Raw genomic sequence first — 266,403 nt, 5'->3', positions numbered from 1 at the left:
GCATCTTTAGGTTATAATAACAATCCATAATTTGATTTTCAAAGATTTATTATAAAAACTGTTTTTTTCTGCAAAATGCAATAAATCCATGACAAACTGCTATAAATCTATTGAATCAATAAATGTGCATTCATCTTTGCAATGTTATATTCATTTAGTTGACTAGTTGTATACACTGATTTAAAAGAAACATTAATGGCATTAATCAAAACACTTACTTTGTCATATTAAGAACACTGTCATTGCATGCTGTTATAGGCTACAATGTTATTGCTGAACTTTTTTGACAGCGATCAGCTGTAAAATGTTTTTGTCCTGCTTGATTTTCGTTGACTTCGAGTAAAGTAATGGAGTAAAATAGAGTAGAAGTTTTTCATAAGATCCTCTGGGGTCAATGTGTTAGCATAACAGAAGCTTGATGCTGTCGTGTCAGAACAAGAAGCAACAGCCGGCATTTTTCCATCACCCGAGTGGCTTACGTTTCTTCCCTGGCACAGAAAACCATCACAGGTTTATCAATGCCAACAAAAGTATTCTTTTATTTTGTTTGTTTGTTGATCACGAAGTACAAAGTAGATGAGGAAAACTAGGATTCTGTGTGTATTCAACGCGCCGCCATTATTGTTCCCCTTCGAGGGAACTCGAGCTGCGTCGCCGAAGCTACGCTATGGGAACGCCCTCTGCGTGATTGCGTCTGAAGCACGTATGTCAAATCAGTCCAATGGTCAAGTGACACGTCATAGGCGGGTGACGTGGGAACCAGGAAGCTATAAAAAGAGCACCCAGCAAGCCAACTTCAGCTCTTTGTGCCTCAGCAAGCGAGTGTGTGTCATGTCTAAGTCCAAACAAAGTTTTAAGGAGTGTGCTTCCCCGTGTCCTCGTTTCATTACGAGCGAGGACTCGCATCATCTCTGTGTTATGTGCCTCGGGGCACAACACGCACGATCGTCTCTTGAGAGGGGTGGTTGTGCACATTGTGATAGGATGCCGCTCCGTACGTTGCGCTCGCGGCTCGCACTCTTCGAGGAGGGTGGTGAGCCGCGTGTTCCCCACGGTTCTGGCCCCGCTGCTGCCGAGGCAGAGCGGAAGCTGCGATCGTGGGGATCACAACTAGATCTCGCGGACGAGCTTGAGACGGGTCTTCCCCTTTCTCAGCCTTCACCCGCGGGATATAGTGCCCCGTCTCTGGATTCGGAAGCCCGCGCTGCGGTTTCTTCCGCCCAGGGCGGGAGCCCAGATTTGCATTCATCGTCGTCCGAGGAAGTCGATATTATGTCTGTAGACATGGTGGACGCTGAGGAGCCCTCTCATTCGTCCCCCGCGTTCGATGATTTATTGGAGGTTGTCACTAATGCCGTGACTCGCTTAAAATTAGACTGGCCGGCGGAGACACAGAGCGCGCGTCCTCAGAGCATGTTAGACGAGCGCTTTTTAAAACAGAAACCTCAACCTTTGCGGCGCAACATGCCTGTCTTTCCTGATCTCCACAGTGAGCTGTCGAGATCATGGAAAGCTCCGTATTCAGCCCGTGTTCATACCCCTCACGCCACCATGTATTCCAACATTGTGGGGATGGGTGAACACGGATATTTAACGATGCCCCGGGTGTAATGACTTGTAAGAGACGGAAGCAAACGCAGGTGAAAAATATAACAATGTTTATTAAATGTAAACAAAGAGAGAGTATTCAGAGTCAATGCGGAAGTAATCCAGTCCGGTGTTGTTGAAGGCAATGGTGACGATGACTACGATGGAAGTTGGTGCTTTGAGTGCGACGTTGGTGGAGTGGTGAGCAGTGGTGAAATCCAAGCTGACACGGAACATCCACACGAAGACGACGACGACAATACACATCCAACTGAAACACGTAATCCAGAGTACACGAAACAACCAAGCAACACGGAGACTGAGCAAACAATAGAATCTGGCAGGGAACAGAAAGTCAGGTGAGTATTTATGGAGATGATGTAATGATGAACAGCTGGAGCGAGACAATCAACACACAGGTGAAAGGGATTGCTCTAACGAGCACATGGCAGGGTAAGTGAACAACACACACACACACAAACATGACACGGAGGAAAACAATGGATTTTCCTACCGTGACAGTACCCCCTCCCCTAGGAACGCCCCTCGGCGTTCCCAGCCTGCTTTACCTGTTGATTGAATTCATCAATAAGGCGGTGATCCAGTATGTCCCGAGCAGGAACCCACCTTCTCTCCTCCGGACCGTAACGTTCCCAATCCACCAAGTACTGAAATCCGCGTCCCCTCCGTCTGGAGTCCAGAATACGGTTAACCGAATATGTGGTTTCCCCATTAACGATACGAGGCGGAGGGGGAACCGGGGCAGGCGGATTAAGACGGGAAGAAATCACCGGTTTAATTTTGGAAACATGAAAGACGGGGTGAACCCTCCTGTACGCAGGAGGAAGGCTAAGACGCACTGTTACCGGATTAATGATTTTGGTAACAGAAAACGGGCCAATAAATTTGGGAGCAAGTTTATTCGAGACGGAACGCATCGGAATATTCTGGGTTGAAAGCCACACTCTTTGACCGACGACGTATCGGGGAGGCTTCGACCGGTGGCGATCGGCCTTGGCCTTGGTGCGTGACCTTGCCTGGAGCAAAGCTCTGCGAGCTCTGGTCCAGGTGCGGTGGCACCTCTGGACTAGTGCGTTTGCGGAGGGAACCGACACCTCGGATTCAGTACTGACAAAATTAGGTGGTTGGTACCCTAAACTACACTTAAATGGAGACATGCCCGTAGATGACACCGGCAGAGAATTGTGTGCGTACTCCACAATTGAGAGTTGCTGACACCAGGACGAAGGATTCTTGGAAACCAGACATCGCAACACCCTTTCGACGTCCTGATTGGCTCGCTCGGTTTGACCGTTGCTCTGGGGATGAAACCCGGACGAAAGACTAACAGTCGCCCCTTGCAATTTGCAGAACTCTCGCCAAAATTTGGACACAAACTGGGGACCCCTGTCAGAGACCACGTCTGTCGGGAGGCCATGTATTCGGAAGACGTGGTCAATGACAGCTACCGCTGTTTCCTTGGCTGATGGTAATTTGGGCAAGGGAATGAAATGGGTCGCCTTCGAGAACCGGTCCACTACGGTCAAAATCACCGTATTACCCTTAGAGGGTAGGAGGGCGGTAATAAAATCTAGCGAAATGTGGGACCAGGGTCTCGAAGGGACAGACAGCGGTAAAAGTAACCCATCTGGAGGACGATTGGAAGTCTTACCAACGGCACAAACCGAACAAGCCGAGACGAAGTCGTGGACGTCACGAGCCATACCAGGCCACCAAAATCATTGCTTGACTAGAAACCTAGTTCTACTAACCCCTGGGTGACAAGCAACACTGGAACCATGACCCCACTGGAGGACGTCTGACCGTAACCCTTCCGGCACAAATAAACGGTTCGGTGGGCAGCGAGCCGGGGGCGTTACCCCTTCTAAGGCTGTCAAAACCTTCGATTCGACCTCCCATCTGAGCGCAGAGATAATGATTTTCTCTGGTAAAATGGGCTCGGGAGTAGCAGTACGATCGGAACGCTCAAAAAGACGGGATAAAGCATCGGGTTTGATGTTTTTGGAACCCGGCCGGTAAGAAAGTGTAAAATCGAAACGACCGAAAAACAATGCCCACCGAGCCTGCCTGGAGTTAACTCTTTTGGCAGTTCTAATGTATTCGAGATTCTTATGGTCCGTCCATACAATGAAAGGTACACCCGACCCTTCAAGCCAGTGACGCCATTCTTCCAGTGCTAGCTTGACCGCCAACAACTCTCGATTGCCAATGTCATAGTTAACTTCCGCAGGAGATAAACGATGGGAATAATACGCGCAAGGATGAACCTTTCCGTCTGAGGATGCGCGCTGGGACAACACTGCTCCTACCCCCACCTCTGACGCGTCGACCTCCACTATGAATTGACGTGAACGATCAGGGGTAACGAGAATGGGAGCTGAAACAAAGCAGCTTTTCAGTTTGGCAAACGCAGCCTCAGCTGCGTCTGACCACCTGAACGTCAAACCAGGGGAGGTCAAAGCGGTCAGAGGTGCGGCTAGTTGGCTGAAATTGCGAATGAAACGCCGGTAAAAATTGGCGAACCCCAGAAATCTCTGCAGGGCCTTGCGAGACTCTGGGGATGGCCAATCTACCACAGCCTTAACTTTCTCAGGATCCATGCGAACACCCTCAGTCGAAATGATGTGTCCTAAAAAAGAAACAGACTGTGCATGAAAAACGCATTTCTCCGCCTTGACAAAAAGCCCATTCTCTAACAACCGCAGAAGCACTCGTCGTACGTGTTGCAAATGTTCCTGGAGAGACGAAGAAAAAATCAATATGTCATCCAGGTAAACATATATGAACTGGTCTACCATGTCTCGCAACACGTCATTAACGAGTGCTTGGAAGACTGCCGCCGAGTTCGTGAGACCGAAAGGCATCACGCAGTACTCAAAATGGCCACGAGGGGTGTTAAACGCAGTCTTCCATTCATCCCCCTTCCTGATGCGAACCAAATGATATGCATTACGTAAGTCCAATTTAGTGAAAACGGACGCTCCCTGCAACCTCTCGAAAGCTGAAGACATCAACGGCAAAGGATAAGTATTCTTTACCGTGATGTTGTTCAACCCTCGGTAGTCAATACAAGGTCGCAAGGATCCGTCCTTCTTCCCCACAAAAAAGAACCCCGCCCCCGCTGGAGATGAGGAAGGGCAAATGAACCCCGTTGCCAGAGAATCAGAAATATATTTCTCCATGGCCTCCATCTCCGGAACGGACAGAGAGTATAACTTGCCCTTAGGCGGAAACGTACCTGGCAATAAGTCTATCTCACAGTCATAGGGACGAGGAGGAGGAAGAGAATCAGCCCGCGACTTACTGAACACCTCCTTCAGGTCGTGGTACTCCGCGGGCACGGTAGACAAATCCACTGCTTTCCCCTGAAACACAGACTCAGAAACAGAAACACAAGCAGAGACAAGACAGGAGTTATGACACTCCTCGCTCCAACTGGTAACAGAACCCAGTTTCCAGTCAATTCTTGGGTTATGGGAATGAAGCCACGGGTGACCAAGAACTATGGGGGAGAGAGCAGTGTCAGTAATAAAAAATGAAATAGTCTCAGTGTGGTTTCCGGAAGTGATGAGTGTGATAGGAGCTGTGGTGTACTTGATAGTGGGTAACTGATGTCCATTGAGGGCGAAGGGCGCAATCTGGTGGGTGAGTGAAGTGAAAGGTAACTTGAGCTTACGTGCTAGTGAGCTGTCGATGAAGTTGCCCTCCGCCCCCGAATCCAGAAGTGCGTGCCCTGAGTGCGACATGGTGGACCACCGTAGTCTCACCGGAAGGAGAGTGGATGTCGTAGAGGTCTTCTGTGCGGAGATCCTGCCCGATAGTAGCCTCTGTTTTACTATCGGGCTTGGTCTTTTACCGGGCACCTCTGGCATTGGTGACCCGACTCGCCACAGTACATACAGAGACCCAGGGATCTCCGCCGCTTCCTCTCCTCCCGGGGTAACCGAGCTCGACCCACCTGCATGGGTTCCGGATCTGAGAGACCACCGGCGGAAACTTCGATGGGCGGATCCGTGGAATCCGCTTGACGTAGGGACGGACCTTGAGTCTTCCTTCTGGCAACGGTAGAAAGGCGTGCGTCAACCCGGATCGCCAAGTCCACCAAACCGTTGAGCGACTTCGGTAATTCCGCCGTGATGATCTCTCGATGGATCCGATCCGCCAACCCATGCAGGAAATGGTCCCACTGCGCTTCCTCGTTCCACCTGCACTCCGCCGCCAGGGTACGGAACTCGATGGCGTAGTCCGAGACCGACCGCTCCCCCTGCTGGAGATCCGTGAGGAGCCGGGCGGCCTCCCTCCCGGCGACGGAGCGATCGAAAACCCTCTTCATCTCCTCAGAAAGCGAGGCGAACGAGGAACAACAGCTGTCCTTGTTTTCCCATACCGCCGTCCCCCAGAGGGCAGCCTTGCCCGAGAGAAGCGAGAGCGTAAACGCTACCTTGGTTTCCTCGAGGAAGAATGTCCGGGGCTGTTGGGCGAAATGTAAAGAACAGTGAGAGAGAAAAGTACGGCAATAGTTGGGCTCACCGGCGTATTTCTCCGGGATCGGAAGTCTCGGTTCCGGGATGAAACTACCCCCTGGAGGTGAAGATGGTGCGGGCGGCATGGGTGGCGCAGTGGGAGGCGTGATGTCCGGAGATCGCTGAGAGAGCTCGGAAACCTTCGCCACCATTACCTGGACGGCCTTCCGCATATCTTCAATGGTTTTATCCTGATGATCCATGCGAGCCAGCGATCGTTGGAGAAACTCCTCCAGCGCGGAGATTGGCTGACCACCTGCTGCTTCCATGTTGGCCAGATTCTTCTGTAATGACTTGTAAGAGACGGAAGCAAACGCAGGTGAAAAATATAACAATGTTTATTAAATGTAAACAAAGAGAGAGTATTCAGAGTCAATGCGGAAGTAATCCAGTCCGGTGTTGTTGAAGGCAATGGTGACGATGACTACGGTGGAAGTTGGTGCTTTGAGTGCGACGTTGGTGGAGTGGTGAGCAATGGTGTAATCCAAGCTGACACGGAACATCCACACGAAGACGACGACGACAATACACATCCAACTGAAACACGTAATCCAGAGTACACGAAACAACCAAGCAACACGGAGACTGAGCAAACAATAGAATCTGGCAGGGAACAGAAAGTCAGGTGAGTATTTATGGAGATGATGTAATGATGAACAGCTGGAGCGAGACAATCAACACACAGGTGAAAGGGATTGCTCTAACGAGCACATGGCAGGGTAAGTGAACAACACACACAATGGATTTTCCTACCGTGACACCGGGTGGAGCAGACGCTTGCGAGCTATCTCTCCCCCGCTGCGGCGTCATCCTTGAAATCACCTTCGCTTCCCACGAAACCGGTTAGGTGAACTTCATCGTTAGTGGGTAAAGCTTATAAGTCTGCAGGGCACGCTGGGGCTTCACTGCATACCTTAGCTGTCTTACAGGCGTACCAAGCAGAACTGCTTAAAGATTTAGATGCCGAGGCGGGGGGTACGTCTGATATATTTAAAGAGCTTCGTCGAGTCACTGATGTGTCACTCAGGGCGATTAAAGAGACTGCGAAAGCCGTGGGTAGATCTATGGGAGCTCTCGTAGCCACGGAACGCCATTTATGGCTTAATCTGTCCGAGCTTAAAACCTCAGATAGGGCATTTCTCTTAGACGCGCCCGTTGCGCCCTCCGGTCTTTTCAGCGATGCCGTTAATACTGTCGTCGAGAGATTTGCGGAGGCTCGTAAGCAGTCGGCGGCGTTCGAACGCTATCTCCCCCGCCGTGCTCTTGATTCTAGGGCTGCTGGGCGGGAGCAGCCATCGACATCATATAGAGCATCGCAAAAGCATAGTGTTGCCACTCGTGGTCCCCCTCAAAAGAACTGGGGTTCGGGCGGTCGTACTCAGACATCATCCAAGCAGAAAACAGACCTGAGGGCTGTTATTATGGCGAGGAAGGCGTCGGCTAAAAAGAAGTCCTGAGGGACGTAGTGTCATATTTCCGAGGGCAGCCCCCAATCGGGGAGAGCCGGCAGTCACCTCACAACACGGTGCCCGTCTCTTCTCGATGCCCTCGGGATGCCAGTGTGTTAACCCCGCCGCAGTGTGTGTTTCGGGGCACAGCGGCTTCATATTCTCGTGTGCCTCGTGCGCGGGGCACGCAACACCTCTCTCCGAGGAGGGAGGCATTAATATCACCCAGGTTGAACCCTGCCAGTCTGGTTCAGGGCACCGGGAAAAGTTTAAGCAGTACACAAAAAGCCAGTCTCGAGAGGCTGGTCCCCCTTATAGAAAATTTGGCAGCGTGGAAACTCCTGCCAAACGTGTCTCAGTGGGTTCTGCAAATAATAGAAAAGGGCTACAAAATTCAGTTTTGCAACCAGCCACCCCAATTCAACGGCGTGTTATCTACCATAGTGGGTGCTGGGCAGACTCTAACAATGGAACAAGAAGTAGAAACTCTCTTGTGCAAGGAAGCCATAGAATGTGTTCCTCCTCACAACAGGGAGTCAGGGTTTTACAGCCGCTATTTCATAGTTCCAAAGAAAGACGGGGGGTTACGTCCGATTTTAGATCTATGTCATCTGAACCGGTCTGTTGCAAAACTAAAGTTCAAGATGTTAACTATAAAGCAGATCGTCACACAAATCAGATCCGAGGACTGGTTTGTGACGATAGATCTAAAAGACACGTATTTTCACATATCTATCCTCCCGCAACACAGGAGATTCCTGAGGTTCGCCTTCGGGGGCGTGGCTTACCAATATCGGGTTCTCCCTTTCGGTCTATCTCTGTCACCCCGTACATTTACAAAGTGCATGGATGCAGCGCTGGCTCCATTACGACTCCGGGGCATCCGTGTCTTAAACTACATAGACAATTGGCTAATTTTAGCCCAATCAGAGAGTATGGCAGCGCAGCATCGAGATGCTGTGCTGACCCACATGAGAGAACTGGGGTTAAGGCTAAATGCAAAGAAAAGCATGCTCTCTCCAGTACAGAGGACAGCTTTTCTTGGCGTTATATGGGATTCAACAACAATGCAGGCACATCTGTCCCCTGCTCGTGTGGAATCCATTCTTTTGGCTGTAGGCAGAGTGAAGTTAGGCCAGTCACACACTGTAAAACAATTTCAGAGGTTGTTGGGGCTCATGGCAGCAGCGTCCAATGTGATACCCCTTGGGCTGCTTCACATGAGACCGCTACAGTGGTGGCTCAAAACCAAAGGGTTTTCCCCGAGGGGCAACCCGTTCCGTCTGATCAAGGTCACGCGCAGATGTCTTCGTGCCTTAGATCTTTGGAAGAGACCATGGTTTCTCTCCCAAGGTCTGATGTTGGGGGTTCAGTACCGTCGAGTTACACTGACAACGGATGCTTCCCTCACAGGCTGGGGAGCAACTATGGGGAGCCATCTGGCTCATGGATTATGGGGGGCCAGACAGCTCAGCTGGCATATAAATTGCCTAGAGATGATGACAGTGTTTTACGCCCTGAGATGTTTCATCCCTCACCTGCGGGGCCATCACGTGTTAGTCCGGACAGACAACACGTCGGTAGTCGCGTACATCAACCACCAGGGGGGTTTGCGTTCACGCCCTTTGTACAAATTGGCGCGGCATATCCTTCTGTGGACACAGGGGAAGTTGCTGTCCCTCAGAGCAGTATACATTCCCGGGTGTCTGAATTGGGGAGCAGACGTCCTGTCGAGACAGGGGCTGAGGCCCGGGGAGTGGAGGCTCCACCCTCAGGTGGTGGAGTCCATCTGGACGAGATTTTACCAGGCGGAAGTGGATCTGTTTGCGTCCAGAGAGACGACACACTGTCCGCTATGGTTTTCTCTCACACATCCAGCACCGCTGGGACTGGATGCCATGGTTCAGCCATGGCCGTGGCTACGGCTGTACGCTTTTCCCCCGATCGCTCTGCTCCCGGGAGTTCTGGAGAGGGTTCGTCGCAACAACGTCCGCTTGTTGTTGGTAGCCCCATTCTGGCCGAACCGAATATGGTTCTCAGACCTGGTGTCCCTCCTCGACGGCTCACCTTGGGAAATACCCGTCAGGAGGGATCTCCTCTCTCTGGCGGGTGGCTCGATTCTTCACCCCCGCCCAGAGTTATGGAAACTGTGGGTCTGGCCTCTGAGGGGGCCAGACTCATAGAATCTGGTCTTTCAGCTGAGGCTGCTGAGACCATTCTTCACTCCAGAGCTCCCTCCACGAGGAAGCTTTATGCCTTTAAATGGAGAGTTTTTACTTCCTGGTGCAGCAAACACCTGCATGACCCTGTGAACTGCCCAATTGGTACAGTCTTGGAGTTTCTGCAGGAAAAGTTCACCGCAGGGTTATCTCCTTCTACACTGAAGGTGTATGTGGCGGCCATCTCGGCTTACCATGTTCCTTTGGTTGGGCAATCCCTTGGGAGAGACCCGCTGGTGGTTCGCTTCCTTCGTGGCACTCGGAGGCTGAGGCCTGTAGTCCGACCCAGGGTCCCAGCTTGGGACCTGGCCGTTGTGCTGGAAGGTCTGCATGGCTCCGTTTGAGCCCATTGAGACTGTTCCAGTCAAGTTTGTGGCACTTAAGACAGTACTTCTGTTGGCAGTCACTTCTCTGAGGAGAGTGGGTGACCTTAAGGCCCTGTCGGTTTCCCCTACGTGCCTTGAATTCGCACCGGGGATGGTTAAGGCTTTCTTGTACCCAAGGCCCAGCTATTTGCCTAAGGTACCGACTAATGTGCCACGACCTGTCGTACTTCAGGCCCTCTGTCCTCCCCCATTTAGGGATAGGAATCAGGAAAAGCTTAACTTGGTGTGTCCAGTGCGAGCACTGGATGCCTATGTTCACAGATCTTCTTTGTGGAGGAGGTCTGAGCAACTGTTTGTGTGCTTGAAAGGCCTGCCGGCGACCAAGCAGACACTCAGTAAGTGGATAGTTGAGACTATCTCTCTGGCTTATGAGACCACTGGACGGCCTTCACCTATCGCCGTCAGGGCTCATTCTACCCGGGGTATGGCAGCCTCTAAGGCCTTGTGGCTAGGGGCTTCAATGCAGGATGTCTGTGATGCGGCAGGCTGGTCCTCTCCGCTCACATTCGTTCGGTTTTACGAGTTAGATGTTGGTGCTACGCCTGGAGCCCAGGTGCTCATGTCTTAAGCTGTGCGCGTTTTTACACACAGACAGGCATTTGGTAGTATGGTGTTTTGGTACATCGTTCCCATAGCGTAGCTTCGGCGACGCAGCTCGAGTTCCCTCGAAGGGGAACGTCTCGGGTTACGAATGTAACCATTGTTCCCCGAGAAGGGAACGAGACGCTGCGTCTCCCTGCCATACTCCCTGCATCCCTGTCTCGTCTTGCTTCGGCACAATTTAGCTGAAGTTGGCTTGCTGGGTGCTCTTTTTATAGCTTCCTGGTTCCCACGTCACCCGCCTATGACGTGTCACTTGACCATTGGACTGATTTGACATACGTGCTTCAGACGCAATCACGCAGAGGGCGTTCCCATAGCGTAGCTTCGGCGACGCAGCGTCTCGTTCCCTTCTCGGGGAACAATGGTTACATTCGTAACCCGAGACGTTTACAATGCATGGAATAGCACGCTGTGATTTGTTGAGTGGATTTATTGGATTCTGCAGAGAAAGAGGACTGGTGTTCATTGCGTTTTGGGAAAAAATTGAGAAAAGATGACAGAACAACATGGCAGATAACGGATTTTGTGTAAAATTAAGAATTTACTTTTTTAATACTGACCTGATACAATACTGATTTTGGTGGTAACCACTGATCTATATAAATGACTGAATTGTGAATGACGTCACAATTGTGAAGCCACCGCACCGCCATGTTGGTATTCCCAAACATTCTATTAAATCAATGGACGTAATGATAAAACATCACTTTACTAGTCTCAGTTTTTATATCTGAAGTCAGATGGCTTCACCTCACCCTGTTACTTAAAGGCGGAGTCCATGATGTTTGAAAGCCAATGTTTATATTTGAAATCACTTAAACAAACACGCCCCTACCCCAATAGAATCTGGACCTTCTGTTGATAGACCCGCCCCACACATACGCAACCCGGCATTTGGTTTGATTTGATTGGCTATAAGTGTGTTTTGGTAGTCAGCCCGTCTCCTTTTCCAACGCGTTTTTCAAACATCGTGGACTCCGCCTTTGAGCGTTCTATGCACAATCCAGTCATTTATATAGATCAGTGGTGGTACCTCATTTTTGGAACCAAACTCTTCATATATGATCTCATGTAGCATTAATTAACATTTTTCTAAATAAGTTCATTTTTACATGTCATATTTGCTGACACATAATCTGAAATAAAACATGTCAAAAGCATGCATGTAATATCTAGGACAGTGGTTTCAAATGTTTTAGCATGCGTCATGCATCCCCTTTTAAAAAAAACATTCAATAATAATCTCACAATTAAAGGAACAGTATGTAGGATTGTGGCCAAAACTGGTACTGCAATCACAAAACTGGTGGCCAGTACACAACATGACAACATAAACATCAGATGAGGGCTGCAACTCCACTTTTTAAATGACAATATCCTTGATATACAACCCCAAAACAGAAAAAGTTGGGACACAGTAGAAATTGTGAGTAAAAAAGGAATGGAATAATTTACAAATCTCATAAACTTATATTTTATTCACAGTAGAATATAGATAACATATCAAATGTTGAAAGTGATACATTTTGAAATGTCATGCCAAATATTGGCTCATTTTGGATTTCATGAGAGCTACACATTCCAAAAAAAGTTGGGACAGGCATCAACAAGAGGCCAGAAAATCTTCATGCACACACAAGGAACAGCTGGAAGAGGACCAATGTTTAGGAATAGGAATGTTGTCCCATTCTTGTCTAAAACAGACTTCTAGTTGCTCCACTGTCTTAGGTCTTCTTTGTCGCATCTTCCTCTTTATGATGCACCAAATGTTTTCTTTGGGTGAAAGATCTGGACTGCAGGCTGGCCATTTCAGTACCAGGATCCTTCTTTTACGCAGCCCTGGTGTTGTAATTGATGCAGTATGTGGTCTGGCATTGTCATGTTGGAAAATGCAAGGTCTTCCCTGAAAGAGGCGACGTCTAAATGGAATCAAATGTGTCTAGAACTTGGATAAACCTTTCAGCATTGATGATGCCTTTTCAGATGTGTAAGCTGCCCATGCCACATGTACTCATGCAACCCCAAACCAACAGAGATGCAGTCTTCTGAAATGAGCGCTAATAACAACTTGGGTTGTCATTGTCCTCTTTAGTCTGGATGAAATGGCGTCACAGTTTTCCAAAAAGAACTTCAAATGTTGATTCGTTGGACCACAGAACAGTTTTTCACTTTGACACAGTCCATTTTAAATGAGCCTAGGCCCAGGGAAAAGGCCTGTGCTTCTGGATCATGTTTAGATATGGCTTCTTTTTTGACCTACAGAGTTTTAGCTGGCAACAGCGAATGACACGGTGGATTGTGTTCACTGACAATGTTTTCTGGAAGTATTCCTGAGCCCATGTTGTGATTTCCATTACAGTAGCATTCCTGTATGTGATGCAGTGCCGTCTAAGAGCCAGAAGATCACGGCATCCAGTATGGTTTTCCAGCCTTGACCCTTACACACAGAGATTGTTCCAGATTCTCTGAATCTTTGTATGATATTATGCACTGTAGATGATGATAACTTCAAACTCTTTGCATTTTGTCTCTGAGAAACTCAGAAAACTATTTTTCGCTGCAGCATTGGGGGAATTGGTGATTCTCTGCACATCTTGACCTCTGACAGACACGGCCACTCTGAGAAGCTCTTTTTATACCCAATCATGTTGCCAATTGACCTGATAAGTTGCACATTGGTCTTTCAACTGTTCCCCATATGTACATTTAAATTCTCCGGCCTCCCACTGCTACCTGTCCCAACCTTCCCCGGAATGTGCAGCTCCCATGAAATCCAAAACGAGCCAACACCTGGCATGACACCTCAAAATATCTTACTTTCAACACTTGATATGTTATCTACACTACACTGTGAATAAAATATTAGTTTATGCGATTTGTAAATTATTCCATTCCTTTTTTACTCAGAATTTCCACCGTGTCCCAACTTCCTCTGCCCTGGGGTTGTACATTTCTTACATACTGTTCCTTTAAGATTTCAATTATACAAAGTAGATTTTTTGGTAAGCCTTATTCTTTCCTAAGTCTGATTACACAGAATTTATGATAAGTTAATATATTTCATAAATGTCATAAAATTGGGGCTCCGTGGCACCATCTGGCAGCCCCCTGGGGGCCATGAATGAATAAATTGTAATTTAAGTGAACTGTTTGAAATAATCACCTTGTGGAAATAAATTGAATTTCCAAGAACTAAGGATCTAAATCTGAGGTTTCAATAAGATTCTTTTAACAGTCCACAGGTATATGTGTCTTAACTTAGCACCAAGCACCTCTGTAGTCGGCACTGTGTTGGTAGCAGGAGACAGAAGCGCCCCACTGATAAAGTTAAGTGGAGATAAGGTCACGGTAAACACTAAGCCATTCACCTCCAAGGGAGATTGTGACAGGAGAAAGTCAGTAGATTAGGAGAGGCATTTGGATGAGCAGAAGGGGTTGTCCACACAAATAAAGCTCCTCTGCACTGAGAATGAACCTAATAATAGAGTCGTAATAGTGTCTAAATAATGAAGGGAAAGATAAAAGGTCTGAAGAAGGAGAGGTTTAGCATTGACCGTGATAAAATTGTTATGGCACAATCAGGACATGGGTAATAAAGTATGTGATGTACATGAGATCATATGTGTTAAAGTGACACATTTTTATCTGGCTTGAGGAGGATACAGAACAAACCAACCGGCAAGGCGTTAGGTGCAGAACACCAGAAAGAGAAAAACATCCCAAGGCTATATTTTTCCATTACACTATTGTGGTAGCATACGAACCTATGAATTATGGAAGATTGCAAGTTGCATTAATAGCACCGTCAGCTCTGCTACTGCGGTCATTCACAAAAGATACCCTGACCTCCTAAACCTTCACTGGCTAGGTGAGTAATGACCAGGTTGTCGGTGTCCCTTTCATACAGAGAACCCCCACGCAGGAGGTTTTGAACCCTGGCAGACAGCACCTGTGGACAATGCCAGGCTCTCAGTATAAATAGCCATATTGTTTGCAGGCTGTTAAGCACTCAGAGTATGTGGGAGGTGTACTGCCAATTAAAGCTTTTGTGTATGAGCCAAATGCATCGACTCCCTCAGCAGTGGATAAAACACACTGGCTCGCCCTTTTCGCTTTGTTTTTGGCTATTGAGGCTGGATTATGTTACGCGCTGCACATCAGTAAGTGCTTTCAACTTTTTTTTCGGATATTCTCACTTCACTCATCATTTCATGCTAATAATTTAACAGGGGATGAATTTGAACACTGGCCATAAGCGTACAGTAGGTGGGTGGAGCCTTAGGTTTGATGGAGTTTGAAGTGATAAATGTGCATAACATGGCGAGCATAAATTCATTTTGGATTTACATATGTTGCTGCTCACATCATTTAGTCAGGCGAGTTTCACACCAAAGTGATTTGCACTGGCAGCGTATGTTTTAGCAAATGCAATCTGTCTGTTCACCTAAAATAAAAAGTCTGTTATTAACTCAAATATGCAGTTTTGCTTTTGTACTTGGGAGGCACCTAATGGCAGATGGGCCATAAGCACCAATTTTTTTAAGTTAGAGGCCCCCACTCATTTGGTTGTACTGTAGATTTATAACCATAGATATTATAGAGACTAGATGCCCTATTGGCTGCTGGACACTGAGAAATATGGCCACCACCTTAAACCGGTCGTAGGCTATATGAAATTAACGATTTTGCCAGTTGTGTGTTGTAGGTGTGTTGGTGGGTTAAGAGTTTTGGAAAATTGTTAAAAAAATTGAAAAATGTGTCATAGCAATCATAAAAACTGTATTATAGGGTGCTGAGAGCTGCAGAGAGGGTGATCTGCCAAGCTTCAAGAATACAAGCTCCTAAAGTGTCAACAGTCATGCACATTGTGCGGGAGGAGATTGGAACAGAGGATGTTTTCCTTCTTGGGGAGCACATTGAGAAGACCCAGTTTGGCATCGACAACCATCAGTCTGACTTGTTTGTCATTGGTTGTGTCTGTGTTTTTAAAGATAAGGCTCCATCAACTTAAACTACAGAAAGGGAGCACGAGAAACAAGCTCTGCAAAACAGTCCTCTTTCATGGGTTTTAGTGTGTTTGTGTGTGTAAGAGAGTGTGTGTGTGTGTGTGTGTGTGTGCGTGCGTGCGTGCGTGTGTGAGGAAACAAGCTTATAAATCAAACAGAATGATGTTTCTTGAAAATCTAAGGTACAAGAAAGTTTTTTGCAATGGTTGGGGTTAGGGTTGGGGTTAGGGAAAGGGAATAGAATATACAGTTTGTACAGTATAAAAACCATTATGTCTATGGAATGTCCCCACAAAACATGAAAACCAGAATGTGTGTGTGTGTCTCAAATCATTATAAATTGTTTCTTCAAATTATTAAAATATCTTACTTTACTGCAACTATCTGTTTCTGCTTCTTTATCATATTTAAAGTGTGTGATTTATAAAATACCTTATATTCTACATGACATATTTTGATTTTGGATGTCTTATCACATTATATCTTATATCAGAATATTATATTACTGTTAAGTAATGAATATTAAATGAATATTCATTCCACCTATGAATATTAAAATATGCCAAACCATATGTCCTGTATCATAGCTACATGAATGACCTTTTGCAGCAAAAAAAAAACAATGTGAAAATTAATACAGTATTCAGTAAGCTCATTGCACCTGCCCTACAGATTTCACTGAGTGGAGTGGGTGACCGGTCTAAGATGGCAGCCCCACGGCTCGACCACGCCAGTAGGCAGTAGCGGTCGATAGGGAGTCTATCTATATCAGAGTCCTGCACGAGTTCATTTTTGGAGACCTGCTCCTGCCCGTACTCGCAAAGTTCCAACCCAGTCTCATGCAATACATGCGCCAAATTACATTTTGGTGTGCATATGATACGCCAGTCCTTTACATTGACTTAAATGGCGCATCTTTTTGTTGTTTTATTTATTGGTTTCTCAATTTTTTCTGTTTTTTAAACCGTATTCACTTGGGTTTTGGAGATTTGCTTAAAGGAATAGTCTACTCATTTTCAATATTAAAATATGGTATTATCTTAACTAAGAAGTGTTGATACATCCCTCTATCATCTGTGTGCGTGCACGTAAGCGCTGGAGCGCGCTGCGACGCTTCGATAGCATTTAGCTTAGCCCCATTCATTCAATTGTACCATTTAGAGATAAAGTTAGAAGTGACCAAACACATCAACGTTTTTCCTATTTAAGACGAGTAGTTATACGAGCAAGTTTGGTGGTACAAAATAAAACGTAGCGCTTTTCTTAGTGGATTTAAAAGAGGAACTATATTTTATGGCGTAATAGCACTTTTGGGAGTACTTCGACTCGGCGCAGTAACACCCTCCCTCTCCCATTATGAGTGTGAGAAGGGGAGCGGACTTTTCAGGCGAGTCGAAGTAAAATAACCCAGACATTTTTAGAGTGTAACTATGATTAGTGAATTTTTTTTTTTTTTTTTGGTTAGCCTATTCGGGAAATCGAAGGAGGTTAGGGGGACAGGTCCTACCATCACTCTAAAAATGTCTGGGTTATTTTAAATCCTATACTGGGTAAATATTGGACAGAACGCTGGGTTAAAAATTACCCAATGCTGGAATGTTATTATCTAGTGATGGGTTGTTTTAACCCAGCGGCTTGGTTATTAAAACTTATGGTTTGGTAATGACAACCCAACAGTGTATTGTGTCCATAATTTACACAGTATGGGTTGAGGATAAACCCAGCGATTTTTAGAGTGATCTGAGGGTTGCCATACCTCTCCCCCTCAAAAAATTTTTAAAACCATGTGTATTATAAATAATATTATTATATAAACTTTACATAATTATGTTAGCAGTAAAACCATACAAATACAAATGGGGCAAAAAATGCACCTTACAGTGGTTGCGGCCTGCTTTCATCGTTTACCTCACATCAACTGCACTCACAAGTTTGTTGAAAGAAGAAAGCTCTTCTGTAGTTATGAAACTCCAGTAAGTAGGCTGCCAAAGCAAATTATTTACTTTAAACATGAGATACATGATCTAAGTGGGATAAAGGATGTACTAAGTCATTAATACATTAATTGTGATCAAAAAAAGATGATTTCCATGAGTCAGATGTTAGCGATTATACCGTTACCTATAGATAACAGTTATTATGTTTAAAATTAAGTTGAAATTTGATTAGTGACTTGTTTGAGAATATAAAGGCTGTCTCCTGTGTACATATATATATTTACAAGTACAATTTTAGCTCTATAATTTGTGTCTCCAAAAACTTTATGTCCATATGTTAGCCTGCAATTTACCATATTCCTTAACAATAACACAAATAAAAAGAAAATATGAATTCTTTTACATTTACACTTAGGCTTTAATCCAAATGTAAGTAAAACAAAAAGTAATACAATATAACATTTTGTCTAAAAAGTAATAAAGCTAACGCATAGAGAGTAATAAATCTAAAATTAATTTCAGGATAAGTGCTGACTACTGCCCTTATGTATAGCACTTGTCTATCTGCTGTGTGAAGTGCTTGAGCATACCAAAGTACGTTTTTGCCTGCTTATTGGAGTTGAGGACTGGAAGTTGTCCAGCAGTGTACATCGGTTGGAACTGAGATAGCACGTAGAAAGACAATAGCTGCCAGCTGTGTCTCCATCTGCTTGCAGCTGGCATCAAACTGAGACTGAGTTTTGAAGCTCTGTAACAGAAGCTTATGTGAATTCAAAGTTGAAGCAAGATCCTTTGTTTAGCCACAAAAACACAATCTCTTTGAAAATTAGAAATTCTTTCTAGTCTTAGACATCATGTCGCGCCCGCGTCCACTTACTGATCGTCTGATGCGTGCTGCGTACAAAATGTTCACATCATTTTCTCAATCAGAAGCTCTAATCTGGGATGTTTTTCCAAAAGCATTAGCAAGCTATATTTGCAAGTTCCCCATTAATAAGATAGTTCAGCGATTCAGTGTTTTTCCCAAAACCATCATTCCAATAAACATTCACAAACTGTACTACAAGCAAAGGTCACTTCATTTATTAAGGTTTTGAAATGTTGGTTTAATTCCACAGTGATCTCACAGGAATTCATATGCACTGTATTTTACGAGTTTGGCTAATTTGTATGAATTCGTATGAACCCTAACCCTGCCCGTAACCCCAAGAGGCAAAAGCAAATAGTTAGAAAGAAACATATGTGGTCGTACAAATTCATACAAAATAGCCACCTCGTAAAATGCATACGAATTGCCATGAGATTGTGTTTATTAAATCCTGAAAAAATTAAGGATCTAACATTACAACGAAAGAGCCACATTTCTCATTTAATTGGCCTTTCAAAATGCAAATCTTAAATATACTGCTGTTTAAACTAGCTGGAGGATTATAGATTTTCTTTTGTTTTAGATTGGATTTAAGTGAAATTCTTTTGCCAATATATTCAAGACTGCTTTTTTAATAACCATAAATCTGTTTATACAACAGTTCTTTCTGGTTCTCGAATCTGATTGGCTAAGAGCCATACGATATAGGATTTTTTCACGGACGTTCGAAATCACATCCGGTTCAAGAATAGTTGTGACGAGCGATTTCCGGTCAAAACAAAAATGGCTGAAGCAACATCTAGATGTCACTGTAGCGTCCCCCATTGCTCAAATAATAAGCAGCGACAGCCCTATTTAAGTTTTCACGCATTCCCCAGCTTTGATTATGACAGAAATAAGTGGGTGCATGCTATTCGACGCGATCAATCTACGACTTTTACTATCCTGAGAGGTAGTACGTTTGTTTGTAGCCGGCACTTCACTGACGCCGATTACACTTCCGCTACTGGTCGAAAACGTCTAAAAAAGGGAGCAGTTCCGTCCCGATTTCTTTGGAACAACTGGGGACAAACAGCACGACAGTCTGTGTACGAAAGAGTAAGGGCTCGACACGGACTTTGTGCTTGTCCCATCCTTTCCTCTGACGATGCTCAAGAAGACGACGGCGACATGGTTCCTGAGGTAACAGCTGGTGCATCAGACCACGACTATGCAGTCGCTCCTCCTCCAGGTAGGTTTCGTTTCACTTTCAATCTTTAACGCTCAAGAAAATTAAGTGCTGCGATAAATGATGAGCATGAGTAAAATTAAGATTAATACAAGCCTGTTAAAGTTACCCATAGGAAACTAAACTATGGTTTAACTACAGTTTAAACAACAACAACAAAAATGTCTACTGTAGTAAAACCATGTTTTTTGTAATAGTAATCAATCCACCAAATAAACATGGTTACTATACTTTTACCACAAAAAACATGGTTAATTTTCGTAAAGGGTAGTTTTGCATTAAAGTTTTAATGGTAATCTCAGGTTGTATTACTGCACAGCATGTTACACAACTTTGACATTTCTATGTACGTTAAACATACCAAGTTGAATGTCATATAAGCATTGCTAAGATAATGCTGTTGCTGTTATTTTATGTACACGTGGTCTGAGTTGGTGAAATTTTTAATTTTTGTTAATTTATATAAGTACTAATTATTTTTTCATTGTTTTAATCTATTACTTTTTGTGAATCTAGGTGCACAGGATGCAGCAGCTGCACGTATAAATGAACTGGAAGCTGAAGTCAGGAGACTGGAAACTGAGGTCATGCAGCTGAGAATAGAGCACTCTCTGTCCCAGTTCCAGAGATTTTGTGCTTCAGATGAAGACATACGTTTCTACACCAGGTTTCCATCTGAAGAGGTCTTCCAGGCATTCTGGAAAGCGATTGAGCCCTCTGCTTCCATGTTGGTGTTCTGGTCTAAGGCCCAGAAGAAGGGACAGACAGCTAGAATAGAAGCCCCTGAAAGTCATCACCGCAGTTTGCCGCTGATTGATGAGTTTTTCTTATACTGCTGTCGTGTTGCAGCAGGACTTAAAGAGAAAATGTTAGCTGACATTTTCAAAGTTAGTCTCTCCACTGTTAGCCGCATCATTATAACATGGGCTAATTATCTTTACCTTATCCTTGGATCTCTACCAATATGGATGAGCAGACAGGAAGTGAATTCCACAATGCCTGAGAAGTTTAGGCAGTTTTGTCCAGAGGTGAGGGTCATCATTGACTGCACAGAGATACGGTGCCAGAATCCATCTGCACTCACACTCCAGTCAGAGGTGTTTTCTTCCTACAAAAATACCACCACCTTTAAGGGGTTGATTGGTATTGCACCATGTGGAGCAGTTACATTTGTATCAAGCTTGTTCACAGGTTCCATCTCTGATCAAGAGCTGACAAAACAGTCTGGGATTCTTGACTTGTTGGAGCAAGGGGATGCTTGCATGGCTGACAAAGGATTTACCATCACGAGCATGCTGGCAGAGCGAGGGGCCAAACTCTCATACCACCTTTTAAAATGGCAGCTCAGTTCAGCAGAGAAGATGCAGAGAGAACACAAGCCATAGCACGCCTTCGAATTCTAGTTGAGAGAGCAATCAGAAGAGTGAAAGAGTATCACATCTGGGACACCGCTGTACCTTTGACCATGTCTGGAACAGTTAACCAGTTGTGGACTAACTGCTGCCTGATGAGTAATTTTCAGTGGCCACTTGATGTTAAAGGTCACAAATCAGCAAGTGCATCATAGCCAGTTCATTTTAAAGTGTGGCTTAAATGTAATATAATGCATTATATCTTTATTTGTGTTTTGTGTTATATTTTTCACTACTTTGTACAGTTTAATATGCAAATAGTACACTACTCAACATTTGAAGTGGATCAAAACCTTTCATAAAATGGTCTTTAAACCAATACCCGTTCTTGTCTTAGGACAACTTTGATTAATTCAGTTTTTTGACCCACTTCAAATGTTGACTAGTCTAGGTATAAATGTTAAAAATCAGTAACAATTGCATTTTCAAAAAAAATTTATTGACAGTAAAAAATATGTTAAGGTAACAAACTCATAAATATGTATATAATATATGGCAGGTATATTTTTTATGTTGTGTGTACACACACACACACACACACACACACACACACAATTTTATATATAGCATATAATACAAATCTTGAAATCATTAAAACAATACATTAAATAAAAGTACTATACAAACAATTCTTGCTTCACATTTTTTACAGTATTAAAATGTTATATAAATACTGAACTGAACTGAACTTATGTATTTACATATTGCATGAGACAAATAAAGTCAATTAGAGCCCACCCTTAAGATATTCATCCATGTATGTACAAAAATAGTAAAGGTCCAGGTTCTCTCTCATTTCAGTGATCATGACACTGTCCCTCCACACTCTTTCGACTGTTATGTCCTCTTCAGTGTAAGTTATAAAGTCACACCAACTGAGTCCAGTTATAGCCAGTTGACCTTGAACCTGCCAGTAATATTTGTGGGATTTTTTAAGGGTCGCCTGTCCATTTACAATCTTAATATGCCTAGCCTCAGAAACGGTATGAACATCAGGACATTTCACCTCTGCAAGACCGAAACAGGGATCTGCATTAGGGTCATAAACTTTGGCATCAGGACTGGCACCAAGGTATGGAGCATCCGGGTGTACCACAAAACCACAAGGTGAGACATTAAAATTGAACAAATCAGAGTAACATTCCAGTACCTCTGGTTCCTTGTCAAGGCCGGATTTCATTGCCTTAGTTTGCTTTGTACCCTTGAGCATCCGTCTTGCAAGTGCCTGGCCAGATGTCTCCCCTCGCACATGACAAGCCTCATGAAATCTGCTAGCTGTCACTCTTGGCTTACGCATTTCTTTCCATAATGGACACTCTGATTGGTCTTGAGTTTGCTTCTCTATTACAGCTGCCAACTCCGGTGTAACACTTAGGCTCTCCAAATGGAAGAACTGGTGGCAGCTTGCAACGTAGTGCAGACTCCTTGGAAATGTAGCACCATCAATAGGCAGATTTGGGAACAAAGGAGCATCTGGGTGTTTCACCTTGTTTTTGGTCACGACAGGAGGGCACTGGTAGGAGAGCACAGAACCTCGGGGCACCAGACCAAATCTGGAGCCCACTAAGGACATTTCAGAGAAGTCATTTAGAACACAGGAAATCAGAGGTTGGGGAGTGAGTCCTTTTACAGCTCTTCCAACAGCTAGTACAGCTGGGTCAGGGAGGGGACCTAAAAAAAAACAAAAAACATGAGAAATATTAGGAAAGCATTGACAATACAGCAGTCTTAAATTCGTTATGTTACGTAACATTTGTTATGTTATGTAAGATATAACATCCAATTTGTGACACCAGTTCCTCCTTCTATTTAGAGATGAGCAAACATCAATGGCGCAAGATTTGTCTCAATAATTCACGCACAAAAAACTTTGCACACATGCATAGCCAAATTCAGATGCATGAAAAAATATCCACAAAAAACGAAATTCATGTTCACAAAATGAAATATATATTCATAAAATATGTTTCACAAACAAATTTCACAGATGTACAATTTCTGGCCAAAAAGTTTTGAATGTGTAAAATCCATGAGTTTCGCATGTACACACAAATCCTGGCGATTCACGCACTAATGGTGATTTGCACATTCAGAGTACATGATAAAGTAGTGCATTTTTAAACATTCATAACTTGTATTCTGTAAACTGTTTTGTGTTTTTACATTTTATATATATATTTATTTTGAGCATGTCAATTGTTTTTTCTTAATATGCATGCAAATTTGGCTATGCATGTGTGCATAGTGAGTTTTGCATAAATTAGTAAAGACTAGCTCCATGAACATTACTCAATCTGTACTAATAACATTACCTGTGTATGCTCTGTAGAGAGTAGATTTGCATACTGTTCTGGAAGAGATCTTCGGTTTTTTCACAACCAACTGATCCGTAGTCTCTGCAGCAATCCCCTAAAAACAACAATAGAAACGGCATATTTCCAATTATCTACATTACTCTGCAATAGTGTGTAACTTGTTTGTCGTTATGTCACCTGTGTCCTTGGTCTATGCCATGTTTGCAGCATGCTTGTGGATGCCATCGTTGGTGGTACAGTCTTCATCTGCATCATGCTAAAGTGGGCCGTTTGGAAAAACATAGCTACAAGATGATTGCACAGTGCTTTCCCTGCAGTGCATGTGCAAGACGAACTTGTGAGCTCAACAGGCACTGTGTCAGATTTAAAACGGATCTAAAGTAAAAGACAAAAGCCATTATCAGTATATATTAATGTACTAACCTATACTACAGACAGAACCTTGATGAGAACCATCAAACAACAGTTTTAATAAAAGGGAAAGGAACGTCAATATAGAAATCTGCAACCGCAGAATGAAAAAACTATTTAAAACTATCCCTTACACTGTAAACGTTTTTATTTTCAATATGCAAACCGGAGTCGTGTTAGGGAATGTCTTCATTTCTAGTGTAAGAGATTAGTTTTCTAAACAGGTTTTTCATTTTCTAAGGTAACCTGCAGTGAGTGTGGCTCCTCACGCTTCCTCATCGACCTAAAACACCTACACCTCACGATAATCTCAGTGTTTTTCACACTCGACACTGAACATTGCATGACAAAAGTGAACATATTATTAGAAATATCACATTAAACATCATCATTTACTATGGTACGCTCTCTCAATTGACTAGCTAATCTTATCTGTTTTAAACAACTCTTCAGCCTGCAATTTAATAAAGATAATTTAAGCAAAACAATAACATTTACGCTATCGCGTTAGCTATACCATGCTAATGTATGCTTTGTCACTTACCTTCGTAATTAAAGATGTAATTTTCGTGGAAGAACTTATATCCTTTGTTAAGTTTTGAGTGCGGAGCAATGGCATGATGGTCAACAAGACGAAAAACATCCGCTGATGTAAATTTGGGTAAGTTCTGTAAAGAAGTTGTAAAAGCTAATGCGCCTGACTCCATTTTGCCGGAAATCGCTCGTCACAACTATTCTTGAACCGGATGTGATTTCGAACGTCCGTGAAAAAGGCCTATTGTGCTGATAACAGCACTGTAACCTCTTCACCTTTCGTATTATTCCGCCACCTAGTGAATGGAGGTCCTAAGCAGGCTCATCTCTGAATGGAAAAACACAGACGCGCTGTTTGAATCACGCTCCGTGTGTCTCATTAGTTGGCTCATAAATCAGTCTGTGAATCCCCAATCAGAAGTATTATTTCGTCAAAGATCAGCGCTCTTGGATGTTACGTTACAGTTAATGGGAGTAATGTCTTGTCACATCGTGTGGATGATTAACACTTGGAAAGAGGAATATAAACACTCGTTTTTTTCTGGAGCTATATTTCTTATCAGAACGCGAAAACACCGTGGAACTCCAGGTAAGCACCGCAGCTTTTAAATGTGGACATTGATCATTTACTTTATCGTGACCTGACTATTAAAACATGTTATGAGATATCGCCACTGATATATTTATAAGCAGCATGCAAAAACATCTCTCTGACACTTATAAAAAACAGTTTTATATAGTACTGACAAGAACAAAGTTTAATAATAATAATCGAGTGCTCGTATCACGTTAAGAATAAATGAGAACGCAATAGTAACGTTAAACAAATAGTTTTATTAACTTTTACCTCGCGCCAAAACAATAACAACACAAAAGACACTAAATATGAATTAAAAAACAAGTAATAGTTTGATCATGACACCAAATACTGCTGATTTGATCTCATTTTGACGATCATAAACAAACAAGGCCAACATGAGAGCCGGGGTATCTCTGTCAGAAATGTAGCCCAGAGAGGGCGGTGGTCAGCGGGGCGAGTGAACACTGATGTCCGCTCATGCTTTGGTTCTCATTCGTACCGAATCTCACTAAGCAAACGTTCAAACAGGCGCTATCTTTACTAATCGACTGCAGATTTAAATGTTATACATATACATTCTCGACTGAACTAATCTTAAAACTACACTTTGTGACCAAGAAACGGTAATATAAAGTAACGGCTTTTCTGTCCATTGAGTTGTTATGAGCTTCAAAGCAGCCGAAAGTTTTACCTGTCATTCTGGCCGCCCTCAAATCCGTGGCGGAAGAAGTAGTTCTCAAACAAAGAGGCTTTTAAAATAACTCCGTTGTTATTTTCTAGTTTTCGTTTTTCAAACGTGTGCCGTCGAACTGTTGTATAAAAGCAGTGTCGCTCTCGGAGTCGTGTGATATAGCTCTATATCATCACAGCTGTGATTGCCTCCGGCACTCGGCCTGCGGCCTCGTGCCTCTGGCCTAATCACAGCCGTGATGATATAGAGCTATATCACACTCCTACTCGAGCGATATTGCTTAAATAATCCATATTGTTGTGTTAAATAATAGTGAAACCTCCAACAACTGTCATATTTGTTAAGCTTTTCCACCATCCTAGCGATAAATCAACCGCTTATTTAAAATGACTAGGTTTCACTACCTGTATGTTTGAAGTGTGCAGTATATATCGTCAATGATGCATTGGGGCAGAGAATAATTACAACCCAAAAAATCATTCTGTTCTGTTAATCAAGTCTGTCACAGTATCATAAGTAGAAAAAATTGCCTACCTAGAGGTCATGTTTCAAAGAATTTATAGTTATGTTTAAAAGAATATATTTAATGGTATTAGCTGCATGAATGTTGATCTTGCTTCCAACATCATTAATTGAAGAACTTTTATGATGCCTTTATAATTAGAAACTCATGTGTGCTTAAGGTGACTAATATACTCAATGCAACATTTCCCAGAATCATTGCTAGGGCTCTAATTTAATGCATTATTTGCCTTTGATCAAGGTAACACAGACGATGTAGAGAACATTATGTGAATGTGGAGTGCAGTTTTATTTGTGTGATTATTATGCTAAACACGCTATTTAAACTTTTTCCCTCATAATCGCCATATAGGTTGTGTTAGGATTTGGTAGGAGGATGAACCCAAGCGCAGACGTAGATGAACAACATAAGACTTTATTGACAAAACAGGGGAAAAACAGGAAAACAAAACGCACGAGGGGGCAAACAAAACAGGGTAAACACTAAATCAACACTAAACTACACAAAACTTCACAATGATCAAACACTAAACATAAACTGGACTAGATCTTTTCTAATAACAAAGCACTCACAGAACAAACAAACCCGTACAAGGCACCAAACACAAGCCCTGCGTTCCAGTTCGTTTTTTTATGAACTTCCCTCGCTGACTTCCCTCAGTCTCGTTCACTCGGATGTACGTCATTGCTTACGTTGTACGAGTGCCCACTACTGCTAGAACACTTGAAGTGGGTTCAAATGGATCGCCCTAAGCCCTTGATCACATGGAAAGTGGAGACCGCCCCCTCCATGTGCAAAGCGCGAGTTGCTGAAGTGACGTCACAATCGTGTTGCATTGTGGGATATGAAGCTGCATGAAGTGTACATATGAAGCAGACTCGCTCCCTCGGTCAAAATCGAGGGAGCGAGGGTCTGTCCATACAAACTTCCCTCGTCCACTTGACGAAGTGGAACGCACTTCAAAATGGCGACAGGGATTCCCCCGAGGGGAAGTGCTTAGGGAAGTTCACGAGTGTGTGTCTAAAACTGGAGTGGAACGCACCCAAGGACTTTAAATGGGGAAAACTAAATTACACACACCTGAAAAGAATCATGAGTAAGGGATCGGGGGAAAAGTGACAAAACCCGGGAAATGCGTGGTCAGAATAAACCAATACTAAAACCACGCATCTCCCACATAAAACATTGTACTGTCAGAACCCTGTCATGCTGACTAGATCTAAATACAAACAAGGATGTGGCAGGATCCTGACAGGTTGAATGCCAAAACAAATACAGTAAATTTCACTTATGATTATAGGTCCATAGAGCATATTGGTCCAAAGCCATACGTATTCATCTAATATTAAATATCATATATTATTGTATGTGTAGCAGCATGTGTTGAAACGATATGAATACTTAGATCTCACGTAAGCTTTTACTGTATGGTATATTTGTTTTTTAAATGTATATTAAATAAAGACAACTTACCTACAGTGGTGTGTAAAAGTGTTACCCCCTCTCCAGATTTCTTATGTTTTTGCATATTTGTCACACTTTATTGTTTCAGATCACCAATTTAACAAATTTAAATATTAGTCAAAGATAACACAATCGAACACAACATGCAGTTTTTAAATAAAGGTTTTATTATAAGAGAAAACAAAATCCTGTGTGAAAAAGTGCTTGCCCCCTAATAACTGGTTGGGCCACCCTTAGCAGCAACAACTGCAATCAAGCGTTTGCAATAACTTAATGAGTCTGTTACAGCACTGTGGAGGAATTTTGGCCCCACTCATCTCTGCAAAATTGTCGTCATTCAGCCACATTGGAGTGTTTTTGAGCATGAACCGCATTTTTAAGGTCATGCCACAGCATCTTAATAAGATTGAGGTCAGGACTTAGGCCACTCCAAAGCCCTCATTTTGTTTTTGAAAAAGTTCAACTTTTGTCTCGTCAGTCCACAGAGTATTTCCCAAAAGTCTTGGGCATCAACAAGATGTTTTCTGGCAAAACTGAATTGAGCCTTTATGTTGTTTTTGCTCAGCAGTGGTTTTCGTATTGGAACTCTGCCATGCAGGCCACTTTTGGCCAGTCTCTTTCTTACGGTGAAGTCATGAACATTGACCTTAACTAAGGAAAGTGAGGCCTGCCGTTCTTTGGATGGTGTTGTGGGGTCTTTTGTGACCTCTTGGATGAGTCGTCGCTGCGCTCTTGGGGTAATTTTTTTCGACCGGCCACTCCTGGGAAAGTTTTCCACTGTTCCATGTTTTCGCCATTTGTGGATAACGGCTCTCATTGTGGTTCGCTGAAGTCCCAAAGCTTTAGAAATGGCCTTATAATCTTCGCCAGACTGATAAATCTCAATTACTTTTTTTGTTATTTGTTCCTGAATTTCTTTGGATCGCGACATGATGGCTAACTTTTGAGGATCTTTTGGTCTACTTCACTTTGTCAGGCAGGTCCTATTTAAGTGATTTCTTGACTGCGAACAGGTGTGGCAGTAATCAGCCCTGGGTGGGGCTAGAGAAACTGAACTCACTGAACTGAAGTTTTAACAGGAGGGGCAAACACTTTTTCACACAGGGCCATGTGTGTTGCATTTGTTTTCCCTTAATAATAAAAACATGTATTTAAAAACTGCATGTTGGGTTCAGTTGTGTTATCTTTGACTAATATATTTCAATTTGTTTGATGATCTGAAACATTAAAGTGTGACAAATATACAATAACATAAGAAAACTGGAGGGGGCAACACTTTTTCACACAACTTTCCATGCTGTTGCATAGGCCTACAATTTGATTAATGATTATATTACATTTTATATTAAATCTGACAGATGTAATGTATACCATTAGAAACATTTTATACATTTTAATTGCACTGTGTAAAGCAAGACTGCGATTTTATAATGCAGAGTCGCCCACCTGTCGGAACGTCGTTAGGAACCTGACTGGAGTTTAAATGATGTATTTTCCATGCATGTTCTTTGTTCAAGTCAAGGATATGGAGGAATTAAGTAAAAAGTATCATTCATAAAGAGCATGCTGTTGCCAGCTACTCAGGGGGTCCAACTAATGAAACATCATAATCTTCAAAAATCATAACTATCAAAAGCGCTCGCAATGTTCCAAATAGAAAGGCAAAGACGAAGTCCATAACATGTTCTTAATTATAGGAAGGCAATGAAGAGGGTGGCAATGACATTTCAGTGAATGGACCACTTTTGTACATGATTAACATTTCCGTCAGATCAAAACGTTTCCATTAACAGGAAGAATTTTGGCCGTGACTGTATCAAATGCACGGCGGGTGGCCTTTCAAGTGCCAGTTGTTCCATCCTGGTGTGCGGAGACCACCTAGAAGCTCTGCACGAAATATGAAATGTAAAAACTTTTGTGTGCGCACAAAATCATTTACATTTACGCTTTAATTCCTTTCTTTCTCCTGCTTCAGCAGTGATCCTTTAAGGACAACATAGAGATGTAAGGTATCAAACTGCTTTACAGACGATATGCAGCCTGTACTGGAAATAAAGTTCTTGTAGCTTACTTTCAGAAAGATGTGGAGATATAATTTGTAAATTGGCTGTAACAAAGTTGATGCAATGCAATGCAAACTTAAAGATTCAGTCAGGACTAAATGTCTAAAATTCTTGCCTGCAAATCAAATCATGGCTAAATCGAATGGAGATGTGTGCAGAGGAGCGTTCAACCCCAAAAATCTGAAAACAATGGGTGGAAATGCTCGCTTACTGTGAGTAGACACTAACCTGACACCGCTAAAATATTATCGGTCATACTGTGAATAACGCCAATCCTTCAGACTCTAGCTTTAATATCAGATATATCCTGGAGGAAAAGCAATCTGTAGCAGGCTGAGATGTGAATCCTGTATTCAGTTTTTTTATGACGGTACAGATGAAATCCTAAAGCTGAATGTGAGACAGGCAGATTCAGGCAAGCAGCTACATGGGCAAAAGGAGAACAATCTAGTTGTTATTACGTTTTCTAAAATGCCTATTTCCTACAGAGTTTCAGAGGAGTTGCATAGCTTTTATTTTGAGAGTCGCTGAAGAAATGTGGGCAGACCCTTTATTTTGCATCGATTCGTTTTACTTGATGATTGTTAAAGTAAAATACTGGATGCATTTGGTTTATTTGAATAACTACAAACAGTGACCTTGTCTTTCTCTGACCAATTGTGACCATGTCTGTGAAATCCAAGCTATGTCTTATAATCTAATGAGAGGAGAAGCATCAAAGTTTGATTTTAACCTTTGATTTCACTAAGATTTGATTCTTTGGTATGATCTTAAGCCCGGTGCACACTGTGAGATTCCTAAAAGATTCCTGGAATCCTAGGCTAAAATTTGCCGTCTTTGATCGCTAGTTTGACATGTTCACAGACAGACGATTAATGACCACTGCAATCAAAATTATCCTCCGACAAAATTCTGTCAGTGTCAGAAATTTTGAGACACAATCCTGTGATATCTCTCTACGACAACCGGCAGAGCAAGAACCAATAGAAGCACAGAACCCAATGACGCAATTAGTGCGACAACAACAAACCAACGCAGACAAATGTTGAAAAGAGCCAGGTGGACATACGCGCTGGAAATACAAATGCCAGGTACTCGTCTCCTTCGTTTTTCTTTTTTTATGCTCGAGACAAGTCATGATTAAAATGAACGCTACGTTTTGTTTCGGTTTGCTAGCCTTGCTTCAGCGTGTGTTCGCCCAGCTGTCTCCGATCAATGCCGTTAAACTACAGGCGCGTTTGTTTGTGTGCGTCAGATTTTTAAAAGTCTTTAAACTCTTACAGACTGACATTGACGACTGAGATCATACATTGTGACATGGACTTAACTACGATATTGATCGCACAGTGTGGCAAGCAACAATCCTAAAGGACTATTTAAAATCGCACAGTGTATATCGGGCTTTACTCAGTCAGTATTAAAGATATCAAGGTTATATTTTCACAGAATGTTCTTTACATTATGTAAAAAACAGTAAATCACAAAAAAAACACTTTAGTTGGGTTTTCACAGGCATGGTCGCAATTAGTGAAAATTTATCTCAAAAAAGTTCCTAATTTAATCTAACAAGTTTTTAAAGTCATGCCATAAATAGGTGTAAAATAAAGTATGTGATTAGTTTTACAGGAACACTTTCATATTTAATCCTTAAAATGAATTAAAGTCACACCTGCAATGTGAAATTTCAAGCTGCTGTGTTTTATTCAAGCAAAAATGAGATCTAAATAAGGACTACTCCTACAAAGCATGAGTTTACATGCTTAACAAATCAGACACCTCTGTAGCATATTCATATACTGTAGTATCTTGCAAGCAGAATACATTTTTAAAATTCACACCATGTCCAAACAGCTAGATCCACAATATATTATAACACCTTACTGTATTTATGAAAGAGTTCCTACAGAATCGTGTACATACACATATTTTATTACAGCAGCTAGCTGTTTTTATACCATATACTGTTTCATAGCAGAGCTGCAGTGCTGTATTAACCAACCAGCATCCAGGATACAAACAGTATCCATTTGGATAATTCAGTAAGTATGCTCTGGGAGTGAATGACAGAACCATGGCACAGCTATGCAACATGAATTCTATCTTATAGTACAGACCCGGTCTGGGAATATGACCACAAACCTGGAAGAGAATGAGATCCAGCTCAAGCAGACAGATCTAGCTATGCACCTATTTATGTTGGATTTGTTTTTGAGAGACTAAAAATGCAATTAAACTGTAACAATATTATAAAAAAAATTATTCTGGTTACTTAACATTTCAATTACTTGTATAGTATAGTGTGCTGCTCTTTCATAGCTCTTTGATTATAAATGAGAGTTCTCATGTATATTTCTTTTACTTATCAGCTAGGTTCTCTTTTTTTTAAATGAGATTTTTTGGCTGTACATTTAGGGTCCAGAAAAAGCAACGTTTTAAAAATGGGATTCAATCTGCGAGTTTTTGAAAACAACGGTGTAATCTTTTCTGTGTAAACAACCAAACTGCGTATCTGTAAAAATGATGACATCATGTGCATGCAAATTAAAGGGACATTCCACTTTATTTAATTGCTCATTTTCCAGCTCCCCTAGAGTTAAACATTTGATTCCTACCGTTTTGGATTCCATTCAGCCGATCTCCAGGTCTGGCACTTGCACTTTTAGCATAGCTTAGCACAATCCATTTAATCCATTAGACAATTAGCATTCCACAAAAAAATAACCAAAGAATTTAGATATTTTTTCCTATTTAAAACTTGACTCTTCTGTAGTTACATTGTGTACTAAGACCAACAGAAAATTAAAAGCTCTCAAACTGGCGTAATAATCAAGGACTTTGTTGATGTAACATGGCTACAGCAGACGTAGTGATATTACGCACTGCCCGAAAATAGTCCCCTTGGTTACTTTCAATAGCAGGGGACTATTTTCGGGCCGTGAGTAATATCACTACGCCTGCTGCAGCAATGTTACATCAGCAAAGTCCTTGATTATTACGCCAGTTTTAGAGTTTAGCCCTACCCATATCTGCCTAGAAAATCGCAACTTTTAATTTTCCATCTGTCTTAGTACACGATGTAACTACTTAAGAGTCTAGTTTTAAATAGTAAAAATATCGAAACTCTTTGGTTATTTTTTGTGCGATGCTAATGGTCTGATCAGATTCAATGGATTGTGCTAAGCTATGCTTAAAGTGCTAGCGCCAGACCCAGAGATCAGCTAAATGGATTCCAAAACGGTAAAAATCGAATGTTTGACACTGGGGGAGCTGGGAAATGAGCATATTTTCAAAAAAAGTGGAGTGTCCCTTTAAATGTTCAGTCTACAGCAAATACTTCAAAATCATAACAACCATGGTGGCCTACAGGATGTTTATTATCGCTTCTTGAACAAAATAAAAATACATATGTTGCTTTATAGTCTAGAGTCACTGGTAGTAATAAACCAACCTGCTCGAGCATAACTGTGCGATCCTTTGGCTGTCTTTATTGTTTGTATTTGCCACTAAACTACTGGCCTGGTACGCACAATACAGAGTTTTTGGCCATTTTTACAGATCCATTTATGAATCATTTTAGGCAATACCCTACATGAAAGTTTTTTACTACATAGTTGTCGTGTAAACGTAGCCTATAATACGTTAGTAGACCTAGACAGAAATGTCCATTATTTAATTTTATTACACAGCTTGGATGTAATAAAATTCAATGCTGGAATCTGATTGGCCAGTCATGACAATTGCAGCTTTGAAATTCCCAGATACCAACCGGTCAAAACTAATAACATGCTGCAAATAAATTTTTTCAGGTACAGTTTAAAATTACACAAAATTAAATATAAATGTCTTTTAAAAACACATATGATGTGATATTTACATATGATTAAACAAAATAGTGTGTTTGTGACATTTGAATGTCTTGTCTTATCTTAAAACCGAAAATAAACAGGTTTTCCTCTCGAAAGCTCTGCATTCGTTTAAAATTAGCAAATAAAATATTTCAAATAACTTCACTTCGGTCCTGATCACCACAGCTGCCATTAAATTATCCCTTACTTATTGCCATCTGGGAAAAACACAATGGTTCATATGTGAGGAAAACCTTTACAAACACACAGTACACGATGGGTTCAACACTCTCCTTTAAACATGCATTTATTTTCACATAAAAAGAAAGACGATTACTCCTTTTGTTTGTAATAAAAGTGAACGCTAAAGCTGGGTGGTATTGATTGCACAGAGTCACTTCTTCACTCCTGAAAGGGTCCTTTGATTGGGAGACGAGCATGCTTACAGAATCCCTAAGCACATCTCCACAGCTGTCACGGGGTTTGGATGAGACTGACAGGCAGCCATGACTGACATATCTCTTAAAAAGGTTAAAACCTCATATTGTGAACCCATCTCTAGCTAATGCAGGGCTTATTTTTGGTTATTTTATAGACCCTGCTTGTTAGAATGGGAAATGTGGCCCTGGCAAAGGGTGTAGACAATGGTGCAATTGCGAATGAGGTAGGATAGCATCCACCTTGTTTTCAGAAATAGAAATGTCTCTTGTTAAATGTGATGTTTTGCGTTTTCTCTCTGTGAGTTTTATAGTTTGTTTTCTTTCCCATAAGCAGCCCAAGCTGTGCTGTCACAAATAGACACAATAACAAGAATAAGTTAGATATTTTTTCTAGTGCTCTAGTTTGACTTTCTCTAAAAAATACATTGCAGGTCTAACACTTACTACTTTTGAACAGTGGCGTGGGTTCTGAGGTGATGAGAGAGGTCAGATGTGATAGTAATATTGTAGTAATATAATATTCATTCAAACCTACTATATCTTTGATGACATTCATTTTTCCCGGCCAGTGACATAATTGCTTGCTGATATTTTCTGAGATGTACAGCGTTGTGCAGATAAAAGCATTAAATGTCAGCCCCTGCTTATAGAGAGACTGGTTTTGCGCCGGGTCATCTCTGAATTCCAAATCTAAAAGGCGGATGCTGGAAGGTCACAGCCACATCTCAGATTACCTTGGGGAAACATGCCTCCATTTCTGGTTTATTTCAAAGAATGCAGTCAACAAACCTGTCATTTTATCTGGTCGTCACCTTTTCCAAGTGCACTAAACTCCCTCACTGATGAGCCATTGCGGTTATGTAATGTTATGCTATATTTATTTATGAGGATTTTCGAACCGGGCTGCGACACGATTCTTTCTTTTTAATCCCATTTCACAGTTTCACTTTTTTAAATTGTTCTCGTCTTTGAATGACGAAATATAAAGATTTTCTCTGCGGCGCAATGCTGCCAGCTGTCACATAAACGTGTCCTTATTAAAAGTGTTCAGCAAAAGTGTCTAATAACAATGTCATGTTGCTGAACCTTCTGCGACAGTGAACGTAAAAACCAGCAGTGTTGTGTTTGTCATTGGGGGTCTTTGGGGTGAATAGATGACTGTAAAGTTCCTGCTTCTATTGACTTGTGATATGTAATTCAACTATTTCTGGATATTGTTGGATTTACCTGCTGTCACTAAAGTCACAAGGTGGGATCCTGAGGGAGTATGAGTGTCAAGAGTTTGACATTGTGAAAGGAAACATATACTGAGCTCTTTCACTGTCGTTCTTAATTAAGCCCTTCACTCAGATTTTAACACTGAATACCAAAAACACAAACCCTGGTGAGTTGCTTTTCAAAATCCAACAGGAAGCCAATTAAAATAGTTTTGCATCTGTAAATGGTGTGATCTGGTGATGTTTTCTCAGACACCCCTACCTTGAAAACATCAACTGATTTGGTAACACTTTACAACTTGTATTTGTTAACATAATGCATTAGCTAACATGAACTAAGAACAATTAACAATACTACAGCAATACTACAACGCACTTTTGTCCAAAGCGACTTGCAAAGTAAAGGAAACAGTAAAAGTGATGTGTCATAGGCAAGCAATAGTACAAAAGGTGCCTATATTGCATGAAACTCCTTAAAGCGGAACTCCACCCTTAAACACATTATGCTCCAACACTATATTTCATAACATATATGAAGTTGATTGTGCTGCCATCAAATGTACTAACTCTATATAAAAAAATAAAGCTTTTAACTGCTACAGTAAAAAGACGTTCAGAATATGTAGTCATGCATTAAATCATGCGTCAAATGCAGGACTATATATTCTGAACGTTCTAAATGGGTTCTAAAATCATTATGAGTCGGAGTCGTTTATAACGTGCATTTAAAAAAACAACACTCGTTAAACAAAATCATTCAAAATATTCTTTATTATCATGAAAATACCTGAAACAATTTGAAGAACAGCGTATAAATATTCATATGTGTAGACATTTCCTGGAATAGCGTTTGTAATGCTACTTGTGTGGCACAAAGGGAGTTTCTGCACGGGAGCGCCCTCTGGCGTTCGGATGTGTTGGGATTTCACCGTAATTCATTCAAATTCATTCATTGAGAAAACGCGCATTTGCGCGATGAATCGTTGCACCCCTATAGATGATAATGTTCTTTGATTGACAGCTGCACAAGATGAGCTAACGTTAGCTTGCTTTGCTCATGTTCATAATAACAACAACGTGATAATAACTTTCTACGTAGTATGTTTACCGTAGTTACACAAAACAAGCAACAACTAAGCCAAATTATGTTTTAGATATTTTGAACAGAATTAAAAATCCTCCTGACTGCTGGCTGCATATTCAAATTTTCGAGTAGTGGTGTGTCAACTGAGGGTCGCGTTAATGTAAACAATAAAAACTCCATGTGGCCTCAATTTGTACTTACATCCACATACTGCACAGGTTCTAGCCATCTTTTATCGAGGGTTTTGATGATTTCCCCTTCATAGACGGTAAAAGCGAAGTTACTCTTTGGTTGGGTTTGTCTGCTGGCTAACTTCAAGTTGACTTGATTTGATTTGAGAGCCGGTTGAGCAGTAAAATTTATTAGGCTTGTTCGACATCATGCGGTGCTGCAAGAATCGACAGCCGGATGATGTCAAAGTACCACGAGAGCAATTCACAAAATCATACGAAGGAGTTTGCTTTTAAATCGCTCTCGCGGAACTTTGCCATCATCCGGCTGTCGTTTCTTCTGGCGCCGCATGCCGTAGAACAAGCCCTGAATGCTGCATCGATCATTGGTTAGTGGGTGGAGCTAATGACTCAGTTTCGCACAGTGGTATTCTGGTTAATTGAGTCCATCAAAGACCGTTACGAAAATTCGCTTCAACACACTATCAATCTAATTTATAGAAATCGTGCAAGTTTCTTTTCCTTTCTCATGTAAAATGCAAAATGGAAAATAAATTACCCCTGATAACAGGCTAAAACGTCTAGGGTTCAATTTCGCTTCAAGTGAGGGTTTCCCTGAGGGAGAAAAAATCCCTGATGTACAGTAAGGTATTTCTTTAAGAGTGTTGCAACAAAGGTCTTAACTCACCCTTACCTAAGTGTTTATACTAAGTATTTTATGATAGTCTCTGCCAAATGGAGAAGAGGTTGCTATAGTAACAAAATCTCACAGCGTAAACAAATCAACAAATGCAGCTCAACAAATGCCGAATTTGGGTATAATAAAACGTCACAAATAACAGACTGTGAAGTACCGCATGTATTAAACCTCATAGTAATTCAAACTTGAAGCACGTTGGATTGATGATCAAACTGCTATTCTCCTAATAAATGCGCATCACTTTTCTCTAAGATTTTATTTTAATCAGTAGAAATGCGGGTTGGTACTTCCTTTTCTTAAATAACCATAAAATCAGACATCGCGTGTGACCTGTTATAGTTCCTTAAGTTTTAAGGGAAAATGGGACTTAAGGATTTTGTAGCAAACGCAAATCAGAATAAGGTAATATTTTAGCATTTAATGGTAAATACTTATTGACAGCCTTATGGTTCCCTAAGTGAACACTTAAGGTTTTTTCTTGCAATCCATTTTTTAAGCGTACTCTTAACCTTATTATATTTAAGGGATTTCTTAGCTTAAGGACTTTCATGCAACCGGGCACAGAGTCCCAACCCGATCTGTGGGCTTAACACTACAAATCAATACCCACCGAGCATCATCAAATCAAATCTCCCTGATGCCTGTCTGGGATTCTACTACTCCCTTACTCGACGTGCTCCTCCTCAAAAACCTCAGGAGGAGGGCCGAGCAAGTGATAACATTATGCAATACTTATCTTTTAATCTGTACTCTGTGTTTGGGAATTAATAGCATGATTTGGGGTATTATTAGTCTTGTTTTAGAGTTTTGGCCTTGTATTGTGGATTGTCAGTCCAGTCTTACGAAATTTCATTACATAGTCACAACATTTTTTATTCTTTTTCATGTGATTATCACGTATTGGTTGCTCAACTGTTTTGTCCTATTTTCGTACCATTGTTGCTCCGGTTTAGGGTTAGATTTACATAAAATGACATCCCTACCCAAACCCAACTCTAACCCTAATGCCAGGCGACATATAAAAAAATAAATCAGGAAAAAATAGTGTAAAACAAATACATAAAGTGACATTTTAATGCAAGCATCAAATCTAACCCTAAACCAAAGCGACAATGGTTTAAAAATAGGAAAAAGCAGTTGAGTAACCAATATGAGATAATCCCACAAAAACAGGAATTCGTTATATGATCATGAAAAAATTTGGAAATTCGTGATAATATCATGGAAAAAGATTTAAAAATGTATGTGACTATATCACAAAACTTTGTGAGACTGGGTAGGGATTTTATACGAAAGTAGCGTACGAAAGTTTATGCCCAACGTATAGTTTTGCTAATTTTGTGTTAGAATTATGGCCTCGTTTAGTGGACTGTATTAACCAAATGCCAAATGTATAACCAAATGCTCATGCTATTGAGAAGTATTATTGACAAATCTGCTTAATCTCGGCCACAGGCTATTCAGAAATTCTAAAAAAGTATTGTTTTTTCTCACCAATGTATTGTTTACTTCCCCCAATTTTAATGACTTTAATGATGGACAGCGTTTTAAAAATGATTAGATTGTGTTAAACTGAAGAAAGAAAGCCATATACATCTGGAATGGCATGAGAGTGAAAAAAATTATGAATTTTCATATTTGGCTGAACTATATTTTTAAAAGGGGGGGGGTTTAAATGGTATTTCACGCATTCTGACTTATTAACACAGTTATAGAGTTGTTTCCTCATGCTAAACGTAGGAAAAGTGTCAAAAAAGCAGTTGGACTGCCAGGGTTCGTACAAGTTTTGGAAAGTTTTTTCGATTACAGGTTCAACTGACGTTTCAGGGGTTTCTGTACGTATCACTTCTTTATATGGGCACTTCCCCCGGAAAACCCCGCCCACCCGTCAATCAGCGGGAGACGCTACAGTTTGTTTAATTTCAAAAGTCAACAATAGCACGAAAGATGAAGTGTGTTTTTGGATGTAAGGCGAAGAAATCCAGCCTTATGAAAACAATGGATATAGTTTATTATTCGGGGTAGCAGCGGAGTTTTGCTTGTGTGTTTGATGCACTGGATTTTCCCAACCGGGTCATGTCGAGTTGCACGCGGTAAGTAAGACTTCTGTCTTATGTTGAAAATAGTCGCGTGCATATTATATAAATGACACGAACATGTAGTGAATCATAAGTTAAAACAGTGTTGTATAGTGTTGCATGACTCGTACTCGCTCCTCCTGCGGTAGTAACTCCTCCTCCTTCATTTTTTCGTACGTTATCGGAAAGATTCGGTAAAGCTAATCTTTTATAAATCTGATTAAACTAAAGACTCTTTGGAGATATAAAGGATGTCATACTACTCTATAGGTACTCCAGATTAACATCAGAAATGCAGAAACAGCATGTGTTACGTGAGCTTTAAGATCATGAGAAACAGTTTATTCAATTGTGTCCAGATTTTTGTGCTCCTGGCCCTATACAGTATTTGGCCCTTTATGTATCTCAGATACCTTTACAATTACCATCATAATTCTCTCCATTACTGATTTATACCTGTATGAGAAATGTCCACCAGTGCCTTGATCAGAAGAACAGAATGCTTTTCTCTCTGACAACAGCAAAGGTCAGAGCTCCACAGGAGAGGCAAACTGAACAGTATGTGTATTGTGTCTCTGAGTATTTCAGAGAATAGATAAAACAGAGACAGCGCCCCTTCAAGGAGATCCAACCAGCTGTGATTCCCTCCAATCTGTTTGGAAACACTTTTGTAGAGATGTGGTAAGTGTGAACAAATGTGACCTTTTAGCATATTTCAATGGAGCTTTCAGTTCTCCACCTGCCTGTAACAGCTTGGTTTTGTAGTCATTGCCCTAGACTAAAGGAAGTACTGCATATTTCATAATTCAAAGCAGAATACGTTACTGTAGCACACAGCTTCTGAGTTCCTGCTGTCTGCATGGAATTCAAATCTAGGTCTTCACGTGTGATCTGTTTAACTTGAATTTACCCTGATTTTCCCCTCCACATAATCAGAGAGAAAATCAGGCCCATAGATCAATCGGTTCCAAAGTTCGGCTCAATGTGTGGTATTTACAGATCAAATTTTACACATCATAAGCAATTCAGGCCAGCCCCAATCGTATCAAACCTGTTTGATATTTAGGATTTTAAACCTGGAACCTAAAATATTTATGAGAAATAGTTTGAGACTTCAAACAAGTCTCAAACGCTTTCCCATCTCTTTTGTTCAGTCAAACATGATGTCTTATCGTAAACTAAAGTCCCTTTAGGGAAGTCACGCCACTCATCAGCCATGTTTGCAATGCCTCTGGGCAGATATTTTAGTCATGCAAGACTAAAGTCCTGTCTGCTTGATTTGCTGAAGGCTGAAATTACAATTAAACAACATATTTCTGACCAACAATTAAACCTGAAATGAACGGTACTATTACTGTTTCTTTAGCTCCACTAAAAGACAAGTTTTTAAAGGTTGCACATGCTCACAGGTTGTCAATTGCCTCGTGCATCTCTGAGAATCCTCAGTCTTTATCAATTGATGTTTGCCTCTTTTACTGAAAGGCGGGACTTCAGACACCATTGAGTTTGCATTTCCCCTGACAGTTGTGTCCAATCTTGTTATATCTACTGTATTATCTTTGCCTAAACTCACACCATTGGTTAAGCCAACGTTGTTATGTATAACCTAGTCAGGCTGCTCTAAACAAACCCATAGCAATTCCAGTAATTAGTAATTTGGTGACGCTGGAGGCGTTGAAATTGCACACTTTACACCTTTAATTTTTTCTGTGTAATAAAACAGGGCTATAAAAGTCTCCCAGATTTATCCACAATATTGTAAGTAAAATGTTTGCCCTGGAGGCCTAATGAATGGGCTGAACAAAGATTCAAGGCATCATAACGTTTTCTGATGACTACCCAATATCTTCCTCAAATTTAATGTTCCCAGCTATCAACTCACCCCTTTTATTCGTAAAGTATCTTAAATTAGGCCTCGATATTCCGATTAACTTTTAAAGCATATCTCAGTCACATTTTAATTAATCTGAGCATGTGCTCAGACAGAAGCTCAATTAAAGCTCATGTATTAATAATTAAATTCTAGGGTAGAGTTGCAGATGGAGAAATGAGACCAGCATTGCACTCACTTATCTGTTTCATTCATAATTGCTAATTATGTGCCCTGCTAGCTTTAATGATTACTGGGACCATACGAGTTCCTTTCTGGCAGCAAGTTCATATCGTTGAGCGACATGTGCAGCATAAGAAACCATTGATAGTACATTCTCAGCCATGTTGAGGGTTGTCCAGAAGCCAAAATAAACATACTGTATTTTTTATTTGATTGTCTTAGTGAGCCTTTTCTTGCAGCAGTTGTGTTTGGCTTATCACAGTCTTAGATTTCAAAAGGTTAAAGCAAGATGTTTTACAAAAAACTTTATATTAACAGTGTTAAGAAAAGCGCTATGCAAATAAAACAACTTGGCTGGATAATATCACTGGATAATAATATGGTGTTTAACATTTTCAGTGGTAGAAGAACTTATATTATACTGATTCAATATACTAATCCAGCATATTTGTCAATTTGCAGTCACACTATATTAAATGTGCAATGTGGGACTTTTACAAGGATCTCTTGACAGAAATGCAATATAATATGCATATATGGTCAGTGGTGTATAAAGGCCTTACATAATGAACTGTATTGTTCTTATTACCTTAGAATGAGACGTTTTATTTACATACCACAGGTCTCCTTACATGGAAGTCGCCAACATGTTTTTAGAGTAGTCCTAAACAGACAAACTGTACTACAGAGCACATTTTATCCCTATGTTGTCTCAGATGATGACATGTTTGTCCTGTGCCAGCTACTGTTGCTTCTCTTTGTGTTTCGAAATTGAGGTTGGCTGCAATTCACTACTAGATGCTGCTTACATGGTAAATGGACTGCATTTATATAGTGCTGTTAACAGACCTATGGCCATTTTTTTGCTGTTTGCACCATAATTCTGTGTAACTGGAACCTGTTGTACACAAATGTGGACAATTACACTGCTTCGTGTTCAAAGAAAAAAAATGGTTATTATATTTATTCGTTCGTCCTTACCCCAAAATAGCTGGAAGAAATCTGAAAAAAGACAAAGCAAAGCTTGGGTCTTAGGAGGTTAAAGAAGAACATTTTCTGGAAGGCATTAAGCTTTTGTGAAAATCATAAAAAAATGCTGGTGCTGGCAACTTTTTTAAAAAACCCTGTTGGGGAAAGAGTTAAAAACCCACACTGGACCTTTAAGGATCTGTGAGAAGCATGACATTCTCATTTGTGATAAAAGCATTGGGGGTAAATAATGACAACATTGGCGTTTTCCTGTTAATGTTCAATATTCACAAACACTCTAATCTTCACAAACACGAGATAAAAGTTCAAAGACTTGAACTTACTTGTGAATGATGTAATCATGTTTCTGTATAGCTTAATGATAGAGCATTGCGTTAGCAGAGCAAAAGGGCATGGGTTTGAACCCAGAAAAAAATGTGTACCTTGTTATTTGGTATTTGCCAAATGCATAAATGTAATCTGAAACTCTTCAGGGTGGTTTCCCAAACAGGGTACTAATCCAGGACTAGGCCTTACTGTGGGTTTACACCAAACACAAAGCGTGCAATCGCATCGTGTTGCTCGCTCTAGATTACTCGCGGGATTTAACTTCGTGTCATGCGAATTTTTTGCTAGAGTTCAATATTTTCAACTTGGGTGAAGACGCGTTTGAGGCGAATAGCGTGTGTTTTCACGGCAAACGCGCCGCCCATACAAGTCATTCGCAATGCCCCACCCGAGGACGCGTCTGATCGCGTCTTTGCATTGACTTTGTATGTAATCTACTCGCACAAATCGTTGAACTCGCATCTGGTGTAAACCCACAGTTAGATTCAGTAGCGGCCGGTGACTTATTTTTCAAAGGTGCACTATGCAAAGCTCGTCACAACATTTATTTAGCCTGTCATGTGTGGCTTGTCATGTCAAAATATGTGATTGGCGGGTCATGTAGACTTATGTGCATCACGCGACATGTCAAAATATGTGCCTGCTGCAGGTGCTTCCAAGGGGTTTATGATAAAAGAGAAGCTCACGTTTGCCCGATACTCGTTTAATCGCATGTTTAATCAGAGTTTAGTGTTAAGTTAGTGTCTGTGAGTATTTGGTGAACGTGAGCGTCTTTTTTATTATAAACCCTTTTGACGCATGTGCAGCAGGCACATATTTTGACATGACGCATGATGCAGCAACACACATGACACGAACACATATTTTGAATTCACCCCCTCAGAAGAGAATTCACCCGCTGCCACTGCTTAGTGATATTTTAGGACATTTACTTACAGTAGTTTTTGACAAACATACCTCACAAAAACATCTTGAGACAAAACACTGGGAGTTATATTTTAAGATATATCAGTGCAAGATGTTTTCAGTTAAAACAGTTAACAGTAACAGTTATTCTGGGGTTAGGTTTAAACCCTGTCCTGGAAACCTCCCCATAGTGTAGCCATAGTGCATAACATTTATAAATTGTTCATAGATCAAATATAAACACGTAATATGGAATTAAATAAAAAATACAATTCTATATATTGTCGCTGTCTGATGAAATCCACATATGTCCATTTTGCCGATTTTGAGATGTTTTGACGGATTGAATGTCCAGGTTCATTTCCGTATACAGTATGCTTCACATATCTAGATGGCCAATAAAAAGTTGTGAAATCATGTCATCTGATTTTCACATATATCCATTTGGTGTCAAAGCTGTCAGTCATGCTGCGTATCTCGTGAAGTTTCATCGAAGCTCAGCACTGGATAGCCGAATAAACATAACCTGGTGAGACAATGACTTTCCTTCATCGAGGTAAACATTTTCCCCAGACGTACGTCTAGGAGTGACAAAATTACGGTAGGACTGTGCAAACAAAGTATCTGTCTAGCATTATCATGCCAGTGTATTGATTCATTGTCCCTTCATAGTTTATAATAAATGTATAATTAATATTAAATAAACTAAGCATATTTAACTAAGACGTATGCTATTTAATAAACTGAGCGTATTCATCTGTCAATATGAAATGCGACTTGGCCATTCTAATTAATGATCGGAAGAACGCGTATCGACCACCGTTACTGTAAAATATGCACGTATGTCCATTTAAACTCAATTTTGGTCAAATGTGGATTATATTGTCACGGAGTGACTTTTTGAGGGCGGAACTAATAATGATGGAGATTGGGTCCGCCCGGACCACAAACCTCAAACACCGGTTACTTCCGGGAACTCCGGGAAAGAAATCCGGGCTTCATCGATCGCAGGTGTGTCAATGAGCGTGGCGATTGCGGATTGGACAAAGAGGAGAAGAGGAGCAGTATAAAGAGAGCCTCCGAAACGTCAGAGGTTGCAGTTTATTCTAGCCTATCTGGCGAGAGAGTTGGAGTGTTTGGGCGAGTGCAGCGGAAAGAAGGCGGAAGATATTGTTGGCTGGGCAAAGAAGGAATTTAGGAATTGGCAAGAACAGCGACTGGGCTGAGTATATTTGGCTAAATACTTACCTGTGAAATGACCTATGCAAACGTGTAACAAACTCTGAGTGATTGCAAACAGGAGGACTCACCGAAAGTGTTGCTGAAGGAGGCCGTCCAGAGATAGTCATACGACAGCGGGGAGATTACCCGGTAGCTGGAAAGAAGAGGAAACAAGGTCTAGTGTTAACAGCAGTGTGAGTAACCCAAATCATCGCTTAACAGCATAATATCCAAGAGTGAACCCTTCAGTGAGTCTTTTGTGAGTCATAGCATAGCATGTGAGCGGCCCCACTGTGGAAAGGAGTTGTGGGTGCGCCAGAAATAGCGAGTGAAGGAAGACGGAGGGGCAACGTCTACATCTGACCATTCGCTGAATCAGTGTCTAACGAATCCCAGGACGAGCGCCCAGTCAGTCGTGGTTGTGATCCTAATTCACCTAGAGTGTGTGGAGTGCAGTGGGTGAGTCTTTGTCCTTTGCCGTGAGTGTATTCACATGAAAATTGCCGTGTTGAGCTGTGTCCGTGTCGTCAATAACCACCTTTAGGCTGGACGAGCCCCTGTGAAAGAAGTGGACATTAAGGCTGGCGAAGTAAACATCTTTGTTTATATGCCGTTGGCGACATCCTGATCTTTCTCCCCCACGGAGGCGGTGGTGAGATAACCAAACCAAGTAAGAACAGTGTGTGTAAAGTGGGAAGTATTAATAGTGAGAAGTTTGGCTGCTGTAGGAGGAAATCAGCAGTGTGCATAACATTACCTGCTGTGGAGTCTCTTCAAAGGTTCGCCCCTGTCTAGATCTCTTGTCCTGTCGGTTGAAAGACAGGAGAGGGAAGCGTTCGATCCACTCAGTGTAGTACACCCAGGGTGGAACATCTTACCCGAACTTACCTGTGTGGTGTAACCAGCGGAGGCCGTGTTCGGCCCAACGCAGCAGCTCTCATCTCTAGCCTTGTTGTTGAAGCCTCGAAGAAGGTCAACGCCTGACGTCCATCTCCTCATAAGGTCTGGGAGTTACATCTACTTCCTGCTCTCTGTATATTCACCGTAAGCCCACCGCCAAGTATAGTCTGTGGTGTGACATTCTTACCTTATGTCAAAAGCTAACGCCAGCATATTGTGTTGTACACCCGCCTGAATGCCCAAGTGAAGCCCCAGTTACCGTCCATGTACTTACCTTATGCCAGAAGCTAATGCCAGCATATTGTGTTGTACGCCCGCCTAAATGCCCAAGTGAAGCCCCAGTTACCTCCAATGTACTTACCTTATGCCAAAAGCTAAAAGCCAGCATATTGTGTTGTACGCCCGCCTAAATGCCCAAGTGAAGCCCCAGTTATCGTCCATGTAAAAAATCAATGTAAATAGAAAAAATAGAAAAAATCAATGTAAAATGCAATACTTACCTGTTGGTTTGTTGAAAGATGCGTATAATGGAGGCAACCGTTGACCACCTCAAATTGGGCTGCACTCTTTCACCAACCTCTCTTAGTGAAATCAGTGAATTTCATCACTGACTACTGTTCTTGCAGCCCTTGGAATCCCACCACCACGCATTCTTACCTCTACATTGCCCTCTCCTTGGGTCTGCTCTTCTCCCTGGCCCTCCTCCTCTCAGTGCTCTGCACCTCTCACTGCATCTCTCACTGGGCCTGCTCTTCTCTCTGTGCTCTTTGCTCTTACTCTTCCTCATTCAGACATTACAGTCTTTTTCTGTTTCCAAAAACATAATTACTCAAAGTCCTCCTTTTACTGTATAAGTGTCAATGTAAGAGTCTAGCAAGACTGGAATCAGGTGTGGTTGGCCCAATTTACCCAACATAAATTTTTATATACTGTATCTAAGGTTTGGAATATTGTTTTTGCTATTGTGGGATGTTGTGTGTTAACATTCGTAAATACTGCAAAAACAATCCATAATTTTGTTGGGAGGTATAGCTTGTCTGTTAAGAAAATGTTAGCATTGTGGAAATGTGTTTACTGACTGCATATTGTGTCAAAACGACATGAAATGTGTAAATGGTATGGCCGCAAAAGATCGATGATGCACTAATTGTGTTTAGAGTTTTGAAAATGTCACAACTGGTTGGACAAACGCTTGTTAGCGACTGAAAAAAAATGTAAACGAGCCAGTTCTGAAACGAAAGTTGTACATACCAAACACTTTGATGAAGATCGCCTTGCAAACGGGTACCTTCTCCGGGTGATGTATTAACATGACATTAATCCTCATTTTGAGTAATGAATGAACATAAACAAACATCTGTTCAGAGCGCCACCATTGGATTGCGTCGAATGCTCATCGAGTTCTGATTGGTCGAGAGGATAAAACGCGTTTAGGCTAAAAATAGGCTCGGCGCTTATCGCGTTTTGGAAAAGAATGGCATCTTGTTTCTACATTTTAACAAGGAAATGTAGTGATTTGGCATGAAACCTTTATGGTGCAGTGAATAGGTTCAGTACACAGCCAAATGACATGACAAACTAATTTCTTTTAAAAAAAAAGGCGTTTATCGCGTTTTGGAAAAGAGCTCTTCAAATTATCTATATGATATTTTGAGCTAGAACTTCACATACATACTTTGGGGACACCAAAGATTTATTTAACATCTTAAAAAAGTCTTGTGAAATGTCTCCTTTAAAAGTGCAATTTTAAACCGCACAAATAACGTAGTAATGTGTCTAAATCTACTGTCAAATAATGAAACGTTGGTTACAAAACTGTATCATCTCACAACAGAGAGCTACCTTTAAAGGTTATCAAAGCTCTTTTGGGCACAGGTGGTGTGTCGGGTGTCGTGACTTTCAAAGACAGGACCCAAATGCAGGCAGCTCTAAGCACAAGTGAGATTTAATAAATAACAGAAAGCCCTCGAGGGAGCAAACAAGGCAAAATAAACGTGACCATGACAGACAAGGTATCAAACACAGTAAAGACATTAAAGACAATGAACGGGCACAAGACTGAAAACATCAGGACATTAAATTGAGAAACTAATGGATAAAAGGAGTAACTAATATATTAACTAGAGAACAAGGGGGGCAGGACTTAAAACTGGAGAACGTATATCACACGAAACAGAAGTCAATAGCTCCCCCACATGACAACATAAGAGAGGTAGCAATGCCACGATCCCATCACAATAAACAAGACACAAATACATAAAAGCTGACAGGGTCGTGAGTGTTAGGTGTGTTGTTACAACATTTTAGCTATAACGCCAGCCCAAAGTCTGACTCCAACCCTCATATCTATTTGCTTTATTTGAATGCTGTTCCAAGACCAAGAAATGCATCAATAATTCATTTATAGCCCTTGAAAGTCTAATAAAGATTACCAATATAGAAACACCAACTAACAGCAACAAAAGGCATTGTGAAATAACAGTAAATGACCCTTGTAACACTGTGATGACACTTTGTTGTGTTTTCAACCATGAAACTACCCACCTGGAGCGAAAGGGGAAATATTACAGCAGCTATAGTTACAGACTATACGATATGGTCAGTTATATGATCAGCATAAACGACTGATTTGGGAAATACCTTCGCACACCTCCCTTCTTTTTTAAATGAGCACGAGGTGCCTTAGTTCAGCCATCCTGAAGATAAAGGTATTTAATTAAGAAGTGCACGATGTCTAGATCCAAACAAAACAAGGCATTTTATGAGAATTCCTTCAGGAGCAGCATTATTCTGGCATGTCTAGCCTCAGCATCTATGTAAATAAAAGCAGTTATTCAGCACAGCACTCCGGGTTTCGTGATATGCAGAGGAGGAGACGTCCCTTAGAGAGCATTGGCCGTTCACAGGCTTTGCCCCTCTACCTGATTTAATCTTCGAGATGGATCAGCACAGCTCTATTCAATCCGTCCCCCAAGTCCTGCAAAATAAAGCTTATCAGCCTCCAGCAGGCCACTTTTTATGCTTTATATGGAGGAATAAGATACCTGTTCGTCCTACACTGAGTAATCACAGCAGCATCGCCTAAATCTGCATTGCAAGTGGGTTCAGCATTATTCGTATTTGGACATGTATTCGTATTTGGTGTACCATCCATATGTTAGGTTTTTATTTTTTTATTTTCCGACGTTCGTGAAATTTATCTAATTGTAAGATTATGTTATTTTAGCATAGAAATATATTCTATTTATTTTATATTAATTATTATATTAATTTATTTACATTATATCACAACAATCTAATTTTTGATATAGCATTGCATTTGTATTCCCATTAATGCAAATTATTATCAAAAGCGTCAAGTACATTTTAATGACGTTTGCTTGTTTAGTCTGCCCTCTGGTGTTTACTAGAGTAAAATAGCCTTTACACTATACTGTCATGACTCATGCCTTACCCATTAAAACTTTATAATGCATTTAATCTATATTTAAAGTACAGATGGGGATACTGCAGCTGTCAATCATAGGGATTTCTGTCTGCAAATTAAATATGACAGAGGTAGTTGTGTGATAAACAGCAGTCAGGATAAAACCATTCCTGAAACAACGGACACAGTATTCGGCAAACCTGCACCACTGGCCCTATGGATCGTGTGTTGAGATGAATACTGTAGTGTTTGTATGTACTGGTGGCCACTTCTCTCTATCATCAGAGATCTGTTCACCAAAATTGTCCAGTTATACTCTCAGAGCTGGAGGTCGATAGCCTCTTACAGAATAGATGACTCCAGGATGCTGTAACTGCATCCCGGTTGCCTACAGGGTTTTCAGGCATACTGTATACACACACTACACTGAAAAATATAGTGCATCATTACTGCATTCTTTTTTTAGTATGTTTTACGTCCAATTTTAAGCAACTTATGCCAATTTCAGGTCAAACTTACTTAAAAAAGTGGATGCAAACATGAAGCACTATATTTTTAAGTATAGTGTGTTGCACATCTAAAAATAATCACAAAAAAAATGGATGGACATTGAAATGCACTAAATATTGATGTTTCATCCTAATAATTAATATTAGCTTTTATTAAGAAAAATGGGGCCACAGTGATAAATGTGAAATGTAGCAAAGCTTTGTATAATCAGATGCCTGTTTGTCAGTTATTATACAACCACATTTGATGACAGAATTGCACAGTTGTCTAATTACAATCAAGTACACCGCAGTGCCGTGTAGCAAAGCTGTTAAGGTCTTTATTTTCATATGCATATTACATATATGTTACTGAAAATGTACAGTAAAGACATGAATTCTGTGACAGGATGAAACTACAGTGAGGAAGAGGTGCTGGAGATCCAGGTGTAATGCTATAAGACTGCCACCAGATGGTAGGAGTTTTACAATAATGGAGCCATGGGAAAGTGAGAACATTAATAGGATTGTGTTCCTGTATAGCTCAGGATATACCTTTTAATGCACAGTAAGTCGCTTTGTACAAAAGCATCTGCCAAATTGATAAATGTAATTTAATGTGATGTAATGTAATGTCTGCAGTAAGAGGCATAAAACATGCCATAAAAATATTTTGTTGTAATATCAGTCACTCTTTTCTGTTTTAATTCATTAGCATCATTTATTTGATAAATCAAACACTGTAAATCAAAATGTTATGTTTACAGTAGTGACATTTGTGCTTTTTTTATTATTTGTCAAGTGGTTATGTCTTTTATTTGAAATGTCCTGTCATCTTACTATCCATGTTTTCTGAATAACTTACAGCAGGTGTATTTCAGTAGATTGTGTAAGCCAGCAGATTTTTATTCTGAGTCAGTATTGTAGGATGCAGCCTCCCTTGCACACGACTACCTATGTTAATGTGTTTAGACTGTCTAACCCCTGTTTTATTTTATTTTTTTAAGTGTGTTTGTTGGTCATTCAGCAAACTAGCAAGATCTGTCCTTAAGCTTTAAAGCTTATCAGAAAGCAATTTCAAAAGCTTTTGACCGTCTGTTATAAACCAGTCAATAAGTGGTAAGTGTAAAATAACTGTTTAAGATGTATTTAGAAAAATGTATGCTAAATAGCTTGATGGCACTGTAAGTCGTTTTGTATAAGTCTCTGATATTAGGTGTCAGATATCTAAATTATTTTAGTTTATAAAAGGTTAGTTCTGGTCCTTGATTCTGATTGGTCAATAGTTGTGTTTTATTTACATAAGGAGAGGAAGGAAGCACCGGCAGAGCTAGAAGCCAGGAAGACGTGGGTGGGACCGGGAAGCCAGGGAAGCACCAGCTGGAACAGAGACCAGGGAGGAGTCGGCGGGACCAATAGGCTACAACTGCCCTCAAGTATGCCCAAGTATAGTCAATTTTTTATGTGTACGCATGAAGTTTTCGTCATCAGAAGAGTGCTCGCGTACAGTACGCACTCCCGGATTTTTTAAACCTTGCGTACAATGTACGCATATGCACGTACAGGAGAATGTATGTAGCTATGTCGCAATGTGCATGCAATGACCATCAATAAACTGCACTGTGCAAGGCTGTGCGTTTGATGCGCAAACGTTCACATACACGTAAAAAAACTGATTATACTCAGGGCCAGCACTGCAGAGGGAGCCATGGTGGACATCGTGTATCACTGCAACCACCTTTAGCAACTTAAACATACAGTATGAGTGAATATAAGTGTAGAAACAATTGGTGTCCAAAGTCATCCTTTATTTCTGCTTTTTTCAAATGGTTATATTTTTTATTATTTTAATAATGTTACCAAGATAGGAATACCAGTAAATTTTTGACCTTGTGAGGGACATTTTGACGTCCCCATGAGGAAACAAGCTTATAAACTATAAACCGGCTAACTCTCAGGGAGGGAAAAACAACGTGCAACCTAACCCATCCTTTGGTTGAACGATGCAGCAGCATTCACAGAGTATCTGTTATGTTACTCCCTCAAGACATTTTATTTTCTCCCCCTCGTGCCAAGAGAAGGTGTAGAACTTGGGAGTTGTTCAGAATAAAAGTTCTTGTATAACCAAATCACCCTTCACCCACGGGGTTAAAACAGATGGCAGAGGACAGTTTTCACAAGTGTGTGGTGTGAATTTAATAAAGTAATTCCCTGTGCATCCAGGCAGTGGGCCAAGGGCACAGCAATGTTCAAAAATGAAAACGCATGCAAAAACAAAGTTGTCCAGATCAAAGCCACAGTCCCCAGCTCTCCCACTGGAGGGCGCAGCTATGCCTTTAGTGAGCGAGAGCTTCAGTGGTCCTCTCGCTGTTCACCCCTGGGTTTTATACACAATATTCCGGGGATACCATCTACAGTTTGCTGTAAAACCACAATTTTTCAACAGCGTGCTAATGTTAACAGCAGAAGGGGATTCAGCTCAGATTTTAGAGGACGAAATAAAGTCTTTATTCAGCAAAAGAGCTATTCGGGTTGTACCGTCAGATGACAGCCATCACAGGTTTTACTCCCGTTACTTTCTCTTTCCAATTTATTCAATTTATTCGTCCAAAATACTGGTATACATCAGCAGATTTGAATGATGCATACTTTACATAAGCATCTACCCGGCACACAGAATTGTTTTTTAGGTTTGCCTATCAGGTCATAGCCTGCAAGTTTTTGACGGTTCCGTTCTGGCTCTCTTTAGCCCCGAGGGTGTTCAGCAAGTGTGACGAAGCAACACTCACACCATTGAGAGCGAGTCTCGGAGTGACGGCTTATTTGGAAAATCTGCTCCTCTGTGCCCCATTAGGTCAGCAGGTGGAGATAAACACAGAAATGCCTGTGTCTCATTTGGAAAGTATAGGTTTCAAGGTAAATGAGACAAAGAGTTGTTTAGTGCCCAAACAAGAGATAACCTACTTAGGGCTCAGGCTGAACTCCGCTCTGTATCAAGCATTTCAAATCGATTTGTGGTTGTCACTCCCTATCCTCAACAGTATTGGTCCTTCCACTGGGGCTACTTCAAATGAGAGAGTTTCAGAACTGGATAGGGGCACCTCAGCTGCAAAGTGATAGTGTCATCACTTCTGTATGCATTTCGGTGTGCCATGTGGGATACGACAGGAAAACAACAGGTCAGCACCCACTTGTATGCCAGTTTATGAGAGGTGCAAGGCATCTGAATGGGGATTTAAAGATGCTGATTCCGCTGAGGGACCGTAAGTGGTCCTTAATGAACTCTCGGGCCCCGTTTGAGCCTAAAGAAACTATAGATTTAAAGCTCCTTTCGCTAAAGGCTATATAAACCAAAAACTGTTTTTGTACCAGGCTCTAAACATTATTTTCTACTGTAAATTGGACATTTAAACATGGGGGTCTATGGAAATTAACTCCCTTTTGGAGCCAGCTTCTAGCGGCCAATCAATAAATTGCAGTTTAAGTCATTTCTATATTGGCTTTTAGGTTCCCTAAACAGATTTCTCGCGTGTAAACAGGTGGGTTTAATTGCTTTTCATCCACTGCCTTTTCCTCATCAAAAGAAGAGCGTCTTAATTGTTTGTGCCCTGTTTGTGCACTTCTCTGCTATGTGAACATAACGAAGGCACTAAGGAAGAGTAATCAGTTATTTGTTTCATAGGCTGACTCTCACAAGGGGAAACATATTGCACGTCAGCGCCTGTCTTACTGGGTGGTGGAGGCAATTATATTAGGTTATATTAATAGTGCTTCAATGCGCTCTGTGTATGATGATAATGGAACTTATTTGAGTGTTGGTGCACACACAGAAATACAGTTCCCTTTCTTTGTTCGGTGGCAGATGTGATATGTTTTCTGCAAGATCTTTCGGACAAGGGCAGATCCTTTTCTACAATAAAGGTATATCTTGCCGCAATTTCGACAGGTCATATGGTATTCGACAGGAATATTATTGGTCAGCACCCGTATGCAGGTTTATGAGAGGTGCAAAGCGTCTGAACAGGGTTTTAAAGCCGCAGATTCTGTCGTGGGACTTGTCAGTTGTCCTTAAATCTCGGGCCTCATTTGAGCCTAAAGAAACTATAGATTTAAAGCTAAAGGTTACTTTATTACAGGTTCTCTCAACAGCAAAGCATGTTAGTGAACTTCCTGCTCTGTCTGTTCATAACTATTGAATGCTGTTCGCTACGGATTACTCGAGGGTAACTTTCAAAACAAATCCAACGTTTGTACCTAAATGGAGCGAGTCAGCTCTTGCGTGTAAGCAAGTGAATTTAATGGCTTAATGTTCGTGCATTTCACTGCTACAGTATATGAACAGAACAAAGGCACTAAACAAGTAAGAGTAAACAAAGTTATTTGTTTCATAGGCTGACTCTCACCCATAGACTGTAAAAAATATGGACGTAGTGTCCGTCAAGTCATCCATTGGTTTGTGAAGAGATTTTCTGAAGCCAATATAGTCATGATGTAGTACTCGAGTCCAGTCTCGCACTCAAGACCGATCTCGAGACTGATTTCTGCTTTCTCGTACTCAGACTTGTTCCTTCAAAGACTCTGTCTTGACTCGGTCTTGGACCACAGTGGGAGGAGAAGGACTCGTAATTTCAGACTGAGACCAACGCATTTTTTATGTTCATATATAAAACCACACAACACATACAGTAACAATAAAAATAAAATGCAATGTTGACAGACATTAATTGAAAATGACATCTCATGGTGCAATGCCAAGATACTGCCATCAGAGCCGTTTACTTATCTCTAGAAGAATAGGCAGAAGATGATGCATGTGGTAGAGATTTTTTTAATGATAGTAAAAGCATAGTCCATATTAAGCTGTTAAGACTGCTCCTCTAAACAATTCCCAATCTAGCTTAGTCTGTAGGCCTAACGGTTGATTATTAACTGGGGTGATATTAAATCATGAATATGAAAACTGACATGTTTTTATGGTCTTGGTCTCGACTCGGTCTCGACACCTAAAGGACTCGGCCTCGACTCAGACTGGCTTCCTCAAAGACTCGGTCTTGACTCAGACTCGACTGTATTTAAAAACCAAAGGACTCGGTCTCGACTCGGTCTCGACCCTTCAAAGACTCGGTCTTGACTCGGACTCGGCGGTCTCGTCCCCATCACTACAATATAGGCGGTGCCTGCTATCGCCATCATTCATGGATAACCAAAAATGGGCGGGATGTGTGTTAAGCTGAGGTGGCTGGTTGCTGAACCACGCCCACCTAGCTCGACTGTTGTGACAGCAGTGGTAGTTCACCCGTCACTCAAGTGGCCACGGCCTTAATTATGCAGAACTTTAAGGCTTAATATTTAAAGGCTTAAACGGATGAGATACAAAAAATTCACCCGCCTCACAGTTGTCATGAAGAGCAAAAATTGTTATATAGACCAATAAAACTTTTTGTACCAGGCTGTAAACACGTTATTTTCTACTGTAAAGTTGGGCATTTTATCATTGGGAATTGACTCCCTTTTGGAGCCAGCCTCTAGTGGCCCATCAATGAATTACAGTTTAAGTCACTTCCGTATTGGCTTCATCAGAGAGATTGGAAGGTTGCCCCTCACTCTCACAAGAGGAAACTGATTTAACATCAGCACCTGTCTGTCTCACTGGGTGGTGAAAGCGATTAAATTATGTTATAAAAGCAGGGGTCTCAGTCCTCTGGAAGGGCTGAGAACTCATTCTACCAGAGGTATGGCTACCTCATGGGCACTGTTTAAAGATGTCTCAGTTCAGGACATGTGTGAAAGCAAGTTGGGCTCCACCTCACAATTTTATAGACTGGACGTCACAGAGCTGTCGCTGTAACGTCTTTATGCTAACGCAATTGTCTTACAAAAATTCTGGCGGTGCACATACTATTCTGCTAATGAAAATTGCATCACGCGCACGCGTATGTGCACTGGCAGAATTTTTGTAACCATGCATACTTTGTACGCACAGGTCGCACTTACACATTTTATTTTCTAGCAGTAAATAGCTTATCCACAAGATGGCAACCATGTCCTGGGTGCGTTGATTCACAGGGAAGTCAAAGAAAAACTACATACAGACCAACAAACATGTGCAAGTTATTTCAACAATGGAGGCCATAGCTGAGAGGTTATGCGAAGAGATCAGGATGTACCTCAATTATGTAACAGTGCCATGACGTGTTGTTTTTAAGTGCATTGTAAAATAAAGTTTTTGCTGTTTGGTTGCTGTGGCTGTTGTTCTTCTGGTGCTAATGTGCATTTCTGATTCTTTTGTTATTGATTTTTATTTTATTGTTTCACTCAACCTCGCGTACATAGCTCATCCACCAGCAATGTGGAGCACACTTTCCTGTCCACATCTCCTTCTTTACCACCATCCCCAACGGCAGCTCAACCTACATAATTACATTCAACTTCTTCCCTCACCACCTATTTCAAAGAAGCAGAAGAGGGTTCAGCTCACGCTGATACAAGAAATTATTATGGCCCGGTTGAGCAACTTGAAGAAGAGGGGGTGTGCTGTTGTATGATGTTCGCTACGGATTACTTAAGAGTAACTTTCAAAACAAATCCAGCGCTTGTACCTAAAGTGAGCAAGTCAGTTTCCGCGTGTAAACATGTGGGTTTAATTGCTTTTCATCCACCGCCTTTTTCCTCATCAAAAGGAAGAGTGTCTTAATTGTTTGTACCCTGTTTGTGCACTTCGCTGCTATGTGAACATAACGAAGGCACTAAGGAAGAGTAATCAGTTATTTGTTTCATGGGCTGACTCTCACAAGGGGAAACCTATTTCATGTCAGTGCCTGTCTTACTGGGTGGTGGAGGCAGTCCTCTGGAATGGGTGAGAGCTCATTCTACCAGAGTTATTGCTACCTCATGGGCACTGTTAAAAGTGTCTTGTTTAGGACATATGTGCGGCAGCAAATTGGGCTTCGCCTCACACTTTTATTTCGTTTTTTAAACTGGAAGTCACAGATCCATCACTGGCTCATTCCACTTTGAGTGTTTTTGACTCTCACATATTCCCGCTATATCAGAAGATAGCTACCTGTAGGTGTTATGTTTACGTTAAGTTGGTTGACAAGCCTGCTTCGGACAGCATATCTGCAATATGGGAGTTGTCTATATCCCATAGTGAGATACCAAGCGAATGTTTAAAAGAGTATGTTACGTTACTTGCGTAACCCCGGTTCTCTGATAACATAAGTGAGGTATCTCACCAGTGAGAAATAGGATGCGGGACTCCTGCATCACTGCTGTGATTGGTCTATCAACCGACAGATGTGGAGTTATTGGTGCTTCCATAATCTGTCATGCCAGAGGTACCCCCATAGTGCGATATCTCACTCATGTTATCGGAGAGCCGGAGTTACGCAAGTAACTAGCATTACTGCTTACAGCAACATCGTGTCCTCATTTTGAAGTATACTTGTTGTTGGAAAGCGTGTGTATGTGTGTGTGTGCATGCATGCATGCATGTTGCCAACCTCACCAGTGTCCTCTGCAGTACAAAACCCTTGCGGCAGATCTCCACTTGGGCATGCAGTAAATTGCTAGGATACAACAAAACCCAGCAGTTCACTTTGAGACCTGGTTTAAATGTGTGCTTACAATTACTCAAAGATTTTAAAGATATCAGACTGATGAGAAGGTTGCGTCAGTGCCAATTTGCAATTAATTGTTAATTTGCTATGTACATGCAATGCACAGTACTTTAGATCTGCGAAAGTCTGTTATGGATGAAATTGCTTTGTGATTTGACTAATACTGTACATATTATTATTATTATTTCAAAACACAATAATGACACTGGTTCCTGGGCAAATAATACTGCAATTTGTAAACTATGAATATTTCATTTCAGCCTTGCTTTCTAACTTAGACAAATTAGACCACTTTAACATGACACTTTATTTTACTGTAATACGTAATGAGACCGGTCTGTAGGAGTCCCCTCAGCCACATACACTTGTATTGCAGTCACATTACATAAATTGTAGATTTATGTCAGTGGCAGGAGCAGAGGAATTACAATGACAAGCTGGTTCTATAATTCAGGTTATGTTCAGAACTCTACCCACCTTATGGGTCACATGTTGCAAGAAAAAAAGCATATGAAATTTGGGAAATATACTATAAATGGCTTTCATTTTAGCATGTACTACAACAATATGAATAAAACATGCCACAGGCCTTATAAGCACTGTGAATGTTGAATATACTTGTACAGTATGCAAATCTAACATCAAAACTGATCCAGCATCCTGAAAATGCATTACGAGAAAGCCCACCAGTCACCATCCTTTTCCAAAGATGGAAAATGTTTTTTTATCACAGACTCGAGTAATCAGATGCGGGAGACATGAAAGATAAGCGTGTACAGTTTGAATATGCTGTGTCAATAAAAAATTCTGCGTTGACAGATTATACAATGACCTCATTATGCCAGGCCCTCTGTGTTATATTCCACCGTAATTTCAGCTTGTGATAAATGATGAACATGCAGTTGCTATGGCTACCTTCTCCAGTCAAGCATTTGGAGAGAGGGAGAGATGATATTAAAATGAAAAGAAAAGGAGGGGGTGGGTGAGAGAGACAGATTGAGAGAGGTTCGCTGACACTTGGCTTGCTGCTGGAAGACGCTTCTGTTGTGTGTGTGTGGGTGCTGAAGTATTTTACAAACAGCAGACTGGGAAACATGGCAAATGACACTCACTTGACACGCATAGCCAGTGTGGTTTATTGTGTGGGTAAAAGCATCGATGCACACATGAACACGGATATAAAAAATGCTTCTACTGTATTTACTGTATGTCAGATTTAAAAAGATGAGTGGTGGTTCCCACAAATTTGTCAGACTAAAATCAGCTGATTCGAAATTTGAGACCCATAATAAGGGAAACTTATAGCTTCTATTTTATGTGCTGCTTGCAGTCAAGTCGAAATGCTTTTTGTTAAGAAACAACCATGAGATAAATTAATTAAATAAGTCCTTAATTTTTAACCCTTTGCATGTGTGTGCTTTGAATGGGTAAGTGTGTAGTTTCTGCTTACTCACACCCAACTTTGGGCCTTTCCTTATCTATTGTTGGAATTGCGTGTGTTTGAAAGGTACTGGCTGTTGCCTGGCACCATTAGAGGAAATTTGTAAGATAAGGCTGGGCTCACTAAAGGTATCTTTAAAGCTTTTATGATCAATAGCAGAAACGCCGCAACCGTACAAACAACCAGAAGTCGATTGAAAGCGGGTTCATTTACCACCATGACCTTTCCCTCCGGCAATCTGTTAAAAACAAAATGTTAAATGCTTTCTCATTTGTTTTTCACTTTGGATAAAAGCGTCTGCTAAATGAATAAATGAATAAATGTCAGCGTAATTTAATTAGACTGGTTTCATTGGTCATATTAGCAAACCATAAGTAAATGCTGTGTGTGTGTGTCTGCCCGTGTTTACTTCTGTCTTTCCCAGTGCTCTCTGTTTGGAGGCATGCAGCCAAGGTCATTATTTTTAATCTGCTCAAGTTTGCAGAGCTGAAGTCATGTATCATTACTGGCATTTTACACTCATTTTGGCTGGCATTTATCTGGGATTCCCCCACTTTATCACATAAAGTATGCATATAATAGGCTGCATATATGCAAAATAATTGCCTGTTAATCAGTATTTTGATATGATTGAAAGGGTGCAATCCCACTGACAGTTTTGTATCTTTGATCTGAGAAAGTACCGTGTGGTATTGTCAACATTAACTTCATATCTCCGCATTTTTGTTACGTAGCAGCCAGGGGAGGAGATTGATTCACAAACAGATAGCAGCAGAAGTAAGTCTTGCATTCATTTTCTGTTTGTATGGAGACAGTCAAGTAGTTCAAAAGAAAAGAGTCATAAATTGTATATTACATATTTTTTATATATTTAAAATAATTATATATGTTTGTCTGTTATTTAGCAAACCAGTTAAGAACATGAAGAATTAGAAAAACTTTACAGGTGCCAGAGAGTGATTAGAGTTTAGAGTAAACCCCACCCTCTCCCACCCATTCAGTAAAGGGCGAATTATACTTCTGTGTATCCAAATGCAAATCCACAAAGGCAGGCAAACACATCCAGAGGGTAATCCAAAAGAGTAATCCAAAAAACAGGCAATGGGTCAAAATCCAGAACATCCAAAACAAGAACCATGAAACAATGACAAAATAAGACTGGAAACAGAACATGATATCAAAATAAAAGATATGACAACAAAACAAACAGAACACAGGACAAAACCCTTACCCTCTAAAGGGGCGACTTCTGGAGCCCACAAAACAAAATACATAAACATATTATACAGAGTCCATGGGTGGGTGGGCAGCTCAGGACCTTGTGGCAGAGGCAGGGCTAGTCCAGAGGACCAGGTTGTGTGGCCAGAACGGACCAGGGTCATGAGGCAGACTTGGACCTGGGTCGTGGGGCAGACGTAGACCTGGGTCGTGATGCAGACGTGGGCTGGGGTCGTGAGGCAGACATGGGCCAGGGTCATGAGGCAGACATGGGCCAGGGTCGTGAGGCAGGCATGGCCCAGGGTCGTGAGGCAGCAGCAGACCTGGGTCGTGAGGCAGCAGCAGACCTGGGTTGTGAGGCAGCAGTGGAAGATTGGACACCTCTGCCACATCCTCAGTGTCCTGTGCCTCCTCCATGCGTCTGGGTACTACCCCCCTCAAAAAAATACTTGGGGGAGCTTCTGCCGACCAGGGTACAAGTGACATAGGACACCAAGGTGGCGCTGGAGGTGCTCTAGACCTGCAGACAGAGATAGCAGAGAGAGGGGCTGGCATAGCCAGGTTAGCAAGACACAGGTCACTAAAGGCAGAGTTTTCAAAGAGTTCAATAATGTCAATATTGAGCCAGGCAGAGAGTTCATAATGTTCATGATTGGCCATTCTGAGATAGGCAGAGAGTTCAGAGAGTTTGTGATTAGCCATCTTAGGCAGGGCAAAGAGTTCAGCCATTTTGGCAAGAGCAGAGAGTCTATGGAGCTTAGGAGTGGCAATCTTAGCTGACCTACAGGACACAGGGAAATCAGGAGTAACCATCTCGGCCTCTACATGACACACAGGTAACTTGGAAACAGGACATTCAGAAACAGGCCTTATGGTTGTGACAGAAAACTCAGGAACCTTAGGCTCAGCAGACGTGGTCGGGGCAATAAGCTCAGGGGACTCAGATTCAGAACTCAGGTGAATCAGACTCAGGTCAAGCAGACGACTCAGGTGAATCAGACTCAGGTGAACCAGATGACTCAGGTGAATCAGACTCAGGTGAATAAGAAGACTCAGTTGAATCAGACGCAGGCGATTTAGACGATTCAGGTAAGCCAGGCGATTCACTTTTGGCGGAATGTGCTGGACCTTCTAGTCGTGGTAGCAAGTGCAGGAGACACAGGTTTGAACCTTCTAGCCATGCCAGGAGATGCATCAGATGATTTAGATTCATGGGCTGGAGAATCCTCCCAAGAAACAGAAGAGCAGAAAACAGACCACGCAAACCACAGGGCACAGGAAGCACAGAGTTCAAAGGACATACCTCTGTTGCCGTAGGAACCACAGAACAGGATAAAACTTGACGTGAGATCCTGGCTGTCCATACTGACACCATCTGGGTATCCAGCAGACTTGACCTCAATAGTTGGGTTTTGGGATGAACTGGAGAGGTAGGTGAGGCAGCCATTTTGTGAAGTGGCTCGGGTGTGACAGCCATCTGTGAAGTGGCTCGGGTGCAGGTATGAAGGCCACCTTGATAGCAGGTGCAGGGGTAACAACAACCCTCTTCAAGACAGGTGTGGTCGTAGCGATGGCTCTTTGGGTAACAGGTGCAGATAAGGCAGTAGCCATCTTAAAAACAGGTGCAGGTAACGTGACAGCCATCTTGGGTGCAGAGACAGGCATGGTGGCGGCCATTTTAGAGACAGGCATGGTGTTAAACGAAACATACAGTTGCCCTGGCGTAGCTCAAACAGTGCAAACACTGGATTCATGTTGCCGGCAGGAATTCACAAACCTCTGCTGGATTCTGGTAGGGCGAAGTTTTATGTAACGTTGGCTGCTTACACAAAGCGGGAGAGAGACAAATTCAAATGAAAAGGGGTTATATTACACATAACACATCCAGAGGGTAATCCAAAAGAGTAATAAAAAAACAGGCAATGGGTCAAAATCCAGAACATCCAAAACAAGAACCATGAAACAATGACAAGACAAGGAACGCTCGGTAATGCAGCTGTACACACACAATACTTTGCAGTGATAGGAACAGATTGAACCGGTTATATATGGACAAACAGGAAGTGGAATGTAAAGCATGACATGACCAGATTTCAACATAAGACTGGAAATAGAACATGATATCAAAATAAAAGACCTGACAACAAAACAAACAGAACACAAGACAAAACCCTTACAGTGCCTGAACACACCTCGTTTTCAGACCAAAATGCCCATGAGCCTAAAATTGGGCGCAAATGCATTTGCTATTTACACGTGAAAATTATAATTGCGGCTGGTTGAAACTAGCAAAAGACATTTGGGTCGCGCATTGCGATGCATTGCGCCGGGTGTATGATAGAGCATGTGTTGTTTTAAGTGCATAGTAAAATAAAGTTTTTGCTGTTTGAATGCAATGACTGGCGCTTTGCTGGTGGTACTGTGCATTTCTGATTCTTTTTTCTTTATTGTTTTTTTATTTTATTTTATTGTTTTTAAGACGAACAAGTGCAGTGATCAGACCAACCCTCTTATCATGCTTAACCTTACTCTGGGCCCATCTATAGTACCAGCAATATGGAGCTCACTTCCCTGTCCACATCTTCTTACTTACCACCTTCCCTAATAGCATCTCAACCTACAAAATGAAATTCAACTGCTTCCCTCACCACCTATTTCAAAGAAGCATGAGGTCCCTAGCTAAATGTCAAACCGGGAAAAAGCAGATGCCTATTTGGAGATCTCCCAAGTTCTCTTTAAAGGTCCCGTTCTACCTGTGTTTTTGAAGCTTTGATTGTGCTTACAGTGCACAATATAACATGTATTCATGTTTTATGTGTAAAAAAACGTGGTATTTTTGACACAATTTACTTAACCCTATAGTGCTGATGTCTTCCTTTTTCTAATGTTGCTCCTTCAGAAATATGTTACAAGTTCTGATTGTGTAGTTTGTTTAGTGTGTTGTGATTGGACAGCAGCTTAGCTTAGCAGAACCGTTTAGAGCTTAGCTGGTGACTGACTTATTCCTGTGGGCGGAGTTTAGTCAAAAACTCTTTTATTGACATCATATATCGAGGAAGTAAAGGACTGTAGTCCAAACCAGCTGTTCACTGTAGTCCTTGAAAAGTGAATTCTTTTAAAGAAAATGTATCGCCTGGCAGTGAACTTTGAGCTTTATCATTTTGCAGGTATTATTTATGCTATTACAGCAACATTACACAATAACTAAAGTTTAAAAAATGGGATCAAGAAGAACATGACCTTTAAATTGCAAAAAGAGGAGTGCATTGTCTAAATAAATAGGACTAAAGTAAAACTATATAGGACTTTTTTTACATAATGTATTCTGAGTTTGTGTGTGTCTAGATATATTATGTCACCTTTATTTTTATTTGATTTTAATCTTTTATCTTTTTATAGTTATTTAAATTTTTCTGTTGTGTACTTTATTGTGTTTTAACAATGTCGTGTTTGCATACTTCTTTCTTTCCTTTTTTTCACACAAGTATAGAAGAACTGGTGTTGAAATGGTGTACAAAGTCATACATTACAACATAACAAGTAAAGGCAATGCCAACGTTATAATACTTAGTTAAATATTGGTGATTTATGAATTTGCCATCCCACGTTATTTTCTGATTCAGTAGTTGCAGATACCACCTTCTCTATTTCTTCTTCTTCCAGAACCAACAAACTAAGCATCATGTCCTCTCCTTCATTGATGTTGTTATTTTTCTGTCATTCTGCACCCTGTTTGACTTCAGTTTTATACTTTTATACTTTTGCATCGTTGTTTGCGTTGATGTACACAAAGTGCAGATTGCTAGTAGGCAGTGTCCACGTGCATATTATTGGTGTATACACAGTATCAAGGCAAAGCCGAAGAAGTTGCAGCTTGTTGTGCACGTTGTTGGAGAATCATCAGCAGTGATGGAGGTAAATATCACTCTGCAACTTGGCCCATTAAATGTTAAACTCACTTTAAAAGCAATGCTTTAAGTGCTGTTTTACGGCTAAGATTTATAACATCCCTGAATGGAGACTCATTATCATTGTGAACATGAATTAAAAATTTGATGGGTTTATTGTTGCATTGGCATTTTGAGAGACATTGCGTTAAATGTATTTGTAATTTGTAATAATCTAATCAAGCGAATATCTATATATAGAATAAACATCTGCATTTTAATTATTACATGGGTAATAACATTGTGGGTTCTAGCAATAACACAATGTGATGTTTTGTCGATTATGTGGCTGTTCTAGGGTTGCAAGAAAAGACTTAAAGTGACCCACCCTGCTAATCACACTGTTCCCGCACTCTTATCTTCTCCGTAACAGACATGAGCTTTGCGGTTTCCTAAACTTGCAATTACCTATTACGACACACACCATGCGTCACATACATATGGCAGCTGCAGCAAACAAACAGTAATGTAAACCTAATATTATGCAAATATGTAAACCTTTACTTTTTGACTTTCAAAATAGGGACACTTTTAATCATTAACTGTGTAATACCTATTTTATACAATGTGACCATTGTCAAAATAGAGATTTGAGCCTGCTGTGTAATCTATTCAGAAGATTATATGAGCATACCTTATAATAGAATTTTTGCTGATTTGTCATTTGAGAAAAAGCTTTTTTTAACAGATTAGTTGATCAGCACCTACAAAATGCATAGTAAACAAAAGAGTTAAAGAAGAATAAACAATAAGAAAGATTAAAAGCACACAGAATGTGACCCTGTTTTCTGCTGGTCATGAAACTGGTAAGGTGATAGTAAACTCAATCTGAAGTTTTCAGTTCTCAGATGGTGGTGCTTCATAATCCAATGTGTAATGAAACTGATCTGTCTCCTGAAATCCTGTCTTCAATGCTTTTATTGTTCGGATAAAGAGGCTTTCTTCTGGTGCACTCACCCACAGTTCCCTATAGCAGCCCAATGATGTGCTGTCTATAGCAGAACTATTAAGATAATTAAAAAGTTTTCCAATGATTTAGTCAATCTTTTTTTAATTCTATTTCTTTCTTTCTTTCTTTCTTTCTTTCTTTCTTTCTTTCTTTCTTTCTTTTACTTTCCTTATTTTTTCACCTATATGTATAAAACAATAATGCATTTGACAGAATAAACTGCTACCGTTTACATTTATAATCCCAGTGAACTGTTAGATTGTTTTGTGTGAGCATTTTCTTTTAAATAAATAATGCATTGGGGCTTTTATACAACAGAGGTCTGCTTTTGGAATTACAATGTGCCACTGTGGTTTGCCTAGGCATGGTGTGGTCAAAAGGCAGAAATAATTGTAATAATCATAAACACAATGCTGCAATACCATTTCTCCAAGACAATGAAATTGCAAATATCTAGATGGTTACAGCATGTAGTCTATGACATTATTGCTAATGTACACCGTACAACCTATTTAATATGGCACAATGTGTGTAAATTTAAGCGGCATCTAGTGGTGAGATTGCAAATGCAAGCAACAGCTCACCCCTCAATTTTAAAACGCATATGGTAGACGCCACAGGACAAATATGTCGTCGTCTGAGACAACGTATGGACGAAACGCGCTCTGTATAACAGTTTGTCTATGGGGCTGCTGTAGAAACATGAAGCCGACTTCCATGTAAGGGGACCTGCGGTGTATGTAAATAAAAACAGCTCATTGTAAGGTAATAAAACAAGTTTATTACTGTTATGTAAGGTCTTTATACACCACTGATTATAGTTATGTAAATTATATTGCATTTCTGTCAAGAGATCCTTATATTAGTTACACATTGCACCTAGCACATATGCAAATTGAAATTAAAAGGAAAATGAATTAAACAGCTTATCTTAATGCCATTTTATCTGCAGATCTTCTGACCATCCCTCCCTCTCCCTCTTTTGCTCACCTTTTCTCTACATCCATTCTCCTTTGTGTGTTTGCTGAGCTCTTCTGTCAACTTTCTTTCTAAAAAAAAAATGTTTACCGTCCCATTTTGTCACCCTCTGTCCTCCTTTACAGCGACCAACTTTACTGATTGTATTCACTTTTACATATATGCATTTGGCATAGCCATCTTTTATCCAAAGCGACTTGCAGTCCAATACAAGTGTTTCCTGCATGCAAACCCCTGACCTTTGCGCTGCTAATGCAATACCATTGAGCTACACATGCAGGAGCATAAAGCTATGGATGGGGAGTAATAAATGTTAGATGTACTTCAGCCCCTAAGCTTGATTATTTACAGTACACAAGCAGCTTTCATTTCTTGTGCATTTAGTGTACAACAAAACACTAAAATAATCCATGAAAACTGTGAAACATGTTAATATCATTTTTAGAATAAAGTCTTAACAAGAATGTGAATCTTTATCAGAAAAGCATGTGCATTGTCATTGTCGCCTTCATATTGCTGCTTCCCATATTTAAGATATTCATGACAACGTATAACCAGGACAGTAGTCAAAGTGAGCAGCCAACAAGAGATGCATAAGTAAGGCTGGACACAAACAAAAAGCATTGGCCATGTGTTAATGAGAGGCTGACCAGCACTCAAAACTTTGCTCATCTATGGTGAAGTGCCAAGTTTTAAGATAAAGGACTCTCTGAGCCTCTGTGACAGTATCTCTGGGTAATGACCTCATTATTTCACCATGATAACAGACCACACAGTGGACACAAATCATAGTGGCTGGCAGATATTGAATCTTGAAGCCTCAATAGTCAGGATTTTATTACTACACAGAATCTGTTGTTATCCCAAAATGCTATTGGATTACAGGTGCTAGCTACTCCAGGTTACGGTCTATACATTTAGAGGATGACTACCACTACTGGATTTGGGCTGTATACTTGTTCATATAAGAATAAAGAGGATGGAACATGTGAAACATCCTATGATTGAAGTTACAATTCAATCGTATATTAAAGTCAACATTAACATCATTTTCTGTAAAACAGTGAAAAAAATATTGTGCTGTGGAAAGGAAACGATCACAGGCAGTATGTTGTTGGTTAAAATATATATATTTATTTATTGCTCATACAATTCCTATCACATGACTAATTTGCAGACTTTGTTATTCGTATGCATTACTAGTCATTAAACTTCTGATTATTAAAAATATAGGCTTATATCATCATACAAACAGCAAGACATCATTCATACAACATTCTTAGAAAACATTACAACTTTATTCCCTTTAAATTCATTTAAATATTTAAATCGCCTTCTAGATAACACATATCGACAGTAAGATCATTTTGCTATTAAACATAATGATGTCACTGTCATTTTGTGTTTCCTGAAAGGTATTTTATACATTTACTCAACACAAATGATAAATATACCCATCACCATAAACCCAGATGGAACAATTATGTCAAAAATGTCCCACAATGCATTTCCTATTGAATAATCTATAATATGTGCTATAATAAATCTTCAAAGCAGGACTGATATACCTGACTGATATAAAGGACTGGATTAAAATGATCACCTGTGATCAGAATTAGATAAATGTTAGATGTTAGAAAAGTAATCTGACACGATCCTGAGAGATTTTTCTATTGCAGTTAAATGCGCATTAATGATCACTGTTTCCGAGACGTTCAAGAAATCAGAATAAACTTTTAGGCAAAATTATACTTTTCATGTCGTCTGACTGTTAATTTAAATTTAAAAACTATAGAGACATTTTCTTAAAAATATATAATATTTTACAAAATAATAATAATACACAGTAGTGTCTGTTTTCATCTTTCAAATATCCCAAGAACTTTATAACCAACTTTCTTGTTTTTTTATTCTACATTATCTTATTGTAAAGGGCCTGAGATCATGTGGTCCATGTGACCCTGTACCACAAAACCAGTCATAAGGGTCATTTTTTTAATAATCTGAAAGCTGGATAAATAAGCTTTCCATTGATGTATAATTATGTATAATAGAACAATATTTGGCCGAAATCCAACAATTTGAAAATCTAGAATCTGAACAAATGTTTTGCAATTGCATCAAAATCAAATTTTGATATATTTACAGCAGGAAATTTACAAAATATCTTCATGGAACATGATCTTTACATAATATCCTAATGATTTTTGGCATAAAAGAAGAATTTATCATTTTGACCCACACAATGTATTTTTGGCTTTTGCTACAAATATACCTGTGCTACTTATGACAGGTTTGTGGTCCAGGGTCACAAACACTATAAAGTTTCAGATTTCCACTGGGAATGTTAATGAATAGTAGCCAGAAACAGGAACGTCGTGATTAATGCACAGGCATGCAGGGGGTGAGGTGGCGGGGTTGTGCTATTTACTTGAAGGACGCGCGGACTTTGCGTCCCTTGAGAGGTTGTGGTGGTCTATAATTGTCAACCATGCAGCAAGGTGCTTCTTCTTCATCCGTGAACAACAGGCTACGGAACTTAGCCATCTAAAGAGAAACAGACGGACAGTTTTATTTTTGAATGCACTGTTTAGTTTGTTGTTGGCAGCAGTGCTGAGTCTTATTACAGCCTATGTTTACTATATTTATCTCCATGTTCATTCATAGTGCAATCCCTGTACAGCCGTTTGAACAGTCTGACTAACCGCTGAAGATAAAAATACTCTCCAGAGACTTCCAGCACTGCCTACATCATAGAAGGGTGATGAATAGGAACCAAAGCAATGACAGCTAGGGCTGGGAGTAGAGAATAAAAAAAAAAGAACGATCTGTGGTTTCACAAAAGGCTCTTGAACGTCTGCAGTGTATCTGACTTCAGCCTTGTGAACTGTTTTTTTTTTACCTTGACTTGTGAAATGACTCTTATAAACCAGTTTCTTTGTAATTAATCCGTTAAGATGATAAATGAGTCTTAGATAAGTCTTAAACATCTCACTAACGTACTCAATATATCAGTAGTAAAAATAACATCGGACTTGCATGTATACTAGAAATAAACCAACAACTGTTTGTGAGATCGAAATTACTTGACTGGTTGTTCATACAGTATGTCAGCTACAGTACTATAACATACAAAAAGAGTGTTGTTTAAAGGGCCCATGGCATGAAAATCTGACTTTTTCCATGTTTAAGTGCTATGGGGGTTCCCCAGTGCTTATATCAACCTAGAAAATGTGAAAAAGATCAACCCAGTAACTTAGTTTTGGTAAACCATTCTCTACAAGCACATAAAAAATAGGTCGTTGAAATTTGGCTGTCCTTATGATGTCATAAGGAGCTCTTATTATAATAAGTCCTCCCCTTAATCTGCACTATCCAACCACGGCACTGCCATTTAGTGCAGAGAAAAGCACAATTGAGTTTTAATTGCAACAAACCACCAATTATTAATGGTTTGAATTTCATCAGCTCATTTTGCATTTTAAAGAACACACCCAAAACGGCACATTTTTGCACACACCTACAAAGTGGCAAGTTTAACATGCTATAATAAATTATTTATATGGTATTTTGAGCTAAAACTTTACATATGTGCTCTGGGGACACCAACGTTTTAATTGACATCTTAAAAAACTCTTGTGCCATGGCCCCTTTAATAAACTGTCATATTATAACAATAATGTTGCAAAAAATGGCATTTGTTTTCGTTCAGTCAAATCTATGACAGCTGCACCCAATGATTTTGTGATCACTGAAGCACCTTAACGCTGCGTTTTTAAATGTTAGATTATGATGGAACGTGATTGTTTTAAAGCTCACATATTTTAATTTCAATTTAATTTTTTTATTTTTTTCAAATTCAATTTTTTTATTTCACAGTTTTTAATTTCAATTTTATTGCGACTTTATTATACTAAGCGGTGGTTTCCCAGACAGGGATTAGCTTAAGCCTGGACTAGACCTTAGTTTAATTAGGAAATATAACTAGTTTTAACAAACATGCCTTACTAAAACATTACTAGGGTGCATTTTTAGGCAAAACAAAGGGCACTGTTGTATTTTAAGATATGTCAGTGCAAGTTGTTTTCAGTTTGGACAGCTCTTACATTTACTTTAGTCTAGGACTAGTCTAATCCCTGTCCGGGAAACTGCCCCTGTGTGTTTGAATAGAGCCACATTACCGCTTTTGGACATTTAAAAAAAATGTGATTTTACTTGCATGAAAGTTGCACGAAATATACAAAAAAGTAATGCGAGTTACTTTTCAGTTCAATTAATTTAATTAAAAAAATTTACTGAATTAAACTGAACTTATACCACGGACCTGTTGAATGCTTAATCCTGATTGGCTGAGAAATGTTCCATAAGTGTTGATTATTTTTCTGTAAACCGCACACCCAACTTGTCAAATGTCTTAAAAATAGGCATCAGAGCGATGTTTGTGGTAACTGTGGTATAAGAGGAATAATTAACTCTGGTCCCGCGGTGTTGGGTGAGCATTATTTTTTTATAATTCAATGGCCCGTCGTCAATTATTCCTAAATTTGCAGTTTCTGAATGCAGATTTTCTTTGTCATAAAAACACCTGCAAAGCCTGAAAGAGATCAAGCCTCAGCCAAGTAAAAAAAGTAACGCAAAAGTAACTTAAAAGTAATGTAAGCATTACTTTCCATGAGAAGTAACTAAGTAACGCAATTAGTTACTTTTTTGGGGAGTAACATAATATTGTAATGCATTACTTTTAAAAGTAACTTTCCACCACATTGGTAGTAACCATTGTATAAAATCAATAAAGGTATATGCTGCATCGTGAAAAAGTCCAAAATGAAAGGCTTTTTGTAAGGCATGAGTTATTTCATAGCCTCTCGTACTTTACTGCTTGTTATATAAATACAATATAGCATCAATGGAGTTTAAATGTCAGGACCAATTATTTTGGTGATTTCGTGTTAATAGAGTGGTTAGACAGCCTGAATCATTTATTAGAGATAGTGAAACAAGAACCAGAATCGATTCGCATACAGTAATTACACCACTTCTGTTTCTGCTTTGAAAGCACATTAAAAAACTACACCGTATCTAGTTCATGTGAGCTATGGGAAAAGGAGCATAGTGCGTAATAGCGTAACACTATGTAGTCTGTTCTCATCTGACCACTTATTAAAATGAGAAGTGAAAAATGCATCTCTATGCATAGAATACTTCCATTATGTTGCCTTATGATGATAAATTCCCGTTTTCTTCAGAAAAATTTACATAAACAATAACAGGCCAATACAAAAAATGAACAGCAATACAGATCTTAGTTTATTCCTTCACAAACTATATGTGTGGGTGTTGTCTTCTATCTTAAAGCCACAAGCCTACCTTAAATATGATACGGGTACTCAAGCAAGCAATAAGGCTTAAGATAATGTAATCTAGTTAAAGCAGAGACCAATAGTGGATCGACCCTCCCAGTTTCATAGTAGAAGTGACGTAAAACCTAATTTGTGCCATTATACTAAGCAGTTAACTCATCAACTCTTTGAGTGTTAAATGTCCTCTTTTATAACAATGACTGATTGGATATAATCAGTTCCACACGCCGCCGATTGGTAAATAGATGTGCTTTTTTTCACAATAAAATACATTTGAGAGCTCTTTACAGAGCTTGTAATAATACACAGCACCCACTCTTAAAAATGATGGGTATTAAATGCATAATTAAATACCTGTACAGGGCTAACACTGATGGGATCTTTCAGAACAATCCAGGTGACGCTCTCCAAAAGAGGGGGTGTGGTCAGAGACCCATCATAAGTCCAGTAATCCAAAGAAGCAGGCAGCAAGGTTTTAGGATCAAAGTTTTCAAATGTAGTCTGGTTGCCCTGTGAAGTAAAAAGATACATTTACTAAAGACTTCCAGCAAAGGGCTGAAATTAATACAGCAATAATTAAAAACAACAAGAGAGACAAGCAAGCTAGAATATGAATACCTTTGCTTGGATGTCATCGAGGGCATCAAGAACTTTCTGAAGACTCGGATTGGCAGAACCGATCTAGTAAACAGACCCACACAAAATATCTGTTATTTCAAATCACGATTCTGTGCAATTCATTAAATGCATTTGGCAGAAATCCTAACCTTCAGAAAAACTCCAACCACTGCAAGGCCATCAGGCTGTGACGCGGCTTCTGCGAAGTTTGGGTACTTTGTGTTCCAGTGAACAAGATGAAGCTTTTGAAAGAAACAGACATGATAAGAAATGTGATACATTAGCTTCTCACAGCACATTGAAATACACTGTAAAAAAGTCCTTGTTGCACTTAAATTTTAAGTTTAAACAACTTAAAATTGATGACCTACTTTATTTACTAGTGAAGAGTTGCTATAATTTTAAATTTAAGTTCATTAAACTTAAAAAATGTAAGTACAAGGATTTTTTTTACATTGAGGATGATTATAAATTGCATACATACAGAACATACAGTCCTGTATGAATAATCCCAGACTGAATTGAATTTTTTTTTCAGGAAGCAAATACTCTATCCCACAACAGACAGGCAGAGAGAGAGAGATACTCATTACCTCACAGGGGAACCTGGTACCAGCAATAGTGTGCTCTGAGCCCTTGTCATCACTGGATCCCCAGTGGAAATGAAACTGTCTCAGCCTGTATGTTCCAGTAATAGGGCCTCCAGTCAGAGCTATACAGCACACACACACACACACACAATTTTAATCATTCAGTTTTAATAACAGCAATAAATTAACTCATTTGCAATTCATTACAAAAACCTTCTTGATTCAATAAATAAAGCGATAAAGCAAATCAGGTCACATTAACATTTTTCCCACATTGTCCGTCAAATCATTTACTTCCCATTTTTTTAGACTGCTGATGCAATTTGCTATTGGGCAATGTTAACTACTTAAACATTTCTGTCTAAAGTGCAGTCTCTTCCAAGCTTGTGCGAGTCCTCTTTTAGAATTGCAATTAAAATTCAGAACATGGTTCTCTCATTGACCAGCCTCGGCCCACAACATTGATATGTGCCTCTATTCTTTCTCCCATAATAGAATGCATTAGCATTGAAGTACACAGGGCTTTAAATGGCCACTGGCAGATGAAGGAAATCACATTCACTACTCACATTTCAGCAGGAATAAGGAAAAAAGTGAGACTGAGCTGTACATCAGCATGACTCTCTATGGTAGCCTACACATTTCTCACATACTCCGCTTAAGACATAGTTCATTTTAGTAAATTATCATGCGCATAGCCTGATTTACATTGAATGTGCAAAAGGAGAATACTAATAAGAACTTGCACAAGCAAAAAGCACATATTAGCCTTAAAACCAATAAGCAAAAATCAATGTTTAAAAGCTAATGCATATATGAAATAAACTGACTATAGATATTCCTATGCATTCTGTCTAGTAACTCAAAAAAAAAAAATCTTAATAAAAGTGTCAAATTTAACATCTATGCTACATGCAATGCAGTGTGATAACTTGAGCTGTCATCATCATCAGCGAAATCCACTTGAAATGAATGGCCATTATTGAGGATGCTCTGAGCCGCAGCAGGATCGTACTTCAGTCTAATTCTCTTCAGAGAAGGGTCATGTTGTGCTTGGGTGGGTACGATATCAATGGGAGATTGCCTGGGTCCGTTTGCAATGGGAAAGCTTTCCTCCCACGTTTCTGGCCCTGTAATGACAGAGTAAAAGATAAAAAGGAAAACGTTCTGTACCTTGACCAAAAAAAAAAAAAACGTGTTTACATTGAGCTGTACAAATTCAAGGTCAGCAAATGTAGATTGCTACCATTAATCTTATTTAGACTATTATTGTGACTTTTTGTATTAGTTGGTTTCTTGTATGGTGTAATAAAAGTTTTCCATACAGAAAACAATAATAAATCACAATAATAAACCATTTCTGCATGTGTTTTGAGTACTGTATATAAATGTATCAGAACAGCTTTCAGCTAGACTTTAGTAATCATTCTAAACAATTATTAATGACAAATAGATGTATTTATCATTGGTAAAATTACTCTTACCATCATGTGCACCATAACCCCAGGAATGAGACATGATTATTTGTGTTTTTAGATATCCTCCTTGTAAGAGATCCGGATGCTGAGGAACAGTAAACTGCCAGTTCTTTCAAACTATGTCACCCTTTATATAGATCCCCTGCCGGTACCTATCTCAACCCAGTGGGTTTGGCCACATGATCTCTTCAAAGCTCCAGTAGTACAGGAGGAGTCATTTAGAGGACATTCAAAAGCGTGTACCTACTATTCATTTCAGTTGCTCATAGCGCTGCTCGGGTTTGTGATGCGATTCAGAGATGCTCAAGCGTGGGATGATGAACGGATGGGACGCGGACATTTCGGAAAACATGAACTGATCCTGATCCGTATATACTTTCCTCAAGCTAAAGCCCTTACGCTTTTCGGTGCATCTAATAACAAGCCATTCGTCGTTTTTCTTGACACATCAGACCGACGTCCTTCATCCTGGCGGAGATTCATCTTCTTTTGACCTTCATTCTAATGCGATGCTATGTATTGAAGCGCAGGTTGAGAATACCGATATGATCCGTAGTTTACTCACTCAATTTGTATTGAATGATATTTTTTAGGATGTTGTAGTATGCATTATTTTATAGAAGATAATAGCTGTTCTGTTTTGTCGCCTGTACATCTTCTGTCACGCGTTTGGTGAATTTTCTGATCGACGCTCTTTTTAAAGGGACTACTGCGTTACGCATAAGACGCAACTGCTGTCCAAAGCGACTTAAAGGCATTCAAGTTATAGCCTAGAGTTTATCAGTATGTGTGTTTCCTGTATTGAAAAACACTTGACCTTTGAGCTGCTAACACCACAATACCAGCTGAGCAGTAAATGTCACAGCATTGCAGCATTATATAATGTATTGTCAAAACTGAGCGCAGAATGCGCTTTGCTTGAACTTACTAAATGTGCGTTTTTTCTGTTGTTGAATTGCCTGCTTTGCTTGAAAAATGTCTAGACAACACTTGTTGATGGTTAATCAGACTTTGATGTCGATGTACAGTTAATGATTTTACGACTATCAGAAAATAGGTTTTTACCTGTAAGGTATTATTATAGAGCCTGATGTACAAATATGCACCTTTTAGGTACAAATGTTTACTTTTTGAAAGGTTACCGCCCCAGTTACAGCTTGTACATTTTCTGATAGCTCAGAAATGTTTCAATATGTCATGGATAAACGGACTAAGCCTTGGATTAAGTGTCAGAAAACCTTGTTTGAATGTGTTGAATACCAAAAGCAATTGCATAAATTCAACCAGGGGTTCTCAATCATTTTTTGCGGCCAGAAAAAAATATAAGGACCCCCTTAAAATTCTTCAGTTAGGCTACTAAGGATATTCTTACCTAAATAATATTTTTACACTTGTTTCATCGTGATAAAAAACACATTTTTTCCTGAATCATGTTAATTCAACTTGTGTGTTTTTAACAGGGTTGTATTCTTCAAATTATTTTTGGACTCAACAGTTTTTAAATTATCTTAAAATTAACAGTAGCAAGACTGACAAGGTTTAGATGGTCCCATATTTAACTAGCCTATATCATTGTTAATAATACAACACAATTATTTAATTCATAACAAATTATTTAATGGATTGCATGTCTAAGCAATGAGCACCACCAGGGGTCCCCGGAGCCCACTTTGAGAACCCCTGAAATAAACAGATGAATGTTGTAACAATACATCGTTTGACCTCGTTGTAATGTTCAGCTGCTGTCATCTGCTGGCTGCACTGAGAAACAACAATTTAGTGCGAGCAAAAGATTCGCTTTTACTAGTTGGGTTTTATCAGACCTTGAATAATTAAGACCAAGGAACTAAGAAATGTTTCTTTCATGTTTTAATTTTAATGAATTTAATGTGCATAATTTACTGATTTGAATTTTCTGATGTTTGTCACTCAGGGTTCGGATTTTTATTTAAATAGAAATAAAATTTAAGCAAAAAAGTGAAACAGGATTTAACGAGGGTTGCTTTCATTCATCATGCAGCAGGTGGATAACGTATCGTCTTCTCACCATCAAAATATACAACTGGTACACAACCATATGTGTAGATGATCATTCCAACCACTAGGTGCCATAACAGCTTCAAGTTATTTCTAACTAAACTTAATCTTTTTATAACCTTAGAGGATACCACTGTCCGTAGGTTTAAAAGGTTTAAAAATGTCATTTTTCTGTCACTAGGAAGGTATCCTCAAAGGTCAATTGAAATATTCTATCGCATTATACCCCAAGGGCCTATTGTTTACCTTTAAGGATCAATTTTGTACTATTTAAAAGTTAGAGGTACCTTTAAAGGTACACATTAGATCCTTAAGGTACAGTAATACCCATAAAGGTACAACATTGTATTATGTTTAAAGGGATAGTTCACTTTAAAATGAAAATTCTGTCATCATTTACTCATCCTCATGTTGTTCTAAACCTGTATGAATTTCTCTTTTTTTTTTAATGAACACAAAAGAAGGCATTTTGACAAATGATGATAAACACACAACAGAGAGTGACCATAGACTTCCATAGTAAGAATAAAAAATATGATAGAATTTATTGGGTACCGTCAACTGTGTGCTTACCATCATTTATCAAAATATTTTCTTCAACATTTATCACAATATTTCCAAAATATTTTTTCCAACTATGGAAGTCAATGGTCACTATCTGCTGTGTGTGTTTACCACCATTTCTTAAAATATCTTCTTTTGTGTTCATCAGAAAAAAGAAATTCATACAGGTTTAGAACAACATGAGGATGAGTAAATGATCACAGAATTTTCATTTTAAAGTGAACTATCCCTTTAATATAACTCTAAAGGTACAAAACAGAACCTTAGAGTATCAACCCAGTAATAAAAAATACAATTTTATAATTTATTTTCTGAAGGTGTATATAATATACCATAATATGTATTTATATACCAAGTGCCCTTTACAAAGACAATCGCGGCAAAAACGGATCTATATGCAATGTAGTCACCAATTTACGCTTGTAAAAGCGACGAAGCCGTCGCATTGACGCGTGCACGCGCGTATCCATGTCCGCGCGCGTCTTTGCGATCCGCGCACAACCGCATTCAAAAGGTGACGCCACGCGAGTGAAAACATGACGAGACTAAAGTAAGTTTCTAAATTATAATGCTAATCTTATTTTGACTCGATCATTATTGGCTTCTGTAGATGTACATCAGAAATGTTTTGTGCAAAGCAGGGAAAGGGAAGAAGAAAGGAGAGATGATGAGTTTAAGGGAGGTAAGACAAACTACATCCTCACCTGTCAGGTCTCAAGCACTAGAGGAAAAATCTCAGGAAAACCTCATGTCAAGTCTATGCATAGTTGCTGAGAAAATCAACAGATGTATGTGTTATACTGTTCTGTATTTTCAGGTATGAAATAAATATTAAGTTTACTAATATTTAACTCTGACACTAACTTGCATAACAGTTAGCAGTAACTATGACTGAGATTATTTAGTATAGCAGTCATAAAATGACTGGTTTCTTAAAATATTCTTGAAAAAAAAATATTCTTGTAAAAACTTGTAAAAAAAAGTTATTAATCATTGCTATCATTGTATAATGTAGAAAATATGTCTCTGCTGTCATTATTTCCAAACATGTTATGCCATTTATGCCTCCAAACATGTTAATAATGTTAGGTGTGAAGAAGATTGTACACTTGTATATATGTATCTGTTGCACTGTAGAATAGTGGGTTAAGCAAAGGACATTGTATAGAAGTGTTGCATACTTCTTGCACACAGCAATAATTTTATTAGACTAATTGGCAATTATTTTGTGACTAATTTAGTCAACAAAACTCTGTGTTAAGCATTTCCTAACTTAATGATGATTTAGAGTTTCATGTGTTTCTAAGAGTAAGCTGTACCTTGTAGATGCATGAATGATTTATGAATAAGGTTTTTTAATAAATAATAACTAATAGTAGTAATAATAATAATAGTAAAAATTTTATTTGTAATGCAACTTTCTCATACTTTCGTTCTACATCATGTTACAGAGGGCAAAACAAAAATAATTACATATTAAAAGCCTAAAGTTGTGTTTGAATAGTTTCTTAAAACATTCAAGGGAGGGAGGTAATATTTTTAATAGAAGCAAGCAGGTAATAAAAATTTCACAACTATGGAGCAATGCAAGAAAAATTCCTTCCTCCAATGGTTTTGCGTTAAGAACGAGGTTGATAAAGATAAACGAAACAAGCAAAGCGGTGTGAAAGTTGTTACCAACAAATCTAGTGGAGTTAATAATTATTTTAATTAAAATCCATTTGTGATTGAACTGAGAGTGAATTAAGGAGTTGTAGTTGAAGTTTTTTAAAATAACTTTTATGGCATGAAGCGACATCTTGAGAAAGAAAGCTCATCAAGCCAAAGTGAATACCACAATATGAATCAGCAATGAATAGAAAGAATGGGAAGAAAATGAGCTCCTTTCATGTCACGGATGTAAATTTGGCACCCCATGATCAAATGCATGCTGAGTCTAACTAAGAACAAGAATGGCAGTGACAGAAGGAGCTTATGAAACCTCTCATTTGGTCCTATTCACATCGATGATTGGATGCGAGTGACATGAGCCCTGTGAAAGGGCCAGATCATTTTGACCTTCTACAGACAGACTGCACAGCAGGACTCCCCCATTTCACAGATAGCATCGCAGGCCCTGATAGACTCCATTTAGCCGCATCTCTAATACTCTAAGAGGAAACAATGTGACTAATTGGATGGTTACTTAATGGTATTTTGCAGATATGTATGATATGTCCTGAGAATTTTTACTCTTTCGCAAGATATGGCAAGGCAAGCTTGATGCAAGTGCTTTGGATTGGTCCTAAAGACTTTTTGGATGGTACATATTTTGGTAACTAAAGACTTCTAGAAAGGTATAGTATACTATAAAAAATTTTAGGGATGTATTAGAGCCCATTGTGCCATTTGCGCCCAAACAGACTGTAGGGGAGAAGTATTTATCTTTTTTTCAGAAACCATGCCATCTTGTTAAACATTTTAAACTTGCAGCTTTTGGTATATCCATAGCTTCATGGTTATAAATCTGAAAACCCAAATTAATGGACTGGACCATTATAATCACCAGTTTTTATGGTACACTCTAAAAAATGCTGGGCTATTTTCACCTTTGGGTCAAAAAAGATAAACCCTGCAGCCGCTGGGTTATATTTAACCTAAGAATTAGTTAAAACAACCCAGGATAAACTACAACCCAGCAATTTTAGAGTGTAATGTAATGACAAAATCAAACTGTATAATCAGAGCTGGAAATGAAGGGGGGGGGCAATAAAATATACTGTTTCCCAGGTAGGGTCACTCCAGTGATTCTTAGTCATTTCCACCACTGATTATAAGTATTGTTTCCTTACGGTACTGCTTAGTTTTATTAATGTAAACATATCCACAAAAAAAAAAAAACACTGGCCAAATGTTATTATTATATCAGTTGGTTGTCTATGTTAAAGGAACACGCCCACATTTTGGGGATTTAGCTTATTCATCGTATCCCCCAGAGTTAGATAAGTCCATACATACCTTTCTCATCTCTGTGCGTGCTGTAACTGTCTGACGCAGCCCCCGCTAGCTTAGCTTAGCACAAAGACTGAAAGTGAATTGCTCCCGCTAGCATACTGCTCCCGATAAGTGACAAAATAATGCGAACATTTTCCTATTTATGTGTTGTGATTTGTATAGTCACAGCGTGTACAAATAACAAGGTGATATGAGACACAGCTATCTTTTGACCGTATAAATACTGGGAACTATATTCTCAGAAGATGAAGCACTGCTACTTGGGTGGAGTGATTCACCTTCTGAGAATATAGTTCCCAGTATGTATACTGTAATAGATGGCTGTGTCTCATATGATCTTGTTATTTGTACACGGTGTGACTATACAAATCACAACACATAAATAGGAAAATGTTTGTGTTATTTTGTCACTTATTGGGAGCTGTGTTATAGCTGGAGCCATTCACTTCCGGTCTTTGTGCTAAGCTAAGCTAGCGGTGGGTGCGTCAGACAGAGTAACAGCACGCATGGAGATGAAGAGGGTATGTATGGACTTATCTAACTTTGGGGGATACTGTGAATAAGCTACATTCCCAAAATGTGGGCGTGTTCCTTTAAACCCATAGGTGTGGTTTCCCAGACAGGGATTAGACTAGTCCTAGACTAAAATAAATGTAAGAGCTGTCCAAACTGAAAATAACTTGCATTGACATATCTTAAAATACATCAGTGCACTTTGTTTTGCCTCAAAATGCACACAAGTAATGTTTTTAGTAAGGCATGTTTTTTATAACTAGTTATATTTCATAATTAAACTAAAAGGTCTAGTCCTGGCTTAAGCTAATAGTAATCCCTGTCCGGGAAACCACCCCTTAGTTTGTTACATTTAATTTCATGTGCATTTCATTTGCATTTCATTTGTTTTAGGATTTGGGATTTATTATTATTATTATTTTATTGAAATCTGATCTGTATGTAACATAATTCAGGACATTAATCTTTTAAAATAACCTAAAAGATAAAAATCTATGTGTTAAGGACATCCGTTTGCTTTTAGGAATCAAAGTTAGCGCATTTCCTACGTAAAATCATGATGGTCTGTGATGGAGCGTTTCCAGCTGGGAGAAACTAAACCCTGGCATGGAGTCTGACAGAATGACAACCAGAATAACCCAATCCTGTTGGTGGGTGATGGAGTTGTGCACTTTTTATGTTGTTTAGGCTACTTTAGATCACAAAAACATTTCAAAACAAATTATAAATTTTCCATTGACAGGACTAGTGTATATTTTGAAACCTACACAAAGGACAGCTAATGGTTTTGTTAGTTAAGCTTATTGTGTATCTAGTATTAGCCTGGTACATTTTCCACGTAGGTATAACAACTGGGATTAGCTTCCATTCAAATCAAGCAAACACAATTGCATATACGAACGAGAAAGAAATGTTTAAATATGACAAAATGTGATACTTCTATGTTACCAAATAATGAGAAACTGGCATAATTTAGATAGCACACCATTTACATTTACTATTCATTTAGCAAAGGTTTTTATCCAAAGCAACAACACCCACGGGAGCATTTAGCATTTTGTGAGACAATCTTAAGCAGTCTAAAGGTACAATGATATGTTTACAAAAATCAGTAGCCTATCAATAAATTAGCACTCAAAAAATCGACTCAATGCAGTGCAATTGCTTAGATCCAGATCGTGTTTTCTCTGTGTTCCTGCATTACTGAACATACACGTCGCTTGGCTGCGGTAAGAGAGCTCGCTGTCAGACGGACTTCAGTACCATATCAGACCACATCCCTTCAGTGCACCTCTTTCTGTAATCCAGCATCGTTTAAGGATTTACTTCACAACGCTGTGTTCATGAATTGTGACCGATACAGAGCTGATTAAGGTAAGGGTGCTGTTAAGAAAAGTACCGTATAATTGCTTTTGTGTGGCAAACGACAGTGCTTTACTCGCATACACGCCTTATGTGCCGCTATCTGTTTATTCCTCGCGACACCGAAATAATGTTTCACAGAAGCGTTTGTTTCAACATTTTCTTGTCAAAAAGCTGTGCACTTAATTTATACATCATTTCATTTGGTGTACATGAAGGGTGTATGTAAAACAAAGACCACAGGTAGCAATATGCATCAATGTTACCGTACTGTACAGCCTATACTAATCTATGAGGATATACCTGTATTTTAGTATTTACTACAGTACATTTTTTACACTTTGCTAACGTATACTACAATGATAAACTACTAAATACTGTAGTATACTTTATATTTACTATGGTCATATTTAAACACTACCTTATCTAGGAGTTTACTAGTAATGGTAAAGTATATACTACTACAGTTCATTATTTTATATGGAATGAATGTGCAACAAATCAGCTGTTTTAAAGATCATTCGCTTCTCTGACATATTACAGGACATATATTTGTGCAAATGCAGAAGATTTTTACTGTAAATGAAGTGTGATGAAAATGTGAACAGGTGTTGAAATTATTCTTACCTGTTCTTTCTTTATTTGTATATTTATGTTGAATATTTTCGACCAAATATTTGTGCAGCACTTTGGTTCAACAACGTCTATACAGTAGGTAAACATTGACTTGATTCCTCTTAGAACTGTAGTTGAAAGATATAGACATTCAGATACTGAGGTGTTGTGCTAACTATAGACAATACAAATGGCAAAATGTTTCATTTGATTCACAAATGATTATTTAATTGTCTTTGATCATGGTTATAATAAACATGCTGGGATTCTTCTGTTGATCAAGTGTTTAAGATGGCTGAATATAGGATCAGTCTTAATGACTTTAAATCAAAAGGCAATGTAAACCCAGTCTATAAAAATAGATCTCTGTACTCTAAAGTTAGAATCAGAAATCAAATTTTTTCACAAAAGAAATGTTTTAATATGCTTTTGAATACTTTTAAATCTGGTAGATGTATGTGTGAAAGAAAGCTGAATTTGGAATGTCCGACTCCAAATTTGAATTACAAAGATGATTTCCTTTGAAATACATTTAATAAAGGTTTTTGATATAATCTGAGAACAAAAAGCTATATCTTGAATAACAGACGGAAAGAGAGACTGCGGAGGTGGGTGCATATGAGATTTATTAGATTTGAGTCAGTCCACTGTGTCAAGTGGCCTAAACGAATATGATTTTATTTTTTAAGCTTGAAATAGTTAGCTTTTATATAAAGCCTCCAGATACAGATCTGTTTGAAAGCAATGTTCTATTAATATATTTTCAGTCAAACTTTGCAGTTAAAAAACCCTGATTACTACAACTAAGACTTTCACTTGGTAGTGAAAGTCAGTTTGTATCACTTTAGGGAAGGAGGAGTCTGTTGAGCTGTATCACTGACCGGACTAGCATCGTTGAGAATGCCTTCATGATGGCTACGATTGGTAATAGGAATGAAACAATCTTATTAGAAACTGTTTCTCAATTATAGGCCAATAATCACATAATACGCTCAGAGGACCCCTTGAATTATAGTCCATGACTTGGCTTAATGTGTAAGGCTATATTCCCTTTATTATCCATTAAGTGGTCACTCTGAAATCCATTCGACACCGTTTAGTCAGACGTGGATTGATGTGAAAGATGAGGGGGGACAATGAGGACACGGCCATCATGTGAGGAGGCGATTGTCTTCACTCTTGATTTGATCGACTCATTCGAGCAGACACTTTCTGTGATCACAGCTATTTCAGATGATCTCCGTTTCCTAAACTTGATATGCGCTGCTTTTCTGAATGCCCTGTGATCTCGGATTGGTATAAATTCTTAATGTTGTAATCTCGTAATGCTCTGGCCAGTTTACTTTGGGTGGAAATATTAACTTGAGTTGAAATGATTATTTTATGGTAGTGTTTCTTACTTCCTTTCGTGTATTTTAATTTATCCATTGCATGCAGTTAACTTTTATTGAAAGCTACATTTTAGATTAATAATTTATCCTGACAGCCTGAGTAGATTTGTGATAGGATTTCTCCAAATTTGCTCTTTAGGACAGTTTGTGATTTTCTCCTAACAGTCTTGTCTTTAGTCTTAAATAACGCTAATAGCACTGGATGTTGTGTGTAAGTATAGGGTTTAGAATTAGCTGCAAGACTGTGGGAGTTTGCATCTTAATGAGGATAGTTGTCTGATTTTCTGTGGTTTGCGACCCTCTGCACTCTGAAACAGGTGGTATTTATGCTGCGGAGGTGGCAGGATGATTCACTGAAAATTTTTTGTTCCTTGTATAGCACTGCTGTTGCGTCACGGATGTGAATCACCAAAACTCAGTGTCTTTGTGTCATATCTACAGGTGTATAGAGATGTATGTCTGTACTCCTATACCATTGGAGTGACATGAACGTTCTGAAAAGGTGTTGAATAAACTGTCAGGTCTTGAAAGTTAAAATCCCATTCGTTTTCTCTAGAAAGATATAAAAATAATTTCAAGACCAACTTTGAGCTCCAGGTTAATAAATTATAAAAAAAAAAATTCATTTATGATTCACTCATGATTCTTCATCATATTTGTACCGTGGTAAAACAGCATCAGATGGCTGTGCTTCATTGATATGTTGATATTTCTCTGCATTTTAAACAGTATATTTTTATTGTGGTAGTTATGCAACAATGTCAGGTGTTTGTGACAATAAGTAATAATGCATTTAAAAACAGTAGTTATTTTTATGAACTGCGTTGCATTTAAAATAGCACCTTACAAACTGCATGTTTTGAAAACTTTGCATATTGACATCACAGGTTTGCTGGTTCGTGACCAGCAAGATTTTAGGGTTGATTCTGAACTAGGGTCAAGGCATGGAGCCAAGACTTTTTGTTTGGTAAAGTGCAGCACTGTTCAAGATTGAGTTCCAGCACCCGAGCCAGCCCCAGCGGAAAAGGGATATGTGTGTGTGTGTGTGTATAGCAGCTCTCGTGACACTGACTTGAAATCAAATTTTATACACCCTGACACAATGCACTTTGTGCTATTCCCCATACTGTATAATGTAGCGACTAGTAAATGTATTAACATTAACAAGTGTTTGGCAGAGGTTATGCGTCTTTTACAATGTATGAGGTGGGATGCTTAAGCATCTAGAGAGCATTTAATTGGGGAGGGAATTTAATGTGAAGTTGAAGTGTAGAATGACGTCATAAAAATTCTAGATTTTTTGGTGTTTTTGATCACTTACATCTTCTGAAAACAAATTTTGTCAGCCTTTTAGACCATATCACTTTATATACTGTATACCATAATGGATACTCCAGCCAAATATCATAATTACTCCATGATTTGCTCACCTCATACTCAGTCATAACATTTCAAATATGGATATTTTTCTTACAAAATCAAATTGATTAACCTCAGAAGTCCTTAATTAACCCACTGGAGCCGTGTGGATTACTTCTGTGAAGGATAGATAGATTTTTTGGGCTTCAAAATCAGAAGTTTTTCCCTGGTCCCTGTTTTCTACCGAAGGAGATGAAAAAAGATGGTCATATGTATCTCGGGTGGCTTGAGGGTGAGTAATTCATGGGGTAATTTTGACATTTGGCTGGAGTATTGCTTTACACCTAACATATACTTGAAAATAAATTATTTTAATTTTATGGGGACTTTAATGGGATTGTAGTTCATTCTTTAATTAAAAACATTAGGTCTTATTGTTTTTTAGTGATTTATTAATAGCCTACTATCAATTGAATTTACATTAAAGTTTATGTCTGCATTGCTGTTTAGCTTGGTTTGGGTTATGTCTTAGAACTGTTTAGAAAAAAATTATAAGGAAAGTACCAGTACATTTGCGTTTGTCAGCCATAATATTGGGCTTTGTGTCAACATGTTGCACAATACTTCATATAATCCTTGTTTGATTGCAGGCTTGTTGTCCTTTTCCCGATGCAGTCCACTTGGGCCAAATTGATTCCTGCCCCGCGTCCGCAAATTATACTTTTATATTATTCCACCAGTTCACCTGCCCGTGTGCAGCAGGACTCCCGTGTGCTCAGAGTCAGGGGTGCGTTTCCCGAACAACAACATAACTCGTTGCTGAGCCAACATAGTACAATGCATAGTTGGAGAAGCGATCTATCTTGTCACAGCTGTTTTCTAAAAACATAGTAACTTTGTCACACATCCGTCGTTTGAACCATGTTGGTTCAACAACATAGTTGATGATGTCACTTGGGACGTGGGGTACTAATTAATCTGTACAGATCAATTTAATGTCAGATTATTGCTGTAACATACATTGCATTTAAAGACTACTTTTGTTATCGTGTTTAGTTTTCTGTTGTTTCATTTCAAGATATTTCATTTATTCGCAAGTTTCCTTCTATGTCACTCATCCCAGGGATTCCACAGGGTCTCAAAGCTCATAGCTCTGCACACATGCACGGTTTTCAAAATCAGCACTTTAATTTGGTTTACAATCTAAAAGACATTAAGGGTGTTTTCACACCTAGTTCGTTTGAGCCCTCCAAACGCTCTCAGATCAGTTCAGGGTCACAAACCAAGTGATCTCAGACCCCCCTAAAAGGACCCAAAAGCGAACCGAACTCAGACCACTTCTGGAGGTGGTCTGAGTACGGTTCGCTTTTGGGTTCTTTTGTGGTTCGATTTCTTTTTGATATGTGAAATCAATGAGGTCCCGGTCCGTTTCCCGTGTGGTTTTGACATTGTATCAAAATAAACTGCTGCACAGAAAGCTGGGGTCTAAGTTCTTATGAAGTTGTGATGTAAACAAGAAAGGGCCTGAGATCACTTCAGTTCTGAAGAGGACCAAAAAAAGAACTGGGTCCTCTTTTGAGTCCACTATATTGTGAACACCAAAAGGATTGAGGTCACATTCGGCTAGTCCCTTTTCTGGTTCACTTTAAGTGAACTGGGTTTGGTTCTTTTAAAATGAACTATATGTGAAAACACCCTAAATGAACTTTGTATATATTTAGAATGACAGATATAGAATGCACTGTATGATTCTTGAATATTTTGTACAAAAGTATGATCAATCTAAGTGTACACGTCATACTAACTAAACTATGCTTCTAACTGATATTTGGACATCTGATATAATGTTCGTAAACCTGAAGGAGTTTGAGAGCACTTTATTTGGAGATCTGATTAAATGAAACAAGATCATGTCGAAATCTGCAAAAATCAGTATCGGCAGGTCACACCTACAGAAAAAACGGAAATCGGAATCGGCCAAGAAAATTGCAATCAGTGATTCACTTCTTGATATATTTTATAAGCTCACCTGTCAGAAATGCAAACCTTTTGCGAGGAAAACCTATTTTTTGGTTTAATTATTTGTGAATAAAATCTCCTATATTTTATAAATTATGCATTGTATATTTAACTTTTTAAAAAGTATTAAACTGCACCTGTCAAAATGTTTCACAGTACCCAGATGAGGCTGTGTTATTAGTTTGAGGCGGTTGTTCAGGCTGGGAATAACAAACCTTTGAATGTCCAATCAGAATCGGACACTCCAGAGAGCCGTGTAATAAATAGAAAAACCCCACTGTGTTATATCAAAACACTTGTTGAAATTGATGCTGTTGACGAAATAAAGAGCACTTGGCAAATGGCCCAGATCATCATCATCTGTGTGAAGCTTCACCAACTCTTCTGCAAGTTCTAACAGTCAATCACATTCAAGCCCTTCTCATTTTATCAGGCCTGTATTGTTAAAACCAACCAACACACACACCTGCTAAAGGTCTGCCCTCTAGAGCACTACACATTTTCTCTGCCTCATAATTTAGTAGCATGTTATGTAGGGCACTAGTCCCAATGCAGCAGACAAAACAATGTCCGGGGCTATGGCCGGGGTGTTTCGAAACCTTTGAAATGGATGAGAAATAAATAGGAAAAGGCGCTAGCTTGTTTTACTCTGCGTGATATTTTTGCAGCTGTCATTTACACTCGCCTCAGGCTAAAAATTGCCTAGTCCCAGCGAGATGCCTTCAAAGGAGTGCTAAAACGAAAAAGTATTAATGTTGTGTTTCAAAAACCATCAGACTCTAATGTAACCTTGTGTTTTTATGGATCATCGTTCAGAGAGAGCTGTGTGTATGCGATGTGACTGTGATTTTATTTGGAATTTTTGCAACTTAGATCAGACTGACTTGTGCAGCCTTTCATGCGACTGGTACCCATTCCAGGTACAGTAGCCTCCGCCACTGTGTGCTAGACTGTTCTGCCAGGATGACGGTAGGAAAAGACAAATTTGCAAGGGCAGATTGGCTTGAAACCTATAACTGTGGTGGTTTAGGAGACTGCCAAATTAATGCAAAGAATTTACTCTATGGACTAGAGTTACGTGTTACTCTTAAGGTCAAGTTACACTGCTAAAATTTAGCATCATCTTCTGTTGAGTTTTCCCTGTCAGCTGCGCAAATGACACAGTTCATAAATAAACTTGTTTTTTATGTAGGAGAAACAAATATTATCTTTTAACACCTTACCTTAAATCCATAAAAAATAAAAATGTATTCACATAAACCAGGACAAGCCTTAAAGAGCACATATTTTATTTCTAAAAACAGCGTTATTTTGTGTATTTGGTGTCCGCATGGTTTATGGTTAGAAAAACACATTTTTATTCCACATACCATATATTTTTGTAGTTACAGATTTCACTCTCTTTCCGAAAAGCACGGATTTGAAAAGCTCTGTGTCCCTGATTGGCCAGCTAATCTGTACGTCGTTGTGATTGGCCTGAGTATACCTCTGACATCAGCCGGAAATGGGACGCTCCTTACCATGTTTGAAAGATTCGCTCACAATGCAATGCTGACAGGAGTTAATTTACAGGCTGTGAGTCCAAGCGGAAGGAATTATAATAATGTCGGTCTTGTCTACATCACCAATCCCAGGATTAAACTGTTGCCTGCAATCCGTGTTTTTGTTGTTGAAAAGAGATTTACTTTGAGACGATGTCTGTACTAATACACACTTACACACCAAAGGAAATTTTAAAACATGAATCTGACAATAGATGCCCTTTAAGGTATTTTTATACCAAGAGTGACTATAAAGATAACTATACAGTAACAATAACTGTATTAGATGATCCCAAGACAGTTAAGATCTTGCGGAGAGATCTTTAATATCTTGAGCAGTGTTGGCATGGCCAGGCAAGACTTTTTTGCCAAAATCAGAAAAACAGGAAGTGTCTCATATTTTCTGCATGCATTGAGTGACTTGAGCTGTTTAGTCATGGTGTCTGATCACATTGATGTAGCTACTGTAACTTTAAAACAGACTATATTTACCCAAGGTGCTTCGAATGTAGTATAGAGACATGTCCAATTTGAAATTGTGAAAAGATTAAATTGTGATAACTCTTTTCCCGCCAGCATTTTCAAAAAGTTCAAAAAGTTGCAAGCCAGCACCAGCATTTTTTGACTTTTACTAAAGTTGAATGTTTTCCAGAAAATGTTCTTCTTTAAATATATAACCAAACAATATTTTAAATGAAAGAACAGACCCTCTGCTTTCAAATAAAAAAAATATTTCTTTTGTTAGGTTTGGTTTCTTCAAATTTTGAGCAAAAAGCTAAAATAATTGCATTTTTGTAAAGGACTTTTGTTAGAGATCAGATTCAGAATAAAGATCAAAACAAAGAGAGTATTTACTGCTTTTGGATCTGCTTTTGGATTGCCGTAAAAACTTGTCTTTGATGGGAAAGATTTTTCGCTTAATTGACAAGATAGCTTGTCAATGGCAGGGAAAGAGTTAAACGAAGTTGCCATGGCAACACATCAAATTTTTATATTTTATGTCTTTCTGAGACTAAATTTAATCTTACAAGTATGCATATGATGACATTAAATGAAAATGTGTGTTTGTATGTGAAATCAGTGCATCTCCAATATTGTTCTCATTAAACCAACTTTCAAAATTACAGTCAATATCAACAACACCCAACATGATGTCAGCCATGAGTCTTGTGGGTTACTTCTGTTAAGGATGGATCTGTTGTTTGTGCTTGCATTAAATAAACATTATATGGACATACACCTGTGCTGATTGCCTTTAAAATCATCTGATCAAATCAGATGCTAGGAACTTACAGGTAAAAAAATCTGATCAGAACTATGACCCGGCAGTGCTCATTGTTAAGGGACACAGCATTGTGTTGCCTAGAAACAGCCTATTATACAGGGTTTCACTGACACACTTCCTGAAGAGGCTATATTTATTCATTGCTAATCAGTTCTCTGGCTTTTTAATTATTTCTTTACAGGCACAGACTCATTATTTTGTCTCAATCGATAATGAAGTTGCTAGCACAGGACTAGACTTGACACTTTCATGAGCTCTCATAAGGACAACTATAGCATGACAAGATAAAAATACTCTGTAATTCTAAAATCAATGAGCTTTTTAAGTTAGTATGGTTTTATACAAATGTTAATATGTAATGAAAGTCATGTTGAAAAGGGAGTTGTGACTTAAAAGTATAAAATACAATACTAGAGCTGTCAGGAACGGTAAGACAGAACCCAGTGCAATAATGAGATGGGGCGGGGTCTAGACACGAGAGCACATGGCACACACACACACACACACAAAAAAGAATGGCCATGTGCTTCCACACACAACTCATGGGACTGCCACAGTCCTGTCATAAACAAGAAAAAACAGCTACATCGAAGATAGGATCTTTAAACAGTTCCTGCAGTCTAGAAAATGCTGGGTTTGTTTTTAACCCATGCTGGCTAAATATTGGACAGAACACACCACTGTGTTAAAGATCGCCCAGTGCTTGGTTGTTTCAACCGAACTACTGTGTTATTTCAACCCATGGTTGGGTATCACTTAACCCAGCATTAAGTCATTTATACCCAGCATGAGAGTGTAAAAAATCTACTTTGGTTTTGTTTATAGTTGCCTGCATATGCAGCCATTATCCGAGGACGTGTAAAGATATATATTTTGGAATATGGAGCAATTTCTGAAAAAAATTAAATGTAAGTCTTCCTATTTAATTTTCTGATTCTTGCTTTTTCTTTCTATATCTCATCCCAGCCTATGGTAATGGTCACTCAACAGGTTATTTTATTAAAAGAATAATTATTTTATGTGTTGATAATGAAACTAATTTGGATGCTTCACACAGTCATTGCTTTAGATAATATGTTTTTGCTGTTTAAAGCAGTTTTTCAGAAGACCCATATTTATACTGAAGTGTGCGTGCGTGCGTGCGTTCGTCCGTGCGTGCGTGTCTAAATTATTTCATTTCACTGGAGTGATAGTTACTGATAGTTTTGCTTTTTACACCTTGTTTTAAAGTTGTGAAATCAAGTGCAGAGCGTACAATCTGCAATTTTGTTATTTTTGTAACCCAATTCAGTGTTTTGATGCATTTTTCCATCCTTTTGATTGCCAGGATATAAACCTGTCCTGCTGTTTTAAATGAGCGGTGCATCCCTAGTTAATGTCTTGTGTGCGGTAATTTTTTGTAAATATTTTTTTGGTTTTGTTTGTTATCAATTAAGTAAACATTAGATGTTGTAGTAAAAAAGGTGTTTTAGTAAAATATTAATGTCTGACTCATCCTGTACATTGAGAAAACACATGTATGGGCCATTTTTTAACCAGGTATTGTATAATTTGTATCTCAGAACTACCTACTTGATGACAAGCAGTCATGTTTAAAAGCAATCAGTCCACCCAGATGGCACGGCTATCGTTCACGAAGGCACTATGACGAGCAGAGTCGCTTGATTCTTGATTCTGCTAGACTTCTTTGCAGCCTTTGATACAGTTAACCATCAGAACCTGTTAACCAGCCTAACATTGCTAGTGATCACAGGTACTCCTCTCCTATGGTTTAAATCCTACCTCAACAATAGATCCTTCAGGGTGTCATGGATGAGTGCCTTGTCGACAGCTCATCAGTTGGTCACTGGGGTCCCTCATGGATCAGTGCTTGGACCACTTATTTTTTCACTCCATTTACACAACATCCTTAGGACCTATCATTCATGCACATAGCTTCTTCTACCACTGTTATGCTGATGACACCCAGATCTACTTCTCATTTCACACCGATGACCCCACTGTAGCCACATACATTACAGCCTGTCTAGAAGACATCTCAGCTTGGATGAAGAAGCACCAGCTGTTTGTATTTTTCCAGCACAACCCAAGATTCAGCATGACTTCTCTATTCAACTTGGCCATTCCACCAATTAGATCACCCCGAACCGACAGAAACCTTGATGACCTGCTGTCCTTCACTGGCCACATTGCAAAGACAATGAGCTCAATCAGATTTGTGCTATACAATATCACAAAGAACAGTGCAAAACTTCTGATCCAGGCCCTTATAATCTCCTTGCTGGTCCTCCTGCACGGGCAATCAAGCCACTCCAATTGGTTCAGAACTCAGCAGCTCGGCTCATATACTAGGTGCCCAAAAGAGCTCCTGTGACGACGCTCTTCATCTCTTTTTACTGGCTACCGATTAAAGCCTGTATCAAGTCACTACTGCTTACTTACCGAACTATCACTGGCACTGCACCAGCATACTTTAACTCCTTCCTACACACTTCTACACCCCATCCTAAACCTTGCGTTCAGCAAATGAGCATTGCCTTCTGATACGATCCCAAAAGGAGTATACTACTCTTTGAAATGCAGTCATGCCAACCACATTTCTCTCAGCATTCAAAAAGCTGCATATACAATAGTACTGTATAGTGAATTGTAGTAACTAGTTGATGCAAAAGCAAAGCCTTACAGAAACAGAAATGGTTCAAATCTGCCTTGTATTCTGCCTCGCGAGTTATCACGCTTCTTATTCTTTTGTTTTCAATGCCATTGTTTTTTTACTTAAGTATCAATAGACATTCGTAAGTACCGCATTTAATGAAGTGTGAATGAAAACAAGGCTATAAGAGATTGTCCTATTCAAATGACTGTTGTATAAAGCTTTACCTTTCAAAAGCAGTTTGCTAAAGCAGTAAAAGGTAATTTTTATGTTTACTCGACTGAATGATCGACAAAGAGATCAGCTGTTGAATGGGTTGTATGTCTGTCCCTTAAAGCTGCTTTCATTATCATTAAATTAAACCCTGTTGAGTCTTTGACCATTCATGTTTCAAAAAGAAAGCAGGATGAAGCTCAACCACAACATAATGTTTTTTTATCAATGTTAGAGATTTAAGTCAAGATGAAATAGCAGCTCAAGCAGTTCTGTGAAGCAGTCAGAAGTATGGACGCCATTGAGGCTTTGATGGGGTCAAGGGGATACAATGGCAATGGCAGTAATGCTATTCATTATTAGCCCGGAGACTTCTGAAGCTGTTTGTAAACGTGTAAGATTACTGTTGCCCTGAGAAGAACTAGGGGACATGTTTATTTACAAAGCTGCTCTGTTGAGAGATGTAGCAGGCAGGTGGCCTGAGGGAACGGAAAACCAGAGGCGAGAAAAGATAAATTATAGACCGTTACAAAATATCCTGCTGAGATTATTTCACATACTGTAGCTTCTTTACTTTTCTCTCTCTCTCTCTCTGTCTTTGCTGTGCTTTATGCCAACATGACGAATGGTGGTAATTTCATTGCCACGGACACAAAAAGAAATAAACTCTTCAGCTCATTTGCAGAAAATCTTTGACAAGTTTAGGAGCTTTGATGCTTTTTGCACCGATTAGTTGAATGACAGCAGATACATACGGCTTAATTTCAGATGGCCAAATCGCGATGAAGCGGTAGACTATTTTCAGAATTTCAGGTGTGCAATAATGTTGAATTTACATTTTCTGGTGCACCTACGGCCTTGTTCGCACATATATAAAAGGCGATGAGGGAGAAGTTACAAGCAGTGCTGCAGTTTTTTCATAATGACTGCAGAAAGGTTGGCTGTTTTAATGAGTCACAAGTCCCCTTTATACTCCACAAATACAAACGCTTGCTTTAATTAGACATAGACGGGTCTATGCTGTTTAGCTGTTTGTACATTGGCTTATCTCAAACCTAGCTTCCCTGTAAGACTGCTAAAACAAGCAAGAAATCCTTTGATTAATAAGTGTTTCTGATTCAGTGTCAGAAATTAAGTGTTAGATTTGACTGCTGCGTAAAGATGATTGAAAGTGCTAAAGAATGCATTGTAATAATATGTTAAATTGTTCTCTGATATCTGCATAGAAGGTATGCGGCTTTATTACATTATAGTGCAAAAATGATCCAGATATGGTTTTACCAGGCCATTTACAACCCTAGGATTTGCCTTTAGTATTATTACCTTATTTGAAAGCGTCATGAATAATAATGTTGAGCTCTGCTCTGATTGGCTCTGATGCTGTGTTACTCAGAGCAGCTCTTTTGAATACCTGTGTGTGTGTGTCTGTGCGTAAACAGACCTTGGGCCCTATCTTGCACCCAGCGCAATTGACTTTGTCAGTGACACATGTATCATTCGTATTTTGCACCGGCGCACAGCGGGTATTTCCCTCCACAGACGCACGTCGGCAAACTAGGGAATTAACTTGCGCTCCCTGGGCGGTTCAGCACAAATAAGGAGGCGTGTTCCAGCGCAAACCATCCCTGATGCTATTTTGCAGTTTGAAAAAACAATTGCGCCACTGACCAAAAAAAAACTAGTCTAAAGTCAGTGGCGTGTTGCGCATTGTTCATTATGCTATTTTAAGGGCGCATGCTTGACGATAATGTATAGCGTGCACAACGCGCACACACTTTGCTTATCTAATTTACACAGATGCAAGAGTTATTTTTGCAAATCATAAATTGTTACAATAAAAAATATTAACACATGAGATAAGGGAAATCATGGTGAGCATTGTGGTGATAGTTTTTATTTATTGTGTGGTTGTGTTAAAAAATTCTCATGCAAATAACGATTAAAATATTTTCATAAGTTTGTTGTGTGGCTTTATTACGTTTATTTTATGTAAATAATAATTAAAATATTTTAATAATAAACCGTAATGTATATGAACTTGATTTGTAAGTGTACTTTGGGGTTGGACCTTGCTTGCGTTTCTTGGGTCCGATTTCAAAGCCCCCAAACCCTTTCAGCGATGAGGGTGGACGCAGCGATGTCCTCTGCTGGCATCAGGTCCTGTATATAGGCAGATCCACCTCCCCGATTTATGCTGGCAAGCTTGGGATTCCCCCGTCATCATTGTAGCGCTTGGCGCAACGATGGGGATGCCAGCTGATGAGACAATTGTGGCTATTTCCTCTCACGCCTGTTTAACCTACGCTGATTTGGGCGGGTTTCTCCTATCCCCATACAAAACAACTTCTCTGTCTTTGACTGCTCTTACAAGAACGCCGGTCTCCTCGGCTGTGAACCGCTCCTGGCGTGCGCCTGGTAAATCCGTCATTATAATAGCAAACCGCCATGGAACTTGCGCCCTTGCGTTTAAAGGGAATGTTGGATAGCGTTCTGATTGGTTTATTTGACGTTACACTGAAACCACACCTATGAATAATGAACCTACTTCAGACCAACCCTTTATTGATTTGCGCCTGGCGCAAGAGTTATTTCTTCCACCGGGAAAATAGCAACAGAGCTCAAGATCCGCCCACAAAGTCACTTGCGCTTTGCGCTTCGCACTTGCGTTTCAGATCGTTAAAATAGGGCACCTTATGTTTGAGCCTGTATCAGATAAAGATACGAAATTTGAGGAATAATCAATTGTTTGGAGATTGTTAATGGACGTTTCTGAGGGGTATGTTTGTTTTTTTCTTCTGTATGGACCTGCAAAATGTAACTGTAACTGTCGAATCACAACACACTAAACAAACTACACAAACAGAACTCGTTACGTATTTCTGAAGGAGGGACTTCATAGAACAAGGAAGACGTCAGCCCGTTTTTAGGACAGTAAAAGCAGCGTAAGGGATAAGTAAATTGTGTGAAAAATACTGTTTTTTCACACACCAAACATGAACATGTTATATTGCACACCTTAAACAAAATCACATCTTCAAAAACACATCAAAAAGTGACTTTTAACTAGCATATAGCGCTAACTCAGCAGTCACAACTTTGTTTTTAGCATTGTAACAACATTGTACTTAATTTAATGTGTCAAAATAAAGGTTGGGGGCTTACATCTTACAGCTTACAACTGTAACCTCACAGTCAGTTTTATGTTGAGACTTTTTTCCAGCTGTCTTTTGCATGCACAAGGTTAACATAAGAAGTAGGAAACAATTGTGTTTGAGGCTCACGTATTATTCATCTATGCCTAGGTAAATACAGTTTTACATTCTACGGCACCTTAAATGCATTTAGGCTTGTGCTTTTAGCCAAAGCGACTTGCAGTGCATTTAGTCAATTTATTTTTCATCAGCATGGGGTCGAACCCATGATCTTTGCGTTCATATTAGTGAATCTAAAACCCTGGAAGATAATAAAGCACAGGAGATCTACTCAGGAACTACAGTTTAAAGTACACCGAAGAACAATCAGTGTACTTGAAGAAGTAATCGATGCAGCCATGAGACTGTGTGGTTATCTGAGAAAAGACAATCAATTAACCTTTATGAATCACTGGATAGTGAACCGATGTGGGTATTTGTTGTTATTTTATTATCAGTTTGCTCTCTTCTGTGGTTTATTCATTATTTTCTTGCGGCATGTGCCAATGAGAGCATTTACCATGTATTCAGAGACTAAAAACGTTTCTAAGCCATTACATAGTCAAAAGTCATTGTATATAGCCAAAAAGTGAATGTTTGCTGGCTTGCGGCCAGCTAAACCTGTCACTTCACCCGGTAGTACGGTTCAAGCACAGGAGAGGTGGAGAGTATGATCATGACATCAAGTAATTGACAGCACAATTGAATTTCAACAAACCACCATAATTGTGATTAGTGTTTGCATGTCATCAGCTCATTTGCATTTAAGAGGACACACCCAAAAGGTACATATTTTTGCTTGGACCTACAAAGTAGCAATTGTACCATGCTACAAATAAATTATCTGAATTTTGAGCTAAAAATACACATACGCACTCTGGGGACACCAAAGACTTATTTAACAACTTTAAAAAAATCTCATAATATAACCCCTTTAAGCGAACATGATTTAAGTACTTCATATAGTATCTATCATAATTGATCCATATTGTGTATATGTGACATAGATAGGGATGCTAATTTTAGATAGATACTAGTTAATTTTATTTAATTTTTAATCTTAGGTTAGCTGTCCAATCTATTCTCTATTAGCCGCTCAGATGACTGGGTTTTAAAGAATATTGGTTTTCTGTATAGATTACAGATACAGTATATTGGTGTTAGGAATGTTAATGGGCAATTTAAATTGAAGTGTTGTATGCCTAAACTAATGTTTGTTATATCACGTTTTTTTTTTTTTTTTTACATTTTAAAATGTTAAAAGACGTGTGCAGTGATTAAGTGCCACGGTTTTGATCCTATTTCATTGAACCCCTTGGTAAAATCTCCACATTCAATTGCCAAAGACAGCATATCGTTATGGATGTGTACTTCCATATTAGAGAAAATGGGCTTGCCTTTACTCATTATCATCAAGCCTAACAATTCATATTAGTGTTAAAGACTTCATCTTTAATATTTTAATATGTACATCGCTCCTGAGAGGTTCCCGCACCATGATCTGTTGATTTTGAATCTGCTGGGAGATGCTAGTATTCAACTTTAAATTTTGTGAACGCTAGTAGCTGTCAACATATGATTTTTTATCGACGATGCCAATATTATAAAAACTGGCTGATTGTCCAATATGAGACCGATGTTACAGATATATACTAAAGAGGAGCTGAATAGTATACTGGTAAAACTTTGTAAACATTTATAATGCAGAATATTTATAAATAAACACTCACCTAAAGGATTATTAGGAACACCTGTTCAATTTCTCATTAATACAATTATCTAATCAACCAATCACATGGCAGTTGCTTTAATGCATTTAGGGATGTGGTCCTGGTCAAGACAATCTCCTGAACTCCAAACGGAATGTCAGAATGGGAAAGAAAGGTGATTTAAGCAATTTTGAGCATGGCATGGTTGTTGGTGCCAGACGGGCCGGTCTAAGTATTTCACAATCTGTTAAATTACTGGGATTTTCACGCACAACCATTTCTAGGGTTTACAAAGAATGGGGTGAAAAGGGAAAAACATCCAGTATATGGCAGTCATGTGGGTGAAAATGCCTTGTTGATGCTAGAGGTCAGAGGAGAATGGACCGACTGATTCAAGTTGATAGAAGAGCAACTTTGACTGAAATAACCACTTGTTACAACCGAAATATGCAGCAAAGCATTTGTAAAGCCACAACACGCACAACCTTGAGGCGGATGGGCTACAACAGCAGAAGACCCCACCGGGTACCACTTATCTCCACTGCAAATAGGAAAAAGAGGCTGCAATTTGCACAAGCTCGCCAAAATTGGACAGTTGAAGACTGAAAAATATTGCCTGGTCTGATGAGTCTCGATTTCTGTTGAGACATTCAGATGGTAGAGTCAGAATTTGGTGTAAACAGAATAAAAACATGGATCCATCATGCCTTGTTACCACTGTGCAGGCTGCTGGTGGTGGTGTAATGGTGTGGGGGATGTTTTCTTGGCACACTTTAGGTCCCTTAGTGCCAATTGGGCATCGTTTAAATGCCACGGCCTACCTGAGCATTGTTTCTGACCATGTCCATCCCTTTATGACAACCATGTACACATCCTCTGATGGCTACTTCCAGCAAGATAATGCACCACGTCACAAAGCTCGAATCATTTCAAATTGGTTTCTTGAACATGACAATGAGTTCACTGTACTAAAGTGGCCCCCACAGTCACCAGATCTCAACCCAACAGAGCATCTTTGGGATGTGGTGGAACAGGTGCTTCATTACCCGGATGTGCTTCCCACAAATCTCCATCAACTGCAAGATGCTATCCTATTAATATGGGCCAACATTTCTAAGGAATGCTTTTAGCACCTTGTTAAATCAATGCCACGTAGAATTAAGGCAGTTCTGAAGGCAAAAGGGGTCAAACACAGTATTAGTATGGTGTTCTTAATAATCCTTTAGGTGAGTGTATATACTTTTTAGTACTTAGAAAGACATATTTACTGAGGATCTGACACTTCACAATACTTTTTGTACATGACTTTATTGCTGCACATTTTGTTGGTAATGGAAAAGTGAAAAATTATTGGTCATTTTACAGTCTGTCACAAATTGTCTTTACATCTGAGTGTCTCAGGAGCAACAAATTTCAGGAACAGAAAGATTTATCGTCCAGTTTAAATTATCGGCCGATGACAATAAAGAAGAGGCAAAAATCAGCTCTTACCCACCACTGCAATATACCCGTTAGATGCAAGGAGTAAAGAAACATTTTCAATCCACTGGAAAACCTTACATGCTAATCGTTAAATGTGATGGCAATTTTGCCAATAAAACACAATGTTCTTTTATGTCTGAATAAGTTTTCTTTATTAAATCTCCAATTTAAGACAAGAATAGAATTTATAAGAATTTATTTCTTTGTACCCGCATCAATGTGCAGCTCTATGTCTCCAGGACTCCTATAATCATTAAAATCATTGAAAGGTTTTTATTTATTTATTAGTTTCTCAGAGCTCCATTGTGTCAAGCACTAACACTCTAGGCTTCAGACATTGTTGATTTAGTATTGCTGATAATGTGCTCAAGCATTCTGGATTCATGATATTCCTAAATACAAATATGAAGACTTTTCAGAATCTGAATGAAGTCACTTAAGAGGCCTAATTATTGCAGACTTATGCTGCCTTCACGTGCCATGGGAAAAAAGAATTTTCCAGTTGTAAACTGGTATTTACCAGTGTGTTGTGTTCAAGTGCTTTTGTTGTCGTACTTTAGGGAAAATACATTCACGTGACTAAACTGCCTGATCGCTCATTACTAGGACGCTCCTATTGACTGCTAGCTAGCATCTGCTAGCTGGTAGGTAACACAAAACCAAAACAGTATTTTTAAAACTGTTTTAACGCATTGTATTACAATTGTCAATGACACAACATTGTATAGGCTACAAAAACTATGTGCTAACAGTAGCAAAAAACATTTAGTAGTGTACAATGTTTATCATTCACTGCTCTTCTGTTGCTCTCCACCATTTTCAAAGGTCAAAGGTTATCTCATCTCGGCAACTCGTGCATCAAAATATTCTAAGAGTTGCCCAGTAGAAAATGCCCCATGAGGGGGTGTTCTTGTGAATTTTCAACGTCGGCTTTTGGTATTTACCATAATTACCATAGCACGTGAAGGCAGAATTAAGCCAAAAGTATACCAGGGACGTCCGCATATGCGCGCCGTCCGCATGATGTCATTTTCGTTATCAGGAGGGTCCGCGGTCGTACGCACGGACCGGCCACGTGCAGCCAAAAATTTGAGACCGCGCGGAAAGTGAGCATACAGTCCGCGTACAACAGCGCATGCGCGTGAAAATATTTAGACAGGACACTCCACTACAAACAATTATACAAATGAAATAGACAGCATTTGCACACACACAATCATTTTTCTTCTTTAATTTTTACTCTTTCCAAGAACAGAAAGCTGTGGAACATGTTCGTTTCCATAATGTTTGATTCCTGTTCTTTGTTGTCTTGTTGTTTGTTCTGAACTGTGTTTGCAATGGTGGATCGTTACTTTTCTTCACCTATCCTAATGTTTTAATGTACTGTAAATGTCACCAAATCAGTGCTGCCCTGGCCTGACGGCCTGGTAGAGTAATAATTTGAATAAGAAATCATTTGTATTGCGTATAGTACCGAACACGGCCATCCGTATTTAGCCGCGGGGAGTATCGCGGCCTTTAGAATATACATTCTAAGCAACATTTAAGGAGTAGTTTGCACAAATAAAAAAATCTTATCAGACACATCTACTTCTGTCAATATTATTTACACGGATCTAGAGAGAATCATGCCATAGTTTATTTGAAAAGGAAACGTACCACAATTTCAGTTACTGTATGTTTGTGTATGCTGTTCAGTAAAGGAGGGCTGTAGCTCTTCAATTTCTATTTATTTTACTGTGTCGTCCAGATAAGAGCTACAGTAAAGGGATTTGACAAGCAGGATTTGCTCGACTGTCTTAGATGTAATCATATACAGTAGAAGAAATCCAAAATGAGGTTGCAGAATTGTCAGCCATGACAACGGTGTCAGCCATGCAATGCGCCATCCAGCTCGTTAGGAGCAGCTGGGGTTAGGTAAGACACTCAAGGACACCTTGACACTTGGTCAGGTGGAGCTGGGGATTGAACCACCAACCTTCAGGTTTGTAGACAACCTACATGAACCATTGAGCCACTGCCAGCCCTGTCTGCCAGCCTGTTCATTACAGGTACTTAGACAGATAAGCAGTAAAAGTTCAATTGTAAGTGAACTGGTTTCAAATATGTCTGTAATTTAACACCTCTCAACCAGTGGCGGCCGGTGACTTCTTTTTTCGAGGACTCCGAACAGTTATTTTGAATTTGCGCCCCTCGGATGAGCAGTCACCAGCCGCTACTGCTCTTAAATACTACATATTCTTAGAGATTAAATAGCTCAATATTGGACTGATGTGTTATTTTTAGATTTGACAAACTTTCCAGGGAATACTCGCAGTACTGAGAGTGTTTTGACACTTGTGTGAAAATTGTGTCAATGTATTTGCCCTATATAACAAAATATAAACCAAGTGGCATTTATGTTAAAAAAACATGGCACAAACACTCTCACACAGATGCATATTAAACTTTGGTGTTAAATGGAAAGAATGTTATCCCAAAAAGCATTTGGTGCCTTGAGTTGCCACCGTGGAGAGAATTCCTTTCTTTGTACCCGCATCAGTGTGCAGCTCTATGTCTCCAGCACTCCTACAATCATTAATCATTAAAAAACAGATGTTGCCATGGTGGCATATCTATTGGCATAATCTTGGAATGCCAGCTGTGCCTCCCTATCATTATAGATCTCAGTCTGTCATTTGAATGATGAGAAAGATGTAGGCGTTTTTTAAAATACAGTGAAATTTCTCACAGAAAGATTACACAGATTTGTTGTGGCAAAAAAGCCAGCTTTTGTTTAAGAAGGGCATTGAGAGGGATGCACTCCCCCGCCACAGAGGTTTCTGGCGTGCTTAGGGGAAATAATGGATGTGATAAAAAACCCTATTCTTCAGTGTAAATGTCAACAGAGTAATTGACTGCACGTCATGACCGCACAATTCTTCTCGTCCTTGACTCAGAAAGTTAATGCATGTGTGCATCTTATTATTGAAATTGAAAGTATTATTTATATACTGCCAAGTTTTATATACAGTAGCCTTTACAATAAATGACCCTGACTGAAAACTCAGCTTAAGTCATTTTTGTACATTTTTATACATAAAAACATAATCTACAGAACATTCAGTGAAAATCTTAACTATTGAGGAAGGCCATGTCAAACATTTTAAATTCTTACAATATATGATATAAATGTCTAGAACGTTTAAGTAAACGTTTCTGTGAATGATGTAGTGAAGCTGAGGTGAGACTAGAATTGTATTTAGGCAAAGGACCCTGAGTGATACCCCATTATAAATACTGTTGGGGAATAAGTCACTATGGCAGGGGACTCGTGCAGATCCAAGAGGCTTAAATGTGTGCATACAGTTCAAGAGTACCTGGGGTGGCACAAAAGACATTCGGAGATGCAAAGAAATGCGATGATGTAAGCGGAATAATCTGGAGCTAACTGGGCCACTGCAGACAGAGAGATATTGAGGGGTGGGGGAGTCCTTGCATGGGGAAAAAAGATGCTGTCACAATAGCTGGAAAGGAGGAGGAAACCTAAATAAAAGGAGAAGAGCAAAGAGCTAAAAGGCAGAGTACAGTACATGTTTTAAAAACTGATAATGTGTAGTTCATGATGGCTCTTATTATGGGTCTTATTGTTCATAGTTTTTTCCTATGTACACTTAAAAAACTTTTTTTCAGTATGTTCTTACTGTAGGTAAGACTGCATTTATTTCCAAAATGTTTTTTCATAAACCATTTCGGATTTTCTAGAACCATCATTTTGTCTGGTTATTGTTTTCGTAGAGCTCACGACAGTAAGAATAGAGAATAGTATACCAGTGGCATGAAAGATGGGAAGAATTATCGAGACAGACTGAGCAGAAGATTCCTCAAACCTCTAATCACATCAAATCCAGGCCTACTGAGGGATGATGGGTAAATATATTGTCAGCAGAGAGGGCTGATGATAAGCAGTGCATCAGATTTTATAATGTCTAATATAAGGTTTTGCAGGCAGAATATTTACAGTAAAATCTGAATAAAGTATTGTTTAATAATTAGACACATACTTAATCTCTGTTAAGTAGCACAGCCTTGGTTAGATTATGCTCTGCTTAACATGCATTTGTTGAACGTGTGTCTTGCTGAACAAAGATTTGGATACTTTAGCCTGGTTCAAACACACACGTCATATTCCTGTATGCTTTATCCACAATCTAGGGCACATAGAGATTAAATAGAGTATATCCTATGCAGGATTCATCTCTCAAGAGGGAAAACAATCATTTTAATCAATTATTGGAGATTTTGCTTATCTTTCTCTGAATCACGTAAGACAGGACTCAATTTTTATTTCTTTATTTAAAGGGGTGGTTCAATAGTATTTCATGCATTCTGACTTATTAACACAGTTAATTTTCTCATGCTAAATGTAGGCAACGTGTCATGTATGTATGAAGTCCAGCTGACGTTTCAGGGGGTTCTATACGTATCACTTCTTTTTATGGGGACTTCCCCCGGAAAACCCCGCCCACCCGTCAATCAGCGGGAGATGCTAGAACTTACAAACATAACATCATGTGACAGCTTTGTTTAATTTCAAAACTCAACAATGGCACGAAAGAAGAAGTGTGTTTTTGGATGTAAGGAGAAGAAAGCCAGCCTTATGGAAACAAGGGATATAGTTTATTATCTGGGGTATCTGCAGAGTTTTGCGTGTGTGTTTGATGCGCTGGATTTCATTGAAAAGTCCAAACGGGGTCATGAGTTGCATGCGGTAAGTAAGACTTCTGTCTTATGTTGGAAATAGGTGCATGCATATTATATAAATTACACGAACATGTAGTGAATCATAAGTTATAAGTGTTGTGTAGTGTTGCATGACTCGTACTCGCTCCTTCCACGGTAGTAACTCCTCCTTCTTCATTTTTTCATACATTATACATAATCTTTCTTTTATAAATCTGATTAACTTTTAGAAATCTGATTAACTAAAGACTCTTCAGAGATATAAAGGATGTAATACTACTATATAGGTACTCCAAATTAACATCAGAAATGCAGAAACAGCGTGTGTTATGTGAGCTTTAATAATCAGCCTTTACTGTAAACCAGAAAAAGGCAATGCAGTTATAGCTGTTTTTAGCACTCATAATGCATATTCCTATCTTATTAATACTGATTAACACAGCTTGACTGACACACGTTCAGTACAGTTAAGCATATGCTAGCATTTAGATGTGGACCCCATGCGAGCATGTAAAGCTTTTAGGAGAAGTCACATGACTGTGCACAGTAGAATATCAAAGGCCGGATGACATTTGTGGCTAAAAGGTCAAACTGAATATCTCAGTCCTATTGCTTTAAAATGGTGCACTTGGAGAGAGGCTGAGTGGATTAGCCCCTGGTGGAGTTGGATGCTTTTGTCAGTGTAATTAATGATACATTTCTTTGTTATAGTGTAGGGTGCTTTAAAAGTGGAAGTCATTGTGCCCCATATAAAATCAGTCTGAAACGCACAGATTTGAAAAGCTTTGTTTCCCTGATTGGTCAGCTAATCTGTACGTTGTGATTGACCTTAATAGCTCTGAAGTCAGACGGAAATGTGACGCTCCTTACCATGTTTGAAAGATTCGGTCACAATGCAATGCTGACAGAAGTTAACTTCTCACAGTCTGTGAGTCCAAACGAGAGAAATTATGATAATATCAGTCTTGTCTACATCATCAATCCCAGGATGTAAACTGTTGCCTACAATCCGTGTGTTTGTTGTTGTAGTCCAAGAAAAGAGATTTACAGTGGAGACAATAACTCGCGTCATTGTTTACTTTGAGGTTTGGACCTTTCGCATATCTAAGATGTTTAACATGTACTAATACACACTTACACACGAAAGGAAATTTAAAATCATGAATCGGACAATAGGTGCCCTTTAATATTAACAAGATGCTGTATGACTAGTATTGATATGAATGTGGAAGATCACAACGGTCAGAATGGCCGTTCTAGTCCCGCCTCCCAGTAAAAAGAGCCAATCGTCAATCGGAATCATCTGGGAGAGGGTCTTGTTTGTCTTGTTCTAACAAGACCTGCCTTGCATTCCAGTTAGTTTTTTATGACCTTCCCTCACTAACTTCCCTCAGTCTCGTTCACTCGGATGTATGTCATTGCTTGGTTATATGAGTGCCCATTACTGCTGAAACACTTAAACTAGGTTCAAATGGTTCGCCCTAAACCCTTGATCAAATGGAAAGTGGAGACCGCCCCTCCATCATTTGAACTGTGCAAAGCACGAGTTGCTGAAGTGACGTCACAATCGTGTTGCATCGTGGAATATGAAGCTGGATGAAGTGTACATATGAAGCAGACTCACTCCGTCAGTCAAAATCGAGGGAGCGAGGATGTGTCCATACAAACTTCCCTCGTCCACTTGACGAAGTTGAACGCACTTCAAAATGGCGACAGGGATTTCCCCGAGGGAAGTGTTTGTAAAACTTTAGTGGAACGCAGCCCTGAAGTCGTTGCAAATATGGCAGCGAAGTGACGCCACTTCCTTAAAAGGACTTTGGATCAGATATGTACTTTAAGTTCAAATATGGTGACGCATCATTAACACTTTGGTTCTTGCATGTCGTGATGAAACATGCATGTCATGTGGCAACTAGTCATGAAACGCGAGTATTACTAAGATTTGACACATGTGACATCATATCTGGGATGGCATGAGAGTAAGTAAATTATGAGAGAAGTTTTCATATTTTTGCTCCTTTAATATGCAAATAATTAAAGGTAGAAAAAGTTCACATTTTGTCAGACTGCCTTAAGACAGTGCAGGACAAGTTAAGCTTCTGACACAGATGACATGGACAGCATTTCTAGTGAACTGTAGCATAGAGTGCCTTCACGTACAGAATGCTAACATGAACACTCCACTTCTCATTCACTTACACATTTCTACGTCATTTCTACTGTAGGTTCCCCATGTTCTGTAGTACTTTTTTTCAGACAGGCAACTTCACCGAGATCTTCCATCAGTTCTCTTCACCTGCGATTCTTGAAGCCTAATATGATGGGTGACTGAACAATGTTACAGCACTTTACAGCACAGCCCATTTACTTTTTAAGGGGGTAATTTCAGTTTTGTACTGAAGCCAGTGGACAGATCATCCTCTTAATTCCACTATCTTCATTCAGTCTACAAGGGCCTCATTATTTCTGATGGTTAATTGAGACTTGAAAGACAAATGAAAGGTTGTGCCTGCAGTAAGTGCTAGAATTCTACTTGTATTCCTGTTCACAAATGTATCTTAGGGCGTGTGTACACCAAGGTGTTTTTCTGGAGTATGTATTAATTTTTTTCCCAATCAAAATGCTGCGTTTTTTGTCCACACTGAGCGCTGGCGGTTTTCCCCATTTAGCACTGAGCGCCCAGAGTTAAAAAATGTTCAAGTTTTGGTGAAATGCTCAGCTCGTCAGTGTCACTTTTCACTTAGCCGGCCAATCACAGTGGAAAACCCGAGGTCCAACTCGAGACTGATCGGTTTCGGGTCTTAAACCTTTACGTGTGTCTCGGACACGGGTCGGGTATAATAATAGCGGGATCGGGTCTCGGGTAAATTAAAATGAATGTGGTTTTTTTCGAACGGACCCGAAGACCCGAACTCTCTTGCATGTGTGCATCAATGTCCTTTTCAAACCTCTCCCCTGTTTGACAAGAGCGCTTGCAACATTGTGTGGCTGGCGGTAGGTCAATTTTTTAATTTTTAACTTTTATTTATTTAAAAAATATTTATGCACGTCGGGTTCGGGTATAAAGTGATTCGGGTCATTTCGGGTCGGGTACATTTCTTTGGACCTGAGAAGACCTCTAGTTCCTAGGCATATCAGGCCTAGAAAATCGCAACTTTAAATTTTCCGTCGGTTTTAGTGCACAATGTAACTACAGAAGAGTCAAGTTTTAAATAGGAAAAATATCCAAACTCTTTGGTTATTTTTTAGCACGATGCTAATGGTCTAATCGGATTCAATGGATTATGCTAAGCTATGCTAAAAGCGATACCCGAAGTTCGGCTAAATGGAACGGTAAAAATCAAATGTTTAACTCTAGGGGAGCTGGAAATGAGCCTATTTTTTTAAAAAGTGGTGTGTCCCTTTAAAATATGAATAGTTTGCAATCCCATAAATATTGGGGTAAACCTCTCATTTCAGATTATTAACAGAAAATATTAATTAGTTTATATGATTAGGTGCTTCAAAGATTAAGTATCACACCCTTACCATATGAAAGCTTAATGTACCCCACTCAGAACCAAACAGCGGCAATAATTTTATAGATTTATTAAAAGTCACATTCAATATATTTTGTATTATTTTATTTGGGCCTAACTGATATTTTTTTTAAAGATACAATTAGCATTGTGAATGAGGTTAACATAGTCAGTTTTTTATTCAGACACGTGTGTTACATCTGTCAATGTCATTTAACAGGATTTAGAGAGAGTCGTGCCAGAGTTCAGCTATGTCTGTGTATGCTTTTTAGTAAAGGAGGGCTGCGGCTTTCAATTTTCTGCAGTATATGGATTTGCCAAGCAGGATTATCTGACTGTCTTAGAGGGCATCATATACCGTAGACGAATTGCAAATTGAGGTTGTTGTTGCACAATTTTATTTCCCTGTGTTACAGAAAACTGCCAGCCGATTCATTACAGGCACTTGGACAGAAAGCAGTAAAAGTTGAAATGTAAGTGAACTGGTTTCAGATCTGTCTCATTTTAGTGTAATGTAATGTAACTCCTCTCAACTACTACATATTCTTAATGATGAAATAGCTCCACATTGAACAGAAGTGTTATTTTTAGATTTGACAAAATGGACAAATGGGAATACTTGCATACAAGGAATGTTTTGACACTCGTGTGAAAAAAGTGAGAATGTATTTGCCCTATATAACAAAATATAAAGCTAGTTGGCATTTATGTTAAGAAACATGGCACAAACACACTCACGCAAATGCATAATGAACTGTGGGATTATGTAGGAAGCATTTTATTCCCAACAAGGATTTGGTGCCTTGTGTTGCCACCACGATGATGCAGCATCGAATTGCTTTGCGAAACAGAGGATGCATTAACAGGGTAACAAAACAACCTGACAGCCCTGCCCATATAGGAAAATTCTTGAAACAATTAAAATCTTGAAAAGCAGCCAGCATGCAATGATGCCATTAGCAGCAGCTCTGCCGTTAAAGTGGAGTCGGTGTGGTCTGGCACAATCAGTGTTGTTGCATTAAAAGCAGTTACATCAGAATGAGGCTACGGGGTATGTGAATCATTAAACGGAAGTGCTAGCGTGCATCTATAGAAAACTCGGTGGCTTCCTGCTGTTTTCTTATTCATCGTTATGACGGAGAGTAATTCCTCGAAATAGAACAGCAGATTTGTTTTGCTTCGAGGCTCGCGCACGCTTGTGCACTGGGCTTGCGTGACTCACTCGGGCGTCCAGAGGTGTGGAGGAGTCTTGTGGGGTCAGAAGCAAAGCTCAGCAGGCGTGCTGCCGTGGGATTTAAGCTTGACATATTCTCATTATTAAATGGGCTCTGGGTCATTGGAGAGCTTTAAATAGAAAGACAGTTTTGTGTGTGTATGCGTAGGCTTTTATGTAATTAAAGTAATTCTGGTGTATATGTCATTATGTTTTGGCATTTTCCTGTGAACTGCCCCTTTGAACTGATGCATAGCCTTTTGGGCCATTTCGGAGATGCGAGTGAACAAGGGTCATATTGCTTTTCATTTTTTTATTAGGAAATAAGACAAGACATGCTAATAAACAGAATGAGAATTAAGGAAGAACAACCTTTTGTAAGATTGGTGGTTAGTGTAAACGGGGCATAATCTCAAAGGGGTCTATGGCTCCAAATTTAGCTTTTGACAGTTTTGACAAAAAATGCCATTGGTCCACAAGACAGCTCTTCTGTTACAGTGTCACAGTTCATTTTCCCTTTCAGTTTGGACAGAAAATCATGAAATCCTCATCATTGGATAAAAGCATCCCCAAATGTAAATGTATCACATTGCGTCTTGGCACGTTGTAAAGGTTTGATTGTATTCATTTTAAAGTAACACATCTAATGCAGAGGCTGTATGTCTCCGTCAGTGATGATGTGCGGAAAGGCTGGCGTCAGTGAGGTGTCAGTCTGCACACCCACTTTGTGGTGAGCTTTATACTTTCTTACTCATCAGCCTCTGTTGTTATTTATATGCCCACATTCCTACCCAAGCAAAGCATAAGAAAGAACTATGCATTACTAATAGCTTTCACGGCCACCTTCCTTGCAAAATGTGACCATTTCCGGTGAAAACAAAGCTAAAGTCTCTTTTGTGTGTGTGATTTACTGTTTTTCTACATAATGTAAAGAACATTCTGTAAAAAACATACCTTGTAATCTTTGATATATCTTTAATATTGACTGAATAAGATCATGTCAAAGAATTAATGTGAAATCATTATATCAAACTTTGATGCTCCTAATCTCGTAAATAGATTATGAGACTTTAGCCTGGATTTCACAGACAGGGTCCCAAATGTATTGTGGTGGTGAACAGGGTAAAATCATGGCAATATCATGGTACTGTGGTGTTATGAGATGTATAGTGTCATAGGACTATAAAGGGATAGTTCACCAAACTGTTTGTGGACCCCATTCACTTCCATAGTAGTAAAAAATAATACTATGGAAGTAAATGGGGTCCATGAACAGTTTGGTTACAAACATTTCTCAAAATATCTTCCTTTGTGTTCAACAGAACAAAGAAATTTATACAGGTTTGTAACTAGGGGTGTGACGAGACACTCAATTCACAATACGAGAAACTATATTGGGTTCACGAGAACGAGACGAGAATATATTTTTACACTTTTTAAAAAATCCTCAATGATTAAATAAATGAATAATAAACTGAAATCATGTTATTTTTAAAAGTTTAGACTAATCAAGGACTGTCCCTAACAATTATTTTGCTAACTGATAATTAAGTAATTTTTTGGGGGGTAATAAAAATAGACCCAAGTGAGCAGTAGCCTTTAAAATTACATAATAACGAAGATGCAATAAAAATTGGTTCAAATAAAGTATTAAAACCAACTTACATTAAACAACATTAACAAACGCATTACATTTGTGGGCTATAAATAAAAAGCATTATGTATGTATTATAACAAATGCCTGCAGGGGGCGATAGTGGACTCTCACGGACGCTATCTTCACTTTCACTTTAGATGGAGAGAAACGCTTATTTTTAGCCAAACAATGTTTAAATCCATTTAAATATTTAATATATGTCCATTTCTTTACACTAGAAATGATACAGTCACTGTCATTTTTTAGCAAAACATGCAGACATTAAATCATGTAAACTCTGTGTGAGGGTTTAATCTGCTGAGACTTCATATCTGACACTGATCAACAGACAAACACAACGCGTCTCAGACTTCACACGAGTTCCCAAACGAACATTATTGAAAAAAAAAAACACACGTAGTAAAAGACAGAATATAATGCATGCACTGTAAAAGGTTCAAACAGAAAGCTGCATCCTCCGGAGGTCGCATATGCAGGCTGCATACGTCATCAAGGTTTATTTCAGATCATTAACTGAGCATTACATTCGCAAGTCGTGAGCATATTACAACAATTTGCGATCAACTAAATAATTAATAAACTTTATAATTGTTAATAGTCTCTAATAAGACAGTCTTTATGAAGTAAATGCAGTTTAAAAATGTGACATCCGAAGGATGCAGTCCTTCATTTGAGAAACGGCCAGCATTTCACATCCACAAGAAATCTCGCGAGACACATTTAAAGGCGGAGTGCACGATGTTTGAAAAACGCTTTAAAAAGGAGACGGGCCGACTACCAAAACACACTTATAGCCAATCAGCAGTAAGGAGCATGTCTACTAACCAACATCCTTGCCGGGTTGCGTATGTGTGGGGCAGGTCTTTTAAAAGAAGGTTCTATTGGGGTAGGGGCGTGTTTGTTTAGGTGATTTCAAATATCAACATTGGCTTTCAAACATTGTGCACTCCGCCTTTAATCTCGCGAGATCTTGCACACCCCTATTTGTAACAACATGAGAGTGAGTAAATGATGACAAATTTCATTTTTTGGGTGAACTATCCCTTTAAATGTTTCCATATTTGTGTATTGTGATATTTATATGGTACTTCACGGCATTGGGGATGCAGTGCACATTAGCAGCAAAACCCATGTCCAGAAAACATAATAACATGGTACCAAGTGCACTATACTGTATCACTTATATCAGTCTTTTATTTTCCTCTCACGTCGTGTTTACTTCTCATCACTTCAAAGACACAACCCGAGAATGAATGTTTTAGGAAACGGTTCTCACCATTCAATTGAACGAGAAATTGCATGCAGTTGAGATGCATCTAGTATGAATCTCCTCTGAGGAATATATTTAAAAATATATAAGTCTGTGATGTTTGCTGTTATTTTTTTAGCTTTCTTTGCCAAACGTAAGGGCTGCAGGTCTCGCGTGTAAAGACGATTTTTAGTTTTGTGTGACGGCTGAATGACACGGTTCGGTGCAGTACAAAGCTCTCGTAAGATACCCCAGTGACTGCTTTCCATGAGAGCCTACTTTCTTTTTCACACAGTTTTATGTGAGAGGATTGATCCAGAAATCACAGACCACTTCCCACAGGAGAGGTCGTGGGCTGTCTCCTTGTCAGAGCTTGTAGACTTTTAAAGTTGACAAAGTTTTTGTGTTATCAGTTTTAAATGGAGCAGACTCTTCTTACTGGTGCATGCACTTTTTACCATAAAATGTATCTATATATATATATATACACTCTCAGAAATAAAGGAACAAGGGTACTGTCACTGGGACAGTACCCTTTTAAAAAGCTACACCTTTTTACCCAAAAAGTGCATATTAGTACTTCAAAGGTACATATTGGCAGTTCAAAGATACATATTTGTACCTAAATGGTACATATTAGTACCATTTTGTTAAAGGATACTGCCCCAGTGACAGCTTTGTACCTTTATATTAGTCCTGACATTTTAACCATTGCCTTAAAGGTAAAAAACGCGAATTCTTGGTCTATTCCATGTAGAAACACTCGACTAACTTTCCCATTGTAAAGAAACTGGAATGCCTCTTTGCTTTTATATTGCGCATTGAAGACCCGTCACCCCTGAGCAACAACATGAAATGATTAAATATATCTTCATATGATATCAGGCCATTACTTAATTTCATCCTCACACTGGTTCATACATGGCAGGTGTAGTAAATATTTTCCTGTTTAAATACTGTTTAAAGGTGCAGTGTGTAAATTTTAGCACCATCTAGTGGTGAGGTTGCGAATTGCAACCAACGGCTTAGTCCACTGCTCACCCCTCGCTTTTGAAACACATAGAAAAGCTACGGTAGCTGCCACCGGACAAACATGTCATCGCCGGAGACAACTTCTTTAAAAAAAAAATGTCTGTTAAAGGGGACAGAGAATGAAAAACCATTTTTATCTTGTCTTTGTTGAATAAAGGTAGTCTACCCACATTCACAAACATACAAAAAGTGCTAAACATGCTAGACATTTCAGTCTCATAGAAATTCCTCTTTTAGAAAATGTCAGCCAGAAAACAACCCAATCTGAAAAACTGATGCTTATGACATCACAGGCATTTAACTGCCCCTCCACTTTAAAATAATTGGCTACATTTTTTGAGTGGCAGCAAAGTCAGCCAATCAGTAATGAGACTGCAAGTTAAGCCAGTAGGGGGAGCCAAATAGGTGCAAAACCACTTTTTTAAAATCCCCCACCCTAATAGAGCTATTTGAGAAAGGTTTTTAGGAAGCTTCTAAGGCATTACAGACCCAAACAAAAAATTTTTTGTCTACATGTTACATCACAGAACAAGGATAAATACTCCGTTCAATCATTCTATGTCTCCTTTAAGGGCTTCTGTAGAAAAATGGCGGCACAAAATGGCGACTTCCATGTAAGGGGACCCTTAGTGTATGTAGATAAAAAGCTCTCGTTCTAAAGTAATAAACACATAACGCTTCATTATATAAGGTCTTTATACACCCCTGATAATATATTTTTGTATAATATTTTGCATTTCTGTCAAAAGATCAAAAAATTACACACTGCACCTTTAAATAATGTTTTATGCGTGCTCCCACTACACTGTTTTTTACTGGCTGGCTATTGAAACGGACGTCTCTCACAAAGAAGGGAAATACGTTGAATCACTTGTGTTCGAAAATAAGATGGATAGCCTGCTGAAAGATTGAGAGCAAAACTCACGCAACACGATCAGTGGCCCTCAGTGAGGTGTTGATGATGTTGAAGTTTCAGGTTTGGGTTCACACCAGTGCCAGTCTGTCAATGAAAGCATTATCCTGGTGTAGTTTTGTTTCAGAACCTTGCATCTCATTATAAAAAAAAAACTGTAAAACTATACATCTAACCTTCAGCATACTTGATTAGTAATTTACCAAGGTCTATACTGCAAAAGCAAGTGTTGCAGTAAATGATGATCACAGCTGCTTTTCCATGTCACGTGATCAGGCTGGGTGTCAGATGAACCGTGCTGTGGGATCCTGCACTCCTTTATAACAGACAGCTGAACAGTATGAGACCTCATTGGTGACACTTTTTATTTTTGGATTTTCATTTGTTTCTGCTAGTGATGCATTATAAAGCTTTTTGTTAGGTTTATGTATGAGTATCTCGGATGTGTGCTTAGCTCAGCTTCACCTTCAATCCCACTTTTCAAAATGCTGATGGCATCAGTTTTGTTTCAGCAGTAAAAGAGTCAAATTTCGAGCAAATGAGTTTGAAAATATCGCCGCTGTGCAGATGATGCATGCTGCAGGAGTTCTTCTGTCAGGAAAGTGAGGCGTGAAAACGCCAATGAGCCCCGGCAACTGTTGCTAACGCTGTTTCTCAGTTTGCGTTCCATCTTCTTTTTCTTTTCCATCTGCAGCCCCCTACAAGAGAAAAACACTTTTTATTTATTCAATGAACACATGAATTATTAACCTACTGTGGTATGTGACTAGGTCACATTTGTAATATGTAGCTTTAATATTACCAGAGGTATGCGTTTATAAATAAAGATGAGCATATGAGAAAGGAAAATAAAGTGCAAAATGAAATTCAAAACTGTAGTAATCTTTTATGCAACGTATGCAAAGTTTACATAGACCAACATTTTTCTAATTGTGGGGCGGTGGGGAATAGGAACATTACAAGTGGGGCGTGACAAACGGAAGGAAATTTTGTCATTTTTGTGCCCATCTCTATTAATTCCTTTATTTATTGACCATACACTTAAAACTAAACATTTAAACTTAAAACAACATTAGACTGTGCTGAAACATAGCCAAAAATAGCCCCCTTAGTATCTTTCAATAGCAGGGGACTATTTTAGGGCACTACGTAATATCATTGCTCCTTCTGCAGCCATGTTACGGCAGCAAAGTCCCCGATTACCATGCCAGAATGAGAGTACAGTTCCCAACCATATCTGCCCAGAAAATCGCACCTTTTAATTTTTCCGTCGGCCTTAGTACACGATGCAACCACAGAAGAGTCAAGTTTTAAATAGGAAAAATATCGAAACTCTTTGGTTATTTTTTAGGCGCGATGCTAATGGTCTAATCAGATTCAATGGTTTATGCTCATAGATATGTACACTAGATGTCGCCTTGGCTACGGTAGTTCATTGAAACGAATGCGTCAAATAGAGCCACCATCTTGAAACAGGGGAGCCCTGCATCAGTGTCATTGTAGGCAATGGTGTAACGGAAATAAAATCACCATAAATTGTCATGAATGCGATTTTCTAGGTTTTTTTTGTTCCAACAGTCAGACATGTATTTAGCATTGAGTCCAGAAAAAAATTAAAGTTTTGATATTATGAAAATCTACTTTTTCTAACTGCAATACATAGTACTAGCAGCCCTAACATCCATACGCAGCACAAAAGTCCGGCATCGTCCATGAATTCGAAGTACAGGTGGAGATACCGGCATTACCTGGCTAGTTCCTATGACAAGACCCCTGTTTCAAGATGGCGGCGGTTTTGACTATGCTATGCTAAAAGTGGTAGCGCCAGACCCGGAGATCAGCTGAATGGATTCAAAAATGGTAAAAATCAAATGTTTAACTCTAGAGTGGAAAATGAGCATATTTTTTTTTTTAAAGTGGAGTGTCCCTTTAATTGAAGCGGAACAAAACTTTAATAAAAGTTAACAATGGGATAGGTTTGTGACACAGAATGAAAAGAAAACTGGAGATTCGTCACCAGCAAAGAAAACCAAGACAGACACTGGACCTAATAAACCAAAAAGCCAGACGAAAATAAAGTATGATGACTTTTATCAGTGTCAAAATGCAAACACAGTTGTTTATTATTTTTTACTTTTGAACAAAGTCTTATTTCATGTCTTATTTCATTCATATTCAAGTGATATTTTGTTTATTTTCTCTATTGAAAATGTTTAATGCTTTTATGTTTTAAAATATGATGTGATGAAATAAATGTCAACAGTTAAACTTAAAGCCTAGTTGATTACCATTTGGGGCGATTGGGGACAGGTAGGGCTTGCAACCCTTCCTTCCTCCAAAGTGGGGAAAAGTTTGAGAAACACTGAGATTATACTAATCGGTTTGTTATCGTCTGAATCTTTTAGTAGGAAATCATACCTCATAAATCTCCTAGCATCAAAACATTCTCCGTTCACAATTTCCCCTCTGAACTTCAAAAATGGTTAGTCCAGAGAAAGGCAATCTGGGCTGCTTCAAAACCGAACATATTGCATTATCACGGGTTTGTCATTTGCCCAGCAGCCTGAGGCGCTGCCATATATCAGTAAAATAGGCTTCATGGGTTCCTGGTTTCTCCTGTGCTCATCCTTGATTTTACTGCACACAGCAACCTGCATGCTGATAATAGATGTAGAGTCATTCATTATCTCCATCAATCACTGATCCTCATACGCAGAAACTGGACACAAAGAAGAGAACACAGATTACAGTTGAATTAGTCTCTGTAGCCTGTCAAGATTATCCTTTTGTATAGGTGGCAAACCTAATATAAGATCTACTGCTGGTGAGATTGAGTAATGCTTGGTGGTTTAGATATACTGTAGTACAGATGTATTGAAAAATATAATTTCTTGTGGCTTAGAGAAATCAATTGCAAGTCTGAGTCCTGTTCAACTGTCCTATTTTTAGGTAAACAAATCTGAATGGCTTCTGTTTGTCAATAGTTGTTTTATGAGTTTGCTTTCACCGTTGTCTTGTATTTAAATGCTTTCATCTTCAAGTCATTTATGACCTTCATTTTGTAATTCTGTTTTCGTCTGCTTGATGTAACTTTGTTGTGTCATTGTGATGAAAGACAGGAACTTTGAAGCCCCCAAACATAGTGTAATAATGTTTATGGCGTCATTTGTCAAGGGTAGTTTGAAATTATCAGAGGTTGTGTACTGCACTTATTATGCTAATTGGTTTTTATAATAAATTGTTTGTTTGTGCCTGAAGCACTTGGAAAGTGAAAGTGTGAGGCAGAATTTTGCATAAACAATCACACAATTTATTAAGTATACAAAATATGTAATCAATTGCTGATAGTTTTTTTACCACAAGGTCAATCATTGCACAGTGATTTTAACTTTACTTAAAGGCATAGTTCACCAAAAATTGACAATTAGCCAATATTTTACTAATTCTTAAGCTATTAATCCATCAAAAACTAATCTCTTCCGAAGTGAAGTGATGGGATTTTGTATAGAATCATTTGATTATAAACTTACTCGGGTGATCCTCACGAAAACTTGGTTTTAAAAATGTCAAGCATGAAAATGTAAAAATGGCTTAAATTTACTTTTTTTCCCACCAGACATTGAAAAACAAAGTCTGGAGTAAATGGGAACATTAATTTAAAAACTTTTACTTATCATTTAACACTTTTTGTAACATAATTTAAAAAAATTGTCCTAAAAAATCTCATTACCGCAACAGTCAGAAAACATCAACACTGACATATTTTCAAAATGACATGACAAACCTGAAAGAACATAATTTGGAGATTCTGCACATGCATTTAAAATCAAAGTATTATGCTTCTATTAATTAAATTAACATTTAACAAGCATCTGTTGCGGTAATGATAATCAAAATGTCGTGGAAGCATTCTGACAAGACAATATTTCAAATCAACTGTAAAAAAAAAGATCTTACCTGGTAGCCATCTTGAAGTAACTGGTCCATGTGCTTGGTCACTCAAAATTAAACTTTATTAAAATTCTGTATGTGTGCTTAAACTGTTCTCAAAAAGTGTTGCGGAGGATGAGAACATCAGGCATGGACACATCATTTTCCTAATTTTTCTTCATTATTATTATACATGAATATTCAGTAAATATTTTTTCTGTCATCTAAAGTAGTCTAGCAAAACATTAATTTATTTTTTTCTTAATATTTTTGTGTTAATTTGATTAAATTACAACATAACGCATGTTCAAACACACCTGGACACATTGCGGTAATGAGAATTTCAGCAGAAAATGAGATAAAATTTCCAATTATAAATTCTTATGTTGAAATCACACATTGTGCAAGGTAGAACACAGTATTGTGTTAATTCTGATGATTTTTAATGTTACTATATTACACATTTTAAAGCTAAAATCATTAGTGCCGTGGTGTTTCAATGGTTTCGTGAGAATCACCCACATATTGTCAACAAGGCTTCTCTAATTTGCAAACCATTTGTTACAAAATTCTTAAAAGTTCACACAGAATCATGTTTTTAAGTCATTTTGCACATTATTGGTGAAGTTCAGTTATATAGCCATATCATATCAATGAAGTTTGACTTTGAATACTGATATTTATGATATTTGCATTTATGCATTTGGTAAAAAAATTATTTAAAGTGACAGTGCATTTTGTATACTGTATACAAATTATCAGTCTGTGTATCCTGGGAATACAACCCCTGCATTGTTATCCTCATGCTGTACTGGTGGAGATATAGAGACAGTATATTACTGTAGGAGGCAGTGAATAACTGTACAGTACATCACCTATGAGATTCAGGGGGCACAGGGCTGTACGCCCCCATAAGTTCAGCTCAACCGGGAAATCAACACGGTGCTTCCAACTCATTACATCAATAATGATGCTAAGGAAACAGCTTGTCCTGAACTGCATCCAGATATTGTGTGTGTAGCTTATGACACATCCATGGGTTTCTCTAATATTCTAATATCTGATCAATGCAAATATATATATATATCTCAAATGTTAGTTTTATGGTAAAGTTGTTTACACTTTTTAAATGCCACTATTAAATAAACAATCAAACAGCATGACACAGGGAGCACATTAAAACTTGTTTGGCAAATAGACAATGATTGCTTGTACCACCTGACATTTTTTATATGCATTTTAAACACATTGTTACTGACTCAAAATATGTATTACATCCATTTAAAAAACATTTTTAAATCAGTTTTTATAAAAGTGCATTTTAAAAAACACATTGTTCCTGACTCAAAAATATGCATTACATCCATTTTAAAAAGATTGACATTTTTTCCATAAAATTTTGAAGAAACTTCAGATTTCAATTTTAAAATTGTATTTGATAGAAAGTTCAGCAAATGTCATAGTACCCCCTTGCTAAATTCTGATTTGTCTTCTTTACTGTATTTATTTGCATGTTAAATTGTGGGTGGTGCATGTCTGAATAATAGCCTAAACGCATAGCATATATTATAATTACATAACTAGCACTGCCTTGTATGTAATGTGCCTTGTATGTATACTATCTAGCTTTGTCTTGTATTTGTTATTATGTAAATATTCACAAACTCTAAATTTAAATACCTAATTTCGGTTTGATGGACTAGACCTAAAGATGTTTTATTTAAGAGTTTTTCCGAGGGGCAACATCTGCCTTTCCGTTCTGCAGATTATCTTTGTTCAGTTATGTTTGTTTATCGTCATGTCTCCTCCAGTAGCCTTTAAAGCGTGTGGCAGAAAGAATTCTCTACTCGTTCTCTCTCATCCCATGTGTTTGATGTCTCAACGCTTCACTGTCTTTGCCTTCAACACTTTCTGTCTCTATCTGTAACTCGAATAAACACAAACCTACCTTTAATGAGAACCATAACGCCTCTCCTATTTTATTTCTTTTCTTACTCAAATTAGGTTGCCATTGTAAAACATCCCTGCTGGTGTGCTTGCTAAATTTAATTTAATTAAAATTCAGTCTCTTTTTTTCTCTTATTGCCCACCAGGTTGGTGTGGAATTTTGTAACAAAGGATTCCTGTGTGTCCTGGAATATATCAACTTAAAATGAGGAACTGCTGAGAGTGAGTATGTTTGCATGTCTTCTCCAAATGTGTTTTATTTTAAGCTTTGTGGAAATTCAAATTTGCTACCGCAGTTTGTATGCTCTGAATCGGATTAGCCTTGTTCGATTGTAATACACCTAATAATAATAATTAGAAGGGACATTGTTTAATATTATGCAGCTCTCTGTTGGTTGGTACTGAAAGTGTTTGGGGTTTTCATAAACACACAAAGTCATCCGTGAGAAATTGCAAACAGATGGGGTATTACACATCACCTACACCCACATGCATCATTTGATGAGTCTGTTTGTGGTGTTCCCAGACATGACAAGCTTAGCAATCCAGATGTTTTTGAATGCCCTACGATTGACGTAGCTTTTGTAGTCGTGCTTAAGATCCAGAAAGAAGCCTGCATTAACCGTTTGATACTGTAGTAGTCTGGAAATTCATTATTGGCCTAATCTGGTCTTTTCAATATGGTGATGATGTTATAGTAGAGTACAAAAGAACCATAAGCAACCTTTGGCTTTCTCCTGTGGGCATAACTGCTGTGAATCAGCAGAACATTTGGATTAAATGGCTAGCAGAAGACTATCATCTGATATTGCATCTTCAGCTGTCCACATAAAGCGTGCAGGTTTATTGGATTTGAGTCATGGTTGTTAAGTTGTCTTTGTGTACTTTGTGGTATCGAACACTCACTGATAAGGGCTTCTGGAGTGCATCGGCTGGTTTCATTAGGATATAACACCTTCTTGTGTTGCTCAAACACAGTCTTTGATTTTTTTACTGTGATATGATTTTCAAACATTTATTGTGTTTTTCAGATTTAGCTTTATTAGCTTTTTTGTTGCACTGAAGTAGATCAAACAGAAGAGTATTTTCTTAAAAAAAAATCCAGATAATTTACGCACCACCATGTCATCCAAAATGTTGATGTCTTTCTTGGTTCAGTTGAGAAGAAATTATGTTTTTTTTAATGGACTTTAATGGACCCCAATACTTAACAGTTTTAATGCAGTTTAACGAGGCATAAGGGTCTTATCCAGTGAAATGATTGTCATTTTTGACAAGAAAAAAAATGCACTTTTAAAGCACAATTTCTCGTCTTCCTTTGGTCCTGTGATGCACCAGCGCGACCTCACGTAATACGTCATCACATCAAGAGGTCAGGGATGGGAAAGAGGACCGTTCCGACGTTGTTGTATGTCAAATGATGCTAATTAATGTCTTTGTGTTAGTTTATTGTTTAAAATGGTCTGCAAATGTGCGTTTCATTAATGTAACACGTGACCTTTCCACGGCATTATGCAATTACGTGACCGGAGATAGACGAGAAGTTGTGGTTTAAAAGTGCTTTTTTTTTTTCTTGTCAAAAATGACAATCATTTTGCTAGATAAGACCCTTATGCCTCGTTTGGGATCGTTTAGAGTCCTTTGAAACTGCAATTTTAAACTGCATAAAAATGTTACGTGTTGGTGTCCATTAAAGTCCATTGTAATGAAAAAATCCTGGAATGTTTTCCTCAACCAACATAATTTCTTCTCGACTGAACAAAGAAAGACATCAACATTTTGGATGACATGGTGGTAAATTATCTGGATTTTTTTAAAGAAAATGTACTAATCTTTTAAGGATTAGTTTAGCCCAAAATATACCCCTTCATGCCATCTCGGATATATTTAAAAACTAAATATATATATATATATATATATATATATATATATATATATATATATATATATATATATATATATATATAATTTAGTTTCAGCTTATCAATAAAACAATATTATTTCCAAATGGCATATTTGTGAGTAAAGGATTGAATAATTGTTGGGTCCACTTTTCTCTTAAAAAGCATTTTAAACTACAGTTGTTTGCTAAACTTAGAACCATCTAAGGTCTTGTTCCTCATATTTTAATAGATGCTACAGTCCCACGCTGCCGTGACACATAATGGCAGGGGCAATACAGAATAAAATAACTGACATCTTTAAAGGAAACATCATTCGGCCCACAACAACAGTCCTCTAAGTCAAAGTCAATCTGAAGAGCATTACTTGATGACTAATCTAAAATGACGCCCATTGACTGCGAGGTGACAGCCGTGAACCGAGGAAGATACGATGGCACATTTCTTATTTATTTATAAGTTCACGGAGCTGAATGACATTTCACTGTTGTGTTCTTAAAATAAACTGATGCAGAATGAGAAATTTACGCCAGGAGTCAAAGAATAAACAAATACATTTTAAATCTTAAACATTTATACATCAGGCTATATATAAAAGATGTAAAAAGATTAAGCCAAAAACAGAAAAGGTTTATTGAGAAAGAAAAGTGACTTCTTTTTCAGCTTTTACAATATTGGCATTTGGTGATCCTCTGGACTGCTTCTCACATTAACCATGTAGATTTTGGATAGATTAGAAACCCTTACAGAGTAAAAGAAGAGGGGTCAGCATGAATAAATGATTTATTGACTCTTTGTTAGCATTGCCTGAGGTTGATGGGAACTTCTTAAGAAATAGGCCATGTTTCGCTGTTCATGTGTGCCCATCTTTGTGGGTGAGAGCAAAAAGAGGCATTTTTTGGCAGCAGTGAGTGTGTCACAGCAGAAGGTGAAACATGTTGCGAGATATGAACTTTCTCAGAATGCTGGTTCTGTATCGCCCATGGCACAAGCTCTCCTTATTAAAATTTCAGTTTAATATCTCCATAATTCCCTTTCTTTCTTATCTGCGAAGTGCATGAGGTGAAAAAATTCTGTACTTTTTTGCCCATAGAATTTCAGTTATGCAAAATTCCTTTAAAACTTACATGAGCTCCTTACACACTTAAGTTGTAATTTTTGTATTTTTTGTATTCGTCATCTTTAAAAGAATTTCACACACAGAAACTTTGCACACGGAGTCCGATGCGTATTAATGAATCCATTGCGATAAAATAAAAATTCAAAATGGAATCTTTTTCAATTTAGCTATTGTTTAGTTACTGTAGCTTTAGCACAATACTGTGTAATTTTGCGTACCTTTTTGTTTTGAAATCAGTAATACATTTTCAAAGTGTTCCGCAATCATCTGCCACAACCTGTCTTTATATTCTGTCTCTTTGTATTCCTCACTTTGTCATAGGGGCAGTTTACATTTTACATCTAAAACCATGCAGAAAACTTTACCATGCCGCTTTTTTCCAGCGCTTTTGAAGCAGCATTCTGTAAAGTATTTTCAACTTGATGTGTCGCCGACACGCCTGGAAAAAAAAGAACACACTGCACCATGTCTGCATCGCTCACTATTTGAAACGTTACCTGAAAATAATGTATTTGACAAGAAATGAGAACCACCCCATACAGTGCTTTGTGCTGCGAGAGGTAGTGGATCAATTCGTCAGACGCCATTCTGCATTTTTGCGTTGGCTTGTACGGTGACTCCAAATTGTCAAAGCACAAAAAGCTTGGTACAGATGCGAAAAAGCAGAAAACTTAACACGGTCCGGATTTTTTACGACGAAAGTTTCAGAGGCAGCGTGTAAACATGATTGACACAATGTGAGGTCTTATTTATTTTTTACAGTAATGTGTGAAAAGTTCAGACGAGACTTTTGGAGTCAGTGTCCAAGCTCCTTAACAGTAAAATATACACTCACCTAAAGGATTATTAGGAACACCATACTAATACTGTGTTTGACCCCCTTTCACCTCCAGATCTGCCTTAATTCTATGTGGCATTGATTCAACAAGGTGCTGAAAGCATTCTTTGGAAATGTTGGCTCATATTGATAGGATAGCATCTTGCAGTTGATGGAGATTTGAAGAATGCACATCCAGGGCACAAAGCTCCCATTCCACCACATCCCAAAGATGCTCTGTTGGGTTGAGATCTGGTGACTGTGGGGGCCATTTTAGTACAGTGTACTCATTGTCATGTTCAAGAAACTAATTTGAAATGATTCAAGCTTTGTGACATGGTGCATTATCCTGCTGGAAGTAGCCATTGGTGGATGTGTACATGGTGGTCATAAAGGGATGGACATGGTCAGAAACAATGCTCAGCTAGGCCGTGGCATTTAAACGATGCCCAATTGGCTCTAAGGGGCCTAAACCATTACACAACCACCACCAGCCTGCACAGTGGTAACAAGGCATGATGGATCCATGTTCTCATTCTGTTTACGCCAAATTCTGACTCTACCATCTGAATGTCTCAACAGAAATTGAGACTCATCAGACCAGGCAACAGTTCTCCAGTCTACAACTGTTTAATTTTGGTGAGCTTGTGCAAATTCTTGCCTCTATTTCCTATTTGTAGTGGATATGATTGGTCCCCGGTGGGGTCTTTTGCTGTTGTAGCCCATCCGCCTCAAGGTTGTGCGTGTTGTGGCTTCACAAATGCTTTGCTGCATACCTCAGTTGTAACAAGTGGTTATTTCAGTCAAAGTTGCTCTCCTATCAGCTTGAATCAGTCAGCTCATTCTCCTCTGACCTCTAGCATCAACAAGGTATTTTCGCCCACAGGACTGCCACATACTGGATGTTTTCCTTTTTCACACCATTCTTTGTAAACCCTAGAAATGGTTGTGCGTGAAAATTCCAGTAACTGAGCAGATTGTGAAATACTTAGCAACCATAAAACCATGCCATGCTAAAAATAGCTTTAATCACCTTTCTTTCCCATTCTGACATTAAGTTTGGAGTTCAGGAGATTGTCTTGACCAGGACCACACCCCTAAATGCATTGAAGCAACTGCCTTGTGATTGGTTGATTAGATAATTGCATTAATGAGATATTGAACAGGTGTTCCTAATAATCCTTCAGTGTACAGTATGTTGTACCATGGCCATACTGTTTAAACATAAATTGTCTTGAAGTTGCTAGGGAATGATTTACTTTTATGAAAAGCTTTTTGATTAAACATAGTCAAAAGGAGACTTGAAAGGTTATTGATTGTCTGCTAAAAATAAGCTGCTAGGACATGACTCCATCCCCTTCCTGTAATAACTAACTCTGAGTTGGGCTAAGATGTAACATGAAGCCATATTGAATTTTTCACAACCAGCAGATATAATAAAGGTATGTGACAAGATGCTTTCATGTTAGGGAATGTGTGGGATAACCTTACATATTTATACATTTGGCAGACAACTTTATCCAAAGCGGTATATGTTTCATAAGTTCATGCATTACATAAAATCAGACCTGTTATCTTTGTGTTGCTAGCCTCAGATGCTGTACTTGTCTTATACCTTGTGCAAAATGAGTTTAAGGTCAGCATGTGCTCTTAACATAGTGAATTCTTCCACAGGCAGTGGTCCTTAAATGCGTGAAAATGCGTATGCTGTATTCATCTTAATGGGTATTTCATTTCAGCAATATACCTGCAATTCAGTCCTATTAACTTTCGTCAGTTACAACTTCTCCAATTTATGTCAGTTGCTTTTGTGTTCAGCTCACATTAAACATATTTTACACTCTCCTATTAAGTGTGCTGTATCTTAGATCGTATATTAGATCATTTGCACCAAGACGTTTTTCACTGCATGGCACCAGAAATAAGAAAGCACTCAGTGAGACACAAATGAGAAACGGTTTAGTAGCAAAGGAGTTTTAATTGCTTACCATTACCATAACCTACAAACACACATGTGAGTTAAGCTTATACCCACCAGTTATTCACCATTAACATGTCAGGCACAAATACCAAACTGTCTGATTGCCACCTATATATTTTTAATTGTCAGTGTAAGACTCATTTTATCAATTTTTTCAAAATGCTTTAGATCTATTGAATCAATATATAAATGTGCATTCATTTTTGCCATGTTATATTCATTTAGTTGACTAGTGGTATACACTGATTAAAAAAGTAAACATTAATGGTATTAATCAAAACACTTACTTTGTCATAGTAAGAATACTGTCATTGCTGTTGTCATTCTTGGGACGTTGTTGCTGAACTTTTCTGACAGCGATCAGCTGTAAAATGTTTTGGTTCTGCTCGATTTTTGTTGACTTTGTGTAAAATAATGGAACGATTTTATAAGATTCACTGGGGTCAATGTGTTAGCATGACTGAAGCTTGATGCTGTCGTGTGAGAACAAGCAACAGCCGCCATTTTTCCTTCACCCGAGTGCCTCTCACGAAAAATTTTCCATTTTGATGGCTTACGTTTCTTCCCCGCCACACAGTGCTTTAAGTGGGCCGGAACGCGCCGGTACTCAGTACCGCCACTTCTAAAAATAGCTCTTGAGCGTACCACCACCTCTCCCTGAGCCCAGAACGTGCTTTTAGCATACCGGAACGCTCATTTGCACATCTGTTTAAATCAGAGGTTTTAATCCTTTGGCTGCGCTGCCGCTTTTCAGAGCGCTTCGTCTTCACAATGTACACTTCCTAATTCGTCCCACCGAGAGCAGAGACTACATTACCCATACACCCTTGAGTTTACAAGTTAAAAGCGCATGCGTCGCCTTTGCTGTCAGTCAGCCTCGACGTTGTGTGGAGAGGTGTGACTCACCATACCCGTGACCCGTCAAGTATCCCGTTTTGGCCGGGAAAGTCCCGTATTTTACCCTTCTTTCCCGCCGTCCTCCCGTATTAGTATTTTCCCTTAAATCTCCCGTATTTTATCCTCCATAATTTCGCACGCAAAGGTTGTGATCTATAAAAAGATCCTAAAGATCGCTAAAGATCTACTGATTCCGCTAATCCACTTCGTGTTTTCCCGCCCGCTCTGCAGCATCTCTGTGTGCACTCTCTGCCTGGACGACAGTTTCTGAAGTTCGTTGCATTAACAGGTAGATTTATTACATTATATCAGCTGTTAAACCGCAGAATTTCTCATTTGGAAGTTTGTCTATGTATTTGTAAAATGTAAAAGTGCTAACAACTTAGCAAGCAAACAACAACAAAATATCCACATTCTTACTATTATCGCTTGTGTAATGGATTTAATGTTCCCGATCAGATCTAAGTTAATATAAACACTAAATTTGCTGTTGTTGGAACACTGTGTAGGCAAAAAAATACAAAAAACACAAATGCCTTCACAAAATAAAGACAGAGAACGGGAAGGGAGGCTGCTTCTAAAGGCAGTTCAACATTGCAAACATGGATTCAAAGATCCATCAAGCCAGCAGGTAAATCATATTGAATATTTTTTGTCACACTTTAATTCTTGTTATTATATTTCCCATTATAATCACTTGTCTAAGTTGATGCTAGTAATATAACACATCATATTTATAATACTTTATTAAAACCATACTAATAGTACCACCCCCTTAGTGCCCTTTTTGGTTTGGCACACTGCCCAACGAAATTTCAATGAATTTGAACGACGCGCACAGTAGTTTTACCACCCGCAAAATGGAAAACAATGGGAAAAAATTAAGTGACGACTTTCTAGTTTTAAATTGCCAGTATTTTGTTATTCTTGAACCCATAGACATGGTCTTGGTGTCATTTTAAAGTTTTTGTTTTTGAGCTCTTTCTATCTGAACAACTAGTTTTAGCATTTGACCATGCTGAAAATTGTACTTATATATCTACCTTTTGCACATTTTATGTATGTTCAATAGCTATTTCTAGCTCAAGCAAATCCACAAACTTATATAAGGATTTATTATTTTTTACAAGGTCGTCTGTCGACTGCTGAATATAAAACCCCTTCAATATAGAAGTCCAGTCAGCAAAAAAAAGAAAAGAAAAGAAAAATAGAGTACCGGCACTTCTTTTGGGCCACTTAAAGCACTGCCGCCACAGAAAACCACCACAGGTTTATTAATGCCGTCAAAATTACTATTTTGTTTTTGTTTGTTTGTTGATCACGAAGTACAAAGTACTTGGAAAGGTTTGGAAAGAATGAAGAAAAACTGACAGAATAACACGGCGAATATCGGATTTTGCATAAAATGAAGAATTTACTTTTTAATACTGACCTGATACAATACTGATTTTGGCCGTAACTAATAAAAAATGGCGTTTTGGAACCAAACTCTTCAAATGTTGTTTACAACATCAAAAATTATGATTGAAACCTATATATGGTTATAAAAATGTAAAAAAAACCCACTATTTCTATATTGTAAAACCTAATGTATGTGTTTTAAAACTTAAATGGTTTAATCCAACCAGTTTCCTTAAATGGTTTGAGTTAACTTTTAGGTTTTACAGTGTATAGATTTATATAAGGAATACATATATGCTGTGTGGTAATACAATATACAGTAATTCATTTATAAGGTTTTCCTTTGCTGTAGAATGAAACCTTGAAATCTGAGCACTTTAATCCATTTAGTACAGTACTGTATTTATAAAATGTTTCTATCTGCTTGTATCTATTGTATATGCTCTTGTGTATTGTAGTACTAGAGAAGAAAGTCAATAGTATTATGGACACAGTATTGAATATTTTGATACAGTGCTGAGGTCATAGTATTTACGCCTTGTCTAGAAAGTAAAAAAGGTAAGGACCTCTTTTCCATTATTCAGAAGAGCTGTACTTCACTTGAGCCAGTAAAGACAAAGAAATCCAGGCATCAGGTACTTGAATACCAAGTTCAAAGTCCCTGGCCTCAATGGCATTCGATTTGAAATCATTGATGTATTACAAAACATCAAGAGGCAAATTAGAAATTTCTGATAATTAGAGAAGATTATATAAGCAGTTAATTCTCACCATAAAGATAGCTATTTTGTAAGCACAAAGTGATGATAGTGTATCATGGCATCATTACTGAAGCCAGGTGACACCCAATGGAGAACACTGCCCACGCAATAAGCCGATAAAGGCTGCCAGACCTGTGAGTCTGCACACCAGCCAATTGTTTGACTATGCACCACCCACAGTCTGTACCCTGTAGGCTCTATCATCATTTACATCTGCACTGGAGAATCACTTTTCTCAAGTCTGGTTTTCTTTACAGGCATTGTGTTTTTGACAGACAAATGTTTGGCACTCACCCTTTTGCTTTCCAGGTGCTTATTTACAGTGTTTGCAGTAGAGTGAACGAGCATTCTGATTGGCTGTGATTTTCAGTAGATGTATGCATGAGTGCTTCTGCAACAGTATTATGTCATAGAGTGGATTAAAGGGGAGCTGGCCAGGGTGCTGAAGTTAAGTCTGACACTTGGATGCAGTGTATGAGCTGTCCATGGTAGCAATATCAGTTAGACATGCAATAGACCTTTTGCGTGTTTGCAAACAGAGATGACATTTTTTGTGGGCGGAGCCCAACTGGTGTCAGAAAGTGACAGCTCTGCAACATCGGTGTGAAGTGTTTTAGTGTTAAACTGTGATTTTTATGGATCCGGTGTTCTGTCGAAGTCTGTTTCCCCTATATTTCCCTTTAGTGTAATGTTTCTTATAGCGTTTTCACCACGTTACGTTTATTTTTTAGATACATTTAAAGTTTAAATAGCTATACTGATATGTGTGCATGTATGTAATGTATATGTATTGTTCTTTATTGGTAAATCAATTATTTTTACAGTATGAATCACTAAAGTACATATAAGAGCAATACTATCATGTATTTTTATATAATATAATTTATTACATATTTCATTATTTTCCTGCTTTCTATTAGTTCTTCCTTATATTTATAGCCTACATGTTTCTTCTAGAACTATTATAAAACTATTATGTTTACATACAAATTCATTTGTATAGGCCTGTTTATATATTAATAACACTTTACATTGTGTGTGTGTGTGTGTGTGTGTGTGTGTGTGTGTGTGTGTGTGTGTGTGTGTGTGTGTGTGTGTGTGTGTGTGTGTGTGTGTGTGTGTGTGTGTGTGTGTGTGTGTGTGTGTGCTATATTTATATTTATTAAGTATGTAAACATCATAATTTTAGAACAAACAGGAAGAAAACATAGGCTAAGATATAAGGTAAAAGAAGTAATAGAAAACGGAAAAATTATGAAATATTTAATAAATGGTGATATTATGAATTCATTCAAATCTTTCATCCTTCTAAATAAATTATAAATATAACATGATGAAAATACTATAAGAAACACATAGAGGGATCAGACTTCGACAAAACACCGGATATCTTCTCTAATTATTTTCTATTCTAATTATTAAAAGATTTCCGAATGATTTCATCAATCCAGTCTGTCAAGTTGAGGGCTTATTGCAACCATAAACACCTACGTTTATCTTCAAATGGTGTCTTCGTTGACGGTATACTATAAAAATGAAGGTCATCTTTTTTGGCATTCCTATTTTGACACTCAACAGCACAACAAGACATTTTCTAGTGAGTTATATTGTTCCTTTCACTCGTGTCTAATTCATTTCCACTGTTTTTCTGCCACCACATTGCACGCGCAGCTTGCAGTGACGTAAGTCTGACGTTGACTCGCAAAAGGTCTATAAAAACTCAGTGCTTGTAAAAAACACTTTGTTAAAATGTTTGGTTTTACTTGACTGAAATGTTCTTTGTTATCTCAAACATTGTCTTACGGAGGGCCTAAGGGGACATGGAGAAATAAGTAAATAAAGTTTAGTTTCGCATGCGCACGTAAAACTATCGCGTGCGAAAGTTTCATGTGCGCATGAGATAGTTTCACGTGTGCACGCTATAGTTTCAGTGAAACGAAACGTGTGTACGCGATAGTTTCAGTGAAAGTAAACTTTTACAAAAAAATCTGCATATGAAGGTTTCGCGTGAGCACATGAAAGTTTCGCGTGAGCACGCAAAAGTTTTACGTGAGCACATGAAACTAAACATGAGATTTTTTGTATATATATATATATACATGTATATATAAATTTTTCTTTTTCAGATCAGAAGATACCGAGCCCCTAAGGTGACATTGGGCTCTCATATATATTTTATATACAAAACAAAAATGTTATTCATTTTTTTAAATTAATGACTTATACCAAATAATAAAGAAAAAACAGCAAATAAGAGCACATGATAAAATTTGGTCATCCAGTATTGGTGGGACCTCAAGAAGCTCCTTTATCACAAAGTACAATGCTGCAAATTCTAACATAATTTCAAATTCGTTACATTTGTGACATTGCAAAGTGCTTTGATGAGCCTTAAAGTTTTTTTTTTTAATAAGTATTTTTATTAGAATTTTACATTTTACAGAAAAGCTTAAAGGAAAAAAGAAAAGAACAAAAAAAAATAGTGAGTGATAATATTAACAAAGAGACGATGATGTAAATTATTATGTACAATTATTAATATCATCAACCATAATAATGATAATAATAATATACAAAGAGAAAAAAAAGGAAAGAGACCAGGACAGATATGCAGTTCAAATGGCAAAGCATTAACAAAAAGAAAACATTCAATAGATGGCAGAGCAGACAGCAAATTAAACCGTACATTGCCGGTCGGAGTCAGCGTTTAATTGGTTAAGTTGGTTTAGAAATGGTTGCCATATATTGTAGAATTTATCAAGGTTATCCATAATTCCATACCGGACTCTCTCCATGTGTAATACTCCCGTAAGACAAGTCAATCAGGTCTTAAACTGAGGAGCAGTATCCGATTTCCAAAGTCTCAGAATGATACTTTTTGCAATAATCATTCCGTAAATAATAGTGCTTTGTACAGACACAGTATGGTCTGACAAAGAAACAGAATATCCAAAAAATGCAATTTCTGGGTCAGGTGTAAACATTAAACAATACATGTCAGAAAAACACTTAAATATATCACACCTAAAATTATAAAGTTTAGGGCATGCGAAAAAAAATGAGCTCTAAAGTTTTGAACAGTATTGTACATAATCAATTTTATAATGTGTTTGTCAGTGCAGTAAAATTAATTGTCATAAAAATAGACGAGATAAAATCAACAGTTTAAAAAACCCACAACCCTCAATAAAGCAAGAAAACTATTAAAAAGTATTAAAATGCACTCTGGTCACTCCATCAAATCTTATGATAAATTTCCCAGTGGAGTTATTGTCTTACAGTGCAGTTTAGTCTGTTTATGCAAATTGCATGAACTTTTATGTTCCCCCAAGTCATCCAACTGAAGGCAGGGAACATTAACAGAGGACATTTGCATCTGGAATATGCGAAGAGAGCTCCCGTTTGATATTTATTTGCTCGTTTTGTTTTCCCTTTTTTTTTGTGCGTGTTTGTGTGTGTTTGTAAGAGATAGAGAAGCACATTAATGAAACAGTCATGGCCTGGAGAAACATTTCATAGGAAATGTGAAAAACACGCATGTGTGTTTCAGGAATACTGGCAAAACATTTTCTGAGCTGAAGGACTTTGTTATAGTGTCATAGTCTGTTTTATGACAGCAAAATGCCTTTTTAATGTTACAGTAATAAAATTGCAGTAATAAATGCTTTACAATAATAAATGAATGTCTAACAATAAAAATCTTTGTTTATACAGATATTACTGTCATACCGCCATACCTGTTAACATTTGGTTTTCAAAATCCGGGAGATCTTTGAACCGGGGGGAGGGGGACTGGGTTGTGGCAGTGTTGCAAAGAGTGACAGTTTTTACAGCACTATAATTATATCATTATAATAAGTATATAAAGCATAAGTAAATCATCGATTAAGAACATAAGGATTAATTATTTTAGGAAGACCATTTTATATTTTCAGCAACCTCCCAATGCCTCCTATGTTTCACTTTAGGAAACCCTAACCAGCGAACTACAGTAAGATGGAAAATTTAATATAGGCTTACTCTAATACGCATTACAATTTTATAAAAATAAAAAAAACATGTAAACACTGGTAATTCTCTTTAAGTATCAACATTCATGGCTAAATAGCGATATTGCTAGCTATTAATAGGCTCCCTCCAGTTGCCAACTTTCAAAATAATGTTACACTTACCTACAGTAACACAACCAGAAACAACTGTTTAGTCTTACTTGTGAAAGGTAATTCCCAAGACTCTTTTTGAGGTGTGTGAATGTTTATACACCTCCGAACTGCACACGACGGAGCCTCCGTGGCATTTGCCTCCAGTTGTTATGATATTAACGAAAACGTTGCCACCACTAATATGGCAGGGCTGTCGACCCACAATCCAGCAGCAAACGCGCCGTCTAGTTATTCAACCTGCGCAGATATCAACAGCGCAACCGCGTTGTAGGTTGCCAGGTTGCGGTCAAAAGTGGGTTCAAATTTGTATGGTGTGTCTATTGTGTGAGTAGGATTTGTTTCATACAAGATTTGGCAACTGGACAACCTTTGGATAATATATTGATGTGATTATTCATATAACAAGGTAGTACAGTTTAAATTACGGGAGTTTTCTGTGATAAATAACAAAACGGGAGGGGGGGGGGTGAAACACGGGAGACTCCCAGGAAAAAAGGGAATGTTGACAGGTATGCATACCACCCAGATCTACTTTTGACCCACATGTTTTTCATCATTTGCAATGACAGATATTCAATTTGAGGAGTAATGACCTTACAGTGTTATATGGGGACATCTGACTGACAGTGAGTGGCATCGCTAGACTAGGACTGATGTTACACTTGTCATCTTTCTTTCCCTCAAGTTTCAGTTGGTATTTTAGCGGTAAACCATTTCCATTTGCCAATAAATCACGTTCATCCATGGCCTAGCAGCCCTGCCTTTCCTTAATTACTACCCCAATACCAGCTGAAAGATACAATGCAATCCAGAAGTAGAAATTCTCTCTCTCTTTTTCTCTTTCTCTGAAGAAAGCTTTTTCCCCGTCGCTATTTCTCTCTCTCAAGCCCACGCCTGGTGCAGGCTCAGTTGAATCATGGGACTGAGTGGGTGGGAATGTGCTTCTTTTCTCCCAAAGACACTCAGACATACACACACAAACGGACACAAACACACACTTTCTGACGTATCCCAGGCGAACTGGAGGATGCAGCCTGCGGCTCAGCTTTCTGACATTTCTCCTCCTTTTTCTCAGAATTTCCTCGTTTCCATGCGCGGATGAATAATGGATTCATGCAAGCTGCCCGATGTGTGACATAATGAGCTATCTCTTGCTAACCTTTTGATTACAGAAACTCCTCCCTCTGCGATTTCTCGTACAATGTTTGATGCAAGAGTATGAGTAGCTCTCAGTCTTTCGTCAGGCCTGCGCAAAGTGCATTTATATCAACATGCTGTCATTGAAACCATGTGGGCAGTAGTTTCGGTCGGTCTGAGACCGCCCACAGACCATCCAGAGCCCATTCACTGTGACCGTCTAATGCACATTGTATTCAAAAGCGCCAAGAGCTACTGCAGTTAAAATACTTTGGACAGTGTTTTCATAGCTCGGCTGGTTGAGCATGGCATTTCAGTGTCGAAGTTGGTGGGTGCTACACTGTTACATTTCCATTTAAAGATTAGTCCATTTTCTTAAAAAAAATCCAGATAATTTACTCACCACCATGTCATCCAAAATGTCGATGTCTTCCTTTGTTCAGTCAAGAAGAAATTATGTTTTTTGAGGAAAACATTCAAGGATTTTCGACTTTAATGGACCCCAACACTTAACAGTTTTAATGCAGTTTAAAATTGCAGTTTCAACAAAGTTTCAAAGGACTCTAAATGATCTCAAATGAGGCATAAGGGTCTTATCTAGCGAAACAATTGTCATTTTTAACAAGAAAAATAAAAAATATGCACTTTTAAACCACATAACTTCTCTACTATCTCCGGTCCTGTCACGTGTCAGCGCGACCTCACGTAATTGCGTAATGACGTCGAAAGGTCACGTGTTACATATATATACGCACATTTGCGGACAATTTTAAACAATAAACTGACACAAAGACATTAATTAGTATCATTCGACATACAACAACGTCGAAACAGTCCTCTTTCTCCACACCTGTAAACACTGTGGCGTACTTTTGCATACATCCTCCGTGACCTCTTGACGAGATGACGTATTGCGTGAGGTCGCGCTGAGATAGACGAGAAGTTGTGGTTTTAAAGTGCATATTTTTTATTTTTCTTGCCAAAAAAGACAATTGTTTCGCTAGATAAGACCCTTATGTCTTGTTTGGGATCATTTTGAGTCCTTTGAAACTTGGTTGAAACTGCAATTTTAAACTGCATTAAAACTGTTACGTGTTGGAGTCCATTAAAGTCCATTAAAATGAAAAAATCCTGAAATGTTTTCCTCAAAAAACATAATATCTTCTCGACTAAACAAAGAAATACATCCACATTTTGGATGACATGGTGGTGAGTAAATTATCTGGATTTTTTTAAGAAAATGGACTAATCCTTTAACAGTTAATACCTTAAATACACTGTGCTGTAAGTTGCTTTGGATAAAAGTGTTTGCCTATGCTTAAGTGTAGAATATACATACATACACAAATTAGCAGCTTGATTTTGATTGGCTAGTTAATGCCTCTGTGGCCAAAGCCACATTTCACTCAGCCTGGAAATGAAGTTCCCGTTACAAAGTATACGGTTGATATAATTCGTTGTTTTAAAGAAGAAATAACCAATGAATTTAAAGGTCTTTAGGTTTGTGACATAAAATCTTGAAAATATATTGCATAAGCACTTTATAGTAACTAAACAGTAGTAATTCGTAATAGTCTTTATAAGCAACAGTTTATTACACCTGCATTTTATTGTAGTTTTTTATACAGTATTTCAGTTAACCCTACCACTACATGACATGCAAAACAAACTGGTTGCCTAACAAGTCATAGATAACGGGTTCAATCTCAGTGGACAGACATGTTAACAAACTAAATGTATAGCATTAATCCACTGAAAGTCTCTTGGAATAAAATCATCTGATATTTGTGTAAATGTAAAGGTCAGTCAGATGGTCTTCTCCTGACCAAGTGTGCTATTTCTGCTCAGAATATGCTAATAGTATCTGATCAGAACAAAAGTATTTGTCTTCAACTGATACTCAAGCTCGTAATGAAACACAGTTCCTCCTGTTCTTTTATGTATCATTAAGTTCTGGAGACTTTGCTGTGTGTAGTGAGACTGTAGTAACACATGTACATTGTACTTTTTGCCAGTAAAGTATATGTCATTTACATCATCTGATCCCATTTTTAAATATTTCACATGTGCTGAAATCTAGCACATGATGTCTCTTTGGTATATTTAGTGTACATTTCAATGGTAGTCTTGCTTGTGGACCAGCATTTTTCAGGTGAAGCTTGACCCCAAGGTCTTGCTTGATCACCTAGACAAAAAGCATGGCAGGAATAAAAAATATGGTGGTCTTTTAAAGTTGGTGTTAATGCACACACGTACTTGTGTACATACAGTACTAGTTTGAAAATAAATATGGAAGGGCATAAGTTGGCAACTGAATTACATACAGTATATCATAATTACCCAACCAAATCTGTGAGAGAATGCAAAAGCATTCAAATATATTTTCCTTCCTATAAGTAGATAGTCCGATGGCCGGGGCAGAGATGCATTTTGGTAGCTCGACCTTAATGCACAATAGCGTCGGGCTAGCGATTTTGCGAGCCCTGCTCTTTGTGTTGAGTCTTGTGTTGATTGACTGCTATAATGGACAGGCTATAGAGGCTTTTTGTGGTCTGTATTTCCAGGCTGTAATCAAGGCTTGATTGAAAGCAAAAGCATCACATTTGCTGGGCCCAGAGATAATGCTGGATCCCTGTGGGACCTTCAGCTAATCATTAGAGGATGTGTGTTGACAGATAACATCTGCACTTGCTTAAAATACTTGCATTTACACCTCTACACCTCACCTCAATACTTGTCAGTTAAAAGAGTTAATGCAGTTTTAACAATCAGGCCTTATCCCCTTTGCTAGCTATATTTGTATGCTTCTCATTTGTTTTTGGCTTTTCCCTTTAAATATCAAATCAGAGAACAACACTGTCAAAACGCAAGTTAAGCAAGTTTGTATTCACTTGGTTAAAAAAGAAATATGATCACAGTATCAGAGTTTCTAAATGTTTCAACTTTGTCTCAGATATTTTAGAGATCTCTTTTTTATGTTTTTATGGGAAGCACTAATATTCCCTCTGCAATAAAATCTGCATCTTGCAAATGTTGAAATTGAAAAACTCAAATCAATATATAAATAGATAAATATGGGCTCCATGTTGTTTTTCAAAAGGTTTAATATTGCATACATTTTATTAATTTATTTGGGAAGTATTGGGAGATTGTTTGCTACTGTACTGTTAACTTGATTAGCATTCTTTCCCTGCAAGAAAGGATAAAGATGCACTCTTAAATATCTGGGTTGTTGTTAACCCATGTTGAGTAAATATTGGACAAAATACTTGCTGGGTTAAAATGACGCAATGTTGGGTTGTTGTTACGCAACCATGGGTTAACTTATAATAACCTAAAAGTTGGGTTAAAACTAGGGATGCACCGATATGGAAATTTTGGCCGATACCGATAACCGATAACTCTTTATATTTGGGGGGCGATAACCGATATATATATATATATATATGCCGATAAATATTCATATTATTTTCACAATGAAAAACTCCCAGACTGTGGACATCTTGTCACAGAAAGCACCAATCAAAACTTCACATGGCCAGCAATGAGCAAGTGAAGTGGTTCAACAAACCAAAATAATCCATCATTTATCAGCTTTCATTTATCGGCCTAATTTTGCTATCAGACCGATAACCGATAATATTAAAAATAAGCAATTATCGGCCGATAACGATATGTCGGCCGATATATCGTGCATCCCTAGTTAAAACAACCCAGCATTGGGTAAAAGCTGTGTGTTCTGTCCAATATTTACATGCATGGGTTAAAAACAAGCCAGACATCTTTAGAGTGCAAGTAGATAAAGATGTCTGTCAGAGAGAAAACAAGTAAAAAACAGACTTGGCATGCATTAAAGTGTAGGTAGGGGGTAAAGTCTTGACAAGAAAATGCAGCGTTTTTTTCTGCTTCTCTGTGAAACAATATTAGATTTGAGTTGCTTTCTTATTAAGATTTTAATTGTAGTAGTTTAAGAATATTTATGTAGTGACGAAGAGATGCGAGATGAAAGGCTATAAAAAGGTGTTTGCTCGACATGGTTCATTAGCATTTAGATTTAATGTCTTAAAGGTGCCGTACGTAATTTCTGTGCCACATGCTGCACCAAATGGAATTACAAAAAATTACATTAGTTTCTAGACAGGTTTCCCAAGCTCCCACCATTGGTTTACCAAATGTTGTTATATTCAGCCCACTCAGGCTAAACAAACAGATTGCAATTCCTTTTGGTACCACGGTGATGCAAAAAATACACATTTCACCTTTAACTTTATTATTTACTATCACTGTTGACTTCCAATTCCCTTTGAAGTTTGGCAAAACATCACTGCATGCACACATACTTTGTACCTGTGGTGCAGTTCTGTATTCCAGTAAAAGCAGATGCTTGACTTTACCGGCATGTCATATGAACCTGTTTTAATTGGGAGCATATAGTGTTCATATACAGTCAACAAGGGAGTCAACAAGATACATTTTTATGATGGGTATTGTGGGTTGTTTTATGATTCAAATATATAGAAATAGCCATAAACGACTGAACCCACTATTAGGGGTTTTTCTGATTTTGCTACATAATCTTCCCTATTACTCCAAATAGTTATAATCCCATCCAAAAGCATTTTCCAGCAATTACCCTCATTTAAATTCTGGCTTTATCCATTTCAGTCATTTGGGACTATGGAAACCCTAGTGGAGTAACTCTGTCTTTAAAGTAAAGTCACACTTCTTGGTTTGCACAACATCTGCATTGCAAGGAGTTTTGTTGTTGAGCCAAAAGAAACAGATGTAGTGACAATAATGATCTGCAGTTTAAAGGTAAAAGAGAAAGCTTGGTTTTAAACTAAACACTTGGGGGTGGTTTCCCGGACAGGGCTTATCCTAGTCCCAGACTGAAATGCATGATTGAGTTGCCTTAATTTCAAAACACCTTGCATCTTAACATATATCAGTGCCATTGTTTTGTCTCAAAATGCACATCAGTATTGTTTTGTAAGGTACTACTTAAATGCCCTAAAATAACTAAAGCCTATTCCTGGATTAATCTAAACCCTGCACGGGAAACAGCCGCATCATGGTTAAAGGTAGGATTGGCAATTTTGATAAGGGTAGCAATAGCAAGCTAGCTTTGAAGGCATAAGATCCCACCCTACCTTAAGATGCTCTCCAAATCTGCATCCCTCCAAAAACATAAACTCTGTTTGTCTTTATAGCAATTTTATGTCTTTTCCCTGTTTCATGTCTAATCTGTTTAGTCAGAATGTAAAATAAACACTGTTTGCCTTCCATTCTTGCTTGGTTGGAATGGCATAATGCAGGGTTGCCAAATCCCCCTAACAAAATCGTCCCAATGGCCAATCAAAAGTAGTGATCTCAGCTCAAATACTAAGACCTTGCTTTCCTAAAAAAATAATTTTACATTAAGATTGACAGCTGATGAACAGAAAAAAAGCTGATTTAACCCGCAGAAATTAAACAACCAGCTTTAACAGCTGAAAAGTAGTCCAACTCCATGCCTTAAGATTACTGTTGATGATGGGGCATTGTCTGCACAAGCAGGTTGCACGGCGGTATGCACATAGTATGACAGTTAAGGACGTCTTTTCATTGCATTCAGACAGAATATGTGGTATATTATATAACTGTATATTTAGACCACTTTGGTTAATGATTGCTATCAGGACCTGAAGACATTTCAACCAGCATAACAAAAACATTCTGCACAAAATTGCTTTCCGTGCTTTTAAGGTTAATACGTTACATTTAATAATTCAATACCAAGTGATTGTTTCCACATCTGTGTATTTTTGCATTTTTTCGCATTTTTTCATTGTGAGGGATGCTTGTGTAATGGACTTACATAAATATGGTCAAATGTTATCAGAGCTGAGAGACTCTAATGTGCAACTGCATGCATTATAAGCCAAATAAGCCACAGATTAAACAAATGAGAGGAGAATGATATATAGCACTTTGTGCATAACTAAATTCAAAAATTGCAGAAATCGGCAAACTGTTCAGTGAAGGTCAGATCTATCTTTGTCTGTGTGAATTACAATTTCAACTACACATTAAAGCTATAAAACAAAGTGCATTATGGATAATAAATAGTTGATATAGGACAATCCCACTAAATGTATGGCATTATAAATCTAAAGATATGATCTCATAGATACTTTCCAACGAAAAGTTTCTTCTCTAAACACAAGTCATTGTTTTTTATGGCTGTTACTGACATTGTGTTAGAATGATTGATGCAATTTTCCGGATAAGTTGTTTTAATCAGCTAATGTCAGTGTTTTGCAGACATGACATTGAAACCTTTCAACTGTAGAGGAAAGGGCTCTTATTTACTGCTGTAACGTTTTAGTTTTACATAATTTCCTACGTATTCTTCTCTGTGTTTTCATTTAGTTCGTGGGAAAATTAAGCAGATCGCATTGACTTACAGTATGCGTGCATGGCTTTATTGGGATAGCTAATGACAGCTGCACTGTGTATGTGAGTGTGATACAGCGGTCAGAAATGTACTTTAAAGATCAATTGATTTAATGCTATTTGAATATTAAATGTTTTTTAAAGAATGTCTAAATTCATTAGTGTATTACAGACCCCAGTGACAGGTACTTCTCATGGAGTCATACTCAAGCTGTTTTTAAAAAGAAAAAAAATGTTTTGTGTAAGAACTGTGGCGATTTTTATTAAAATCTGTTACCATGGTGACATTCACCTCTCATCTTTTGAGTTATTTCTGGAACAGAATGTATTTGTACACATACACAGAGAATCCAGTGTAAAACAAACACACAGGTTTCCCTGTTTTGGGGACGTAATGGTTTTTATACTGTACAAACTGTATATTCTATTCCCTAACCCCAACCCTCACAGAAAACTTTCTCCTACTTCAGATTTTTAGGAAACATCATTCTGTTTGATTTATTAGCTTGTTTCCTCATGAGGACCTCAAAATGTCCCCACAAGGTCAAAAAAAATGTACTGGTATTCCTATCTTCCTATCTACAACTTAATGATGACCAAGTACACACACTATATTATCTCCACTGTTTGAAATCACTTTATCTTTTCTACTGTCCATAGTTTAGACTCTTAAAGATGCTAAGCGATACCATGGAATAACTATTTTGGCCATATGGTTCCATAAAGAGACTTAAAGGCACACTCCACTTTTTTGAAAATAGGCTCATTTTCCAGCTCCCGTAAAGTTAAACAGTTGATTTTTACCGTTTTGGAATCCATTCAGCTGATCTCCGGGTCTAGCGGTACCACTTTTAGCATAGCTTAGCACAATCTATTGAATCTGATTAGTCTATTAGCATTGCGCTAAAAATAACAAGTTTCAATATTTTTCCTAAAATTCTTTAAAATTTGACTTTTTGTGGTTACATTGTGTACTAAGACTGACAGAAAATAAAAAGTTGTGATTTTGTAGGCAGATATGGCTAGGAACTATACTCAAGACTTTGTTGCCGTAACATGACTGCAGGAGGCACAATGATATTACGCACTTCCAGAAAATAGTCCCCTGCTATTGAAAGTTCCCAAGGGGACTATTTTCAGTTAACTTTATAGCAGGGGACTATTTTCGGGAAGTGTTTAATATCATTGCGCCTCTTGCAGCCATGTTACGGCAGCAAAGTCCTTGATTATTACACCGGAATGAGAGTATAGGTCCTAGCCATATCAGCCTAGAAAATCACAACTTTTCACGTTTTAAATGGTAAAAATATCAAAACTCTTTAGTTATGTTTTAGCTCTATGCTAATGGTCTAATCAGATTCAATGGATTATGCTAAGCTATGCCAAAAAGTGGTAGCGCCAGACCCGGAGATCAGTTAAATGGATTCCAAAACGGTAAAAATCAAATGTTTAACTCTAGGAGAGCTGGAAAATAAATATTTTCTATAAAAGTGGAGTGTCCCTTTAAGCTCCCTTATTGTTTAAGGGTTGATTCTGATTAATTCACAAAAGTTTCCATGTAGTGCAAAAAGATTATTTAGACTATAAAAAGCTAACAAAAAGAAAATCTTACTCAAAGGAAACTTTTACTAAATTGCTTTTTAAATGGACTTTTCGGTCCTTAATTTTTTTAAGAGAGTAGAAGACTGCTGGGTTTACATAAAAGGGTACATTAACATATTCATGATACATGATAAGGGCATATTTAAGGAGATGTGTAATAAAAAAGGAGAGTTAGATTTAATATAGAAAGTTTAAAACTATTTTACATTTCATGATTTTACATTTCATTTGATGTGTGTGCGTGCGTGCGTGCGTGCGTGTGTTAATACATGTTAACGAAATACAAAGTTACAAATTCAAAAGTCTTGAGATTTGAGTTATTGTCTCCAACTGAAGTCTCTTTTTCTTGCACTACAATGCATGCAAGGATTGTAGGCAACAGTTTATTTCCACAGCGAGTTGACGTGGACTTGATGCACATTATTATAATTCTGCCCGCTTCTGACTCACAGCTTGTAAGTAGTCTATGTTTTTATATTTAAAGAATTTGCTACTGACTATTCAATTCATGATTCAAACGCACCTGTTTGGTGTTTCTATGATGCAGACATGGTTTTATGTTTTACTAACTTTACCCTACCAATCTGTTACGTCTTGCTTAAGCCGTGCTGGCAAATTTGATCGTTCAGCTTGGTCAGCTGCGTTTTCTGGATCAGATTCGGGCTTGCATTAATAAGGTAGTAAGGACAAGCTGATCTTCCAAATATGGTAAGATGTGTCACGTTTTCGGAACACACTTGAGGTATTCGGCCAATCACAATGCACTGGATAGCTGGCCAATCTGAGCACACCACATTTTCTCAGAACGATAAACTTTGTAGAAATCGTGGTTCAGAGAGGCCGGGCATAGAGGAGCAAAAACATTGTAAAATATGTGGAAAATAATGAGGTTTTTTTTTAAAGTATAAAGCATGCAAACACATTGCATTAAACCAAATGCACAAAATAAAGTTATTTTTAGCAACGTAATAGGTCCTCTTACACAGAATATTGCCATGTTTGAGGGCACATGATATACAGTAAAACCTGTGTCAGACCAGCATCATCTGTGTTCTTTTACATTACTGTGCTTCATACAGTAACATCTAAATTGGGTTTATTCAGTTCAATGATTGGATCTGACACATGTTAGTTGTACAAGTAGTATCTATTTTTAATCACATGTATACCCTTTTCAATAAATGTTTGTTTGCTTTCCGTAATGTTTATCTGTGCCCCACTATTTGCACGCAGCCCTGTTACCACACTTTTACCCTAAAAATATTATAAACCATTTAGTTGGCTCATACTACAGCATGGTGGTAAAACCTTTTAAAATTCTAACTTTCTGAAGGGTAGGCACCTTTAAAATTGCAATTTGTTGAGAAGAAATAAAAATACACCCTTAAAATTGATTTTAGCAGCATTGGTTCAACCAGTGGTGCGAATCTGAGGCAAGACCAATATTTGTTAGTTGAACATTTTATGCCATGTACACTCTCAGAAAATAAAGTTACATAAGCTGTCAATTGGGTAGTACCCTTTCAAAAGGTACACCTTGTACCTAAAGAGTACATATTTGCACCGTAAGGGGCGGTTTCCCGGACAGGGGTTAGATTAATCCAGGACTAGGCCTTGGTTATATTAGGACATTTAAAGGAACAGTATGTAGGATTGTGGCCAAAACTGGTACTGCAATAACAAAACTTGTGGCTAAAACTGGTACTGCAATCACACAACTGGTGGCCAATACACAAAATGACAACATAAACATCAGTTGAGGGCTGCAACTCCACTTTTTAAATGACAATATCCTGGCCGGACCACTGTTGTCAGTGATATAAGTATTTGAAATGAAAATGATTTCTTAATGTCCAGTGACATATCAGGGCCATTTTATGATTAATTGATATAAATTTCTTACATACTGTTCCTTTAAGTAGTTTTTACAAATAAACCTCACAAACTGATATGTCAGTATAATGTGTTTTTAACCTTGGAGAACCCACAAGGTCAAATTTGGCTGCTGTTAATTGCTGCTACCCCAAATCTTTTTGGGTTCTCCAGTGTTAAATGAAGGCATCTTAAACATGCATTTAAGTCTGGGACTAGGAAAAGCCCTGTCAGGGAAACCACCCCAAAAGGTTTATTTGGGAACAAATGTATACATATCTGTACCTAAATTGGAAAAAAAATTCTGAGTGTACTGAGTTTAAAAACTCTGACAGGTATACTTAGAAACACTGATAAAATTTGATATGCTTTCAAAATTTTTACAGATACCAAAATATGATACCTGGTCTGTTGAATGTCCCTACCTCGAAAACATTTCCACAGTAAAGGGATTAGGAGGAAAGACAAATGGAGAAAATACTTTTAATGCACCCTCACAAAAACATAGATGTGTGAAAGGATTTGGAGAAAAATAACAAATTCCAAGTGTATTCCAGAGAAATAATTCATTGAAAATATTTCTGGGTAAAACTAAAAGAGATCTTACCACAAAAACATTCGTAGTTTCACTTTTTACATTTATTTCGCTGTAATAATGATAAAGGTCTGTCAGTAGCAGTTCTGTTGTGATGTGTGCATGTGGGGTAATTTGTCATGAATTGGATATGAAAGACTTTATGCAAGGTACACGGTTGTAAAAATTGATTGTCAAAAAATCACGATCGATTTTCTTAGCACGATCGGAGAGTAACAGAAGTATATTAAGATAAACAATGCCTACAAATTAACTTTTATCCGAAGGACATGTATGTGTGTTCACTGGGTTCAAACCAATTACCTTTTGCACTGCTAACACGAAGATCTACCACTGAGCTATACAGGGCCTTGACTTATATTTTTGCATTTAGCATAAAATGTTATCCAATGTGGCTTAAAATAAATTCCAAATGTAATTTTTTATAGTTTGTGTTACCTTGGGTTTCGAATCTATGACATTGGTGTTGTTTGTGCCCCATCTTATCCAAACACTCAGTGATAAGCTTAGGGTAACAAAATAAGCAAAGCCACAGGGTAACAACATAAGCGAAGCCTTTCTATCTTGGCTCTTCATGAGGATCAATTAAAAACTATTAGTATCACTAGCTTGTGCTTTTTAAAGACCCACAGGAGAGTCCATAGTCAAGAAAACCAGATCAGTTTGACACATTATAGCCTCCACACCCATTCTCTCTCTCCCTTTCACTTTCCTTTATCTCCTCCTCTCTGTTCGTCTGATGCCTGCGTGGGAAGAGAGGAAATCTATTTAAGTTAAGGTTATTTTTGGCTCACAGGAAGTCTGCAAACAGAGGCTTTTGAGTCACCAAAATGCACAATAGGCCTTCGGATTGATTAAATAGCTCGACATCCTCAATACTGCTAAAGCTGTGCCAACTAATTACACAAGTATTGAAATATCTACAGACAAATCCAAACTATACCTCTTTCTGCTCAATACCTTGGAATAGCCCAAAGATATCCCAGATATAATGCATGGCTTGTCATAATGGTTTGTTTCTCTTCGCAGAACATTATGAACATTTTCCCTGCATTATCATTGCTCATATGTAATGCATTTGTTCCTGAAAGCTAATTTGTTTTCTTTAAACAATGGATAAATGTCAGATAAATATTGGATTACGTACAAATCAGATTTCGCCCTATTATCCTTCTCCTTTGTATGCCATCCATCATACTGCCTCTAGTGGTGCACCACCAGAATGTAATCGATATTACCCTGACCTACATCTATATCAGCTCATCATTCTCCATATGGGAATGTGTGTTACTGTATGTGTGTATGCGGTACTTCTACAAGCACTTTTATGTACCATGTTTTGATTTAACTATGAGATTTTTTGACATTAAGCCAGATTAACTAACAGCTTGCACAGCGCAAACCATAATTTTGGCATAAATTAGCGACTGTCAGGATTTACTAAAGACATGCAGTGGATAATTTGTGCTGAAAATGTGTGGTCTAGTTATTTTTGCATATGCATTTTTAGGAGTTTCCATTTCAGACGCAAAATTTTTGGGAGGAGATTATTTAAATGATTCACGCAACCCATTTACTAATATTTGTGCGTGTGATATTACTAGTATTTGCGTAATTATTTAACACAGAAAAAGCGTTTAAAAATGGCAGCAATTGTTGCTGATAGAAGAGGCTTCACTGAGATCAGAGAGAGTTTTGAACAATGCAGAGGATTGTTCTAACATCTAACAGTTTATTTGGAGGAACATATTATTCAAAAATATTGTTCGGAGGAAATAAAAAAAATAAAAAAGGGTCACTAGGAGAAGTCACACAATATCAGGTGTTTCAAAACTGCTTGTAAACCTTAATTTTTGTATATTTAAATGTATATATAATAAAAAATATATCAAAATCTAAATAAATAAATATATAAAAATAATGACACACAGTGCATACATATATATTCTAGGGGTGGGCCGATACGATATTCAATGTCGATATTAGTCCGACGTTGGCGGAAATTGCCGGATCGAATATTGTAGAAGTCGGGGAGTACAATCCGATCCAATACCAACACAGACCTTGTCATGGCAACTTTGGGTAAAGCGTGACTTGCTGAGCCACATGAAATTGCACAAAGTTTCACTTTAAATTGTCCAAAGTTACACTTTAAATTTCATTTAGAATTTTTGTGCTGACTAACTAAAAATGTTGCTATTAGTCTGTTTGAAACACTTAAAAATAAAGCAGCAGTATTGCACAATGTTTCATTAAGTCTTTGCACAGTTGCACAGTATATTGTAGTGCTGCCTCACGATTAGTCACGACTAATCGTTTGCAGAATAAAAGTTTTTGTTTACATAATATATGTTGGTGTTATGTGTATAATAATTATGTATTAATACACACACGCGCACACACATACACGCAAGTATTTAATTAAGAAACATTTGCATGTGTATATACATGTTTATATTTATATATAATCTATATTATATATAAATATAAATATTTATTATATAAATATCTTTTTTTCCTAAAATTATACATGTATGTGTGTGTATTTATATAAACATAATTATTATACACAGTACACTCACATATATTATGTAAACAAAAACTTTTATTCTGCAAACGATTAGTCGCGACTAATCGTGAGGCAGCACTAGTACATTGTTTGAGTTCTGTAGCTCTGTTTAAGCTTTTTGTATGGCTTACAAATGTGTTTTTGCAGCTTAATTGATTAAAAGGGTGATAGAGATGGTATTGGATCGGTATTGACAGATACTCAAGGTTGTGGTATCGACATCGGTATCAGACACGAAAAAGTGGTATCGAAAAAGTAAATCTGACCCTAAGTGTCTTAGCCTTAATTTTTTTACTTTGATAATTACTTTTATGTATGTATTATGTTTTACATGTCCCAAATGCTGTACTTATAAACCTAGACTATCAAAACTGTAATTCTGACATGCCTACAATTGTTGAGTGCACTTAAACACGCGCACACACAGACGGAGGACGAATTCCAAATGGCGCTTCGGGAAGAAGATGCCGCATAAACAGTTGCCCCGCATAAAGTAAAAATTACGTTGTTTTTCAGTGCTTTATTCACCAAATGTATTTGAAACATGTGCAAATGATCAATTTTCACCCTATTTAAATATGTGTATTAATCCGCAAATCGCAATTAGCTAGCCGAACCGTGGGTCGTGATGTCTACAGATCACGGATCAACTGCGATCCATTACACCACTAATTAGTATTACAAAAACAAACATCTTGAGATATTTGGTAACCTACAATATTTACCTCTTATGATTGAGCATTAGAGACCTGGGCTTGAGTAGGCCACTTGCTGGTGGCAAGCTGCTCATTTCTCCGATGAGTCAACGACGACCGGAAGTGAACTTTACCGAGTATTGCACAGAAATCTTGTGGAAGAACCAAAAAAATAACAGTATTAACCGGTTACCATTATTTTAAATGAATGATTCTGTTTCGGAACATATATTTTTTGAAAGTTTCTGGACTTGTTTCTGTTCCTTGCAAAACGTTAAAAGTTTCGTTTTCGTTCCGTGAACCGGTTCAAAGCCTTGGTCTCAGGTATGCCCAGAATGGTTCTAGTTTCAGGTCCAAATACCCAAGATGATTTATTACAACATGTTAAAAAGCCAATTTTGGGGTATGTATGAAAAAGTGCTGTTTTTGTGTGTCTCTTTTAATGCAAATGAGCTGCTGCTCGAAATTATGACCTGACGGTCTTCGGATGGCAGGGCCTGCGCAAAGTTTGCTCAGAAAAAACAACAGCTTATCCCACGAGACTGTTTAGCTTTTACAGGGATTTAAAAAAGAGTGGCAGATTTGTATCATTACCTGGTGGTTGTGTACACACATTTATCTTCAAACAACATCTAAAAGTACATTTCTCATATTAGGTGATCATTAAATTTAATGTTAAATATTAAAAGCTTAAAACTGTAATAAAACTGTAATAATTTAAACAGTTACTAAAAAAGATCATGCTTAATTTACTCTATCGTGTAAAAATGATTTTCATTCATTAAAAAAATACCCACAATTGTGCTTGCTATGTCCCTCATCCACATGGTTTTCCTTTTTTTGCCTGAACTTTTCATAGTTATGTTGTTACCAAGGATACAAGCATTACTAAAAAGAGCCTAATATAAAATAATGTGCGTTGTGAGAGCTTATGTACCTATTGCCTAGCTGAAGAAACACATTTGTGTTTGGTATCATATACTGTTTGTGTGAGCATGCATGCATGTGTATGCAGATATAGAGGACTCTTATGTCTGTAGACTGCAGTTGATAAATGAGCAATGGGGGAGAGTCAAGTCTCTCATCCCCTGCTAGGAGTATAGTGAGATTAGGGCTTTTGGAAGGCCATATATGTCTTTGATGTCTGTCAACCAAACAGGGGTGGATAGGCACAGTAGGCATCGATGCATGAAGGTAAATGTGGCTTGTAAAGACTTCACAAGTTATGGATCTTTCTGGGGTTTGACACTGAGAGTCATGAGAGAACTGATGATGGATCACATCTCTTAAAGTTGAGCAGACAGAGAAGTTAGCACTGGAGTTTTCTCTCATGCTTTTCAGTGAAGATATTACATATTACATAAATGTAAGTATCACAATACAGAAGCACCATTTAGTAAATGAATAAAAAATGTCTAACTAATTTCACAACATAAAATAGGAATGAAATATTATAGTTCATTGTTTTGTAAATAGTTATATTTTAAATATCACTTATATTTTAGTATGAATGTTGTCATGCACACAATATATCACGTATTTCCATAATCATTATTATATATAGTAATTAGAATTGATGAAATAGCACCTATATAAATGAGAATTTAAAAAATGTCCTGTGGGGTTTGGCTCGTTCAACTTAGCTTCCAAATTATACATTTACAAAAAAGCTAACTCTTAAAACAACCTTGTACTGTTCATACATTTCTTTAATGTAGGGGTTTATTTTTATGTCTATTAGTTAGATATTTTTTTATTGTGTTAGGTGCTTATAAAAGTATGCAGTATAAATGTGTAAATATTACCACACTAGTAAGTACTTTAGACAGTTAGAAAGTACTGACATGCCATATGCTTTTGGAAGTCCACAGCGTTAAATCTGTGGAGAAACTCACAATTTATCATAGTAATCCCATTCTGTTACAACTACTGTCTGTACAAGAGTTCAGAGTCAGCTATAATTTCAAGCATTACTGCCTGAAGTTGTTCGCATTTTCCACATTTTCCATCCAAATTCTTTTTATTGCTATGTGTCCAGATATTTTACTTCAGTGTAATTCTTACTATTCAGTAGATTTTAATTACTACTAACTGTATAGTGCATTGTTTGTTTTAATTATTATTGTTTGTATAATTATTATATTAAGGTAATTATTATGTACTTTAAATAATAGAATTTAAAAAATAAATAAAATAAAGACTTTTAGAGGGGTGGAGTTACTTGTACATAAAAATAAAGTCACAAAACATTTAAAAAAAACCTTATGATTGACTTTTTATATTATACAACAATACTACTATTTTACTACTTAATACTACTATTTACTATTTTAATAATACACATCTTGCAAATTGTGCAAGGGGGATGCAGACTTGAAGAACTGCTACTTCACTATATACTTTCTTGTATGTATATTATTTTATCTTATTCGTTATTATTTATTTCTCTTTTCTCTGTCTGTTCAACAACAGTGAGGTGACTCTTTTGTCCCCAGAGATTAATTACTTACGCAGCATAACCTCTCTCATTATTACTGGAGAAAAAGACAGATGGATATATTTCATGCAAGACTGCAGTAATAAAATCTACTGTATAGTTTTTTATCACCTATATAGTCTGGACCAACATGCCAAATCCAATGGGTTTAAGCCATTGGTTTAACTGTAATACTGATGACTAGAACCACCAAAGATCTCATGATAAAAATGTTACTGAGATCTGAGTCACAATACATTATAATATTACTATTATTTTTTGTGTTGCAATACTGTACATCTGCAAGTACTTTTTGATTTAATATGTTTACTGTCTGTATCAGCATAGCATCACATACAGAAGTTTTGAATAAAACCTAATGTTTTCTGTTAATGCAAAGTATAATTTTAACTTTAAGATTTTTGTACATAAACTTTTAAACAATAGACTGCAAAAAGATAGACAACGTGTCTCCATAGACTTCCATTGTAAAAAACAAACAAAGCCAAAATATCTCATGGCCGCTGACATCTTGCGCCAGTGACGTCATTTGGAGCCAGATTCTGCGCAGTATTGAGCGTGAGGTGGAGCCGCAGTATCAAGGCCCCGCCCATTTTTCATTTGACTCAATCACAAACACCCAAATCAAGTCCTCACACCCCTTTTTAATAACATTTAATAACCAACTTAAACTACACTTATTAGACTTAAAAGTACATCAACATGATAAGAAATAATTTAAACAACACAGACACATTTTTTTAAAGTGATTCATGTTAGCCTTCTTTTACACTACATGACAAGCTGCTGTATCTGCAATATAAATGCATTGAGAAAGGCATGCCTGAAATAGTGTCACAGTGATGCGAATGCTAGAAGAACACTCACTATCCATCTTAGGAAAAGGTGGGTGGCAGGTGTTAGTCTCCATTAGAAAGATTTCACAGGGAATCACATAGCGGCCAATCCACGCTCCACCTGTCACAATGACCTGTTTCCTTTTCCATGCAGTATGTGATTCCAGAATGTGAGTTATGAGAGCTGTTAATTTTCTCATGTGGCACCTCTCCAGAAAATAGCAGCTAATCGTATAGCAGATAGTATGATGATCTACATATGTGGGCCAAGCAATAATACAGTTTTGTCATTTCTTTTTTATGTTTTTTTTTTTTTTATTCAATTTTGTGATATTGTGGTTTCATTATGTTATTTACTTAAATCTTTATTAAATTTTGGTGATTTCTAGAATAAAAAAAATGTATTAACATATACCGTACATGGTATCATGAGGTAAAATTGCACAAAAAATCTTAACCCTCCACCTTAAATGTATACTTTAAGTTTTTTAAATGTTTAATTAATTTAATTATTCATCTTTTACTTAAAGTTTATTTAATTTATTAGATGTTACACTGAAAAAAATAAAGGCTGGATTTACTTAAAAAATGGGATGCAAAAATTATGCACTATAATTTTAAGTACTGTATTACATGGAAATTTAAGCAATTTATGCAATTGTAAAACTTACTTAAAAAGTGGATGCAAAAATGATGCACTATATTTTTAAGTACATTCAGTGTATTATTTTTTTACAGTGTATTTTTATATTAAATGGATCAATTCCTTGTCATTAATTATTTATTATGAGTATTTTGTTAAAGAGTATAGGACCTTTGTTCATTTCAGCATGTAAATGAAGATATTTTTGATGAAGTCCCACAGCTTTCTGAACCCTTATAGACAGCAACGCAACTCACAACTTTCAAGGCCCAGAAAGATACATCATTACATTAGATGTGACTAATTCATGAAGTGAAATGTGAATACAGTAATGTGCTTAAAAAGTAAGTCTCCTGGCTTTAGGAAAGCAGCACATGCATGTGATAAGCACCAGCATAGATATATTTCTGTCTGACATTTAAAAACATGCATGCAGCTCTGAAAGCTCTTGCATTTTATAAAAAAAATTATTTGTCTTCCGAAGACAAACAAATGTCTTATGGGTGTGAAATGACATGAAAGTAAGTAATTAACATTTTCATTCTGGGCTTTAACTAAATGTTTGATAGTCAAGTGTATACAATTTTATTGGAGTATAATCTATTTTGAGGACAATAAAACTTGGAAAATATTACATATATTATATTCTAAATATTTAATAATTTCCCCCATTTTGTGGTTTCTTTTCTTCTTACTGAAAAATCCAGCTAAGACCAGCATAAGCTGGTGAGCTGGTTTTAGCTGGTCTCCAGCTTGGTTTTAGCTGGTTTTGCTGGTGTAGAAAGCTGGTTTTGCTGGTGTAGCAAGCTGGTCTAGCTGTGTTTTGGTCACATTTTAAGCTAGTCTAGCTGGACTTAGCTGGTCAGGCTGGAATACCAGCTGGCCCACCAGCATGACCAGCTTTGTCAGGCTGGGAGGACCAGCTTAAACCAGCTAAAACCAGCTACCAGCTTATGCTGGTTTTAGCTGGATTTTTCAGTAGGGTTTTTTCATGTAAAGCGGCCTTGAACCAATTCAGCAGTAAAAAAGCGCTGTATGAATAAATTCGACTTGACTGGATGTCACAATAAAAATTGCCCATCGAAACATGGACAATGGAGCTTTTTCATATAATATCTGTCTTAGTGATATCTGTTGTTTGAATAGATTATGGAGAAATGATACTGGCATGCCTGTGAAAAGACATTCATGCTGTCAGTGTGAACCCCAGTGCTGTGTGAATCAGTGCTGTCTAAAGATGTGTTGTAAATGAGCTTCCGGTTTGTGTGTGTTGTGCGTTTGTGAGTAGGTGTTTGAGATCGGTGGCTTTGCGATCCAAGCAGCGACAGCCCCCTCCCATTAGAATGTCACAAGGCCCAATAATAACCTCTCTAATAACAGGGTTTGCTCTCTCTCTCACTTTCTCTGTCGCTCTGTCCTTCTCTTTTTCTCTCTCTCTCTCTCTCTCTCTCTCTCTCTCTCTCCTCCCTCTTTTCTCAGAACGAATGTACTTCTTCATATCCGACGTCATGCAATTAGTGTGGCTGAATAAGGATATGCTCACCATCTGCAATTACCCAGATTGGGCTGTGTGCCTTACAAAAAGCTCAGCGTTTCCACCAAAAATATGAAGTTACACACTAGCTATATCATAAAGATTGATTCATGAGGCTAACAGAAGCTGTAAAGGTGTTTATCTTAGCTAATTTTTGCTTAGAATATGTAACCTGGCTGCTCGATAAAAGGAGAATCTGTCTTCATTTTTGTCAGTTTATTTCAAACAATCGTACGGTGCGAGCTTTCCAAGAAGAACGTTGATGAACAGCCGTGCTCTGATGGTATCTGAAAAGATGTCGGTATAAAAAGAAAATGAGATTTTCTCGATTCAGTGGTGCTCTGAATAATGATCAGGCTTCATGCAGAATTGCAATAGGTGCCTTACTAGATGTAGTGCTGGCATGCGTAGCCTTAATGAAGGCATGAGCCAATCACAGCTCATCGCACACTATTAAGCACTCGGATGAAGAGCAGCTCAAAGTAGTTATGACTGAACACTGCGGGGGTTGTCGAACAGTGTGACGAACAAGATCTTTAAACCTGGAGAACAAGATCCCGGCTCCAAAACAGAAATCCTCTAAACAAAGGTCTGGAAGACCTTAAACCTGCTCTTATATTTTGGAATGCTTCTTCACTGTTTCACCTTTTTCTATTTTTATTCATTCTTCTGCATTTTAGTATCTGAGATGATCTCTCAACCCTGAACAATTCCTTGTATAAGGTCCATTTAAGTGCTATCAGACAAAAACATTTTAAAAGCCTGTCTGTTTCTTGGTAATTGCAAAAATATATCTTCTTTCAAGTTAAAGGTATTTTTAACAGAGCACTGTGGTTGGTACAGTACATGATGTCCTGTGCAAAGTGGTGTTTGTAAAAGCGTCAGACCTTTTATTAAAGCTTTAGATATAAAGCCCAAAGCACAACCAACTGAAAATGTCTTTCTCTGTGTTCCCTGCAGACTGACAGGTCAGTTTGGAGCCATACTGCGCGTGGATGCCTCCGACCCTCGCTGGATGATTCCATCTCTGTGATGAAAGGCTTATCCAGTAGCCGTAGCCACCATCAGATGGTGGCCTGCGACCCCTCTTTTGACTCCATGGGTCACCACTTGGACCACAAGCCCTACCTCATTAGCCAAATCGACAACCCCCACCCGACCGAACACTCATACTACAACCAGAGAAGCCCCTACCAGCCTGATTGCGTGGTGCCTTACGGGACCTTTCCCCGCCGACATTACAACTCTCAGCACGAACTGAAAGATGAGACCGCTGTGGTTCCCTACACTGGGGGAGGTGTCCAAGCCAACAAGGGCCAGTGCGTCCCCGTCCCCCTGTTGGATCACTACGACCGGCAACTCCCAGTGCCTCGGGACGGCTATCACACGCTACAGTACAAGCGTGCCGCCGCAGCCTTGGAGCAACGGAGCGACAGTCCCGGACGAATCCGGCACCTGGTGCACTCCGTTCAGAAGCTCTTCACCAAGTCCCACTCGCTAGAAGGCCCCCACCACGCTCATGCCCACGGCAAGGGCAGCATGAACGGAGGCAAGGCCAGCCCCGACGGAGAGCCTCCCGCCATTCGGCACCGCAAGCGCAGCAAGAGCAGGGAGCGATGCAAGTCTGCCGAGCCCAAGAATCGGACGCCGCCATCCGGCTACTGGAGCTCCGACGAATTGGAACGCGAGGCCTGCCTGTTCCACCACGGACCACCCGGCATCATGACCATGGGACGTCACCCGGATAAGTCACAGTCGCAGTACTTCCTGGAGTCCTACAACACCATTAACGACCAGGCGCTTAAAAACTCCCGCAGCAGCAACGATATAGGAAAGTGCTCGACGTGCATGCCGCTGAGTGTGGACGCTACACAGCTCGTGAAGAAGAGCTCGTGGTCGTCCTCTCTCACGGTGAGCAGAGCACGTCAAGTCTACCAGAAGGCCTCGGTAAATGTAGATAAGGCTCTAGTGAAAGCAGAGGCTTGTCAGCAGGAGCGCTCATGCCAATTCTTGCAGGTATGCAAAAAGCCTTTCGATTCTCCCCTACACCCACATGCTCACCTAACCCACCTCCACCTTTCCACCACCCCTCCTCTTCCTCCTCTTCTCTGGAGAGCCTCCAGTTTTGATTTGAGTTCTGCTGAGAAGTAAGTGCAAATCACTAGCTGCCTTACTTTCTATTTAGCTGACAAGCATCTGTTTGGATCCATTTGATCTCAGACTGGTATTATTTTACTATTTGAAACGTGGAAATCACATTGTTTTACCAATATTTTACAGAAAGTTATTTTATAGCTATCTTTGTGTGTGTTTGTGCGTCCGTGTGTGTGTGCGCACGTATGTCTGTGTGTACGCAGGCGAGGTGAATAGCTGGCATGAATAGGAAAAGTTTATTGTAAAGAGTGTAAGGTTTGTTTATAAGATAGCAGTTCAAGTCTGAAGTCTTAAAGGAATATTCCATTTTCTTAAAAGAAAAATCCAGATAATTTACTCACCACCATGTCATCCAAAATGTTGATGTCTTTCTTTGTTCAGTCGAGAAGAAATTATGTTTTTTGAGGAAAGCATTGCAGGGTTTTTCTCATTTTAATTGTCTTTAATAGACACCAACAATTAATACTTAACACGTAACAGTTTTTTTCAACGGAGTTTCAAAGGACTATAAACAATCCCAAACGAAGCATAAGGGTCTTATCTAGCAAAACAATTGTCATTTTTGACAATAAAAATAACAAATATCCACTTTTAAAGCACAACTTCTCGTTTAGATCCGGTCGTCATGCGCTAGCGTGACCCGACGCAATACGTCCTGACGTCAAGAGGTCACAGAGGACGAACGCGAAACTCCGCCCCAGTGTTTACAAGTGTGTTGAAAGAGGAACGTTCCTACGTTGTTGTATGTCAACTGATACTAATTAATGTCTTTTTGTCAGTTTATTGTTTCCAATGTTCCGCAAATGTGCGTTTTATATATGTAACACGTGACCTCCCTACGTCACTAAGCATTTACGTTAGGTCGCGCTGGACCGGACCTAAACGAAAAGTTGTGCTTTAAAAGTGTATATTTGTTGTTTTTGTTGTCAAAGATGACAGTCGTTTCGCTGGGTGGGACCCTGGTGCCTCGTTTGGGATCGTTTATAGACCTTTGAAAGTATTGATTGTTGGTGTCTATTAAAGTCCATTAAAATGAGAAAAATCCTGCAATGTTTTCCTCAAAAAACATAATTTCTTCTCGACTGAACAAAGAAAGACATCAACATATTGGATGACATGGTGGTGAGTAAATTATCTGGATTTTTCTTTTAAGAAAATGGAATATTCCTTTAACACTCCTCATTGTTAGAAAAATAGAAACAAGTAACATCTGTGACCCTGTCTGTGAAAACCAGGCTAAATAAAAAAAAAAATAACCATGATATCTAATATTGACTGAGTAAGGTCATGAAATCAATGATTGGAATCAAAGTTTTGATGCTTTTAATCCCATTGTTAGTTTATGAATCTTCAACCTGGATTTCACAGGAAGGGTCACATACCTGTATGTTAGAAAGAGAGAAAAATCCTTTTTTTTTTGTTTTTCATTCAAACCTGTTCTCATTTCTCTGGTACCCATCACTGTACAATCTTCAAAGTATGAACGAAAAGACAAAAGATGTTGCGTTATACATGCGTTCAATGAAAAAAAACGACAGAAGATCTTAAGACCACCTGCAGCGCACGGTGAATCAGAGTTTGCACGTGGGCAGCCACATACTAATTCAGAGGCTAAATTGAGCTGGCAGGATGTCTCACATGTTCTCTATTATGCGCTGTCAATACAAAGAATAATTGGCATCTTTCTTCAGGGCTAAATCCGGACCCCAGTTGCCATAGTAACCGTGAGTGACAGGGCTTGCACTGTGCAATGCGCGAGTTCCTGTTTTAGAGGCTTGCGGAAAAATTCATAAGAAACTTAGCAAGTCTTTGATATCAAGTTAGACATATTAAGTGTAAACCAGATGGGTCAGGTTGTTTAGCTAGTCTGCCATTTAGTTTCCCAAATCCTGTCAGTAAGTTATTGAGCAGCAAAACTTAAAACCCCAAGTCCAGCTAATACTGGCATTAGTCTGATTTTAAAACAGGAAGCTCTTATGTTGTACACATTCTTTCATCGCTTCAAATGATCAGAGGCGCAATCTGCTGTAAGGACTCTGAGTGCTGTACCCAGATCAGAGGGTTTATCTCATTTCCTGCTCATCGACCAAAGGCGTGTGTGGGTGTTGGTGGTATCTTTGAAGGAAGTTTGCTGTTTGTCAGGTCTGTGAGCATGTGTGGGCACAGAAGCAGCGTTACTGGAGTCATTCATTCTGCCACTGACTGCCTTTTATACACTTCCTGACGTCAAGGCCAGTCGTTTCCCCGGTAACACAAGCTCTGCAATGATTCACATAATCACAGTGAAATTCTTTAAAGTGGGATTTTCTCTTGATGCCAGCGGAGAATCTCTTTCCAAACCTTTATCACAGACTCCGTGCAGAGTGACATATGCACCATAACCAGCTTTGCACACAGCAGACCGGTCTGTTATTATGGGCTTAGAATGAGCTAGTCATTTGTCAAAAGTTTTTTGGGGGGCACATATGCAGTGGTACATTAGTTACCATGTATATAAACAGGGTGCGATTTGATGGGGGTGGCAGGCAGTATCCCCACCTCTGTAGAAAAGTAGTGCTTTTGGTTAGTAGCCTTATTTTTTTAGGTTTAATTACACAGAATTCATGATAAATTCATGTATTTCAAAAAATGTCATAAAACTGGGGCCCCCCTGGCACCATCTCGCGGCCCCCAGTTTGAAAACCACTGGAGTAGACAACCTTGTGGACATTTTTTGCTTTAATTTACTAACGCGAATGAACAATCCCTCTCATAGCACGCTGTATCCCATTATCATAACAGCGCTGCACCCCACAGTTAACAGTGAATTACATCTTCTGAGTATGCATAAAGCCATTCTATATGTATTTCATTATATATTATATATCTAAAGTTTAATGGTAAGTTATAATGCATTATTTTCATGATGACATGAAAAGTATTAGTAAAACCTGCTTGGCGCACCTGCTGTCTCATATGCAATGATCTGGTGAAGCAATATCATAATGTATTACAATTTATTGTTTTGTAGTCAAGATATACTGATAATATAAAGAACTTAGATTTAAAAAAAATTATGTTACGTTAAACATTTAACAGAAATGATATCAGCAGTGTGCATACTAAATAAACAGAGCAGGTTTCCCAGTTCCCATTTAGTTATATAGATATTGAATATAACCGTATGGGGCACTGCTGTTATTATGCATAGGCAATGCTCACCATGGCCTCATAGTTAAAAGAACAATCAATAAAGACTGACGATTATCCGGGGTAGACGCTCTCTACAGACTTGTGAGGCTCTTGACAATGTGTGCTTAATAGCTTAAACGACAATGCAATTTAAGCTTAAGAAACAAAAGTTACAAAATGGTGTTTAAAGGGGCCATGGCATGAAAATCTGACTTTTTCCATGTTTAAGTGCTATGATTGGGTCCCCAGTGCTTCTATCAACCTAGAAAATGATTAACCCAGTAACTTAGTTTTGGTAAACCATTCTCTACAAGCACATGAAAAAATAGGTTGTTGAAATTTGGCTCTCCTTATGATGTCATAAGGAGCTCTTATTATAATAATACCACCCCTGAATCTGCACTATCCAACCACAGCACTGCCATTTAGTGCAGAGAAAAGCACAATTGAGTTTTAATTGCAACAAACCACCATCATTGTGATCAGTGTTTGAATTTCATCAGCTCATTTGCATTTTAAAGGACACACCCAAAACGGCACATTTTTGCACACACCTACAAAGTGGCAATTTTAACATGCTATAATAAATTATTTATATGATATTTTGAGCTAAAACTTCACATAAGTGCTCTTGGGACACCAAAGATTTATTTGACATGTTAAAAAAGTCTTGTGCCATGCCCCCTTTAAATGTGTTTTAGGGCATAATTTTAGAGATATCTGTCTTTCCCTATTCAAGTAGATAGGAATTCAAATAGATTAAGTCTTGCATGACCGAAATAACTGCCAGGAGGCATTGCAAACATGGCCGCCTAGTGGCACGCCTTCCTTAATGGACTTTGGTATGTGTGTCAAAATGGACCATTGAATGTACTGATATGATGCTACAAAAAGCAGCCTTAACTGACCCTAGAAATGTATGCATGTAACTGTATGAAATACATAGGATTATGTTGTGTCTTGTAGGAAGTTGCTTAGCCGGATTTCTCCAACTGAGTCCACCTGCAGTCCAACATAGCCAGCATTATCATCTTTATTAGGACTCCAGACAGCTTGGAAAGAAACTCTGGCAATGGTTCATTACTGACACTAATGGAATACATTTCATTCGATTTTTTTTGTGCATAGGAATTGTTAATCAAGTCTCAGTTTATTCTTTATTTTATTATAGGAGACATGCTTTTATCTTGTAGAGGCTTAATGAGCATTTGCCAAAGGTTTTAGTACAATTAGATTGTAAGCATGTGATTTCAACCCTTTAATGTTTGATCAGAAAACCCACACCCTTTATCTCTACACTGGTCTTGTCAGGCTGAAGAACCTTTAATATCCACAGAACAAAGGTCTAAGTACTGACTTTCAGAGATTCGTATTGATGAGAGTTTTCCCAAGGAGAGCAACACTGACAGATGCTTAACCACCCAGGGAAGAGTTGTTAGTGTAATCATGCAAGCTCACAACGGCAGCCTCATTAATTATCTCTGCCAGCTCAAAGAGAAAGTGGCCATCAAAATGTGCCTGGATGTGTGGTTTATTGAACCGTGCACACGGGGGCAGTTCATATGCTGACAAGCCAGAGGTGAATGACACTGCGTTACCTCTGACCTCACAGGTCCCTCAGGATGAGTGGGGAGGATTTCCGATGGGGAAGGAGGAGGATATCCCGTGCAGACGCATGCGCAGCGGGAGCTACGTGAAAGCCATGGCAGAAGACGACAGCGGAGACTCAGACGGCAGCCCTAAACCCTCACCTAAGATGCAGGCGCGACGAGCCAGCTACCTCAAAGCCACCCAGCCATCACTGACGGAGATGACCACTCTAAAGTAAGAACAGTAGTTACAGAAGCACTTTCACACAGTGATTCCAGAAAAATGTGTTTCGGGATTTGTCAGGGGACCATTTGATTTTGGTTATTTCACACGGTCAGTGTGCATGCATTCACACAAACAAACCCGATAAAGCGACATTATGTTGTGACAAGTTTTTCCGAAGCATTTGCTTAATGGGGCCATGGCATGAAAATCTGACTTTTTCCATGTTTAAGTGCTATGATTGGGTCCTTAGTGCTGCTATCAACCTAGAAAATTTGAAAAAGATCAACCCAGTAACTTAGTTTTGGTAAACCATTCTCTACAAGCACATGAAAAAATAGGTCGTTGAAATTTGGCTTTCCTTATGATGTCATAAGAAGCTCTTATTATAATAATACAACCCCTAAACCAACCACAGCACTGCCATTTAGTGCAGAGAGAAAATAATTCACAGAACAATTGAGTTTCAATTTCAACAAACCACCATCATTGTGATCAGTGTTTGCACTTCATCTGCTCATGTGCATTTTATCTTTTTGGACACACCCAAAACGGCACATTTTTACACACACCTACAAAGTGGCAATTTTAACATGCTATAATAAATTATTTATATGGTATTTTGAGCTAAAACTTCACATATGTGCTCTGGGGACACCAAAGATTTATTTGACATCTAAGAAAAGTCCTGTGACATGGGCCCTTTAAGATCTGGAGAGACTACGCTTCTGCATTTTTCTGATTTGATCATAAAGTAGTGCATTGCGTACTAGTGTCCATTAATCTAGCAAATGATCCCAGCATCAGTTCAGATACAGTAGTAAGTTTGACAGCTGATATATTAAATGATCAACTGAGAAACATCTAAAGAATCGTAAGTCCCTCCAGAAAAAGTGAACTGTAAAAAAATTCCGTAGAAATTACAATGTTATTGCAGCTGGGTTGCCGGTAATTTACCGTAGATTTACATTTATGTTATTTACTGGCAAGAGTTTGTTCAAAGTTAAATACATTTTAAATATTAACAAATCTTTATCTTTACAGAATAAAACTATACAATAACATCCTCATGCAAAGCATTCTGGGAACCAGAAATCATTATCAACCTTTTTTTTTTCTTTTTTTTTTTGCTTCAGATTTTGTTTCCCAGAATGTTTTGCTTGTTGCTGTTTTTTTAGTTTTACTCTGTAAAGAAAAAGACTTGTAAATGTTTATTGTTCATGTAACTTTGAACAAAATGTTGCCAGTACAAAACATGAATTTAAATCTACGGTAAGTTACCGGCAACCCAGCTGCAATTTCTACAGAATTTTTTTACAGTGACTGATTATGCATTGAATCATGCAATCGCACAAAGTCCACATATTTATGTGGGGGCCGCATTTTTTTCAAATATGTCACACTTTTCCCGCATAAATTGCAGATTTCCGCTCGCAAAATATGCTGGACTTGAGTGATTCCATAATCCCAGCACTTTCTGTGATGTAGTATGCTTGCTTATCATTGGAAGTAATAAGAAATTACTCTTTACATTAAGGTAGTAGCCTAGTGAAAACTGTTTTTTTTTTTTTGAGTGAATCACTTTTTTTCTCTTTTTCATGCAACCGCAATTTCATCACATAAAATTTTTGTGTGAGCATATCAGTGAACACCCCTGACCACTCAGTGAGTTTCACGTCTTTGTAAACGAAAGTTAAATGCATTTTAGAAAGGATTGTTCCAGTGCACCTATAAACCCATTGTAGAGGTGTGAGGTGAAACACAAACACCCGGAAATTCTCGGGGCAGCTGCATATGTCGAAATTTCAGTCAAACCGTTCTATTTCACCATAAACAATCTGAAAACAGGGCTTTAAGTGTAAAATACTGAACTTGTCCTTTAAACTGATTACTGAGTGAATTGCTTGCTTATTTGTGTAATGTTATTACCTGAAACCTGATTTTGATATATTAAACAGGGCTTTGCTTGGAAAATGATAACCGGTAATAATCAATGAATCGATGAAATCTATGAATCCGTGTTAATTTTAAATGAAATGAGATGAACAGTTCATAAAACAATTCTATTAAATCAATTAAACCTTTGAACCCAAAGATAAGAAAGATAAATTCTATCAACTGGTTTTGACCAATGACAGATCCTGAAATTGACTATTTGATTGCAGTTTCCATTATTTACACAGTGTTATTGATTTGCAATTAGATTTTTTTCATAGATTTTTGAGTTCCAGAATTGTACCTCATAAAATATCGTATTGAGTATTTAAACCACATTCCTCTGTCATGCTATTCAAAGCCTGGCATCTTTTAAGGGGGACTGTGTGTGTGTGCTTCAACCGTGTAATAACCGTCCAGCTGGCCCATCGACCACTTACGGCTCCAAATCTTCTGCCTGCCCAGTGTCCATTTCAAAGCAGGGCAATTACATACATGGACACATTTACCCCTTTAGCACCCATTAAGTGTGCAGATCTGTTACAATGAAGCTTAAAAGAGTGATGAGTTTATTAGCTGTCTCTTTTCTGTAGCAATATATTCCATAAAGAAAAGCACAGCCAAGTTGTTTTAGTGAAGATATTAATTTGTCTCATGTGTTCCTTTTAGTTTTTTATTTATTTCTGAATAAGACGTCAATCTAATCAACTTTTATGTTAGCTGCTTGTGCTCCTTGTGAAAATGAATTATATATTTTTGTAACCCTGAAAGTAATGTTTTGTTCAGATTGTCTAGTAGTATTTTTCATAGTTTTCACTGTTGCTCTTTAGTGTGTTCATAGATTGTATGCATAGCCAAATTTGCTTTGAAACAAATGAAAAGAGTCTAAAAAATATCCCTACAGTTTTTTATAGTTGTTTTTTATTTCTTTTAGTGAGTTTATTTTAAAGGTGGGGTGCATGGTTTTTTAAAAACACTGGAAAACTAACCGACATCGTTGGGTTGCATATGGGTGATTCTCACGAAACCATTGAAACACCACGGCACTAATGATTTTAGCTTTAAAATGTGTAATATAGTAACATTAAAAAGCATCAGAATTAAAACCTTGCACCTGTGTTCTACATTGCACAATGTGTGATTTCAACATAAGAATTTATAATTGGAAATTTTATCTCATTTTCTGCTGAAATTCTCATTACCGCAATGTGTCCGGGTGTGTTTGAACATGCGTTATGTTGTAATTTAATCAAATTAACACAAAAATATTAAGAAAAAAATAAACGAATGTTTTGCTAGACTACTTTAGATGACAGAAAAAATATTTACTGAATATTCATGTATAATAATAATGAAGAAAAATTAGGAAAATGATGTGTCCATGCCTGATGTTCTCATCCTCCGCAACACTTTTTGAGAACAGTTTAAGCACACATACAGAATTTTAATAAAGTTTGATTTTGAGTGACCAAGCACATGGACCAGTTACTTCAAGATGGCTACCAGGTAAGATCATTTTTTTAACAGTTAATTTGAAATATTGTCTTGTCAGAATGCTTACACGACATTCTGATTATCATTACCGCAACAGATGTTTATTAAATGTTAATTTAATTAATAGAAGCATAATACTTTGATTTTAAATGCATGTGCAGAATCTCCAAATTATGTTCTTTCAGGTTTGTCATGTCATTTTGAAAATATGTCAGTGTTGATGTTTTCTGACTGTTGCTGTAATGAGATTTTTTAGGACTAATTTTTTAAATTATGTTACAAAAAGTGTTAAATGATAAGTAAAAGTTTTTAAATTAATGTTCCCATTTACTCCAGACTTTGTTTTTCAATGTCTGGTGGGAAAAAAAGTAAATTTAAGCAATTTTTACATTTTCATGCTTGACATTTTTAAAACCAAGTTTTCGTGAGAATCACCCATATGTGTGGGGCGGGTCTATTAAAAGAAGGTCCAGATTCTATTGGGGTGGGGCGTGTTTGTTTAGGTGATTTCAAATGTCAACATTGGCTTTCAGAGATCTTGCACCCCACCTTTAAATAGCTTTGTTAAAGCAATTGCAAAGGACATAAATATGATAATGATTTAATTGTATGCTTTGGCTTTCTTGGTTCGTACACAATGTACCTCCAAATGAATGTCTTTGCTGTTTACAGTATAATATTTATTTGAACATCAGAGGTATTACCTGCTAAAACAGAAGCCCTAGAACATGCATCATGTCCTATCTGAAGTCCTATAGCTCAGCTGTTAGATGCTTGCATAAACAGCATAAAGGTCATGGGTTACATTCTTGAGGAACGCATACTGTACAGGTACTGATAAAATGTTTACCTTGTGTTGCACTATAAGTCACTTTAGATAAAAGTGCCTGCCAAACATGTAAATGTAAGTCAGTACACATCCTCAGAGTCTTGTGCGACTGTTCTTCCTCAGCGTCCTGCTTCCACATGGGTATCTGACACCTGGTATTATAGGTCACCAGGTTTTTGTAATAATCAGCTGATCAGTCGAAGTTCAGCGCTTTGCTAACTACTTACCTGACATATTGGAGCATCTAGCACAGCTTGCATGGGCTGAACAGCTGTAAATATGCATGTACCGAACCAGCACAGATAAATTGAGGGTTTTGAGATGAGGCGGTCACACAGCCGTGCATTCCTCAATGGAGATATCAGTCAGTGTCTCCACGGTAACACAGCACCATTATATCTTCCACTCCGGAGTACAGGCGTAATTTAGGATGCATAATATGCCCCGCCAAAGCAGTGGAAAAGGTGCAAGTGATTACTCTTATTAGCCCAGGGAAAAATTGCAGCACTTGTTTCATTAAACACGCTCCCATGTCAGTCACTTTAAGCTTGTAAGCAGTAAAAGCTCATCACACAGAGTAAAAAAATGCTGATTGACTTTAAAGGACCTTTACTGAAATATTCAGTAGCATTAATGAACATTATGAACGCATTATTCTGCTGTGTTCGAGCTGGCACATTGAGGCACATGTGAGTACAGCTTGTATGAGCGGGGGATGCTCAACCTTTAGGTAGTCACTGTGGGGTTGCCATAGTAACAGATTTGTGCTGTAATAAGTCTAAAGATGTTGGCTCAAATGGTCTGTAGGTGGCTGAGGTCATTAAATCAATCGTACAGTATGTACTTCTCATTATTGTTTATCTTCGCATTTCTCGTACTGTATGTATGTGTCGGGAATCTGATTTGTAATTTAAAGTGGAACTTACCTTGTGAAACAGAGGGAACTGTCTGTTACTTGACAGACAGGGATTAAATTAATATTCGTATCTGCTAAAGCTCATCAAATGTGGTCTGAGATTGTAACCGTGTCCTCAGTGAAATGTCCAGACATGGGAGGATTTGCAGAATTGTAAATTTATAGTACTGCTCTGGCATTATAAAAGCTCATAAATTTTTCATCATATGCATTTTCCTCAGTCCATCATTTTGCTGGATTTATCTGTTTCAGCATGTGCAAGTTTGTCAGCTTAAAGTCGCAATGAAATTGAAATGAAAAACTATATATATATTTTTTTATATTGTGGTATTATTTAAAAAAAAAATTTGTGTGTGCTCATAATCTTTAATCAAAAATGCAAATCTCCTCCCCTCCTCAAAACGATCTCTCTTCACTTCCGGTCATATGCACGGCAACACGGCCAAACTTCAAACGATCCAATCAGATCTCGATGGACAAATTCAAATCCATGGAGCCTTATTTCATGTCAAAAGCCGTTTCATTCGGATATACGTCACCACGGGGAAAATAAGGCAGTCGCTACTTCCGTTTCATGGCGACTTTAAGCATCATCATTAAACTACTGTAACTACTAAGGGACAGTGCTTTGACCTTTAACTGCTTTTGTTTATGGTTCATAAAAATGTATGCATATAATGTGTGTATTTATAGAGCAAATACCATACATTAGGATGGAATATGTATTAGCTTAGGAAAATTAATAAATCGCATGTACTTTTGTACAGCTATATGATGCATCAACACAGACAGTCTAAGATGCCTTGGGGAGCTGTCACCACAGCCGAAAGTATGAGCCGCAGCACTGCGTTGTGATTGGCCGACGTAATTAACAACCGCAGAGCGAGTCAATCAATCGAGTCGACAGCAACACTGAGGCGTAAACTTACTGCTTTATTCCACAGCGATGACATCATGCATATCCGATTCCCCAAAGCCCCCCATGAGAGCTTCTTGTGAAGTTTAGCCAGCAGGATAGGGAAGTGTCCTGGGGGCTTTTTGGTCTGGACTGCTCAGTGTGTGTTCATTTACTGTATGTATGTGTGAAGGCATGCAGATAGATGCTGCTGGTATAGCTTGCAAATGGCTATAATGCTGATGCTACTGCAGTGGATGTGAGGTGCATGTCCATCAGCAGAGCTTCAGTGCGTGCGTTGTGTATGCGCTGCACCGCGTGGACAGTTTTAAGTGAGTTTAGCTGTTTTCTTTATAGCCTGTGTACGGCATTGGCTTTCTAAGAGTGTCCTGTTAGAGAATTTTGGATTTCTATTAAGAGATACGCATTCATAATGTAGATTCATATAGAGCACTGACATTGCTCAGGAAACATAACTGTAAAGAAACTTTTGTGATTTAAACCAAGATAGCGAAAGAGGCGTAATGCTACTGTTTGCAGCTATAACACCGCACTGCTGCTACAAAGAATAGACATTGTTTCCTATCCATTTTTGTATTTAAAGGGACACATTGGCTTTTTACCTTTTTTAGGAATCCATTCAGCTGATCTCTGGGTCTGGCGATACCACTTTTAGCATAGCTTAGCATAATCCATTGAATCTGATTAGACCATTAGCATCGCGCTCAAAAAGTTTCGATATTTTACTATTTAAAATTTAACTCTTCTGTAGTTACATCGTGTACTAAGACAGACAGAAAATTAAAAGTTGCTATTTTCTAGGCCAATATGGCTAGGAACTATACTCTCATAATAATCTAGGACTTTGCTGCTGTAACAGGGCTGCAGGAGGCACTATAATATTACGCAGCAGCCGAAAATAGTACCCTTAGTAACTTTCAATGGCAGGGGACTTTTTTCAGGTGCTGCGTAATATAAGAAGAGTTAAGTTTTAAATAGGAAAATCGAAAATCTTTGGTTATTTTTTAGCGCGATGCTAATGGTCTAATCAGATTCAATGGATTGTGCTAAGCTATGCTAAAAGTGGTAGCGCCACACCCAGAGATCAGCTGAATGGATTCCAAAACTGTAAAAATCTAATGTTTAACTCTAGGGGAGCTGGAAAATAAGCATATTTTCCAAAAAAAGTAGAGTGTTTGATATTTTCTTGTAATTAAATCATTTAGCTTCGTTAGAGAGAGCAAACACTTATAACTGAATGTGTCTGCTGCATAAATTCACAGCGGAGCTGAACGCGCATCACGTCACAGAGCAGCAGGTGTCAGATTTCATTTATTTCTGTCAGAGTTTGCCAGGCGAGCTGAATGACCAGACCAGCCGCGTGCTTACTCGTTTTTATTATAATGCACATATATGATGTTTAATATAAGCGAGATAGTTTTTTTGTATTTTTTATCAAGAAAAATAATAAACCCATCATTCAAGCAGCGCTTTATGGAGGAGTAGCCGGTTGCACTGCTTGGAACTGGCGAGTTCTGCGAGAATTACCTGCGCACATTGACTCAAGCACTTAATTAAACCAGCTGTTTATTCATAAGCATACAAATTCATACGCGATTTAATGCAGCTTACGCAAGCGCTGCATTTAAACAATTGCGTAATTCAAAAGTGAAAGTAAAATGCGCACGTCTGCATGCATTAACCGGTGGGAAAATTCTGTCACCACAGCAACCCTAAGTTGTACATGAAGTATATAAGCACTGCATTGCAATACTTGCATTTTGCCCTGTCATTCTCGATTTTAAAGTGCTCCCACGCTGTGCTTTTCTTTGCCCGCTTCATATTAGAAAACTGCTACTACTTGTGGACATTACAAATGTCTGGGAGCCCTTTGGCAGTCTCTGGTGGTGCAAAAATGTATTACAACTAAATTCAATGCATGTATTACAACTAAATTCAATGCACGCCATTGATGCCTCTTAACCGAGCAAAATGTTTCACTCGGTTAAACAATTTTTAACGGTTAATCGGTTAATCGGTTAACCATGGACACCCCTACAGTGCACCTTTAATTCCATTCCACTTTTAATTTCATGTTAACATTCTGGAGGAAGTGTTCAAATCGATTCAAGTTACAGCTCGTGAACTGAAACGAAGCCAGTTTTTAAATTACATATTTTCCCCAACACCGTTGCCAAATTCACGAGATGTTGTATATCGTGTCGTTTTTCCTCTTCTTCGCCTCAGATGTGTGCCTCTAAACTTTCCACCTTTTGAAAATAAATATCTGCCATGTTCTCCTTTATCCACAGGATCTCCCAAGAGCACTCTCCAAAGCTGCAGATCCGGAGTCACAGCTACTTGCGGGCGGTGAGTGAAGTTTCCATCAATAGGAGCCTGGACACACTGGACCCTAAAGCTCTGCTAGCCTCTCCCGAATACCGCTCGCGCAACGAGAGCTACATGAGGGCTATGAGCACCATCAGCCAGGTTTGTGCCCCTCTACCTGCCCTAAAACACCATCTTTGGTGCCCGCTTCCAGCGGGGTGCAGGGGAGGAAGGTTAAAACCAGTCTAGATTCGCTCAAACTAGCACAAACTCATAAAACTGACCTGCGATTCATCCACTGGTGAGATGAATTTGAGCCATCACCATGCAAACTGTATGTCTTACCAACTAACAATGACAGATGCCTCCATGTTTTATGGAAGTGGGATGGTGTTAATCAGAAAAACATAAGTACATGTTCTTGGGGACTTCCTAAGAATTGATTTGTCATGCTAAGTGGCACGTTTGACATCTAATATATGATAATTGGTCTCTTAACATTACCAATATACTTTGCATATACCTGTAGGCATTAAAAACACTTTGTATCATCCTGAAATAAAAGTGTTGAATGGAGAGTTGTCTTTAAAAAGAAAGTATGGCCTGCCTAGCTCTCATGTATAAGTTACAAGCTATAGGCCTTGTTTAAAACACACTGCCTATTCCTAAAATCCTCTTTTACCATATGTGTGTGTGCCACACTGTAAGTGTCTTATTTTTCCGCCTGCTGTCCTCCTCTTTATTTTCATGTTGACGCTAGGGCTGTCTCACCATCACTGCATTGTGTCCCTAAACCCCATTTCCACAAATCTTCTCCGCTGGTTGTGCTGTTCACCTTCATTGACTCTGCGCAAAGCTTTCTTTTAAGACCCACAGTGTTTCTTTATTTTGACTCTTCCTCCTCTTGCGTGCCTATTGTGTGGTTCTTACCTGCTCGTAATGACTTCTTTGGGGTCTCTTGCTTCTGTGCTTTTGATTCTGCGCACCTTCTTTCTACAGTATAAGGCCTTTGGTAAGTGGGTCTATTTAAAGGAATAGTCTACTCATTTTCAATATTAAACTATGTTATTACCTAAGCTAAATGCTATCGAAGCGTCGCAGCGCGCTCCAGCGCTTACGTGCACGCACACAGATGATAGAGGGATGTATCAACAATTCTTAGTTAAGGTAATAACATATTTTAATATTGAAAATGAGTAGACTATTCCTTTAAGGTGAAGCTCATGGACAGATGATACCCACTAGTTTTGGGCGATATTCTCCATGGTGAGATCGTCCTAATGTCAGCATGCGAGATTGCGATATACAATGGTATGGGGGCAGGGCAATAGTTTCCTTATTTGATAGCAAAAATCATGACTAAAGAGGTTGTACAGAAGCTGCTTTACCTTAAATGCAGTTGGCAAGACTGTCAAGAACCGAGCTTTCTTAAACATGATGCCATTATTCTGAGTGCGTCATTGGGAACAACTCACTTACTGGTTTTAAACCCATGCGTGCATAACAACCTCTTAAGCGCAAGGAAAGGCCCATGCGCAAGTGCATTACTGGCTCACTCACATAAAAAGTGCGAGTTGGGTGCATTACAAGGTCTCCCGTGCAAGGAAAAGTCCACAAGCTCTCTCGGAAAAGCACGCAATGTGCGTGTTGGTGTCGCAAGTGCAGGTTAAAAAAATATTGACACCCTTTTAGCAAAGAAAGCTGTGGGAAATAAATCAACATTGTTTCTCATTTTTATTTAAAAATCCACGATTAAATACTTATTGCCCCCCCCCCCCAATACCCTTCATGTGCAAGGATAGAAGCTGAGGCTATTGCTAATAGAATGGTCTATCGGCACACCCCAAAGACCCACACTTTTCCCAGATCTCCTCACTGCCCTGTGCTGTTCTTCGACTGATATAATCTAATGTTTTTCTTGTTTTTTTCTCTTTTTTTTCTTCTGTCCATCATATGGCTGTCCTCTGCTGCAGGTGAGTGAGGTGGAGGTTAATGGGCAGATCGAGGCCGTGTGCGAGAGCGTGTTCCGTGAAATGGAGTCGCAGGCAGTGGACGCCCTGGACCTGCCCGTGCCCGGCTGCTTCCGCATGAGGAGTCACAGTTACGTGCGTGCCATAGACCAAGGCTGCTCGCAGGATGACGAAGGACCTTTGTTACCAGCCTCACCACCAAGGACCACCACTACCGTCAGAACAATACAGAGCAGCACAGGTCAGCCTGTCAAATCACTTCCATACATACTGTTAGACCTGGCTGTTTGCGCTTTGGTTGATCAGATCACAAGTGGACGAGACGCATTCACGTTTACACTTGGTATTTTAATCCGTCTCTTTTGTGCACTTTCGACTGCTGCTGTCCTGAATACTTTGAGGGGATGTCTGTAGGCAAGTCTGTCTGCTTTTATTAAAATGCGAGTGGGAGAAGTGACGGGTTTAAATTAAAATGACTTGAACTAATATATGGTCAGAGTCTCCTGCTTGTGTTGTAAGTAAAGATGCTGCATGGTGTTTTGTACATGTGTGAGCTTTCTCTTAATTTTTCAGAGAAATTGATGAAAAAAGGTCGCACAACTTTCACACGCTCGCAAAATGAAACTAATGAAAGATGTGGAAAGCAGCTGCTTCTGTTTTATCAATGAAACCTAAAGATAGCGCTGTAACCTTTGTGTTCACGCTAGAAGTCAGAAAAAATGTTAAACATTGTGCTTGGTACATTAGATAAATAGGCGGAGAGTAGGTGGTCTTTTGTGGCTGTTCTTAACATTCAAACACATGAGCGTCTACACTACAAAAGCTATCCGGCGAAATGTGTTTTCGACTACTTCTTAAAGGTGCAGTGTGTAATATTTAGAAGGATCTCTTGACAGAAATGTAAAACAATATACAAAACTATATTTTCAGGGGTGTATAAAGACCTTTTTATAATGAACCGTTATGTTTTTATTACCTGAGAATGAGACATTTTTATCTACATACACAGAGGGTCCCCTTACGGGGAAGTCGCCATTTTGTGCCGCCATACAGAAGCCCTAACAAACTTTTTTACTAAGTTGTCTCTGACGATGACATGTTTTTTCAAGTGGCGCTACCGTAGCTTCTCTATGCGTTTTAAAAGCGAGGGGTAAGAAGTGGACTGAGCCGTTGGTTGCAATTCGCAACTTCACCACTAGATGTCGCTATAATTTACACACTGCACCTTTAATGTGGTCGAAAGTGGATGAGCTTAAAACTTTTACACCTCGTTTACACCTGCCTTTAGCGTCGCCCACTTGTGATCCGATCGACCAGAATGCACCTTACTATTAATAACAGGTGTAAACAGCCTCTTTGGTCACTATCAATTTTGTTGTTTTAGCAATATGATGCATTTTTTATTTTTGCTCTCTTTATTAACATACAAACATAAAATACGGGAAATATGTAAAAAAACTAATCATAAACACATCTAAACACATCTTGAACTTTAGAGGAGACATATGTCCTGAAGTCATTAGATTGTCATAAAAAATAGGACTTCATTTTGTTTAGGTTTAAAAGAGCTTGCAGGATCTTGCATTATTGCTCAAGTGTAAGGGGAGGTCACATTAAATATACACATTTCCTGTATTATCTGGTTGTGTTCTAATATATTGGCCAATGTACTCTTGCAAAAAGATAATAGTGGCACGATGGCCTGAGTGTTTTGCACAGTACTGTACTGCATGTATGGTCAGTATATAATATGTAGTGCATGTATACCATTAGCAGCTCCCTCTGCCAGTATGTGAAATACTCTTTCATGTATCAAGGAGTCTGGTAGTAGAAGAATCAATATTCATTTGTTTTTATTTGCTGGGTCACAACATGATGGCTCAGACAGGATGTGTTTGATTTGCTTTCTATTAGCACCATGAGGTGATAACAGCGGTAATAGGGAAACCAAATGATTGAGTGAATTTGAGTGTTTCCATTTGAGGTATAAAAGGAAGAATAAATCTGTGTGTGTGCGAAAGCAAAAAAAAACTTCACCAACACCAGATAGAAGCTGGTATGTGCTATTTTCCAAAAAGTATTATAATTTTTAAAGACCAAAAACTGCTTACCTCTGTTTTTTTACATCACGGTGATGTGTAATAATTATCTAGTAAATCAAATGAAATAATTTGCCCTTAAAAAAATCAAGCATGCTTTAACTACATTAAGCATATTTTTAATTTGTTGTAACCACAAATTTACTATGGTCTCACCATGGTATTTTATTTATAGTAAAACTGTGGTAATACAAATGAGAATTAAACAATTATGGTGATAACTGTAACAGTATGTTCGAAACAGTATGTATCCAGTGATATGCACAAGAGTAGATTTTTTGAGTGTTCACCCTGTACATGACCCTGGTCTTGATACTGTGCAACATAATGTGACCTCTCCATACCACTTAGGGCCAGATTTACTAAGAGCTTGGCAAGCGGAAACCATAATTTTGTCGCTAAAAAAACAATTACCAGGATTTACTTAAGATGCGCAGAAAGGTGTGGTTTTGAGACTGACCTTATTGCATATGCATTTCTAGGAGTTTTCCTTTCAGCCAAACATTTTTGGGAGGAGATTATTTAAATGGTTCACGCAACGTGATTTAATAATGTTTGTGCGTGTGATATTACTGGTATTTGCGGCATTATTTAACGGCGATAAAAAGCATGTCTTAAATCATTTTGCACTTAAAATGGCTGCAATTGTTGCTAATAAGAGGAGAGACATCAGTAGTACAAGGGAGAGGAACATATTATTTTAAAAAAATATTGTTTGCCCATGTTATTTTTTATTTGCTGGAGGAAAATAAAAGAGGAGTCACTAGAAGAAGTCACACAACACCAGGTGTTTAAAACCTTCATTTTTTTGTCCTCCACTTCTTTTTGTTGTACTGTCTTCATTTGCTGGGATTTCACAACCCGTTTTTTCCGCTGCGATGTCCATGGTGCTAAACTTAAGCACATCAGGCTTTAGTAGATCACCCGCACCTCATCAGCTATGCTTATTTGCTGAACTAATTTGCTCTTAATACATTGCGTTGGTCATTATGAAAATCAGCTCTTGCGCCTTTGTTATTTAGTTTGCGCCTTTTTAGTAAGTAATCCGCAAAATATTACCACTCCCATCTTTTTTTTTTTTTTTTGAATGACTCCCACGTTTTTTGGGAATTGCACTTGTGAGCTAATTTGCCCTGTTTAGGTAATCTGGCCAATAGAGTACACTTTAAAAAAATCAGTACAAGTATTGCTTACTGATATCACTACACACTTCCTTTACATTTATACTTGTGCACGTGGTGAAAATTGCATCATTACAGAGTAGGTGGTCATCCTCATTGGGTGCACTGCGTGGCGGTGTGCACAGCATTTTATGTAAGCGCCTCAAATATAAACATCTTGTATGCACGCCTCCAGTTAGGGCTAGGCGATAAATCGCCTGCGATTCTCATGCGTATCTTATCAGTAAAGCCAATTTGGTGATTAGTAGTAAATCACCATCACCTGCTTTCAGATGGACATTTTAGCATTTACTACACAAAGCCGTATTTCACGAAGAAACTATGCAAAATCGCGTCAATAATCGTGGACAAATCGCCTTCGATAATGTATGCGATTTTGCCCACCTTCTCTGTAAAATACGGCTCTGTGTAGTAAATGCTGCTGCATCTGATAGCAAGTGATGGTGATTAACTACTAATCACTGAACCAGCTTTAATGATGAGATACGCATGAGAATCGCAGGCGATTTATCGCTACCTCTAGTCAACAGATAAAGTAACAATAGTCAAGTATAAGGAAAGCTAAGAAGTGCATTCAAGCTACACATATACATGTAAAAACTATACATTTTCAGTTTGTGTGTTCCCTTGGACCAAATACGTTTTTTTCCTTGGTATCTAATGATGCTGTTCCCATATCTTGTCACTGAATTTTGAAAATGTAACAGCTGTATGATTGTCATACTTCAAGTGACCAACAGCGTGCAGATGTTTGAGTGTTTAAACTCGGCGTGACCCGTGTATGCTTAAGTTCTGGGGTTTTTCTTTCATCTGAAACCCCAGTCATCACTAATCCACCCAGCTGACATGCAAAGCTTTGTGTATACAGTACAAGTGAACGAAATCACACTGAAGCAGACAAACCCTGGTGAAACCTGTGAAGCCCTTAATGTAAGTGTAAGAATTTTGTTTAAAAAAAAGCCAAAGTATGTAGTACTTTTCAGTAAAAACATTGAATAAGAAATTATCCACATCACTGCACAATGAATTTGAATAAGTCATGCAGTTCGAAGAATAGTTTCATCAAAAGTTGCATTTTTACTGCATGGTGCTCTCTTTCTCTCCCTGTTTCTCTCTCTCGACTAGTAATGGAGATTTGAGTGCTGTGTTCTGCATTCATTTTCCTGCTATTCTCTGAATGCCTGAGGCTGGTCAGACAGAGAGATAACATATGGACACCAGCTTTGGTGCATCTATGGTGATGTACAGCTGTCTGAGAAGAAATTAGAAAAGAAAATATATAAAACTTGCAAATGAATATATGATGACCCTCAGGGATTCAAAGCAGATCACCGGATTGTGTTCCCTTGACCTGGCTGGACTGTTTATCAGATAAAAATACAGGCTTTTGACTTGTTTCTTTATGTCAATATCACAGTGCTTCTATTAAACTTAATCACAGACAGCTTTGGCAGAACTTAGACCGTAAAAATGTAAGAAAGATAAAATAACCTTTTGACTGAATGGCAATTTGGAAACAATCATGGGAAATCACGAGGAAGCGATGAATAAGCAATTTAGTTAATTTTTCAACACTTTGTAGATATTGTGAAGGGATGATACACACTTCTGTGACGCATACTGCAGAATCCAGATGCTGAAGCGATGTATGATGTAGCTCATCAGGGACAGTATGTTCCCTTACACTGAAGATGATAAAGACATGGGCTACACCTGCCTGCTGGATGCAGATTAGGACTGTAAGGGCTCTGGATTTGATGGCTGCCATTTTACGTTCTTGTTTAAACTTTACATGCCGACAATTTCAAAAGAGAGTAGCGGTCTGACGTGAAGGCATGACCTCCTCTCTCAATACCATTGATTCAAGAATGAGAATTGGTGTGCATTTGTGATTGATGTTTGTCAGGGTCAGATCCACTGTTGTACCCCTATTGCCAATCGCGAGTTGGTGCATGCCCGACACCAATGTGATCATTCATGTTTGTGCAACACTCATACAGTAAGTGCTGTATATATAATCTGACAGTGATGGTTGTGCATGAAAGATAAAGCCACAAGCTCTGTCATCCTAATTTGGCATTGTCCCATCCAGATGTCCTCACCATAGAGACCCGGCTAGACGAATTATGGGATGGCTAATGAGGTAGCTGTCGACTGACTGACATTGAGAGGACACCTAACTTCTCTACATCCACTTCAAAACACCACTGTGTGTTCAGACTAACATAGCGCCACCATCTGCCTGATACACAGCAGGTTCTTATCACACACAGCAATGTTTCTGCTGCCTTTAGGGTGGTGCATGATGTCTTTGATGTGGAGTGCAGCAAAGAGTTTAGGTTTTTTTTTTTTCCCGCTCTACAGAGGCTGTTTTTACATTTATTTTATTATAATAATTTGCAGTTCTTCATGAACTATTACAACATGATCTCACAAAGTTCCGTGGCATAGTCACGGAATTTTGTGCTCATTTTTCCGTGGCATTCTCACGGATCTCCGCATTTTTCCGTGGCCCTGCTACGGACTTTCTTTTCCGTGGCATTCTCACGGATTGGTTACTCAACTGCTTTTTCCTATTTTCAAACCATTTTCGCTTCGGTTTAGGGTTAGATTTGGTGTTTGCATTAGTATGTCACTTTAACTACTGGTTTATACTATTTTTTCTGATGTATTCTTTTATTTTTTCTAAACTTTAAACAATTGTTGCCTGGCGTTGGGGTTAGAGTTGGGTTTGGGTAGGGATGTCATTTCATGCAAATCTAACCCTAAACCGAAGCGAAAATGGTAAGAAAATAGGACAAAACAGTTGGGTAACCAATCCGTGAGAATGCCACGGAAAAAGGTAGTCCGTAGCAGGGCCACGGAAAAATGCGGAGATCCGTGAGAATGCCACGGAAAAATGAGCACAAAATTCCGTGACTATGCCACGGAAATTCGTGAGATCAGGTTGACTATTAATGTCTTGGCACATGCTTCTTTGCTGTAGCTCAGTTGGTTTGTAGCACAAGGGTCGTGGGTTTGATCTCCAGGGAACACACATACTGATAAAATATATACTTTTTTAATACACTGTAAGTCACCTTGAATTAAAGTGTCTGCCAAATGTGTAAATGTAAATAATATGTTATAGCATGCAATATCTCGTCTTCACCACATGGGGCAGGCATGAGTAAGAAAACATTATGTGTCTCTAATGATGCTGAGCTTCTTTCTTAACAAACTTGTTAATAGGAATGTCCCGATCTAATGGGCTTTTTGTCCCGATCTGATGGGCTTTTTCGGATTGAGGGCCGACAACATGACCGATCCAATTCCGATATGTGCATTAGCGTGGTTGTTACTGACAAGCTATTAAAAGGACAGCGTATTATAAAAGCACCATAAACATTTTATGCACTATATTCAAAGTCTTTTAATACACTCAGTAGCTTCATGTGAAGGAACAAACGCACAATTAAATATATTTTAGTTCACAGAAACACTGCAACTTACTCGCAAACTGAGTTGATCCACTGGTGAAGCGGACGGATAAAACGCGTCATTTACACACGTACACACGCGATAACTGTAGGCTAAAAATCTGATTTTATAAAGTCTCAGTAAGCCGTTGGATGGACGCAATTCACTTTGTGCTGAGCACACGATGCATCTATTCTCTTTGTGTTTCAACAGTTCTGAACTTTCCATTGCGGTGCGAGGATTCCCATGAGAGGATGCTTTAAGGCAGTGGTTCTCAAATGTTTTTATCTTGCGGCCCCCTTTGTGTACGGTGCATTCCTTCGCGGCCCCCCCAAAGAAAATTTATGACAAAAAACTGTTCTGAAACTTCACATTTTAATTAAAAAAAACGTTAAATTATACAAAGTAGTGCTGCCTGCCTTTTTTTGGGTTTAATTTTACAGAATTCATGATAAATTAATGTATTTTATAAAAATGTCATAAAACTGGCCCCGGACCCCAGTTTGAGAACCACTGCTTTAAGAGCATCAATTCTGCACCCAGAATGTGCATAAAAAGTCAAACGCATAATTCCCAAAATAACCATCTGCACAATAAAGCTTTTTTACTAGTTTTACACAATTAAGAAAAAAATATTTAGCATACGTAATTGATCAAACGTACCTATTATATGTTCTCCTAAACACTGTCATGATTAATATTTACTAATGTTTCCTGTAACTTGTTAATCATTATAAATTAATGATAGATGTAGCAGAAAGCACTATACACATTTAATTACAATAGTATAGGGCAGATATCGGTATCGGCTAATATGCGGAATTCTGGTATCGGATCGGAAATGAAAAAGTGGAGACATCCCTACTTGTTAATGTGCATTGTCCTGTTCTCAGAAGCATGCCACATGTTAAATAAATGAAGTTAAATGAAGTAACTAAATTGTCAGTTTCATCCATTATTTGTCACGACATTCAGGTACTATTCAAAGGGACACTCCACTTTTTTTTGAAAATAGGCTCATTTTCCAGCTCCCCTAGAGTTAAACAATTGATTTTTACCGTTTTGAAATCCCTTTTTTACCAAATTTTACCATTTTTGGAATCCATTTTTTTAACCAATTTTATACCGTTTTTGGAAAATTGCAACTCTTAATTTTTCGTCGGTTTTAGAACACGATGTAACTACAGAAGTGTCAAGTTTTAAATAGGAAAAATATCGAAACTCTTTGGTTATTTTTGAGCGCGATGCTAATGGTCTAATCAGATTTAATGGATCATGCTAAGCTAAAAGTGGTACCGCCACACCTGAAGATCGGCTGATTTATTCCAAAATGTTAAAAATCAATTGTTTGAACTGTAACTCTAGGAGAGCTGGAAAATGAACCTATTTTCAAAAAAAGTAGAATGTCCCTTTTTGCCATTTTTCAAACTTTAGTTAGTGTGTAATGTTGCTGTTAGAGCATAAATAATGCCTGCAAAATATATAAAGCTCAAAGTTCAATGTTAAGCGATATATTTTATTTAACAGAATTTGCTACGGCTGGTTTGGACTACAGCCCTCTACTTCCCGCATGTATGACATCAATAGTTTTTGACTAAACTCCACCCACATGAATACGCCAATCACCAGCTAGGCTAAGCTGCTGTTGAATCACAACAAACTAAACAAGGTACACAATCAGAACTCATTACGTATTTCTGAAGAAAGGACTTCATAGAACAAGGAAGACATCAACACGTTTTTAGGACAGTGAAAAAGCGGTATAGAGATAAGTAAAATGTGGGGAAAAATACTGCGTTTTTATACACACCAAACATGGACACATGTTATATTGTGCACCGTAAACACAATCAAATCTTTGAAAACGCATGAAAACTTTAAATGAAAAAGCACTGTTGCAGATAAATAAATGGAGAGCGTTTAACCCTCTAGGCGCCACGGTCGACTTTTGTCGACAAGATGCGTCACTGAATGTAACTGCCGATTTTGTCACATAGGGTGTCAAATTTCGTTCATCCCCCCCTCCACTAGATGGCAGACATGTCATACTTTATACCCGACTCAGAAAAACATCATGCTTCTATACAAACTATTAGAGCAAGAGCGCATTGAAGTGCGCAACAGCAAAGCTAGTGTGCAAGTGAGTCATTTTATCAGAGCGATAACCTCAGCGAGTTTTTTCAATACATGATCATATAATGGCATCAAAAAAGCTTACCTGCAATTAAGTATTGGGTCTTATATTCGCTGACAATGATTATGAAGGGGAATATCTGCCTTCAGAAGATGCTGGTGATTCATTTAGTGACCACGATTCAGACGCGCCCCTGCTTTGCAATCGTGCGGCTGGACAAAGTGAAAGTGTAGCTAAGTTATACACCAAGCACATGATGAATCCTTTGCCCAATGTCAGTGGAATGTTACACGGGGTCGGAGAATTCATCGGGTTAGCGGGCGTGTTACAGGTGTGGGGAATGAGTCTGGAGGTAATATGCGCGTCCAGTCTTTTTACCGTGCAAGCAATGTAGAGCGAGCTGCGTCTTCCCGACGGGCCCTGGAAGTCTGTCGGGCGAGCGGACGACTTCCAGTGCTCCGTCCCGTGCACACAATCACGGCGACAGTAAAGGCAATAGTCCAAGCTGTGCAAATTCTCTCCACTCGGGGCGCATGCGAGGAAGATCTGGCCATTAGTGATGGGTCGTTCGCGAACGAGCGGCTCTAAGAGCTGATTCTTTGTAGCGAACGAGCAGAGCCGAATCTTCAGACGCATGCAGGGGAGCCGGCTCTTCTAAGGGAGCCGAGCCAGAAGAGCCGAATCTATGAAAAGAGCCGGACTGCCATCACTAAAATGTAGAGCCAGTGCTTGAGCCGAAAGAGCCGAATCAAAGAGCCGTAGCAGGAGCAGAGGCGGAGTTACATTACACGGGGCAGAGGAGCCATTATGCATAACGTTAGTCTGTCGGCGCGCAGATCAGTTTGTTTACTACCTACTATTTACCTGAGCATTCAGTATTGTGCAATATAGCATACAGAAGGTGAGGGACATTTTGGGGGGAAAGAAGTGCTGCATTTTATCATTCAAACATGTGACTTTTCATGAAAATTCAAGATGGCTGCCACATATGACGTCATAATATGCAAATTTAATGATTAAGTTTAATTAATTTTTATTTCCATCCATAAAGTGTTTCATCCTTAATATTTCTCTAATTTACAGAAAGTCTCTATCTCTTATCACGTTTAAGATATAGCCTTTTGAAAGTAACATGTCAAAATTAAATGTTTTAGGAAAAAACCTCTGGCGCCTAAAGGGTTAATTCCTCTGTCAGATGTAAGCACAGATTAGGGCTGTGTCCTGCTGAAAAATGCTGCCCTTGCAGGCAGTCTACAGAGAAGGGCATCAAGGCATGCTTGAATCAATGCTTGCCCAGCATCCTGTCTACTTAGATGCCTTCATCTGGCCTATTTTTGAAGGAAGTACAGCTGCATTCATGCTGAGGACTAGCAATCCAAAACAATCCAGGACTTTCCATTAAACATTTTCAGGGCAGCTTAGCCTCTACTTAGTTATACTGTCTGTATGGAGAATGTGTGTGCGCTATCCTATTCAGAAACCTCAAATATTAATGTGAGCCTGAGCTCTAACTGAGATTTCAGACCCCCAACAGGTTTAGTGTGGTCGACAGGTGGGCTGTTGTAGTACTGAGTGTTTGTTTACACAATGTTGTGCAGCATTGTAAGTCCTCCGATAATGCTCAAAGTGTGACGTCCCTCAGGCATAAACTGCAAAATCCTCCCACTGTCTCTAAACTCTCGGCCCTGCAGCGGCCATCATTTAGACTCACAGTCAAAGAATGTAGGTTTTTTTAGAGTTCCCCTTAATCTGCACTGCAGGAAAATACCACAGCTGCCATCACAGACCTTGGACGAATACACACAAAGACAGCACACTTTGAAATGTGTAGAACAAGACTGGATGTTTCTTTAATCAAAGTTAAATTAATGAGCACAGTTTCAGAGTCCATCCGTCTGACTATTGATTTTCAGTACGGAACTAAAACTCTGGGAAATCTTGTGCATGGAAATATGCAGCGCCAGTTAATTTGCAAGATTAGGACTGAATACAAAAACAGTACAGAGATTTCATGTTAGGTGCAAGAACAGGACAGCAGTTTCTCAGTTCTTCTCGTGTTTTTGAACATTTATGCATTTGGTTGACACTTTTATCAGAAGTGACTTCCATTGCATTAGCTATGTATATTCTAAGTATGTGTATTCCTTATCTGTGATCAAACTCATGACCTTTTGCAATGGTAACAAAATGCTTATTATCTTTCTTGTATAGTTTTCTTACTATCATCCTGTTAGCCTGATTATTTTAGTTATTGTTTCTGAATAACTAAATTATTATTGTTTCTGAATTCTTAGATACTACATAAAATAAAACATACTCAAAAATGTGGTCTTACAAAACATTATAATAGCTTAATGGGGCCATGACATTAGGAATCAAATTTGTATTGATCTTTTGACATATAGCAAAAAATTTAAGCATTACATATGAAACTGGGCAAAGTTTGCATGGGTATGTTTGCGTGTGTGTGTACACTCTTAGAAAGGATGTGTTAATTTTAACACATTATGTGTCATTTTCTGTTGATTTTGTGTTAAAATACAACACAACTAGTTGTTTTTTTAAAGTAACACAAAATGTGTTGTTTTAATAATAACACAGAGATGGGTGGATTTGGGGACAATGTATTTAGTGTGTTGTCCCAGAATCAACACTAATGTGTTGTTTTTAATACATTTGTTCTAAGAGTGCATGTGTGGGACATATATATGTATAATGACATGTTTATTATGCTATACACAAGAAGTGAACGTCTTAAAAAACATACTAAATGGTATTTTTTCATAGATTAAAGGGGCAATGAAGCTGTTGGTTTTCTACTTATGATGTTCGCGTGGCTTTTGCATTCAGAAACATTAAAAGCAATAAGTAATAGGCTATTATGTAACATGGTTCTGAGACTGTCTGGAGAAATGGTTCGTTTGAAGGGGCGGGCCGCATTGGCCGTAAACGCCCACTGCAATAATTGGATCATTACATGTTGGGAATTGTTTTGTAAACATTAATGTGTAAAAATAGCAACGAACACATATATATTCGAGCCACAAAAGCTTCTGTGTGCTAGAGATGATACACATAAATGACAATGCGTAAAAACTTTAAACTCGACGTGACTAAATTACCGTATACAACACAGTAAGCGGGCATCAGAATCTAAATTGCGGCTGGTAAATCCTTATCACTAACTTTGTATATTTCTATTGTGCTTGTGAGGTTGCTCTTACATACACGTAACGTTACATACTACAGTTATATGATAAAAAAAGCTTTGTTGAGTGTTGGACCTTTTTAAACGCAACTTGCCTAAATTACCGTATACAACACAGTAAGCGGGCATCAGAATCTATATTGCGGCTGGTAAGTCCTTCTTTATCACTAACTTTGTATATTTCTATCGTTATATTGCAGTCATATTGTTAAGTGATGCACCTTTATTAATCGTTTAATGTTTTTAGTAAATTAAAACAGTCAAACATACGTGTTTAGACACAGATATTACAATCAGGACATGTCAAGCGATCTCTAACAAAGCGTAAGTGAAACATAGTAACTTACTAAAATGTTTTACTCACTGTGTATAGGTGTTGTGCCATTCCTGTCAGTCCCAATATTAATGGTGCTTTTAATCGCAGTCTCTCTCCAAAATCCAGCATCGACTTGTGGCTTCTTTACAAATTAATCAGCGGTACACAAAGTAACCAAGCACTCCCCACGCGATCTGGAACTTCTTTAAAACAAACTTCAAACACGCATTCCCAATGTTATGTTTCGAAGGAAGGTTATACAGCGACTGTGTTCTTCCACAACCGAACACTTAGTTTCCTTGGGTACTCATAACAGATCACCACGGCCAAAAAAATTCTCTCAGGAAAAATGTATTTAAAAGTCATTTCGGTTACATTTCCAAATTTTTACTGATTGTTAAAACACTACATACGGTTTGATTCGCCCTGGCCCCCACGTGTGTCATGCGAACCTGTGGGCGGGGCTACAAAAGCAGTACTTGCAATTTGTAAGGTGGGGATAAAAATCTCTACAACGTCACACATTGGCACATTCCTGAACTGACTGGAATGTGGCTTGGTGCCAAAACTGTTATATTTCAGTAACAAGGATGTTTTAAGTTCTGAAGCTTGCAGGATGTTCATTTAATGATGACCTCTTATATAACAAAAGATCAAGTTAAAATTGATTCTTTGATTCACCGCTCGTTTAAAGATGCATTGCGTCTATTGAATTGGCCCCTGTGAACCAAATATGCACGTGTGTGTGTGTGTGTGTGTGTGTGTGTGTGTGTGTGAGAGAGAGAGAGAGAGAGAGAGAGAGAGAGAGAGAGAGAGAGAGAGAGAGAGAGAGAGAGAGGGGTGAAGTGTGATTGTACATGACATGCATGTAATACTGGTACAGGCTGAACTTGAGGCTGAGATATGGATGGTATAATACTGCTGCTGGAGGAGAAGGGCCGTCACAGTCACTCTTGGTTGATGCCTGACTCATACAAACACATACACAAAATACACATACACACTCAAACACTTTCACACGTACAACAGTAGGAAGCATCGTTTGTCAGTAGAAGCTGCGACAATGCTGCCACATTATTCCACAGTTTCAGACTGAAGAGAAGCTGCTTTGGATGGCTTTGTCAGCTTCTTGTTATCTGCCTCGGCTGAAGCAATTATTTTCCATTCCTTCCCTTTTTATTTCATTTGTCATTACAGTTATTTCTTTGCTGACAAAGTGATTGGGAGATGATTTGCAGCACAAATACCTGTGCATATTTACAGTAAAGGTCGTTTCTCGTAATCTAAGGCCTTTCCTAAAGTTGAAGTGTTAAAGATGTTAAAATGTCCTAACTAAGCCAGGTATATAGAGATGAGTGCAAGGCCGTGTACTGTTTATTCACATGGCGTCTGAAAACGCAGACTGGCAGCGTTGTTCCCAGCTGAACGCTATGGTAGTTGTTACTTCTGTTTTGTTTATCAGTCATTGTATGATGTGCTGGTTGCTTCTCCACTGTGATTGAACATAAAAAGCAATGGCGGCCGGTGACTTCTTTTTATCGAGGGCGCTCGATGCGCATTTCGTCACAATGTATGTAGCCTGTCATGTGTGTGGTTCCTTTTTTCAAAATATGTGTTCTGCGCGTCAGGTTATCCTATGTGCATCACGTGTCTTGTCAAAGTAAGTGCCTGCTTCAGACACGTCTAAAGGGTTTATGATAAAAGAGACGTTCCCGTTTGCCGGATACTCACATAATCTCATGCGTAATCAGAGTATATGAACATTTGAGGCATATGAACATTTTGAAAAACTGTCTCTGTGCTATCAAAACATTACATAGAAACAACAGTTTGAAAATCCGCCCAACGTAAACACGTCAGTTTCGCAAAAAACTGAATATGTCTGCACGGCACCATTGCGTTTTTGCAGTGACTTATTGCGAAAAAAGACAATTACACTTTAGTTGTATAACACAATGCAGTCATTTCAAAACAGTTTTTATCGGCATTTATAAAATACTGCTTACGTTATTATGTTTAAGTCTTTAATGGAAAGCAGGCTATTGACTGTGTGAGTTTATGCAGTAGCAGTCAACTAAGTAAGTAGATTTATGTATTGAGTTTAACCTTTTATTCAGACTGTAATAATCTGTAGGTCATTCTCATAACTCATCTTCACTTTGGTGGCCGGCCGGACACAGTTGCTGTACCATCATTACATAAATAATACCCGTCACCATCGCTCTTTGTACTGTTATGTAACTTTATTCAGGATTGAGGTCACACGAGGCGGCCAAGCAAACCAGAATAGTGTGCAAGTGTTTGGGACGCATAGTAGTAGTGCGTAGCACTTGATCTTTCCTCTCATATGGCTATGAGTATTGTGTGTTGTTGTGTGTCAGACAGCTTGTGTTAATTGCCTCTCAAGGGTCAGAATGACAGCTGGTTCTCTCCTTTTCGTTCAAGGTCTCATCTGGGAAGACTTAGACTACATTGTGGCAGCATTAGACATGGAAATGAAACTAATGGCGCTTTTCCATTGCATAGTACGGCTCAATTTTGGGGGGTTTCCACTGTGTACAGTACTTAGTACCTGATACTTTTTGTGGAGAATCTTCACTGAAAGTGATGAGATGCTGGGCTTAAATTGAAACCGTATCATTCATCTTTTTCTATGAGCTCAGGGTCAGTACATACAATAGATCTGCTATCAGTGACAGTAGGTCAAAACAAAAAGCACAGTTTTATCCTCTTTCACACAGTTTGTAAATGAAGTTTGCTACTGTTGTGTCACTTTGTGTAAGGGTGTTTGCCAAATGTCCTGCCTAAAGTCTTAGCATTAACTTCATTAATTCAGATACTGTATATTCTAAAGTGTTAAACACATTTTTATTTTAGACATCTGTTTCTATAAATTAGCATAAATATGAAATTACATTCAAGTTAAATGCATAAACATTTGAAAAGTGTGAAAAACAAGTTTCATAGCACACAGGCTGAGGATACTGCATTGACGTGAACAGCGCCTGTATGTGTGGGTGTGTGTACACTGCAAATTATCAGAAGTGCTTACTCAGCCCATCTTTTCCCTTTAGATTTACATTTTAGTCATTTGGCTGATAAGTTATAGTACAGGTGTAAAATAGAGCAAATAGAAAGGGAAATGCTGTACAGTGTTGCAGACTGAATGGGTGGGGTTTCTCAATGCAGGACAGTTCAGGGCAAATGTAAAAAAAAATGGATCTGTTAGGAAAGGGGCCATTCAGGGATTTGCAGCTGCAGCCCCTCGGCCCAACCCAATTCTCTCAAGTCTTTGCAAGCAGTTTAATTTGACCTATCGTTCATAATTAACCAGCACAAACAGAAATTATAGGAATTGGTAAGTCTGATAAAAGACAAGAAAAATTCATAAAAAAAATCTTTTTATATATTAAAAAAAATACAAAAAGTGTACCCAGGTGAAAACGTAGTACACTCTCATAATGTACTTAAACTACTCTATTTTCGGGAGCAAATTTTTTACAAAAAAAAAAATGTTTTAGTACTTATTAAGATATTCCTAGGAACATCCAAGTCTACTTATTTGTGCTATTTTGAAACACTATGAATATGAATCTGTTTTTAACATACGAGGCGCTATTTTAATGATTAAACCGCATTGTCTAAAGCGCACAGCGCACGGTCTAAACTGGTGTGTCGGATTCCACTTTAGCTAATTTAACGACGGGAAAAAATTTTGTGCGCCAAGCGCATGGTCTAAAAGGGTTGTTCCTATTTTCGTAATAAGTAATGGGTGTGTTTTGGGCGAAACGTGCAATAAACCAATGAAAGTCTTAGCCCTCATCCCCTTTAAAAGACACTTGCGCTGGCGCCATGCTGATTCCCTATTTAGATGGTGGAATTTGTAAACTTAAAAAATAAGCGGAGAAGAAGACCACCAGTTTAAGATTGATGTTAAAAATGTGTGTTGTTTTCATTTGTATTGAAATTGTTCTTTTTTGGTATTAAAAGTTGTTTTCTTTCAGTCATGGAAGTAAAATTAGCAGGCTTTTAATTGCTTTAAATGTATTGATAGCCTACAATCATCGGTGTTATCTCAAAAAATAATTTACAAATATGCAAGAAAAAAGGTTTGTACCCTAAAAATACTTTATTTGAAACAAACAAGAGATAAAGAATTTACAAATGTGTGGAGAGCCGTTTCAGCACTCGGACAGCATCATGAGGGTTTTTAAAAAGCATAAAGGTTTTCATCTCACCATATCCACAGGTACAAAGTCATCATATACAATAAATCCGTGAGGTAGCATTAAAAAAAACATTTCAAAATAGATGCAATATTTGCATTTTTTTTTAAAGCAAAACATTCAATACTTACCAGGCTACAGGTGAAGCAGCTTTTTACGCCTTCTATTTTAATCCTAAGTTTTCATATTTAAAAACAGTTGTGTGCTGCACATCCATGTGTGTGATAAGCAAACGCGTGTTGTTGTCCCGTTTGTAGGCGCATGTTGCGCTCATTAAATAACAAAAACAATATTGCGCCATTGACGTAGTTTTAGTTGCCTCAAAATAGCAACGCGCCAACAATGCGCCCGAACACACCTCGTTTTTAGACCAGAACGCCCATTAGCGCAAAATTGGGCGCAAATGCTTTTGCTATTTAAACAACGTTGCGCTAAACGTAAAAAAGATCATTGCGCTATTTTGAAACTAGCAAAAGACACTTGCATTGCACCGGGTGTATGATAGTGCCCATTACCTCTGTGTTAAAAACATTTATTTAGTTACTTTTGTGGTAAAATTGAACCCATATTTCATGCAAAAATGGGATAAAATTTACTAACCGTGGTACCTAAATCATTTTTATTATTTAGATATTTTTTTGAAAGACATTTTAGGAAAAAATTTTTATATTCATGGAATCTTAAAACAGCACAGATAAGTACACCTAAATGTTCTTAAGATTATTTTAAGTAAATGTATGTACACAGTATGTGAAAATAGAGCACTTTAAGTACATTATATACAGTATTGCAGAACTTGCCCTGAGCGTGTATGCCAAACTCCCTGTGTGAGAGAGAGAGAGATAATAGGCTACACATTTCAGCTTATGAATGGTGTTTTGTGTTGTGTTTGTTGCACATTTTATGTCTTGATCTTGACCTAACTTCTTTCATTAATTTCAGGAAGCCTCTGTAGTGCTTTCTTTAGTTTCATGTAAGCTTATGGTTGCAAAGCAGTTGGTGAGTTTTTGACCGAATCAATAATAATTTAGCACAAATTTGGCTATATTCTCCAACATCAGCTCTCACTGTCTTGGATCGATTTTGTCCAGGAACCGTAAAATCAAAATGATTAAAAATGAGTTATATCTACCGCATTCATCGGATCTTGCTCTTCATCTCCATGCGCATAGTAACGAACGAAGGAACGTGCTTGCAGGGGGGTCAAGTAACTTAACCAGAAACAATAATTTCTAATTTCTCTGTCAAATAAAGTTCCTGTAAGATATACATTAGCAATAGTAACTGTAAAAATAATTGCCTTTAGGATTGTCTGTTGGAGTACAATAATTGCCTGTGGGATTGTAGGATTGATGTATGAATTGACCAAACAGAAACAACTGGGCTGCTGCTGCTGTTGATTTATTTATTTTTTGTTATTTGCTAGGGGTGTCACGGTTCTCCAAATCCTCGATTCGATTACATTTTCGATTCTAAGGTCACGGTTTGATTCTCGATTTTAAAAAATTTTTTGAAAGCAAAAAAAATGTTATGCCATTTTTGACTAGACTTTTATGAAATATAATATCTTACCTTGAAACCGGAGATGCCCTGCCATGTTAGTCGTGCTGCCAGTGGAAAAATATGATACATGCACATACCTGATAAAACGAAACTTCCTGTCAGATGAACGTTTCTGTCAATAAAATACCTTAAAAACGCGCTTTTATTACCATCAGATGAGATTTTGAGACTGTACCCCAATAAGTCATGTTTAAATGCTGTTTTCATAACTCTTAAGCAACTGAAATAAGTTGTTGTGAAACTTAAATCGTGACACCCTTATTACTTGCTATTCTTTGGTACTGTATAGCTCAATGTATACATATTGTAATGCACTGTTATGTGCTTTGGATAAAAACGTCTGCCAAATACATACATTTCTATACAGTATGTTGAACTGAGTAACTTAGTATCTGGGTGATTCTCACGAAAACTTGGTTTTAAAAATGTCAAGTATGAAAATGTAAAAATTGCTTAAATTTACTTTTTTCCCACCAGACATTGAAAAACAAAGTCTGGAGTAAATGGGAACATTAATTTAAAAACTTTTACTTATCATTTAACACTTTTTGTAACATAATTAAAAAAATTAGTCCTAAAAAATCTCAACAGTCAGAAAACATCAACACTGACATATTTTCAAAATGACATGACAAACCTGAAAGAACATAATTTGGAGATTCTGCACATGCATTTAAAATCAAAGTATTATGCTTCTATGAATTAAATTAACATTTAATAAGCATCTGTTGCGGTAATGATAATCAAAATGTCGTGTAAGCATTCTGACAGGACAATATTTCAAATTAACTGTAAAAAAAATGAACTTACATGGTAGCCATCTTGAAGTAACTGGTCCCTGTGCTTGGTCACTCAAAATCAAACTTTATTAAAATTCTGTATGTGTGCTTAAACTGTTCTCAAAAAGTGTTGCGAAGGATGAGAACATCAGGCATGGACACATCATTTTCCAAATTTTTCTTCATTATTATTATACATGAATATTCAGTAAATATTTTTTCTGTCATCTAAAGTAGTCTAGCAAAACATCCATTTTTTTTCTTAATATTTTTGTGTTAATTTGATTAAATTACAACATAACGCATGTTCAAACACACATTGCGGTAATGAGAATTTCAGCAGAAAATGAGATAAAATTTACAATTATAAATTCTTATGTTGAAATCAAACATTGTGCAAGGTAGAACACAATATTGTGTTAATTCTGATGCTTTTTAATGTTACTATATTATACATTTTAAAGCTAAAATCATTAGTGCCGTGGTGTTTCAATGGTTTCATGAGAATCACCCATCTATTGCTTACACAATACTTTTTGGACCAGTCAAGATTATTGGTGTCAGGACGCTTTTAAAAATAATTGTCGAACACTCCTGTGAGCATCTGTTTTTGTGCGGCAGCAAATACCAAAACAAAGATGCAATCAACAGTCTGGTTGGTAATCACATTAAAACAAGCACGGCTTACAACAATGCAGCTTTCTGTAATCATCTGTATCGCTTCAAACCCAGGTGAACCATAAAGAGAGAAAGCTGATTAGAGAGGGAGGAGGTGAAATTAGAGGAGAGGGATCTGGTGTAACACAAATCTCTAGAGCTGTAACAACATCTGATCTGATCTGCAGGCTGTACACACTGGAGCTCAAGGAGCAGGCCTTTGTCTTGAACTTACAGTACCAGCTATCTTGAGTACAGTGCTTCTTAAAGGCTCAAGTAGATCGAAACAGACAATTTGTTTTGGCTGCAGAGTCATTTAGAGTGTATGAATGAATGTGAGATGGGGAGATTATAACTGTATGTAGCCTACACACTTTGATACTAGTGTAGCTCGGGGGGATATACTGAGATATTCAAACATTTGCTGAGGTTTTACTGGTGTTATAGGTTGGGAAACAAGAACGCCAAAGATAGTGTTATATGCTTCTCTTCACAATGCTGTTTTATCCTACAGATGATACAGATTTAAGTGGGTGAAAAAAGCAAAGAGTACTATGGAGACAGAAATGAGCTTTCTGTCTTGCTCTAACATGCCCCCTTGTGGTCACTTATGTTTAATTGAATACAAAATAAGGACCATTTAGTGGCTTGCTCACCCAAAGTCCTACTCTTTTATCTCTCAACACAGCAGCCTCATGCAGCCATAAATAGATTAGTGAGTTTTTCGTTTAGTCTGGGTTGCGAGGTTTGAAGTAAAATGCTGGAGGTCGTGTGTCTGCACTTCAAGATAACACTTTCAATGTCAACAGATGAGCGGCTGATATGATGGAATTAAATTCTTGTGCAAGTGTGTTAATAACTGCATATTTATCCATGCTCTGTATTACAAGCTTTAAAAAGATTAAATCAAGAATTTAATCTTGATTTAAATTCTTTTTAAAGATGAAGTATTTGAACACCCTGCTATTTTGCAAGTTCTCCCACTTAGAAATCATGGAGGGGTCTGAAATTGTCATCGTAAGTGCATGTCCACTGTGAGAGACATAATCTAAAAAAAAATCCAGAAATCACAATATATGATTTTTTTAACTATTTATTTGTATGATACAGCTGCAAATACATATTTGAACACCTGTCTATCAGCTAGAATTCTGACCCTAAAAGACCTGTTAGTCTGCCTTCAAAATGTACACCTCCACTCCATTTATTATCCTAAATTAGATGCAGCTGTTTGAGGTCATTAGCTGCATAAAGACACCTGTCCACCCCATACAATCAGTAAGAATCTAACTAGTAACATGGCCAAGACCAAAGAGCTGTCCAAAGACACTAGAGACAAAATTGTACACCTCCACAAGGCTGGAAAGGGCTACAGGGAAATTGCCAAGCAGCTTGGTGAAAAAAGGTCCACTGTTGGTGCAATCATTAGAAAATGGAAGAAGCTAAACATGACTGGTTAGGTTCCCCATTAAGGAAGGTTCCCCTGCTTAAACCAGCACATGTCCAGGCCCGTCTTAAGTTTGCCAATGACCATTTGGATGATCCAGAGGAGTCATGGGAGAAAGTCATGTGGTCAGATGAGACCAAAATATAACTTTTTGGTCATAATTCCACTAAACATGTTTGGAGAGAAGAATGATGAGTACCATCCCAAGAAAACCACCTCTACTGTGAAGCATGGGGGTGGTAGCATCATGCTTTGGGGGTGTTTTTCTGCACATGGGACAGGGTGACTGCACTGTATTAAGGAGAGGATGACCGGGGTCATCTATTGCGAGATTTTGGGGAACAACCTCCTACTCTCAGTTAGAGCATTGAAGATGGGTCGAGGCTGGGTCTTTCAACATGACAATGACCCGAAGCACACGGCCAGGATAACCAAGGAGTGGCTCTGTAAGAAGCATATCAAGGTTCTGGCGTGGCCTAGCCAGTCTCAAGACCTAAACCCAAAAGAGAATCTTTGGAGGAAGCTCAAACTCCGTGTTTTTCAGCGACAAGCCAGAAACCTGACGATCTGTGTGGAGGAATGGGCCAAAATCCCTCCTGCAGTGTGTGCAAACCTGCTGAAAAACTACAGGAAACGTTTGACCTCTGTAATTGCAAACAAAGGCTACTGTACCAAATATTAACATTGACTTTCTCAGGTGTTCAAATACTTATTTGCAGCTGTATCAAATAGTTAAAAAATCATACATTGTGATTTCTGGATTTTTTTTAGATTATGTCTCTCACAGTGGACATCCACCTACGATGACAATTTCAGACCCCTCCATGATTTCTAAGTGGGAGAACTTGCAAAATAGCAGGGTGTTCAAATACTTATTTTCCTCACTGTATCTCTGTAAAGGCAAAGAGAGAAATGCAAATCTGCGTGTGCAATGCATTATAAAAATGCTCACACTACGTAAAAAATTGTCTCTAATTGCAGCCGCATTCAGGATCCCTATGATGATAAAAGTATACAGAAAGATTGATTTATGAGAGCGGCAAATTTAGCGAGTACCGATCGAGTCATTTAATGACATAATCGGCCGATACAGATCGGTGGCCGATCGATCGGATCATCCCTACTAAAAATACTACGGCTAAATTATAATTCCTTTCATAAAAACATAAATACTAGAACAATGTTTATTACATGTTTATTAAACCATTTGTGAAAGGGCTTTGTATCTGTTTTTAAATCATCATCTGTCTCTTATTCCCTGTCTCCAGCACAACATTTGTGGCCCTTAAATGTGCTTAGCTGTGCGTGTTGCAGAAAACTCCCAGTATAACAGAAAGTTTGACTGTTCATTGATGTTATTGGAAGTTAAGGTTGGTCAAAGAAGTCCACAACTTAGTAGTCATCACATCAGTCAACAATACTCTCTGCTTTGCCTCTATCCTGATGCCTTTGAATTACTCATATACGCACATTTTTTAAAGGCAGCCATGATGAATTGGTATTAGCATTACAGTAATTATCCTGATGCTTATAAATAAAATCTCCCCCACGAAGTTCCTCTTAGCTGTTTCCATCCTTGACTTGGCGCTTTGAGACTCCATTAAATTGAAATTAGTGTTTAATGGCTTAAAGTCTGTCAGTGTATGCTTTGAGGCTATCTACTATGCATTCTAGTTTACTTCTTAATGTTAATTACATTTAATTTTTGCCTTTTTTTCATCCTGGAATGCAAAGTAAAATTGTGAATAACTCATGTTGCACCACACAGATTTTTGTCCAATCAAATTCCCTCTAGAAGAACAATGCCCGTCCCCTAAACTGTCAGGTTAAAGGGGATTGGTTATAAGGGTCAATTGCTTGTAACTGAGATTTATACTTCATCTCAAGCTAAATACCTAAGCTTTCCATTGATGGTTACACTGTAAAAAAATTGCTGTAATTATGCAGCTGGTTGCCAGCAACTTACTGTACAAGATAAAGACTGAAAATGTTTCATGTTCATTTAACTTTGAACAAACTGTTGCCAGTAAATAACATAAATGTAAAATCTACAGTAAGTTACTGGCAGCTAGTAATACCCAGAAATACTGTAATTTACAGAAATGTTTTACAGTGCAGGATAGCACAGTATTTTGCTCAGATACAACTATTTGAAAATTTTGGAATATGAGGAATATTGAGGAAAATCACCTTTAAAGTTGTATCCAAATGAAGTCCTTTGCAGCACATTACTAATGGTAAATGTATTTTACATATAAATGCATTTTTTTATATATTTACAGTATGGAATTTACAAAATATCTTCAGGGAACATGATCTTCCTTCAAAGTGGACATATCGTGAAAATCTGACTTTTTCCATGTTTAAGTGCTATAATTAAGTCCCCAGTGCTTTTATCAACCTAGAAAATGTGAAAAAGATCAACACAGTAACTTAGTTTTTGGGAAACCATTCTCTGCAAACATGTGAAAAGAAGTTCACTGAAATTTGGCTCCCTCTGTGATATCAGAAAGGGATAATACCGCCCCTTAAATCTATAATAAATTATCTATATAATATTTTGAGCTAAAACTTCACATATGTACTCTGTGGACACTAATATTTATTTGACATCTTAAAAAGTCTTGTGAAATGTCCCCTTTAATATCCTAATGATTTTTGGCATAAAAAGTAGCATTTTGACCCATAAAATGAATTGTTGGTTATTGCTACAATATATACCAGTGGGACTTATGACTGGTTTGTGGTCTATAGGGTCACATTTGGTACCAATATGTACCTTTCAGGTACTATGAACTCTTTAGTTACAAAAGTTTACTTTTTGAAAGAGTAGCACCCCAGTGACAGCTAGGGACCATTGCTAGGGAGCAAACAATGATTCGTTGTGTAGCTAAATCTTAAAAAAGCACATAAACGCAAAGTGTAAATGACTGTGTCTTGCACTTTTCTCCCAACAGTATCATCATGTATCACAACCTACAAAAAGACTCCCCCGCCAGTACCTCCTCGCACCTCCACCAAGCCCTTCATTTCCATCACAGCCCAGAGCAGCACAGAGTCAGCGCAGGATGCTTACATGGATGGTCCCGGTACACGGGGCGAGCCGGTCCTCCACTCTGGTCTGAGCAATTCAACTGAGAGCATTGACAGCATGAAAGCCCTGACGGCAGCCATTGAGGCAGCCAACGCTCAGATCCACGGTCCTGCCAGTCAGCACGTCAGTAACAGCACCGTCACAATCAGCACTAGTCCCTCCTCTCCGTTGCCTATGCCTCTGCCCGTACCCATACCCATACCAGCTGTTGAAGATCTCCGCAGGGATGTGCTCAGGAAGAGCAGGTGCCTTTCTATTGGCATCCAGGTGAGTGAGAGACAGAAAGTTAGATGTTAACATGGATCATTTGTGCATATGGGCTCAAGATGTCTACACAATGTCCTTTTTTAGCTGGAAAGTGGTGTGTTTATCGCCAGACAAAGACATTTAGTAGCAAATGCAACATTTAACATTCAGAATCCACTTCATGGAGAGTTTTATTAAAACTCAAAGAGAGCTTTTAAATCTGATGCATGTACTTTTAATGCCAAATACTTTTTTTCTGCTCTTTGTTTGAGTGACCCAACTAGTCAAATACAAGAACATTGGCTCAAACAGTGACATAAGTTTATGACAGGACTTTGACGGACCAATTTTATAGGAGGACAGTTTTGGAAACCTGTGGTGATGTGTGGTGATGCTAGTGAAACAGAAATGACAAAATATAATATATAAAAGATCCTGTAATCAGTACAGCATGTACTGTAGGTGGCTGGTTTATAATGAAATGCATTTTAACAGGTGGATGGGCCTGAGGATGAGGAAGAGGACCCATCAAAGTTTCAGTCAGTTGGGGTTCAGGTTGAAGAGGAACATGGGTGAGTCTGGACATCTGTGTGTTTTGTGCAACAGTACAAATAGCAGCCAGGGTCCTGTGCTGATGTGATTTGGGATTGAACTGTCGAACTGGTTTTATCCACTCTATGGATGCATTAAAATCAGGGATTAAGAAACTTTGTATTAGACCATTTCACTTTATTAATCTTGTGGAGAAGGGATTATCCTAGTGTTTTAAATCCGGCGCTGTATGAATCAAAACTGTAAAGGTCGATAGTATTCTTAGGCATTGGTTGTTTTTCTGGTGTGAAAGCAATGGATTTGGCATCCTAAATACCGAATTTTTTTGGTGAAAAAATTCTGATAATTTACAGTGACAAACTCACTTCTTTTTCGAAGGCGCACAATGCGAAGTTCGTCACAACATGTATGTAGCCCGTCATGTGTGTGGTTCCTTTTTTCAAAATATGCGTTCTGCGCGTCGAGAGATCGCGTGTGCAGCAGGCACTTATTTTGACAAAACATGTGATGCACATGGTTCACACACTGCAAAAATGACTTTCTTACTTAGTATTTTTGTCTTGTTTTTAGTAGAAATATCTAAAAATTCTTAAATTAAGATGTATTTTCTTGATGAGCAAAATGACCTAAGATAAGTCTAGTTTATAGACAAAAAATATACAATTTAAGTGAATTTGTGCTTAAAACAAGCAAAATTATTTGCCAGTGGGGTGAGACATTTTTGCTTAAAATAAAGGAACAGTATGTAGGTTTGTGGCCAAAACTGGTATTGCAATCACAAAAATTGTGGCTAAAACTGGTACTACAATCACACAACTAGTGGCCAATACACAAAATGACAACATAATCATCAGTTGAGGGCTGCAACTCCACTTTTTAAATGACAATATCCTGGCAAGACCACTGTTGTCAGTGATATAAGAATTTGAAATTAAAATGATTTCTTAATGTCTAGTGACATATCCGGGCCATTTTATGATTAATTGATATACATTTCTTACATACAGTTCCTTTAAATGTTTAAAGCGTAACTAAACCCCTGGTCAGAGCCTGACTCCACCCACTGGCAATATTTGAAAAATGCAAGAAAAGTGGGCAGATCTCAACGGAGATAGAGGGGACGAACTAAGCTCGTACCAAGTGTGTGGTGAGATCGTAACAAGGGCGTGGTGAGCTTGAACCTGCTTGTCATGAGTTATTTTTTGGACCCAACATCCAATAGGAAAATTCAACTGCAGCAGCCATCGTTCAACCTGAAGAGGGCAGCACTCACACTGCAAAACATTATTTTCAAGAAGAAAAATTCTTAGTATTTTTGTCTTGTTTTCAGTAAAAATATCTAAAAATTCTTAAATTCCCAAGAAAATAAGTCTAGTTTTAAGACCAAAAATATCAAATTTAAGTGATTTTGTGCATAAAACAAGCAAAAAAAATCTGCCAATGCGGTAAGCAAAAAAATCTTGAACATTTTACTTAAACACTAAATTCAATAAATATTCAAGAAACATTTGCTTACCCCATTGGCAGATTTGTTTTATGCACAAAATCACTTAAATTTTATATTTTTGGTCTACAAACTAGACTTCTTTTATTGGGTCGTTTTGCTCATCAAGAAAAAGCATCTTAATTTAAGAATTTTTAGATATTTTACTGAAAACAAGAATTTTTTTCTTAAAAATAATTTTTTTGCAGTGCAGACGTTTTTACACCATATATTGTAGTATTGAAACACTTTATATCCAAAGTCAAAAAACTTACTAAAATCAATAAACAGCATTAATAAAGCAGCATTCTTACAAATCATTAACTAAAAAAAGTTTGTTTAGAGTTTAGTTACGTTTTAAGAAAAATGAAAACTTATTTTTAGATTTTTGTCTCACCCCACTGGCAGATATTTTTGCTTGTTTTAAGCACAAATTCACTTAAATTGTATATTGTTTGTCTATAAACTAGACTTATTTTCTTAGGTCATTTTCCTCATCAAGAAAAATCTTGATTCAAGAATTTTTTGATATTTCTACTAAAAACAAGAAAAAAATACTAAGTATGAAAGTCATTTTTTGCAGTGCGTGATTCAACAAACACATATTTTGAAAACACGAGCAACACACATGACAATCCGAACACATATTCTGAATTTGCGCCACTGAAACCGGTGACCATGATTTCAATGAAATTGAAATTAAAAACTTTACTTTTTAATGGAATATTGTGGTGTTTTTTTTATAAATCACTTATCTGTATGCTTCATTTTTATAATTTTTTTAATTCATGTGCCATATCAAAAAACGGTAACGTCCTACCTGAAATGACCTCTCTTTGTCATAAGGAATGGTGTGAGGGCGGGGCTATTGGAGACTTGTTTCTGCCCCAGGAAAAGATCACAGCCATTAGCTTTGCTATTTAATGTTAATTATGTGCCATAAAAACTGCTGTTAATGAAGTCTGTACCAACAAAGAACATCTGAAATCAGTTACTTACATGGTACAAACTCTGTCTATGCAGACATTGGCACTTGTACAGATTGGCAATACAGAGGAAATCAGTTTGTGTTTTGAGACAAAGCAGTGACTACTGTTAGTGCCAGGTTCTGTTTTTTTTTTTTCAGAATAACATCTCCAGAGTTCTCCAGGTCTTGAATGACTACCAATGTTTGGTGTGCTCATGACAATTAAACAAAACACGGTTCCTTCTTTCAATTCTAATCTTTCATTTCTTTCATTCTTTTCTGTCTTCCCTTGTTTTCTTTCTTTCATGCTCTACATCTCAGTCACCGTCGGTTCACACGTTCTAACAGCGTGACTGCAGCAGTACAGGCCGATCTGGACACGCCAGACTACACACCAGCTGACTCTCCCGTCACAGATTTCCCCTCTTCCGGCTGCATGTCACGGCAATACTCGCGTGACGCCGCCACCTCCACCGTCAGCATACAGGGCTCAGGGAATCACTACCACGCCTGCACCTCAGACGACTATGAAGATGTCGGCTTTGACCCCTCCATCCTGCCCCCGCCTGATCCGTGGATTGACAGCGTAACGGAAGATCACCTAGAGATCGTGGGCCGTTCGGTTTGTCAGCGTGACGGCCGCTGGTTCCTTAAGCTTCTGCAGGCAGAAACGGAGCGCATGGAGGGCTGGTGCAGGCAGATGGAGCAAGATGAAAAGGAAAACAAGCTACCTGATGAGAGTGAGTAACCGAATTTACCTACGTTGCCCCTATCATCTCATGCACAAAATAAAAAGCCATTCAGGCTTCCACTGGACGACCATCTGTAATTAAAACATTATTCAAGTTGTTGTTTCTTCACCACATTGCCCTCAAGTCATCGGTTTAGGGCATCTGCCGCCTGCTGGACACTTTAATAAGCCAAATGTGGGGCTCATATTTTTGCTTTCAAATCTGTTAGGTATTAGAATCAATCTTCAGAGCTCCTGTTAAGTGCAGTTAGTTGCTATGGGTTTATTTAATGCATATGCATTTGTTTGTGTGTGTGTTGTTTAGTCCTCGGGAAGATCCGCAGTGCAGTTGGAAGCGCGCAGCTGCTTATGTCCCAGAAATTCCAGCAGTTTAGGGAGCTGTGTGAAGAAAATCTTGTGAGTACTGCCAACAATTCCAACAGTTATGGAAATGATATGAATAAACATTTGTTTTAGGGATGTTCATACTGACCATTTAACTGTTTACCAAAGGAAACAATTTATAATCGATTAAAGGACAAGTTCAATATTTTACACTTAAAGCCCTGTTTTCAGATTGTTTATTATGAAATAGAACGGTTTTGACTGAAATTTGGACATATGATGCTGGCCGAAGAATTTTCGGTTTCTGTTGTATCACCCACTACCTCTATAATGGCTGCATAGGTGCACTGGAACAATCCTTTCTAAAATGCATTAAACTTTCGTTTACAAAGACGTGAAACTCACCGAGTGGTCAGGGGTGTTCACTGATATGCTCACACAAAAATGGCTGTAAAAGATGCTTTCCAACAGGTGTTTTACCATTTGTTGTAAACTTGTGGATCTATTTTTCCAAACGCCTCACACTCGTATATTCTTCCGTTGAGAGCTTGAATAATAGACACTCCAGCCCAGTTGGTGGCGATAATCCACCTTTGCCAATTGCAAGAATACAAACAATGTTCCCGGCGTGGAGTAAAACCGTACCTCACAGCACATCTAATACAAGTCAATGGAGTTGGACAAAAACTATGATAAAACCTGTTGGAATGCGTCTTTTGCAGCGATTTTTGTGTGAGCATTTCAGTGAACACCCCTGACCACTCGGTGAGTTTCACGTCTTTGTAAACGAAAGTTTAATGCATTTTAGGAAGGATTGTTCCAGTGCACCTATGCAGCCATTGTAGAGGTCGGAGGTGATACAACAAACACCCGAAAATTCTTGGGGCAGCATCATATGTCCAAATTTCAGTCAAAACCGTTCTATATCATTATTAACAATCTGAAAACGGGGCTTTAAGTGTAAAATACCGAACTTGTCTTTTTTTAATATTATCAAATATTACAGATATTTCAATGGTAAGTGGATCCTGATGGAAGGCAAAAAACATCTACATCCACACCCAGGCACTCGAAGGTAAAAAGCCTTTATTTTAAGACAGGACTGTGCAAAAAAACACCAATGCGTTTCAGCCCAAACAGGTCTTCATCAGGCTGCTAGACTCTAGAGCAGTGCTCCCTAGCATGGTGCTTGCGGGCACGGAGTCTGTGAGTTGCCAAAGCACATTCTATTAATATCCTCAATTTTAATATTTATTTATTACATATTTTTTATATAAGCTAGGCTTCTTTTATTTATGTTAACATTTTAAACATTGATAAAATCAAATAAAATAAAACTAACAAGTAAAACAAAAAAGCTTTGAGTAGACTATATAAAAAAGTAGCCCCCCTGACTGTTTTTATCTATTGTGGTAGCCCAAAAAGGTTGGAGACCCCTGCTTTAGAGAGTAAGAATTAGTTAAATAGAAACACCTGTGCACAATTTAAGGATCTCACCACTAGAGGTCTATATAGTAAACTATTCAGCAGTTTATCAAACAATCCAAAACACTTTAACAAACAATCCAAGCATAATAACATAAACCCAAATTTTAAAAATTATATAATTTGACAGCAAAACTATCATGAAAGAAAATAATAAAAGATTATATGAAAAACAAGCTTCCTGCAAAAAGATAAAAAAAATCATAATTTCTCTGTTGATTTTTTAATCCTTTATATATATATATATATATTTTTTTTTTTTTTTCAGGATAAACTGCTGAATAGTTTACTTCTAAGCGACCTCTAGTGGTGAGATCCTAAAATTGTGCACAGGTGTCTCTATTTAACTAATTCTTACTCTCTAAAGCCGTTTCTCAATATGCGTTCTTGTCTGTACTTGTGTTCTTGTGGACTTGTGAAACGTCATCAGTCGCGGCCCAAGTACTGTTCCAATTCAAAGTTCACATCAAGCGCAAGTTCACATAAAATCCCCGGATGTGTTCTTGATCCGCCCATTTTATCGAGGATGCATCGGAGGAGACTTGTGTGGACCATAGACTGTAAAAAAAGATGTACGACGCGACGTCGCCTCCCACCATTGTAATGAATTGAAGCCAAAAATGTCCGACCACGGTCGCCGCCATGTTACGTAAAAACGTCAGTTTGGAGCCGAGGCATGCGCAGAAGGAATCGTCCGTGAAGCCAGAGGCGGAGCCGCGGTATCAAACTTCCGCCCAAACGCTCGCGCGGCCAATTCAACCACTCCAATCATAGCGACACGCCCCGTTTCTATAGCATCAAATTACAAGCTAAAATGAAACTTATCAGAAAAATTAACACTTGAACATATATCAGCGTGATAACAACTACTTGAAAGGACCAAAACCATCTTTCGAAAACTTTTATTGGAAGTGTAAATATTTTTTTTATTTAGAGCAAAGTCCTATTCATTTGAATGGAGAGGGCGGGGTTATGACTTGTACTGCAGCCAGCCAGCAGGGGGCGATCAAAGAGCCAGAGGCTTCACTTTTCAAGGCTTATGAGGCACACCCAGTGTGGACTTATGAGAGTGAAGTTTCCCAGAATGCATTTCGCGTCAGAAGTTCGTTCTTCCGAGTCTGAACTTGCAAGTCCGAACTAGGAAGGACACAAGTCCGAACTTGGCGTACTTGGTATTGAGAAACGGCTTAAGACTTATGCTGCGTCCGAAACAGCCTACTTCCATACTATAAAGTACACGAAAAGCAGTAGGCGAGGCGAGTAGTATGTCCGAATACATAGTATGTGAAAAACAGTATGCGAAAAGGATCCGGATGACCTACTACTTCTGGTTAGATTTTGCAGTGTGCATAAGATGGACACTTCACTATCCCATGATGCCCCAGGAGCAGAGTTATGCAACAAAGAAGAAAGGCGAAAGCAGCGATGCGGGAATGACATGACATGATGACGACATATGTCACATGATGTAGCAGCATGGCAGATGTAGTACGTCTGAATCTCATTCATACTACCAGGATTCATACTATACAGTACCTACTGTTTTAACGCTAAGTAGGTACTTCATCTCATTCAGTACCTACTGTACAGTATGCGGTTTCGGACGCAGCCCTTCTTCTCACTGTCAGTCCAAATCTGATTTTGGTGCAAATCCGATTGGAATCCAATCACATTTAGAACGTGTGATCTAATCCATTTCAGGCTACATCCAGAGGTGGTTTGAAATCCGTTTCAAATCACATTTCCGGAAATCCATTTCAGTCTGACCGCTCTGATCAAATTTGTGTAGCTTTTTGGTTATGTCATGCTGTCGCATAAGGTAAACGCAACCCCAGCGTGATCTTTGGAACAGTCGATTTCTGACTAAATTATAGTGGTGTTTGGGAAAGTCCATGTATTGGGGAATATAGTTTCTACAACGCCTAACGTCGAGGCAGATTGTCGTGCCAACCAGGCTTGTGCACAATTCAGAATTGAATTGAGAATGACTCCTAAATTCCAATTCAATTCTTGAACTTGAATTGATGTCAAAAACAGGATCTAGAATTACAATTCGAATTTGAATTAAAGGAAGCAGAATTGCAATTCAATAAAAATTCAAAAAAATTCATATACATATTATACAGTAAGTGAAGTGTTAAAAATGAAGCTGTCAGTATATGTCAGATATGATTGCATTACATATTCTATAGATTATATCAATTTGAACTACTTGTACAGATTACATTAAAAGGAAATATTTTTCCCCAGCAATTAATGTTAAAAACTCTAGTCACATAACAAAAAATTAAGTTTGATTTTTTGTAATTGTAATTTTGTGGAACACGATGTAACATGACTTCATTTCCCAGAATGCTTTACTTTAACCAAGTATTTCAAATGGTTGTCAAACAATTAACTTTCCTAACACTGAATGTGAGATTCTTTCTGTGGAATTTATTTGAATTGCCATGAATTTAATTCCACTTCCTGTCATTCCAATTCAAATTCAACTTCCTGTAGGGCGGAGTCAATTCAATTCAAATTCCAATTCATGAATTGAATGGAGGCTAATTCTGAAATTCTGAATTGTGCACAAGCCTGGTGCCAACATAGAAACGGCAGAACGCTATAGGATACGGAGATTAGATCTGAACAGTTGTGATACACAATATGAACAGTGAGTCTGTCAAATCGGATATGCACCAAAATCGAATATGAACTAACAGTGTGAACAAAGTATAAGAGTCTAGCACCTTGACGAAGGCCTGTTTGGGCTGAAACGCATTGGTGTTTTTTTATATAGCCCTGTCTTAAAATAAAGGCTTTTTACCTTCATAACTATGTGAGTGCCTGGGTGTGGATTTTTTGCCTTCCATCAGGATCCACTTATAATGTTTGGAATATAATATTGTTCCCCTTTTGGAGCACCCGTAGGGCGTAGGTTTGCTCCTGGCATTGGTGGGGACATAAATAAAATGGTCGCATTGCAAAAACAAGACAAAGACAACTCAGTATGCTCTTTACTCAGTGACATCTGACTCGCCACCCCTGGTGCCATCCCAAATGTAATGTACTATAATAAACAATTCGTTATGTCCTAGAGCCTAATAAACAGTAACTGTTTAAGTCTTTGTCAAAAAAGAAAAGAAAATCACGTTGTAACATATATGAATCCATATTTACTTTATAACATTGAAGAATATGCAATTAATATTTAATTCTTAATTTAATTTTGCCCAAAAAATCCCAGTGTTGAAATAGGTATGTATATCATGCTGTTTCCTGAACAACGTTTATTAACGTTTCTGTAGTTCACATTAAATCTTCTTTTCATTAACAGACAGTTAATCAGTGTGAAAAAAATAGTTTAAGTTTAAAATGCAACCTTACATTATGTCTACATCTGTGCAAGTAATCACCACAGTGCAGTAATGTAAAGTATTCAGCAATCATAACATGAATTCATGTTTTTACCATGTTGGGGTTATTTTCTTTCATGGATTAGGGACCCCCTAAATACCCTTGCTACCCCATTTATAAAAGGTTGACACGCGTTTGCAACTCCTCAGGTTAACATGGGATTGTCGTGTATTGGTGAAACGAACACTGTCCTTGAATCATTATGTGACACAACTTAATTTAAAAAATTAGTCCTAAAAAATCTCATTACCGCAACAGTCAGAAAACATCAACACTGACATATTTTCAAAATGACATGACAAACCTGAAAGAACATAATTTGGAGATTCTGCACATGCATTTAAAATCAAAGTATTATGCTTCTATTAATTAAATTAACATTTAATAAGCATCTGTTGCGGTAATGATAATCAAAATGTTGTGTAAGCATTCTGACAAGACAATATTTCAAATTAACTGTAAAAAATGATCTTACCTGGTATCCATCTTGAAGTAACTGGTCCATGCGCTTGGTCACTCAAAATCAAACTTTATTAAAATTCTGTATGTGTGCTTAAACTGTTCTCAAAAAGTGTTGCGGAGGATGAGAACATCAGGCATGGACACATCATTTTCCTAATTTTTCTTCATTATTATTATACATGAATATTCAGTAAATATTTTTTCTGTCATCTAAAGTAGTCTAGCAAAACATCCATTTATTTTTTTTCTTAATATTTTTGTGTTAATTTGATTAAATTACAACATAACGCATGTTCAAACACAGCCGGACACATTGCGGTAATGAGAATTTCAGCAGAAAATGAGATAAAATTTACAATTATAAATTCTTATGTTGAAATCACACGTTGTGCAAGGTAGAACACAGTATTGTGTTAATTCTGATGCTTTTTAATGTTACAATATTACACATTTTAAAGCTAAAATCATTAGTGCCGTGGTGTTTCAATGGTTTTGTGAGAATCACCCAAGTAGACAAATGAAAGCTGACAAGCTCAAATCAAAATCCTCTTCAGCGTCCTTTCAATATTAACAAAAGTACTACACTGTCAATATCTGTCAAGGCCTAGCAGATGTAACAAGGCCATCAGTGTAATTCATCCCTCTTGCATTCTTGTTTTGTCTCCATTATCTATTTTGGCCTCAGCAGAACCCCAACGCTCACCCGCGGCCAGTGGCTCAAGATCTAGCAGGATTCTGGGATATGCTCCAGCTCTCCATTGAGAATATCAGCCTGAAGTTTGATGAGCTGCACCAGCTCAAAGCCAACAACTGGAGACCCCTCGATCCTCCAGAGAGAAAGGTACAACAAACTTGCAGAATCAGTTTGGTTCGACTCATGTAGACTTATAGAAGGGGTATTTTTTCATTCATTTGCATGATCTGTTGCTTCTATAGTGTCATGCATTCAGCAGTTGGGACCGTGCAACACCAAATTTCTCAAATCCACGTATAAGGAAGCCATCTTCACATTTTGCTTGCGTAAATCAGCTAAACGTTGCAAATCAGTCCCCTAACGTGTTGCTAATGCCTCCATGTGCCTTGTGTATCGTACTGCTGTTGTTTTCTGTCGTGCCGTAAAGCGAGACTGTGAATGTTTCTCTCAATCATTCTTAATTTCCTGACATCCTTTCCATGTTTGTTTTGTTTGTTTGTTCGACAGTGAGCTGTTTTCAGAAGTCATTCCATCTGGCACGCACCGCGGGGGCACCGGCCCCCAACCTCTCACCCCCGCCGGGCCGCTCTCTTACCGCACGCATTCGGCTAGCGCTCCTCTTTAGTGTGCTGTCTATGTGCAGGTGTGCCATATCGCGGCTCTTTCTCCGCCCGCCGCGGCGGCTAACTGACTATTTGTCGTCCCTGTTCAGGAGAGAAGGCTGCCTCCCCCAGTGCCAAAGAAACCCCCGAAAGGCCACCCTCCGCTGGCCAGGGACCGCTCGCTGGAAAGCACCGAGAAGCAGCGGCAGGAGGCTCGCAAACGCTTGATGGCGGCCAAGCGAGCCGCTTCTGTGCGGCAGAACTCGGCCACAGAGAGCGCGGACAGCATCGAGATCTATATACCCGAAGCCCAGACCAGACTATAAAACTGCCAGACGTACAAAAATTCTGAATGCTATCGTGAGCACAACGCATCTCATTGATATCTACAGTATTCGCCCAACCCTACAATCACCATGTTAGGAGCATCATACACCAGCACCATGATAGCACAGTAGTAGTAATTTGAAAAATGACACCTTACATTACTACAGTAGATCATTCTCACTCTTAGTCACTTTATATACATTTTTTTTCCTTTTGCATTTGTAAACACACATAAACATATAAAATATATATATATATGCACACACTACATGCACATGTGTATACTGACCTCTAATAGAGCCATTGGTTGACCTCTGTCCACCATGTACATAAACATGTTTAAAGACACACACACACACACGAAACAAATGCGTATTCGCTCTGAATGACATGGACTGGGTGTTTGTAATATAATCTAATGATTTTCCCTTAAGGGTTAAAGGGGCGTTATAACAGGTGTAATGTTTCACTTCACCACAGTCTTTCCCATTTGTCTCTTTTTTTCTCTCTCTCTCTCTCTCACATGCTGTCTTAATCTGACAATTTGAAGTGATCATAGTGAATTATGTTCCTAGCCATGTGAAGTAGGTACTCTTCAGTAGAAAACGCTCTGTCAGTCCTTCTCAGTAGTGCCATCTAGCAAACACTGTATCATGTTCGCAGTATTATTATTATTATTATTGTTGGGGTTTATTTCTTCATAATTGGGAACGTATTACCACCTAACAGGGTATTTGAAGCTAAAAGCAATACGCATTTAAAATGACGATTCTTTTTTAAAGCCGAATGAAAAGATGCCTTCATTATCCTGTAGCCTGTTAGGTTTCGCTTCATTCTGACGCTTAGTAGTGTAAACTCTTATTGACGGCCACTCTTATTTTAAAATCTCTACTCGTATGTGGCACATTATATTCTTTAGTGCATAATATACAAATAAACCTACTTACCAATTTTTATAACACAGAATTGGGGCCTTTTGTGGATTTTTACGTAGACGAGTTGTGGAATGAGGTGACACTAAACGGGGAATTGTAATCAAATGCAAGCTTTTCATCATTGATCACGAGATTATGTCTTTCCAGTAGCAATTCAGTGACTTAATTTAATGTGTTTAAATACTGTGTTGGGGCACAGGGGGAGGTTTTTTCGTTTGTTTATTTATTTATTTATTGCTGGGTTGTGACTCTGAGAGGACCATTTGACTCTGCCTGATCAATGGTGTCAGGTGAGCTAGCGTTAAACTCTCAGGAAAAGACAGAGATGTAGTGAGTGCAGCAAAATCAGGGTCTCCCAGTGGTGATGTTTTATGCGTGTTTTAAAGAATGTATGTATCGGTAGGTATGCGTGGTTTGTGTGTATGTGAGTCTGTTTGCATACTGTACGTGTGTGTGGGTCTATAGAAGTGCTTCCTAATTTCATTGGTAAACACACTTTAAGTTTAGTAGCCTCATGAACTTGTGTACAGTATCAAAGCCCCTCGTTCTTCATTTTAATCTATATTGTTTGTACAAAACAGCAACGATGAGGATGTTCCTGTTAGCATGCAGACACAATATGAGTCCTATAGATATATTTGATTTATATTATTTATTTATTTATTTATTTGTCGAACTATTTGGGATTTATTTTATACAGTTTTGATTCTGTTTAGTGATCTGTCACGCCACCCTCATAATTGTGAATATGTTGTACTGTATGTATAAACAATATATGTGCATACGTACGATGAACAAAGAATAAATTCCTGAAACTTTTTTGTCTTTAAATGTATGAGGATTCAACCACTCTCAACTACTTTCGCTACTTTTTTGATCACGCTTTTACAACTTCAATGTTTCCTTCAGAGTTTGTTTGCTTTTTTAATGTTTTCACTAATATTGTCCAGGGAAATATTAATTCTTTGAAATGTGTCAACATGTACAGTACTGTGCAAAAGTCTTGGGCCACCACCTTGTTGTTTTAGAAGTTTTAATGTCCATCCATATTTATTTTTCAGTCTATTTTATTAAGATACAAACAGAAAAGGAAATATGTACAAAAAATAAAACATTACATTTTCAGGACTAAATGTCTTCTTTAGGCATCATCGATGTGTGACCTCTCTTGGCACTATACACACATTTTGAGGGTTTTTGAGCGGAATGAAGTAAAAAGACTAATTTCTTTAAAATGAGGATTTAATTTCATTTAGGTTTAAGAGATCCTGCAGTTTCCTGCTATTGCTCAAGTGGAAGGGGAGTTTACTCTTAAAACTTAACAAATCAGTTTACATTTTATACAGTTTTTAATACTATATACAAATTTCCTGTATTTTCTGGATGTATTCTATTAAAGAAATTGAGAAACAATCACTATAACATTGCAAAAACAACAAATCTAATTCTGGCATGGTGGCCTAAGACTTTGGCACAGTACTGTTGTCACAGTGGAAACCTGCTGTTAACAACACTTGCTTAAAAAACAACATTTAAACAGGAAACCAATTATGAAATACAAAACTATGTGAGCATAAATTAAAAAGTAGCATAGTCGTTACCAGGATTGCTTCCGTTGTTTAAAATAAATTCATTATATTTTTCTTATCCCTGTAATACTGCAGTACTCTAATCCAACGCTAGGCGTCTCTGATGATCCAGCCTCACAACACAGTTGTGTCTCGTGTGCACCTTGACCACCTCCCATACAGGATTTGTATATTGAGTGTCCCAATATTTTCTGACTTTATTGTGTAAACTATGTAAAAGATATAATCTATCCAAGAATGTAATGATGTTTAAAAATATATTATAAAATGTAAAATGATTAGGTTTACAGAAGTAGATCGTACGATATCTTAGAATGTATCTGGAAAAAATATGAAACTGGAGTTAAGATAAAATTGGAGATATTTAAAATTAAATATGCAATTGTTAAATTAATTTAACTTTCTGACATAGTAGTAAAGGGTCGCACACCAAATGCAAAGTTACCAGCATTACTGACAGCAACGCTGCAGTTCATGACCAGTATCAGTAAACACTGCAGTAATAGGCTACTGTGCAAAAGTCTTAGGCCAGCATGCCAGAATTAGATTTGTTGTTTTTGCAATGTTGTATTGATCATATATAATTGCTTCTCAGTCTCTTTAATCGAATACATCCAGAAAATACAGGAAATGTGTAGTATTAAAAACAGTATAAAAGTATAAGCTGAGGTGTCAAGTATTTGGGGTAAACTCTCCTTCCACTTGAGCAATAGCAGGAAACTGTAAGATCTCTTAAACCTAAATAAAATTAAATCCTAATTTCTAATTTTAAAGAAATTAGTCTTTTTACTTCATTCTGCTCAAAAACGCTCAAGATGTGTTTAGTGCCAAGACACAGACGATGCCTAAACACAGATGATGCCTAAAGAAGACATTTAGTACTGAAATTTTTATTTTTTGTACATATTTCCTGTATTTTCTGTTTGTATCTTAATAAAATAGATTTGGATGGACATTAAAGCGTGCAACAACAAGTCTGGTGGTGGTGGCTTAAGACTTTGGCACAGTATCTTTAACGCAATTTATAAATCTTATAAATAATCTTATAAACTGTTTGTGTTGCGCAAGGTTGGAAAATACAGACAGTTAAAAACGCAATGTGTTGCTCTGAGGTAGACTATTGATACAAAAGAGTGTATTACATCCAAGGTATATTGGTACCAAATATTTGTATTTATTTGGGATTTTAAAGGGTACTACCCCAACGAAAGCTTTCTAAACGTGTAGTATGACCTGTCATGCACAAGAATCAACAATATAAATACATTAATGTTGCATTGCACATCTGTGCCTGACACCTGCTGCTCTGCCTCCACTGTCCCGCTAAGGTTTATCATGATAAACTTATCATTAAATCACTTTCAACATCCTTGAAATTCAGTTATGACAGTCCCTGCAGATGGACATAATACATAATACCTTGGAATTTTCCAAATATGATAAGTGAAAAAGGAAAAAGACCAATCAATGTCTATATTACCAAGGCGCCTGATAAGGAGAAACATTTAACAACCCCCGCGTTCCCCTTTGCCAAAGGTTTATTTGCTGGACGCCACTGAGGAGAAACACCTCACTAATCTCAAACAGCCTGCGGGCAACCATATTTTCAGATTAACACAGTGACAGGACAAATCAATTAGTCTAGGATGTAGTGAATCAATAATCTTCCTTAATCTCATAGAGGATAAACGTAATCATATAACTATAACAGTTTTATAGGTGCTCTTTACGCATTTGAGAGGATTATTTCAGAATCAAAACGCTTAATTATTTGGGTTTTAAACCACATTCCCTAGTCCACAAAAACGAATATGTTGCTGTTAATGCTTAAAATATAGTACAGTATTAAAATGTTCTTAATCAAATATATATATATATATACATATTCGATTTAGTGGATGCTGAATCAGATATATTGTGATATTATACGAATAAATCTCCCTTGACTTATAAATTGCGAAACAATATATTATCCTGGGGCGTGCACACTTTATTTGTTGTGGATACAGGAATCTCCGCACACCCCACGATTACCCATCTAATTTGTCTGGCAAGCTGGAGGACGGGCGCTCAGTGCGCTGTTGCTGCTCCTGTTGCTCTGGCGCATGTGGCTGGATTCCCAGGGATCCCCAGTGTTCTGCAGCTTGCGCTTCTGACAATCTATGACCCTTCAAAGAGGCCGTGAAAACGCAAGGCTCCTGTCGTCAATGGTTGTCTACCAGTCATTCTTTTTGAAAACCAGGTCAATAAATGTAAGTGTATCAACAATGAAAGCCACTTGACAGGCGCATCGACAAAGTGTGGTGCCTTTTATCGTTTTATATTATCCACACGCACGAGGACCAATAGTACTGACATTGTGTGGCTATTGTCTCAACAATTGTTGGCCATTTGTTGTTGAAGTCCGGAATAGATTTTTTTAAAGTGGTTTTGCCAATAGGAGCCCAGTCAAAAATCATGTCCTCCAAAACATTTAACAGGCACACCTTAGATCTCTCAAACTCATTTTGCTTTGTTAAGTAGCCCAATTATTGTCGTTGATTGATTCACTTAATCTCCCGTTATCTAATCCTTTAACTAATCCTTTTTGAGATTAGAGATTACGGATTACAAGCAGTTATCCACTATGAGGAATTAAATTAAAATTATTTTCGTTGATCCATAAATAACTTTTATATATACAAATATTTTTTTCTTTATTTGGTCCTCAAATGATTTCTAAAACGATACACTCTAAAAATGTTTAGTTTACTGTTTGTTTTTTATTGTGTAATTATTATTCTTAATGCACCATTATGGTTATTTTTTCCCTAATAATCTGTTTAATATTTCATGCTTACGTCACTTCTTCCTCCTTTAGCCTGTACTACTGGCCTCGTGAACTGTAATGCACCATGACCTTCGAAATAAGACGTCTCATTTATAATGCTCATCGTTGTAACGTCTGTTCAGAAAATCCATGTGTTGCTATTCCCATGCCTGCTCAAGGTCTGCACGGGCCGCGGCCTTAGAGATATGTGACATTGCTTAATTGATAGCGCAAAGGTGACGGTCACGGTTCTGTCTGTGCTTAATTGGTGAATGACTCGCTTTGCTGAACAACCGGTGGGTGCTCAGGTGCCGCGCCACAGTGGACTACAGGTGCAACATTAGAAGAGTTCCTGCAGTTTATGCACTTAAACGTGAACTATGTGTCTTTAAGTAAGTTTCGTTCAGTGACCTATGAATAATTGTATTATCATTTAATTGGCGATAATCATGCACATCTTGAACCGGACCAAAGATCATATTTTCTCAGAAGTCTGCACCATTCCGCATCCTAGTAATAAACTTGTTTAATAGCGCTTCTCTTACAAAAAAAAAAAACACATTTATCAACATTTCTTTTTTTTTATATTGTAATGCGTGTTTTAGCATACAAGCTGTACGCCTGCTCTCTTCATTCACTGCCGGCAGTGGGTCTCTTTGAGCGCAGAGCGCGCAAGTGGTGCGTTTCCCACGAATTGTCCCTCGCGTTGCAGCTTGCAGCAGGGTGCAACAACCATACACTCACCAGACCCTTTCTCCCATTTACTAACAAAGTGACCCCCTCCATCTTTATTTGAATAGCGGAGAATAAGGGTTGTTTATGGGCTCCAACCAGTTAGCATCTCAGGTACCAGCATAATTTGTTGTGAGGTGTCTTACAAACCTCCCCATTGGCGACCACTGTGAGGCACACTGCTTTTAATACCAGTACCAGCCCCCTACATAATAAAACCATACCCGCTGCCTGTCGTTTTTTCACTGGTGTATATTAATTCTTGTTTGTTATTCAAGGACTTGTTTAATGGTGTGTTGTGTTAAAACAAATACTTTTGCTTTAAATGTAACAAAACTCTTTTTGTTATATCAGTTAGAGATACAAAACTGTATTTAATTATATAACAGTATTTGATCCTTTATTTAAAATTTTCAGGAAAAACATTATATATTAATATAAAAAATAATAATGAGATATTAGTGACTAATAATAAATATTAATACAACTAATAGACAACATTAAAAATAAAAAATAAATATTAAACATAAATGTATATACTTAAATTCAAATTTATTTGTGTTTTACTATTTTAAATGTAGGTTAGTAGTTTTAAAAATAAGTTCTTTAATCCTGCCTGTGAAAACCCATCTAAAGTATTTTTCTAGTTTACGGATTTCTACAAAAAATTAATATGTAAAGTAATGAACATTCTGTAAAAATATCTTGATATCTTGATATCCAACGATTAAAATTAAAGTGAAAATGTATGATTGAAACAAACTTTAATGCTCCTAATATCATAAATTATAAGACTTCAGCCTGGATTTTTTTCAATGGACAGTTTGTTGTTCTGTCAAATTTGCTGTCAAATCACAAATATGGTCACATGTACAACAAATGTGCAACTATAGCGAATGTTCTATTATTTTAGTAATAATGAAACTGCTTAAAACAAGAACAAATTGCGGACTCTTTCCAGGCCAAAATGTTTATAGACAAAACATGAATAGCCCAAGTCACCGAGTCTTCATTAAATATTTTCCTCCAGTTGTAAAACCATTTATTAGAAATAACAGCAATACATTAGTTCTAATAGGCTATGTTGAATTTCAAATTCACGGTTAAACGATTAATTGACTCTTTAATTGATTTAATTGAAAACGTAGAAAAAATCTTATGTAACTAAACATCACATCATTTATTTCCATTACGTCATTTATTTATTTATTTATTTTTTCAAAATAATCTTGGCTTTCATTTTGTTTTGGTTTTGTTTATTTATTTTACAAAGGTGTGTCATCTTCTGTAGATAACGTATTACCACAGACAATCATTTAAGGCGACTATGGGATGTTCTCATTGAAAGCATTGAAACGCCTCCGCTTTACCACTAAAGTTCTCGCCTTTTTTTCTTGCGATTGTTTCCTGAACAGGCGAGTGTCCACTGCTCCGATACAAACGTGCGGACAGGCACCCTAAAGCCGTGATTGATGAGAGACCTATTCTTTACCCTTTCTGCCTCTTAAATGACAGCGCCTTTCACTGACATCACTCATACACAAATGTTTGTGCTGTATTGTATGGATCTCGTGGCCAGCCAATGGGGCTTTAACATAGCTGCATGTCTTGATAATTAAGAGCCCGAAGAAAGGGGCTGCGCCGCACGCGAATGGTGGGCAATGAATGGAATACATGGTTACCTGCTTTAAGAGGAGCCTCAAGGTGACAGGGTCAACAGTACCCACGTCCCTGACCCCTTAATTACATGTGATAACTGTGCACTTTATACATTTGTTGTTAATTGTAGAAAGACAAACGGGTAGACAATACCAACATTTTGCAGTCATTAAGACCGAGAGTGCGTGTCTCCTATAACGTCAATGCTTGTTCAACATCTGGGAACCTGGGGAGTTACACTCTAAAAAATGATGTGTTGGATTTACTTAAAATATATATGCACCATTTTTGCATCACACTTTTTAAGTATTCCCAACTTTGATAGTTTTACTTAAAATTTACAAGAAAACCTGTGTTTTATTTACTTAAATTTTTAAGTAAAGAATGATGATGAACTCAAATATTTAAGTTCATATAACACATATTTTCTTGTTTATTTTAAGTAAAATTATTCCAAGTTGGGATTACTTAAAATATATATGCACCATTTTTGCATCACACTTTTTAAGTAAATCCAACACATATTTTAGAGTGAAGTTGGAGCAATTTAGTATACACAGAAAGGTATACATAATTTAGTGTACATAGAAAGGTCTCCTGAACAAAGTTTTTGTCTGACTTAGCTCTTGCTTGAATCAGAGACCTTTTTGCTGTGAGGAAACTATGATGCGCGCTAACCCACTGTGTTGCCCTCTACACTGAGCACACACTTCTCAATCATGGTAACAATGAACAAACATAATTTTTTCAAAATAACTCTAAATACAACATATAACTAACATTAACAACATATCAACATAAATAAACCCAGCAAACATTAAAACAGTCATCTTTTTTAGTAAATATTAACCAAAGAAGTGAACATGTCGCAATGCATGCTGGGAACTATTCACACCATTGTTTTTTTTTAATTGCTTGTTCAGATTACTAAATTTGGCAAGTTGGGTAAACAAATTGGACAAAAACTTAAAACTCCAGTCAACAAATGATATTTGTTAGCAGGATGATTATGCTTATTTCATTCAGTGAACACAAATTAATGAACTGATGCCCTTCAACAAGAAAAACTTTGTTTTTTGTTAAAAGAACATTTTGAAGTTGGATTTTTTACAGGGCTTGTGCTTCACAAAATGGCTACGACAGATGTCATAATTTTTGGCTGGAAAGGCATCATGGGAAATCACGTGGCTCTATAGTTACTTAAAAGATTATGCTAGATTTACTTAATTTTGATGCAATTGTTATAGTAGTTAGCATTACTTATGTTTTTTCATTTTATTTTTGGATACATTTAAGTTCACCTGGTAACTTAAATTTTTGTGTTACACATACTAAATATGGTAAGTAGAGGTTGAAAAGTTATAAATACTAAGTTTTTTGTGTTTAATCCAATTACTTTCATAAGTTATGGTTGTTCAGCCAACGAATCGTTTTTTAGAGTGTACCTAATTCACACATGAAAGTGAAAATTTGTAGAAAATTATGAATGTAGCAATATACACTGTGTGTTTATGTTTATATTGGTATTATATATAAGATGTAAGTGATGTGCTCCTGTAGCTGACCATTGCGTTAGCAGCACAAACAGTCATGGGTTCGATCCCTTGAACACACATAATGAAAAAAAAATGTATGCCTTGTAATGCATTGTAAAATGCTATGGGTAAAAAACGTCTGCCAAATGCATTACATGTAAATAGTGACATATAGCCTACCTTCTGTGGTCAATTAAAAAATATCCTCCTCCACAACATCTTTATTACCATTTTAATCTGGTCACATATTGTGATGATTTTTCTGATAAAGTTGTCAAAATAGGCAGCCCCGATGGCTTTGTCGACAGTCTAGACCATATCCTGTCAATGTTTTGGGCTTAGGGGGCGTGTACTAGGGGATGGCCTGTAAAGATGCCCTACACTAAGGTGTGCTGCCTCCGCTGCAGGCGCTGGGGGATGCTTCGTGCTGATTGGTTGGCGCTTACGGTCAATGGCACGCGACTATGGATGTAGTTATAAGAGTCCTCGCGTGCCGCCTTTCAAACTGAACCAACTCTTGAGCATCAAGAGGAAAGATCGAAGAGTCGGAGATTGTTGTTACTGGGCAACACCAACGCATTACCAAAAATGGACACTGTGTTGGATCCATTCACGGGCTTAGATTCCTTCTCCTCCCCTTATTTTGACGACGATGACTTCTTCACGGACCAGTCGTCGAGAGACCACTTGGACACGGACGAATTTCTGGACGAGGATGTCGATTTTTTCACAAATCAAATTCAAGAGTATTACAAGGACAGTCGGATATCACAGGACGGAGATTATTGTGATGTTGGCAACTTCTCGTTTTCCTCCTCTTCCTCGACTTTCTCATACGGATGCGCTGACAGCACGTCGGAGCTCTCCCCTCACAGAGGAGACGGTTCCTTATTGAAGAGGCGAAGGCGCATGAGGTCCGAAGTGGAGATGCAACAGTTGCGCCAAGCTGCCAACGTCCGGGAAAGACGGAGGATGCAATCCATTAACGATGCTTTTGAGGGATTGAGATCTCACATCCCTACTTTACCATACGAGAAGAGACTTTCAAAAGTTGACACGTTACGGCTTGCTATCGGCTATATTAATTTCCTTGCAGAACTTGTACAGTCCGACATGCCAATTCGGAACCCGAATAGTGACACTTTAAACCAGCCTAAAAAAGTCATAATTTGCCACAGAGGAACAAGTATGTATATTATTATTATTATTATTATTATTATTATTATTATTATTATTATTAATGTTATTATTATAATGTCAATAAAACAAATCTCATCTGCTTTCCTAGGATCTCCATCTCCAAATGATCCTGACTACGGGTTGCCTCCTCTCGCCGGCCACTCTCTTTCATGGACTGATGAGAAGCAGTTAAAAGATCAGAACATCATCAGAACAGCCAAAGTCTGGACACCAGAAGACCCAAGAAAGTTGCACTTGAAATCATCCATTAACAATATAGAGAATGAACCCCCCTTTAATTTTATGCCATAGAGAGCAGTGCCATTATTGTGCTATAATAGCATATTTTTGCATACCCGTTGTGTACAACTAAAATTGTATGGATATATGCCATTATTTCTATTTTTCTTTGTAATATATTACTGTGACTTTTTCTGTACTTCAGCTCTTCAGTCTGAATTGAACATAAGGCCACTGGCAATCATTGTATGTCAAATATATTTAATTGTTTTAATTATGCTGTAATATATTTTTTAATTTAAAAAGTCTGATTTTTTTTGTCAAACAAAACATATTTTTTTTACAAACCAAACGCGGAAAAATCGTATATATTTATACTGATGACTTAATAAACTTGTCTAATGACTTGCTTTCATGTGGTTGCGTCTTTCACTGTGTAATGGGTATAATATATAAACAATTTCTAAAACCCAAAATCATTATTGCTTTTGTTACAGCTAGACATCAATTAATTGACTAATCATTTAGCTTATAACTTAAGTAGTGGTTTGGATGTGGTTTAAAAGGCTGCGTTACAAAAAAAAATATACTACTTATATAGTATAGCCTACAGTATGAAATAAGGATATGGGTAATTAGGATATGCATCTTATAAATGAGTCAATCTTCCGTTACAATGACTGGATCAGAGTCAAATTGTGCGTTTAACTGTAACCAAATCTAACATCTGAATAGATGCTTTCATATGAGAAACCTTTTATATACGGTTAGACCAACAGCTGAAAGATGTCACTATGCATCATTATAGAAAACTGACGGACACACACTGTGACTCTGACAGTCGTGGTGACAAAAATAAATACGTAAATAGGAGAGGAACGAGTATATTTTAACGCGCGTCTCTAAATTGTTAAAAGAGGCATGACGTTTCTTGTGCCTTGGGCAGTTGGCCTGTGTACACCGCAGGTGCTTCAAGGCAAAATTTTCCCGTGGTATCCACTTGTGATCTATGTACCCAGTTGTCTCTACGTCAGCTCTCGCAGTTATTAAGAGGTAGCCCAAACACATGGCCATCTCCACATATCCAACTCGTCATGAGCGCTTGGAGGCTAATATCACGGATAGACTGGCATCACAGGTATTTATTCAATATGCTAGTCAATGATTGCCAACTTTTAATTTTTGTTTGTTTATTTGTTTGCTATTGTACTGTTGGCTTTATTAGATTATTTATACATTGACAAAATATGTGCTAAGTCACATTTTGTCAAGACACAGCAACTATAATAACAGCCTAATGTTTATTTACTGCCTTATTAGTTGCTGTCATGTAAATTTATATATTTAATATTAGCGTCAATAATATTTTGTAATTTCTGTTGTGCATTACCTTAATGAATTAAATTAAATCGCAACTGATCGACATAATCCAACTTTTCCACGTATTAGCGTCTCATTAAACGCCTGAATATCTGCTATCTAGGGTGCAGCACTAAAACCATGTAATCTCATTATGCTCATTAGAAAGTCAAATGTTACCAAGTCAGACTTAACTAAGATAAAAGACCCCACATGTCTTATGGCGATTTCAACTTTTCCCCGTGGTAATGTTTTAATTTGATTAAGAGTGAAGGGAAAGAGAAAAAAAATCATTGTATGTTTGGCACATCATGCTACTGAAAGGGTGTTTTTAAAACAGGCACAGCACAAAACATTTAAAGCATCTTTTGGAAGAGCGCCGATGGAGCGGAAGAAAAAGGCTGCTGATGCACTGGATCTTTTGAGGTTCCTATTTTGCCATTTTGGGGTTTTGGCTTGGCAAAGCTTTAAAGGCAACCATTTGTTGGTTGTCAAGGCTATACCCATTATTATGTGCTCCTTCAGCAACCCACATACCCCCTTGCTCAGTGGCGATGTGGTAACAATCCTCTACTGTGGATACTCCGTGAACTGGACAAGCGGACTTGTTATAATGTGGAGTTCCCATCACGTACTACTATAATAGTAGTTTTATTAGCCTACGCGGCAATAGTGCGCAGTTTAGTTATTTGTAGTAAAGTGATGTTGATAAACCATTTATTTTGCACGGTCAATTATTAATTAAAAACCTTATTTAATTGTTAAAAGTACCTTTAATATGATTTTCTCTGAAAGACTATTCAAGTGTTTCTCTGTTGGTTGTGTGCGTTAAAGCAACAAGCGCAGCCATTCTGTGCCGTGATTAATAGCCTAAAGTGTAAAGTTAAGGAAAATATTTCGGTCTGATGTCTTCATCAGATAAAAACCCTTATAAGAGCTCAGATGCAAAAGCCGCTAAACCCCACAGCAGTCAAAAAAGAAATTATGATGTTAACCGAATGCTCTGGCACGTATTATACGTCCATCAATACCATTCAGAAATATCGTTTTGTTGGCGGAATCCATCAAGAGTCTGATTTAAAAAGTGCTAATTTACATTACAAGAAAACATGTCAGACGCACTTGTCAGATGGTTTTGCATCTGAGCTCTCCATTTGTAATCCCCACCCAATTATCAAGGAAAGTTAAATTATTATGTTTGGTTTATAACTATCAATGTCAACTATTAATATACAATCCGCATTAAGCCTGTAAGAGTCTACTGGGAACGACGCCTATCAATATTCCCACAGCTCTAAATCTCATATTCGGATTAGCGCTTGCTAAAAATAAGAAGGATAATACTGCAAATCTTTGAGTCCACCGCATTTTCATTAGTGTATAGTAACAGTGCTTTGGGGTGCCAGCTGCCAGCATAAACAAACACCAGTTGATTCCCATTCACCGAATCCCCAATACCCAAACTCTTTAAACCCCGCTCAATCCCCCATGTCCAAATAGCCTCTGGGGATAGCTTACAGTGCGATCCTCAAAATAACAAATGTATTACTTTATTATCTGTGGAAACTTATCACCTCGTAAGGACACAAGAGCACAGGCCAACAGGTGCATGAGCCCGTGAAGAAAAGCTGAGCTCATGATGCACCCTGGGTACAGGGGACTTTGTTGCCAAAGACGCCACTAGTTTTACACGGTGCTGAAGCTGCAGACAATCGAAATGATATCTTTATTGCTAGGCCTATGTCCTACGCTTTAACATATCCGTCCCTGTCGACGTTTTCCTCGATGCACCTGGTATTTCAAACTTGTTCTTTTTGTGCGTCTGGGTCCTGGATAGCAGCTGCTTAAAACAAGCAAAGAGGGAGGCCCGTCTCCGACGTCTCCAAGACGTGTTGGCATGGTTTTCTTGTCTTTAATGTACCATTACCTTTTGTCTTTACACAATATGGGAACAGTAAAGCATGACGTGTGTTATAATAAAACACATTTTCAATGATACACCCGGATTTAGGGCGTCAGCGCGAGCCAGCAAACCGTATTGTTTTGTCCTCTAAGTCCACAGGCAACAGACGCATTGCTGTGCCTTGATCAAGCCATTAAATTTATGTCCACCAATGTTTCACGTACAGACAAAAAGGGACTGGAGCGCTGCCTCCTAAGGACATTGATTTCCTTGCCATCACCTGGCGTTCAGAACACAGTTTAATTTAGAGAAGAAGGGCAATGTGAGGCGCTTCGTAAAGTGACTCCGTTAACATAAGGCCCTCACCATCCAGCTCCATTGTTTTCTCTTGTTAATAACTCATTACCCGGATTTAACAAATCCTTCATTGCGTATGTTTGGTGTCTCCATATTTTGATCCCCACGATTAAGCAGATGTTACGATTGAAAACTGAAAAGTCCACGGCTACTCATGTCTGAAAGGAGAAGAGCGGTCTCCGCGCGGGACTAACAAAGAGCCTTGGAGATCTTCAGAGAGACATTTACGACCAAACAGACTTCAACCTGCTCTATTTCAGCCATTGTGTCGTTTTTGAATAATTAAGGTTAATAAGAATAGGTTTGTATACTTTGAATGCCAGGACCACAGGTGCGGGGTGACATGATGAATGATGTGCCTGATTTTTGCCAAGCTTGAGAGCCCTTCTCTTGGACCTTCAAGCTGATAGAAAATATTGTCATTTCTTTAATTCACAGCATTACTTTCATTCAGAACAAAGCCGGGTGATGAAAAGCTTATGTTGTAATGAAACACACTACGTGGTGGCTGCAGTGCCTCAGAAAAGAAAGAGCGAGTCAATGCCTGGGCGCGCTTTGGTTTGTGCGCACGTAGTCTGCTCCATCTAAATCAAATAAAGGGAAGCTTTCCAACTTTTAAAAGACCACGTTTTACCTTTATTGGGGCCTTTACGGCTGTGTCCATTAAGCATATGGTGCGAAAGCAGCAGCTTTTGTACTGACGAAACCCTCGACACTAGAAACCGGTGTCTATTGCGAATCATTTAACTTCTTAGCAGCCAAAACGGGATCCAGGGAAACAAGCGCACAAAAGCGCGCACGCGTGTAAGATTTTTAAGAAAAAGAAAATATTGTTCAATTGAGCATAAAAAGAGAGACTGACACCCGCAGGAAGCTACCCATTCTCTCTATTAACAAAAGACGCCAGTTACTTCCAGAAAAAATACTGTTATGCCATGACATTGGACCTTGGAAAGAAATATCACCGAGGCAAGCTGAGTTTTTGCGCACGGGATGCCCGGGAAACAAGAGCAAAATGGGAAGCTGGCAGAGATTGCCTGGTTTGAAGGTGGCCTCCTTCTTTTCACGCCAAAACTTGAATTGACAAAAGACTTCCAGCACAAGACATTTGCTTGATTTACATTTTCTTCTTGTTGTTTGACGCACATCGTCTATCTGTACAATGTGAATGTATGTAGTCGGTTACACGTTTGGGAATCTTTGGATACGCGGCTCAGAACGTGCGTTGTTTATTGCCATTAAATTATGAGACAATTGTGCTGCAGATGTGTGCATTAATATTTGACTTGTGTCAGCTAGAATAATTATTAAATATATATTAAAACATGATCAGCATCATAACCCGAACCCATTACAAACTATAAATCTAACACACTAAAAACAAATTACAGCTTAATACTGCAAAACATAACACGAAATTGTATATTAAAATTAATGTTATCAGTTCTTATTAAAATTAACCGACATTTTACAAATAATTATTTTTACAACATAATAAACTCATTCTCGTTCAAGTTCTTGTGGTGAATTAACGAATGGTGCATGTCACGGTTAAATCAAACAATAAGATGCGCAAAAATTTTCAATGGTATTTTAGAAGCGAAAGCTGTCCGTATAAACTCTGCGTTTGCTCGTAAAATATTAGACGAATGGTATAGGTCAGCTGTTTAGAAATTCTTTGAACCTTTAAGTTCATAACACAAAGTTCACGATTACCCACAATAGTTGTCTCTGCGTTCTAATAACAATTCAGATTGGCCGCTTTACGCCGAGGACAGCTGGCTTTGCTTGGCCATGGAAGCTCATACCACCCTTGGTGGACCATACACAACGACACTGACCTTACCGCGGGGGAATCCCAAATGTGCCTTTGACTGAATTAGCCTCAAAGACGTCTTGCTATGATCATTGTTCTCAACAGAATGGACTGAATATTGTTCTTAATATGAGAGGCATTGTGTCCAGCTTTTGCGTGCCCCATATGAAATATTACCACTCCTTTATTCAAACTCTGGTATTTCAAGGCAGGCATGTAGTTACCGTATGCTGGTTTTGTGTCATTGCTAAACTATCCAGACCCTGCCTGTCACTTTATTTCAATTCCTGGATCTCATACTTTTATTGATGTTTTTTTTTTACTTTGTTCAGATCCATCGCTGAGAGTATGCACGAACACTTCTTTAAGAAATAAAGAAAGTATTTTAGCCTTTAATTCCCTTCTTAATAGGCTAGATCAGTTAGCTTTTTATACAAAAACTAGTGACTAGTATTTAAATTGAGGTATTGTAAAGTTTAGTAAATGAATAAAAATGCAATATTTAAAATCTTGCCTACTTGGCAACTTTTCGACTCTTGTTTCAAATTTCAACAATATTTACACCCTTGCTTTAAACGCAACTGGTGGTTTTTATTTTCATTTCCTAACAGCAAGTTGTTTTTTTATTTCTAAACTCGGCCGTTATCCTTCTACCTATGAGAAACGAGTTTATAATGAATGCATTATAATTGATCCACTTTTATTCAGACTTTTTACTTTCTGCATAGAGACACAAAAGTCGGGCTAAAATGTGATAAATTACAAATATGCAAATGTCTTTCAGTGGCGTTGTAAGTGTGTCTATCTGGAAGTGAATGAGGCCTTGCAGTCAGTCTGCGCGCACTCGGGGAGCTCGGGACCCCAGGGCGCGGATCAAAGCCCCCCATTCTTTTCCATCCCCGGTATTCTCGCACAAACGATTTCGATACAATATGTTTCCATGATGCACGTCATGTGCCTGGGACGCACAACTCGTTGCATCTGAGCTCAATGCGTCCACTGCCTTTTGTTCCGACAGGATGGACTTGAGAGGGTTTTTTTCCCCCAGTTGCCAGGTTTCTAAAGTGTAAAAGCATGCATCATTTTTCACCAGGTCTCGTTTTAATATTCACAAAAGCCAATGTATGAAACAGACCTTTCACTTGTTCGCTGGCATGAACCTCACCGCTGTCCAACTGATTTCTCCTATTATAAGCATTTCACAGCAGGGAGGTATTTGCAACACAAATGCAGCTGCAAGTTGCTTCACACAAAAATAGTTTATGCGAGTAAAGATGTCCAGCTTTGTGTCATTAATAAATGATTTATGCACATTTAGCAGTAAAGATGTTTTTATAATCTCAGATGGATTTAAATCTGATGAAAATATCTAATATATTTAATTATAAATAGTTGTATCAATAAATTTCGAATTTTCACTATAAAGCATTTTCTTTGCATCCAATATATACAATTAATAATAACAATAGCCCAAAGTATTTATTATTTTCTTATTATTTTTAAGTATTAACCATGCATCCCAGACAACCCCAGCACAGCAAAATTTTCAATTCTAGAGTATTGCATTTGGAGAAACACAGGTAAAGGTGAAAAACAGCAGCTCAGTGGAACTTGACCAGACGTTAAGAGTGATTGGCTGAAATGGCCTTGGGCCAGTGCTGGGAAAGCTTCCAGGCCAGACTCCCATTAACCCTCTATGGTGAAACTCTGCTGGAATCCACCACACCAGCCATCGCTATTTATCCCCTAACCAATGAAACTAATTAATTTCTGGAGTACGACTAAAATTCCACATTGTTGCTTTACAACCTGATCTTAAAACCCTGTGAAAAGTAGCAAACGTCTTTAGTGCGATACCCCCTCCTGGGATTGTTTTAGCTAATGATATATATCTGACATCCGATAGTAGTCTCTATGGTTACTAAGCTGCGAGCAGTTTGGACCATGCTGGTTTGTTCAGTGGCACAGCAGTGTGGAAAAGTTGTTTTGTGACTTGGCAATGGACCAGTTAGTTGAAGATTACAAGGAATTAGGCCATAATCACATAATCCCTGAATAAAGGGTCACGGCACAGTGATCAAGCTGATCAAGTCATAACCCAATAACCATCCGTTGTACATGACAGAGATTTAAAGGAGAAATTGGTAATTGATTCAAAGCTTGTCCTTGTGGGTCAGTGGGGTCCGCTGAGATCAGAGTTTGGAGAACAGCTCGGCAGGGGTTTTTTTGCTTATAGGGGGACGGCGTTTATATAGAAACACTTTAGTTTGAGGATAACTCACTAGCTGAATCGCCACGCATACGGATTTCCAATAATGATAATACAAATAGTTATACATCAATACTTTTCCAAAGCAAGGTAAACTCATTTGAAATTTTAAGAAAATACAATACAAAAAATAAAAAAAGAGTGCCCATTCTGTCAATAATTATTCAGTACAGTGTGAAGAAGTAAAATAAAGACAGAGAGAATGAGATGGGGGCAGAGCAAGACTAAAGACTAAAATGGGTTCGAGAGCCAAGATCTTATTGTTCAGCTCCACAGCCTTTGAGACCGACTCCAAAGCTTTGCATTCCGCTGGTTTTGTGCCGTATGCGGCATGCGGAAAGCTAAAGACTATTCTTGGAGCGCTCTTTACTGCGCCAGAAGAATGCATACAGTTACTCATGTCTACACCTCTCCAACAGCATTCAGGCTTAAGAGCTGGCGTAGACTGAGTCCATTCAAAGCCCAGTCAATTACAGTCAGTTAAAGTCACGATAGCCTTTGTTTTTTCTTAATGGGAGCTCTGTGTGCCTCCACTATGGGAGAAATCAATGCATTTACTTAAAGGGATTTGAAGTTTTCTCATCTCAGTACTTGAAAACATGCCAAGATTGTGTGCCATGATGTCTTCACGGATAAAGTAAACCTACTTTCATTCAGATGTATGAAATACTAGTCATTGTGGTTCATTATGGAGAAAAATTAGGGATAATAAACAAAGCACACGGATAAATATTTTCAAATGCAATGTTGTTTTGTTCTTCTTTAGCTCTCACCAGGTTTTGCCATCTTTAGTAAATATTTAACTGCAGGCCTAAATACATTTTTTTTTTAAAATATAATAAATGATATTTTGAGATAAAATTTGATTACTTTTACACTTTGATTTCATTTTTCACTTTGAAAAGAAAAAATTATCTTATACCGTCATCAAGTTATTACAGCTTAAATATATACACTGTGCCATTTCGGTTAATGTCAGTACAGTCTGTTTTAGCCGTGGTTTATACTTGAGACTTAGTGGCTAGTTTTAACAAACATGCCTTACTAAAAACATTACTTGTGTATAAGTTGTTTTTAGTTTGAACCACTCTTACATTTAATTTAGTCTAGGACTAGTCTAAGCCCTGTTCGGGAAACCGCCCCAGTGTTGTCTTGATCGAACACAAGTTGACATATCTTAAAATATATCCGTGCGATTGTTATGTCTCAAGATGCACACCAGTAATGTTTATTTATAAATTATGCTTTTAAAAATGACTTAAATTTCCTAATTTAGCTAAGACCTAGGCCTGTCTTAAGATCATCCTTGTTCGGGAAAACCACCTCATAGAGGGGCGGTTTCCCGGACAGGGATTAGACTAGTCCTAGACTAAAATAAATGTAAGAGCTGTCCAAACTGAAAACAACTTGCACTGAAATATCTTAAAATACATCAGTGCCCTTTGTTTTACCTCAAAATGCACACAAGTAATGTTTTTAGTAAGACATGTTTGTTAAAACTAATTATATTTCATAATTAAACTAAGGCCTAGTTGGACTTAAGCTAATCCCTGTCCGGCAAACCACCCCATAGTGTTTATAAAATATTTGCCTGTTCAAAAGGGATGAGGAAAAACACCAGTCTATTCTTCATTCACCTCATCTGCAAGGACCAAATGGGAATCTGCAATAACACATAAAATTGTTTTTTTTTATGAAATGCAAAGGAAAATTAAAACTTTAAGTTATATGAATGGGAGTGAACAGAATTCATATCACATCATCTGGTCACAAGCTAAAATATCCTCAAATGATACAATTTATTGTTATTGTAGCACCTATAAATAGTGATGCATGAACGGTGGTTTTTACCATCCCAAGTCATTTTTTCTACCAATCAAGTGAATGTGAGTACTGCCCATGGGAGGGGCAACATGACATTTCCCTGGCCGATTCTAAACAGGTCACGGACCCTCCATAGACACCAAGGCGGTGGGAGGGAGAACTTAACCACACCGTGTAACCGAATCAAACCAGTGGTTACCCCTTTTCAGCCCACTGGAATAGCCATAACAATACCATTCACACTGCAGCAGAGAAGACATGCTCCTTTGAAACTAACTGAGAGGCTTTTTATCAACTGAAGGGCTTTGAAGCCTTTTAGAAAAAATGTAAAGAGACCCAAAGCTCATGTTTAACTCTAAAACTGGTTTGTCTTCAGCGCATTGTAATTCTTTTATGCTTTTCCCGTGGGTCTAAATATGAAGCGAAATGAGAAATGGAAAACGAAAGAACGTATGGTTTGAAGTGCAGAGAGAAAAGTCAAGCTCAGGACTGCCCTAGAGGTGACCTAGGCCTTTCAGGTTGCTTGAACACATCAGAATTGCCATTGTTGAGGTTGATTAATTGAGTCTGATAAGTTACCATGAATGAAGATTGTTATAGAGTTTAATGTGGTGGGCCTGGGTTCGTAAATGCCTCTTTTAAGAAGTTCTGCAGCAAAGCATATGGTCCAGACGTATTCACGGAGAAAAAGAAAAAAAGGCAAAATTTATTATGGTTGTGTATCCAAGCAGTCTTGTCCCCCTTCTTTTGATCATCTGCCGAGTGACTTTGTAGTCTTGCCTTGTATAAGGGGAACACTTAAATCTTTTAGAAGAGTTTAACAGCAAATGAACTTGCTGCTTTGGCTGTGTTTGCGGTGTTGTTAAAATGTGTAATAGTTAAATGTTATTTTGAGAGATTATTGAATAACATTGTCATTCATAACTGAGAGTGTTAAAATATTAGCCATCAAAATAGATCTCTGAAATTGTCAAGGCGGTGAAAAGTAAAATCACACAAGCATCCCTTCAAACAGCTTGGATGTCTAAATAAGAGCTTGTAAGATCGGGTCCGCCTCACAGGCCAGAAATTATTCACACCACCTTAGATCGGTGACCCACTGAACAAACATAATCTGCTGTGTGACAACAATGTTTGCCAACGCTTTCCAAGTGTCAAGACCCTCAGTAGCCGGTGCCTTATCGCCAGTGTCTCAATTATTGGGTGTCAGTGGTGATGTATGGACCAGATTCCAATGGTTTAGACAGGGGCCAGCTAGCTGTTGTAGAGGTCACCGGCCAGGCCCTCTGGACTGAAGACCAGTGACCCCCTCCATGCTGACCCACTATAATCTACTGCATTAGTTGCCCCGTGGACGTCTCTATCCATAGCACAGGCTGCAAGTACACGGCTTTTCTCAAGTGCTTAAGCAAATATACAGAGAACAATGTGTCAGGGGTTAGAGGTGATGCAAAAAGTGCATTAATGCATGCATAGGTTGTCAAAAATGTTTAAAAAAAGATTGTTTTATAGGCAATGTTTCTTATTTATAATATTGTAGGCAAAGTTTTGCATGCATGCATTTATAAAAAAATAATTAAACATGAGATCATTACAATAACTGCATATAGTGGATGACATTGCAGAACCAATGACACAGTAGTCTATAACTACTGGCCTGTTGAAATCCCTATATAGTCCGGACATCGGTGTAATCCGTCAGACTGATTAGTTAGCTTCTGTGCATCAGATATTTGGGTCTGTGAGCTTCCATATTGACAGAGGGTATTAAGTCTCTTAGTTATCTCGCTATGTCATGCCTGCTAAGCTCATTAGCCTAGATCCCAATCATAAGAAAGTCAATAATAGGCAAAAGAGAGATTAAAAAGTAGCTACTCTCTCCATCATTTCTCATTCCTCATGAGTAAACGCTAATATGAAGTCAGCCTTTCAGAGCGGTATTTGGTCAAATCAATTTCTTTGAAGGCTTTATAAACAAATTGCTTGCACATCGGAAGGCAGGTGTTAATGTTATACTAAGTTGTAATCAAGTTAAAGGTGAAGCATGCTAAACTAATCTTCGCTCAGTATATAGAGGATGAGCTATGCATATGTTTGAAGCTAAGCATATTTGCTAATTTAATATGGTGCTGCTAGTGGAACAGAAGTTTCACACTTGATCTTTCAAATTCATAAGACTTTGTTTAAGTGCTCTCTGTTCTTATTTCTTTAAGGTTGCCTACGGGAGTCAAATTTACTAACCACAAGGAAAGAAAAGCATCCTCTCTTCTCTAGGATGAGGTTCATTTAACCTAGTTGGCCTTGTCTTCTTTTGCTGGCAGAGGGAAATTAACTAATGAATAAGTAATGGAGTAATGGAGCTAATGGAGGTTTTAAAGTTGCAATAAAAATGAAATGAAAAACTGTAATATGTTTTGGAATATTGTGGTGCCCTCATAATCTTTAATCAAAAACACAAATCTCCTTCCCTGCTTGAAATGATCTCTCTTTACTTCCGGTCATATGGGGTGCTTCTCAATTCTTATTTGTGCATCCTTGTTTCCTTTCCTTGCTTCCTTTCTTCAATTCTTAGCTCCACCCTCATAGGATGCAAGCGAGGAAAGACGCAAAAAGATTACTCTCTTAATAACATTTATTCTCTTTTATCAAATTATCAAGTGCATTAAAACCCCTAAACATTTAATAAAATAAAGTTAAATACATTGAGTTATAGTTCATATCCTTACTACATTACAATAAAGACATTCTTAAAAGTGCTGTAAAATGAATATATGTCTATACCACTGATCAATATAGATCGGTGGTTTATACATAAATATTAAATATACTGTTTGAAACGAGTCCACATCTACATTAATATAATGATTAATAGCAAGATTTATATGTGTTTAATGACGTGACGATGTGAAGGAGGAGGAGATTTATTCACACTTATACTTTTATACAGTTTTTAATACTACATACTACGTCTAATAGTAGTATGGTGGCCTAAGACTTTTGCACATTACTGTATGTCACCATGGGTGACTTTAAACTACTGTTTGGTACACTCTTCTTTGGAGGGACATCTGTAGGAAATAAGACCTGAGAAATAGTCACACACAATATGAATAAGGATATATTATTGATTAATTGAAATTGTTATACACTGTAAAAAATAAATTGTTGGCTCAATGAATAATTTTTTAGTAACTAGTTCCACAGAAATTTTACGTTCACTCAATTTCTGTCTCCAAAGTGTTTCCTGGATTGATGTTTTTTAGTTGGCCCAAACTTGACTCAAATATAAAAAAGTATGTTTGCTCAATTAGCTTTATAGTTCATTCAACTAAAATGTTTTAATCAGTTGAATCTTTAAAAACTTACAGCAAAGAAAATTTAATTATTTACTCAATGTTTTATGTGTTACTTCAATTAATATTTATTATTAGGGATTTTTAATAACATTTTTAAATTATTTATCAAATAATTTATGCTGGTGTTCTTAACAAAATAATTAACTTCAGTCACATAAAAACAAAAGCTTTTTATTCACTTATTCACTTATCATACAGACTGAACATTTAAGTCTTCTTTAAATAGAGGGCATAAAACAGTCCAAAAAGCACTCCAAATTCAGTCAGAACACCTGCAGGGCCATTTAGGAGACTTTCTTCAGCCCTCTGCTCTGCCTCTCACATCATCACCGCTCTGGTTTAATAAACAGAGGAATATAAACACACACACATACATAAATAACATGTTTAATATAATAAAGCTTGATGGTGAAAGACTTTATTCCCTAAATAAAGTTAACGTTAGGCCAAATTTCCCTCAGACATCACACATAATTAAACACTATAGGGCGGTTTTCTCGGACAGGGCTTTTCACTGACTAAAATAACTTACTGACATCTCTTAACATATGAGTGCTATTGTTTTGTCTCAAAATGCACACCAGTATTGTATTTTATAAGGTTTGTTTGTAAAAATGTCCCAATTATAATAAAGACCGAGTTCTAAACCCTGTCCGTTAAACCAACCCTATTATATCCAGGCTCTCTTAACTAAAATAGCTCCACTTTACTTCGGACACATAACATAACACACTTCTAAATATATCTTTACAAAAATATCATTACAAAAACGTCGAGTATTTGCGTCTTTGCAGATTAATATATTCTAAAATTAACATTTATAATTACAAACATTTACCTGACGTGAACTTGAGGAAACGGCTGATGATTGTGTCCTGTGAAACAGTGATTCCAGCTGTTGCGTGCGGATTGATCTCAGATGAAATGACCTGTAATCCAGATCCTTCCGAGTTAAAACATTTTAAATTCAAAATACACAGACGCACGCACATACATACATACATACATGCACACACGCATGCACACGGGTATATTTAGATTTTTTTTTTAAGATTGTTATGATATTGGGACTATTTCTCCACTCGCTCCTTCAGCTCTGAAGTGCAAATTCGCAGGCAGGACGCAGTCCGGTTATAACAAATGTGAAAGATATGAAATATCATTCAACAGCGATATCATTTATGTGCAATCCTAAAATATGATTTAAAACATACCGGTAAACCTTTTATTATTGAGTATAAGAAATTAAAATGAATTAAATCGCATGTTTAAACGCCACAGAGATATCAGCGCCAGCAGTCGATTTCTGATGGGCTTGCCGAGGCGAGGCTGCGCTGGGCGGGGTGTTAGCGCTTAAGTGTCGGTGATTTTCTGGAGCTCATCTGGAGCTCTTCTCCGTCCGAAAGTGTCCGAGCACATTTTTAAATAGACGCTATCTTTATTAACCGACCGCATATTTAAACTTAAAGCACATACATTCACGCCTGAACAACTCTTACAATTACATGTTGTTACCAAATAACAGTAATATTATGAGCATTTTGTTGTCAGGAAACATAGCTGTCATAAGTCCACATATTGACCAGATTTGTCTTAATTAGTTCAGTCAACATAGCCATTCTGAATGTTGACTGAATTTGAAAATAACCATTCATTTAATGTTTTAAACACAGATTTATCTAGACTTAAAATAATATGTCTACTCAACTAAGCCCAAACAAGAAAATTGGTTTAACTTATATATTTTTGCCCTTCCAACATTTCATTAATTGGATTTTTTACAGTGTAGACTTCCCTTACCCTAATCCACACTTTAACCTTTAACTTTAAATTTTGATTAAGGAGCACAAACTTATTTTTAAACACACAGTGTTTTTTCTTTTATTGTAAAGCAAAAAAACATTACATTACCCCAAAATAAATGTTTGTAAATATTTGCATTTTAGAATTTAAAAAATGCTTTATATATGCTGTATATCCCTAATAAACTTTATTGAATTTGCCTTCTAACGCCTCATTTTTCCCAAAACTGTCCAGATTTCAAACAAGTTGAGGCACTTCCGGCTGTTTACCATGTGCATTATTTATCCAATAAACTACATCCGGCACAGGCCGGCCTCAACGAGGTGATACGAGTTGCGTTTGTCCTCCTATTAAATGGGGAGTGGGAAGCAGAGCAAAACAAAAACAAAACCAGCCCAAACTTATGCATATTCATCAGCCTTCACCAATTGAGGCCAGAGATGAGGGGCTTAATGGGCATGCACCTGTTTAAGTCTGTTCGGGGTTAACCTCTACTGTATATGTGCTCTGTGTGGGGGGGCTGGCCACAGGTGCAGATTTCATTAAGGGTTACATGATTAAAGCTTTTGCCCTCATTTAGTGTGCTAAGATCAGGGGCTTTTAATGAAGGAAAATCATGGGCTCAAAACTAATCCACATTTGTAGTAGAAATATCATAGAGGACCATATTTAAATGTCATAAGAGCCCATATTTATTCAGAAGGCACTGACCTGAGGGAAAACTGTCTTAAAATCTAAAAAAAAAATTGTCAGACCTGATTGGAGGTGCAGAACCGCTTACTGGGCCTAACCATGAAACAGTGGGAATATGAATGGAGGACAGGTACCATAAGATTAATCTCTGTCAAATGTTTACTGCCTTTTTCGGCACTTCCTTGGTCTTTTATAGTTAGTAGTTTGTAGCTTTGAGTTCAGGATCCCAACAAGATGCAAAAACTTCAAGTAAGCATTTGAATAATGTTTGTGTATGCTGCTTCCCATCCAGTCTACTTCCATACTTTCTTTCAGACAATATAAAAATCACAACCATCACAATCTTACACATCCCAAAGACTTAATGATGAAATGTAAACTAGCTATATCTCAATAAAAGTGCATAAATAAAATTTTGCGTTTCCATTCAAGTCCATCTTTAGAATTTGGCAACACAGTTCTGTTCCCGACTTTCCTCCTTTTTGGAGAAGGAAATGGCTTTGGTCTGTTTTCCAATGGAGATTTAAATGGAGGGCCATATTCTGCGTGTCATTATATCAATCCGTTGCTAACAAAGGGTCATTTTAACACCAAATGTCCACTTTGTGTGGCATGTCCAATCAAGGCCTGACACAGCTTTGTGGAACGTCATGTTGGCTGATTGAGTGCGTACGCTCAGAGCAGTGTGAAGGTCAGGTCACCTCAGGTCAGCTCGGACATCCACTTTTCCACCCATGTTCCCCCAAAAAGCCTAACGGGACGTGGGAGTGCCTTTTAAAGTTTTTCTTAGTATGAGTGGGCGCCGAGTGTGTTGTTAGTCTAACCCAACATAAAAAGGGTGTCAGTCCAACCTTTTCTTCAGAAGAGAAAAAAGAGAACGGGATAAAAAAGTTCCTTCAAAGAGCCATTGTGTGTAAAAGAGAGTAGGTGTTGATTTGTGACAATAAGATTTTGAGTTGTGTTAGTCTACGTGTAGATCTCTACATTGAGAGGGGACACTAATGAAGGCAAGTAACACTTTTTACACAGTCTGCTCAATACAGGATTAATGCCTACATTTTAACCAACAAATTAAAATAAGAACACATTCAATAGATCTTGCAATTTTTTTATTATTTTACACCTTAATACTTTTACACTAATAAGACAGGGTTTAGATTAATCCAGGACTAGGCCTATATTAGGACATTAAGTAGTTTATACAAATAAAACCTTACAAAAAACACTAGTGTGCATCTTGAGACAAAACAATGGCACTGATATATGTTAAGATACGTCAGTATAAGGTGTTTATTTAAGTCATTCATTTTTAGATTAAATTTACTTAAAATGATTGCTTTAAATTGCTCAAAACTACAACTTGTAGACAAAGGTCACATGCAGAGACTGTTAGTCAAAGTAAATAAATGAACCTGTTTGCACATGGTATCTGAACTCGAGTCACTGTCTATACACAGCCAGGCACGTGCCAGTTAAGATGAAACCTTGGGCGTAATAAAAAAAAGTTCCACACATTTCCATAATAGCTAACCACTACAGTGGCCAAGCTCATTGTAAGGGTACCCTTTATGAAGTGGACTTTAAACCGGGCCTATTGTCAATTTCTATTCAGCAAGACCCCCTCACCCACTCCAGCCTGTCAGTGTGTTGTGTCAGCTGCATGCCACATTCCACTCTCTTCTAGGATATGAGCTTGTGATTCACACCGGACACCGCCTCTGCCACCTTTATGTGGTCACCATGTTAACAGAGTCATCGTCCCGATCACCCTTCTCTAAAATCCCCCAATCGATAAAACTTTGGCAAGCACGAATAAACTAAATAGAGTAGCAGATCAGAAGCCATAATGCTTTGTCCAAACTGTATAATCTGCTAAATAAGGTAAGCACTTGAAAAGCTACAAAAACTAAAGAAAAGAAGCTGCACTTAATGCATCCTATTTTTGTAATACATACAAGTGGGTGATTCTCACGAAATCCAGATTTAGAAGGTGTCCAGCATCAGATTTTTTAAAAAGCCCTTGAAGGGATTTTTTTTTGTACATATAAGATTAAGGTCTGAACTTATTATAACCATTATTTTTAAAGGATTTGAAACATATTTCCTATAGAATTATTTACATTTTTTTTAAATTATCATTATCAAAAATGATCATTACCGCAACATGATATTACATTAAATATATGCATTCACAAACTCATGTTTCGGTAATGCGAACTATAAAGTTGTCTAGGTACTATGACAAACAAAATTTCAACTTTTATCTGGAGAGAAAAAATAAGAACTGCTTACATGGTAGCCATCTTGAGTGTCGCAGTCAATTATGTCCCTTCCAACTATTTTTTTTAAATGTTAGTTCCTTGAGGGCAAACTTGTTAACACGCACCGGCCCGGCGGCGGGCCCTAGGGGGCGTTTTTACGTGTTTTTGTACTTTGTTTAACATCAAATATTCAATCAACAATCATAAACTTTGCATTATTTGAAAGTTTAAACACTCCAAATTCATGTTCTGAGCTTATTTTTGAAATCAATACACTGGTGTGGAAAAAATTAAATGAAATGCAGACGGAATGCATATAAAAAATTTTGTGGGTACTCACATGGCTTGCCATATGGTTCTGACAATTTCTGACAATTCCCAAAATCTTCAACGTACATTGCAAGGTAAGGGTCCACTCTTCAAAAAGCATCCCACGTTTTAATCCAAAACAATGAAAAATAGTGAGAAATCCAGCAATATCCTCCTTTGTTTACATCCGCGCGTCCGCTAAGTATGATCGATCATGTTTATTTTCTATCAAATATCGATTTTTATCAGTGAAAATCCATCTCTTCCTGCTTCGTTAGACTGTTCAGATAAATATCCCGCCCTATTTTTCTGTTTTGTCCAATCAGAAAAGGTTTGACAACTCAAAATCTCATGCGATCAATGATTTGCCTAGATAGATGTCCTTCAGCTTGCCATAGGCTTTTGACTGGATTACACCAAAACAAAGCCAGCCAATGCATAGTGAGCAAAGCTTTGATTGACAGAGGAAGTAACCAATCATGAAACGATTACAAGGATTCAACTTACGTCAGTAAAGTGTACTTCTGCGCAAATCTACAGAAGCGCATGGAGAGAAATGCCCACGCCCCCTCCGTGCGCGTTTGTTTGTTTGGGTAGCATAGCAGCCGGCTAAGCTCTCCGGAGCCGCTGAGAAACCTCTTCAAATGTTAGATATAACATCTCCATTGTGGATCGTGGACTACAGATGACTTTTTTGTGTTGAAAGTGTTTTGGAGAAGTTGATAAAGAGCATGATCGCGGATCAACAATGCAAGACTGGATGTAAACAAAGCGCGTCGTCGAGGAGAGATGGACCGGATTATGAGCTCAGCTGCGCTCGCTTGGATAAAGTAAGTGGATTCTTTTGTTGATTTACGTTACATTTCTTGTTTCATGTTAGCTGTTTTGATTATAAAGTAACACTGGAGATGACTAATATACGAGTTTTACATGGTTTCGTTTTTGTATGACATGTTATATAAATGCATCATATTTATAGCTATATGAATCAAATGCACAGAATATACAAACTAAAAACTAGAAAATAAGATATGTGGTGGAAAATATGAGTATTACCAGCTGAGAAATATAGGTTATTTGGCAAACATAAGACATTTGTAATTATAAATAAATATATTCATGTAATGTGTGTGTGTTTGTGTATATGTATTATGTTCATGTATATTACATCATAGTTTCTCATACAAATAGTTGTATGTCTCTAACTTTTGACTCAAACTAAAATCCTCTCTTGCTTTGTGTGTGTGTGTGTGTGTGTGTGTGTGTGTGTGTGTGTGTGTGTGTGTGTGTGTGTGTGTGTGTGTGTGTGTGTGTGTGATGTGATGTAAAACAGGACTTCAGCTGACACAGGAGGACTGGAATCTGGAGTGCATTCATGAGCGACCATATTCAAAATAGCAAGTATTTTGTTATAATGTGCAAATGTTTTTTTCTGAAATAGTTTTTTCTATGTGCTTTGGTGGGCATAGAAGTTCTGAATTGATATACATAATGTAATATGTAGTCCTGACTCATTTTCTTTTTATAATCATGTCATATTGTTATCATGTGTATATTTGGAGTTTCCAAGTGCACTTTTTCTGAAAGGACGCCGGGACTTTTTTGAAATAAAAGCTCACAGAAACAACATTTTTTGGAGTATCATTCTCAAATTTGAATCACAGCATGGTCAGACATTCAGTTCACCTATATGGTGTCCCCAGGTGTCTCACATGACCATTTCATACCTTTTTTGCTAAGTGAATGTTATTTAAAGAAAAACGGAAGTCATTTAATGTATATTTTACCTTGTTTTACTCTGTTTCTTTACTACTCTGAGTTGTTATGACTATTAGGCAACAATATGTCAAGTGTCTAGTTTCAAACAAGACCAGAATTATGAATATAGACCATAGGGTTTAAGAGCTGCAGATGTTTTAGTTTGGAGTTGTCGTTTTTCAGAAAATGCTCAAAAATATAAGTGCTAGCTAACAGGTTAAACAATGATTGAAAATTGTTGCGGAGGATGAGAAAATTGGTCTTGGACACATTTATATTCCTTATTATTGTCTCTACATTTACCAATGATCACCAAATACCACATGTTTCTTTACTGTAAATGTTTATAGTATAACATGCGCTAAAGCTTTTTATTTTTTAGATTTTTTATTTATAAATATTTCCATGTCAAAGAACCCAAATCCAGTCATGAGCATGTTGCGGTAATGAAATTTTCCCCTTAAATGTGGAAAAAACAACAAAATTGGTTTGTATGATGTCATTAAAAATCATGTGCAAAATGGTGAACATGAAGAGATGTTTGTAACTGTATGCTTCTTATTTTGATACTCTTACTTTGCATAAATTTTTTATCAAAATGTTTCATGACACCACATAAGTCTAATTTCGCGAGAATCACTCAAATAGGTTACAGTCTAAAAACAGTAATAAATATTTCTTAGCATAAAACTTTGACTAAATTAAAGAAGATGTACTTAATAAACCCATGCAAGATGGGTTTTTGGCGAAAAAGGACTAGGTTTTTAAGAAATGGAGAGGAAGCCGCTATCCATCACACAGGGCCGTTAATGAATATGCTTCAGTGTTGATCCGGGTTGTATTTTAACCTCAGACTCATGGCTAAAATCGATACGGCTTAGACACTACGTGTGCACCTTATCCTCCTTCTTTGCTTTAGGACTCTGATGTCTGGGGTGAAAAAGGGACTTTCCTTTGGTCAAGAGTTCAGGACCTTCAAACATCCCGAGACAGATAGCTCACCACCAGGCCATGCTGCAATGCGTCAGTCTGTGCCGTATCTAAGGTCTGTATTTTAATCATATGTTAGCTGCATGTCCCACTCACCTTCTTCGTGTGCATGTCATCCTTTATTTCCTCTCTTAACCGTTTCATTCATCTGCAAAGGAACATAAAAATTTTATATTAAAATAACAATAATAAATATAGCTGCAAGCAGCGATGGCGGGCCCTCGCACGTTATTTTTCCGCTACACGGTGCGTCCGAGAAAACGATGCACGGTGGGCAAGGGCCTCAAGTGGGTAAATATCAGTGGGCTATTTAATGTTGTTACTGACCCATTTGGGGACTGTAGGTAAAAGAAACCCCACATTTTAGACAAACGGGGGGGGGGGGGAGCTAGTCAGCCACTAAATAGACACGCCTTTATCTGACCTTTTTGTCAACACTTAACTGCCAACAACTCTGATGTGTGTGCCAAATTTAAAGTTAATCCAAACACGCCAAGAGCCTTAAAAAAGTCTTAAATAAAAGTAAAGTTTGACGCGTTGCCATGGGAACAGCGTTCGAGATATCAAAAATCCCTTCGCAATTTATCATCTACAATGTCTCAGCATCATGTTGACCACTTTTGGTGTCAATCGAATGAATATTCTAGAAGGAGTATTTAAAAGTTCATTGCATGGAACTGAAAGGCTTCAATATGCCTTTAAAATGAAAGTAAAGTTTGACACATTGCCATGGGAACAGCATTCGAGATATCAAAAATCCCTTCGCAATTTATCATCTACAATGTCTCAGCATCATGTTGACCACTTTTGGTGTCAATCGAATGAATATCCTAGAAGGAGTATTTAAAAGAACATCGGATGGAACTGTCAAAAAAATCCACCTTTGTGACTGACACACTTCCTGGCGCCTGGTGGTGGCGCTATACCCGAGACTCACAATAGGCACATCAATGCGATCGGAATCTTCAGACGAACAAACGCCCCGCGTGTCATCACAATAAGACATTTTTTGCCTTAGATATTAGACACTTCCTGTTTCTCTGATTTCGCCATGACTTTGTCGCTTCGCCATGGCAGAACCGTTCGAGATATCAAAAATCCCTTCGCAATTTAGCAAGTACAATGTCTCGACATCATGATCACCACGTTTGGTGTCAATCCCATGAATCCCCTAGAAGGAGTATTCAAAAGTTCACCGCATGCATTTTTTAAACAATCCGAAATAGCCGACTTCCTGTTGGGCGGAGCTTAAATGTTAGAGGGCGAAAGTTGTTCGGGTCGATGAGATCTATATGTGTACCAACTCTCGTACATGTGCGTACATTTTTGCCCGATCTGTGCCCCAATGTTTGTTTTTGAATTACAGGGGGCGCTACAGAGCTCCCTTGCCACGCCCGTATTCCAGCCTTTGCATGAGCCTAGTGGCACGCGACTCTGACGTGTGTGCCAAATTTCAAGACTTTTCGAGTATGTTAAGGCTCCCAAATTAGCACAAGTGTTGAAAAAAATAAAATAAAAAAAAAATAATAAATTCGAGCAAAAACAATAGGGCTTCGCACCTTTCGGTGCAGGCCATTCTGGCCTGCTCCTCGGTGCTCGGGCCCTAATGATAAAAACACAGGCAGTAGGTGGGTGGGTGCAGGAGGCTACACCTGCTTAATAGCAATAATCCAAAAAGTTCTGGCTTTTATGGAAGTTTATAAAACGGTTAGTTCCAATCCTTGATTCTGATTGGTCAATAGGTGTGCTTTATTCACGGTAAAACACTGCTATGACCGCTTCACCCAACGGTTCTATTTAATATCACTGCGCCCTTAGCAACACCCTTAGCAACCCATAAACATAATGAGACAAAGTTTGAGAACAGTTTGTTGTTTTTATTTGAGCTTTCATGTTATTGTTCGCAGTCAGGGACTATTTTTTCTAGCAGAAGTGCTTTTATTGATTTAACTTCATGAAAGTTGCACTAATATTTTTTTTACTTTAATATTGTGTAGTAACCGTTTTATAAAAGCAATAAGGTACTCGAGGCAAGTGCTGTATCGTGAATAAGTAACGGCTGAAGGGGTTGCAGGCACTTCGCTTCGTGTCGTGCCTAACAACGCCCTTCAGCCGTTACTTATACATACAAATAAACTTTGTGCAACAGGTGTCTTTAGTAAACATCAGTATGTGTTCCCTTTCAGTCGGTCACTACGACGTCACGTCGTGACCGACGAATTGGGAGCTCGCTTAGAGAGACCAATCTGCTTCGAATACTACTAAAACGCCAATGAACTTGGCATTGAGATATTTGCATAATGCTGGCGCCGCCCCGCCAGGTGCGTATATAAGGCGCACGTGCAAATAGGGAAATCAGCTTTTTATCGCTTCGAAAGCCGGCAGTATCTGCTACTGAGAAGCTACTTTACTCTGTTGGGATCGATTGCGGAAGTTGGTTGGACTGGCAGTACCACAGCGGACGCTTCGCAGTATTCCACAGGCTCTGCATCTTTTTGTTTTGAGTTTAGTGTGTGCGTTGCCTTTCCCTGTGCGCATCATCAACTGAGCATCTGAGTGAATTTCCCTAAAAGAGTGATACGAGAGAGCTTTGTGCCTTGTTAAAGGCAGCCACTCTCTCGTATATACGGAGATTAGCGTCCTTTTCAGGATGGCTTTTCGTCCGTGCGATCTTGGATGCGGGAAGTATATGGGTCCGAAGGACGGTCACGAGCGTTGTCTTTCGTGCTTGGGCATCGAGCACGCTGAGGCAGCGTTCGCTGGGGGTAAGTGTTCTCACTGCGAGAACATGTCCCTTGTGGATTTGCGGAGACGGTTGTCTTTCCTCCGGGAAAAACGCAACCCACGTCCGACGAGCTCTGATCGCCGCCACGGTGCGGCTGTGAAGCTCTCGAAGGATGATCTCCACATCACTGTGCTGAACCGGGCGGGGGATTCGTCCTCCGCCTCCCAGCCTCCTCATCCACAGCCGGTTGATGCGCCGATGGAAACTTCAGAGTCGTGTTCTACGATGTCTGTTTGATCTGTCGTGCCTCCCTCCGGGTCCACGGAGACCGCAGCATCCCAGGGTGGGCCCACTACCTCTGAGGATCTGGATGTCCTCCCCCCTTCCGGACGGGGCGTGACGCCGGATTTCGATCCAGAGATGGTGGCCGTGCTCTCTCGAGCGGCGGAGACCGTCGGGTTGGAGTGGGTTCACCCCCCACAGCCCGAACCGTCCCGCCTGGATGATTGGTTCTTTGGAGCTGCCCGGGTTTCACAGCCCTCTCCGCCAGTACCTTTCTTCCCCGAGGTGCACGAGGAGCTGACCAGGACCTGGAGGTCGCCGTATTCTACCCGTTTACGGCCGTTTCAGCCCTCCCCCCTCACCTCCCTCACCGATGGAGCCGCTAAGGGTTATATGGGGATCCCCCCCGTGGAGCGTGCGGTTGTGATGCAACTGTGTCCGGCCACCGCTTCCACTTGGAAGGATCGTCCAGCCCTCCCCTCCCGTGCTTGCAGACAGTCTTCCGGTTTAACGGGGGCTGCCTATCATGCATGTGGAGAGGCGGCTTCAGCCCTGCACGCTATGGCGTTGCTGCAGGTCCACCAGGCCAAGGCCTTGAGAGATCTGCACGAGGGAGGACACGACTCGCCTGTGCTTTCGGAGCTCCGGGCCGCTACGGATCTGGCCCTCCGTGCAACGAAGGTCACGGCACAGGCGATTGGTCGTGCGATGTCCACGATGGTGGTCCAGGAACGCCATCTGTGGCTCTGTCTGGCCGACATGACGGATGCTGAAAAGAACAAGTTCTTGGATGCGCCCGTATCCCAGGCAGGCCTGTTCGGCGAGTCGGTGGAGTCGTTTGCCCAGCAGTTCTCCGCCGCCCAGAAGCAGACGGAAGCGATCGCTCAGATCATGCCCCGGCGCAAGCGACCTGCATCTCGCCCCCCAGCGCCGGCGGCCCCGTCTGCTCCTCGCCGAGGGCGCCCTCCGGCGGCTGCCTCCGCCCCCCCCCGCTAGAACGTCTTCTAGACCACGGAGAGGGAACAGCCGTCGGCAGCCCGCCCCGCCCGCACCACCCGCTTCCCGTGGCAAACGGAAATCGAAGCGGCCCTGAGACGGGCGACCTGGAGTTGGATGGGATCACTCTACGGGAGACGGTGATGGCACCGCTCCTTCCACCGGTAGAGGGCCGGGTGGAAAACCTTTTGTTTCGTTTTGTTTCTGTTCCGCCGGCTTCTCAGCCGGCACCCACAAAACCACAAAAAGAGTGCATTCCTATTCCTTCTCCAGGTCTCCAGAGGATCGAGAGAGATGTGAGCGGGCAGTCAGATGCTCTTCCTCCCTCTCCTCTATCGCCAGTGGGTGTTCTGAGGAGTTCGAGCTCTCCGCTACGGAGACCGGACCACCAGCAACCCCTTCGGAGTCTGCGTCCTCAGCTGAGGAGACCGGACGACCGTTTCCCTCAGCGGGCTCAGGTCAGTGTCACACACACACATACTGTAGATGCTTATGCTGTCACGGCAGACGCACCGGCAGTCCCGCCTGTCCCGCCTCGCTGCCCCGCCGCGGGTACACCGGTAGTGCCGTTAATTCCTCTCGTACGGTCCCTGGGGGCTTGGCTTCAGCTTCCCAGTCCGTCTCGTTGGGTTTTACGCACGATCCGCCTCGGTTACGAAATTCAATTCAATCGGCACACTCCCAAATTTGCGGGCATACGTTTCACCACGGTGAAAGCGTCCGTTGCACATGTACTGCGTGCAGAGGTCGAAGTCCTGCTGGCGAAGGACGCGATCGAGCCGATCCCTCTTACCGAGATGAGATCGGGTTTTTACAGCCCGTATTTCATAGTACCCAAGAAAGGCGGCGGGTTACGACCGATTTTGGATTTGCGTGTCCTGAACAAATCTCTTCAGAAGAGGTCTTTCAGGATGATTACACCGAAACAGATTTTCAGTGCAATACGCCCCCAAGATTGGTTTGCAGCGATAGACCTGAAAGACGCGTACTTTCATGTGTCCATTCTCCCTCGTCACCGACCGTTTCTCCGGTTTGCGTTCGAGGGACGGGCATATCAGTACAAAGTTTTACCGTTCGGGCTGTCTCTCTCTCCCCGTGTGTTCACGAAAATAGTAGAGGCGGCGTTACAGCCCCTCAGAGAGAGTGGTGTTCGCATTCTGGCTTACCTCGACGATTGGCTTATAATAGCGCATTCTCGGCGGACGCTGTGCGAACACAGAGATCTAACACTTCAACATCTCGCCCGTCTGGGTCTTCGGGTCAACTGGGAAAAGAGCAAACTCTGCCCCACGCAGAGGATCTCTTTTCTCGGTATGGAACTGGACTCGATCGATTTATCGGCGCGTTTAACAGAGGAGCGCGTCCAATCAATTCTGACTTGCCTCGGTTCATTCCGAGGGAAGAATGCGGTCCCTCTGAAACAATTTCAGAGACTCCTGGGGCGTATGGCAGCAGCAGCGGCCGTGACACCGCTCGGACTGCTCCATATGAGACCGCTTCAGCGTTGGCTTCACGATCGAGTCCCGAGGAGAGCGTGGCGCGCTGGCATCCATCGTGTAACCATTACACCTGCGTGTCGCCTAACATTCCCCCCGTGGTCAGACCCCGCGTTTCTCAGGGCCGGCGTGTCCATGAGACAGGTCTCCCGGCATGCTGTTGTCCACACAGATGCCTCCGACACAGGCTGGGGAGCCACGTACGACGAGCTCACGGCTTCGGGGGTGTGGACAGCACCCCAGTTGCATTGGCATATCAATTGCCGCGAGTTATGGGCAGTATATCTGGGACTCGTACGCTTCGCTATGGAGCTGCGAGGGAAGGATGTACTAGTGCGCTCAGACAACACTGCGACCGTAGCGTATATCAACCGTCAAGGCGGTTTGCGCTCTCGTCACCTGTCGCATCTCGCTCGTCATCTCCTCCTTTGGAGTCAGAAGCATCTGAGGTCCCTTCGTGCCATTTACATCCCGGGCTCGCTCAACACAGCGGCAGACGCGCTTTCCCGAGCGGCGCGCCCCGGCGAATGGCGACTCCACCCCCAGACGGTCCAGCTGATTTGGAGGAAATTCGGTCGAGCGCAGATAGACCTATTTGCGGCACCGGACAATACCCATTGTCGCCTGTTTTATTCACTAACCGAGGGCAGCCTCCGCGTGGATGCGTTGGCACACAGCTGGCCGCGAGGTATGCGCAAATATGCGTTCCCCCCAGTGAGTTTAATAGCACAGATACTGTGCAAAGTCAGGCAGGACGAGGAGAGCCTTTTAATGATCGCCCCATATTGGACGACCAGGAATTGGTTTCCGGAATTAATGCTCCTCGCGACAGCCCCTCCCTGGCGGATTCCCCTGAGGAAGGACCTTCTTTCTCAAGGAGGGGGCACATTATGGCACCCGCGCCCCGACCTGTGGAATCTCCACGTTTGGTCGTTGAGCGCGCGCAAGGTTTAAGTGATTTGCCCCAGGCGGTATCTAACACTATTGACGCGGCACGAGCTCCGTCTACGAGACGGGCTTACGCGTTAAAATGGAACCTTTTCGTCACCTGGTGCTCTTCGCAACGCGAGGACCCCAGAGAATGCCCTATTAACATTGTGCTTTTATATCTTCAACATAGATTAGATGGTAGGCTGTCACCGTCCACTATTAAAGTTGATATCGCCGCTATATCTGCTCATCACTCACTTATTAACGGCAGATCAGTGGGCCAGCATGATTTGGTTATTAGATTCCTGAGAGGCGCTCGCAGGCTAAACCCCTCGCGCCCCCCTTCTATTCCTCCCTGGGACTTGTCCATGGTGCTGAAAGCGCTACAGAGTCCTCCGTTCGAGCCTTTGCAGTCTGCGAGTCTGAAGCTTCTATCAATGAAGGCTCTGACCCTACTAGCATTGGCCTCGGTGAAGAGAATAGGGGATTTACATGCATTCTCTGTTGACGATTCGTGCCTTCAGTTTGGTCCTTCTGTCTCGAGCGTGACCTTGAGACCCAGACCAGGCTACGTGCCCAAAGTTCCCACTACTCCCTTTAGAGATCAAGTGGTGAGCTTGCAAGCATTGCCTTTGGAGCAGGCAAACCCAACCGAGGCTTTGTTGTGCCCCGTACGCGCACTGCGATTCTACGTGGACCGCACACAGAGCTTCAGGACCTCAGACCAGCTCTTTGTTTGTTATGGTGGCCAGCAGAAAGGGAAAGCTGTCACTAAGCAGAGGATGTCTCATTGGATAGTTGATACTATCGCCCTAGCTTACAATTTGCAGGGCATTCCTTGCCCCTTTAATTTGAGAGCGCACTCCACTCGGAGTGTTGCCTCATCTTGGGCATTAGCTCGTGGTTCCTCGCTAACAGACATCTGTAGAGCTGCTGGTTGGGCGACACCTAATACGTTCATTAGATTTTACAATGTTCGTATCGAGCCTGTATCCTCTCGTGTTCTGTCCTCACCAGGGAGGACACGGAGAGCAGACTCGCAAGTCGGCTTGCAGCCTCCGACTGAGGCTCCAAATTGAGTTTCAGTATGGAAGGCTAACAGAGCAAAAATGCGTAATGGTTTGATTTGCTCTCTCCACTGCCTTGACAGCCTTTGTTGCGGAGCATTGGCTGTCAGCCTTTCACTAGTTGTATTCTTACGAACCTATGTGTTTGGCCAGGGCCCCACATTGTGTCCCAACGGGTTCCTTTGTGAGTATTATTCCGTGGGGTTAATCCTACCAGCCCACGTTTCCCTTAGCAGAGCACTGCTTTGCTTACACAGCCACGGCTGTCATTTATACCTCAACTACGGTTGACTTTCGCCCACCAATAGCCCTTAACGGGGCGGTGGCTTCCGCAGCGTCCCTATACCGCTCAGATAGGGCGCTTCCCAGTCGCTGGCACTACTGTGGGTTAAAGGAACATCTAGTGCCCGGCCTTCTGCCTTAAAACCTAATTCTCCTATCCTTAAGTGGAACCGGAGGGCTTTATGCAGACACTGGAAGAGGTCAGCCCCTAGTGGCGTTTTAGTAGGGTTTCCCAATTCGTCGGTCACGACGTGACGTCGTAGTGACCGACTGAAAGGGAACGTCTCGGTTACGGATGTAACCCTCGTTCCCTGAAGGGGGGAACGGAGACGTCACGTCCCGTCGCCACAGGTGCTGCCACCTGCTGTTTAGGCCGGTCACCTTCCGGCTTTCTCAGCGAACAGAAGCTGATTTCCCTATTTGCACGTGCGCCTTATATACGCACCTGGCGGGGCGGCGCCAGCATTATGCAAATATCTCAATGCCAAGTTCATTGGCGTTTTAGTAGTATTCGAAGCAGATTGGTCTCTCTAAGCGAGCTCCCAATTCGTCGGTCACGACGTGACGTCTCCGTTCCCTCCTTCAGGGAACGAGGGTTACATCCGTAACCGAGACGTTATCTTGCTTTATTAAGGAGATGTGCTTATTTAAAGGTCACGTTCATCCTGATCCCATTTTTTAAACTGTTGCTATAATAGCATAAATAATACCTGCAAAATGATAAAGCTCAAAGTTCACTGCAAGGCGATATATTTTCTTTAACAGAATTCGCCTTTCAAAGCCTACAACGAATGGCCGGTTTGGACTACAGCCCTTAACTTCCTGCTTTAATTACGTCACTAGAACAGTTTTTTGACTAAACTCCGCCCACAGGAATACGTCAGTCGCCAGCTAAGCTAACGGCAAGCTAAGCTGCTATCGAATCAAAACGCACTTAACAAACTACACATTCAGAACTCGTTACGTATTTCTGAAGGAGGGGTTTCATAGAACAAGGAAGACATCAGCTTTTTGAGGACAGTGAAAACAGTGGTATACAGATAAGTAAATTGTGTGAAAAATACCGTGTTTTTTTACACGTGAAACATGAACACATGTTATATTGCGCACTGTAAACACAATCAAAGCTTCAAAAACACATGAAGAATGGGACCTTTAAATATCATTGGGTTCTTAAAAGGCTCTGTATTAATGTTATTACTATTTATACCATTATTATGATTGTATTATGATTTTTTAATCCCAACCTATCCATTAAAAATCCACTGGTACTTAGATGAACTGTGCCATATGTGCTGTGTCATATATTTGAAGCTTTTAAGGTTACTACATAATAAGGTTACCTGAACTTTCTTTTAACACTGCAAGACTGTGAAACTATCGCAAGAACATAAAAATATAATATGGTCGAATATTGTGAAACGTCTGAGAGATGGGTCACCGGTGCCGTTGACCGGTGCGGCTGTGTGGTTCAGAGGCTGTCTTTTCACAGAGGCAAAGCTAACATCCAGCTGAGCTTCACACTCCACTCTGGCCTGGCCCTTCAGCCTCTCATTATAGGTCTCCCTGCGGCCCTCTGGCTATGGAAACAAATTTTCTGCTCCATTGATCAAAGTCACCGAAATAAAGTGAAGAAAAACATCGGTTTTTCAAAACGTCATTTTTTCGCTTTACGTTTTTACGCATAGCCACCACGCTAGACCTTAACATTGAGTTTGTCAGTCATCACACAAAGGGCCGGCTCAACAAAGGGTGAAGGACTGAAAAGAGGCCAATCTGAGCTCCTACACTAAATATGGATAATCCTTTCTCTCTATGCCTGAAACAATATTAAGGAGGTCTTTATTAGTGGTTTTAACCGGGGCTTCTACGTCAAGTATGTTTGGCCACCACCTGCTACTTCAGCCACTTCCTGGACCCACCAGGTTTTGTGTCCACTTGGTGCTAATTGAAGAGCCGGAAGAACATTATTCATCTGAAATTAATATGCCTCTCTGTTTTACGGCCACCTAGCTACAAATAAGTAAATAAAATAAGACACAGTGTAAAATTTTCTTAACGTTTTGACACTACTTAAGTATTTTTACTTTCTACATAAAAGTACATTTTAAAGTATTCGTATTTTATTAGTGTTTTTCTTTGGAAAACATACTTTCGAAAGCATATTATAATAATTTTTATTCCACTACATTTCATAATTTCAAGTTTTTGGTTTATATTTAATATTTAAGTACATTAAACATCTAGTAAATGTTTTACTTTTACTTAAGTAAAAAGTACTTTCGTACTTTTACTCAAGAAAAGTAGAAGTAGGCTACACAATTTTTATGTAATTAGGTATTAAATCAATTTTAATATGCAATATTAAAGGAATACACAGTATTATTCTATGCTATAGAATGAACATTTTTAGTAAAGGAAAGTATATTGTTTCCAAGACAAACACTCTAATAAAGCACAGATGCTTGGAAAATGTAACTAAAAGTAGTGTCCACCTCTGGTCTTATTAAAGCATATGATTACTTAAAGGGATAGTTCACTTTAAAATGAAAATTCTGTCATCATTTACTCACCCTCATGTTGTTCTAAACCTGTATGAATTTATTTTTTCTGATGAACATAAAAGAAGATATTTTGAGAAATGATGGTAAACACACAGCAGTAAGTGACCATAGACTTCCATAGTAGGAAAAAAATATTTTGTAAGTATTGTGATAAATATTTTATATATATATATAAATAAAAAAATATTTTGATAAGTGATGGTAAGCACACAGTTGACGGTAACCATTCAATTCCATCATATTTTTTATTCCTACTATGGAAGTCTATGGTCACTTACTGCTGTATATTTACCATCATTTCTCAAAATATCTTCTTTTGTGTTCATCAGAAAAAAAAAATTCATACAGGTTTAAAACAACATGAGGATGAGAAAATGATGACAGAATTTTCATTTTAAAGTGAACTATCCCTTTAATTAACCTGACTTCAAGTAGGTTACATTTAATTATGCATGATCTACTTTGTATTATATGCTATGATACATAAGCATATTATCTATGATACATAAGCATATTATGAGAAATTATAGCATATTTCTAAAAATGAAGTTAGCATTTTTTTCCTTCATCATTTTATTCTCCATGGTGAGCACTTATTAAATAATTTTGCTTTCCTTTTTGGCACACATGCCACACACACATAATAAAACCATAATCAAATGTTTGGGAATATAAAAACTCTTCTGGCAACAGTAAACATCAGTATGTGTTTTCTGCTTTACTCTGCCGAAGAGCTGTGCTTATATGAGCGTTTGATTGCAGGCTAAATTATGGCAGCTTTGACAGGACCCTTGCTGCTTGTATCCCAGCAACCCTGCCAGGCCAGAGGGAGACTTTTAACCTTCTGGTTTCTGTGTGGCCGGATTCAATGGCTGAGTACCATAGAGTCTTTCACACTCCTTTTACATTGTCCGCTGTGTTCATATTTTAATTTTAGCCATTGTGTGGCAAACTTGGTGCATATTGTTCCTTGCAATTAACCACAGACGCTGTGTGAAATGAATTTTGCTAGCCACTACTTATAATAAAGTTTGACCATGAAACCATCTGTTTTCAGTAAATATTCAATGGATATTCATGATTCGACGATTATAATAAAAAGAGTCAGAAATTTCAGCTCATGATTTATGAATACAAGGCAGCAGTCCAACTTAGAGCTTATTCAAAATGCAAAACAAAGGCCACATGGTTTCTTACTGTATTGCAACAATCTAAACGTTGGCACTGCCCCAATCTTAATACCACGCAGTGCTATTTTACACACACTTCAGTTTACTGAACAAAAGATAAAACGCTAAATAAACAATGCTTTATCAATAGGTGTCAAAAATGCTGCGCCATGTCCATTCGCCAAATGTTTTACCAATATCAACAAGCTATAGTTTCAGCCTCAATGCTGGATATCCTCAGCTGTTCTTGATCACATATCGTAAAGCAATTTAAAGATATCTCTCATGCACCAGTTGCTTGCACAGTATTAAATCATTGTAATATGCTCCAATGGCATGCTTCTGTCTGGGCTAACACGAGTATAGCATCCAAAATCATGAGAGAAAACATTGCCCGTTCACAAACCTGACATATGCTGCCATATTTATCTTAGATGTCACACAGTAACCATTTCTGGTCAAGAGAATTATTTCATGGGGCCAATGCAGATATATTGTATAGAGGAATATTGGTAACACTAACTAAGGGGCTATTTGTTAACATTATTTAACTATAACATGAAATAACAATGAATATACCTCTACTGTCTTAATAATCTTAGTTAATGTTTACAGGTATAGTTCACCCAAACATAAAAATTCTTTCAACATTTACTCACCCTTAATATGTATTGTATATATTTCTTGGTTCTGCTGAACACAAATCTTCATATTTTGAGCAATGTCTGCAACCAAACAGTTTTGTGCACTATTGACTTCCAAAGTATTTCTTATTTTCTTTCTAATAAAAGTCAGTGGTGCTCAATTTTTCCTGCTTGATTGCAAATATCTTCCTTAGTGTTCGTAAATAAAGAAATTTCGGTCACTTTATTTTACTGTGTCCGAGTTACAGTGTTATTATATAATTAAATACTGAGTAATATAAAGTAACAACATGTACTTACTAGACCGTTTCATCGGACGCACGTGCGGTGACGCGATATGCATCTGGTTCGAACTTTATTTCCGTTTTCAGTTTTTTAATGGTCTGACTAGTTGCTAAACTGAACTCTTAAACAAATACCTTGTCGAAAATAACACATGTTTTGATTTCCTAGGTAATCTTTGTGTTGTTTATTTTGCTTGTTATATAAATAAACTAAGTTTAAAGTACTTTGTTTTTATTTATTCTAAGCAGAGTTTAGCGGAAGTTACACTGTACATTTTTTTTGGGTAGAAATTACAGTATTACTGGCAACTAGCTGACTGTAGATTTGACATTTATTTTATTTATGGGCAACAGTTTGTTCAAAGTTAAATGAACATGAAACATTTTCAGTCTTTATCTTCTACTACAGTAAGTTATTGGCAACCAGCTGCATAATTACAGCAATTTTTTTTACAGTGTACGTGTTGACCACAAAAGCCGCTTGTTTATGTTGTTACTGCTGAAACCGTCTGGTTTAGGGTTAGGATCAGGGTTTGGTTTAGGGTTAGTTGCATGTTATTATGCATAATTAAATGTTATTACTATAGTAAGTACATGTAACTTGTGTACCAAAGGCACTGTAAAATAAAACATTCATACAGGTTTATAACAACTTCAGGGTGATTCAATGATGAGAGAAGATTTTCATTTTTGGGTGATCTATCCCTTTAATTTCAACATTTACTAATATAATTATAATAAAGAAAATGGGATCTATTAAAGGATTAGTCCATTTTCTTAAAAGAAAAATCCAGATAATTTACTCACCACCATGTCATCCAAAATGTTGATGTCTTTGTTCGGTCGAGAGGAAATTGTGTTTTTTGAGGAAAACATTGCAGGATTTTTCTAGTTTTGATGGACTTTAATAGAGCCCAACATTTAATACTTAACCCAACACTTAACAGTTTTTTTCAACGGAGTTTCAAAGAACTATAAACAATCCCAAACGAGGCATAAGGGTCTTATCTAGCAAAACGATTGTCATTTTTGACAAGAAAAATAACAAATATACACTTTTGAAGCACAACTTCTCGTCTAGATCCGGTCGTGATGCGCTAGCGTGACCGACGCAATGCGTCATCACGTCAAGAGGTCACAGAGGACGAACGAGAAACTCCGCCCCAGTGTTTACATGTGTTGAGAAAGAGGACCGTTCCGACGTTGTTGTATGTCAACTGATACTAATTAATGTCTTTGTGTCAGTTTATTGTTTACAATGGTCCGCAAATGTGCGTTTTATATATGTAACACGTGACCTCCCTACGTCACTACGCATTTACGTTAGGTCACGCTGGACTGGACCAAGACAAAAAGTTGTGGTTTAAAAGTGTATATTTTTTATTTTTCTTGTCAAAAATGACAATTGTTTCGCTAGATAAGACCCTTGTGCCTCGTTTGGGATTGTTTGTGGTCCTTTGAAACTCTGTTGAAAAAAGAACTCTTTAGTGTTGAGTTAAGTATCAAATGTTGGGTTCTATTGAAGTCCATTAAAACTAGAAAAATCCTACAATGTTTTCCTCAAAAAACATAATTTCTTCTCGACTGAACAAAGAAAGACATCAACATTTTGGATGACATGGTGGTGAGTAAATTATCTGGATTTTTCTTTTAAGAAAATGGACTAATCCTTTAATATAAGTTAATGACCAATAAACTAACATAAACAAAAAATGTACAATAGTGCTTGTATTAAAAAACATTTTATTAATTGTTGTAAAAATATGTTGCTCATTGTTCGTTCATGTTAGCTAATAGATTAAGTAAGGAATAATTGAAGACGGGCCATTGAATTAGTTGAAAATAAATGCACACCCAAGGTGTGCCTATTTTTAAGACATTTAAAGGAACAGTATGTATGATTGTGGCCAAAACTGGTATTGCAATCACAAAACTTGTGGCTAAAGCTGGTACTGCAATCACACAACTGGTGGCCAATACATAAAATGACAACATAAACATCAGTTGAGGGCTGCAACTCCACTTTTTAAATGACAATATTCTGGCCAGACTACTATTGTCAGTGATATAAGTATTTGAACTGAAAATGATTTCTTAATGTCTAGTGACATATCAGGACCATTTTATGATTAATTGATATAAATTTCTTACTGTTACTTTAAAAGATTAGGTGTGCGGTTTACAGAAAAATAATTAACCCTGCCAATCAGAATAAAGCATTCCCGTGGTATAAGTAATGTTATTAAGACTTTATTTTAAACCACAATATTTTATAAAGACCTGCCATGTTGCTGGCGATCTTGTTGTAAACATCAATATTTAGACCTCAATGATTCACAATCGAATCAAATATTAATACATCTAAACTATGTATTAATGCAGTCATTCATTTAGCTCCTGTTCACCTGCCAACTAAACTAATTGAAGAGTAAACAACGGTTTCTAACATAACATGTAACTCATATCATAGAAAGTCACTGTGTTCTCCATAATATTTCTGCGGTCTTCAGCCATGTTAACGGTACCAAATCCAGGGCTGTGAATGGAACAAAGACATTTTAAAGAAAATCTCCATCTTCTTTCCACATTATGTATGGAGGACTGTGTGAAAAGAAACAATGGCTGATATTAGAAACACAACGACAGGACTCATCTTTGTTCGTCTTAGGTCAGTGGACTGAAGCCCAGCTCTGGCCTGAATGACCTGGTCTGGCTCAGGGTCCTGACAAGCTTCTGACCTGGTGCATATAGCCGTTGACATGTCCACTCACATGCGCTGACCAAACACAAACCACTAAGTTCAAGGGCCAAGTGTGTGTTATTGGCCAAGCGCTTTCTTCTCATTTAGATGCTTAGCACCTAAATTTAGTCACAGCCAATGCGAAACGTTTTAGCAGATGGTTATTTACTTTATGAATAGAGATGTTTAAAAGGAGTTTACGTTCTATTATATTTAGACAACATGTTGCTTGTATTTAAACAGTGGCGTATCAAAAATAGATGTGTAGACGCGTAATCAACAATTCACGGAAAGTATTCAGACGGTTACCCAAGTTACATAAGCAATGAATGAACATCAAACATATATATAAGAGATAAAGGACTGACCCTTGAGAATACACCTGTTCTGTGTTTGCTTTCTCCTCACAGACTCCCACAGAGTGTGAGATGATAGCTATGATCGAACAAGTGTCCTCAAACATTGGACTCTAAATGCTAACAACCTCACACAAATGGGCCAGATAAGGAAATAAGCATATATCCAACACAAGTGTTGTTTATCGAATATCTTTCTGCAACTTTTCGTTCTCTAACTTATAAGTCTGTTTTTCTCTCGGTCCTCCGAGTCAATCTGAAAAATGACACAAGTCCTTTTTAAACTTTCCCTTTACAGCACAAAACAAAAGCCACGCCGCTCAAGCTGCGTGGCAAATATGAGTGCCATTCAGGCACAAAGCAATCGTGCAACTTTCTGCCTCCTACCATTTCCCCCTGAATAATAAAAAGAAAGAAACAAAAAAACGCAAACACACTTAGAGAAGAGGGCGATCTTTTTTCCCTTCCTCCTTTCTTGTCTTCGCTTCTTGCCCGGAAGAAAGACGGCAGTACATTACATACAAAGACCATAATTCATGGGGACATTTTTATTGACAGGAATAATACATATCATACTGTTTGTGTGCCCCTGTCATTCAGGTCAATTTATTCTGGAAGTCAAGGAAGGCAGCTGGGGCCTATCCACCCACAGTCTGGGCTCAGCTTTCTAACAAGCCCGGCAGAGCCTAGGCCGGGAGGTGCTGGGGCGTTTGGGGAGGGGATATGAGGGGTGATCGGAGGATGGCTGAGCAGCCCCAGGGGTTTCACAGAGAGCACAGTTTCCCGGGGGGGCTTGTTGCCTTTGTGCCGTCCCTCAGTAGCAGCGCTGCCAGTGTCACCAGGATCACATCACATGTCAGTACGCTGAAGTTCGCAGACTGGGAGCCGCATGGAGCCCATCAGGTTCCTGTGATATCCACGCAGTTGGCCCTCTACTTTGTACCGCGGCAACCATTCATTCCCTGAACATTAACAGGGCTTTTGCATGCCTGTCACACTTAAGATTGTGCGGACGTTGAAAGGCTTTGAAAGCTTCGAGTGTTTCTCTTTTTCGCTTTCTCTCACTTTCATTCATAAGGAAAATAGAAAGTAATTGCATAAAGAAGTTTTGATTGCTATACGTTCGACTGACACATGCGTAAGCCCCCACGTCATGCATATCATAATTCAGTTTTGGTCACACAGAATAATGAATGTTTTAATGCTCAGATTTATGACAGTGACATCTTGCATATGGTTGGCAGTTGTTTACTATAGATTCATCACGGAATAGATAAAAATGCCATGTGTTATAAATGTGTGACCCCCAGAGCGTGATGGTCTGATGATGATGATGTACATGTCATGGATCAGAGGATTACTAATAAGAATGGGCATTAGAGCATAGCAAAAATCTGACATCAACATACTGTATGTCTCTGCCCAAACATCACCCACCCACCGTCTGTCCTTTATTTACTGCTGAATCTTCATCGTATTTAATCTTAAATGTAGCTACTTAATCTGGATTTGTTATTCGTGCAATATTGAGCCTGATCTTGCTCAAACAGGAAAATACGCCAAGATGTGTTTTATATATTTTCAGTTTGAACGCCCCAACCTTTAACTTTGGCTCCACCATCTGCTGCAGCCCCAGAACTACAGGTGATTATCCATGCATCTCTCCTGTGGGTGCGAGAGCTCTCATTAGCACAATGAACAAAGCTCCAACTCCTCCGAGCCGTACTCATTTGTTACACTTTGAGTGGCAGGTTTTGTATGGCCCTTCTTCTTGCCATCTGCCTACACAAGCATCCGTTTTGGTTGGACAGAGCTCAGACACTAAGGGTGAGAGATAACTCAGGCAGAGTGAGAGGGGCAGTCTATTAAAAAGGCCAATAATGATAGACAACTCACTTATTGGCACCTTATAGCTTATTCATGAAGCATGTACCCCTATTCACAGGGGTATAAAGGTAAGCAATTGATTTCACTTTGTGGAACACATGAACCTGCTTATTAGTGTATTGCCATGGGGCTGTGCCACCCCCAAGTGCACTTCAGATCATAATAGAGCAGCCCACTAAACAATAATTACAATCTTGCTGGTAAACAACGAGATTAAGGCAACATGAATCTACTTTATAACAAATGAGAGAATGCAGATAGAAATTATAGATGTCCACCTGGAGTGCATCAGCCAGCTTCTGCTTATAGTGACTCTGAAGTACAGAAAATTTCTTTGAAAAAAGCTCATTAAAGTTAAAGACCCCTTGTGATAAAAAAATCAAAATGTTATTATTGTTTATATGTCTATGTGATGTTTTTATATTCTTCAAGACAAACCATGTGCACATTCATTATTCAGTGGGGTTGGGTATTGTTAGGAATTTCACAATTCGGTTCTATTTCGATTCTTGAGGCCTCGATTCAATTCGATATTGATTTGTTTGCTACTATATCGATTCGATAATAAGTAAATGCACAAGTAATTAAACCTGAGTAAATTTTTACTGTGTTCCCCACAGAATTTTAAGAGACTGTGACTGTTTAAGAGATAAAAGGGAAGGAGACAAAGGAAGAGTGTTATCACCACTTGTGAGTAACTCTGGACACTTGTATATTACATCATATTGGAGAGTAAACCATCTAGCGAGTGTTGTGAGTTTCTAGCATACAGGATAGCGGCCCCACTGTAGAAAGGAGTTGTGGGTGAGCCGGGGATCACAAGTACAGGAGGACGCAGGGGGTCACGACAGCGACGGTCACATTTCAACCCTCCGTTGCAATCAGCGCCCAGGGAATCCCAGGACAAGTCCTAGTCAGCCGTGGTTCTGACCCTATTTCACTTAGAGTGTGTGGAGTGCAGTGGGTGAGTCCTTGTCTTTGCCGTGAGTGTGTACACTTGAAAACTTGCAGTGTTATGCTGTGTTTGTGCCGTCAGTAACCACCTCTAGGCTGGATGAGTTGTGGTGAAACAAGTGGACGTCGAGGCTGGTGAGGTGACTTATTCGCATGCCATTCGTGACTTCCTGCATGGATACCCTACATTGACGCCCTGCATCGACATCCTGGATCTTCCTGTCCCTGGGGAGGCGGTGGTGAACTAACCACGCATGAAAGACGGGTGTGAGTAAAGTGGGAAGTATATATTTGCAAGGGGAAAGCTTGGCTGCTGCATCAGGAAAGTAGCTGTGTGGATAACCTTACCTGTTGTAAAGCCCCTTCAAAGGTTCGCCCCTGTCTAGATCTCTGTCCCCAGCTGGAGGAGAGGAGAGGGAAGCGTTCGGCTCGGCACAGCAGTTCCCAGCTTAACCGTGGTCCATTGGAGCCTCAACGTATCCCAGTGCAAGACGCTCTCACTGTTTAAGGTCTGTAAGCTCCATTTACTCACTGTTTCGCAGTTTACTTAAGAAGAGTGAGGTATGTGAAGCACCCGCCTGTTGTTGAGAAGTCATAGAGTAACTCCTTGTTTAATCCAATCAGCTCTTTCTTTAACTGCTGCTAAAAACGTCACCATACATTTACATTGAGGCTGTACTGATGTTGCTCTTCTCATCAATGTTGTTGCTTGCACACAGACTCAAACCAAGAGAATGGGTATGTGTGGGAAACACTAGGGCTGTAACGATTAATCGTGCAAATGCGCATTTTCTCAATGAATTCATTTTAATGAAGTACGGTGAAATCCCGGCACAGCCGAACGCCAGGGGGCGCTCTCATGCAGAAACTCCCTTTGTGCCACAGAAGAAGTAGCATTACAAACGCTATTCCAGAAAATGTCTACAGGAATATTTATATCGCTGTTCTTCAAATTGTTTCAGGTATTTTCATGATAATAAAGAATTTTTGGAATGATTTTTATTTAACGAGTGTTGCTTTTTTAAATGCACGTTATAAACGACTCCGACTCATAATGATTTTAGATTGATAAGGACTTCCTACTGACCAAATGCGGTAGTACACGCACGAGCTGTGCATGAAACAAAGAATCGCAGCCTTGCGATTCAGAATCGATTTCAGAGAGGCATTTTTAATGGGACACGTGATTAATAGTTACAACCCTAGTAAACACTACTGCTAACCTTTTGTTAAGTCATGATGAACTTGATCATCCGTCTTCTCTTCAGTAACATCCGTGACTGTTGAGGTTTACGCAAAAAAGAAAGTACACGGAGGGGCGCGGAGTTAAAATACTTTTCACTGTTATGCAAGAGAGGGGCGCTGCACGTAACATGACAGAGAGAGAGAGGGGGGTAGGGAGGAAGGCGCGCTGAGTGCTCGCTACAATGAATCAAGCCGTTTTAAATAGTAAAATAAAAATAAAGAAGGAAATCATGCTGTTTTGGTAAAGCGCGTCTTGTACAACGCTGAACGCTCTCACTAGAGTGTTGCCCACAGCGCAGCCATTGGCTGGTGAGCTGAATCGATTCACAGGATTTATGAATCGATATTGAATTTAGAAACAAATAATTGCAATGCATTAATGAATCGATATTTTTACCCAGCCCTATTAATCCCCTTGGTTTCCTAGGTCACAAAAATCTAACCAATCACATCATCACATGATCTGAATGAGTGGATCAGTAGTTTGGGGCTTAAAAAATCACAGCTGCTTCAGCTCTACTTCTGTGATGCTGACACATGCAGTGTAAACACTCTAACCTGTTAACATCAGCGCTAGAAAAACATTAATGCTTCAAACGAGCAGCTGACGTATGCATTGTGAAACCGGACTTAGCAGTTGCGTTTCTGAAACTGCAGAATGTAGCATCTATTTACATGCAGTATATCTATAGTCTGGGGTGGTGATGCACACCAAGGCATTTACGGCGATTGGCGTATGTTTTCAATTGTTTCCCAATGGAAGTGCCACGCTTTTCAAAAACGGCATTAGCTAGCGAGTTTTTCCGTGCTGAGCACCAACACTCTGTGGTTTTTCCACGCTCACAAAATGCTCAGCTTGTCAATGTCACTACTCACTCGGCCATCCAATCACAATGGAGTAGGGGTGGAACAAATATCACAAGATCAACAGGAGCATAGTTCAACAACTGATAAAAAAGCAGAACTATCATAGCAACCAAAGCGCTCAGCTAAAAAAAAGCTGGCAAGCACCTACAGGCGGCATCTGCCTGGCGTTTTCAGCTGCGTTAAAATGCTTTTGTGTACACGGCCCCTAAGTAATAAAATGATCAACTACAGGTGGACTTTAAGTATCATGCATTAGCAGAGCAATGCATTAATCATTATTGCCTGATGACTTTTTGACTTGAACAGCATTGTATAGACTAGGGGTGGCGAACGTCAGTCCTGCAGAGCCGCAGTCCTGTGGAGTTTAGCTCCAGCTCTTATCAAACACACCTGAACAGGTAATCAAGGTCTAAAGAGTTACTAGAAAGCTACAGGCAGGTGCGGTTTAATCAGGGTTGGAACTAAACTCTGCGGGACTGCGACTCTCCAGGACCGACGTTTGCCACCCCTGGTATAGACGTTTTCTTTGGACGCAAGCACGTTGTTGTGGTTTTGCATCTGGACGGACCTTAACTTGTGGTTTTTGTTTGTTTAATGGTCTGACTAGTGGTTAAACTGAACTCTGAAACAAAAACCTCAACCAGAATAACAGATGTTTGGTTTCCTATAGACCGATCTGTAGTTAACATTGTATACATATAGTACACATTTTACACAGTAACGTTGGCTCAGTGTAGTTTTTGATCCGCTTTAGCTATGATATGAACTAAGGTAATCCACTTGTTATTCATTTTGCCTGTTATCAGAAATAAACTACTGTCAAAGGACTGTATGTTATTGATTCTTTTACGTTTACCGGAAGTTTGTTTATGTTGTTACTGCTGAAACCGTCTATACAAACATCTTTCTGAAAGTTTTCCACACTCAGGATTTTTTCAGGTTCACGGTATTAATTTATTATTTTCAGTTTCTTTCCAGTGTCTTCCTTCAGAACCTCCATTTCCTGATTTGGAATGAAATCTGTTTAAACCGCAAACCTTTAACTACAATAAATTTGGATCCAAACGTACAGTATACTGTATGACTATATGGACTAAAATAAATAAGCAGCATTCATTAAAATAATTTTATAAACTACATTAGGAGTCATGCTTTAAGAAAAATGTTTACTTGCTAGCCTCCTAATCAAATATGTTTATTCTGCAAGCTAAAGGACTCATAAGCGATCCCTCCTTTTTTTCAACAGAAAGCCACCATATGCCCTCTCAGCAGGTGACCTGGGCTCAAACTGTGAAGCCACTCAGAGCTAAAGTTAGAAAAATCTTCAACTAATAAGATGAAAAGCCAGAAGCATGAATGAATCCAACGAGCTAATCTAGAGGAATGCAGTGCTTTATGTGCAGCACTTCACAAACATGCATTATTAATAGCGCCTGGTTGATTGATTGATTGAGATGACACTTCTGACACTGCTTTCTGTTTTTGTGGTGAAAAAGGCAAACTGCAAGTTTATGATTAGACTCTGAAACCTAGAGATTGCTTATACTCAGTTATGCTGCATTCCCATCTTGTTTAACTATCACCGAAGCAATTTTACCGATTTAGTGGCGCCATGTTCCTACAGAAGCCCTTAACGGACAAACTTTTTTTACTAAGTTGTCTTCGTCAATTGCATGTTTTTCCGGTGGCGGCTACCATAGCTTCTCAATGCTTTTCAAAAGCGAGGGGTGAGCAGTGGACTGAGCCTTTGGTTGTAATTCACAACCTAACCACTGGAATTTGTTTGTTGGTTTTAGTTATTTTAATTTATGTAATATTTTTATTTTGGTTAATTACTGTTTACCAAATTGTTTTTTGGGTTTCTTAAATATTTGTTACCAGACCAGAAACTGACAAACAAAATAACAAGTGAATTTCTAAACCCTATTGATTAGCCTCATTACCCTATATTATCATAAAAGCAGATGACTCTTTGCTTTTTATTAAGCAATTTTGGACAAAATAGTTCAAGCATTGGGCTAAAGACAGTCAATGGTTTTTAAATGAACTGGGTTTACCTCCTTAATGCAGTTTAATGGGCTGTTTTGCACTTTAATGTCACTAATCACAAAGCCCACTCTTCATTTTCATACAGGGGAAAGTCTATTAAAATAGATTAGTGTGTCTAGATGGCATAATCTGATTGAGTCTGCTTAAACAGCATAATCCCTAAACCCGAAATACACTTCTCTGTGTATCCCCGGCCTTGGTGAAGCAGTCACAACAGCAGTCTCTAGGTATGTGTTTGTCCTCCCCCTCACAGACAGCGTTGCTTCTACTGTAAGAGTCTGCCCTCAGGGCAAGCCAATATGGCCCTTTAATTAATCTGTTAAGTCCTCATCAGCAGAGTACATGCTAACCGTGGTGCTTTTAGTTCTGTTTTTACAGCATGGGGACTTCTGATCAACATTTTGTTGGCTAAATGCCTTTGTTATTTAATAGTATTTGAAATTGAGAGCCATTAAGATGAATAACATATGCATCAATGAGCATCACTCAGGCGCGAAAAACAACAGTTTTGTACAGTATGTGCAAGCTTAACAAGCACCCAATGAAGTGATCATGTTTTTAGTTATTTTGTGTGTTTGTGTGTGTGTCTCAATTCAGTTTGTATGACATTGAAATGCATTTTAAATCATTAGCTTTTGAATTATTCTTACTTATATTAATACACTTCCATCCAGTAGTTCCACTTGTAAGCGGTTATTGTAAACAGGTTTGTGTCATATTGCATCAGAATCACAGGCAGACATAACTGCACAGAAAATGAATGGTATATTTTTGTTGTCAAGTCAAGCAACAAATTCCATAAGACATGGCCCACCAGCTGACAATGGAAATCAGCCTTAATTCATTTAGTGTGATTCAGCACTTCACAGGAGCCTTGGGGCCCCAGCACTGAACCGGGCAGAGCCACAGAGTGAATGGGATGCATGTCGTCACACTGCGGACTCCATTCATGGGAATCATGGAATAATCACACTAATTTAAGGGAATCATTCTGTAAATGGTGTTCTTGGACAGAACAACAATATCATTATGTTAATGTTTTGACACTAATCTATGCATTTCTCTACAGACGTCAACAAGACAATCTATAATATAAATAGATAAATAATAAGCTATAGAGGAGGCTCTAGTATGCACACAGTGGTTCTGTTTTATATGAGCCCTGATATTTACCACGTCAACAAGCAGTGCCGCTGCAAAAAAAAACTTTTCAATGAGCATGCATGCCTCATTATGAAGTCAAGAGACTGATCTGATGTCATATGTGTAAACTCTGCCCAAAATTTGATGTACATCATTATCAATGTGACTGGTAACAAAGTCACATTACCCTAAAAGTTTAGCAAGTTTGTTGTCTGCTGCCCTCTATTGGTTATGAAACATCTCAACCTGCAAATAGTGAGGTCACCCATGTATCTTCATGAGGCAGTTTCCAGGACAAGACTAAAATTAGTGTTTGAGCTGCCTTAATTTAAAATCACCTTGTACTGACATATCTTAAAATATATACGTACCATTGTTTGGTCTCAAGATGCACACCAGTATTGGTTGTTGTAATGTTTGTTTGTAAAAACTACTTAAAGGATTAGTCCATTTTCTTTAAAAAAAAAAAAATCCTGATTGTTTACTCACCACCATGTCATTCAAAATGTTGATGTATTTCTTTGTTCAGACAAGAAGAATTTATGTTTTTTGAGGAAAATATTCCAGGAGTTTTCTCATTTTAATGACCTTTAATGGACCCCAACACTTAACAGTTTTAATGCAGTTTAAAATTGCCGTTTCAAAGGACTCTAAACGATCCCAAATGAGGCATAAGGCTCTTTCTAGCAAAACGATTGTCATTTTTGGCAAGAAAAATAAAAAAGATGCACTTTTAAACCACAACTTCTCGTCTTCCTCCGGTCCTGTAACGCGCTAGCGCGAGCTCAAGTAATACGTCACCACGTCAAGAGGTCACGGGTGACGTATGCGAAACTACGCCCCAGTGTTTACAAGTGTGGGAAAAGAGGACCGTTACAACATTGTTGTATGTCGAATGATACTAATTAATGTCTTTGTGTCAGTTTATGGTTTAAAATGGTCCGCAAATGTGCGTTTCATAAATGTAACACGTGACCTTTCCACATCATTACGCAATTACGTGAGGTCGCGCTGGTGCATCACAGGACCAGAGGAAGAGGAGAAATTGTGATTTAAAAGTGCATATTTTTTATTTTTCTTGCCAAAAATGATAATCGCTAGTTAAGTCCCTCATGGCTCGTTTCAGATCGAGTCCTTTGAAACTGCAATTTTAAACTGCATTAAAACTGCAAAGTGTTGGGTCCATTAAAGTCTATTAAAATGAGAAAAATTCTGGAATGTTTCCCTCAAAAAACATAATTTCTTCTCAACTGAACAAAGAAAGACATCAACATTTTTTTGGATGACCTGGTGGTGAGTAAATTATCTGAATTTTTTTTTTTTTTTTAAGAAAATGGACTAATCATTTAAATGTCCTAATATAACTAATGTCTAGTCCTGAATTGTGTCTCTAGACCCTGCCCAGGAAACCACCCCTAAAAGTATACACATTAAATATAGCCTAAATAAATAACTTGTTTCTTATTGATATGTATCTCTACCAGGTCCTCTTCAATTGTTCTGTAGTATTTAATGTTGCTTATATTTGTTTTTACCTTCTGCCTTTTTCAGACACTCAGACCTCCAAAAACATCATGATGAAGTAATTTTGGTTTTGTTGTACTTAAAGCTCAAATGTGGATTCTTCATGTACATCCTAATTAATTTGTTATCGATAGGCACAGAAGTAATGAGAGTATCACAGTAATCCCTATATTTACTAAACAGTGGAAAATGGGTCAGCAGACTGACAAGCCTGTTTATTGGCAGGCTGCCAATTTTTTCTTTCAAGTATAGGCTATATTATAAAAATGTCAATAATTGTTATTAATACTTTAGCATTTGGTTTAAACTTAACATAAAAAACATTACAATATAATATGTTTTAATTATGCTACCAAAAGTCTTTCATGGTCTTAAAATCTTTTGATTTGAAGAATTATGCTTAGATGTTTGGCAGGTTATCTGTTCATTTTATAGACTTTTCCGTTAACCCTTAAAAGCAATGCAGTGAAAATTCAAATATTAAAACAGCTGTAAAAATATAAATGTGGAAAATTCCTTTATATTATTACATTGTGCCCTATTTTTAGTTTTTTTGTGATCATAGATAGGAACTTCTATCCTTAAAATGCATCCAAACGTCAATAAGCTGGAATTTACAGCCAAAGGGGTCTGCTTGAAGATGCTATTTTATTTTTTTTCTCACAACGCAATTCCCAAAAGTTCCATTTGTGTTATTCTACAGTTATGTGTTCACAATTATGTGGATAATTACAAAATGAGTAAGTGATCCTAAGCAAAGTGTAAAGGCGACACAGACATCATATGAACCCCATGGGATCTAATCAGAGCCAAAGTGGTTAAGAACCCAAAACAAGACATGGCAGAGTCCCTAGAGAACACACCACTGGGCGAGAGGGGGGCACTATTACCAACAAATGGCCTCTGGTGACATAAGCTATAAAGCTTCCCTTCTGAATAATCAGAGAAATTAATTAGTTAGAGTTGGCAGCATATGACAGAGGTTTAAAATGGCATATGGCATAAGTTTGATTATTAGTGGGGCTTTAGTGTTATCCTGGAGAAAGTAAAGAACATCCAGACCTAGACAGAACTCAATAACAAGTATGCCCTCTTCATGGGAACAGAGGCTTTATTTGATCTTCCTGATATTTAATGTTTTATAAAACTGTGATAAGTTAAGTTTGGTTATGTATGGTTGTTTTCTCTAGAGGGCAGTAGCTGATCAGATGTGCTATCTCTTTTTTAACATCCTAAAAACTATTGCCTTGATTTATGTATAATAATCTAGTCTTAGGCATAATGGTATGTGCTATTAATTTAGCTTGCAAAAAAAAAAAAACATGACTGTTAATTAAACAATGTTGCTTTAATTAGAAAGCACACAAAGCATGGATTTTACTATTAAATTAAAATTCAACACATGTTTTGAAAAGTAGTAAAATATTATTACATGTTTATAACAAAAGTAATAAAATGATATGACATTCAGAACTGTATTCTGGTCAACCTCAGGCACATAACTATACTGTATATACACAATTGCAGGAAATTACAGGTTGGCTAACAGGATTGATGGGATTCAGTGCACTGTAAAAAATAAAAAGTTGACTTAAAGGAACAGTATGTAGGATTTTGACCAAAACTGGCATTGCAATCACAAAACATGTGGCTAAAACTGGTACTGCAATCACAAAACTGGTGGCCAATACACAACATGACAACATAAACATCAGTTGAGGGCTGCAACTGCACTTTTTAAATGACAATATCCTGGCCAGACCACTGTTTTGAGTGATATAAGTATTTGAAATGAAAATGATTTCTCAATGTCTAGTGACATATCAGGACCATTTTATGATTAATTGATATACATTTCTTACATACTGTTCATTTAACTTAAATTTCCAAGGCAACTTGCTGCACAGCTTTTTTGAGTTTACTCAAATCTTGGATGATGTAGTTCACCTAACTCAATTTACTGAGTAATGTCAACTTAAACCAACAAGTTAAACCAACTTAAACTGATTAGGTAATAAGCTAATTTCTATGTTTACTCAACTAGTGACTAAGTTGGGTAAAGAGTAATTTAGTGTATGGAAATTCAAATAATCTACTTGTTTTGAACTGTGGGAGTGTACACATAAAGGTCTCATAAACAAAATCTTTGTCTGACTTAGCCCTTGCTTAAACCAGAGACCTTTTTGCTGTGAGGCAACAATTATGCGGGCTAACTCACTGTGCTGTCCTCTACACTGAACACACACTTCTCAATCATGGTAACAATAAACAAACATCATTCTTTCAAAATTACTCTAAATACAACATATAACTAACATTTACAACATAAATAATGCCAGCAAACATTAAAACATCTTTTTAGTAAATATTAACCAAAGAAGTGAACATGTCGCAATGCTTGCTGGGAACCATTCCGACCATTGTTTTTTTTTAAATGCTTGTTCAGATTACTCAGTTTGGCAAGTTGGGTGAACGAATTGGACAAAATCTTATATATCTAAGTCCAGTCAACAAAATATTATTTGTTAGCTGAATGTTTATGCTTTTTTCATTCAGTGAACACAAAATAATGAATTGACACCCTTCAAAAAAGAAATCTTTGTTCAAGTTACTTAATTTTCTTTGTTGAATGAACATTTTAAAGTTGGATGTGAGTTTACATGAGAGTGTCAGGGTAAATTAAATTTGAATAGATTATTTTAACCATCTTTTGAAATGTTTAAATATTAATGTTATCAAACGGGACAGAATGTTTGGAATAACAAATACCAACTAACACCTCAAAATATATTGAAAAAAATCCGTTGTAAATACTTACAGATTACACTTCCTGGAGGATGATGTCATTAAGGAACTAGCTTTTGTTAGTTGAAAGGAAATTACTTAAGACTAAGAGATTTGTCTGGTTAACACAAGTGGGCCCTATAGCACGTGATTAAAAACAGTATTTAAAAAACGACTTCTTGTCTTGAAGTTAGCAAGTTTTTATTTCAAACAAAGCAATTTACTGTATAATTTTTTCTGTCCAACTGTGTGTCCTATGAAGGGCAGGGTCACGGTTTTGTTATTTCCCTATGAATGCGTATCATCCCTCTGGGATTTAGTTATCCTGTAATGCTTTTACATCCAACTGTGCCAAGAACCTGCCCAATGAGCTGAGATCTGCTAAAGCTAATGGCTCCTAAGCACAAAATAAGTCTCTAGTGACTGATTATGAAAACAGTGTGCCAAGAGGAACGTAATTTAAATGTTGCTCATCAATGGACCCAAAGCTTTGTCACTTGGGGCCATTGAAAAATAAATAAATAAACTACAGCTTCTCGGTGGAAGACTTTAAACTTTAGTGATTACACTTATTTAAGTAAATTCCTATAAAACAAATAAAATCAATTATTTAATTCTCCAAAATAAGCTTAATATTTAACAAAATAATTAATTTAAAATGTTTAATTCTCCTCATACTGCCTTGCAGAAATGCCCACATGTATTGTGTTTGAATTCTGCTCCCTAGCACAGGATTTCAGTGACCCTGTAGGGTTTTTAGCAAGATTAACTGGAAGACAAAGTTTGCCATTCTAAAGCAGTACCAAATTAGCACTGACCAAAACAAAAAGAGAAATAAATTTTGACTGAAGTTTAGTCTGGGACTTGCTGTTATAAACTGTATTGACCTTTATTGATGTGGGTCTAAAAGTAGGAGATGTGTCCACCTCATTTGTGATGGTTGCAATGTCCCTGTGAAGTGACCTACTGTATGTCCTTTTGTCCCTTTTGTGTCTGACAGAACTGTGTCAGACCCTTTGCTTGGTTCAGATGAACTTTGTGAGCCTCCACATAAGACTCTCCAACATATACCGGGGGACTATTTCAAAATGCATAGTGTCATAGGACAGTATACTTCAACATTTATAAAGTGACCGAAATGGTTTTCTCTCTCCAGCCCCACAGTCTTGCTGCAGTTGTCTGTGATCACAGGCCTGTGGGAGAGAACATCAGACGCATGGCCATTAATGCAGGCTGAGTAGGAGTAGACATCAAAGACAAAAATGAAAGTGGGGGAGAGTGACCTGGACTTGGCATTAAGGTCCAGTTAATTTAAAATGGACTTCCTTGGCTTTTCTTAGCACAGAAGGCTCAACTTACTGAGAGACCACCTGCAAACCAACTCCTACAGCAATCTCACTGCAATATTTCTGAGATTTGCCGTTATTAGATTAGTGAGACCTATAATATACAGTGCTGTATGTTTAATGTGAATTTAATTTATTTTCCATAGCTTCAGTATTAATGTACTTTAGCACAATAGGCAGATCATTGCTGCTAACTAGTTCAGCTGGTGTGGTTTATGCTAAAATGAAAGGTGATGTAAGCCTCTGGGATGAATCAATCCTAAAACTATAAACTTCCAGAATTATTTTCCAGAAGATGAGTTT

The 266,403-nt window shown here is 38.6% G+C and overlaps 5 protein-coding genes and 1 long non-coding RNA gene across 12 annotated transcripts; 4 read left to right on the top strand and 2 right to left on the bottom strand.

The window, feature by feature from the left end:
• The first annotated feature begins 19,319 nt into the window (after positions 1–19,319).
• LOC141369291 (uncharacterized) lies at positions 19,320–21,445 on the top strand. Its single transcript, XM_073875164.1, has 2 exons — positions 19,320–19,829; positions 20,343–21,445. Exons 1-2 carry the CDS (start codon positions 19,382–19,384, stop codon positions 21,209–21,211), a joined length of 1,317 nt encoding a protein of 438 aa, XP_073731265.1. The 5' UTR covers positions 19,320–19,381; the 3' UTR covers positions 21,212–21,445.
• A 258-nt stretch (positions 21,446–21,703) lies between these two features.
• LOC141369290 (uncharacterized) lies at positions 21,704–24,749 on the bottom strand. 2 transcript variants are annotated; one of them, XM_073875160.1, is made up of 4 exons: positions 24,211–24,496; positions 23,731–23,928; positions 23,551–23,647; positions 21,704–22,909 (listed from the first exon to the last, which is right to left on the bottom strand). In XM_073875160.1, the coding sequence occupies exons 1-4, from the start codon at positions 24,322–24,324 to the stop codon at positions 21,966–21,968; spliced, it is 1,353 nt and encodes a 450-aa protein (XP_073731261.1). In that variant the 5' UTR covers positions 24,325–24,496; the 3' UTR covers positions 21,704–21,965. The 2 variants fall into 2 exon arrangements, with proteins under 2 accessions (XP_073731261.1, XP_073731263.1); XM_073875162.1 differs by lacking the exon at positions 24,211–24,496 and adding an exon at positions 24,509–24,749 and having other exon boundaries at positions 21,709–22,909.
• Positions 24,750–66,928: 42,179 nt separating this feature from the next.
• Positions 66,929–74,646, bottom strand: cahz (carbonic anhydrase). The gene is made up of 7 exons (XM_055202064.2): positions 73,870–74,646; positions 73,318–73,515; positions 72,389–72,507; positions 71,945–72,037; positions 71,796–71,858; positions 71,532–71,687; positions 66,929–68,364 (listed from the first exon to the last, which is right to left on the bottom strand). The coding sequence occupies exons 1-7, from the start codon at positions 73,901–73,903 to the stop codon at positions 68,245–68,247; spliced, it is 783 nt and encodes a 260-aa protein (XP_055058039.2). The 5' UTR covers positions 73,904–74,646; the 3' UTR covers positions 66,929–68,244.
• Positions 74,647–81,183: 6,537 nt separating this feature from the next.
• On the top strand, positions 81,184–205,748 carry dlgap1a (discs, large (Drosophila) homolog-associated protein 1a). 6 transcript variants are annotated; one of them, XM_055202060.2, is made up of 12 exons: positions 81,184–81,345; positions 119,119–119,194; positions 153,389–154,339; positions 159,366–159,577; positions 167,947–168,124; positions 169,936–170,173; positions 193,959–194,362; positions 194,837–194,913; positions 197,665–198,083; positions 198,399–198,490; positions 204,453–204,608; positions 205,174–205,748. In XM_055202060.2, the coding sequence occupies exons 3-12, from the start codon at positions 153,461–153,463 to the stop codon at positions 205,387–205,389; spliced, it is 2,871 nt and encodes a 956-aa protein (XP_055058035.1). In that variant the 5' UTR covers positions 81,184–81,345; positions 119,119–119,194; positions 153,389–153,460; the 3' UTR covers positions 205,390–205,748. The 6 variants fall into 6 exon arrangements, with proteins under 6 accessions (XP_055058035.1, XP_055058036.1, XP_055058034.1 ...); XM_055202061.2 differs by having other exon boundaries at positions 153,389–154,444; positions 167,947–168,004; XM_055202059.2 differs by having other exon boundaries at positions 153,389–154,444; positions 204,456–204,608.
• An 8,814-nt stretch (positions 205,749–214,562) lies between these two features.
• Positions 214,563–216,591, top strand: ptf1a (pancreas associated transcription factor 1a). The gene is made up of 2 exons (XM_055202056.2): positions 214,563–215,835; positions 215,938–216,591. Exons 1-2 carry the CDS (start codon positions 215,238–215,240, stop codon positions 216,138–216,140), a joined length of 801 nt encoding a protein of 266 aa, XP_055058031.1. The 5' UTR covers positions 214,563–215,237; the 3' UTR covers positions 216,141–216,591.
• Positions 216,592–216,694: 103 nt separating this feature from the next.
• On the top strand, positions 216,695–228,004 carry LOC141369287 (uncharacterized). Its single transcript, XR_012372887.1, has 2 exons — positions 216,695–217,206; positions 227,810–228,004. It is a non-coding gene; the product is annotated as an uncharacterized lncRNA (long non-coding RNA).
• Positions 228,005–266,403: the final 38,399 nt, after the last annotated feature.

Source organism: Misgurnus anguillicaudatus, chromosome 2 (genome assembly GCF_027580225.2).
Source record: "Misgurnus anguillicaudatus chromosome 2, ASM2758022v2, whole genome shotgun sequence".
Classification (NCBI taxonomy): domain Eukaryota; kingdom Metazoa; phylum Chordata; class Actinopteri; order Cypriniformes; family Cobitidae; genus Misgurnus; species Misgurnus anguillicaudatus.
The sequence above is the reverse complement of the archived record's forward strand: the minus strand, read 5'-3'. Positions and strand labels throughout refer to the sequence as shown.

What these genes read in the sequence shown, in the direction of transcription:
- ptf1a (XM_055202056.2), top strand. Translation starts at nt 215,238, where the DNA reads ATGGACACTGTGTTGGATCCATTCACGGGCTTAGATTCCTTCTCCTCC. An exon ending in AATTTGCCACAGAGGAACAA is followed by an intron (nt 215,836 to 215,937) that starts GTATGTATATTA and finishes CTGCTTTCCTAG; the next exon opens with GATCTCCATCTCCAAATGAT.
- dlgap1a (XM_055202057.2), top strand. Translation starts at nt 153,461, where the DNA reads ATGAAAGGCTTATCCAGTAGCCGTAGCCACCATCAGATGGTGGCCTGC. An exon ending in GCCTTTCTATTGGCATCCAG is followed by an intron (nt 194,363 to 194,836) that starts GTGAGTGAGAGA and finishes GCATTTTAACAG; the next exon opens with GTGGATGGGCCTGAGGATGA. An exon ending in AAACAAGCTACCTGATGAGA is followed by an intron (nt 198,084 to 198,398) that starts GTGAGTAACCGA and finishes TGTGTTGTTTAG; the next exon opens with TCCTCGGGAAGATCCGCAGT.
- LOC141369290 (XM_073875160.1), bottom strand. Translation starts at nt 24,324, where the DNA reads ATGTTCACTTTTGTCATGCAATGTTCAGTGTCGAGTGTGAAAAACACT. An exon ending in AGGAGCCACACTCACTGCAG is followed by an intron (nt 23,929 to 24,210) that starts GTTACCTTAGAA and finishes CTTTTACTTTAG; the next exon opens with ATCCGTTTTAAATCTGACAC. An exon ending in GGCATAGACCAAGGACACAG is followed by an intron (nt 23,648 to 23,730) that starts GTGACATAACGA and finishes TGTTGTTTTTAG; the next exon opens with GGGATTGCTGCAGAGACTAC.
- LOC141369291 (XM_073875164.1), top strand. Translation starts at nt 19,382, where the DNA reads ATGGCTGAAGCAACATCTAGATGTCACTGTAGCGTCCCCCATTGCTCA. An exon ending in TGCAGTCGCTCCTCCTCCAG is followed by an intron (nt 19,830 to 20,342) that starts GTAGGTTTCGTT and finishes TTGTGAATCTAG; the next exon opens with GTGCACAGGATGCAGCAGCT.
- cahz (XM_055202064.2), bottom strand. Translation starts at nt 73,903, where the DNA reads ATGTCTCATTCCTGGGGTTATGGTGCACATGATG. An exon ending in TGATGATGATGACAGCTCAA is followed by an intron (nt 72,508 to 73,317) that starts GTTATCACACTG and finishes TGTGCTGTATAG; the next exon opens with CTCTGACTGGAGGCCCTATT. An exon ending in TCAGTGTTAGCCCTGTACAG is followed by an intron (nt 68,365 to 71,531) that starts GTATTTAATTAT and finishes GTTTCTCTTTAG; the next exon opens with ATGGCTAAGTTCCGTAGCCT.